At 42.1% G+C, this 278603-nt stretch overlaps 4 protein-coding genes across 18 annotated transcripts; all 4 read left to right on the forward strand.

The window, feature by feature from the left end:
* The first annotated feature begins 779 nt into the window (after positions 1 to 779).
* On the forward strand, positions 780 to 111383 carry DENND5B (DENN domain containing 5B). Of its 5 annotated transcripts, XM_085229441.1 has the most exons (24): positions 780 to 1067; positions 43581 to 43646; positions 49354 to 49463; positions 54440 to 55106; positions 68775 to 68962; positions 72682 to 73218; positions 74579 to 74810; positions 75567 to 75653; positions 76788 to 76938; positions 86049 to 86142; positions 87142 to 87252; positions 89169 to 89300; positions 90172 to 90324; positions 90772 to 90850; positions 92038 to 92119; positions 96456 to 96584; positions 97752 to 97873; positions 98922 to 99067; positions 100782 to 100900; positions 101895 to 102082; positions 105326 to 105408; positions 105566 to 105692; positions 106475 to 106649; positions 107475 to 111383. In XM_085229441.1, the coding sequence occupies exons 1-24, from the start codon at positions 956 to 958 to the stop codon at positions 107656 to 107658; spliced, it is 4074 nt and encodes a 1357-aa protein (XP_085085567.1). In that variant the 5' UTR covers positions 780 to 955; the 3' UTR covers positions 107659 to 111383. The 5 variants fall into 5 exon arrangements, with proteins under 5 accessions (XP_085085567.1, XP_085085579.1, XP_085085569.1 ...); XM_085229453.1 differs by lacking the exon at positions 87142 to 87252 and having other exon boundaries at positions 781 to 1067; XM_085229443.1 differs by lacking the exon at positions 43581 to 43646 and having other exon boundaries at positions 781 to 1067.
* A 14580-nt stretch (positions 111384 to 125963) lies between these two features.
* Positions 125964 to 141214, forward strand: SINHCAF (SIN3-HDAC complex associated factor). Of its 2 annotated transcripts, none has more exons than XM_085229474.1 (6): positions 125964 to 126122; positions 132922 to 133069; positions 134944 to 135043; positions 136290 to 136416; positions 137844 to 137994; positions 138889 to 141214. In XM_085229474.1, the coding sequence occupies exons 2-6, from the start codon at positions 132942 to 132944 to the stop codon at positions 139049 to 139051; spliced, it is 669 nt and encodes a 222-aa protein (XP_085085600.1). In that variant the 5' UTR covers positions 125964 to 126122; positions 132922 to 132941; the 3' UTR covers positions 139052 to 141214. The 2 variants fall into 2 exon arrangements, with proteins under 2 accessions (XP_085085600.1, XP_085085605.1); XM_085229479.1 differs by having other exon boundaries at positions 125967 to 126122; positions 132919 to 133069.
* Positions 141215 to 159948: 18734 nt separating this feature from the next.
* Positions 159949 to 191896, forward strand: CAPRIN2 (caprin family member 2). Of its 10 annotated transcripts, none has more exons than XM_085229482.1 (21): positions 159949 to 160086; positions 160990 to 161252; positions 163027 to 163089; positions 166055 to 166141; positions 168556 to 168794; positions 170074 to 170156; positions 171185 to 171346; positions 171819 to 171862; positions 173208 to 174050; positions 174924 to 174965; positions 178024 to 178155; positions 178360 to 178447; positions 179156 to 179211; positions 179785 to 179895; positions 181479 to 181589; positions 182221 to 182373; positions 184641 to 184824; positions 186170 to 186355; positions 187339 to 187439; positions 189516 to 189582; positions 190970 to 191896. In XM_085229482.1, the coding sequence occupies exons 2-21, from the start codon at positions 161004 to 161006 to the stop codon at positions 191536 to 191538; spliced, it is 3570 nt and encodes a 1189-aa protein (XP_085085608.1). In that variant the 5' UTR covers positions 159949 to 160086; positions 160990 to 161003; the 3' UTR covers positions 191539 to 191896. The 10 variants fall into 10 exon arrangements, with proteins under 10 accessions (XP_085085608.1, XP_085085621.1, XP_085085643.1 ...); XM_085229504.1 differs by having other exon boundaries at positions 159961 to 160086; positions 161053 to 161252; XM_085229492.1 differs by having other exon boundaries at positions 159998 to 160187.
* A 3684-nt stretch (positions 191897 to 195580) lies between these two features.
* IPO8 (importin 8) lies at positions 195581 to 241697 on the forward strand. Its single transcript, XM_085229546.1, has 25 exons — positions 195581 to 195827; positions 201984 to 202065; positions 203936 to 204092; positions 206220 to 206378; positions 207275 to 207431; positions 208391 to 208480; positions 209277 to 209371; positions 209949 to 210033; positions 211815 to 211949; positions 212649 to 212748; positions 214384 to 214460; positions 215713 to 215829; positions 218870 to 218959; positions 219555 to 219720; positions 220331 to 220491; positions 220934 to 221059; positions 222861 to 222927; positions 223442 to 223567; positions 224055 to 224152; positions 225225 to 225320; positions 226215 to 226435; positions 232070 to 232275; positions 233654 to 233878; positions 234526 to 234642; positions 235329 to 241697. The coding sequence occupies exons 1-25, from the start codon at positions 195744 to 195746 to the stop codon at positions 235424 to 235426; spliced, it is 3135 nt and encodes a 1044-aa protein (XP_085085672.1). The 5' UTR covers positions 195581 to 195743; the 3' UTR covers positions 235427 to 241697.
* The last annotated feature ends 36906 nt before the right edge of the window (positions 241698 to 278603 follow it).

Below are 278603 nucleotides of genomic sequence, written 5' to 3' on the forward strand. Positions count from 1 at the left end.
TGCCAAATTCTTTGGAGGCATTTCCTTTTCACAGCGGTCTGTTGTATAAGGACAAATATCAATCATATAAGAATATGATGTAAGAATAAGCATGGCTTGTGGATGGAGAGAGTAACAGATTGTCAAAGAAGGATGAAATAGCACATTGCATTCTGCAAACAACCTGTTTAAAGTGTACAAGTAGTGGAATTACTGAACATGAGCAGGGAGCTCATCAGATTGGGAAAAACAGTCTCAGAACTTCAGAATCATGCAAGTCCTTTTAGAAGGAGATGCTTCCCCCCAAATTTGTCTGCCGGGGTTTTGGCAGCAAGTGACCATAACAGCAGGGCTGTACAAATGCAGATAATGCTGATTTCCTCCTGGACACAGCGCAATGGTTATTAAATCTTAAGCAACCCGAGAATGAAGAAGTGCTTTAGATTTTGCCTTGTGTATGCAACAAGGAGACAGCTGTCTGTATGATAACGGTGATATGATTAAAACCGTTTATAGTACACGAGCGGAGAACTTCTCTGCCCCACGCACATCCATCACCCGCCCTCCACAGCTCACTTCTGTCGTTCGGTCCTTCAGCCTAACAAAAACCCACCGTCCTCAGCGCCATTCCCACAGGAAGACGTTGAGGACAGCCGGAGCGCCGCTTCCCGCCCGCCGCTTTTTGTCTGGAAGCCGCCGCCGCCGCCCCCATAACCCAGCACGGGGTTGGGGGCGCCCAGGCGGGGCGGTGCCGCGACCGCGCAGCGTTTAAAAGCCCCGCGGGGGCGGACCGGCAGCGCAGCACCGCCCGCTGCCCGCCCCTCTCAGCTGACAGCGGGGTCGGAGCCGCCGTTCGGTGCCCGCCGGAGCCGCCCAGCGTCCGTCGCCAGCGCCCGGTGCCCTCCGCCGGGGATGGGGGGCGGCGCGCCGTGAGCCCGCCGCGCTGCCGCAGGGAGCCGGAGCCGCCGCCGCCGGGATGAGCGGGAGCGGCGCCCCCGGGCCCGGCGCGGCCCCGTGCCGCTTCGCCCACTACTTCGTGCTCTGCGGCATCGACGCGGAGAGCGGGCTGGAGCCCGACGAGCTGGCAGGTGAGCGGCCGGGCGCGGCGCGGGGCCGGGGAGCGGCTGCCGCAAAATGTCCGCTCCCCCCCGCGGAGGGGGCGCCGGGCCTCCGGGGAACGCGCGGTGGGGGGGGGGGGCCGGGCTCCGGTCCGGTCCGGCCGAGCGGCGGAGCCGGCACGGGCGGCAGCTCCGGCCCCGCTGCTGGACTGCTGCGGAACCCTGCAGAGCCCCGCGGCCGAGCTCGGTGCCGAGAGAATGCGTGTTCTTCCCTGTTGTGTGCTGCAACCCGGGGGGAGGGATGTGGGAAGAACCGAATAAATTAATGCAATTGCATCGCCGGTTGCCTTTCTTTCACGTCTTCTGTCTGTTCGGAAATAGTCTTCCCGCATCCTTCGCTCTCCACCCCAAAAAAATGTCACAGATCCAAGAATGAGACTATTATTGTGGGATCGTGGAGATGCTCACACGTTTTCTAAAATGTTTATTGTTGGAGAGCTTATGCCTGTCTCTGAGCACATTATGTTGGGGAAGACTGTACTCTTTTCTAAATGTCACTGTGCTCATCTAAAAGGAAACATTTAAGACAGTTTTTAGGTGTAAAGCAGGGCTGACTGTAAGCTTAGTGATGGGGCATAATTGCACAGAAGCAGAATGTTTCTTCTCTGAGTTAGGAGCCTGTAAGCACTGAGGTCCATAGGTCCCACTGTCCAAATGTGCTCCTGCTGTGGGCAAGGGACCTGTATGGGACAGGTGCAGGTGATGACGCCTCCGAGGTCTCTGGTGCTGCAGCAGGAAGGACATGGCCTTGTGTTGTATAAGAGGGAGGCCGTGTGATCTGCATTGCTGACCCATGCACTCTGATTGAAGTTCACGTTTATGCTAGCTGTAGAAGGGTGCTATGATCACCTGAAGTGCCACAGAGCCTTCCCTTAACTTAGGTGCCTGTATCTTTTCCCACTGTCTTTGCATTGAGTGCATGGTCGAGGCAGCCCTGGGGTCTGGGGCCCTGGGACTGCTGAAGCAGTCTGCCAGCTGTTTGTTTTCTAACACGTGTTGGTGACCGCAGTTGCATGTTTTGGTTTTATTGCTTTTAATAGCAATATCCTGGCTTGTGAGCCTTCGCCCAGCTGATGGCACATAGGGTATGATTTGCATAATGTGACCCATTGGGGTGTGGACGACTCAAACTCCAAGTTGCCTTGAATTCTGCTTTCTGAAAAGAGCTCACTTTTAAGGCAGCGTTGGCCAGCAGTGCGTGCCTTCTCCAATGATGACCTGGGCTTCACAACGTGCCTTTTGCTGCTTTCTGCTCAGTTTCTCAGCAAGATGCACAGGTGTGCTCTTGGGGAGCACTGCAGGTTAGCACAGTGCCCTGACTGTGTCTCTTCTGTGGCAACTTAGGAGATTCCAGCAAGACCAATTGGATTTTAAAGCTAATTGGATAATAAAAAGCATTCAGGAATTTTTGGTGATGGCAATGTGAGAGGCATCATCAACGCCTAGGAGGGCTGGGATGTAGCAAAGGAAGAATTGGAGTAACAGAACTATGATGGGACTGCTATTGGCTGTGGTATATTTTTAGGGACTCGTGACGAGAGCTTTCGGCTATCAGCTGGGAGCTGAGCAGTTGGAAGAGCTGGAGAGGAACAGGCAGTGCTGTGAGCCAGCATGTAATGCAGCCGTGCAAAAATTAACTCTGGCTTTAGATGTAGCTGAGAAAATGTTTCTGTTAAAGCTTGGGGAGTGCTAATGCCACCATAGGCAGGCGCCAGGGAGATATCATAAAACACTGTTACAGGTTCCAAAAATGAGGCTACAAGAATTCAGTTCTTAACTGGAATATACAGGCAGAAAGATGCTTAAGGGAGCAGATGGACCATTCTATAAGGGACATCCACAAATGAGGCTATTTCTTTCTACAAATGCTTTTACAGTGTCTTCTGGAATGAAACGATCCTGTTATTTTGGTATTGAATTGTATCTGTGATGGCTTTCCATCCCACCAGCCTTGCGCTTGAAGAAGCTGCTGAGGTAACTCGTGCTTCCCTGAGGAGTGCTGTCATTTAAGCTGCTGCGCAGATCATCTCTAATTTAGCAAAAAAAAAAAAAAAAAAAAAAAAGTAATTAAGAACCTGCTTATCTGCAAACACTGGAATCCCTCAGCAGCTCTAGCATACAAAGCTCAAGCACCTCTCACCAGGCCCAGGTGCTGGGTGGAGGAGTGGGGCAGAAGGTGAGCTGCAGGCCCAGGGCCTCTCCTTGAGCAGGGGAGCAGAATTTACAGATCCTCACAGGGCTTTCGGCTTCCGGAGGGCTGGGCTAGGCTGCTTGGGAAGCTGCTCCACAGCTGACTGCAAGAGAATTCATGTAAGACAGTTCACTTTCATAGAACATAATAGAATCACAGAATCTTTTGAGTTGGAAGGAATCATCTAGTCCAACTCCCCCAAAATTCTGAAAGTTATTGCTAACTTGGTAGTCCTTCCAGGCATGCAACAAAGCAACGTATGGATGATAATGCCATCAAAGCACTTGTGGCACTGTCACAAAGCTCTCTTCCAAGGATGGAAGAAGAATCTGGTGACTTGAGGGAGGAAAGGAAGCTATAAGGATTTCTTGGCATTGAGCAGTTGGAGTGGTCAGAAAAGGAAAGCAGTATATTTGACATGAAATATCTTGAAAAGCATGACATTTTCAATATTGGTTTCTCTGTGCTGCTGAACACTAAAAAGGATGAAGAATGACTTTTCTCTCATGTTCAGGGCTGATAGAAAATGCATTTCAACTTGCTTTCATCTTCATGCCCACTTCTTTCGGGTATACTCATCTCGAGACCAACAGCCTTCAAAATGCACGTGCTCAAATGAACACATTATAGTAAATACTTAACATTGCCTTAAAGAAAAATACCTAACAGTTCATTAAACTGTTTCTATTAATGTGATTTTTTTCATACTTCCAGTGTGTGTGCAAGACACCAGGTTTTTCATGGCTGTAGCTGCCATTACATTTTGCTTTGATAATGTATTAAACTTTGTAGAAGAGTTGTACATAAATACTAAATTCTACAATTTAAAAAAATAAAAATAAAAATCCAGAATACATGAGAGTCAGTCGACGAGAAAGCAATGCCTAGTAGTGAGGGAAAGAACGTGGTGTTCTGGAGGAAACGTGGGGAATTTTGTTCCCAAATGGAAGAGTGGGTCTGAGCTCTCAAGAGGTCACTGTTAGTGGAGGGGTTTGGAGTGTGCAGCGTGGGGAGTGGGGCCTGAATGGCTCTGTGGGATGATGCCCTCTGTGCTGAGGAAGGTGAATATTGCTGGAGTCTTACTATGTAAAATAAAACATTGTAGCTTTTCCTATGCATAAACCTTCCAAATTACCTCAGTGCTATGTTTATAGTTAGGAGAATTTCCAGTTATTGTATCTTGTCCAGCAAAATATTTCGCATTGTCTGGTTTTGACGAGTGTGTGAAGATTCAGTATCTTATTGTTGTGATTCACTTTATACTGTAAAGCTGTAGAGAGCTTCACCACTTCTAAGATCAGCTACTTATTTCCTCGCTGTGCTCAGCCCAGCAGCTGCTGGGAGAACTTATGGTCATGCTAACTGGGCTTGCCGAGTGTCTTGGGGAAACTAATCAGTGCTTCTACCTCTTGCTATAAATAGTTGGACATTGAGAATTAATTTCCTTCAACAGTGAAACGCTATCTGAGTTCATCATGCTGAAAAACAAACAGTGTGTGTGTTGCAGTCTGGCTAACTGTGCTTCTTGTCTACAGGCTTTTATTTTTAGAAAGCCAAAAGCTTTTAGTCTCTTGTGTGTGCTTGGCACCTGCATGCTCTTGCATTGCACAGCCTGGCTGCAGTGAGCCTGGCTCTCCACCTGACTTCCTCTTCAGCAGGTCATGCTGAAGGGCCAGGGTTCAACAAGAAAAATGTGCTGGCATTACTACACTGATGCAACGTCATGTGTACATCACCCTTTTCAAAATAAGGGATTGGGGTTTTTTTTCCTGGGCTACTGGAAATATATTAATGAATTTCCCTTGACCAAGGAATTTCTCAACAGTTGCAGTTCCTGTTCACAACTTACTCAGTTGTGACAAATGAAAAACAAGCTATGGGAGTTTTGCTTTTTGTTTTTAAAATGCAGTCTAGAGCACTGCAAATTATGCATGGGGGGAGTGTCCAGGTTAAGTGACATGCATGTGGGTGAGACTTGTACCAGCAGGGGAGAAGATGGCTCATGTACAATTTAACAGATCTTAATGTGCACCTCAGAAGGATTTGTAGTAGAATAATAGAATTGTTTCAGATGGAAGGGACCCATAAAGGCCATCTGGTCCAACCCCCCTGAAGTGAACAGAGACACCCACAGGTAGATCAGGTGCTCAGAGCTCCATCCAGCCTGACCTTGAGTGTCTCCAGGGGCACTCAAACAAAAAACTAAAGTCTTCCTTATATCCAGTCTAAATATCCTCTCTTTTAGTTTGAAATCATGTCCCCTTGTCCTGTCATACCTGCTGAAGAGACTGTCCCTTTTTGGCATATAGTCCCCCTTTAGATACTGAAAGGCTGTAGACTGCTTAGGATTTCCAATCACTGCAGAAGGATTGGGACTAACATTCCCTACTTTCATTAAGACATGATGCTCAAATACAGCACTAAATCTTCTGGGTTTGCTGCTGGAATAAGCAAGTTTCATGGATGAGGAATAGAATGGAGTGGTTGGCAAATCACTTTTTTTTTTTTTTTTTTTTTTTTTTTCCTTTGGCCAACTTACCAGAATAAGATGGGAACAGGATATATTAATGTAGGAAACCCTTTTGATAGAAATCTAAGTTGGGTTAAGATTTTATATTATAAAGCCAAAGCTTTTGACTTTGCTCTATTTAAGTAAACTGTTATTTATTTATTTAAGTTGAAGAGCATGGAGATAATCCCTGCTGCCATACAGTCTTGGCTCAGTTCTGAAGTGAAAGCAGTGGGTTTGCTCTCTTCTGCTTCTTCAAAGGTGGTGGCATGGACAACTGCCATAATGGCCTATTCTTAAACATGATTTTTTTTGCTAACTGAGGAAAAACAAAATTCCATTGTAAGACAACATGTTGTTTGTTAAGGATTTCTGAACTGTTCACTGAAGACTTAGCTTCTATATGAGAAATTCTGCAGCTGAAGGAAACAGGCTACTTATAAAGGGTTGTCAATATTATTGACAAGCATCATAGCCAGCTTTGGTAACTTTCAACAAGGAGTGATTCTCTTGGATAACAGACCATCTGTGGAATTGGTAACGGCTGTGATGTGTTAATATGCTTTAGTACTATGGGTTTCATTCTCTATCCCTCATACATGCCAGAGAGATTGGAATGCTCCTCTCCCCTGGTGTAATGCTAGCTATAAAAACTCAAAGGAAAGCAAATGCATATTGTATTCCTTTGAAAGTAAGGAACCAACCAATTGATTGGGCTGAAAAACCTGTTCTTGTATTGGTAGCCCTGACTTGCTAATGCTAAACCAAGAATTTTGTGGTGTTTTTTTTTTTCTTGTTCAGTATATTATATATATATATATATATATATATATATATATATATATATACTGAGCAAGGGAATATATATACTACCAAGGGCTGCTGTAATAGCACAGTAGATGGCATCCCACTGTTAGTGGGAATGTTCTTTTGTTTGTTTTTTTTTTTTTCTCCTGTTGTTTTGGCTTTTAGTGAAAATTCTAGTAGCAGACGTGTTTAATATTGTGGTATATAACCTTTTTCCATTCCCACAGTACTAACAGCAGTACAACCCAAGTGTTTCTAGGCATTGCTGATGGCCTGAATCCCAGCCACATTCCTGCTGTGCTGTGCCATGTCATGTCCTGCATAGGATCACCCCAGCTGTGTCCTGGCAGCTCCAAGGGCTGCCTACTTACGCAGAGCCCAGGACACGCCCCAGGAGAAGGTTCGAGTACCTTACTGGGTGTAACAGGGCCCTGTCTAACCTCACTACAGCTGGGTGTTGGTAGAGGTGTGAGGTGAGATGGTGTCTTTGGGGCCTGCTGGAGCAGAGACATGACATACACCGGTACTATTAAGGGCAGCACGAGACTGGCATTGATTTCTGTGCTCAGCTACTTGCCTGAGAAGCCTTTATGTCCTCACCAGTGACATGCCAGTGCTGCAGGAGCTGTGCCAGCACCCTGATGCTGTGCCGGAGGCCTTGGGGCCAGGCATGGAGCTCACCACTGAAATGCCTCCAGAACAAACAGCACGAGGAAACGTGGCAGTGCGAGGCAGTGATGTGAGGATGTTGTGGCTCTCTGGCCTGCTGAGAACTGTAGCAGTCAAAATACATGGAGCTTGTGGGTGTCAGTAAAATTCAGTTTTTATTTTCCTTATCTATCTTGCTACTGGTAGGAAATGTTACACTGAGGAAAAACAAATTGCGTCAGCAAACAGTGGGCCTTCACAGTCACATGAGCTATATAGATAATCTCAGAAATAATTAGGGAAGAAATGGTGATGGGTCATGGCAGTAAGAGATACTTAGGAGATGACTAATATGTATCAGACTGCTGAGGTGTCAGATGTTGGGGTGCCTGAAGAAGCTTCTGTTACATTATCAGTAGGGAAAATGTAAACGACACAATTTGTGCTTCTTGCTTGGAGTCAAACACAGTTTCATTGGGCGGTCTGATCACCGTATCTAAATGGAGAGCTTTCTGATTGGGGTGTGCTAGGCAAAAAGAAAGTGCCTGTCTGGGAATGTGAAGCCATGCTCCTTCAAGGTGTGGGGTCTTGCTTCTTCCTCATTCTTCTGCACATCAACCAAATCCACCAACAATAACATCAAAACAGATACTCAAAAGAGGGAAGTGGAAAGAGTATTCCATTGCTAAAATGTACACTTTGTAGAGTAGGCGGAAGGGCTTTGCTAATCTTAGTGACCTGCTTTGAGTGACAGTGGGGAAAAAAATAACTTTTGGCAGAGTACAGTATTAGGGGGAAGTGGTTTTAGCGAATCTGCATAGAAAACCTCTGACTGGAGAACAAACTTAAATGTTCTGTACAAAAATGCCACCAGTTCTTCTTTTGTGTTCAGGGGTGGTGCCACTCTTGTAAAACCATCTTTTCTCCCCTCTTAGAACATGAACTTAGCTTTGCTTTGCAGCCATATTATTCATCAAATTGCAACAATTCTGGGAGCTTGTATTGATATTGATTTTTGTTGTTGCTGCTGTTTAAACAAACTGTATATCCAATGGAGTCAAACTGGGCTTTGAAACTGTGCGAGTGGTGGGTTGTATAGCACAAAGGGTAGAATCTCCCTCTATCCCCTCTTTGGTGTTCTCTTGTCATGTTAAAGGCTAACATGTGGAAGGGTGGGGGGGGCTTAAGCTGAAATACCATTTTGTGTAAACAATGATAGGATTAAAAAAAAAAAGAGAGAGAGAAATGAAAAAAAACTCAATTGCCGTGGGTGTGTAGTGGCTGCTGCTTTTCATGGATGGCTGAAATTATCTGTATAAATTTGCATTTTTTTCTTTAGCTGCTATATACATAAGCTCATTTCCATGCATAGCTATTTTCATGCATAAAGCGATTGGCATGCAATGGCATGTGATGCAGTGTTGCCAGTGTTAGCAGTAGCTGTAGAAGCAAGGAAAAAGTGAGTGTGACTGAATGCTTTTTACATTGGGCTGCCCAGGTGAAAAATGTGCTTCTGGTGTCTTGTGACTGGAAAAACAAGAGGACACAGCTGTCTGTGATGAAATGGTGAAACCAAGCACGCACCCAACTGCTGATTTCCCAGTGAAACATTGATCCGATGGGCCGAGCAGCCTGCTTTTGACTGATCAGTGTGCTGGTATGACTGGAGCCCTGTGGGACATCATGCTGCCATGATCCACATGTGTATTCCTTATGCTGCTGGGAGATGGCAGACAGGATCCAGAGCCCAGATTCTCACTGCTAGGGAGGCTGCTTGGAAGCTGATAGCCCAGCCCAGGTGAAGGAACCCACCTCCCTGCTGTGTGACCAGCTGAAATGGGTCCAGAGTAATGTGGAAACACCTTCTGCTGCACCCTCTGCATTCCCACTAGATGCTCTGGAAAGAGAAAAGAGAGAGCTTTGTTTATTTATTTTTAAATTCAAACTATGAAGTATTTGAGTGAAGAATGCAATATATAACTGAGTAAATATTTAGCTTTTCATTGAGGGAAGGGAGGATTTGCTGATTAGTTGGTTATTCGTGCAGTACTGTGTGTTGTTCTTCCGTTTTTTCTTTTTTTTTTTTTCCATCAGTATTCCCACTTGGTATTTTTGTTTGCTTTATGCTGAGCAATACTTTGACGTTAATTTAAAATTCAGGGTAGTTTTATGCTGGAAAACAAAACAATAGCTCTGTTAACGCAGACTTTGTCACAGCTGTGATGCTGGCTGGAACAGGAGAGATGAATAGTAGTGCTACATTTTCTAGGATGGAATGTTTTGTTTCATGGATGTTGTGCTTTTTTTACTTATCCAATATTAGAATGTGTAAATACACTGTACCAAGTATTTGGGGGCAGAATCATACTTTTTTTCTTCTTTAAAACAGAAAGAAAGCGACCTTTGTGTAATACATGGAGATGAGATGCCAGGTCATGACTTGCAATGCTTAAAAACTGTCAGGTGTTTTGTAAAAACTGATTGTGGATGTATGCCCTGACACAGAGCTTTGAGTGGTGCGTTCTCCTGTATGTTTTGCCTTGTAAACACTTCAGCAATGTCAAGGTTTGGAAGAATGGTATTAAGGTGTCTTTAATGCACTCCTTTGCAGGTTGTCAGCCTCTGTCTTTAATGACTACCATTATGAATCTACTAAAGGGAGAATATTTATCTCTGGAAATCAGCATAGCAGCTCATCAGCACAGATGGATCACGTGCTTAGCCTTTTCCCAAGATGATGCTACTCGGGATAGGCTTGTCTTACTAGCATTTGCAAATATGTTGGCTCTTTCTGGCTTTAGCAAGTGTGATAACAGATGTTTGACTCTCTTAATTCAAACAGGGATATGTGGTCTAATGTTTCTATCTTAAATTGAGGAATGACTAAGAACTAAAGAATCCCGGTGTAAGGAATGCTATTAAGTAAGCATTTTTTCCTGTATGAATATGAACATCTGCATAGGGTGAGGCAGCTGCAGCTATTGTCTTATGTCATACTTAGAGAAAGGGGAATGGTGCTGGGAGATGTTAACTTTAACGTTAGCTGTTCTAGTTAATAACTTCTGTAGTTTCTATGCCTACGTCTTTGTTCTCTTTCTTCTTGGAGCTGCCCGCAGGGTTGAGTTGGGAGGGGAATGAAAGAGCTCAGTCTAATGCACTGATTTAAATTTAAAAAACAAAACAAAACAAAACAAAAAAAACCTCTAGTGTAATGCAGGCTGAACTTCCCATAAAAGCTGGGCCTTAATGAGCACTGACCCCTCGGCCGTGCTTTGTTCCAGCCAGCAGGTGAGGAAGAGCAGAAGTCCCTGCAGTGCCTGCCCTGGCTCTGACCCGGGGGCTCAGGGCAGCTAGTTCAGCTCTTGGGTTTTCAGCAGGAATGAGAATGAGCAAAGGTGATGTCTTGTGGCTGGGATGCATTTGTGCTCCTCGCCTGCAGATCTGTGCTAGCACTGGGGAGGAAAGGTGCTGATTTGGTCATGCCTAGAGCTGGGAATGAATTGCTCACAGCAAGTACTGCAGTGGAGTGCCCAGCATCTATTGTATTTGATAATTAAGATCTGTTAAGATCTGAAAACTACTTGCAATTCAAAATCTGTCTCCAGTTTCAGTCATCAGCTAATATTTTGTCAGTGCTTCATGTTGATGACTTCTGACTCTGTCCTAGCACTTGCCTGCAGTGTACTGAATAGCTGAAAAGGGAAGCTTACACTAAGCATCAGACCATCTGTGTTGATGATGTTGTAGTATTATCACACCCAAAACTGAGGCTTGTGTGATTGATAATGTGATCACACCAGATTCTTTTTTTTTTTTTTTTTAAAAGGAAAGAAAACCAGTGCTGAAGTAATTGGTATTCTTATCTTCTGAATCCATTGGTCAATTTAAAATCGTAGGATCAATAGGACCATGGAATCACCAAGCTTGGAAAAGACCTCCAAGATCATTCAGTCCAAGTGTTGACCTACCACCAGTATTTCCCCACATAGAGTCACCAAGGTTTAATTTTTTCAGAGGTGAAATAGAAAAGATAGGAGGATTTTGAATTTTCTTGTTAAGTTCTTGCAGCTGGAGCAGAGAACCTAATTAAACTCTCAGTAACACAAAGGCTGCAGAAAAAGGAGCAGCACTTCATCAGGCAGCACAGCTTGTGACTGTGGGCACTCTGGTGGCGACTGGCAGCAGTGTGGCTGGACCTGCATACAGCATGTGCTGTCTCCTGGGCCAGGGGCTGTATGGTGACTCAAGATAGGAAGGGAGAAGCAGGAGAGATTGGACCTAACAGGCTTGTGTGAACAAATGAGCTCATAGCAAGAGGATCTGAATTTCTGTCCCGTTGTATGGCTTCTAGTACTCTTCACCAGGATCTGTGAAACCATTATGCTGTGCTTAATGCTATTTCCTCTGGGTTGCTAATGAAGGGTATTTATTAGGGGAGCAATTCTGCTATGGCATCTACAGTGTGATAATGGGAGGTAGGAGCAAAACTAGGTTTGGCAAAAAAAATAAAAAAATAAAAAAAAAATGGTTGCACAAGAATGGTTGTCCACTGGACTGTGCTTTTTTGGTGTTTTGTTTGTTTGTTTGTTTGTTTGTTTTATTTCCCCTTAAAACTCTGTAAAAGAGAGATATATAGGAGCAGAAAGCACAGGGAAAGGGGGCTCTGCACTTTTTCTTCTGTTGCTAATCTTCCACCTTCCCAGGTTTAAAAACAAACCAGCTCTTCCCTATGTTTTGTTGTGGTTTAAAAAAGCAGTTGTAACCTCTCTGATAATATTGTTAAGAACCAGTATCTGAATTCTGGTGTATTAAAGCACTAACAATGTGTAAAGAGTTATAAAGCTGTGTTAAGTGCATTAAGTTTTGAGTGAGTAACTCCAGCAAAAGGCACTGCAAGATATATGGCTAATCATGCTGTGTTTATGAGCTGTCTTAAGAGTAAATGGTCATATTCAGCTGGATCTGTGCACCGAAGTGGCCTGAAAGGATGCAGTATTGCACTGCAGCAAAGTGACAGGCTGGCAGCCCTTGCTCAGTTCATCTGATCATACTGAAGTGGCACAGCTCTGTTTGCAGCAGGCTTTTAATAGATGAGTGCATTGGTGAGTTCCTGTGCAGTTACGCTGTACTGGAGGGGACAGATTTAAGAAATGTCCTTGTGTGGAAAGAAGCCCAGTGGGCCTGCTGTGACCATTGACGCAGGGATTTGGTTTGCAAAACAGAGCTTGGAACTGCTACTCTTCTGAACATGTCACCAAGAATACCATTAGCGGGCCAGCACATACTTTTGGCGAGGAAAAGCTGTGCGGGCCCTGAGGGAGCAAGCCAAGGTCACAGCCTCCTGCCTTGCCCTCCAGCCCCAAGCTTCTAGCCTCAGTGCAGAGAGGATGAATGTATCTGACTCAGTTTCTTTCTTAAATCTTTCTGTTACTCTCTGCTAGACTTCCCTGAGTCTTCTCTCATTATGGAGATGGTGTGGCCAAGCCTCCCAGCACAGCCAGACAAGAGGTCTGCAGGGCAATGGTTCTTTGGCGGATTCAGCTAAACATGTGGTCAAGTGTGCAGAGGTCCCTGAGGACTGGCAATAATCCGTGGATATCTGACAATAAGCTTAACAATTATCCAGGCCTTCAGAAAAATTGTTATTCTAAGGATGCTTCTTAGCTTTTGCAGGGTTGTTTGTCTTCTATTTTCCTTTTTTGAATGTGTTTAATAAAAATGAGATTCTAGCTGAATTCAAGCAAGCTCCTGCAGTCAAGACTTAAATTTGTTTTCCTTTATTGTCGTGGCTTACTGATGATTGCCTTAGTGATGCGTTTGGATTCTACTCCTTAAAAATGTATTATCTCATTTATTTTGGGTGAGGTCATGGGTTTCACAATATTGTATAAAACCGAAACCAGATCCTCCTGTCTGCAGCTGCAGTGTTAAATAGAGCATCATTGTCATGGGGTGAGCATGGCTGTCAAAACACTTCGGGCAAAGTAGGTAACATGAACAGTTCTTGTATGTTAAATATTTATGGAAGAAAATGCAAACTCAGAACGCTGCCAGCAGACAGACTGCTCAGGCGCATTGTTGTGTCGGTCACGGCACACATCTTCACGCTGTAGCTTTAGGAAGGACTCAGAGTTATTTCTGTTCTGCTGAAGCTCAGTGCTGCACCTTTTCTGTACTTAAACTTTGAAGTTTAAAACCTCAGGAGGAAAACAGGAGCTTTATGTAAATAATCTGGTGTTCTGCTAGGGCAGTCACAGCACAGGCACCTGTGTGTCCAGCCTCCGATCCAGGGCCAGCACATCTTCATTCCAGGTCCTCTGGTGCAAACAGGTGGTAAACCACAAGCAGAAAGACACTGAGGAGAAAGCTGTGTCATTAACTCTGGCACTGCAGGATAATAAATCTCCATGGCATTCCTTGGCTTTCTAGACGTTTTCCAAGCAATATGCAACGGCTGTGATTAAAATGACTGTTGTACTGTCTTTAATACGCTTGAGCCTTCAGATAGGCAATGTAATTGAGCCACAATGAGCACCAGCTTCACGTGTTTGATCTCAGCACTTTGAATTTCAGCGTCATTGTTGCCATGTCCTTGAGAGACTGTTTTATGCCCAGGAAAACTGGTAAAGGGAGATGGGGGAGCAATTCCTACAAATGTGTGAAAAACTTAACCGATGTGTTGATATGTTGCCCTGAGGATGCTGCCTTTTTTTTTTTTTTGTGCATCTCATTTCTAAATATGCAAGATGAAAACAGCTGCATAATTCGTAATCTGCACATTGTTTTGTTTTGTTTTTTTTTTTTTTTCAGAGAAATTTTTCTCTTTGACAAACGCTTTGTTGGGAGGTGTCTGCCTATGTTGCCAGCAGTGGGTATTTCCCTGAGTGCATCAAGCTGTACCAAGTACGCACAACAAGGAAAGGGCTCTTCTCTCCTTTCCCCATCCGTCTACCAGCTCAGCAGGTTCCTGTCCTGTTTCCTTTCCACTGAAGGCAGCAGTTCTTTGATGGAAGTTTCTATTGCTTTCCTATTTTACTTTCCATTGCTTGGGCTCAGCTGACGTGGGAAAAGCAGGACAGCAACCGTTGTATTCTACTGCCTGCAGCTACCTGGCAGCGCAGGAACAGGAGGGCTGAGAAACTACAAAGCACATCAGACCTAATTATTCACCAAATGTAAAGGCCTTTCTAGATCTGGATATCTGCTCTTGACTGCGTGGGTAGTTGGGCTGATGGAGGCTGCTGACTTCAAAGCTATTGGACAAAGCAGCATAAATCTCAAAATCCATCCTCCTCAGCAGGCCTGGCCTGGTGGGCAGCCCTGGCTGCAGGTTGGGGCCCTGCCCCTCTGAGTGGGGTCGGCAGGGGCTGTGCCCCTCAGCATCACTTTTGTAGTGAGGGGGGAAAGGGATTTAAAATCTCTCACCCTTTCCTATTGAGTCTGACTCATTTTTGTCTGGTTTAGCACTACAGTAGAAAGAAACATAATGGATTTGTTAGGGTCAGTGCTTCACAATGTGATGGTTGACTTTGGGCAATAGGGCCTGGTTTGCCACTTCAGACAAAGGATTTGTAGGTCTTGCAGGCTGCCATCTGTTTCTAAAAGCAAGTTTTTGTGGAGAAGTGATGCAGCTTGCATGCTGAAAAAGCGTGGGGCTCTTTTTTTTATCTTTTTTTTGTTTTTTGAGAACCGCTGAGCCTTTGTGTTTCAGCTTTTAATTTCAAAACCAAGCGAAGCTTATTAATAGCAGGACTCCCCCTCCCTTGGGCAAGTGTGACTTCCCAATCTTGTTAGTGATGGATTGATATCTTCTGAAATAATTCTGTTTTTGAATACACACATTCATCCCTGAATTGTTCTCTTCTTCCAGCTGCCCCCCTCCCAAACTATCTAAAATGCCAAGTCTAATTGCATGCAAGTTGCTTGCATTTGTTATAATATGTGATCATATAAGGGACAGATTGGAAAAGTAACACTCAGCAGTCACGTGACTTTTTTCATCTCTGCTGAAGTTTGATCTTGTGCTCTCTTAAAAACAATCCAAATTAAAAAGCCTCACTTTTCTGCAGTGGAGTCACCACAGAGCCTCCCAAATAAAAGGGCCAGCCTACCTGTAGGGCTTAAGCATGCTGATAAGTACAATCTATTTATGGACCATGTGTTGCCCTGGCTGCTAGCTGATTGTTTCTATGTATAGCTAGTGGAGCAGGCACAGAGCTGTGCAATCCAGGTCTGGAGGGCAGGAAAACATTCTGCTGCAGGACTTAGCAAAAATAATGAACAAAGCCTCTGCAGTTTTTCGTCTTCCCAGCTGCACACAAACAAGACTGACAGTGCTGATGAAGAGGTCCTGGCTCACAACCTGCTCAGCTCATTTGTTTAGCTGCTTGCTGTTCTGATGCAACAGCATGGCCAAGGCTGGTTTCTGTGCCAGTTCCTCTGCAGTACTGCCAGGTCACTTTGGGATAGGGAGAAAGCTGCAGCAGCACACAGTATCTGCAGCTTAATCTGAGTCCAACTGTCTTGTAGAAGGAGGGCAGGGTGGCTTTTCCTGCCCCTGGGCTAACAGCTGAAGAAAGGTCTCCTGTTCCTTCCTTTGAATTAGATGAATAGTGATTTCCCTTTCTGTATCTTGGCTGATGCTCAGACATCAGTATGGTTTTTCATCCTGAAGTGCCAGCTCCGCATGCTGCTCCTCTACATAACTTCAAATGCCACTAAGCTGTACAAGACTGTACCCCGTGCAGGAGAAGGCAGCCGCTGGGCTGCAGAGTGCCATTGCTGTGTTGTGCTAGGGGAGCGTTGCCTGGGAAAATGCCACGGGTAAATATGGGGACTAATCTCCAGTGGGCTGACCTGGGTGAGCGAAGTACAGGATTGCTGGCCAGGGGACAGAATTGCTGTCAGCTAGCAAGCAGCACGATGAGCTCTTGATTCCCTGCCCTGGCACTCCTCAGAGCTCTGTATGGAGCCTCCAGTGCTGCTGACGCAAGGAAAGCTTTGCTATTGTGCAGGCTGCTGATGAACAGAAGGAGATTTGTTTGTTTATTTATTTATTTTGAGGGAATTACATGAATAAAATGATTGCCTTTGATCTAGCGGCCTGGTTCTTTCTGCCAGTCTTCCTCCTGATGGCTTCTGCAGGGTGTCCCTGACTGCTCAAGGAAATTGGGCCTATTCTTCTGTCTCTTCCTAGCCCCCATCTAAATTTCCCTCCTCACATCAGTAGTCCTTGGAGTTACTGCCACCCAAAGCATGTGGAAATTTTTTCTGAGGGGTGAGTCTAGAGCCAGCGTGCAGCACCTGTGCTGAGGGAGGGGTGCCTTCAGTAGCAGTCTGCATCTCTCCTCTGAGGATGTGGGCTCTTGAAAAACCCAAAGGGTATGATGAGCCTAAAGCCACACCAGGGAAATTTCCAAGGCCTAGAGAAAACAGCATTCCTGGTCACCGGGGTTAACTGAAATGAGAGAGTACTCAGCTCTTGCATAAAGACCAGAGGTTGTGTGTTGTAAACAGCCTGATCACAGGCTACTCCTACTAGTGTGGGCTCTGATCTGCTTTATGTCAGCAGTTTCTGAAGCTGAATTTTGCCAGGCAAAGGCTTGTGAGGTGCTACTGTGCAATGTGGCCCTCCGAGGATAGATAATACTGGCAATTTGCTTTGCAGACCTGTGTTGGCTGAGCCATCACGTGCATACCTCAGAAATCAGCCTATACCACTCCCCATGACTCCTTTAAAGTAGCTGAAAAATTTCCTGTCTCCTTTCAGGTGCGAGAGTGCCATGGTGTCACATCCTAACACCTACATGGCACCCTTGGAAGTACACTTGAGGATGCCCACTGCTCTCATGCTATTTACTTTGAAGTGCCAAAGCTGAGAATCTCTTTGTTCTCTTCCAGTAAAATGTATGGAGGCACAACAAGCTCCACAGAAATGTTAGCAGAAGAAAATTCAAAGGGCTTCCTTTAAGGCAAAAAAAAAAAAAAAAAAAAAAATCAGAGTGGGATGGAGTAGTCAATAATTCTGCATCAAGTACTTCCTGGTGGTTGTTTTACCACTATTCTTAAAATGAGCATTTAGTTTAAGAAGCCAGCATGCTGCTTATTGTCCATTTGTGGTCTCTGGGCTTTTGGCAAAGTTTGTGTGCTGCTTCTTCAGAGCCATCAAACTTGTTACAGTGGTAGGTCATGCAAATCCTCTGCATGTTTACTTTTTGTTTGGTCTTTTTGCCTTTTACGTTTTATATTTAAAAAAATAATAATCTGTAAGTACCAGAAATGTTATTAGAACATTTGGTTGGTTCAGGCAATAAAGCTTCGCCACTGTCAAAAGACTTTTCTTCTTTACTCAGTTGAATTTGCCAAACTGGAACAAGTCCTGGCGTAGCAGTTTCAACCCCTACCTCTGCTACTCAGCGGAAGTGAAGAGAAATGCTGAGCAAATGCTGTATGAACTGGAGAGTCAGCACTGGAATGCCTCCTTGACCCGGTGGTGACAATAGGTCACTTCCTTCCCCTGAGTCAGTTTGGGACACTTGGGCAGTGTCCAGTGCACGAAGACCAAGCCGTGCAGATAGTAGGAGCTATCGCCCTTGCAGAAGTTGTTGCTTGTGCTCAATGCTACCCAGCCAGGTGCCCATGCCAGCTGCACTCTGACGAGCGTGTCATGTGTGATGCAAGCCTTCATGGAGCAGGAAAACTGAGATTACTCAGGAGCTGCCAGAGGAAACAAGAGTGTTCACAGCCAGTTTCATAGGAGAGTTATTTGTGTCAGGAAGAATAAGCGTATGGTAGGAGAGTCTGAATGCTGAACTTTAATCCTGATGTGCCACTGACTGGGTCTGGAGGAGCTTTATGTTCTGTTTCTCTTGCAGTCTGCTGGAAAAAATGTGTTATTTGTACAGGGCATTGAAGGCGTTCACTGTGAAAGCTGCAGTTATGTGCACACGGCTTCTGAGCTATTTCAGTGCTGAGAGGTTCCAGCTATCCTAGTGGGATGGCAGGGGACTAACATCCTACCCAATTGGTTATTGTTTTAATTGGGAAGGGGAGGAGTGACGTGCAAATGAATGCCTTCCATTTGAGCTCACTTGGAGAAGTGGATGCTGTTTTTGCTTGATAAACTTGATAAACCTAATCTGCTGTAACCGTGATTTCAATTGAAGGAAGATAAATTGAGGTGGAGAAGGAAATGTGAGGGCATAGACTCAAGCCTGAGCAGGAAGGCTGTTTTAATAGCCTTGTAAAATGCACGTTGCTTTTGTTTGGGATTAATGCCAGCTCTTCAAAGTTTCCAAGGTAAAAAGACAGAGATCTCAAGTTATTTAGGTATATTTGAATATGATATTTGAATATTTTTTAGGTGTTTCTGAGAAGTAAGCCAACTTTGAATGGACAGACCAAGACAGAAGGCTCTGTAACTTCCTTGTGGAAACAGGCAAGCTCTCTGCTTAGATTAGCATTTATGTTCTCAGTCCTACAGTTAGAACTTTCTCATTGTGGTATCCAAATTACCAATTAGTCAGATGTGTTGACACAAAAGAGGAATTTAATATAGGAATGGGAAGAGTGATGGCATCTGGCATATCTTTGAGCATAGGTGTGCCAATGTGGGTGTGAGATTCCTGCCATAGATTAAAGGTGGTCGCATGTGCTTCCGTAGGATACAAAGGAAATGACTTTAACTGCATGAAATAGTATTTGGAAGATAAAGAATAAGAGGCGCTGTGCATAGCTCTCCTTTTAAATAAGGTTATCTCTGGGACTTGGCTTTTGTTTGATGCGTTACATTAAAATAGCCAAGATGTATGGCTTGAAGTTAAAAAGCACACTAGAACTGGAGTACAGACTGCTGCATGCAAAAGCAAATTTGCAGAAATGTAGAGTGATTTGGGTTGGAAGGGACCTCAAAGATCACCTGGTTCCAATGACACAGGCAAAGTGAACAAAATAGACTGGATAGTTTTGCCAGGTTATAAGGGAAAAGTTTATGAAAAAGGAGGGATGAAATGTGCTTGGTGGTGCTGAGAGTCAAATAATGTTATAGCACTAATAAAAATCCTTGAGCAAAGATCCCTGACGTCTGTGAGGCTGTCACAGAGGGTGGCAGTAACAGTTTTTTGCTCAAATCAGCAGGGAAAATGGAGGTGTTTGTGCATTTGTGTGCAGGTTGAGTTCCCGTTCCCCCTCATTCATAGCAAATTCAGTGTTTTCTGATCTTCTTAACTTTAAGACAGGTGACCTCAATGGACAACAGGCACAGCTTCAGGAAGAACCATAGAAGCATAATGGCTGATTGCGTGTGGTTTTCCTGCACTGGATCTAGGAATTAAGTAGCTATAATAATCTCTTGCATGGCTGTCCAGTCAATAATTACTGAGAGCAAAGAAGACTCCCATGTTTGCTGCCAGGGCCCTTGTGGATTAAAAACAGCACAGTGACATTTTATGACAGTTGACAACAGATCCTAATGCTCCACTCAGAGCCTCTTGAGCATATAATTCTACCAGAATTGGTACTCTAGGTATCTCCAAACTTTTCACTTATGCTGAAGGTAAAAAAACTTTTGATTAGTTTCCTTGTTCTGTCCTTCAGTTCCCTAAGAAGGAGAACAGAGGTTGTAGAGACAAAATCAAGTGCGTTAGTTTAGTTTGATTTGTGTGTGCATGTGTGTGCACTCATAGTAAGTCAAGATGATGTTATGAGTTTTCTTGAATCTCTGAATGTAAAACCCATATTTTCAAATCTACGAGGTAGATAAGTAAAATGACATACATGCTCCTGATAAAATGTGTGTAAGAGGATTTGTTGAGATAGCTATAGGGATTACTCCATGTATGTGTTCTAAAAGATAAACTAATGTTAAACCTCTGACAGAGCCAATCACAGTATTTCTTAAATAGATACAGCATTCACGTTTTCTTGAGATGTGGCTCTGAAGCAGAGTCATTTGCCATAAACTAATCCAGAAAACTTGTTTTTTTGCTGTAGATGCACAATGTAATGTTACAACCATTCTTGACAAATTTTAGGGAGAATTGTGACTTAACACAGACCAATCCATCCAGTGGTACTTAAATATGCAGAAAGACTGCTGAATAATTAAGACAAATCTTGTTGGTTAAAGTGTAGAATAGATTTCAATAGTTTTCGAAGAATTAAATGCATTATTAGTACCTGAATTTCTTTCCTTCAAAAAAAGAAATGTTGAGAAGTTTTTGTATTCTTTAACTTTTGACAATTGTATTGGAGTATTAACAAAAAGGAGCGGGTTATTTGAGGGCCTGTGTCACTTTAGTTTCTCCTCTCCCCTCAATGGGACTCACAGTGAAAAATTCTCAGAGATCTTGCTCCAATGGCAATAGAAGTCCTTCAGAAGCATCTTTTTTTTTTTTTTTTTTTGCAGCCTCCTTCTCAAGAGTACTTAGCATCCATTTACTAGGCAGAAGCTCTCTGAGGACTCTGCTTTCCATCTTCCCTCACACTACCTGAAAAACAGTTTCCTTTTTGAAACATAGCTATGTTGTCTAAGATGGTCAGTAGTAATTGTTGCCATATGTTGTATGAGTAGGTTAAATTTATTTGGAATTTATTTATTGAAAACTAGGTTGTCTCATTTAAACAATCCCACATGAAGATGCTGTAACATGGTATGCATCATTGTCTGCCTTGATTGCTGAAGAGTCATTCTAAAGCCAGAAGATTCAAAGTCCATCCTATTAACCATCAACGGGGGATGACTCATGACTATTCCTGTTCTGGTCAGATATGCTGTGCATCTTATCTAATAGCTGGTTGTAACACAGTGGGAAGAGGAACAAGATAGCACGCTGCTGCAAGTGAGGATTTACTCAGACACAACAGCAGCAGGTGCAGAAGTAAGGGAAAGAAGCTACTTACTTTTGGAAGGCCTGTAAGATCCTCAGGTATGTAGGGATCTCTAGCAATATACCCTTGACAACTCTGCCAACCCTTATATGAGATCTGGGAAGGGATGCATCCTGGCTCCACTATTCTGGTCACACAGGTGCACTGCATGCACCTGAGCTCCCATTGATTGGCCCTGCCTTCCCACCAGGTGTTCAATCACTGGTTCAGGCCATGGCTTTGCATTTCCACTACACTCGTATTTGTTGTTGCTGTGAAATATGATTCATAGATTGTAACTGTCCTTAAGGGACACATCTTTATGGTTGTCAGTTGGAGAGGTTGATTTACGCACTGAAATACTGGGGAGCTTATGTGTGTGCATGTGTATCTTCCTGCTGAGTTTGGTATGCTAGGATGGGCGACTTGGGTAATGGTCAGTCAGCTTTTAATCCTCTACCAATATCAAAAGGGAATTTCATCTTGCTGTCTCCTACGTAACCAGAATTCTTTTCTCTGTGAGCATTCCAGTCAGTGAAACAAGTCAGGTGAAGCTTGTTTCACTTTGTTCTGTGATGGCTGAATGGAATTTATCCCCATTATTATATTGCATTTCTATTGCAACTTTTAACCTAATTTTGGATGTTTTTTAATTTGAGGGTAAGGACGTGAGGATTTCAAAGCTTCTTGAGACATGATATTTTTGGAAGTTATTGAGAGGTTCATGGAGGCTTTGACTTTTGAAGACTGTGTTAATGAAAGTAGTATTGGCATTTTTGAAGGACATACTCTTTCACAGAATATTAGGAAACTCTTCCAGGTCAGGAGGGTGCTGGGTCCCTCCAGTTGCCTAAGATACTTGAGTAGCAGTGTGTGCATTGTTTCTCAAAGGGAGCCAGTGTGCTCTGTTGTTTTGGAAACTTATTTCAAATGGTGAACTAGCCTGTAAGGGCACAGTTACCCATGCTCAAGAAGGGATAATCCTTCAGAGAGAAAAATAGCAAGAACAAAATATTAAGCAGGTTGAACTGCAGTGTAATCACCATCTGAATCAAAACTGCCGTACTATGTAGCAGAGCTGGTGCAAAGTAACAGATTCAGTGACATGGATTTCCTTCATTTGCAAATGATTCCATTAGTGCTTTGTTCTTTGGGTCTGTTTTATCCAGTTCACCTGCTGTGTAGCTGCTACTTCTTACCAGACAGCCTCAACCTTCCATAGGAGTCAACTCACTAGGGCAATGTTTAGTTTATCAGCATGTTTGTTTGGTACAAATTTTGCAATCAAGTATGTAGACAGTTGTCACTAGGCCTTAAGTTCAAATTAAATTCCTGGGAAAGCTTCAGAAGCCCTCTAGGGGACAGCAAAAGCGAGTTTCTGGGTCCCATTTTAATACGAGTTTTTATGTTCTGGCTGGCTGAGGATTCAGGAGACATGAACCTTTGAGTCACCTGGGTACCAATGCCAGGCTGAAAGAGAAGTGCTCTATTCTGATGGGAATTGGTGCACAGCACCTGTGGTGTTCAGGAAGGAGAAGATTTCCTTCCTAAAACTCTTCTCACAGAGAGGATTAGTACTTCATCTATTCAAAGAAAGCTTTAAAGTCACACTTTTTATCATAGTTCCCTACGTGAATCTGTTCTGTAAGAAAAGTAGGAAAAACCCACGTCAGAAGGTTATGTGAACATGTGATATGGGTAGAACTGGATGCTGAGTGGTTTCCAGACAGCTGCTCCTAGACAAGTCATTGGTGAAAAGATTACATTTCTTTATGGTATAACTCAGTAGATCTTTGCATGTGATCTTGTGGTTTGTATTCCAAGGTCATATCAGAGCTTTGTCTTGCAAGACAAAACCTTCTGGTTGTGTTGTAGCTCTACCAGGCTGTTGGAAGGAGTGCATTTTCCTAGAACAGGCTACAAATCACTGGCTTGTGCTATGAAGAACCTGGCTGAATAAAAAGCTTTTGCAAGTTACATAAACTATTTGGTACACGATGACACTGGTTAATGGAGCGCATTATGAAATATTAATATGGAACTTGAAATCTTGCTGTAAAAATGCTGGTTAAACTTTCATTAAAACAAGCATGGTTTAGGCACCTCATTAAAATATTAGAACTTGATGTGTGAGCTCAAGCAGGAGAAGGTTATTCTGAAATATGCATGCAAACGGGGTTTCCCCTGCCCTTTTCCTCTTTCAGAATAGGAGGGAGAAATCACCAGAAAGTAACATATGACATTAACAGCACCAGTTACAGGAATCTGCCCAGCTTTAAGTCACTAGGTTCATATCCATAAAAAGACTTGTCCCGGGATGTAAAAAGCAATTGTTCATCCACTTCTGCTTAATGGGTCCCATAAACCTCACTGACCCAGTGGAAACTGCAGAGCAGAAAAGAAGTTCCAGTTCTGTAATGCAGTTACATGCTGAGGCTCACTGTGAGAGTGAGGACATTCCTGTCCCTTCCCAAGATTTGTCACTGGACATTATCCTGATGCAGACAGGCCAAGCATCTCATTTTGCAGCTCTGAGCTGCCAGATAGGTGCTCTCACCAGGGAAATATGGAATTTCACTCCTCTTATGAGGCGTGTTGTGGCCTTTTCACATGTCTTGGCTTAGGCAGGCATTATGGTTCTCCTTCACCAAAGTACTCTCAGTGACGTGGAAACACTGAAGTAATTAGTATAGGCTCTGGAGGGTGTGTGAAGTGCCTGACTTCACAGCACTGTGGAGCACCCCGTGTGCAGCCTGGGGGTCTGTGCCTGTGGTATGGGTTTCACTAACATGCTGTTGCAGGCATCTACGAGGATGCTTGGACTTGCTCTTGGTTAGTTGGACTATTTCCTCAACAACACAGGCAGCAGCAGTTGTTGGTGCTGTAGAACTGGTAATCTTCTACACTTGATTCTCCAAGCTAATAATTAAAAATAAACACTGAAAAAAATCACTAGCTTATTGCAGGGATGACTGTTCCAAAGCAATGAAGAGCCTCAGGCTGTTCAGGTGTAGGCTTCTCATTGCAGTATTCGCCTTGGTGTGAATTATTAATGCAGTAATGTCAAATAGCAGTGTATTATTGTGCTGCCTCACAGTAACTTGTGTGTAGAAGAGTGGGAGGCAGGGCAGAAATGAGCTGTATCCTGGGAGGAATTTGCTGGCTAAACATCTGGAAAAACCTGTGATTACCTCTTTATAAGTCATTTTACGATAGGGTAATTATGGGAACCATCTTTCAAAAAGAGGTTACTAAACATTTTTCATAATCCTATGTTTGAGGGTAGTTTTCATATGTTTCAGTCTTCTCTTCCACTCTTCTATGTGCTATCACATTTATTTTGGAAGGCTGGAGTCTCAAATGTTACAGACTGTCCTTTTTCTCTCTTTTTTTGTTCTTCTTTTGAAGCAGTGCACCTTAAAGTTTTTTTGTCCAAGAGGGAACATTATTGTTTAAGAGAAATTTAAAACCTTTTTTGCCTATGAGACCGAAGGCAGTTTCTCTGAACTATTTAAAGCTGGTTGCTTTTTTTTCACCTGTATCATCCCCATCCTCCAGGTGTTATTTTAGCAGAAGAGACCGAAACCACCTCTGCAGCATCACTAGCATAATGTGCAATGCTGTGGTACTTGTTGAGACTTGAACATTGTAATTAGCTTGCAGATGTATAACATGAAAAATTTATATGTGGGTCTGAATGAAGCATCATTTACCATCTGTAGAATAAAATAAGGACAGGGCTTTGCAATGATAATAGGACTCATCAGTCAAAATAAGTGTGAAAATCTCAAGCGGAGAAGTAAGAGGTCTCTTTATGAAGCTATTAGCAAAGTAAATCTGCTCAGATGTGCAGGTGATTAAAACAAGACAGATACAGGAAATATAAATCTGAGGTTTCTCTCTTAAAACAAAGCCGAAACTGCTTCCAAACACGGCTAGAGGCTGCCTATTTCTAGCTGGAATAAACCTTGCTGGCAGACCACCCGTAGGCAGCTGCTGACAACAGCGTCACAGTAAGTGCTGCTGGCTCAGGATGGGATGTGAAGCATCAAAGTGACACAAGCCTAGGTCATCTTAGGTTTTCTCAGTTCCAAAGATTGCAATTCTGAAGCTCTGATGGCAACTCCAGGGCAATTAGGAGAAAGTTTTTCATATGGAGGGTGGTGACACATTGGAACAGGTTGCCCAAGGAGGTTGTGGATGCCCCATCCCTGGAGGCATTCAAGGCCACGCTGGATGTGGCTCTGGGCAGCCTGGTCTGGTGGTTGGCGACCCTGCACATAGCAGGGGGGTTGTAACTAGGTGATCTTTGAGGTCCTTTTCAACCCAGGCCATTTTATGATTCTATGATTCAATTCAAGGTGACGGACATTACCCAAGACAGAAAATAGCTTGGGTTTTTCCATGGTGCTTACCATATCAGCTGTACTTTCAGAGAGAACTTTGGAGTCCTGAGCACCCCTGGAAAGCTGATCACTACAAGTGAGGAAGCTTTAGCTTAAAGTGAATATGAATAACATGGATGGACCAGACAGTGTTTGAGCAGGAGGAACAGACAGAAAATTATACATTGACAAGAGAAATAGTAACATTTACATTTCTAGGAAGAAGACAGTGAATATGTCTGATCCTTGCTGTGTCTGATCCTTGCTGTATACTTGACAAGTGGTCCTAATGCAGCTGGGAAAACAGCATGTTCATCTCCTCCTTCCTGCATCCCAGCTAGAACCCGTGGAGCAGTGGATGGGAAGCTAACAGAGGATTGCAGCCACACTGAGGACAGCAAATCTGATTCCCTAAAACAAACATATTTTGATGGTTTCTGAAGCTTCATTACATATCCTGCTTGATCTCTGACGCCTCACAGAGTTCCTGTAATTTTTTTTTAATGCTTCACGTATTTCAACAGTCCTTCTGATTCATCAGTAAACTGTACAGATAACTGTCAAAAGATCTACTTTTTCTTTAGATTGTGTACATATCAAATCAGAAACATTTGTTTAGAAGTTAGCATGTTTGCTAATTTATTAAAAAATAATAATGATGGGGAGGGCTGAGGTACTATATTTTCCTATTATATACGGGGCTGTTCTTTGTGACTAATGCAACATGGATATGTTGCTATCTTTCGTGCCCACTTGTTTGATGTAAAACAGTGTTTTTAAAAACCGTTACAGAATAATTGAACGTCTCCAAAAAGGGTTGCTGATGAGTCTTGTTGCTGTGTGAAAAGTAACAGATGCTTTAGAGGAGCTGCTATCTTAATGTCATTTAGAAGAAATGTGTAATTCCATCAATACATTGTGCCTAGGTATGCATTTTTCAATCCATAATTTTTCATTTCACTTGCTCTTAAGTGCTGCTTTTAACACTAATAGTGTGCTTGAGCTATGCGTTTGGTTGGTTAACTCTATTCCTGTAACTAGATTTCTTTCAAGATAGATGACTTGGTTTTGTTCCTGTTTCTTTAAGGGAGGATGATGATCTAGAATTGAATAATTTTGTACTTTGACGGATTAAGCAAAAGATGGGTTATTAAATTTACTGCATGGGTGGATGTGGCAGTGAAGTTGTCATATTACTGAGGACCTTCGCTGTTCAGTCTCTCTGCTGTGCTTCGTTAAACAAAACGACAGCTACCAGAAACATATGGTCTCAGTTTTTAGTGGCACGGTATGTTAGGCAATTCATGATTTGTGTTCTTAACCTGTTTATTGAGCCCGGCTTTAGCAGGCTCTGTCAATAGGGCTTGTTTGTTCTTGGGTGCCTCATGCCAGGCTTCCCCTTGCCAATTTACTTGCTGGGCACTGTGTCTGTTTACTCCACAGATGTCTGTCTCCTACAATTCAGATCTGTTCCTATTCAGATTGAGAGGTTTTTTTTAGAGCCATTTGAATGTTTTTAATATTCAAGCCCACTGCATTCTCATAGCTTAACCTACCAGCTGAAGTGAAGGCTTTTATGAGACTCTTCACTGCTGTTTCCATGGTTACACTGGAATAGACACCTGCTCAATACAAGCTAGAAGGGCACAGAAAATCTTCTACTAACAGTGACTGTCATTATTACAACTTTGCAATTTCCAATTTATTCTTTCATTTCCTTTGCAATAGTTTCTCTTTAAGTGGAAGCATGTATTTCTGAGGATTAGTGGCTGCTGTTATTAGAAATCAGTAGTTAGAAAAAGATGAGGGAGACAGACCCCCTGGAAACAAGTTTTTGTTCCGCTTGCAAATGGATTATTTTATTTTATTTTATTTTATTTTATTTCTGAGGGGAGTTCACTTTAACTGCAAAGCACTCTTTATGTGATTCTAAGAGATGGTTCATATTCCTGGGTTGGCCGTAGGTGACTTGCACTCAGACTACAACCTCGCTTCAAAGTACACATTCCTATTCAGATGGTAGGAGTAATGAGTGGGATGTTAACTACTATTGTGGGGAAATAATACATATTTAAAGCAAACAACCAGCAGTTGCTCAAGCACTGGAACTAATGAAGCCTGGGTCTCCTGTGACTTTGCCTTACGCATGATTGATTTTTGCTATTGGACAGAGTACAAGACATTTCTTGCAGCTGGGGCATTTTGTGGTGTTCCCCTCACATCATGCCCCTGGGGCAGGCTCACACGGCAGTGCTGGTGGAAGCAGTGCACTCATTCTCCTGCCCGGGTCCTCACCTCACACCCTCTGGAATGGACAGGGGGGCTTGCCATTTGCCCAGCATGGCTATCTACTTCAGCCAGCACAATCATGCATCAGGTCACCACTACTGCTCGTTCTTCCCACGCACTGGAGAGGTGGATGAGGGGTCAAGACATGGAGTGCCCTTGCTGGAGGTGTTAAGGATATGGCTAGCCCTTGGCAGTGAGCAATGAGGCTGCCTGATGCTCAGGGTAATTAGGCATCTATATGAATAACACTTTAGGACATTAAAACAGAAAAAATATATATATTTCAGCTGCTGTCTGGATATTTGAATTTGCCATGCTTTTTGGGTTATTGTACAGGATAGATAAAAGGATTGTCACCAAAGATGCAAAAGATGAAAATCAGATTATAGTCACATAGTGCAAGTTTTCATAGAATGGTTTGAGTTGGAAGGGACCTTTAAGATCATCCAGTTCCAACCCCCCTGTTATAGGCAGGGACACTTCCCTCTAGACCAGGTTGCTCAAAGCGCCATCCAGCCTGACCTTGAATGTTTCCAGGGAGGAGACATTCATAGCCTCACTGGGCAACTTTTTCCAGTGTCTCATCACCCTCATAGTAAAGAATTTCTTCCTAGTAACTAGTCTAAATTTACCCTATTCCAGTTAAAAGCCATTTCCCCTTGTCCTGTCACAACCTGCCCTTATAAAAATTTCCTGTAGGCCCCTTCACGGACTGGAAGGCCACTATAACGTCCCCCTGGAGCCTTCTCTTCTCCAGGCTGAAGAGCCCAGCTCTCTCAGACTGTCCCCGTAGGGGATGTGCTCCAGCCCTCCGATAGTCTTCATGAACCTCCTCTGGACCTGCTCCAACAGCTCCATGTCCTTCTTGTGTTGGAGACTATAGAACTGGTGCAGTATTCTAGACAGGGTCTCATGAGAGCAGAGTAGAGGGGCAGAATCACCTCCCTCTACCCACTGGCCGCAATTCTCTTGCTACAACCCAGGTTACAATTGGCCTTCTGGGCTGCAAGCGTGCATTGCGGGCTCATTTTGAATCTGTCATCAACCGACACTCCCAAATCCTTTTCCTCAGGACTGCTCTCATGTCATTTTCCACCCAACCTGTATCTGTGTTTGAGATTGTCCTGACCCAGATGCAGGACCATGCACTTGGCCTTGTTGAACTTCAGGAGTTTGGCATGGACCCATCTCTCAAGCCTGTCCAGGTCCCTCTCAATAGCATCCCTTCCCTTTAGCATGTTAGCTGCACTGCTCTGCTTGGTGTTATCTGCGAACTTGTTGAGGGTGCACTCAATCCCACTGTCCATGTTGCCTACAAAGATGCTAAAGAACACCGGACGCAGCACTGATCCCTGAGGAAGGCCATTCATCCCTGGTCTCCATTTGGACATTAAGCTGTTGACTGCAACTCTCTGAGTGTGACCATCCAGCCAGTTCCTTATTCAGTGTGTGGTACATCCATCAAATCTATTTTTCTCCAATTTCACGACCAGGATGTCATGCGGAACAGTGTCAAACTCTTTTGCACAAATCCAGATAGATGACATCAGTTGGTCTTTCTTCATCCGCTGATGCTGTAACTCGATCACAAAAGGCCACCAAGTTTGTCAGGCATGACTTGCCCTTGGAGAAGCTGCATTGGTTACTGCCAATCACCTCCTCTTTATTTTCCATGTACCTTGCTGGGGCCTTCAAGATGATCTTGCCAGGCACAGAAGTGAGATTGACTGGCCTGTAGTTCCCTGGATCTTTGTGTTTCCTCTTTTCAATCAGTGGGAACTTTATCAGACTGCCATAACCTTTCAAATATGATGGATATTGGCTTGGCAACTTCATCCATCAGTTCCCTCAGAACCCTTGGATGGATCTCATCAGGTCCATGGAGTTGTGCACCTTCAGTTTCTTAGGTGGTCTCAAACCTGATCTTCACTTACAGCAGGACAGATCTTCCTTCTCCAAGTTCTTATCATTGCTTTCTGCCACTTTAGCAATAGCTAGAGCCCTTCTGCCAGTGAAGACTAAGGCAAAGTCATTGAGCACCTTAGCTTTCTCCGTATCCCTCATGACCAGGCCTCCAGTTTCCTTCAGAGAGGACCCGCATCTTCCCTGACCTTTCTTTTATCACTGATATACCTGTAGAATTTCTTCTTGTTCCCTTTTATATCCCTGGCTAGGTTTCATTCTGTCTGGGTTTTAGCTTTCTTAACCTGATTCCTGGCTGTTTGAACAACTTTTTCATAGGTAACCTGTTCCAGTTTCCACTTCCTATAGACTTACTTTTTAAGTCTAAGTAAGTCCAGAATCTCCTTGTTGATCCTTGGAGGCCTCCTGGCATTTTTGCCTGCTTTTTTTCATGGAATGCACTGCTTCTGGGCTCAGAGGAGATAGTCCTTGAATACTGACCAGCTTTATTGGGCCACTCTTCTCTGGAGGACTTGTAACCCTGCCAAGCAGTTCCCTGAAGATTTCGAAGCTCTCCTGAAGTCTAGAGTAGCAAGCTTGCTACACCCTCTTTGACACCTTAAGGATTTTGAACTTCACCATTTTGTGGTCACCACAGCCAAGGCTGTCCTTGAGCTTCACGTTACTCATCAGCCCCTCCTCGTTGATGAGGACAAGGTCTAGCATAGCATCTTTTCCTATGGGTTCCTGTACTACATGGAAGAGAAAGTTATCATCAACACATTACAGGATCCTCTTTGATTTCTGGTGCACTGCTGTGTTGTCCCTCCAACAGATATTGTAGTGGTTAAAGTCCCGCATAAGGACTATATTTTGTGAATGTGAAGCTGCTCCTATCTGTTCATAGAGCATCTCATCCTTTTGGTCTTCTTGATCAGGCAGCCTGTAGCAGATCCCCCTACAATCCATCTTTCCCCTGTCTTTCCTTTAACCCTAACTCATAAGCTCTCTGTCAGTTCCTCATCCATCTCTAGGTGGAGCTCCATGGACTCCAGGTGGTCACTGATGTAGAGCGCAACAGCCCCGCCCCTTCTCCTCTGCCTGTCTTTGCCAAAGAGTTTATACCCATCTACTCCTACATTCCAGTCATGAGAGTCATCCCACCGTGTATCAGTGATGCCAATGATGTCACAGCCCTGTATGTGCACACATGCCTGCAACTCCTCCTGCTTTTTCCCCATGCACCACCCATTGGTGTGCAGTCACTTGAGTTGGGCTCTCATTGAGGCTGATTTACCAATTAGAGTTCTCTTTTCCTGTACCTTAGGTGCTGTCTTACTGGCCTGTGATCCTATTCCAGGCCCAGGGAATCCATTACCATTGTCAGCCTCAAATTACAATGACTTGAGGATCCCCATCCCCTGGTAACTCTAGCTTAAAACCCTCCTGATTAAATTGGAAAGCTTGCTGCCAAAGATGTCAGTATTTCTGGGAACCGTGTCATGATGTTGAGAACCCTGCTTTGTCATGTAAGGGTACCTGTATGTACCTACATGAAAGGAAGATGCTTTAAGATAGCTGCCAAAATCCTTCAGACATATGTTATATTTGTTCTTAATAAAATAGAAGAAAGCACTACCTCTTTAGTCAAGGTGTTGCAGTTGTCCTAAAATTCTGGCACTATATCTGTGTGGAATGAAGGGGCATCTTTTTAAAATGAGTAAGAAAATAGATTAAGCTTCATGTTTGATTCATTTATGTTTGGTTAATGTGAAACAAAAGATCCATAACTATCACTAGGAAAGGTTAGTTGAGGCATTTTCTTTTCAGTCTTTTCAGGCATTTTCTTTACAGACACAATTTTATTTCCTCAGCCCTCCTTCCAGTGGTCTTGAGCAAAATGAGCTGAAAAGATGAATCTTTTATTTTTTTACTCTTCCTGCTGTTTAAGAACATATGGGACCTGAATCCTGTTAATAGGGAAAAAATGTATTTTTAAAAGGACATCATAACTACAATAGCAGATTACTTTGTTGGAATATTGCAGGTGACATAAAGTAAGCCTAAATAAGGAATATCCTTCCCTTGTTGCCCTTGGTTACTGGGGTCTCCTTGCTTTATGTTGGCTAGACATATCACTTGGGAGATACCACGCAGAGCATGCTCCACAGCTATCTGTGTGCCAGTCCTTGCTCTCAAGCTGTTATTTAAGCCTGAGGCCAAAGGATGAGTTCCTTAACAAATCCATAAACCCCCAGTCAGTGACCTGCCAATTCTGGAAGTGTTAAAGCCAGGCTTTTCATATACACAGAAGAAAAAATTTATGGTGCTGAATCCACTCTGGGAAATGAATTTGAAGTTTTTCAAGGCCAGAGAGCTCAGCACTCTTACTTTTCCATTAAGTTCATTTTTCTAAAAGCCTGAGAAATACCAACTGTGCTGAAAATAAGGCTGTGAACACAGCTTATATGCAAGTGTTGATTCCGTGCGTGTGCTGCCTCTGGGCAGATGATGTGATTCATGTCAAGAGGTTTGTGCTTCATTCTGCAATCTGAGGCAATGCTTCAGATCAAATCAATAGATTGCTCATGTGCAGTAAATCTTCCAATATCTTCTGCATCTTAAAAGCAAGTGTTATAGCTTGCAGATACTTACTGATAATCTTATTTCAGAAGCTTTGGTAGCTTTGTAAGCTTTCTTTAGAGTGTCTTAGAAATTGGTGAGTATCTTCTGCATGTGAGGAGTAAGGCTGTAGTAGCCCAAGGCTCTCTCCAAGGAGAGGAACAGGTATGTTTCTGCCTAAGTGATGACAGAAACCTCTCTTCAGACTTGTGTTGTACAAACAACAGGCATATGCTTAACCTCTTGCTATCCAGACAAGCATAACACAGTTTTGGCCAAACCTGAAAAGAAATAAGCACCTATAAAAATAAATAAATAAATAAATAAATAAATAAAGACTTGATTTCTTCTCTTCAGAAATCTTTCTCAACTCTTCTTCCTTTTCCTATTTCCAAACCAAGAGTAGCAATCATTTATGTGAGTCTTTACTTGCACTGCTTCTCTCAGTCTTGATGCATCCTAATTTTAGTGATATTTTGTGATCTGAACAGTATATTGCCATTCTGAGTGGTTTTGCATCTCAGAATGATCCATCCTCAAGTATGTACCAGAATGACTTCAGAAAGCGTGTTGAGCTTCATTGGAAACCATCTGGATATATTTATGTACTTCATAAACTGTGTATTGCTGTCCAATATAATATAAGCATCTTAAGTTGTCTGGATAAATACAGATTGATTCCAATCTTTCAGCACAGAATAGGAGGAAGAAGAAGTAATGAGAGCATTGTCTTAAGGAAACTGTGGGACTTGTAGAGGTTGGAGGCTTCTCTCTTTCTAGAGCTGGGACATTTATTAATAATAATAATAATTACTAAATGCTCTGGATAAAGTGTGTGCTCTGTGACTCAGTCTCTGGAAACTGAGGGCATTCTGCTTGTAATTTTTTTCCTCAAGTCATCTTTTTTTAAAATCCCTAACTTTACTCAGGCTGGGGTGGGGTATGCTTTACATGAAGTTTATGCTTCCTTCGTGGCTTGTTTGAGTTTAGGCACTGGGGCCTTACAGTTGCATCTCACACCTTCATAACAGGTTGGCATCGCTGGCTCCTAGGATTTGCTCTGTCCTTCTGTCTCATGCTGGGCTAATTTAGCCTCATCTTGGTAAACAAGAAAACGGTTCTTATTCAACAGATTTGGGCTGGAGTGACTGCAGCTGTCGTCTGGCCTGTGCGCAAACCAATTTTGTTCATTCCCTTGCCTGGCAGGAAGCCTGCACCAGAATTGTGTCAGGACTAATCAGCATTAAACCAATGTCAGGAGGGCTGCCCTGTAGCAAGGCGGGAGCAGCGGGGCTGTTCAGGAAGGATTAGCCTAAGTCCTGCCTGGGATGCAGCTGGGCAAAGAAGGGCACAGAGACTGTATGCAACGTTTGTCCTGGGTCTTGTTATTGTGAGAGTCCTTAGCCAACTGCCACAGCAGCGAGCGTTGCACTGAGGAGTCGGTGTGATTTGCTCCACACAACCACTAATACAAAAGTGAGGGACAGCACAGTGTTTGTGAAATTGCATGCCCAAGAAGTAGTGGTTGTACCTCTGAGCATGCTGGACTTCCTTCCCTTGGAGAGGCAAGGCAGGGAAATGACAAAGCTCACAGTGTGGTCTCCAGCCAAAAAGTGAGGCGGTGATGCTACTGTTTGTCAAACATGTTAGTGCTAAGTAGCATGAGACTGGGAGATGGGAGTATTTCTGATAGAAGACAAGGGGAGATTCATAGCTCTGATTACTCTAAGTCTTTGTTTATCTGCCTGCTATTTACACTGCAAGTTTGTGAGTGCCTCCTGGTTTGTGCTGACAGCATTGTCAGAGAGATCCAAACTTGTGTTTCTTGCTCCAAAGATGCTGAAATGTTGGAGTCTTGCTTTGCTCTTCTCTCTGTACAGCTCTTGAATTGTCTTAGCAGTTTTTCATCTCAGAAATGTTTTCTGTCTGAATCCTGAGTGACAGGATTTAGAAGTCAAGCCTGCTTTGAACAGGAGTTTGGACCAGGGACCTCCAAGGGTGCTTTCCAGACTGGTTCATTTGATACCATCAGTTCTTGTCCCCCGCAATTACATGTCCATGTTTTGTATAAAGCTGTACCTAAAATCCTTCAGCTTTCTCTCAGAGTCTATTAGGGGTCTGTCTATCATCAGTCAGTTCTCCATTTGCCATCCCTTCTCTATTAATTGTTCAACCACATAAAATTGATCTGCTATTGTATTATCCAGAGCAGGCACAGACATGCTGTAAATGCCTTTTAGTCCTCCTAAACTCCTAGGTAAATCTGCATCTGCCTAAATTCGCACATCAGAACTGTTTTCTAGTACAGAGCTAAGCCCAAATGAACTTTTGAACCTTGTCCCTGACACATTTAGTGCGCTGTTGCTATTTAGGAAGCTGACTTAGACAGAGCAGGCAGACCTTCTGGCCTAAGATGCTCCAATTAATTATAAGCTACGCAACATAAGAAATCCTGCTCCTTGAGAAAAATCATTATTGACAAACTCGCCTTGGATGAGCAGAGATAAAGGAAGAGAACAGCTTTCAGAGCACTGTCATTGCTAGAAAAATCCTTCAGGCTATAGTGAAGAAGGGACCGGTGTACCCAGCCTTGTGCTTACATGAGATGGCAGCTTTGTGGTCATAGTGAGAATGTGTTTGTCCTGGGTGTGAGGGTGTATGCGAGATGCAGTGCTTTGTTACCAAAGCTCACGTAGCCTGTCTGCTCTGCTGTGATCTCCTTGGATGTGAGTTATTAGCTGGACAGATGGTGCTCTTGTTGTATTTTGCCAGAGGTGAGCAAGAGAGAACCTGGCGGGTGTGGGAGCTCTGTGGAACTGTGAGGCAGAAGATGGGGCTGGGCTCCTCCTCACTCCTATCTCCCACGCAGCAGAGCAAACCTAACTGTGCTGTGATGATAGAGAACTGCTGTTTAAAAAGAGGGGAGCCAGCAGCAGAAATTCCATTTTTTTTTCTTCTATCCAGTCTCTAGGACTGGTGTTTTTTCTAAACAAATAGCCACTTTTTCACAGTCTCTGTATCAGTCTCTGGACCTTCAGAAATGACTTTCCCAAATGCGATGTTACACATGCATGCTGGGAGCCTGTTTCTCGTGTTTAACCATATGCCATATGCTCTGCTGGCAGCCGGGAACGTCAGGCTGCTGCCCTGAAATCACCACCTCTTGCCATTTCTGATGCAGGCATGCCCCTGCGCTTTTTAATTCAAGCCGTTTGACAAGTCTGAGCCCCCTTCCTGCGGGAGCGCAGATGGCAGCTAAAGGGATGCTGGAACTAACTCTCCCTTACCTTGCTGGTGACAAACTGAGTTGCTGGAGAGAGCAGCAAGGCCCTCTGAGAGCTGTTTGAGCAGATCCCTGTGCTGGTTAGTGCTGGGGTTCTGCCTGCCAACCCAGGCTGTCCTGCTTGAGCATTATATCCATGGCTCCTCTCTTTTCCAGACCTCATTTTTCCAATTACTAACACTCTTATGGAGCTTGCATGTGTACATAAATCCATTTTTGGTTTTGTTGTTTTTTCCCTTGTACATAACTCTAAATGTCATTATTGTTTACTAAAGTGGGATTTTCTACTTGGTTACCTTTTTTTCATTTATTGAGGTTATACATTTTCTGTTGGAATATGTTCCCTTGTTCTGGGTGGTAGTGCAAGTGTGTGTCCCTTCCTCCTGCTGTCCTTCACCACTTACTTCCCACCCTCCTGCTGCTTTTGTCCAGGCGTGATGAAATGGATGAAAAGAACAAATCCAGGTCGAGGTGGGAAGCTTCACTCCATTCTTCATCTCTCTGTTCCTTCCCTGTATCCTGCAGCTGGATCAGCTCACCAGTGCCCTTCTCCATTGGAGATTCTCGAGCTGGTGAAACAAAAGCTTTGCAGGACTGAGAGCATTAGTTAAAGCTGGAGAGGAATTTGGGCAATTTTCTCCCCATTTTTCCGCTAAAAAGATTGTTCTCAGAAGCCTTTGTAGAAATGATTTTTTGGGTGTTTTTGCAGAGCTCTCCTTTCTTTTGTGATTGGTGTACACTTCTGTAAATTGCTTACTTGACCGCACGGGATGCAGTGTTTCTCAAAAGAGCTTGATTTCTGAAATACTGAGTAGAAGAAGGGTATGGGAAAGGGGAAAACTGACCTTCTATCAGGACAGAACATGTCTTAAAATAAATCCCTTTGCTTCTGCAGGTTCACACAAGGTTGTGATTAAATGCATTTTCAAAGCAAAAACTAAAAAGGCTTAGGAAATGTACACTGTTGTCAGTAACAGTGGTGGTGGTGTTGCTCCTTCAGCATGCCCTGATAGATCAGGTAGATGAAGCACTTGTGTTATTTGCCTACATGCCAGCCTTTGTCACGGTGTCAGCTGGGTGACATTGCAGAGCCATGTGAGTCTGGTTTTTATCATCTGGGTAGGGCAACTGCCCTTTGTGCCAGACTGGAGGAGGAGCTGGACTTGTGCAGGGCTCAAGTTTTGCTGCATAAAGTCCACTGCCCTGTGGACTGCATCAGATGCCATTGTCTCTTCAAAGGAAGCGATGGGTGAGCAGATGATGTGGGATGGTGCCATCACACAGTTCTCACAGGTTCATCTTACACCCTTGATGCTCAGGGAATGCATTCCTGCCACTCTGAAAGCTGGGCTGAGTGCTAGCTTGCAGCTGGACCCAGTGTGGTGTGGGAGCTCCACCACGGCCAGGGACCACAGGGCCTGTCACACTGCCTGGGCACACACACCAGAGAGCATAGATTGCTGGGGCAGATGGCCAAATGATGTGTCCTAGCCTTTGGAGAATGGTTAGTTTGGGAAGGGGTTAACCAAAAGCCCCACCAGAACTAATTCTATTGCTGGCTTAAAAATACCTGGCTCCTCAGGCTGTTTATAAATAGATACTGTGATGCCACCCAATACAGATTCAGGTTGAAGCTTCACATTTCTGAATTAAAATGTCATATTCAGGCTGTCATGCCAGCATAATCACAGAATAAACCTTGCTGAATTCAAAGCTCAGGACAGAATCTTACTTTAAGAAGCAGCAAGTGGCTTTTTACATGAAAAAAAAAAAAAAGATGTGTTTTTGAAGCTTTGTTGTTTTCATTTATAAATAAACTTAAATAGAAATCTGGGTATTTTGTAAACCTTTGACCCTTGAGTTATTGGCTGTAAAATGAATGTAAGTGCTCAGATTAATCCAGTGTACCTGCATACTCCTTTTGGTTTCAGAGGGGGGTTCTGTTCCCCACCTGCACTGCCTGTTTTTATGACTACTTGGAGAGCAGCCCCACTGGGCTGACTCTCTGTATACTTGTGAAGCGCTTGAAATATTAATTGCAGCTTGTGGTAACCTAATATTAGTCAGTCATCTTACAGTCCTTTTCAAGAAGGTGTATTTTCAGTCTGATAACAACAGTGCAAGCTCTGTGTAATTACTTTATCCAGTAATACTTGTGCTCAGCTACCCTCACAGCTGCATAATTGCTGTGATCTGCGTCACTTGCTGTCACAAATATTTATAGTTTGGATCTTTTCCCTTGTGTGTGCTTCCTATGTAAGTATCCCCCACAAAAAGGGAATTGTTTCCTTAATGTAAATATTTAATGCGGTGCACACTTGCTTGTTAAGCTTTGCATAGAGGAGGTATCCGTCAGGTATGGTCTTGGTGTATCTGCATCTTAGAGAATTAATCACCAGAAACTTGTCGGACCCTGGAGAGAGATGCAGATGCCTTTGCCTCTTTCAGCTGTCATGTGTGCATCCTGTTTGATTTGAAATGGGAAATCTAGTCCCTTGGGAGCAATGCAGGCACTGATGTGCTACCACAGAGCTGTGAGGAATTAGAGACAGCTGAGTCCAGGTTTTAGGACCACTGTCTCTGTTGTTGTGTAGGCTGTTTAGTGAAGATGAGAAGAGACCCTGGATGCATGCAACAGCATTTGAATGCATAAAAGAGCATTCCTGCCAGCCTCCTCTCAGAGAAAGAGAAAGCGTGCACAAAAATCTGGCTGTGAATACATCACACCTGTGCTCTCTCTTACATAGTGCAATGCTCTTTAGTTGGTAGGCTTATGTAATAAATAGCCATCTTCTGTTTTAATCAAAGGAAAAACAACTTCTCCCACCATGCAAAAGGATGATGCTCCTGTTTTCTGTAACTGGATGCTCTGTTTCAGCTGCCCATGCTGCCCCACCAAGAATTACCACCATTCTTTTCAGTCACATTGCTATCCCCATACATTTTGTTAATTCTCTTGTCTTTTGTTTGCACTTCCCTGCATTTATTGAACGTCTCCAAGATGTCATTATGCTCACAGAGACCGTAAATGTGAAGTGTGTTCAACTCTGATGCAGTCCATGCCTGATCCAGCCTTGATCTGCTTAATATGAATTGTTTTTATATGCTTTTATAATATATATATATATATATACGGAAACTGTTACAGAGCACTCCAAACAGCAGCATGGCACAGCTTGCTCCATTGCACAAAACATTGTTTGATGCCACGAAATTTCCCTTCATGCAAGAAGGAAGTGTAAAACACTATAGCATGACTCCTATCTGTTTTGCATTGAGATCTGTGCAGTGTCTAGGACAGCTCTCACGTCTGCCTACAGTGGCTCTACATGCTTTGTTTCTGAATTAACCTCTCTGTAGCTACTAACAGCTCATGCTTCTTTAAAAACAGGAGCAGCAAATTGCACGCCTTCTATCTGTGTGTTTTTATTATGCCAATCAACCTGAGACCCAGGCACTAAGAGATTATTGGTAAAGAGAAAATATTTGCTAAATGCCGGCTAATTTTAGGGTTATTCAGATCTCTGTTCACTGCTGCTTCTATCTCTACTGGGTGGACAATTAGCAAGCAGGTTTTACACGAGTTGTGCATTTGGACTTCTCTTTCTTACACTCCTTTTTTGTGCATCTATCCAGCTCCTCCTTCAGGGCTCCACTGGCTCTCCTCAACCATTTTTTAGGCCAGGAAACGATCCTTGTTCCCTTTTGCAACCCTGCATGATCTTTTTACATTCAGAAAGATAAAAGATAAAGACTTCCCAGAAACTTGTACTGTTTTTGCATGGGTGTCTGCATTTACTTTGGGGCAGGGAAAATTTGGGAGGAGAGGGAGCAAGACTCTGTTTTACATCATTGGGTTTTGGCAAAAGAGACTCATAAGACGTAGTGCTCTTTTCACAGACTCCTTTGCCCATCTGATTGACTCTACCTTCATTCCTTAAGAGACTTTCCTGATGACAGTGGAAGATTTATCCCAAAGTCTATAGCTGGGTTTTTGGGAAAGCAAACAACCTCAAAAATGTATGGAGCTCTGCTGCATTGCAGGGGTGGAGGAGGAATCTCCATCTAACTAGTCATGGTTTACTTAAGGCATACAGAACATTTTTCATGTGGCTTGTATGCGTGATTGCTGTGCACTGATAACTTTGAACTATCCCTTTTGTGTAAACTCACTGACAGCAGCATGATCTTCAAACAATTTCTAAACACAGGTGGTTTTGACCAAGACCTGTAGGTTCTTGCAAAGATGTTTGTGGCAGAAGAGGCATTTAAACTGAAGACTTACAAGGACTTCTTTCTTTCAGTCTGATGATGATATTTGTTCTTCTTTACAATGTTCCAACATTTTTAGTTGACAAAACTCAACTGTTGGGGTATTTTTTTCAGGAGCCAGTAAGAACTGTGTCACCCAGCTCCCTGTTATAAACATTTTGTTCCTTTCATGTCAGTTTTGCCTTCAGTAGAAGCATTTTCAGCAATACAGTGATCTGCAATTACTGTAATACAGATGAGAGCATTCTCCAAATTTAGTGGTTTCTTGGGCAGCTCTTAAATAGAAGCATCAGCTTCAAAGGAGCCATATGGCTGTTTGGGCAGTGGGTCCTTATCTGCCTATGCCTTCAACCCTGCTTATCGCTCCTCCATCCAGAAGTTCTAATACCTTCACGCCTTGACTGCGAGTACTTGTGATTATTCAGGACGTGGAAAGACTTCTGTCTCCTTCTTAAAAGATTCAGTTGTTGAAAACTGGTGGAAGGCTGGCCCTTGGAGGCTGTTATAAGGACGATTATCTGTTGGTAGCAACTTAAACAGCAGTTTCTCGAACAAGGTCAGTTCGTGCTACACAAAAGAATGTTTCTATTCAGTATCAATGAAAGAGCTTTCCTGATTACAAGAAGCAAAGATATTTCTCTGCTAGAACATCTTCCTATCAATAACACATGTAACAAAATTTTCCTGAGGCTTAGGAGTTGCAGCCCTTCAGAAGCAAGCATTGCCTCCCTGTAAGGCCATGTGAAGGCCAAGGATAAAAGTAACTCAGCACAGTGAGCTTACACTGTGTCCTTTCTGCACCCTCCTCTTGCCCCACCAGTTAAAAGCAGAAATGCCTGTTGCCCAGTGTATCTATCTGCTACATCCTGAAGGCCAAAGCCTCAAGTTTGTGTGAGATGAGTAAGAAGAAAGATGCTATAATGCATAAGCCTAAACAGTGCATAGCTGGATGTCAGAGCTGCTGGACGGGCGTTTTCCTTCTCTGTTTCTGACAGTGTTGATTAGTGCTCAGAATGGTGCAGGACAAATTAAGCTTCTTTCTTTTTTTGTACTGATTTGCAAGCTGAACTTAATTACTCTGACAGAAGGTGTTATTGTGAAGTTATTCACACTCTGGTGCTGGGTAAGTGCAGGTTTGTGAAATTGCTTCTGACTTCAGCTAAGGAAGCACCTGAAATTTGCCACCCTGAAGGGTAAAGGGAGACAAATACTGATATGTGATGCTCTGAAACTAACCAAAACTCCAGCAGAATTTTTGCTGAGGTTGTTTTCTTCATTAATACAGATGCTCACTCACTCCACATCAAATATACAAAATGAACAGGAGATCTGAGTATATAAAAAAGCAATAAAAATAAATGTGGCGCTTGCTGTATATAAGCAGGATAAACCAGACAGGCCTGAAATGTAACTAACTCCCTGTATTTAGAAGTGTAGGTCCAATTTTACACCCCATCCACCGTTTCCTGTTAATCAGCTCCAGCCATTGGGAGCAGATGCCAGGCGTGTAGTGGTGCTGTGCCTCCATGTGCGTTTATTAAATTCCTCTCAACACACTGCAAAAAATTCCCTCCAGATGCCATAATCTAAGCCATGATTCTTTGAATTAGATGGATTACGATGCAATTCTATGCAAACCATAATTCAAGCAGAATGTGTAACTCATACTAGTTTTCTGGTGTAGTGGGATGTCTGGCCTGCTGGCAGCTGGGACTGTGGCTATATTAAGAAGCTGGCAGTGCTGGTGCTGTATAATGTTACTCTGTAGGCAGATAGTTAAGTATCTTAATCAAGGCCAGAAGAGAAGGGGTGGCGGCAAACCAAACTGCTAGAGTTGAGCCTTTGTCTCATTAATTTGAACTTGCACAATAGCTTCATATGAACAAATCTCCATTTTTAAAGGATCAATGACATACTGAGCCTATTCGAGGTGTAATTATTTTATGGCAGTAGCCACACTCCATTTCCCTTGTGTTTGTATAAAGAATGAATTTGCACTGTTGTGTTTGTGGCTGAGTGCTTGCATCACTGTTGTCAATGTTCTTCTGCAGTTCTTGTGCAGGAGCTGGCATACCTGTTATGATGGGTTTCTTGTATGGCCGGAAGGAATGGTCAACAAGGGCAGAAAAAGCAGAACCTGCCCTGCACATCGGGTTGTGCATCCCTTTATGAGTTACATTTTTCCTTTTCGCTCTTCCTATTGCAAAGGTGGTGGTCAAGTCTATGGAAGCTCAGGCCAAATTGGTGAATGACAGTTTCGGAAAAGGCTTTTAGGGAGAGCTGCAAGGGCAGCATGTCAGAACGGCTGTAGAAACATTTTGGGTATGGGGCAGACAGAAATGGAAGCTGCCAGCTTTGCCTTGGAGCTGTTGAACAGGAGAGTTTGGACTGTTGGTCATGGCAGAAACCATTATGCATCCCTGTGTCAAAAATCTGTTGTGCTTTTTGTGCTTTCTGTACCAAGATCCTAAATACATGATCTGACAGTGTGTTTCCAAAAAAGCAATAGGTAATTTCTTGTTTTGTTTCCTTTAATTTAAATATCTGTGCAACTATTCTGGTTCAGAGAGTTAAAAAGTAGAACAGAAAAGTTTAAGGCACCTGGGATGGAAGAAATCATCCTGCAGATGTGAATATGGGTTATCTTTATGTATTTCCTGAAGAAAAAAACAAATGAAGATTCCTAAAACACAAATCCACATCTATTTATTGAAATTATTTCTTGTGCCCTCTATAGAGGCTGCTTTCCAGAAAATTAAGACTTGACAGAAAGATCTGGGTCCTTTGAACTGGTGCCTGGATTAACAGCTCAAGCGGAAAGCAACAGTAGAAATCATTCTGAATTTACACCTAGAAATGGAGCAAACAGAGAGGTCAATGGCATTTGAGCTTAAATTTATTTTTATCTACTAAAGCGTATATTAAACTTGAGGGGGATTACAGATTGCCTTTGAGCAGTTTAAGAATGAGACTTGGCTTGATGAAAGAGCACTACGGTGGCTGTGAAAGCATTCTTGATTTGCTGCAGGAGAGGAGCGAAGCAGTTGGGAGAAACCTCAGTTAGATGTGCTAGGACACCCTTTTTGTTTATCATTACAAGTGCCTGTTGGGGCAAATGTAACTGAAAGAGATTAAAACTGTTCATCCAACTTATATAGAGCTCATTTATTCAAAACTTCACCTAAAAGCACCCTAATAATTCTATTCAAAATTTCCATCTTGCAGTAGATGACTTTTTAAAAGTCCCGAAGATGTCATCCAGTACTATATTGATGATGTAACTACACAGTTAACAGTATTATACTGAAAAAAAACCTCTTGGCTTCGGTTCAACACCAGTTAAAATAACTGTTTTTTTTCTCCCCAGGTTCTGGAATGTCTTAATGTAGGAGCAAAGCAGCTTTTCATAATAGGGAAACTGCATGACAGCATGCTGTTTGAAGTCCTTAGAATTTAATCTTGTTACTAATTTTGACAGGCATTTCTACAATTACTTTCAATGTGTTCAACAGCCTTGTGGTGAAACAATCACTGAGCTTTTGTTTGTCACATGTATTTATCCTTTGTCGGTAGTGGGGGGGAAGAGAGGTTGTGAAGGGGACTGTTTGCCTGTTTTACCTATTTGTATTTACTATTTCCTCCAGTACACTTGTATGTGTTTCATGTTGCTCATACTTGCTTTTTTATCTCTCTTTGTTATGTTGTGTAGTCTTGTACAAATGGCTAGAAGCAGATCTCCATGGCAAGAGCTCAGATACTGCAAACAAAGCCTCAGGTAAACAGGGGTTAAGGACAAAGCAATCAACAGGCCCTCTGTGTCTCTTTACTTTCCGTCCTCCAGCTACCTTTGAATCAAATTAAGGATCAGAGCTTAAAAACAAAAATGCTAGCCTTTTTCACCCTTTTACCTAATTCAAATCGACATCTGGTAAATTTTATTCTTTTCCTTGAAGCTCTCTTGGCAGATGTGCTTCCCCTCTCCCAAGAAATGCCACTAATGGTGTCAGGAACACACACGATACTCAACCCGCTATGTCTTCCTGCTTAAATATGACCCATCATTGAAATATTGAGGTTCAGGACTTTTACTAAGTAGGGCAGACCCTGCTCACACTCTGAATAAACTCAGATTCAAAAATTTTGAAACAAAAACTGTTTAGATTGCCTTGTCCCAGTCCTGTTCATATCATCTCCCTCCTCCACCGCAAGATTAAGAGAATACGTGGTAGGAGTGGTGGGAGACGGTGCCTTTGATTTCATGTCCTTGAGTACTGAGCAGCTAACCACTGCTGCCCCGGTGTAATGGGGGAAGCACAAAAGAAGAGCAGCACAGCACGATTTCTATGCTGCTTGAAATAACTGATTCCTGAACCTGACAATTAGCACCGTTATTCCTGTCCTCACGTTGTCCCCACCTGCACGCTGTATATTGCTTGCTTCTCATGCAGGGTCACACGGTTATCCAATAAGTTCAACCTGCAGGGAAAACATAGCTGGATGCGCTGAACACTTTTAATTAGAAATAACTATCAAAGAGGTTGTCGCCATGACGTACAGAACTGTGCACATTTTGTTTTCCCAGTACATTCCTCTAAAGGAATAAAGATATTTTTATTTCGGTGGTCATAAGCATTCCTGTCCACGTTCCAGAGCCTGTAAGGACCAGCAGATAGTGCACATTCCCTGGACCAGAGGGTGTGGTTGGAGGATGCCTTTGCATTTGTAGTATGTATTTTTGTATGCCTCTGTAGTGGATTTAAAACATCACTGAATTTTTAAATATGATCACTCATGTGAAAGCCATCATGACTGACAACCTCACAACTGTAGCTTAGTTTTCCTAGTCATTTTATTGTTCATCCAAAACATAGAGATGTTTAGTTTTCTACTTTTGAGATTTTATCTCACTTTGAAAGGAAATCAGCTTTGAAAGGAAAAAAAATGTTTTTTTCTTGATCTAGCATCCATCATTTCAGCATTTGCTTTTAATCTGGAACTAAATGCCCTTTAAAAATGATTGCCTTTAAGGGAAGGTGCACGTCCCATTACATAACACACAGCATACAAGAGTCCTGAAGGTGAAAGGATTTTATTCAAAACTGGCTTCTTAACTTTCCACTGGAAGGCAGCTTACCCTACCACGTTGTGCTGCTTGCATGAATGGGTAGCACACATCAAACAGCGTTACTGTCTGTATTCACAGTACTGTTATCTGGCCATTAATATTTTAGAATATGGATTCAATTCGCGTTTGATACTTGCTTCATTCTTAATGTGCCCTGCTAAATCCTCTTTTGGAAGCTAGCAAGCGAGCACTCCAAAAAAACATAGTAGATTTAATGACAATTCACTGTTATCCTTTAGCTTCTCAGAGCTGAAGGAATTTTTCTTGCCATGTGACTCCTCAGCTCAGGCCTGAGGGAGATGAAAGTGCATCACATAACATACCCTTCAGTCCAGGCTCCTTCTGTGTTTGCCAAGAAGGTTTTGCTCTCTGTGGTTCTCCTCTAGCCCCTTCTCAGTGTGTCTGTGCCTCTTGCCTTGTGTCAATGAGAGTGGCTTGGCAAATGAAAACACTTTACCTTAATGTGTGGGCTGCTTTATGTCACACCCATGTGCTGTTTCTGTCCTAAATTATTTTTCTTCTGTGAAAGTTTATCCTGCCTGGCTTTCCACAGGCAGCTTTGTTTGGAGGGTTGCAGTGCTGTGTCTCTTCTAAATAATGACCAATTGATTCCCTCTGGTGTGGCTTCGTGGCTCTTCTCTTGTCGTGATCACTGATAGAGAAAATTGTGATTTGTGTGTGTTTAATCATTAGTTTAATTTAAATATGTATAGATCTATCTGTAGTAGTAAAATGCAAACCCTGCAGAGACCCTACTAAGGTAAGTTATTTGTGTCTTTTAATTTCCTGGATAAAATGAATCCATGTTGTCAGCCTATTAGAAGATTGTCACTGGAGTTTTTGGAAAGCTGGATTCCAGAAAGTAATGCTTGTGCTTCACAAACAGAATGTTTTAGACCCCTCTGACATCTAAAGAACAATGCAAGTATTTGTAGCAGCACACAAATTATTGGCCATCTCCAAAAGCTGATTAAAAAACTCAGGTTTTTCTCAATTACTGTGGCTTACTGGCAAGTATGCCTTGTTCCTGTCCAGATGTTCCACATAGGCAGAGAGGTTTACGGGGAAATTTGGTCTGATTTGGAAATAGGTACAGCTTTATCTGATGCGGTTAGTACTTGAGCCACCAAAACAGGAGAAGAGGGCATTTTTTCTCTGCAGGAGACTTCAGGATTGCTTCCCAAAGCTCTTTGAGCGACCTGTTGTTCTTCAACCAGTGTCCAATTAGCATTGGACAGATTACTTCACTAATAGTTGTTGTAGTCATGAAAAAGGGAACCTTTAAAGAAACCTCCAGCGATCTCCACCAGCAGCAGAAAATTCAATGAAGTCATCCAGATGCTCTTCAAAATTTCAGCAGAAGCAAGCAAGCACATTTAGCATGAGATACCTGCCTTTCTGCCCATTCACAGCTGTAAAGTAAACAATGTCAAGCACATGAGGAAGATTGAGGACCTAATTAGAAAATAACTTAATGTGTATTTATTTAGCATGCGCATTAATTATGGTTTTTTACTAAGAATTAAAAATGTTTCAAAGTATTTTTAAGTGCATAAAACTGGACAAAGAATTTTTACTGGGATTTTATCTGTGAAACCTCAGGAATCAGCAGATAACACTGTGTCTTTTACTCCAGTGCTTCAGCAAAGAACTTCTGGATCAAAATGAGAGGTTGTTCTACTGACATGTTGCCTAATAGAGTGGTAGTCTCTGGTTTTGCATATTTCAGTCATAGTCTTGTAACAGCATGCAGAACATCTTTGCAAGTTTTATGCTTCAAGCTGCTATAGAAGTTTGTCCAACTTGGAAAATGTGGCGAGCTAATCAGCTAAACACTGTCATGTTTTTAATTTGATAGAGGTTAGCTGATACCTCTGGTTTTCTTCGCTTCTCTGATGCATAAATTTTTAGTGGATTTAAGGGTCGCCTTCAGCAATTCGAGAAGCAGACTGGATTCCCATGCCATTTCTCCTCACACCATTTGCAGCTATTCCCGTCCCAGGATACATACAGCACTGACTCATCTTGGAGCATTTCTCCTCTCAGGCACAAAATATTGTTGCTAGAAGCTTATTTTACCTCCTATGTTTATCCACAAAAATAAAGAGAAACTTGCACTGCTAGAAAAAAAATAATTCAGAAACTTGCCTCGGTTGTATTAAAAATGAGCACTGGATGGAGATACCCATATCCTTAAGATCACAGAAACATCTTTGAGAGGAGAAGTTTTTAAACTCATTCCTTGAATGCATTGAAACAGAGCAGTGGGAAGAGCTGGCTGCCTCTGGAGTTTGCCTGGCATGGCAGCTCTTAGTGGGGCACAGCTGGGTCTTGTGTCTCCAGGAATCTGCCCAGAGAGGTGGTGGAAGCCTCCTTCCAGCAGATACCCAAGGTCAGGCTGGACGGGGCTCTGAGCAACCTGCTCTACCTGTGGATGTTCCTGTTCACTTCAGGGCATGGATCTGATGGCCTCTGAGGGTCCCTTCCTTCTCAAAAGATTCTATGATTCTATGAATTTCAGCCTGCCCAAAATTAGTGAGAGAAATGCCTGACCTTTGCCTCCTTTTCCTCTGCCTGTCAGTGTGCAGGTAAAGATGCTACGGTTTGGGTACCATGAGAGGAGCAGCAAGGGGAATTCACCATTGGAGTTGGGCTCTGCCCTCTGCATGCATGGTGTGTTCAGGGTTTCTGTGCATTCATTAATCTCATTAACTGTTTCTATTTCCCACCCTAATCTGGAGAAAAAAATAAATCCATGTTGTGAAGACTTTAAAAGCTCTATTTTATATGACAAATGGCTTACCACTCTCCTAAAATTTTGCAACTTTGCCAGAATAATTATCATCTTTTGAATGATAATGGTGTATTTCTCCATTGTGTGTCCCTCAATTATCAGCAGATCCTAAGCTCTGCAAAAGAAAGATTGAGAAGCTGTTCTTGCAAGTATCTGTTTGAATTAATACTGATTTCATAGCTTTCTTACATTATAATGATAATAAATAATTATTATATAAAGTGGTCCATTGTGAGCCAAATGGTTGTGTAGCCTGTGCTTTGCAAGGCATGTGTCAAATGGCTGAGGCTGAGGCCTCAGTAACTTTAGGCTAATTGCAGAACTATGAATTGTGCAACATGACTTAAAAATTGTTAGCTGTGCAAATGCTGGATTGTCAAATGGAGCTGAACAGGCAAAAATTATACTCCCACAGTTCTTTGCCTTTAGGGAAGGGTTAGTGACTTGTTTCTGCAGTAAATAAGGAGTTGCTTTTAGAAGCTGCCAAGTAATTGAATATTTTTTTCATCCAAAATAACCTCTAATTAAAAGGAAAACAAGCAAGCAAAAAGTCTGTTTTTTAAGTAGAAGGAGAAAATAAAGTATTTCTATTTTTAGGGAAAATAAATTCTATTTCAGTAATAGATTGTATTTTAAAAAGTATCTAGGTAACACTGAGAACTCTTCAAAGGGACCTTTGAGTGTAAAGTCAGCTTTGGGGAAAACATTTAACATTTTGAACTTAAGGTTTTCAGCTCATTCTCCTCTCTGAGGTGAGAAAGGAACAAAAGAGGGGAGACCTACCTACCTAGTCTTTATAGCAAGAAGCCTTAAATTAGTAACCTGCTATCTAAAAAAGTACCATATGTGGTAGTAGAATTCACAGATTATTTCCTATTTTAACTACTGTGTAGCATAGTGTAGACTTTCCAGTGGTGGAAACTCTGCTGGCAATATCACCTTGACAGAAACCCTTTGTATGCTGACAACTGGATGTGTATCTGCTTGAAATTTAATTTCAGTCTTCCTCTTTGCACTTTCTGGAGTCCATCTGTGGAAAAGGTCTGTCCTTGAAACTCGACATAGAAAAAATAAATGTTTAATCTTCACACAGGACTTGTGATCTAAATAATAATCCATATTGATGCCTTAAATAATATGTAATAGATGAAAGATGCTCACGCATTTCATTGATTCTGAGGTGGTTTCTTACAAACTAGAGAGCAAATGCTCTTTCGGCATCTAAGTAAAGCTATCTCTTGCTACTAAATCTGTAGAGAAAGATGGAGATTTGGTCAATGGCAGGGTCTTTTTCCATAAAACTCCAGCAATTATTTTCCTCCTAGCAATACACTGTTATGCAGTAAATACTGAACTGGAAGCTATCTTGAAACTATACTAAGATTTTGTGGGAAAAGAGGGTAAGGTTACACTGAATGTGAATCTTTGTTTCTCCTTCAGAATTGTACATCCGTTGGGAAAAGGCACGTTCACCAAAAAAATGAAGTGAATGAAAGCTATCCGGGCCAGCTCTCTCTGAAGCCTTACTGTTGTCTCAAGTGATTATTTCTTCATTTTTTGTAGGAGAGAATTTCGATCAGAGTCCTTTAAGAAGAACCTTCAAGTCCAAGGTCTTGGCGCATTATCCTCAGAACATTGAGTGGAACCCCTTTGACCAGGATGCTGTCAACATGGTAGGTAAAGAAATTCTCTTCTCAAGCTGTTTCCTGACATCTTCAACTCTAAAATGGTTCCTGGGTTGTTTACAGCAGAGCGTTCGTATTGTGGCCAGTAGGGATCTTCTGCTGGGACTAAGTGCACACAGTAGCCATTCTGCTTTAATTGCTGTAGAGGGAGAGATATTGTGAAAATACATAACGCTTTCAAGCAAAACAAAAGGAAATTTTGTATTTCTCTCATGAGTTCTAAGTAAATCTACAGTGTGATGTAACAGGTCTAACCTCCATCTCAGTGACTGACTGAGACAGGTATAGTCATCCATGACACACATAAAATCAAAGAATCATTAAGATTGGAAAAGACCTCCAAAATCATCCAGTCCATCTACCTACTACCAATATTGCTCACCCAGCCACATCCCTAAGTAGCACATCTCCATGTTTCTTGAACACCTCTGGGGACAGTGAGTCCACCACCTCCCTGGGCAACCTGTGCCAGTGCCTGACTACTCTTTCTGAGAAAAATTTTAGGAATATCCTAATGCCCAACATCAGATGGGGAGGAGACAAACCAAGGAATTCTTAAGATACTCATATTTGTGTGAAATTTTTCAGTACAAAAAAATCTTGTTGCTCTGTACAACAAGGGAGAGAGGAATCTTTTGTTGGGTGATAACTTTTTATGGTACCTCTGCACTAGTGGATCCTCCCTACATCTTTCCTCATAGCTGAATTTGTGAGTTTGTCAGTGTGGCTAAGTCTCAAGACCTGGTGACAGAAGAGAAAAAGGTTTCTGAAGTTTTGTAAAGGGGCAGTGAGAATTAAAAGACCACTGGAAATGTTCTGAAAGAGTTTGTATTCAAAGGATGTTTCCAAAATCATCAAAGCACACATTGACTGTCTCCTGACAAAGGCAACAAATTATTGTTGTTTCACAGAATCATAAAATGTCTGGAGTTGAAAGAGATCTCAGGGATCATCTTGTTCCCTGAGGCAGGGTTGCCAACTGCTAGATCAAGCACTACATCAGATTGCCCAGAGCCCCATCCAGCTTCACCTTGAACATCTCCAGGACGAGGCATCCACAGCCTCTCTGGGCAGCCTTTTCCAGCACCTCACCACTGTCTCAGTAAAAAAAACTTCCTCCTGACATCTAACCTAAATCTCCCTTCCTTTAGTAAGTTAAGCTTCCCAGGACAGAGAATAACTTTTGTTTTATAACTTCAAAGCAAACAGTTGTAATAGTATCATTAAAGCCAAGTCCATCCAAGACCATTTGTTTTAAAAACTGTCTGTTTGGCCCAACTAAAATAGGGAAATTAGGGAGCCCTTTCCCACCCCAGTCAAGTTCAGATGTGCTTCAGAGGAGAGTAGGTCTACATACTGGCTACTTCACATTAGAATCAACTTCAGCTTCTGGTGCAGAGATGAGATCAGGAGCATCTCCTGGCCTAACAGAGACCTGGTGAACACGCACAAACCAAATGGATTTTGGAAATGCAGTCTGAATGGCATTTAGTTCACATTTTGAAACTTCTCTGCATTAATGAAGGTCTGGAAGTCTCCAAAGATCATCTTACTTTCCATGGAATTGATTTTTATTTTTTTTTTAATTGTGCCAAGTATTTCACATAAAAACACGAGAGCAATAGGTAGCAATGACACTGAGAGCTGGCACAATGGCACTGCAGTCATGTGTAGAAAGGCAGAGAAGAGCCTGAGGCCAGTATCAATCACTCTGCCCACTGGCAGCTGGGAATTTCTGTTCTCTGCTTCCGAATGTGCTCTGATGGAGATGGTGTGATATTTGGGTTGGTCTCTGTACTACTTTGCATACACAGAAGGCACAGAGCAATCAGAACGATGTTCGACAGGCGCAGTTAGGATGATAATAACTGCTGAGGCTATTTCTGCCTTTTAGTTCCGCCTCTGAATTAGGGATGATCAGAGGAGAAGTGATGAGGTTGGGCAGCAGGAATATGACAGCAAGAGGCAGTAGCTGGAATTGCTTCATTATTTGTCTCTTGCATTGAAAATGTCTTGTATTCATGAAGTATGATCACATTGTCAGACAAAAATGGAATACCAAAAGCAGCGAGAGAACTATTAAAATAAAAGAATTGAACAAGCTGCATTCAGCTGAAATCAAATAGCTGAAGAACACAGCTTTCATGTGCAGTGTCTTCGGAGGGGAAGAAAAAAGCATTTACTAACAGCAGCAGTATTTAATGGTCTTTTAAATCGTCTTTTGGAAAACTTCTTTATTGTTTTGATCTGAAACATCATTTAAAGTAATATCCACCTCCACAGAATCCCTTGGGGCAATTATTGGCCTTTCTGATCTTGCCTTGCTGTATTAGTTCTGCCTATGTATTTGCTTTATGTGAGTTTCCAGAAGCAATTTTCCTCAGAGAAGAAAATGCATAAATCCTTGAAGGTTAACTTGTGAGAACTCGGCGCTGCTGGATGCCTTGGGAATTTCAATTGCCTTTTGAAACCATCCTGTCACTTTAAAAATAACCCCCTGAAGTCCTGAGAAATCACTCTGCCTGCGAGTCATTTTTTTCTCTCTTTTAAAATATGCAGAGTTCTATTTAATGGGGAAATATTTCTTTCCCCCCACACTGCTTTCAGTGATTATCCCTGCCTACTATCACATGCTATCTTCTGTGACCATTCCGTGAGTTATCTCTCATACCAAACTGAAGGTCTCGGTACAGAGCAACTGTGAAATTGTTAAGAATTAATACTCCTACTTTAGTCCTTTTAGGTATGTAAATAACCACATATATTCCTGGAGTCCAAGGAAGCGTTGTCTATTTAAAATTTCTTCTACTGAAATAAAATAATTACAGGTTACTTTGAAAGAATGAGCCTTAATTCAAAGAAAAGCCTCCCTCCCTCCCTCTCGCCCTTCCTCCCTCTTTCTACTCCCTCACCCACAGCTCAGGTTGGATGTGTGCAGCATGTTGGGAGCATGAAAAATATACAGGGGCTTAAAAAGTGAAATAGAGGATCTAATGGAGAAGAGGTGAATCATGCTGATGGGCAATGGTCCAGGGGGAGCCTTTGGTTCAGAAACATCTGAAGTAGGTGATTGCTGGCAGGAGGCAGAGATTACATCCTACACATCCTGCCTGTGTGCTTGTGTATTTAAGGGAAAAAAAAGCATCTCCTGCTCATCAGTTCTAGAGAGGAGGTATTGATTAATTGATTATCTTTTTGTCCTGCTTTGTTACAGCTCCTTTTGCTTTTTTAGGCAGCGCTGATTATGAGCTTCACGCAAGCATGATTTAATTCCCTATTTTCCCTCTGAGAAATATGTTTAAATATTCTTGTAAATAGTGAAATGCTCTGGAAATGAAAATCCAATCCTTGGATCAGCAATCTTGTGTAGTTTTCTGTGTTGTACACAGCACACATATCCAAAATGCTTTTTGCTATTCTGTGTTGTACACAGAAAACATATCCAAAATGCTTTTTGCCAACTCTTTATTCTGGCATAAATAAAAACACAGCTATGATGGAGTGATTGATGTCCAAGGCACTGAGATGAAAGTTTTCACGCTTTAGCTGCAAAGGTGAAGCACTCTGCATTGCTTGGAAATGAGTGCTGGTCATTCCTTTTGATCTCAGTAGCTTAAGTGGCTCTTGGTCATTCCCTTGCCTCAGTGCTCTCCCGTCTTCTCTTGCTTTCCCCGTGCCTTGTTTGAGGTCAAACCCAGCAGTCTCCTTGTTGGGGTTTGCAGCCAGGGACTTAAAATATTGATATTCTGCACATGCTGAGCTATGGCAGAAACTTAATGGGTGAGAGTTCCTTTGTGTGTGCACAATGAGTATATCAGAGAGGAGGGAATAACATTTAAGACTTGTAGGAAATTTATTTAGCAACTGTTTCAGGTGATCTGAACTTCCCTGGTGTTTATCCTTTCTTGTTTGCACCAGTATATATTATTATTTGCATATCCATGTTTTTTTTTGTTTGTTTTTTGTTTGTTTTTGTTTTTTTTGGGGGGGGAGTAAAGCAAAGAAAATATGATCTGTGACTGATAGTGCAGGGATTATAACCTATGATTTCAGACTGGTCAGATTTGATAAGGCTTTAGCCACCGTTGGACTGGTCAGGATGAGATGTTAGGGGAAGTGCTCAGCTGAATTTTGACAGCTGTCTTCTAGTGTTACCTTTTGGAACAGCAGGAGTGCTTTGAAGGTTCTCCTTCTCATCTCTCCTTTTCTTCAGATAGAAGATATGAAGGAAGCTTTGTTTATAAGCACACTGATTTGTGCAGAACATAAGAAGTTTTGTGTTGATGCACATTCCAACATGTTTTGCTGGATACTTGTTATTGTGTATTAGACAGCTGATAGAATTGCTGAGGAATGCCTGGAAAAATGCCTCAAGTTATCACCAGGGCTATGTCTTGAAGAAACATTCAGCACAGTGTAATCACTGCAATATATTTTGCTGTGTGGTTAATCAAAACAGAGGTTTTCATAGATTACTTTTTTCCCACGTCTTCCTTCTGCCAATCTAAGCTGTTCTGTAGAACTTACAGAGGAAAGTAAATGTGATAGCTGTCCATCAACTGCTTTATTTTCTTTAAGAAAATTAGGGAAGATCAATGAATTACAAGAATTCTGCATAACTCAATTATAAAGTACTGTGAGCACAATGTATGCAAGTGAGAACAAATCTGAATGTCTTCATATGCTGCTTAAACAAAAGAGACAAATGCTACTAAGTAGTAATGAAGATAAGTCATAATTGACTTAATAGATGAGTAATTTTGAGGCTTTCATCAGTCATGACTCTCTCTTCTTTTAAGTATCACCTGTTTTAGGCTGTTTGTTTTTGGGCTACCTTTCAGAAGGACTATGTTTAATAGCAAACAGTTGTTACGATGCAGTGGAAGAAAGAAAAGTGCCCGTAAGGCGAAGGTAGCAAAATAAAATTGTAACTTAAATCACTGTTTCATTTCTCTCTTCTTCAGCTATGTATGCCCAAGGGGCTGTCTTTCAGGACACAGGCTGACAACAGAGATCCACAGCTCCACTCATTCATAATCACCAGAGAAGATGGCTCTCGTACCTACGGGTTTGTGCTCACCTTCTATGAGGAGGTCACGAGCAAGCAGATCTGCACGGCCATGCAGACTCTGTACCAGATGCACAATGCTGAGCAGTACAGCAGCGTCTGCGCCTCGTCCTCATGCAGCATGGACTCCCTGGCCAGCAGCATCGACGAGGGCGATGCCACCTCCCTCGCCAAACTCCAGCGGTACAACTCCTACGACATCAGCAGGGACACGCTGTACGTCTCCAAGTGCATATGTCTCATCACCCCTCTGCCCTTCATGCAAGCCTGCAAGAAGTTCCTGGTCCAGCTCTACAAGGCGGTTACCTCCCAGCAGCCGCCACCGCTGCCCCTGGAGAGCTACATCCACAACATACTCTATGAGGTGCCCTTGCCGCCCCCGGGCCGGTCACTCAAGTTTTATGGGGTTTATGAGCCCATCATCTGCCAGCGACCTGGACCCAATGAGCTGCCACTCTCTGACTACCCGCTGCGGGAAGTCTTCGAGCTGCTGGGGCTGGAGAACCTGGTCCAGGTTTTTACCTGCGTTCTGCTGGAAATGCAGATCCTCCTGTACTCGCAAGGTGAGAACTTCTCCAGTGACACACATGGGTCTGCTCCCACCAGGCAGTTCCTGGGCAGCTGCAGTTGTGGGAGCTGATAATAAGCCGCTGGTTTTCAGCAGATTTGTTAAACACAAGTATGTAATGAAAAAATGCGAGAGAAATGAGGCTGTCCTAATGAAAGCACTAAATAATTGTTTCCTCCAGGCAGTCTAGGTGCCGCTTGTTTAATTATGCATTGTATTTATCATTTGTGACAGCTAGCAATAGAATTCATTTAATTATCATCCTTACACTGCCCTTGATCGTGCTGCAAGACAGCATGAAACTAATCCTATCTTCTGCAAAAATACCAGCAGCAAGAAATATATCTTGCAGAAAACACTTCTGCTGCTTTCATTTTGAACTTTCAGCAGCATATTGAAATTCAGTGAGACTTCTTTTGTCCTGTATGATGGGATACGTTCTAGTTAAAGCATGGATAGCTTTTAGCACTTGGAGGCTGAAGGTTTAATGCTGCGTTGGGTTTGAGTGGAGACACACCTAGTCTTCTCAGGAGATGTGGTTCAAGCAACATCTCAAAAACCAGAGAGCTTGAAATTGGAAACAGTGTATGATAGGTGCTTTGAGGTAATGAATTTCAGGCTCCAAAAGTGAACACTTGGTTTTATCATATAAAAGAAAAGGTCAGTAAGCATGAAAAAGTAATACTAATGAATAAAGGACTCAGAATGGAAAAATGCTGGGGGAAGTGGAAGGAGGATAGTTCTGAAAATGACTGAATTCAAAGGGTTGTCTGTTCTTTGTGTAGCACTTCTCCACACAAACTCAAGGGATTTGCTTTCAAGAACCAGAAATGAAGGGCTTTAGCTGCTCTCAGTTTGAAGTGTGAGCAGAAATCCTGCTGTTAGTTTTGATTAGGCTGCTTCTCTCCTCCCTTCTGCTTCCATGTGTGGATGCTTACCTCTTTCTTCCTCTGTTTGATTTGTGTGGCCTGTGCCACCTGACAATGGAGTTCAGTACTAAGCAGCTAACACTTCTGAAATGCCTCCCCATCCCTGCTCATCATTCTCACCTCGGTCCTTGTGAACTCACAGAAAAGCTGGAAGTTTTTAGTGGAAGCTAGTAGCATTAGCAAAAAAAACCAACCCCACCAAAGAAAAAGCCCTGCTTGTCAGATTGCATTTTAGTAGTGTTCTGTGCAGATGTACAGCACCTGGGTGTTCATTACTTTTGTGAAAGTCCTTGAGATGGATGCAAAATATCCATTAAATATTTTTGACTCAACTTTCAAAGTGCTTCCATCAGAAATTCAGAAATTCAGTAATAAGTGTTGTTGTCTTCCAATTATTGACCATAATGCAAGAGTTTGCTTGTTTCTGTTTTCATTGTGGGTTGTTCTTTGGTCTGGGTTTTTTTGTTTGTTAGATTGTTTGTTTTAAGAGGAAGATAGTGAGAATTAATCATCTCTTCCTTCCAAAATTCAGATTTTTTTCCTTTCCCTCTACTAGCAAGTCTGGAGATATTCTCGAGATGACCTTTATCTCCTTATTCAATATAGAAACATCCTGATGGGGCATAGGGAAAAGCCCTTGGGTAGTTGGGTTAGGGAAGCTGTGGGATTATGTAAATGGCATCGTAATGCTGGTTCCCAAAGGTGAGAAATGCGGAATGAAGTGCAAAGCCACGGTTTTGGCACAGCCTAATAGCTGAGAGCTTGGCTGCTGTGCTGCAACTGTTTCTAAATGTCATTCTTGCCATTCCTGCATGAGAAAACAAAGCAGCCTTCCTCTTTTTGAGATATAACTGGCCTAGGTATTACTGAAATCACTACTCTAAGCTTTGAGATCCATCAGGGAGAAACTTAGCCCCAGGTTTTTTCAAAGGCAGAAGATGAAAGGAAGTAATGATTGAAATAAAATTGCAGATTTACCCTTCCTTCTCTTTCTGCTTTAAAGACAATGGACTCTCTGGACTGTTTCCAGTGGTCTGGGCCTTATTGAAGCCTTCCCAAATTCAACAGAAGATTAGGAGGAGATGGTCTTGTGTCCACAGGGTGTGATTTCAAGCAAGAAAGCATTATTAACCCAAAGTCAGAGTTCACTGTAATGCTGCCGTACAGCACACCAGGCATCAGAGCCCTGAGCCAAAACCTGCTTCAGCTCACCAAGCTGTTTCAGTGAGTGAGCTGCTAACAACACATGTGGAAAAAGTAAGCTGACTTTTTTTATGTTTCCCTTGGCCGTGTTGGAAGGAAACTTTTCATTAAAGCTTGCCAAGAAATGTGTTCATTTTTTAAAGAATAAGGACTATTTTTTGACAGTTAAGTAAAAACATAAATCGTTGTGCAACCCTGACCATAGAATAAGTCTGCTGGCTGTCTGCTGGGAACCTGAAACTTCTCACAAAACATCTGCCTTCTAAAGGCAGATTACATTTTGAGGAGAGAGCTTTGAATACCTCAAATACTGGAAACAACTGGCCAGAGCTCCAAGCTCTACTGGCTTTAAACCTTAGCTTTATAAGCAACCTTGGGTAGTAGGCTGCCAGGACAAAGGATGGTGTTCAGGTGAAGGGGCACTCTATTCACTGACTGAGTTGGGTATTAAGCAGCAAAGGACGGGCAGGAGGGTTACACAAAGATGGTACTAGCTTTTCTGAAGTGTTCTTCTCCCTAGTGAATAAGAAGTTAAGGATGAAAGAGTTCATTTCTAGCCATGTAGCTGAAGAACAGTGTTTCCTGAACAAAGGCATGCAAGAGAGAGGAGGTGAGTGTGTTGGGTGACGTTGTCCAGCTTGCCCTGAAAGTGTTCCCAGCATGATACAAGAGTGTAAGGGCCAACGGGTAGGTATTTGTGCTGTGGCTGCTGCAGTCAACTTGGTATCTAGCTACTCTGTGGTGCTTTATGGATTTTATTTATCCCATTTGTTGTTCAAAAGAAGGGATTGCAGTAGGCTGTAACTTCATTTTGCAGCAATGGCAATTGAACTAAGGGATAAAGAGACTGCTGTAGGAAAATGATGAGCTCATTCTCTTAAGCTCCTTGGTTCCCAAACTTTTTGGGTTGCTGGCAACTACCTTAATCTTCAATTTGCCACTGACTTATAGTTTAAGCTTTAAAGCAGTCTGGTGCTGCAGAACTGTCACTGTGGCTTTATGAACCACAACTTGGTAACTGGTGTGGAGGATTGTGTACTTTCAGAGCAAAAGACACTGTGACTAAAGTATTTCAATCTGAAAACACAAAGCATCTAGTCTGACTGTGCTGTGGTGGTGTTAGGGCAAAACCTGAACAGAGATAAGACAGGTAAGAGCTAGCAGCGACCTGTGCTTGCACTATCAATGGCAGGACAAAAAAAGACAAGTCCTCAACTCTGTTGGAGACAACACAGAGTTCCATGGGCATACTCTAATCGTTTTCAGTAGGTAGATGCAACAGACTGCTGGAAGTGCCAGATTTGGCTTGCAAAGTTGGAAGCTGTACCTGGAGGCTCTGGAAGCAGAACTCCTGTGGCCTCAGGCTACAGCATTCTGGATATGGACAATATTTTAAATAGTGCCAGATTTTAACACTGGACATTTTAAAACCAAAGGGAAGGTTTAGATATTTTTTCTCTGCAAGTCTACAGGGTGACGTTTCAGTACTGCAGCCTTTTAAACTTGATCCTCAAAAAATTGTAGCTTGGATTATGATGTATTCCTATGACTTTCAAGAGACCTCAAGACTCCAAATGAATTCAAAAAAGCTGATACAAATAGTCATGCTTTGCATGGCACACGGTGTAGCACACAGCTAATGCTGTATAAGCTTGGGGCTTACAGACTTTCCTTTAAGAAACAGATTTGCTGTTGTACGTAGTTTTATTCTAGTTTATTCAATCTTAAAAATTAATACTCTTGCAAGTGCCCTTTATTTTATTCAGAGCACAGCTTTCCCATGTGATTCTGGCAATGTAATGGTATTGTGAGTGTCCAGGCTTCCAGCAGTGTCCAAGTTAATAACACTCTGCAATAGCTGCCACAATTTCCCAAGGATCAGTAACAGAATGCACTGAGATGTCTGTTGGAGAGAGATGAATTGAATCACAGGCTCTGCTGAAACCTCAGCAATCCGTCTGTGTGCCTGCCTTTCTAGGGATTTAAACATGAGAGGGAATGTGGATGAGACAAAGATAAACTTCTTACAGCTTAGGCTATTTCTATTCATTATAATTTTAAGCATTTCCCAAGTTGTTTTTCGAAGGGCTTGAGTAATTGCTCCTCAAAGACTGAAGCATTCTTTGCATTATTTTTTTAAAACCACAGGACTTATAGTTGAAATGGCTATGCTTATATATAGGTGTGCCCTAGAAAAAGGATGTCTGGAGGAACTTTCATATGAAGACGTGAGATTGTTTGAACCAAATACATGAATGATGTGTTTGCCTGTTAGAGCATTTTAACACCAAATACTTATGCAGAAAACCTTTGTTCTCCACTATTCCTTATTTAAGTTGTCACACTCCACACTAGTATTCATTAAAATGTATATGAAACAATTGCAGAGCTAGTACTAAACAATTCACATGGGGACAGAACATGTCTACGCTGTGATTGAGATCCACATGTGAGGCTTCAGCAGCACCATGGTCATAGGAGACCACAGTGCTTATTCCCCAGGAAAAGAAATGAGTAATGTGATCCAAAGAATCAATTATCCTCTTGACTTTCACCTTCAGAGAAAAATCAAAACTATTTTTCAACTTCAAGTTACTCGGTTTTGTTGGAGAAGTCATTCAGCCTGAAAAGTCAAAGAATTTTTAAACATCTGCAAACAAGGTGAACAGCTAGTACAGACCTGTTCTACAGCCTCACTTTTGTTAGTAATGAAGTGTAGGGGAAGATTGGCACTGTTGTTGCTGCACACACGCAGTCCATCACTTGTCCACTTTTTAAATTTGATCTTAATATTTCCCATTATAAGACATCTCTACATTTAAGAACAGGAGAAAAAAAAAAAGTTGACTTAGTTTAAATTTCAAATATCTAGAAATCAGAATCACAGAACTGTGGGGTTTGAAAGGGACCTCTGGAGATCACCTAGTCCAACCCGCTACTAAAGCACATTCCCTTGTATAGGTTCCATAGGAAAATGTCCTGGCAGGTTTTGAATATTTTCAAAGAAGGAGACTCCACAACCTCTCTTGCAGTGCTGACACCCTCATCTTCATGTGGGACTTCTTGTTCTAGTTTGTGCCCATTGCTCCTTGTCTTGTTGCTGAGCACCACTAAAAAGAGCCTGGTTCCATCCACTTGATTCCCACTCTTTGGATATATATAAGCATTGGTAAGATCCACTTTCAGCCATCTCTTCTCCAGGCTGAACAGCCCCAGCTCTCTCAGCCTGTCCTCACAGGAGAGATATTCCATCACTGGGATAACTTTTGTGGCCCTTCTCCGGATGTGCTCCACCAGATCCACATCTCTCCTGTGCTGAGGACTCCACATCTGGTCACAGTGCTCCATGTGAGGTCTCACCAACGCAGAGCAGAGGGACAGGATCACCTCCCTCGCCATGCTGGCTGCACTCTTTTCAGTGCACCCCAGGATTCCATTGGCCTTCTGTACCACAAGGGCACACTGCTGCCTCATGGCCAACCTGTTATCCACAAGTGGAAAACGCCAAACAAACAAACAAACAAACAAATAAATAAATAGTGGTCCTGAGCAAAGTCACTTCAGGAAAAATGTCCAGTGATGTACGATTATTATTGTTTCCCCGATGGACCAAAAGCAGGAGCAGTAGCTAATTCAGGATGCCCTTGATATCAAAGGTGGGGTCTGCAGTCTCTGCCCTACTGCTGCCTGAGCATACTTGGCCTAGGGCCACTGTCAGCTGGACCATGCCAAGGGCTTCCCCTGACACTGGGTACGTCATCACACATAGTGCTGCTGTATTCTCACCTTGACACAGGCTTGTGCCACACTTTTGGAGGCTTAACTGTGCTAGTAGCAGAGCTGATTCAAGTTTTCCTTTGAATTAATTCTTAAGGTGCCTCTTAATCATAAACTAATTTATGCTGACCTGCTGTCTGTGACACAGATAAATGGTATAAATGGAAATGTATTGAAGTGGAAGTGATTTTTTCCATTAAGCTCTTGCTAGTGAGGGAAAAACTGGAGAAACTGGCCTCAGTGAATACTGAGCTCAAGTTATTTTCCCTTAAGCAGAGCTGACCCACAGTCTGAGGAGCTAATTCTTAGTTTATGCAATTAGATTGCAGACTTGACTCAGTCATCCTGTTTAAGAAAACGTACTTTCAGATCTGCATAAATTGCTGCTCTGCTTTGATCACATAACTTGTATGCTGTGCCACTCCTCCCTGCCAGAGATGGAAGACAGTGATGCCCTGCAACTCTGCAGGCGAAATGCTTGTGTCTCCAAGCTGCTCATGAGCCCTGAAGGCAGTAAAGAGATTCCTATGGCAAATAAATGTTACCTGAAGTGAACATGCATTTCATGTGAACATCTCCTGAAAGTCACCTGACATTACTTGTCGGCAATCAGTGCTTCAACATACAAGTCAGACACAAGAGCTTATAAACGGGAGTAAGACTGACTAAAAAACATGGGCAAGGACGAGGGAGAATGAGTGATAGTACAAGGGGGAACAATTTTAAACTAAAAGGAGAGATTTAGATTAGATAGGAGAACATTTTTCTCTCAGAATGTAGTGAGGCCCTGGCACAGACTGCCCAGAGAAGCTGTGGTGCCCCATCCCTGGAGTGTTCAGTGCCAGGTTGGATGGGGCCGTAGGCAGCCTGAGCGCCTGGGTGGCAACCCTGACCAGGGAACAGGGTTGTGGCTGGGTGGGCTTTAAGGGCCCTCCCATCCTAAGCCATTCTATGAATCTATGATTCTGTGATTCTGTGATTTATGATATGGAAGCTTTCAGGGCACTTTGAGATCTGAGAGAATTGTATGCATTGCTTCCGAGAATCTTTTGAGCTCTAATTTGAAAACCTTTATTTTCATAAACAATTTTTCTCTCGGATGTGAATTTCAGATTTCCTTTTTCATCTGCAGAGTGCTATGTATAAAACATCACAGATCTGAGGGTAGCAAGTCACCAGACAGGTCTCATGGTTGTTGGTGACTCACACACAGAGCTCAAAGCAAAACAGTAACCTTTATTTTCCAGTTTCTTCAATATACCTCAGCTAATCCATACTTCATTACAAAAGTAGATGTTGAGCAACAATTGCTTGTAATGCTTTGACTGAAAAGGTAGCATGTGAAAAAGCTAGTAGTCACAGAGGTGTTTTAGAGCTGGATCAGGCATTTCCCATTGAAGAATTAGCTCTTATTCAGTAAGGTTCATTGATTTGACACTGTTCTGCATGACATTGTGGTCTGTAAATTGGAGAAAAATAGATTTGATGGATGTACCACTCACTGGATAAGGAATTGGCTGAGTGGTTGCACTCAGAGATTTAGAGTCAATGGCTCTGTGTCCAAGTGGGGATCACTGACAAGAGGCGTTCCTCAGAGATCAGTGCTGCGTCCAGTGTTCTTTAGCATCTTTGTAGGCAACATGGACAGTGGGATCAAGTGCACCCTCAGCAAGTTTGCAGATGACACCACGCTGAGTACTGCAGTTGACACAATAGAGGGAAGGGATGCTATCAAGAGGGACCTGAGGTGTGTCCATGCCAAACTCCTGAAGTTCAACAAGTGCAAGGTCCTGCACCTGGGTCAGGACAATCCCAAACACAGATACAGGTTGGGCGGAAAATGACATGAGAGCAGTCCTGAGGAAAAGGATTTGGGAGGGTCGGTTGATGACAGATTCAAAATGAGCCCGCAATGCACGCTTGCAGCCCAGAAGGCCAATTGTATCCTGGGTTGTAGCAAGAGAATTGTGGCCAGTGGGTAGAGGGAGGTGATTCTGCCCCTCTACTCTGCTCTCATGAGACCCTGTCTAGAATACTGCACCAGTTCTATAGTCTCCAACACAAGAAGGACATGGAGCTGTTGGAGCAGGTCCAGTAGAGGTTCATGAAGACTATCGGAGGGCTAGAGTACATCCCCTACGGGGACAGTCTGAGAGAGCTGGGCTCTTCAGCCTGGAGAAGAGAAGGCTCCAGGGGGACGTTATAGGGCCTTCCAGTCCGTGAAGGGGCCTACAGGAAATTTTTATAAGGGCAGGTTGTGACAGGACAAGGGGAAATGGCTTTTAACTGGAATAGGGTAAATTTAGACTAGTTACTAGGAAGAAATTCTTTACTATGAGGGTGATGAGACACTGGAAGAAGTTGCCCAGTGAGGCTGTGAATGTCTCCTCCCTGGAAACATTCAAGGCCAGGCTGGATGGGGCTTTGAGCAACCTGGTCTAGAGGGAGGTGTCCCTGCCTATAGCAGGGGGTTTGGAACTGGATGATCTTAAAGGTCCCTTCCAACTCAAACCATTCTATGAAAACTTGCACTATGTGACTATAATCTGATTTTCATCTTTTGCATCTTTGTTGACAATCCTTTTATCTATCCTGTACAATAACCCAAAAAGCATGGCAAATTCAAATATCCAGACAGCAGCTGAAATATATATATTTTTTCTGTTTTAATGTCCTAAAGTGTTATTCATATAGATGTCTAATTACCCTGAGCATCAGGCAGCCTCATTGCTCACTGCCAAGGGCTAGCCATATCCTTAACAGCTCCAGCAAGGGCATTCCATGTCTTGACCCCTCATCCACCTCTCCAGTGTGTGGGAAGAACGAGCAGTAGTGGTGACCGAATGCATGATTGTGCTGGCTGAAGTAGATAGCCATGCTGGGCAAATGGCAAGCCCCCCTGTCCATTCCAGAGGGTGTGAGGTGAGGACCCGGGAGGGAGAATGAGTGCACTGCTTCCACCAGCACTGCCGTGTGAGCCTGCCCCAGGGGCATGATGTGAGGGGAACACCACAAAATGCCCCAGCTGCAAGAAATGTCTTGTTCTCTTCAGCCTGGAGAAGAGAAGGCTGCAAGGGAACATTATGGCGGCCTTCCAGTACCTGAAGGGGCCTACAGGAAACCAGGGGAGAGACTTCTTATAAGAGCAGGTAGCAACAGGACAAGGGGAGGTAGTTTTAAGCTGGAAGAGGGTAGATTTAGACTAGATATTAGGAAGAAATTCTTTACTGTGAGAGCGGTGATACACTGGAACAGGTTGCCCAGAGAGGTTGTGGATGCCCTCCACCAGAAGCATTCAAGGCCAAGCTGGATGGGGCTTTGAGCAACCTGGTCTAGAGGGAGATGTCCCTGCCTATAGCAGGAGGGTTGGAACTAGATGATCTTGAAGGTCCCTTCCAACCCAAACCATTCTATGATTCTATTATTTTTCCTTTTCTGCTCTTATTTACTGCTATTTTTTAAAACTCAGTTTTTAACTGTTGCTTCATTTTCGTTTGTTCCTTTCCATAAGGCACTCTATGTGGATGTGTTTAGTCGTCTTCCAGGATACACACAAACACAGGGGTTTGCAAAGTTGCAGTTATACTTGTGTGTTCAAAAAGCTGAAGAGCAAGGGAAGTGGCATCCAGCTAGCCTAGCTTTTCAAATACTTCCAAGTACTTGCAAATTGGATATGAAACAGAATGGTGAAAGGAGAAAAAAAGAGGAGGCATGGCCTATTTTTCAAGCATTGCAGTGGATTTAGAAGATCCAGGCTGAGACTTCAGCTCTGCTGTAGGCTTTGTGCTGTTTCTGGTAGGTTGCTGTAATGTAGTTGGAGGACGGCTGTGTTGTTGTTTTGTCAGGAAGACAGATGTAACAGAGCTAAAATAACACTGTACTGATGACAGCAATAATGCAGTTTCTGATTTGAATGGATGTGTGCATATGCTGTTGCACATGTTTTAGTATCAAAAATTCTATGGTCAGGTGTTAGTTGAGAAAGTCCCAGGTGGAATTCTCTTCTGTTTGATTATGACTTGAGATTTTAACTAGTTTTGAAGGAGTCACCTGAACAAGGGAAGACTCAGCTGTTTTGAGCAGGGTAACGCTGATATCTCTTTCTCTTCTCAAAGGATTTTTTTTTTTGCTTTGCTGCAGCATGGGAAGGATTTTTAGATTTCAGACTTTCTTATGCAGCAGGAGAAGCAATTTTTATGTTGAGCTTTTGAATTGCTGAGCATTGCAGAATTTCCCCAATCTGTAAAATGAAAGGAGTGGAATCTCTTCTGGTTTGTTTTTTCAACCACTGCCCGTGTTTGAACTGTAAGTTCTTTGGGACAGATATTTCTGCATGCACAGTGTCTATTGTAATATCATTCTGCTTGGTTGTTGGCCCTTATTATTATGAAGAATCAGCAAGTCCAAGTATTTGCCTAACCCTAACCCTCTGTCAGAAACAAACATCATAGTGAGTTTATGTTCAAATTCTGAAATCATTTCCAAACAAAACAGTGACCCATAATTACCTAGGAATCTTTCTGGGCTTGCAGTGTAAGCACTACACTGTGACTTGTGATCCCCATGAGTATTTCCACAACTTCACAATGCTGAAATGTGGCACGCATGCAGCAGAGCTGCTGACCCGTGCTGGAGTGTGTCTGCACTGCAGTTTTTTCCCTTCACAGGCAAGTGAGATGCAGAGTTGGCCCCCAGCAGATGCTGCCTGAAGAAGGCATTGAGTCCAGGCTCTTAGAACTCAGCTCCGCTGCCCTCTTCTTCACACAGAAGGAAGGTTAAGTGTGAGAGACAGACCTGTGCCAAATCCTGCTAAGCGGCTGCTGCGAGGCAGTGGTTGCAATAGAACCCACAGGGGCCACTTGCTCTGGAATTATCCTCCTTGAGTAGTTTCTCTTGGAAGATATCCCCTTGTATCAACGAGAGATTTAACTCTGAACATGAAGAATTTGTAAGCATTGCACTCGCCAGTGTTGCGTGTGTTGAATAAAGTGCCCCAGGAGGGCAGAGTGAGGGAAGCAGGTATAATCAGCAAAGGGAGAGAGAAAAACAGCCATGGAAGTAAGAAAAGAAGAAGAAGGAATTGATTTTACACACTTGAGGAAATTGCCTTGATTTGGCCCTTCCTCACCAAGTTTGGGACCTCTTGTGGATACCACCCAGACAGTTTTTCTACTTTTTGTATCTTTTCTGGATGTTTCCTGATGTCAAGTGGGTGGATGGGAAACAGGGCTATTTTGTGTGCTCTGCTCAACAAGCAGTCCTTTCTCCAAACCCCTGTGCTGCTGAGTACTACCTAACCTCCTGTTCTGGCTCAAGACTGGGTTAGGATCAGAGAACTATTTTCCTACCCAGTCTGTCATGCATCCAGCAGAAGGCAAAGCCTGGCTTGCAGTTGGAGATTGCTGTCGACATCTGATAGTGGTGGTGGCATAGGATCAGGAGACCCTCCCACCTTGACACAAATGCACACCATCTGATTTTTTTTCCCACTTTCATTCTTTCCCTCCTTCCTTTTTTCTGTTCTGCTACCCTTTTTCTGTCTTTGGTTTGGGAAAAATGGGTTAATCCCTTTGTTTCCAAGTTGCCTTCAGTACCTACACAAGCTTTCCTCAAATGCCTGTAGGTACAAGAATCTCAGTCAAAAAGGCAGGAAAACTTAAGTGTATCTAATGTTTTCTGACTCAAACTTCTTTCTCTTCAGTAGAAATTGCTGGATACCTAATTGCTTTTAATTGATAAGTTCTGCTAAATGGTAACAATTAGCTTAATAATTTGGTTATCACCCACATTCCTCATAGCAAACTGTTAAAAAAAAAAAACAAAGCTTGTGCTTGTAAACTTATTAAATATTGTTAGTACCATCAAAAAATAAAAATAAAAAAAATCATGAATTTCCAGAGCTGAATGCCCTTATTCAAAAAAATGCTTGTAACCCTGCTGTGAAGGTCTGTCCTTTCTGACCATGTAGGTCTGAGCAGACCTAACAGTCATCTTGTGCCTATTAAGGCATACTATTTTCTGTATTAATTTTGTTTTAACTTTAACAACTTTCAGAGTTATGGAATGTGTACAAAATATCATCATTCCTCAGACATCAGCAGGTGTTGTAAGTTAATTTAATATAAATGCTCCACAACAAGACTGCCAATAGACATATATAATTACATACCATTTCAAAGAGAGAGATTCCTAAACAGCTATTCTGCAGCTGGGAGTGGTTTTGAGGTGCAACCTTGAGACTGACTTGTATGTATGAAAATGGTTTTGAAGGCTGAATGACTGGCTGTTAGCAGGACAAGATGAAAAATGTTTTTGCCCTGCCAGCTGACCTGCAGATAGAGGCTGGTTTTCTGCAGAGAGGTGCTAGCAGGAAGGAGAAAGGATAATGCAATTCGTTGTTTTAATTTACATATTTATTCAAGTGCATCTTCCCAGTGACCTCCTAAAAGCAGAGCAGGGTCAGACAACAGCACTTCGGCTGACACTGATGTCTGCCAGGAAGTCAGGCTGGGTTGTTCAGGAATGGGAAGGCTGGGATCCTAACCACACAACAGAGGCAGTGGGGCTGTAGGAAAATAGGAACAACCATCTTTTTGTGATAGCACTGGGCAGCATTCCTGCCTTTAGCCAGTGGTGATAAATGAGACGTGCTGCTTCTTTGTGATTATTTAATGCTTCTAAGGACCTAGGTGTACTTTTGTACTCTTAAAAATTCAGGGGGAGTTGTTAATGCAGAAGATACTGTAATACAGAGCAGAAGCATTCAGTTGGTTTCACAGTCTTTAACAGCTTACTGGACCCAAGTGTCCTTACCTATTTCTGGATGGCTCATTTGCAGTCTGAGTTTTGCCATAAGGATGGCCATCTCTTTAATACAAACGTGTGATTTATTTATTTATTTGTTTGTTTGTTTATTTAACTCACTATGTTCTCAATTCAGTTCTCTCATTTGTATTAATAAGTAGATAGTGGAATTGCATCTTGCTAGCTGAATATTTGAAAAATAATCTGCTCTTATCCAAAAGCTAAAATATAAAATATTCTTGTGGCTTAGTTGGACCTAATTAAATTTCAATTTGAAAGATAGCACACAGTGGTTTACTTGCCCCATGACACTACAAAGCAATAACTACTAAGTACAAATTTGGGAAAACAATACAATACAAAGTGCTAGCTATATGGAATATGTTAAGAACTGAATTTCCCATCATCTTCTCTTTGGATTTCTTTTTAAAACAGTCCTTTTGTATACTTGGGGACTGTCAGCTTCTGCTGGAATGTAAGCAGGGTGAGCCTCTCAGAAGATGCACTCCACCTTGGAAATAGCAGCAAGTGCAGCGGAAAACAGGCTGGCAAAAGCAAGTGAGAAAACCTCACTGCAGTGTTTCCTTGAAGTTCTCTTCCTTTCTTCTCTTTTTTCCTTGTAAAATGTACTCCTTTTATAGAATCAGAATATTATTAACCTGTGCTTTAGAGAGATTTTCTGGTATCTTTTTAATAAATGAATTTAATGATGGAATAGATCTAGATAAGATATGAATATTTATGTTCAGCAGTTTCTTCCTGCGGGTAATGAGTTTTGATGAATTACTAATGCTTTAGGCTTTTAAATACTTCAGAACTGTCTTATTTTCAAAAGAGCATCTTACCATATAAATACGGTTTCTGTGTCGTCACTGCTGTCCTTGTAAACCACATTCCAGAAGTGGAAGGCAGGAGGATAATCCAGTGTCTCTCTCTTTCCCCCCACCTAGATTACCAGCGCCTGATGACAGTTGCAGAGGGGATCACGACACTGCTGTTCCCATTTCAGTGGCAGCACGTGTATGTTCCCATCCTTCCTGCCTCCCTCCTGCATTTTCTGGACGCTCCGGTTCCCTACCTGATGGGGCTGCAATCCAAGGAGGGAACCGACCGCTCCAAGCTGGAGCTGCCACAGGAGGTAGGTCTTTGCACTTGGGGTGCTGCTCAGAAGCACGTAACTGGTGTTTGTGTGAATCCCTGCTGGAAAATACCAGTCCCTGTGCTAGGAAGTGTCTCTGGTACTGTGAAGACTGTTTCCATAGAAGCTCCATTTTCCAACAGGAGAAAAATGGAGGGGAGAAATTCTCCACAGATCTTCATAGAATCATAGAATTTCCCAAGTTGGAAGGGACCCACAAAGACCACCGTGTCCAGATCCATATGGGACTACCCAAAATCAAGCCCTAAGTCTGACAGCAGCGTCCAAATGTTTCTTGAACTGCAGCAGCTTGAGGCCATGTGCACTGCCCCCACATGCCCACGGGGCAGCCTGTTCCATGCTCACCACCCTCTGGTGCAGAAACTTTTCCTAGTACCCAGCTACACCACTCCTGACACAGCTCCATGCTGTTCCCTTGTGTGCTTCTGAATTTAGCAGGTGCAGCTAATTATGACTTCTAAATTCTTTTATTTCTTTCTGTGACAAGTTTCTCTACTGTCCCTACATCACTCACTTCACCATGTTTTGTTATTCTTTGTTTGTGTCACAGTCCTATTGGCCCAGAGCTAAGGAGTATTTCATTTGGGATGAAAGTGGTTCTCAGGTGCAATAGCTAGAAGCAATGAAGTTTTCCTGTCAGCCTTTCAACAAACATTTCCTGTTTTGTACCCTCCTTGTCCCACCCACATGTGAACCCATGCATTCCAGAGTGGGTCAAGGTCTACTGCCAGACCAGTTTCCTGGCCTCAAGTAAACCAAAGTTGCAATAATGTGCCTGTGACCCACGTAGAAGCTCACTCCAGCAATGTCTTTTTGGAATAATATGTTCTTGTCTACCACTCTTTCCCCAGAGGAAAAAAAAAAAAAAAGAAGAGGTTGTCCTCTGACTGTCTGTGTTGAGGTCACTGGTGGTAGAGTGAAATGGAGATTTTCCTATGTGGAATTTGACCACAGTGTTCAAAACTGCTTCTTGTTTTAACTTGACCACTGATGACTCTCCACACTGCAAAATCTTTGGGATATTGCTAGCCTGCTCCATCTTCCAGATTGTGACTACTTTAGGGCCCATCTCTTGAGCAAGCTGTATCTTTTAACTTGGGTTTCTTCTTAAAATGAGTGAGAACACTAAGAGTAACATTTTGCATGGCTGCAACGTCTCACATCTTCAGCACTGCAGCACCCAACTTTGTGCAGGGACCTCTCCTGGAAGCAGGAACTTGCAGTGGGCACTCCTACTGAGCGGGCAGTGGGAGCATCAGCAAAGGAGTATGTGCAAGAGGGTGAGCTTATGTGCGGAAGTTGATGGATAAACAGAGAGCAAAGGTAATGTGGTTTTTACTTAAGGTTTATTTCAGGTGTTGGGTGGAGGTGACAGATTCTTGGTTTAGGTAGCACGTAACAATACAAATCAGATCTTACCTCTTCTATGCAGTGGCCCAGTTACATGAAATTCATACAACCTTGGAAATAAAGCTGGTATCTAGCTATGCTTTTTAGTAAAACCATGTTAATGTTACATAATTGCTGTATTAAGTTATTATTCATATGCTTTTAGTTAGCAGATTAAGCTGTCATTTTCCTTAAATTAAACTTTTAATGTGATAGGCTCGCAGTATCACCAGAATAACAAATTGAATATTTCCAGTGAGAGAACAGTAAGTGCGGGGCGTGAAGAAGCACCCTGTGACAATATTTAATAACTGAGTAAAAAAGAACAGTCCAGCATTTATGGAAATCATAGGTCCAGTAAATGTAGGAGAAGAATAGGAGATGTATTGATCGGGGAAATCTTGAATCTCAAATTCCTCTAGACAATTAAAAAATAATCCTTCAACATACAAGCCATGATGAAGCACTGTTTGCTTTAGCATTCCTTTATTCTTCAGGCCGGAGGCTGGCTTGTCAAGCTCTTGGTCTAAATATAAAACATTTGTATGTCAGAGATAAAAATTCTAACAACTGGCCATCGTGCTGTCTTAAGGTTACTAATCTCTGTGCATTAACTTTAATCATCAGATGTTTTTGAAGAGAGAAGTGACACCAGTTCCCCAAGGGTTTTCTGAATCAGTGTCTCATTTTTCGAATTTTGTAAATGATATGCAGAGCTGAAATTAAAAAGCCTTTGAAATGGAATATTGATGTAGATAAGAAGGCAGTCCCTGAGCTAAGGAACAGTAGCGACACATCCACAACTCTTTAATGGCTGTGCAGTTAAGTAAAGCAAATTGTTTTGTATGAAGGAATGCTTTTCTTTGTACAGTCCTAATTTTGTATGAAAAACTAAGCTGAGGGGACACTTACGCCAAATGAATCCTAATACCCCTTAAGTATTTATGCAAAGTGCTATGAATGTCAAACACGTCCCTGAAATATGCAAAACATTATAACCGGGTTTGCCGTGGAATATATTGCCCTGTGGAAAATTAACTTTTTCAGAAAAGGAGGAAAACAAATCCTTTCCATTCACAAAATCCGCAGGTTATCCTGCAGGGTTTTGTGGGAAGCCAGAGGAGCCGGGGCAGTGGCTGAGTCAGACTAACACAGACCTGTTCCTGCTGCCCCACCAGTGCCTGCAGCTGGGGTGAAACCCATCAGAGCTCAGTTCCCTGGGAATCTGAGTCGCTTTAACACTTTACTCAGCATGGTGCACTCAGTGAATTTCAGATGTAAGCCACAGTTCAGATCAGTTACAGATTTTCCTCCTGCTATTATTCCTAAGGGTGCACTTGCAATGTAATTAATTTTTATGTAGGGTTCTTCTCTCCCCGCCTGCTTGAATCTGCTCTGCTAAATTCATGTCTCCACTTAGCTTTAATCTTATGGGCTGAGATCCATCTCCATGCACAGAAAAGCTGTCTGAGAGCATTCTGTTTATAACTCAGGCTGAGCAGTTTCCAAGATTAAAAGCTAGAAGCAGAGGGATGGGGGGAGTGGGGAAATAGGGCCTGGTTCCACTTGAACAGGGTGTAGTCAAGCATGATCTTTATCATGATTTTTTCACTCAGAGGGTGGTGACACACTGGAACAGGTTGCCCAGGGAGGTTGTGGATGCCCCATCCCTGGAGGCATTCAAGGCCAGGCTGGATGTGGCTCTGGGCAGCCTGGTCTGGTGGTTGGTGACCCTGCACATAGCAGGGGGTTGAAACTAGGAGATCATTGTGGTCCTTTTCAACGCAGGCCATACTATGATCCTATGATTTTATGATCCCAAAGGATTTAAGGATTTGCATGGGACCCGCTTGTGTATCGTAACTACATCATCTTTCTCGGTTAAATCCTTGTTCTTCAGTAACTACAGAGGTTCCTACAGAGGCTCCTGATAAAAAGAACGCAGCCTCAGGATGTGGTGATTCACACAGCTCGTGGTTGCACAAGCTGAGAAGTGGTGCTGCGCATCCCAACTGCTGCTACACCCCTAGCTGTGCTGGGAAGGGATCTGGAGGCTTTGCAACAGGAAACTTAGGATCTGTGAATCCCAGGAGAATGAACCAAGGAGGCTTTACTCAAATATTAAATCACTGTCATCTACTTGGTCCTCAACTTTACTGAAGTCACTCTTAGTGATTTCAGACACACTATATCTCTCACAAATATGTGCTCTTATCCTTTTGTCCGGACACATTCTGGGGAAACAGGGCTACTTAGAGAAGCAAATTCAGTGCTGAATGTCTATTTTGTAACCCTGCTTCATATTTCAGGCAAACTTGTGCTTCGTGGATATCGATAACCATTTCATCGAGCTGCCAGAGGAATTCCCCCAGTTTCCCAACAAGCTGGAGTTTATCCAGGAAATCTCCGAGGTCCTCCTGCAGTTTGGGATCCCTCCGGAGGGCAACCTGCACTGCAGTGACAGTGCCACCAAACTCAAGAACCTGGTCCTTAGTGACCTGGTGAACGACAAAAAGAATGGGAACATCCCTGGCAATGCCCTCAACATGTATGAGCTGCTGAAAGGCAACGAAACCATCGCCCGCCTGCAAGCTCTCGCCAAGAGGACAGGCGTGACGATGGAGAAGATGACCATCACGGCTCCCCTTGCAGAAAAAGAGAAGGATATAAAGTTGCAATGTGAGGAAGTGGAGCTGAGGGACTACAAACTGAACGTGCAGCTCCGTGAGGTGTTTGCCAACCGCTTCACACAACTATTTGCAGACTATGAGGCATTTGTCATCCAGGCTGCCCCCGATCTGGAGTCATGGCTGACCAACAGGGAACAAATGCAGAACTTCGACAAAGTAAAGATTGCTCTGTCTTTATTTTGACACCTCAAAGTGTTTTTGGGAGGTGTGGGACAATAGCTATATTATGTATATGTAGCCTAGATACTCTTTAATCCTCCCTTCTTTGTCTGCCTCCTCGAGAGATTCATTTGCTTTGATTACCTGGTACCAGGCTGTCTGCCAAAGTAAATTGGTGTGGGTCCACTGAGCCACTCAGAGCTGTCCTGGTGGGTACCAGTGCCCTGCTGCTGCCTGGCTGATGGGGCTGTCCTGTGGGTTTTCTGAACAGCAGCAATGGAAAAGCGACTTTTTTTTTCCTTTTCCTTTGTTGATAGGAGAGGTACACACACAAGACAAATAGAAAATCCACTTTTCTATGTTTCTTGTTTCCTAATCTCACAGTAGGGCTTTTTTTTAACATGTAGTCTAGTTCTGCAGAAGGTTATCAAGTTATTATGTCAGTAGAGTACTGTTATGGCTCCACTATAGTGCATACACAAGAGTGAAAAAACAGGTGAGATCAGAAATGGGGAAATAAGTAGACTGTGGGTTAGCAAGAGGAATGAGAATTTTTTGCGAGCTTGCACAATTATTATTTCTGAATGATTTTTCAAAGTAGATAATGCTTTTAGCTATCAGCTTTTATAGATACAAGTCCTACTCTGAGGGGAATATCAGAGGGATAAATGGTGAGGAATAGACTAAATATTGATTTCAGTCAGCTTTTGACCATTAAAAAAAAAAAAAGAAAGAAAAGCTGCCATATCTTTTCTTGGTGTTGTTTGTTCTTAAGTGTTGAGCAGAGTGGCATTCAGAAGCAGGAGTTTGTTTATGCAGGCTCTATTAGTACTTGTACAATAAAGTGGGCTTTTAAGGTGAGAGCTTTCAAAACTCAGAGATTTAGGCACACGCTCAATTTTAATTGGAATTTCAAGAATAATTCCCCCATTTAATTTCACAAAAGAACATGAGCTAAATTGCATTGAGCACCTCTACATACACATGGCACCTCTGTGAGCAAGCAGGTACGTGCAGACCAGAGGCACACACAGGTTGCGTATGGCTCATACCTGTAGGCAGCAGCCATCAGACTTCTTTGAAAAAGCTGGCAGCACAGGTACTCCTTCAGCAGCTCTGTATTCCAATTACTTGAGCTGTCCCAAAGCTCCTTCTTCCTCACAGTAGTGACCAGAGGGGTGATGCATCAGACAAACACTTGTGTAGCTGGATTCCATCGTCTCTGAGGGGGTGTTTCTGTGGTGGGGAAGCCTTGCTCAAGCCTCCCTGATGGCTGCTGCACCAGTTCACTGTAGGATAGCTCAACATGTCAAGGCATGGCATGAGCGTGGCATTGATGCTCTGCTCTGTATTTCAGGCTTCCTTCCTCTCGGACCAACCTGAGCCTTACCTTCCATTCCTATCGCACTTCATTGAGACACAGATGTTTGCAACCTTCATAGACAACAAGATAATCTCCCAGTGGGAAGAGAAGGACCCTTTTCTGCGAGTTTTTGACTCTCGAATTGAGAAAATAAGGCTATATAATGTAAGGGCACCTGCACTGCGGACATCCAATTATCAGAAATGCAGCACTCTGAAGGAAGCAGGTATGTTCAGATGGCGAATAAAATATTCAAAAGTACAGTGTCAGCCACAAGGAGATACAGGTCCTCAGTCATCTGAGTGCTGAAGCTACCTGAGCAGCACTCCTCAGTGTCATTATTTCCTTAGGGAAAATCTTCTTCAGTGGGCTTTTACACACTAAAGACAGCAGAAGTCCCCATCTTTCCTTCAAGCCCCCTTGTGCATTTAATAATCCCAGCCAAGCCCCAGGAGGAAGCTCACTTCATCTCCTTCCAGGCAGCTTACGTCTGTCCATGGCAGGGCTTCCCTTTACTGCACAAGTGGGACCAGTGCCAGCCGCACCAAGCCTTGGCACTTGAGATGTTCACCTCATCTCCCCCTTTCCATAAAAAGGGCAATTTTTGGCTTAGGCCATTTGACTAGAGCAGCAGGGGGTGTTGGGGACATAATTGTACATGGCACATTTGGTGGCTCCTGCTGTAGATGTTCAGTGTTAACAAACAACATGCTGTGTGCTGCTATATTCGCAGGACACATTTTTCAAATTATACACAAGTTTTTTATTGTGTGAGTCTTTATTTAATTTCCTAGTAATGCAGAAAAATTGTACTCTACAATTCATTGGGACAGACATTAATGAACTGAGGCAAGAGCATTTCTTTTGGGTTTTTTTGTTCATTTTCTGATTTATTGGGAACATCTTGCCTGTTACAAATGTGACAGAAATAAATCCTATCTCTGATTAACCCTTTCTCTTTAAAAACAATTCTAATTTGCAGGTTGCCTGTCTATTCGGCGTCTAGTTTTGGTAGATATTGTGGCACCGGAGCCTCATTTTCTGTCTCTTGAAATGCAGCAAGCTGATAGTAATGCCAGCTTTATTTCATATTTACCACTCAGGCACACACGAGCTCAGCATCAGCACTCGTTTGTTTAACCCACTGTTTTTGAAACCCCCCCAAACCCTCTGTGTCTCACTACCCAGTCCTTATCTCCAAAATAAAACCATGCAGAGAGACTTTTCTTAGGAGGAGAAAAGCTCCTGAGTTTCTGATGATAATGTGTGTAAATCTTATGACAGTTTCTTCTCAGTCACAGTTGTATAAAATAGGAAATGAATTCTTTGTTGTTCTTGACAAATGGAAAATGGATTTAGCTTCCCCATCTTGCATTTATATTCACAGTCATGACATGCTGAAAGAATGGCTCTGCCCATTAATGGATGGGCTGAGAGAGCTGAATACTGAAGTTGTTAATTCACTGCTGATCTCCCCCACTCACCCCCTCTCCCCACTCTCTTAGAAGCTCATCTGACACAAGTGTTGAGAGGCTGATGGGCTCGATTTGCATTCTGCCAGAGAGCTGAGGTGAAACCCTCAGGCCACATCATGACCAAACTGCTGGCCTCAGAGGGGTTTCCATGGAGCCCTCTCTGCCCTTGTCATAGCTTCTGGCCTGTCCAAATGTTTGCTCACCTCCCTTGCCCTGCTCACCCCTCAGGCCTTGCTAACTGACCTGCTTTCTGCAGGGCCTGTCATCAGTGCTGGCACCTCCTCTCTCAGGAGAAGGATAGTTTCAGTGCCAGCCGTTTGTTAAATTCCGGTCTCGCCCCAGCATGTCTGTCTGAGGAAGCGTTCCTCTGGCCAAGTGAGGTGCCCAGCCCTCACAGGGAGCTGCTCTGGTCCCATCGGGCCCCAGCTGTCCACACGAAGAGGCAACGAGGTCAAACACCAAGCTACAGGGAAGCTTGCACTGCCCTTGTCAGCAAATAATACATCCCATTCCCCAGCTCCACCAGCTAATTTGTTTGTCTCAGCACCACTGGTGTGCAGTATGGAAACTAAAACCCAAATAACACAGTAATGCTTTTGTAAGCGACAGATTTCAGGGACTAAAATGAGTGTTTAACTTCTTAGAGACTTACTCGGGATAAGAGCATGACTGCTTCTGTTGTAGTAGCTTGGATAACATGATTGTTGACATATGGGTGTAACTTGCAGCCCAGTCCATTGAGCAGCGGCTGATGAAGATCGATCACACGGCCATCCACCCGCATTTACTTGATATGAAGATTGGCCAAGGGAAATACGAACAAGGATTTTTCCCAAAGTTGCAATCAGATGTCTTAGCAACAGGACCTACCAATAACAAGTAAGCACGCTTCTTATTTTCTGAATTTGAAAGCAGGTTTCTGTTCTGAAAGATACACATCAATTGACAGCAGTCCAAATTTTGGGTGCTTTCTCACTCAGTACTCTTTTCTGTTTTAGTAGTAAAGACCATGTCTTCTCATACATATTCTTAGTTCTATCGTTGTCATAATAAATTTATAATTGGTTTTCTATTTTGCACTGAATAGGATAATTTGGAAACCCAATAAATAATTCAGTTTCTGAAAGAAATTTTGACATGCTGAATGAAAGTAGTGTCCAATCTGTTCCTCTCTTTTCCTTTACCTCTTATTATATGCCCCAAAGATTTTTATAGCTCTTTCAGTTTCCAGACTGAAAAAATAACTCCGTGAGGATGGAGAGTATGAGGTTCTGAATCCAGTGAGGTTCTGTACTGTGCTTTGATCAGAAGGTAGGAGATACCTATAGCTGTAGAATCAATCATATCATTATGTACTTAATTTGACTAATGTAAAGTGAGAACCTGTAGCAACTAATGAACATGACTTTAATATAGATATAATGGAGAGTAAGTGCTTTAAGTTACTTTCTTTTCCTTCCTCCAAAACCCTACTTCAAAACTTGAATATTTGTGCATCAATGATTACTACTTACAAAATGACAAGCTCAGGCCCTCACTTCCAGTTTCGATGATACATCAAGATGGAGTACAGATAAATCTAAGAGCTCCTAAAGTTATGACTATTCAAATTTTGAAAGCTATCTCATTCCAGAAAACAGCATGCACACATGCTGCTCTAAGCTCCTCTGTGAGGTGCCCACTCAGTTCTATTTATGTACCTTTTGTGCCCCCCAGTGCTAGCTAATCCTATTTTAATAGCCTGTTATGCAAAAGACTTGCAAATGATAAATTAAGATATCCATGAGCACCAAATGTTTAAAGAATTGCAATTAGTTTCGAGTTAATACCCACAAAAATTAAAGGATTCTTTGTTTGTAACCTCATTGCAAACCAAGAAAGAAGTTCACAGGTAACCTTCTTTAGAGAACTCAAAGATATCTTCAGCTTCTGGGAAATGCTGTGTTTAGCAGTCTGTCTTTTATCCTTATGCTAAGTTTCAGTTTTAGAGTATCAGCGATAGCATGAGCATTCCCAGCCTCCTCAAAGTCGTTTATATGTTCAGGCTCTGTCACAGTATCTCACTGAATTCTCATTGAATAATCATTAAACTAAAAACAGCTTTCTTGCACTTTCTGAGATGCTTCTGTTAGATCTGTGCCTACTCTAAAATGGGAGTTTAACTCCTTGAGTGGTAATTTTGATGTAGGTAGCAGGTTCTGTTCTTCAAATTACAGCATGTTTCAGAATTTGTAAATACCAAAATCCCATTACTTACTGCAAAGTGATGTCAAAGTGACAAATGCTTGGAGTTCCTCCAGTCATATATTGCCAAAAAGCTTTGTAATTGGAAAATCTCAAGACCATCTGTTTATATCTTTCAGCTTCCTGGCATTTTATGTGAGCAGCTGAGAGGACTCTCTTTCTCTCTCATTTAAGACATGTAATTCTGCTGAATTTACACCCACGGATAAAATAGATAGCCTTTTCCTGCTTTCCGCAAATACAGCATAATTCTTTTGACCACAAAATCAATTGAACTGTAGCCTTCCATTAATTTGAATATCCCAGTGTGTGCTTCTTGGGGATATCTCATATTTGCACAGCACACAGGACTCAGCCTTTGAGTATGGGCCTGGGGGAAGAGAACATTCCAGCGGTATCCCCATGCACTTCAGTTATAGTTAACGTGTGTGCTCATGATGTTTTCTAGCTCTTCCCTTCCTGCATCCAGGCAGGGCGCTGAAGGTACCTCTGTTACTGTGCTGTTATATGTGTAATGTATTATATGTAAGTCAGGAATGTAATGCACAGAACAAACATTTTTAGTGCCTCTAGTTCTAGGCCCTGTACGTGATCCCAGACAACCCGCTGCTCGGACAGGCAGAAACTTTGTTTGGAAGAGGAAGTGTTTGGCTCTCACTTGTAGGCCATGGAAAGCAGGGCTTGGGGACAGAAGGAGGGCTGGCAGTCATGTTGGATCGCTTCCACCTAAATGCAGCTGGGAACAAATGTTGGTCACATTACCATGTAGAAGAGTTAAAATGCTGAGGTCTGTCATAAAATGAAGTCTAATAACGTTTCATCTGTCAGCCTGTGGCCATGCTCAGCAGTGTGATTTGCCCCACTTCTGTCATTGCCTCCTCTTCTGCCACGATGTCCTTTAGAAGATTGGACGGGGGGGTGGACTTGTGCTCCTGTAGCCCTAACCAGCATTACCTGCTTGCTCACTTGCAGGTTGGCAGGGCAGCTCCTGTTGCATGAGCTACCATTCTGGCCAGCTCATTCAGACGGCAGGTGCCTGCTTGGTGTCATTAGGGATGCTGGGTACCTCTTTCCCTGGCTGGTTAGGAAATGTTTTGCTCAGCTGAGTGGAAACCTCACTGACATTAACTCCATGCTCATTCTTACTGAAAAGATATGAAAAATTAGCAAAAAAAGGCCCAGCAACCCTCCGTATAATTGAAGAACAGTCTCCCAGAAATACTGTTTCTAACTATCTTTTTTTTATCAGAACTGATGGAACATGGAAAGACTTCGACTGCAGAACATGTAGATCTTAACTTTCATGAAAGGTGGTAACTATTATATCCAAATATTTGTTTCAATAAATATATTTTTCAAAAAAGAGCAGTTCATCCCAGCCAACAGCAATTAAGGAAACAAACAAACAACGAAAAAAACCCAGAAAACAGAACTCAGTCTGTTTTCACATCAGGTATCAATGTCCTGCTTAGGGGAACTAATTCTGCACCCATTGCCTTTGATACATCCCCCACTTCATGGGAAAACTTTCTAAATCTACTGGCAGCATCTGCAGCTTCCTTTGGGTTCAGCAACATCCTGTCCACGACGCTGTGGCCTCCTAAAGCAGCAACTTTTGCAGAACTCTTCCTAGAAAGCATCCTGGGAGGAAACAGGCTGCAATCATTTGGGGAGTTTGTCTGCTAGCCTAGAAAAGAGCAGCATTTCCAGTGCTATCCTTCCCTTTTTTGAACACCAGCACCACAATATTGCGATTTCTGTTTTCCCCTGTTCCTTCCCTGCATGCGTTTTCTGCCAGGCTTTTAAAATTGGAGCTGGTACTCCACTGGCTGATACATTTGCAACGATTCAGGAAAGGAATCTGAATGACAAAAAGGCAAGCGGAGTAAACACTTCATGGTTTTTGATTAGCTAATTGTTAAATTATGGTGTATATGCTTACAGTGCAGAATTAGAACAATGAAGCAAGCTGTGTTTTCAATCTAATTGATTACATTGTAACTTAATTTGTACTAAGAAGCTTGATAAATGAGATTAAATATTGCAGAGGAAAACACTGATTGCATGTCAAGCATGGGAGTATATTAGCATTCTGGCAATTTGTAGCAAATGCACACAGAGAGCAACTGAAATGATTTTTTCCTGAACTTCTTATTTTTTCTTTCCTTTTTTTTTTTTGCTTCATTACAGTATTACAAAATGTCTTAAATTATCTTTTTTTTTTGGCCTTCCTCTTTATTTTAGCTCATTTTTTCCGACTTCTTTATCTATGCCCTGTGCATTTTGCCTTTCTTGGCCACATCCCTCTTCTGAGTCCTTTCCCTTTGTTCTCTGGCATCCTATGAACTTAGTGCTTTTATCTATCCTCTGTGTCCCTTGTTACCTGCAGCAACCCTCAAAAGATGACGCAACACAAGTCTTTAAGCAGAAATCCCTTTGGAGTTGGCCTCCTAACCTCAGGAGTTACATGTGTGATATGTTATCCATAACGTAGATTTCAGAATATATGATTGCTTTCTCCAAGTTTTTGTCCCTGTGCCGTGTTTTGCTGAACTCCTGGCTGTGTCAGTATTTATCTGTAAAAGCCACGTACCACACAATCACAGAATTGGAAGGTTGGAAGGGACCTCAAGGATCATGAAGTTCCAAACCCCCTACCACAGGCAGAGCCACCAACCTCCCCATTTAATACTAGACCAGGCTGCCCAAGGCCCCATCCAACCTGGCCTTGAACACGTCCAGGGACGGGGCATCCACAACCTCTCTGGGCAGCCTGTTCCAGCACCTCACCACTCTCTTGGTAAAGAACTTCCCCCTGACATCCAACCTAAATCTTCCCTCCCTCAACGTAAAACCATTTCCCCTTGTCCTGCTCTTACCTACCCTTTCAAAGAGTTGACTCCTCTCCTATCTGTAGGCTCCCAATAAGTACTGAAAGGTTGCAATGAGGTCACCCCACAGCCTTCTCTCCTCCTGGCTGAACAAGCCCAGTTTCCTCAGCCTGCCTTTGTAGGGGAGGTGCTCCAGCCCTATGATCATTTTGTGGCTCTCCTCTGGACCCTCTCCAACAGCCCCATGTCTTTCTTTATTGGGGGCCCCAGACCTGAACACAGTACTCCAGATGGGCCTCACAAGGGCAGAGTAGAGAGGGACGATGACCTCCCTGTCCCTGCTGGCCACCTCTCTTCTGATAGGTCCATCACTGAGGTTCAGGCGATAGTGTGACTCATATGGGTGCAGCCCTGTATCTTCCATCACCATTCAACTTTGCTGAATATCTATATGATGGTAGAATTCATTCAGGTTTTAACTAAGTTATTTTTTGTATGACAAATAATCTGTGTGTCTTGCAGTGAGTGTTCTGTATCGTGCATGCTTTTTCTACCTCCCTACATGTTGGCTGTTGTTTTAAGTCTGGGAGTCATTAATGAAGCTTTTATTTTTCTTAAGTCAAGCCAGACAATTGCATTTTCAAATGGCAGAGAGTAGCATCTCTGCAGTGCATCTCAATGAGTAAGACATGAGTCAGCACCGAGCCATCCACACATAACACTGATGTTATTTAAAGCTGGCGAGTAGTAGCTCAACTTTTAAGTTTGAAAATCTGTAACAAGTGGCTACTATACATTAGGTAACCTAATGGAGCAAACCACCAACAGGTGCAATGGAAATGCTAACTGCTTGTGTTGAAATACATTCATTTTTTAGAACAAAATGTGAATGGCTTTGACAATCTGTGCTTAAAAACAGTTTTTGAGATAGGAATTCCGTGCTGTGGGAACTTAGAACTGTATGGGTCCTCTTTCTGCATGCTGATTCTTGGCTCAACCTGCATGAGACAGTAAAAGAACAATTAACTTATTTCAGTTAATGTATCATTTTATGATAACTATGCAGACTTAAAGTTTACAGGGAAATATATGTGCCAAACCCTGTACCTCTCATCTTTTTACTGTGCCTCTTTCTTACTCCCTGCTGGGCAGTGCTGCTGTCTCAAGTTTGCAACCAGCGCCCACTTTGGGCAGTGGCTGATCAGGTCTGTGGGTGACCCTGGCTGATTGTTCCCACTGTTGCTTGCAGAGGATGGTGGTGTGGGTGCCACCCTTCACAATCACTTCTCACACAATGTGCCCAGGCAGCCTTTAGAATGAGGGGGGTAGCAGGAGATGGAGAGATGAACGCATGGTTGCAGCTCAGCACATCCAGGCTGCTGTTTTGCTAGACTGGTTTCTGACAGTTCCACTTTGATGCTGACTGTATTTCCATTTATTACAGAAATCAAGCATCACAGGTTAAGTGGTGTGTTTTACAAGTGCCATCTTTACAGATCCTCCACCCCCTGCAAATCTGCTCCTATGCTTGTTGGGTCTAATTTGGCATCAAACAGTACTGATTTCACTGTTGACCTTACAGCCTTCATATTGAAGACACTTCATGTTGAAGAGCCTTTTGTTTTATTTCTCTGTATTAAACAGCACGCAGTCTTCCCACGTCCCTCTTCTGAAACAGCACTCCTTTTTCACAGTCCCTGAAGGTGAAGCATGTTTATCTTTGGATATGGGCATCAGGAGATAAGGACAGACTGCAGAAAGAGCTTTCTCTCCCTGCTCCATGTAGACAGCATGCACCACAGCACCTGAGCTGGTGCTTGGAGCAACACCTCTGCTGCAGGGAATAACTGAAATACCTCAAATGGGATTTCAGCAGCCCTAGAGGAGATGGTGACGGCTTCCTTTCAGAAATACTTGGAGTGGCTGAAGGGTGAGGAGGAGTAATTTAAAATGTGATCTGTGCTGATGAGGGGCAGAGTGAGTGGTTCTGTTGATATTTAAGCATTATTTCTGGAAAATGCTGTGTGGCCCAGTAAAGAAAAGGCTTTAAAAGATTTAGCTGCTTAATGCTGCTTATCTGCTGTTAGATCTTCGCCAAATCTCCCAGAGAGATTCAGAGCAGCATCCCAGTGCACAGACCTTACTCAGTACCCAGTAGCTTCCCTTCCCTCACCTGGTGCTTGGGGACACGGGGATATGCAGCTCGCCGTACGTGTCATTGCCCCACCTAATGAGTAGCCATCACTTCTTCATAAAGGCCTAATGATCTTTCCACTTGTATGCTGAAAATGTTCAAACAGTTCTGACTAATAATCTGGAGAATGCTCTGTGCGCTCTCCCAGCCAGCAGGAATTAACTGAAAATGCTTTAATGATGGTGTATTACTTGTAATTATTCTGTAGCTTTTATTCTGCCTTCACCTTCAGTGAGACGTGTTCTCTCAAAGGACGCTCACAGCAGTTCTTAAATCTTTCACTAACGGCAGGAAAGCTGTTGGAAAGGGATCAAATCAGAGTGCATAATATGAATCAGAGCAGAAAAATGTGATAATAGATAATATATGATTTATAACATAAATTTCAATTATTGACATTCTATTATCTGAAATGTAAGCATGATATTAATAACATTAAATGGAAGGAGTCTAGAGCCAGGTAAACAAAGTCAATTCTGCATCTGCTATCCTCTGTTTCTAGGTTTAGAGTTTTTGTTATATTTCATCTTACTGAGATGAACAAAAACCAGTTTTCTTCCACTCTCAGTCATCTAATAAGGTGTTGGTTGTTGCTTTTGAAAAAAAAAAAAAGTGATGATTAATTAAAGTTGTAGGCTGCATATTTTTAAGATTTCTGAGGAGGTGAAAAGACACTTATGTCAGTAATGCATTCCTCTGAGAAGGTATAAATGTCTCCTGTTCAGACACCTATTTAGTTACCAGAGACTTGAGGCTACAGGGCTCTAAAAATAAATTCCTTGTCATATGGGTTGGTGAAGTGCTGAACCATAACTACGTGCAGACCCAGATGTTTATTTCTTACTCTGTACTTGTTTCCTTGTTGGTATTTGGAAGGTGGGAAGACACTTTATTTCTGACCATAAAAATGTTAGTTCCTATGTATTTTATTTTTTAAGCTTTTTTGACCCAGTCTGCCAAAATGTGGTCTTCGATTGCCTCACTAGAGCAATTGGTGGGGATAGTTAAGCATATGCCTTGTTGTTTGGAAGCAGCAGGGCTCAGATGACCAGGGGTCAAGCCTGGACTTCCCATGGACCAGGCTGCTCTGCTGTGCCTCCAGGGCCTTGTCAGCCATGTCGCAACTCAAGACCAACTTCAGGCAAGGGCTTCCTCCTCCAGGTTTACACCCACATATCTGTTGCCAGACAGAAGCCTTGCCTGGGTAGCTCAGGTCTCAGATCCTACTTGCATATACTCTTATTTGGGATGCACATGGAAATGAGTGGATTTGGGGTCTAGTGACTCCTTTTCCTACAGATATCCACCTGTGTGGAGAGGCTCCATGGGTACATGCTGTTTTTCTCTCTGGAACTTCTGAGTGCAGGGCAGAGGCAGAGGGTCTTTGTGCGGAGACTGAAGGGCTCAAAGACTGTTATTATTTTCACCATATTTGAAATATATTTTATTTTAATAAGTGCAACTCCAGTCATTATTCTGAAGATGTAGCATTTGTGTGCTTATTTTTAATGCTTGATAGGTTATATCATGTTATTTTGGTTTTCATCTATAAATAATGTATTAACTTATTTATTTTTTGCACTAGTTGAATATTTTTGTTTCAAGGATTTGACAGAATGCTATGATATTTTTAGAAACCCAGCAATCGCTTGAGATTGTAAATTCATTGGCACAGTGTTATCTTGGTTTTTGTTACATTGTCTGGCATAAGGAAGCTTGGACATTTGGGAATTCTAAGGTTGCTCAGTTTATAACCTGGTTACCAAGTACCTGCTTTAAACAACAGCTTAAGATGAGGGAAAAAAAATTGAATTGGACATAAACTAAGACATAGCAAAAATAGAATTTTTGTGCACTATTTAGAAATCTCATGAAAAAAAAAAAAAAACAGGCACGGTGAAGGCAGCAACATGATTAATCCCTGGAATGTCAGTTCTCTTTAAATCCTTTAGACATAGGTGCTCCCAGTATCATAGTGGAGTCACAGAGTCATAGAATCACTAAGGTTGGAAAAGACCTCTAAGCTCATTTAGTCCAACCATCAGCCCATCCCCACCGTGCCCACTGACCACGTCCCTCAGTGCCACAACCACACGGTTACTGAACACCTCTAGGAATGGTGACTTCACCACCTCCATGGGCAGCCTGTGCCACTTCAGCACCACTCTTTCTGACAAGTTTTTCCTAATACTCAACCTGAACCTTCCTTGGTGCAACTTGAGGCTATTCCCTCTCATCTTTACAATTGTGGTGACAAGGTTCTCTGGATTATTTCCTGCTATGGAAGTACCACAGAAACCTCACAAGAGAAGAAACACTTTAGAAGCTGTTACTCAAAACATTGGTATTTTGTTTGTTCATACAGACACAGTTTCTGTCAAATCTTAGCAAATACAACAAAAAAGGGCATTGCAGGGGACTAAACAGCAATTTCCCTAGCGTTGGCACCAGTGCTGCAAGAGGAATCTGTGGTAGGGAATGCTCCACTTGCAGTCAACTATCAGCACACTAGCAGGCAGCAGGCAGGTCTCCAACAGGTCAGTGGGTTGAGTGGTGGCCTGTCATCCACCCTGTGGTTTCCCACATGGACTGGGGACACCAGCTTGCACCAACATCCATTGCAGCATCCAAATTCGCACTGTCTCATCTCCCCCTGTGGGAGAAGTGGCTCTCCCTTCCCACTCATTCCACTCATGTCTTTTCTCTCTCTGCCTTCCCAGTCGCTGGGCCAGTCGCAGTGCCACCACACAGCGGAGAAAAGACCGCCTCCGGCAGCACTCAGAACACATCGGGCTGGACAATGACTTGAGGGAGGTAGGTGGCATCTGTGAGCGGCACGAGATGTTCATCCCCAAGGTAACGTTTGGGCAAAGGGACCCTTGCTGCTTCAGGCAATATTGTTGCTACCTCAAGGTTTGTGTAGGTCTCTTGCCATTTAAGTGCTGCTCGTCACCAATGTTTGTATATGCTGTACAACTTCAAAGCACGTAGCACAGATGATAAGCTTCTGTTCTTTTGGAATAAAACAGTCCCTTTGTCAGCAGGAAAATGGCCTACTTGCTGATATGGACCCCTGTTGTATAACTGCACATGGAGAGCAGAGCTCTGATGCCTGTCTCGGTGCAGCTGTGAGCTCTGCCCAGGGTAAAGGTCTCTGGAAAAGCCAAGTTATTGAATAAATGTCAGTGAGTGAGGCAGGACTCCTTTTCTTTTTTCAAGGATTTTTTTCTGTTTTTTTTTTTTTAGCCTTTACGTAGGTTACTGACAGGAGCAAGTCTATTTGAAAGGTTAAGACTTCAGGGTCCTTTTTGGGCCTGAAGCTTGGGAACTCCCACACATTTTGTAAATGTCAGTTGCATGCATGCATTTCTGTCCCATCTTTTCAGTTTCTTGTCATTCATTAAGTATTTTCTGCCATATTTTTCCACTGATACCCATGTGCTTCTTTCATATATCATTAGCAAAAATACAACATTCGTGCTGTTTTGCAGTAAGGCTTGCTGGATAATGCTGACCAGTGTTGGCATTTGCACTGTAAAACTCAAATAATGACTGACTCCTGAATCACAGCTTCCTCTGGTGTTTCATGGAAACACAGCAAAACAGCATTTGTGGATGTTTGTTGTCGTTTCTGCTAGGATGACTTTGCAAGTATATTTGAAACTTTGCCTTGTGAGCTTATCTCAGCAGAGCCTTTTCAGTACTTTGTCATGTATTTACTTTCTTCTTTTCGGCTGTGGATCATATGCATGCTTCTTTTGCTTTGTTTCTCTTTCTGGCTATTCTGCCATCGGGGCATCTGTCTCCTCTTAGCCCTCGGAGGAGCTTTTGCTTCGCCAGAACTCAATGGCCTTCTGGGAGTGGGACCAGGGGCCGCCCCCTCCTGCACGGCCTCCTAAAAAATCCTTCTCTGAATGCTGTCTGGTACGTTTTAGTTTTTCTTGTTGAAAGCTGCGCTTGAGGTAGTAGCGTAAGGAACCACTGTCTGTGCTGCATCCCAAACCTCTCCCTTTCTCGTAGAGTAGGATCACATCCCTGTAGTGCTTGGAAGTGTGGTTATAATCAGAAAAGTAGCTGGAAAACAGCTCTTGGCTTCCATGTTTGCCAACTCTCTGGCAAACATGACAGTTCTGAGACCGAAAGATGGGGATTTTGCTTTGCTTCCTTTTTTTCCCGTGTTGCTCAGCTGGCAATTCAGCTTAGGATGTCAAATCCAAAACGCATTGTTTTGACTGCTGAGTCTTCACATCCCAACATGGAGGAAGGTGGTGGTGTTGAACAGGCAGAGAGCATTCTGTTGGTCCTCTCATCCCATATTCATTCTTTTGTTGAACTCATGAAAGTTTATTTCTTTCCTTTTTTTGTTTAACAACAAGACATTCTATGAATAAAATGAGGTTATCTTTTTTTTTGTACTCTTCAGACTATAACCGCACTTTGCATTTTATTTATCCCTTTGCTCTTAGAAACACTAGATTTTCTATTTACATATTCCCTGTATTACTTTTTCACTGTTCTCACTGCTATTTTTTGCATTGAATTAGATGGAAGTCACTTGTGAGATTGCTTGCTGAACAACGTGCTTTCCTCAGCTGTGATTTTTATTGCAGTATAGTTTTTCAACTATTTCCAAGTCCTTACAGTATCAGTGGAACTGTAATTACTTAGCTGAGCACTTACTAATTAGTTGATCACAGCTTCTGTGATAGAACCCTACTTTCTTGTTCAACCTGTAAGACTGATGTGAAGTGGTTCTTGTCCTTTTGGGGGCAGAATGAATGGTCGCTGTCACCCACTGTCTCCCCGGAGAGGCAGCTTTAAGGTGATAAAGACATACATTTGGAAATTCACAGGTCTTGCACAAAAATTGAGCATTTCAACATCAGGCTTTGAGCACAATGTTTTAAGACTTTTATTTGACAACATCCTATTATTTTATTAACAGAAACTATTGATAGTGTTCAGATGACCTTTTGATGAACTTCTCACTTGCACACCTAAATGTGGCCAACCTGATAGCATTGCTCAGTGTGTGGTCCTCTCACTGATGGTAGGGGGAGATGACACTTCTTGATGGCTTGGGTTTTTTGTTCAACAAGCAAACAAACGAACCCCAACTCCAGAGCAACAAGGCAGTGGAGCAAAAAGGTTTAAAAGTCTTTAATAGCTTGGATCTTATTTTAAGGAGCATGACATTTTTTGTCCATACTTCTCCATTACAACCCCCACAGTAAAAAGAAGAATGATGCTAAATGTCAGTTTTACTTAAAATGAGCTTCAGTTGTAATTAAGAAGTTAATTGAGAATAAAATCAAGTTTAATTTTTCCCACATGAACTATCCAAATGCAAAGTAATGGGATAAATTTTTCTCCTTGACTAGGTTCACTTCTGCTTCTTGAAATTTCTTTTCAAAGGCTTTCTTCCATTCGTGTACAGTCTAGTCAACAAATTAACCAAATGGCTTTTAATTTATTTATTAGTGAAGATCAAATAATAACAATAGAAAAACATTTTGCTTGGTACTTTGGCTTTGTTGCTGGATGAAGGTATCACGCTTTTATACACTCGGTGTGCCTAACTTTGTGCAAGTGGCTAACAGCACAGTTCACCAGACAACACTGATTGTTTCAGTTCTACACTGGAAAATATCTTGCTTTTCCTGTTGTCATAAAGGAGCATTCCACTTCTCCAGCCCAATACTTAAGCATCAGACAAATCATGTTGTTTTCACTAGATTGACGGTAGCTCATTCCTTTTCACCAGCATCTGCTTGCCTAGGATTAGGATGAGGAGAAACTCTCCGACTTGTAATATCTAAAATTATTCTGTTTATTTTTAGAAATATATGCAGGAGGCGAGGAGTTTAGGAAAAAATTTGAGGCAGCCCAAACTCTCGGACCTCTCTCCGGCTGTGATTGCTCAGACCAATTCGAAATTTGTGGAAGGGTTGCTGAAGGAATGTCGCATGAAGGTACATCCTCCCCTCTCTCTCTCTGCTCTCTCATCCAGTTGCTTATGCTGAATGTAAATAGCATCTGCAGGTTGTATCCTGAAAGCCTTTCACAGCTGGAACAGTGTTGGTCTGTTGGTTTAACGGGCTGTTTACAAAGTGGATATTCCTTTGTGTTATATATTTTTCATCTGCTAAAAAAAAAGAAAAAAAAAATGTGTTATCACTCCTCTGTTTATGCTGTCAGAGTTGATGGGAAGAATAAAAAGGACAGGAAGGAGAATCAGGATGATCAGACATCTTAGGGAGGATTTCCTTTAATTGTTCGTATTTAAAGGTAGCCTAAACATAATGAGGTTGAGACCCTATGTCAAAAGGGATATGTTCAGCATGTGCAAATTGTGCATGTTATTTATGCAGAGCTAACATAGTATACCAGTTTCTAATATTAAAGAAGCTTTCATATCCATTGAAATATAATTTCTTTGTGTCAGTCACAGTTGGTGGTATAATGCATTACCTGAATTTTAAGCTTTGTTTCCCGTGACAAGAACAACAGCAGATATTAAATAAGACTGAAAATATATAGCTCTGTATTCTGTCTGATAGTAGCCAGTAATAAATCAGCAATGTAGGAATAGGACAACAGAAAAGGCGATAGAAACAGGGCAGTATGGATTAATAATGCAGATGTGTTATTTTAATTATTCTTTTTTAATTCGCAGTCTCTGTAAAAGAAATTTGAGGTTTCTCAAGCCAGGCCATTAGCAATGGTCTCTATTGCCTACTGGAAGAATGTTTTAGTAAAGTGATTTGTAAACTCTGTCCCTTGGAAATAACATTTGTATAAGCGTTATAGATTTTTATTATTATTATTTTCTTTATTTCTTAGACTAAACGTATGCTGGTAGAGAAAATGGGCCACGAAGCAGTTGAGCTGGGACATGGAGAAGCCAATATTACAGGACTGGAGGAAAATACATTGATTGCTAGTCTCTGTGATCTGCTAGAAAGAATCTGGAGTCATGGTCTGCAGGTCAAGCAGGTTGGTAATTAGAAACGCAGGACTCTGTTTGTACAAGACTTTAGCAAATACTGAATGCCCCCTGTACCTTCTAAGCTGCTAGACATTTCAGCATAAAGATATCTGTGGGCTCAGTCTCGTTGGTTTATGTTTTCTGAGAGGGTTTATTTTGGCAAAACAGCTCTGGAAATTGCAGTGATATTGTCAAATAGATGTTTGGTTTCTTTTCTTTCGACCTTCAGAAGCTAAAGCCAAGAGAGAACAAACAAACAAGGTAGGTGATACGACTGCCAGCTCAGTGTGACCATCCCATTCTCTTCCTTAGGCCTTATGGGCCCAAAAGAAATGTAACAACTGTCACTGCTGAACTTGAAGCCCACTGAAATGCCATCCCATTATTTTGTTGCATTCATTGGTATCTTTTCTACTGGCCATTTTATTTACAGCCTCTTCATTTTCAATTTTCAGGGGAAATCTGCTTTGTGGTCCCATTTACTTCAGTACCAGGAGAGAGAAGAAAAGCAAGAACATAGTGCAGAGTCCCCAGGTGAGTTCCCAGCAATTCACCCTCTGATGGATCCATCGCAGTGAGTGAACTCGGGCCTGTGAGGAAGAGTGCAACCACATGAAGTTCATATGAGATTTTCAGTGTATTTGCTTGCTAATACCAAATTTACATTTTGAGGCCTTTCATAATCATTATGAAGTTGTCTTGATGTCTGGACAAAATAGATTGATGTTGTTGGAGGGAAATGAGGATACTTAATACCTTCACTACCTCCATTCCCTATTATCCATCATTGAGTAAGATGTGAGAAGCGGTGCTTTTGTAGAAGATTATTACTGAAATAGCTGAAGCCATGGAGATACAGCTCAGACAGCTGACATTTTTCTTTTGCTGAGAATAATCTGTCTCTCAAATCGCAGAGTGAGTAACTCCATGTTCAATATATCTTTGGTGGATGGTACAGTTCAGAAGCTGTGTAATTAATCTCCATCCACTAATCTAGGCACCTGGTTTATGCTTTGGCCTTTTACAATCACCAAATTACTTCAGTGTTGTGAGAGAAGATGGTTTTCTGATGACCTTGAGATCTCCCTGCCCCGTGGTTGCTGCAGCACATTGTAGTAAAGGTCTCTGAACTTCGTGGGTCATTTTCCAAGGACTGAAATCCTTCATGTCCTGCAGAGGGGAACTTCTATGATCAGTCCTTAAAGACACACTGATGGTTAAATTAGTCTCACTCACTAAGAGTTTTTAATAAGCTTCAATGAGTAATGCTCTAAGCAATCTGACTGGCAGGCACAAATTCCTGAGGGCAAAATGTTTCACCACAAAGCGGTTTGATTAGAGGAGCGGAGCACAGAAATGCATGGCATTCTTAACATCTAGTGTGCAACTGTAGCTTAATTTTATCACATCCTTCTCAGTAGAGAGTTTTCCATTAAAACATACTACTAATAAAAGCCATCACTGTATAGATTTCTGTTAATGTATTTCACATACAGTAAAAGGAAGCTTTTTATATCCCCAACTTCAGTGCTGGAGTTAGGAAGGAATAGCTAGTAAGTCTTTTTGCTTCTACATACTTTTCTAGGATAGTGTTAATGATAATGCACAGAGACATTGCAGTTGCCAGCAACTTAGGATTGCTTTCATCTTCATATAAAACAAGCGCATTGCAGGCCGTTCCAATAACTTTGTATTAACTTCACATGTTTTCTCCACTGTAGTTGCTGTTGGAACAGAAAGACGGAAGTCTGATACAGGAATTACTTTGCCTACTTTGAGGGTTTCCCTGATTCAAGATATGAGGTACACAATTTGATTTTTCTAGATCATGATTTTAATTCTGTAGCATAACGTAGAGATCTTCACTAGCTTTGATTTTACAAAGGTTGAGTAGAATTAAACATTCTCTTCAGCCTGCATTCAAATTTAGAGTTACCTTTTTGATTTACAAAACTTTTGTGTGTGTTTTGAGTAAAAGACAATGGAAAATGCACAAGTTCTCCTGGGCTTCTGGTTTTGTCTTCTCCAGGGGAGAAGCAGTAGAGCTAGAGCTAATAACAGATGTGTTAAATTCTTCGGTATTCTATTTCTTTTTGTTTGTTGTAAATTATTGACCAACCAAGTACAGTTGATAGATGATGCAAGGGACAGACAAATTCTCTTGCAGTTGCTGAGCAATGTTCCTTCTTTTCAGTTAGCATTTTATGACAAATAGTAATAAATGCACCAAATTAAGACTGTGCCCAAGCATAGCAGGTGAGCTTGGAATGTGAACTAAGGGCAGTTACTCTATAGGAGACAACAGCCTGGCTATGGAAAGCTTATTGTGAAGCATTGTTTGAGATCCTGAAGGATTACAGAGTAAGAAGGATGGAGGCTGATGTGATAGCACCAGACAGTTGTTCTTGAGGGCATCTGCATGATCGAGCCACTGTTCTGCCACTTCACTTGCCACAACTGAGTGCTTCAGTCAGGTAGAAGTGCCATAGAAAAGAGGCCAGGAGTAGTGCTATAATGCTCATCTGTAAAGAGTTGCTAGCAATTTAAAGCGTGAGGAAACACGAGCATTGTTTCTTGTAATGCCTCATCCTTCTTCCATGTAAAGAGAAGGTACTTCCAGCAGCACTCACTGACGTGTGTGTTTTATCTTCCACGTACTTGCTGAGCTCACTGAAGAAAGTCCAGCACAAACCTGAGCTCTGCTCCTTGAATCCCAGAACTGTTTCCACTGCTTTTCAGAGAATCATAAAATCACAGAATGGCTTAGGTTGGAAGAGACCTTACAGATCATCCAGTTCCAACCCCTTGCCATGAGCAGGGATGCCCGTGTTTTCAGAGAAAATGTACAGAAGCAGAACACTGTGTTTTGAGTATCTTGAGCATTTGAGGTTGTACACAAACATATCTGGTCATACAGAATGCTAGATAGGTGGTGAGTTGAATTTGTAACGCAGAATCTCATGGCATGCTTTCTTCTGCTTGGAAAGAAATTTGTTTGCACACATGGGTTTATGCTGAAGTTAGAAGGATGGGTAATTGTTTCTGGAGCTGCAGTGCTAACTGAACGGATGGCTAGAGGATTTGCGTTGCCTTAAGCACAGCTTGTTTTTGATGGCTCATGCAAGATCATGTAAACAACTTAAACAGCAGGGCTGAATCACAGTCACACTTCTGAATGTGTGATGATGAGCCTATGCTACAGGTAATGCTATGTGTGTCCTCTGCCTCCCTCGCAAAACCATCCATCTCAGATGTGGTGCAGAAAATGCTCAAGGCATTTATTTTGCCTCTTGCTCGACCCCAGACTTTTGGCCCAGCTGGGCTCTGTTTACATCCACCAGGTCGTTCCCTGCGACCAGTGCTGTGGTCATGCCGTGCCTCCCCTCCTTGGGGAGTATCCAGCCAAGGGTGCACTGCACACACAGAGATGCTGTGTGACCTGCTGCAGCCACAACAGCCTGCACTGTCAAAGACCTTTGTGGCACCAGCTAATACAGCTCACTTCTGAACTGCAAGAGGATCGGGTGCATCATGCCATCCTCACTGGCATGGTGATGCTGAGCAGCTGTAAGCTTTTCTGGCAGCACAGCTACTTGCAGAGAGTTTGTCTCACTGTACCCCAGGCTTACATTTGGCAGGGAAAAGAGATTTTTCTTTGTTGCTAATGGGATTAAAAAGCAAGTTTCAACCTGGGGAGTTGCACTGAAATTGCTTTTCACAGAATCACAGAATCACAGAATTGTAGGGGTTGGAAGGGACCTCTAGAAATCATCGAGACCAACCCCCCTGCCAAAGCAGGTTCCCTACACCAGGCTCCCTACACCAGGTAACCAGGTTTTCAGTTGTCTGACAAGAAGAGTTTGTGCAGTGGTGAGCATACAGGGCTTACACTGAGGTCACTGATAAAAATAGAGCTGTTCTGACTCTCACCAGTGAGAATGAAATGAATCTGAGCTCCTGAATGTTCTGTTCTGTTACATTCTGCTTCTGCTGACACCAAGACTGATCACTGAATCTTTTTAATGTTTCTGCCAACCTGCATTTTTTCCCAAATGCACAGTTTATGCCAATCTGGTCACAACCAGAAACAAGTAATGAAGAGGCATAGAGCATGCATGGAATACAGTTGAGTCCATCTGTATTTGAATCTACTCAAAGTAAAATAAATCAGCATTTCATATTAGATGTAATTTAAACCAAGCAAAAGGGGGGAGGGAGATGGTCTGTGCTTTGATCTTCCCATCTCAGAAGACAAGAAATGTCTAAAGAGAGCATCTCAGTGCTGTGTAGCTGAGTGGAGTGCACGTCCTGTCTCTGATGTGCCCAGCTGTCTGGGCTGCCAGCTCTAACACTGGCTGCCGTGCTCTGAGCCAAGAAGAGACTGTGTCACAGAAGGCTTTCCAGAGCCAGGAGCAAGGATCTCTGCGATGATTCAGCTATGAGGCATCACTGCTGAAAGAGAGAGGCTCGTGAGCTTGCTTACAAAGGGCAAGGACTTGTATGTGAGCGTACTGTGCCCTTCTAACTAACCTAGGTTTTACCACTGGCGAGCTCCCATTACTCCTATCAACCACATATTACTGAAGTGCGCATAGAGCACAGAGCAGCATCATGCAGACACCTCCACAGGGATTGCCAGTGCTGATCTGTTTTGAGAATTCAGGTAGGTTAGCCTAGCAGGGAACATCACCAGGTGCTGCTGATCTATGTCTGGTATCCACCTCACTTGTTCAGAGCAAACACGCATTTATGGACAGCACTAAGTTGTATATTGCAGATTTGCTCCCAAAGCTCTTTTCCTGTCACATTAGAAGCTCTATAAACAAGGGAGTGGTTTTCTCCAATAATGCAGGGTCTAAATATAAAGCAGAGATAAAACAGATGGGAAAAAAAACACAAGACAGTGAGACTGGACTAGTCAACACTGAAAGCATCAGTCACATCATGACTTCGTTAGATTTTCTTTGGAGTAAATATTGCCACACTTCCTAACATTCAGCAATGCATGGGAGGCAATAAAGGATGATGGCAACAAAGACTCAGATGATGGTACGTGGAGCGTGGCACAAAGGTTGGGAGGGCTGAATTGCACTTAACATGCAAGCTGCGTGTAAATTAAGAAACTGCAACCCTTTCTTTCCCCTGTTGGGAACTGTTACTCATTTTTCTTGCTATGTATTTAACTAAGCGTGGGGTTTTTGGAAGCAGCTTCAATCTACCATGACAGTTCTCTTCCTCTTCTAAAGCTCCTTGTGTTCTCAAATCGGAGTTTCTGGCATTCTCCAACCTGAAATATGGGAAGTTTAAAAAAAGAAAGGCAAATCCGTAGAAAAAAAGCCCCAGTGGCACAGTTCTGCTTTCCTACAAACTAAGCGTGTGGCATGCAGATTACAACACGAGGGCCTTGTATGTCCCTGAAAAGGTGATTCTGCCTGTTTTTCTCTAATAATCCTCTTTTTCCTTGGATTTCCCATTTGGTTTGTTAGAGCCTTCAGACTAAGCTGTGGTTTGGAAACTCTAAGATATGACTGTCCTCTGCCCTCGCAGACAACATACCCATTTGTGTCAGTACCTACTGTAACATAAGTGGGTCTCAGAGGTGGATGACGGTTGTTTGTGCTGAGTTGGATTTTTCTTTCCTTTTTAAATTGGGAGCAGCGTCTGCAGAGACATTTACCTCAGGCAGTGCAGGGATGTGCAGCTCCACCCCTGCTCATCTTGGCTAAGCAGGTGTTGGGACACAGAGCAGCTGGTGTAGGGCACTAGCAATGAACTTGTTGTGCGCAGGAGGTCCTGCGGTTGTTCCCAGGTCAGCCAGGGTCTGCTGGGTGTCTCAGTGCCATGCTGTGTGGTGCAGGGCTCTGCAGGACCATTCCTCTATAAATGATTTTCATATAGGTTTTTATACCTAGCAGTAACCTCACAATCATCTGTTGTACTTGTCACATGCAGGGATTGGATGGGATTTGGTTCTGTTTGTCTTGCAGCATTTAAATCAAGAAACATTTTCCAGTCCAGCTGCTGCATCACACTGGATGCTACTACTTGAAACATGTAGGGTTTTTATGATTCATCTATTATTGTTGTTATTATTACTATATCATTCATTAGTATTTATTTTCCCACCCATTATTTTCAGACATGTTCAGAACATGAGTGAGATAAAGACTGATGTGGGGCGAGCCCGAGCCTGGATAAGGCTTTCTCTGGAGAAGAAGCTTTTGTCTCAGCACCTGAAGCAGCTGCTTTCCAACCAGCCACTTGCCAAGTAAGTTGGCTTTTATTCTCCCAACTTTCTTGCCATATCTTCCTCACTGGTAAGCTGAGGGACCATGCAGACTCAGTGCACAGCCTGGTGCCTTGTCTGGATTTGCTGGTTTCCAGACAGAAGGGACTGAAGGGCTGTGGAAGAGGTTCTGCCCATCCAGCAGGGCAGGAGTCAGCTTCTCTGCATAGTAAACTAATATTCAGTAAAAGAGGTTTGATTTAGGATTGGTGCATTGAACCAAGCCACTTCACAGCCTTACAGTCCTACAATCTTGTGCAAGTGAAGCTGCAGCCTTTTTTTTACAGCGGTGCTGTGTTATGACTCCAGCAGGCACACATCCCAACTGCAGCAGGACTGGGCTGGAGGCCAGCCCTCCCAGCCACACAGCACTCCCAGCTCTGTCTCCTTTTGCAAGCACAGGCACTGCCTGCTCTCTGACTTTGTTTGCGCTAAGCAATCTATCAAAAAAAAAAAAAATCTTATGTAAGGAAAATGTCCAAACTACTGCATGCAGTTCTTAGCAGAACTGGTGCTGTGATGAGATGCATGCTTGATTATGCTGGGAGCTAACAAATACTGCAATCTTCCAATGAGTGAACAGCTAAAGATGAGCTGCATGCCTCAATTGAGCTGGACCAGGTTAATTACTGGCAGGCTTTTGCACTGCTGTGGGCAACCAGTGTTGTGCGCTGAGTTTGCAGACCTGGAAGGATGGCAGCAAGGTTGCTGCTTGGTTCTAGATGGTCTGGTGCCTTCTGTTTTGGTTTCATCTGTTGGAGTATGAAGCAGAAGGAAGATTAAGTTATTAGTCATGGCTATTCAGTTCTGGGAAGATACATCCCATGGAAGATAACCGTGGGAAAGCTGAAAGAGCCTTAAATGGGGCTGCTGTGTGTAGGCTCAGGTTGTGGGCAGCGCTAGTTTACATCTGCACTTTGCAGCAAAACCAAAACTGACCCTTCAATGAGATGAGCTCTGTAGCCCTGCTACAGCACCATGGGAGCTCAGAGTGGTCTGAAAACACATGTAGCACAGAGGGTAAGTGATCTCTCCGGTTTTCTGGCAACTTGCATGAACTGGGGAATTTCGCTTTTCACACCTGCTGTGTAGATCAACTCTTCTTTTGGTACTTTTTCAACAAGACAGTAATGCAATTTTTTCTACCAGGAAACTTTACAAGCGTTATGCTTTCCTGCGCTGCGAGGAAGAACGGGAGCAGTTTCTGTATCACCTTCTCTCACTCAACGCTGTGGATTACTTTTGCTTCACAAGTGTCTTCACCACAATTGGTGAGTTCGGGAATCAATTATTTTACTCCTGAATAAAAATTTCTCGCTGTTGGGATTTGTGAGAGGAGACCTTACTGCGGTCTACCAATACTTGAAGGGAGTTTGTAAGCAGGAAGGGGCTGACTTGTTACACAGTCTGATAGTGATAGGACAAGGGGGAATGGTTTTTAATTAAGAGGGGAGATTCAGGTTAGATGTCAGGAAGAAATTCTTTACCCAGAGGGCAGTGAGGTGTTGGCACAGCTGCCCAGAGAAGCTGTGGTGCCCCATCTCTGGAAGGACTCAGGGCCAGGCTGGATGGAGCCCTGGGCAGCCTGAGCTGCTGGGTGGCAGCCCTGCCCATGGCAGGGGGTTGGGGCTGGGTGGGCTTTGAGGTGCCTTCCAACCCAAACCGTTCTGTGACTCTGCGTTACTGTTGCCACTGTGTGAGGAATTGAGCTCTTATCTTGAGCCCTTGGCTGTTGCTGCCAGCTCATAGATGCTGGGTGTTGCTGTGGGAAACCAGCTGGAGAGCAAGGCTGTGTGGGAGTGTGCAGGATAAGAGCATCCTCACAAAGGAGGATAATCAGCAAATTGTACTGCAGCACCTGGTTTTCTTCTCTGCATTGTGTAGCCTCTTTAATCTTGCCTCCCCGACAAGCCCTCTACATCCCAATGCTTCTCTCTGCCATTCCCTAAAAGCACACCCAGCACTCTCCGCAGGCTGACAGAGACACAGAGGTCTCGGAGGAGGAGACGCGAGGCGCTCTGTGCTCCGCCGTATGGCATAAATCTCTCCCTCTCTCCTTATACGCCTCGAAGATTCCCCCTCCCTTCCTTTCCTCTAAGAACAAGAGCAGACATTGGATGTGAGTCCTCACACCCGCCTCAGGCTGGCGGCTCAGCGCGGCCCTGCAGCACCCCCGCGCGGCACCAGCCGGCCCCGGCACTGCTGGGACGTGAGGCGGGAGCTGACCTTCAAGGGAAGGGCATGCTTTGCTCCATGGTTCGCATTTACCACAGGGGGAGTAAAAGCCAACGCTGATGTTTCCTTCCTCTCTGTTCGCAGTGATCCCTTACAGGGCAGTGATAATCCCCATCAAAAAACTGAGCAATGCAATAACCACGTCCAACCCGTGGATTTGTGTTTCGGGAGAGCTAGGAGACACGGGCGTCATGCAGATTCCTAAAAACCTCCTAGAAATGACATTTGAGGTGAGCGCACTCTCTTTCCGTTTTGCTTTTCAAACACGCTTCCACACAAACATTAGCTTGCTGAGGATTTATTGTCTTGAGAACAGAACATTTCAGATTCTGTCCAGGTTCTCAAGGTAGCTGGAAACTCAAAACTGGGAGCATAGTGTGCTCCTCACCCACACTGTGCTCAGTGAAAGTTCCCCTCAAGCACATACTACCTTTTAATCACAGGCTGCGCTGCTGCCCCTGTCCCAGCCCAGAGCTCCACTCCTCACCCTGTCACTCTGTTGCCATATCTCATTCCCTTCCAAGTTTTGCCAGGTATCCAAATTTTCTTTTTCCCGGTTCACTTACAACTTTTCATTTCCCTTTTAGTTTCTTTCCCTTCTTTCAGTCTGTCTTCCTACTTAACACCACACTGGTCCCTTCCAGCGTCTGGCTAGTCCCAAATTTCCACTCCTGCTGCAACTCCTTGTCTAATAATACTACATCCCTTCCAACCAGGCAGTCTGGCCACTGTGCTCTTCAATTTCCCAGCTTCAGGTGCTACCACAACCAAACTGTAGAGCTGCCATTCTCCCTGGGCTCTTTTCTCAGTGCTTAATGTATTTACTTCTTTGCATTTGACTTGCTTATGCTTCCCTCTGCCTTCTCACACACCATGTAGCATAGGTTGGCTTGGTGCCACCCCAAAGCAGCTTCTGGCTGCAGGAAAAGCTCAGTCAGGCACCTGTAGCTCCAGGCTGTACCATATCCAGTAAGCAGTGATTAGGTAGGAAAATCTGCTAAAGTTGCATCCTTTGAGCATGTGCAGACTGATCTTAAGCAGCAATGGTAAAAAATCAAAAACATGCAAACCAAAAACTCTTACTCAAATAAAAAGTGAATTTTAACATAATTATTTTCCAGATACAGTGCCTGGCTTATTGAAACACTAATATTTTGTTGTAAAGTTCTCCACATTTCTAACAAGCAGAATGACAGGCTATACTAATACTCTTCCGGAATACTCTTTTGGTTGAAGGTTTTGTAAGAAACAGCAACTTGGGTAGCCATACGCTATGGAAAACATCAGCCCAGTCTGCTTGTTTGGCAGTAACAACAAAAACCAAGGTCTTGTAAGGGAAGTGTTTAGGTAACGTTAATAGACGTTGCAGCCAGCCCCACCTACAATTACATACTGTGCTGGAATTTGCAGTCCTTTTTTCCTCGTTCTGCCTCATGAGGATGATTTTTGTCTTGCTCAGCAATGAGCAAGCTGACTTTTGAAAATAAGGAAGGATTTAGAGACTGTGTCAGAGTGTGGGGTGGTTCCTTTTAAACAAAGATCAGTATGCTCAAAATGCAGCTTTGAGAAGCTGTTTCTTCTGAAGGTCTGTTTCTTCCACAGAAGCACACCTCTGTATCAGTTTAGTTCAGATGTTTGCAATCAACACTTCTCAGAATTACTCCGAGTGAGTTTTCACAACAAAGAATGTAGTGTCTTCATAACTTTTTAACAGTTCTTATTTCACAGTATTTATTTTCTCCTGTTTTACAGTAAAACAGATTATTCTGCTTTTCAAAATGTTCTGCCTGTTTGGTTGAAAATGCTTGCTGTGTAAATCAATGGAAATTGAAGAAAAGCATACATTTGGTACCATATGTGTGCATGTGTGTGGGGGGGGGGAGGGTGTGGTCTGTTTTCTTTTGTTTTTTTTTTTTATTAAGTAAAAACTGTTATTTATTTCAGTGCCAGAATTTAGGAAAGCTGACGACTGTTCAGATTGGTCATGACAACTCAGGGCTGCTGGCCAAGTGGCTGGTTGATTGTGTCATGGTCAGAAATGAAATAACAGGACACACATACAAGTAAGCAACAAGTTCTAATTTTCTTTGTCTGAAATTCCTATTGATCAGTCTAGAAAAAGCAAGAAAGCATTTGTCTTTTCAGTTGGGCAAAACTATGGTGGAGCAGCATGGGCTGATTTAAGTACCTGATAGAGCTGGGTTGGTCTCCCCACCCCCGGCTCTCATTTCAGAAGCTCTAGTTGAAGCCAAATGATCTGATAAATATTAAATGAGGCTTGAGTGCAGGATTTTCCTTACATCTCTCTGAGATAGGAGAGATGGTATGGATGCTTTTGAAGTGATTCATATGTTTACATCTAATAATTAAGTCTCTTGATTTAATGTAGGATGGTAAAATTGTGCACATCTTTACACCCCAAGAGTTAGAATGATAGTTTAGGACAAATCTTTGGGCTTTTGGGGCTGGGTTTTTTTGTTTTGTTTTGTTGTTTTTAAAGCATTCAAATACATTACATTATCTCTCCATTGTTTTTACAAAACGTCTGGATAAACAGACAGTTCTTTTTCTAAATTAAAGAAATTAGACTAAATTGAACTTGGAAAATTATCCCTCAGAAGGGTGAGCTCAAGACCTTAGAGTTGGGGGCAGAGTATGGAGAAAAGAGGGAGGACACAGCTACAAGCAGTGGTAGCATGGATGTGTATGTAGACTTCACTGGGACTGCCGTGTGGCTGCAACTGAAAAATAACCCAGCAGAGAGCTACATGTGTCCCATTAAATAAGTGTATAGCACTTCATGTTTTCCAGCACTTTCATGCTAGCTTTGCGTGTTTCCCCTTCCTTAAGGATGAAGACAAATGTAGTTCTCTGGTTTGGTCTTTTCAGTTGCGGTGCAGTAAAATACTGCCTGCTGAGCTCTGGTTTGTGAAGAGCTTTTGGCTGCAGTGTTTCCTGCCTGCTAGCAGTCTTGATGGGTGCTAGCTGTCCCTCTGGCTTTGAGATAAAGCTGCCTACCCATGTGGCTGACCCGTCTTTCTGCTGGCCACTCGGTAGGTTTCCCTGCGGGCGATGGTTGGGAAAGGGCGTTGACGACGGCAGCTTGGAGCGAATCCTTATTGGAGAGCTGGTGTCCTCCACATCTGATGAAGAGCTGGGAAAGCAGTGCCGTACTCCACCCCAGCAGAAGTCTCCTACCACAGCTCGGCGGCTGAGCATCACTTCTCTCACAGGAAGGAACACCAGTAAGTCCAGTCCTTCCTCCCAGGGCTCAAGAGAAGAGGGCAGTGGCAGGACAGCTATGAGCAGAACAGCTTTTGCTGGGGAGCTTCTGTTTTTCCTATTTCTGTGCCTGCAGCTTGCTTTGTGGAGGTGAACGTTGCTTCTTTCATCCTCCTCTTCTGACAGTTGAGAGACAATGCACCTCTGCCCTTGGAGCATGGAGATATGGGATGAGGGAATAGGAAGCAGCAGAATCTCCAGTAGCTGGTGCTGCTCTTCTTCCTGGCTCTCTCTCTGCAGTCAGCAAGTAGACAGGCACTTCTGGGGTTCAGTTCAGAGTGATGTAGGTGCTGTGAGCTGCCCTCTAGAGGATCCACCTCCAGAGAGAGTTTGGGGACATCAGTTTCATGTTCCTCACATCAGGTTTTGAGAATAGTGGCAGCCGGCTATAACACAGGGTACAGGGCTGCGAGGGCTGTGTGAGGCATTCTTCTCTACAGCGTACAGGTGAGCACAGTACACACTGTGAATCATATACATAAATCTGTTTAGCTCTGGTAAAATTAGATGAAATGATTGCTGAAAGGTCAAGCAAGGAAGCAGCCTCCAAGAGTAAATTAACTAAAAATCATCACTGCAGCTCTTCACATGCATGAAGGAGTGGGCATCAGAGCTCCTTGCAGAGTGTTTACTTAGGTCTGGGAACACTAAGGCCCGATAATTTGTTTTTGTTTTGAGCTATAGGAGATACTTTTTTCAGACCTACCAGAGACTGTAGAGGTCATAGAGGTCATCACATACTAAAGTCATATAATCTTAGAATCCTTAGAGTTGGAAGGGACCTCTGAAGGCCATCTAGTCCAATACCCCTGCAGTGAACAGGAACACCACAGCTAGAGCAGGTAAAATAATACTGAATTATTCCATGCTTCCAGAGTAACAATTGTAGGACATGAAAATCTGGAAAGAAATCACAGAATAATCATTGAAATGATTGAAGTCTGGGACCCCCACTGAGGACACTGGGGAGTTATTCAGCACTGGGGCATGCAGGGCTGGCAGAGCAGCCCAGGAGGCCTCTGATGAGAGGCGATGGGGCTGAAGGTGGCTGTCCTCCTGCAGTATGGGCATCCTGGTGGTCCTGCTGCTGGCAGAGCTCTGAGGCCTTACAGAGCTGTGATGGTAGTGATGAGCCCCCTCACAAAGGGCACTGTCAGCTCTTTGATGAACAGCTGCAGCCCCCACAATAAGGCCGCCTGGTTGAGCCCTAACATACACAGGAAGCCCTCAACAGTGCACTGTTCCCTCAAGCACCTCCCATCACTCATCATCAAGCTCCTTATGATCTTTTCTTGGAGCCACTGGAGCAGAAGGTCAGGGTCTTCTGGGCGTTCTCAGAAAAAGGCACTGCTCCAGAGCACAACTTGCTTGGAGCAGTGAGCACCAGCTCTTCAGGCCCCTGCTCATCCTGCAGGCTGTTATTTGAGTGTTCTGCAGACAAGGTAATTGTCATCTGATCTCACTCATTATTTTAGCCTGCATATGGCACAGCTCAGCTGCTTTTTTACCTATTGGAAGACACAGCCATAAGAAGGCTAGTAGAAACGGGTCACGTAGGTGACATCATCATTGCTGTCCTTAAGGTGGGCAGCAGCAATGCCCAAATCCATCAGCAGCAAATCCTCCCAGCTCTTGCTCCCTACCAGCCACCCTGGGCTGTGTTCCCAACCCACTTACGTCCACTGTTGCAAGCGCACCCTGCATGCCTCAGTTGCCTGTGCCAGGCAGGGCCAGGGAAATGCAGAAGATGCTGTGTGGGAACTGTTGATCACAGTCTGAACCTCTGATTGACCACCTCAGGCAAGCAATGAGTCAGCTGTGGGAGCACAGGTGAAGGCAATTCACCTGTGTTATCAGAAAGGGGTGGAGCCTGGCTGTACCTCTCCTAGCGCCCATTTAAGGGCCGACTGCCACTGAGGGAGGATGTCTTTCTGGAGGTTGCTCCTTGTGGAGTTTATTGCAAGCCTATAACGCTGGTGAGCATTTTCATTTGTTTTATTTATCTTTCCACCGTGATATTCTTACTAAGCCCAACATCTGTATACTTAATGACTGTACAGATAGGCACTAAGATCTACTGTCAGCAGCCCCACAGCATGACCCAATTAAGTCCCCATTCAGTGGTCTGAATCTCATAGATATGCTTGATTAGAATCTAGGCGCAAGTCCACGCTGGTCTCTGCTGGTGCTCAAATGCATGTATTTGGACACCACCTGGGCCTGCATCACCCTTCATCATTCAGTGGCTTTCCTTTGTGATAGTGGTAGATTTGGGAAAATAAAAATTGCATGTTTACTCTCTCCGCAATAATCCATCTTATGTGAACTGTATACGCTTTTTGAAACTTAGAGACACTTTTTGTTTGTTCTAGTTTGGATGCAGCACAAATTGGTGTCAGTCTTGACATCAGGTTTGCTTTTCAAACCAAGTGCTCATATCACAGCAGGTTGTTTGTTTGCACATTCCTGTGCAGCCTACTCTGCAGGACCTGCTTTAGCAGGGAGTTGGACTAAATGAACTTCAAATCCCTTTCAACTTCTATGATTCTGTGTGTGTGAGTGACTAGATAACTTTTTGGAGGTACTTGCAGAAGAAGATGAAATGGTAGCAGGTTAGAAGCATAGAGTCATTCAGTTGCAGAAACACACAGTATAACAATTCAGAGCAGGAATAGGGCATACATTTTAATACTGAAGATTACTTTCTCTTGGAAGTATTGGTAAGGAGTATCCTCTTGTCTCTACTTCCTCACCCTGGTACAGTGACTAGTCACATATCTAAAGCAGTTACTTTTTGTGGCTCATTGTGGATTCAAATCAGGAATTCATAGGTGCAGGGTTTTCTGGCATGAGTTGCATAGAAGCGAGTCAAACGACTTGCCTACAACCTTCCAGCCCATGTCTCTTCATCAGAGGATTGCTGCAGTCTGCGATGAACAAGATGTGATTAGCTCAAATAAAATATTTATCAAGCCAGACCCTCGGGTTGTGCATTTTTAAGTATGGCAATTTATTTTACTATTCCAGGATTGCTCCTTAGTTGCTTATAATTATGACTTGAGTTTACTCAAGATAAATGACTTCCTGAACTCTTTCCTGTTGAAGATACAGAATGATTCCTGCAGTTCAAGCTATGTCATCGTGAGAATTTGATAAATGTTTTAAAGTTGATATCTTCATCTAGTGTCTTTTCCATGGTTTCACAGAGCCAAACGCGGGACAGATCCAAGAGGGAATTGGAGAAGCTGTGAACAATATTGTGAAACATTTTCATAAGCCAGAGAAAGAGGTACTTCTACTTGTCATTACCTGTCTGTTGTCTACAGCAGGTTGTCAATACAGTTATAAACAGAAATTGACTAGCAGAGATTGTTAACCTTTAGATTTTAAGCCTGTTGGCATATGAACAGGACAAGGTGTTCTCACAGACTCTCCCTTTTCCACAGAGAGGGAGCCTTACCATTCTGTTGTGTGGGGAGAATGGCTTGGTTGCAGCACTGGAGCAGGTCTTCCACCACGGATTCAAATCAGCTCGCATTTTTCATAAGAATGTCTTCATCTGGGATTTCATAGGTAAGCTGGTGTGTGATTTGGAGGTAGAAGGAGATGAAAGATTAGGGCAAAATGGCTACTTATGTACAGACTTGGGATTCTGATGCTGTTTATTCCTGCCTAGCAAAATCCAGATTGTTTGAAGGGAATGAGAAATAGAATGGAAGATGAGAAATACAGAACTTACAGAAGAGAAAGTGTGAATCTCTGCAGAAGTTTAAGAGCACTTTAGCTTCTAGTCACATGTTCATGGATGAATGTTCAAACAACTGTTTCCCTGCCCAGAAAAGGAAGCGGACTGGAGTGGTTTGGAGGTTGGAGTAGAACAGCGACTGATATAGGAAGAAGAGTTGGGAAAGCTCAGGGAGTGAAAAACTTAGATTTCTAACTGTTTGAGAGCTAACCGCTGTACTGATCTTCTGGTGATATCTATCTGTAGGCCTGTGTTACAGTAATTTAAGTCATGCTTATTCCCTTAAAATATGCTGACAGGTTGAGATTCTTAGCCTGAGGGTAAGCGCTTACTCAGAGAAAGTGAAAAATCAAAGCTGATGGTATCACAATGAAACCACTGATAGACACTGGTGCGGCTCCTTGATGTTACACGTGTCGTACGTCAGTGAATCTGCTGACCACAGCCGTGTAGCAGAGGTGGAGATCACCACCCACCTCCTGTTTTCAGGGCGAGGAATCTATGCATAAACTGTGCAGTGACTCCCTGGGGTTAGGATAGGGTAAATCTTGATTGTACTGAAGTACTTCAGTACTTCTCACCGAGTTCTGATTTTTTTTTCCTACCACAGAGAAAGCCGTTGCCTATTTTGAAACCAGTGACCAGATTGGTGACAACGAGGAGGCCCTTTTGCTTCAGAGATCATCATGCAAAACCTTCTGCCATTATGTGAATGCCATCAATACAGCTCCAAGGAACATTGGAAAGGATGGCAAATTCCAAATTCTGGTTTGCCTGGGGACAAGGTACCTAACTGCTCTTCGTTATACATGTCCTCTTGAGCTAGACATGTTATTACCACCTCTATTTTTCCATTTTAAGAGATCTTGTACTTTCTATTACCAGCATCTATTTTTAGGCAGCTTTAATAGTAGACTAAAAATCGTGGCAACAAAGCAGTAACAATACACAGCTACTGTCTAAAGCTCTAAGAATGTTTTTAGCTTTTAATATACCTGTTCACTTGACAGTTATATGCATGAAATCTGTCTTGAAACTGTACTTTTGGTGAAGTGCAGATTTTAGGAATGCTGAGTTTCTTTACGAGAATTGGTGCATTTCTAAATCTTCACTGAATCACTGCCTATGAAAATGGGATGTCTGTAATTTTTACAAACTATTGTAGGTTTATCTTTCCTCCCACATAGGATGCTCCTGTTTTGCGCTTGTGGGAAGGGGAGAGACTCACTTGTATGTTACTGGGGAGCTGTATATCTAGAAATAAGTACCCGGATACTCTAAAAAACAGCTGAAAAAGCATCACCAAAAAGTTGGATTTTTTTCCCAAGTTTTGCTTACCCTGCTCCTGATTAGAAAATACGGCTGAATTCTTTCACAGTCAATTGTCCAGTTTTGCTTGTACCTTTCCACTTTCATTCCTACATTACAGGCAATCACTTCTGTTTTATTAACAAAATTGTGGGTTACAATTACGCAGGAAGCTTTTATGTCCAAACTGTGCACTGCTCTCAGACAGAGACTGAGTGCTGTAGGCTCTGTTCCTGGAGAAGCACATCAGTTTGAGATGTGTTGTATATCGTGCTGCAGTCACTCCTTTCCTCCCTTGGCAGGGACCACTTGCTGCCCCAGTGGATCCCCTTACTGGCAGAATGCCCACTCATTACAAGGATGTACGAGGAGAACGCCCTGCTACGGGACCGCATGACTGTCAACTCCCTTATCCGAGTCCTACAGACATTGCAAGACTTCAACATCGTCCTAGAAGGATCGCTCATTAAAGGAGTGGATGTTTAGCATGGCTTTGCTGAGAACTTCATTATTCCTTTCCCAAGCAAGCAAACCACAACTGGGAGACCTGTCGGGACTTGAACGCGACGGCAGCGCATCGCTGCAAGGCACCGCTGCTGGCTCGCATGGGAGCAGGAAGCCCAGTTTGTGCTCCGTCGGGACTGTCCTCTAAGGCTGCAGAAAGCTAAGATGCAGTATTGTAGTTTATTTGAAACAGAAATTTAGTATAAAATAGAGTATTTTCATGTGTTTAGATGTGTGTAAATACGCTATCTTCTTTAAGAAATTATATTACTCTAAGAAAGTTTTCTTAGACTGAATGTTCTTGTTCTGACTGTGAGTAGCTTAAACCCAGGGGAGGGGTTGGGGAGGGAAGGACTGCGGTGGGAAGGGATGCTGCTACTTGCTTGCAAGGAAGAAGCCAATCAACATGTAAATACGGCGCAAACTCAGCAGGGCTTTTTTCAGGTATTGCAAATGAATACAGCAAATATCCTTATGTAGCCATTGTGATTGTCTCACTCTTGGAATTGTTAGTGTATGTTGTTTATCCTGCTGTACATGGTCTCCCTTTATTTTTTGTTTGTTCAGAGACCCAGCACAGAAGTTGTGAATTGTCTTTTTTTTTTTTTTTTTTTTTTTTCTGTAAAGGTCTTTTGTGTCACTTCTGTTGATCTCCAGAAGAGAACACAGGAGCTGAAATGCTTAAACACTGGAGATGTGAGATGCTGAGCCTTGGAGCCTGAGACCTGAGGAAATGGTACTGGAGATGGGAAACAATGGCTTGTTGGCTTGCTTGCTGTGTTCCTCGTCTCTCTAGATGTTCTGGTGGTTCCCCATTACCCCCAGCCAGCTTGTGTTGTGGATGGCTTTTTTTCTTTCCCCCTCTCATCTAGAGGAATTTGGGTCCTACCAAATTCTTGCTGTACTTGAGAGAATCATTGCTGCAGACACCAATGTTGCTGTGATACTGAGCTGGTCTTGAAATGCTGACAGGTTACTAGTCTTCCTTTATCCCACAGGACGAGTGTTCCTAGAAGTACAGGACCTTTGATTATTTTGGTGATTTTGTTTGTTTAATTATCCAGGTACAAAAAAAAAAAAAAAGGGAATGATGTGGAGGAGAAAAAAGCTGGTGTTTTGAGGATCTCCTACATTCTTTCCAGTTAATGTGTTAGTAATACAGTGTGTTTGTATAGTTATGGTCTTGAAGAGAAACGAGGAGCAACTGAAGTCTGCAAAGCTAAAAATTTAGCAACAGATTGCATTTAAAATTATCAGATGCCATGCAGCAAATACAGAGTATATTTTCCTTGTTTGTGGTTTGGGAGTTGTAAGGGTCTGAGGGCACCGTTAACTTCATCCAGTTCCAGTTGTGCAGATTAGTTTAAATACAGTGTCTGCTGTAACTTGTTTATTCCCTTTGATCTTGGCCGTTTTGTCAGAGGATTTCCTGGATGTCTCGCAGCTGGAGCCATAAGCTGTGGCTTGGGGAAGCCCTGAGTGGTACTGTAACTGTCTGGCATTTTGCTTGCCAGCAGCATTAGGAGGAGCTTTGAAATGATGGGCAGCATCACATCTCAGCATGGTGCACACCTGGTGGAGCAAGGGCAGAGAGCTAAGGAAAGGGAAAGAAGATGAAAAGCAGGGTTTGCTCTCTCACCTGCCTCTTGTCAAGTTGCTCTCTTTTCCTGTGGTCCTTCGACTGTCCGGTTCTTAGAGCAGCATGCATTCTTGGTGTTGAAGGTTTGCATTGCATTCCTGGCCAGAAGGAAACTCTTCATGTGACTCCATTTCAGTAGAAGGGAAAGTTTTATGTTATAGAATGGTTTTGATTGGTTTTGGTTTTGGTTTTTAAGAAAGTAAAAAGTCAGGAAGTCATCGACTGTAATGGGAGTTCCAGCTTTTAATTACTGTTCCTTCCTCCTGTGCTTGTGCTTTCTTAAACTGACTGAACTCATCGCAGACGCTGCGGGCAGCACTGCTGTGTCACCACTGTGGGTGGTGAGCAGCTAAAGGTAGGGCTGTGAGTGGGGGTGTGAGTTAGCAGCCAGAGTCAACTTTGTGACATCTCTCTTACGTTTCCAGGAGGGTGAAATTCAGGGTGTGAGGGTTTTCTGAGCGGCCAGACAAGTCTGCTTAAAGTTCACAGAAGATATGTGACAACTCTATAGCAGCAATTGAAAATGTGTTCCTCTACCAGTAAATGATACGTTTAGCACCGGAAGCTGCGTGGCAGAATTATTTGGCAATGATTGCTTAGGCAATGTTTTGATTTCTTATACAACTCAGGCATTTTATGTCTAATGACTGCTATATATGACTTTTTCATGCGCAGCCCAGCCTAAGTGGCTTCCATTTAACTGAAATAACAACTTCTTTAGTCCTTGGATTTCTTTGCAGCAGCATCTGCATTTTCTAGCTGGATACTTCTCAAAAGTATACTGCTGTGTGGCTCTCAGATTAGTATTTATTTATGACTTAAGCAGTCATGACATTCACCCAACATGACGTGGGTTACGTGCGAGCAGGATAAAGTAGAAACACAGGCACCTCTAAAGGTCAGGAATGGGTGAATGTACACTCCAAAAAGGGCAGTAAGATGAAGTATTTCTTAAGTTAAAATGAGTCAAAACCTGAGACATTTGAAAATTCAAAACAGGGACTTTCCCTATTTCAAACTACATTAAGGAACCTTTAGCACTTATCTTGAACACGGTTTCACATCATCTTTTTTAGCGAGCGTTGACTTGTTTTATGTCGAGTTTCACATCAGATTAATAATATGATAAAAATGATGTCTGTCTAATAGTTCTTCGTAGGCAATAAAGCACCCTAAGATCTGCTGAGGGGTGCGGCAGAGTGTCCCTGCTTCTCAGAAGATGGGACATTTGACAACCTTGGGAGTACGGTTCTTTGTAGGGAATCTTTATTCTTTCATGTATTTTATTTTTTTTTTGTAGGCTACCTTTGTTTGTTGGAAACTGTGAGGTTTTCTCTGTACGGTTTACAGAAATCACTCTGCCTGCTAGAGCGAGAAACCTATCAGGATCCTTCTAAGCTAACGCAGTTCTTACTTCAGTGTTAAAGCACCTTCATTGGTTGAGAAAGGGAATCTGGGAAAAGACCAAAGCTCCATGGTATCTGCTTTTAAAAAACAATTTCTACCCAATACCTGTTTGCAGATGTCTGAGTTTGCATAGTCCTGTTATCCTCACATCTGGCTTGGCGACTGGGAAGAGTCAGAGAATCCAATGCCTCACTGTGTACAAAACCTGTATTTATAATTCTCTGAAGCGAATGCGGTTCTACTGTCTAGTGACAAATCTGCTCATGTTTATTCTGAGTTGGCATGTGTAATTAGGAATCATTGTTCAAAGCTGTCTTTTTAGAATAGTTGTGCAAAGGCATATTTGAGAAAATTCCTTCTTTCAATCAAATGAAGGTGCGCATCTTACGGGGAAATATTGTGTGTTACACTTGAAATGTACAGATGTGCCCTGTATGGCTTCAAATGACCCTTCGGTGTCTCCATTAAGTATATTTTGTCCTTACATTATTACTAACTGAATAAGAACTGGATTATTTTCAATAAAACATTAGTAGAAGTATTGTTCTATCAAGCACTTTAACATACATATCACAAACTGACATGGGTTTTTCAGGTTTTGAAGTACATTGAAATACAGCTTTTCATGCTATGTCCTTTACAAATAAAACTGTGAGAATAATGGTTGGTGTCACTTTCTCCTTGCAGAAGAACCTAGAGTTGAGTTGCAAGCCGGAGAGCTGATGTGAGCCTTTCCCCTGCACCTGGGTTGCTCTGATAGTCAAACATGGGATCAGAAAGCTGGAATGCAATTCCTGCCCTCCGTTCTGTCTATTAGCACACACTGTGATGAGAGAGGTTGATAGAGAAGAGACAGATGGGTGCTGGCAACAAGGAAGCTGCAATAGATTGGTAATGAAATGCCCTGCGTAGCAGGTGAAGGCTTTTCTAAGTCGGACTGGATTTTCAGAAATGCCTCTTTCCTGTGCTTCCCAGCTCCTGATCTTCTAAGTGGCAGCCCTGCCCACAGCAGGAGGTAATTGTTAAGGTCCCCTCCAACCTAAGTCATTCTATGATCCTATGATTATGCTTCTATGAGGTTATCTCTTGGTTTATGCAGACAGTCTCAGGAGAGGACTGCAAATCTCACTGCATGTATGTAGACATCCTCAAATACATCATTTGAGGATATCACTGCTTATCAGCAGTGTAGCACCAAAAATATAGGATCCCACATAGGTGAGTAAGATCCATAGATCTGCTTTTTGTCAAATGTCAGTAGGAGTGATCATACTTAACGCACTTCTTTACTGAATGCTTTAGACTGACGTGTGTAAATCTGAGATAGAAAGGTCTGGCTTCCTAAAGACTGTAAATATTTGATGTACAGCAGGAGTGAACTTGTCCTGATGAGGAAATGCAAATAAATTCCAGTGGTACAGTCTGGGAACACTGCAGTGTTTTCTGCAAAGGTAAGTAGAATAAAACTATCTGAGAAAACACAAATGGGTAAGAGTCAGAACAGTTCACTGATCTGTTCCTTTCAGTGTTTCAGGTAGGCTTCTTGGAACAAACTGTGCTCAAGCAAAGAGCAAAGTCACTTCCCTCTCTGTCACCCTATCAACTCGAAGACTGAACTCCTGTCACTGCCATCAAGGAGGACTTCGTTACTGACAGTGTATGTAGGCACTTCACAGTTCTGCAGGAAGGGCTGACAGTGTAATGGGCCCATCTGTATTCTCCACAGACCTTGCAGAGCTCTTCTGAAAGAACTTTGTCAGATGTGACTAAACAAATTATTTACTCATTTGACGAAACTTATCTTTCTCAAAGCAGAATGGGGGGAGCAAACCCACCCTTCAGTGCTTACCCACAACATAGTTTTCAAGAAGCATTGCTGTAAAGGCTCTCTTCTTGCTGTGTAATTGGGTAACAACCTTGTTATCATTCAATAATTGGTTCAGTGGGATCCATAAATCTAAAATTGTGGTTTATGTCCAAGAAGTTCACGTATATTAGAGTAAATGGTGTAAGTAATGAAATAATCCCTAAGATACTGTTTTTCCTGCTTCTGTGGCTATCCAAGTCTTGGGCAAGTCTACTTGACTTGTATGAGGAGCAGAAGTAGCCAAGCCCCACAGTTGGGCTACATGCTGCACAAGCGAATGGGGTGAAGAAGTGAGATCTATTTACTAAGAGCAGTTGGCAGAACTGTGCAGCAGGTTTAGTGCCTGAGGAGCTGTAATGCTTACCATGGGGCTTCTTTTATCCCAGCAAGAGACAGGCATGGAGAATGTAAGGGGCACCCCAAGAATGCTCTGTAATCCTTACATTGTCCTGCTCTCAACAAGAGGTTTCCACAAAGGCTGCTGTTAGCCCACGGAAGACATTTTTCTTGCGCTGCCTTGCAGCCAGAGGGAAGCGATGAGTTCCTCCAGTTGTCCCTGTGAAGGGAAAACCTCACTTGGCTGCTTTTAATTAAGCCTGGAGAAGTCCAGCAGAGGCAGTTTGCAGAGGTTAAGCTAACATTAATCTTTATGAGTATCCCCTCCAGCACTGTCCTCCCATACTGAGTTCATTTCTTCAAAGGGATCCATGTGACATATTAGCATGTTCTTTACACATCAAAAAATAAGAGCTTAAGGACAATGAAATGTCAGGGGGACAAACTGAGGTTTTTGGTCTGATGGTGCTGTTTTGTTTTGCTTTTTTTGTTTGGTTTGGTTTTCTCTATGATATATTAATAACTTAGACATGAAGAAAAATTCCATGTTTGCCTTAGAGAGGCACAGGATAGAGGCCAGAAAAATGAGGGTTTAGTGTCTAGGTCTCTTTGTCTTCTACTGAGACCTTTAATCAAAGTGCTATGGTGCGTCCCATTCCACAGGCAGGGAGCTGCAGTAGAGTGCTGGGTCTTCTCTTTGGCCTGCCTTTGCCTTGCCAAGAGAAGCAGCTGTTCAGCCTTCGGGTTGAACTGGTGTGTGACTGGGAGCAGCTTCTCTGTGCTGTTGTGACAGAAGTACCCTGGGGTTCTCATCTGTGGTTAAATCCGGATTAAAGGCATTTATAAAACCTGTGGATCTTTGGCATGTGGGCATGTGCTTGTCTACCAAAATGGAGGAATGAATAACAGATGGTTGCAAGAGCAAGTCCCTCTGACTTTCCATCCTGAGTCCAAATCTCTCCTAGAACCCCAGGAGCAGGGTCTACAAGACCCTGACAAGCTGTCCGTGCCAAGAAGCAGCAGTTTATTGGGTGAAGGTGATGGGGATGCCTGCAAGCTTAAGCTTCTTGTGCTCTGGCTCAAAGAAGGAATCACCTGAGAATACTATTGGACACCGTGCTCCTGTACTTCAGATAGCTGAGATCTGTTGCATCGACTCCTTAGTCTGTTTCTTCTGATTGATGCTTTCACCTGAACTAAGTTTACCTGTTCACACCCATGCAACTTTTCAGCTGTCATTACCCAATGAGATAAATAGGATGTGCTTAAATCAGACCATGTAGGCTGAACCCACCAGCCTGGAATTGTGTCACTATTGGCTTGTCTGAGATCTGAACCTCTTGCAGATGGTCTGTGGTTCCTGACTGTATAAATAGCAGGAAGCTGGCTGAAAGTGGGTGTGGTGCACAGGACATTTTTCCTCCCCTATGTAAAAATGACTTTTAGCAAAACTGGGAACTGAGGTAAAACACCACCCACAGGCTCTACCAGCTTTCATCTTCTTAAAGCTGTGGAAAAGATTTCCATTTGTGGTAACGGGAACACGGGAGAAGGACTAGGAAAAACCTGCAAACCAGAGAAGCTATTGCATTCATCCTCTGAGCAGACTTTGTTACAAGAGAATTTCAGATGTCAGCATGAATTTGTACTCAGCAGGGGTAGTGTGGGTAGCTGTGATGGGTTCCAGGCTTCATCATTTGTGTCAGCACAATGCTGAGAAATAAGGAATGAGCAGTATGGAGGAGCTGTGAACTCTCCAGTCTTTGATTGAAACGTGTCATAGGAGGTGCACATACAAAAGTGATCCACCGTGGCTGTTGCACGTTGGCCTTGCTGAAGTCAGTGGAAGTTCCTAACAGCAATGAGCTTAGAAAGGCATACCTGAGCACTGCTGTCTGCTGGCCTGTTAGTTTGTGCCCTCGGGAGGAGCACTTCTCTTTGGGGAAAACAGCAAAATGTCTGTTGTTGCTGCTTTCGGTACATGATGTAGTGAGCAGTCCCACACTTATGCATAGAGGTTTGTGTCTAGATGAGCTCAGCATTTTGAGTACAGCGTGCTCATCTCTGTGGAGGGCCAGGCTCACACTAATGAAGGTATTCAAAAGCCTTGTGTTTATCTCTTTGGTAGCCAAAGCCTGTAAGAGCAGTGATAAGATGCCATATCTGACAGGCAAGAGATTGGCAGTAATGAAGACTTCTGCGGTATTAACTCTAGACAGAGTTGTGAACAGTATGTTTGGCCTTAGCACTAACTGAAAGAAACCCTGGGTAGAGCCCATCCAGCTCAGCAGCTCAGAGCATGTTTCTGAGCAAATCTGAGACCCTATTTTCTTTTAGATCAGGAACAAACAGTGCAAAGTAGTGCAAGGAACAATGCCCCTTTTCTTCCCAAGAGCTCGCTCTGGGCCGCAAGTACTAGAAGCACTTCAGCTGGAGCTTGCATGCGTCAATATCTTATCTGTGCTTGGCCTGCAGCTGAAGGAAGCTTTCCTGTGACGTTGTAACAGGATCAGCTCCTGCATGTTTTTTAGACAGTAGGAATGTGTTCATCCAAAACTGATGCAGAGCATCTTGCAAGTTTTCCCAAGCATTGCAAGCCTGATGCCTTGTCCAACTCCACCACCATAGCTGGCTGTGTTCTTGGTGGAGCCCCAGGCTGAGCCACTGCATGAGGCTCCTCCTCAAAGAGCTTCTTGGGATGCTCTCATCCCCTTGGACCTCCCTCCCATCAAGTTTAATAAGCAGGGGCATTCTGAGTGACTCAGTGTTGTGCTGAGCATGAGGGCTGTAAAGAAAAGGAAGCAGGGTTTTACAGCGAGATGGGAAGGAAAGAGCCTGCTGCTCATTGAAACAGTTCTCAGTGTCACCTCACAAGGCCCTCCCCAACTTCCCTTTGTCCCCCAGAGTACTGCCTGGGGCAGGAGGGCACACACTGCCTTCACTCCTACCAGGGCTAAAGGAAACTTTCTGCCTCTGGTTCAGGCAGTGAATCAGGTATGGAAAAACTATTGAGGACTCCAGGCACACACACTGTAACATCTTTATCCATCTCTCCATCCCCTCTTTCACAAAATGATTGCCCCCAAGGGACTGTACTACTTTTCTTGTTTTTAGCTATGTTGACATAGGAGCCAGGGTAAGGAGCTGGGAGATGATGGTAGCAGCTCTGTTTGTGTCTGTGTAATCACTCGTGACTCTCTTATTCAGCTAATTAAAACCAAACCCTGTCTAGCTACCCTGAAAAAATGTAAATAACGTATTCAAATATTGTTCTGTGGTACAACCAGCACCCAACTTACAGAAAGTCTGTTACAAAATGGGGTTTTTCTTGTGAAGAAGTGGATGGCTGCAAATTAAGCAAATGCCATGCTTTCTTCGTGAAAGCACTAAGCTGAGGACAAACAGAAGTGTATACAATTAAAAATGCATGAAATGCACAAAGACAAACAGCTGGCAGGGGCCGGAGCTGTCTGAACATCTTCCTACTGTCCTCTGCCTGGCTCTGGAGCTAGCACCAATGCGTGGCTGTGGTAAGTGCAGTAAGACAAGGGTTTTCCAAGGGCAGTGTGTTCTTAACATGAGTTGTGAAAGGCAAAGCATGTTGAAGCAAGGGAAAAAAAGTTTTGATGAGGATGAAAAGAATTTGTTCTTGCATCCATACCTCCAGCAGTGCTGGCTGATCACAGCAGCTCCCCAGAGAAGGAATCATGGACTCATTTGAGTTGGAAGGGACATTTAGAGATCACCCAGTCCAACTCCCCTGCAGTGAACAGGGACGCCCACAGGTAAGTCAGGTTGTTAGAGCCCCGTTCAGCCTGACCTTGGGCGTCTGCAGGGATGTGGCATCCATCACGTCTCTGGGCAGCCTGCTCCAGTGCCTCACCACCCTTATCCAAAAGGAATCCTAACAGAGACGAGGGGAGGTAGCAAAATAAGTGGGAGGATAAATGGTTATCAAAGATGTAAAATAAATTTAAGGAAATGTTTGACATGTGAGAAGCCAGTGTGGGCTCAAAGATCAAGAAAGAGAAGGAGAGCTGAGGAAGACAGGGCCCACAGGGAAGCAAGCACGCAGGCTCGGCGGGCAGCAGCTGCAGGGCCGTGAACAAAACAGCAACTGGAGCATGAAGAATTCGCCTCCTCTTCCTCGGCTGCCACGCCACAGGCCTGGTGTGCGCAGCGGCCCACCTCGGTGCCCTCAGGCAGCCGGCAGCCGCCTGTGGAGACTTCAGATTGGAACAGAGTGAAGGATGGAGGGAACGCAGAGCCGTAACTCCATCAAGGGGTGACAGCCTCAAGTGAGCTGTGATGGCATCCCTCTGCCCAGTGGAGCTGGAGGTCTTCAGGCCCCGTGCCGACCACATCTGTGTCAATGGAGGTGTTGTGGGGCCAGGTGTCTCTCTGAGGAGAAGAAAACCAAGGTGAGGATATACTTTTACATTTCTATCCTAATAGATGAGCAGCAGTGCAGCATGCACCTTTGAAATGGTAAGACAGCAATGGATCTGAAAGCTTACCCAGATGGCAAGTGACTAAGCAGGGGTCTCGTGTGCTTTGGCTGTTAGGGAGTCTAGGTGTATAACACACTCAGAGACCAGACATGAGCTCAGCCCACAGCAGACAGACGTGCAGGCTTTGCCAGAAAGGTTGTTCTGCCCCGCAAGGCCAGAGCCACATATGCCACTTTACATTTGAAACAGCTTATCCCCCACCAGAGCCAGCATCGCTTCACAGCTGAATTGACCCGAGGGCACAGGAAGAAGAGGAGTTAAAGGTGAAAGCAAGTGTTTTACAACTTGTTTTCTTTGAGTCATCATATCGTGTGATCTCAGTTTCAGTTTCTTATTCTAAAGTATCAGAAACACAGGCACGAATACCACTGCCATTTCACAAGCAGAACAGAACCACAAGTACTCCTCTGTCAAATCAAGAATCACAGCTTCTGTCTTGTTTTAGTGTTGGGAGGTGATTCTACATTTAGTGAAAAATACTGGCCTGAGATGTTGCTTTTTGGTCTCAATCCTGCCCTGTTCAGTGCTCAAAATGTGCACTACAACCAACAAGGGGTCCCACGGAACAAGCTGCTCCCAGGAATGCAAGCTGTGCAAATCAGAAGTAATGCCAGGTAATAGCTGTCAGCTGGTTTTCTCTTTCTCATACCATCTCTTTCCCATACCACTCACTTTCTTCTGCATCCTGGACATCTTCATGAATAATTTGATATGTCAGAGATGGTAAGTTTTGTGCCCTTCTTACTAAGTTACATCTATATGATCTGAACCAAGTATTTTTCAGCAAGTCATAGCATTGCTCCTTAGCAGAGAATACCTGGAGCTTGCTTAGCCTGCTCTCAGCAGAACCCACCTATGCAAGAATGGGTAATGCATTCTTCCTTCTACAAAGGCTAATCCCTACTGGTTTGGGCCATCCTAGGCACGTGGTCATGCTGGTCAGATTCATCGCACAACCCCAGAGCAAGTGGTGTTCTCTGTACCAGCTTTCTGATAAGAGGCCAGGTATTGTTGCTGGACACAACAAGGCAGATCACTTTCCTGGAATGGGAGGTTCTCCATTCTGCTGTGCCACGATCCTACAGTTGTGCATGGTCCTAAAGCTCTTTCAGTCCCCATGTAGATTGGATGTTATAACTCACTTGGATGCTTTGTGTAAGCAAAATTAAGTATTTTATTAACTGTTTTCCATGACTGGTGTTACCACAGGCCGAATGTACCTGTTGGATGTGGGGACTGCGCTTTCTTCAGTGCATTTAAGGTTTTGAAACACATGGAGCTGGAAGCAATGGCAGTGGTGGATTATGTAAGCCTTGCAGGGAGGTATAATGTTGCAGAGTCAAAAGGCTGGGGGACACTGCTGAGCCCTGAGATGGAGTAGGTATAAAACCAGCATAAAATAATCTGAGCTTTAAGACAAAGAGTGGCAAGAGCATGGAGCAAGGGCTTAGGAGGGGACCCTCATGGCACAGGGGTCACAAAGCAGCGCAGTGTTTACCAGAGCTAAATAGGCTGCTGCTCAGGACAGAGAGAGCTACGCAGGAAAATGGACTATGGCACTGAGCTACTCCAGAGTCTGTCCCCAAGACAGAGTCTCTGGCATGCAGTGCTGATACGTCACACCCAACACTCTCATCTGTCTTGGGATAGACAGAGAGGTGACCCTACTTTCAACTGGACTCTGGGATTTAGTGATTGTTATTTGTCCCCCAGCCTCCCAGCACAGCCCGAAATGTTGTTTTCAGAGCCCCAGCTGACATCTACGTGATGACTGACAGTAAGGAGCATGCTGGGAGCCCATTGGCCACAGCTTACAAAAGGAGCTTTAAAGGGCTGCTGCAGTGCTAAAAAATGGCACATACAAACCCCCTTCTGTTTTGTAGACCTCCTATGAACGGATACTTTACAGCAAGATGTGTTTCATAGGAAGTTAGGCTTGGCTCAGCCATTCAGGTAAGAAGAATTTGCACACTCTGCACACACACAGCTGGGAAACACTTGGGCCTTTGCAGCACATGTATCTCTGCATTAGGGGCACCAATGCATCCTCGTACTTGAAGGCTGCCTGGAACCAGGGCAGGTGAAGAGGAAGGTATCTGGAACACTGAGCTGTCTTCCCTCTCGTTCAAGCCATTAGCAAAAGGTCTAAGCAGGAGAGCTTTAACCTTTCCACAGTTTTGGCTTTGATTTCATGGACAGAATTAGGTGATTTCGCAATAGCTGTTCAATTCTGAGTGCAAAGAAGGATCAGTTCAAGAGGTCGCTTTTGTAGTCAGCCAGTTATACTACCTCCATCTTACAGATAAAGAAAAGCAACCAGTAAGTATTGCTTTTGTTTCTGAAGCCTTGTGTTAGGACTAGCTCAGCCACTGCTAAGGGTAGTTGTCTTGACAAGAAGAGTCATTTATCCAGTCAAGGACAGAGATTTATTTTGACAGCACACTGAAAATAACCTCTCACAAACCACGCAGCTAGCTGGTTTTAGAAAGGCCATTTTTGGAGTGTCTCTGACTGACCAGCTCACAATGCTGCAAACAGCAATCACATTGCGTAGCTGTTTTCTGAGAAGTGCCTGTGCCTGAAGGGTAGTGCCAGGGCACCGCCTGCAGATTGCTCTCTGCAGCTTCTCCAGAAGCCCCCAGGGCTCATAAGAGGGGCATGAACTCACTTGGGGTGCCATCACTCAAATAACCTGGTAGGCACTCACACAGATTCCCTGTGGAACAGGGTGCCCCCTATATCCCACAAACTTCAGGGCACTGCTGCTTGGCTGGGACCCCAGATTGGTCTGGGGAGCTCAGTCCTAGAGGGATTATGTCCCTTTCCCATGGCACCTCATCAGCCTTAAACCTTCCCAGGTAAGGCCATCACACCAGTCCAAGAGAGAAAGAGAAAAGCTCAGCTGTACATCTTTGTACATCTTCTGGGGAGAAGTAGACAAGCTGCAAAACACTTCCTTTGACCTTACAGGACCAGTACACTAATATACCCTTCCCCTCATGTGCCTACTTGTGCTGATGCTACCCTACCTTCTTGGTTGTCTCTGCATCAAATGGCCAGTGAAGACAGAGAAATTTTCCCACTGGCCCTAAGATGTCTGTCACATCACCCCCTGCCTATGCAGCACACTACCCATGCTACACACAAGCTCTCATGTGCCCTGGGGGCAACAACTGGGTCCTTGTCTTCTTTGCATGCCATCATTTGCAATATGAATAGGGAGTCAGCCCTGTGGGAAGTCACTAAGGGTATATGTGTGTCCTGGTTTGTTTATTTAAGTCCTTCATCCCTCTGTATGGCTAGTCTCTGAACCATGAACAACCATTTTGACACTCAGCTTGCTTTTGAGCTTTTTTGTGATCGACATCAAATTTGCCTGAAGCTTGCCCATCCTGCTTCTGTCCTCCCCTTATTTACATAGGTTTGTGAGCGAACACTTTCTCTTGGGAAGTCTTTCACCTTTTCTTATCTTCCCATTTTCTGAACAGAATGCATCTATCCTGAGGAACTGAGTGGCTCCTTCCGCCTTCCCACTTTCTCACCTTCAGTGCTGCTTTCCCCCTGTCTACCCTATTCCTCTGTCTGCCCTTGGCGTGGATTTTTGAGTATGTTAAACGTCAAATTTGGTTGATTTGTTGCAGTCCAATTAGCTGATTCAATCCAATTAAGCTATCTGAAGTTATCTGTGTAATGTGGTGGCTTTATTAGCCAACTCCATTCCCTCTCACCCTTGTGAAAACGTTTGCCTCCAGCTCCTTCCTCAAGATCTCAATGGTAGATTTCCTCTTGGTTCTTGGCTGCTTTTTCAAAGCTCATGATCGTGGCTCCAGGTTTTACAGTTTCCTTCAAGGACCTTCTCCTCCTACCCACCTCCTTCCTCTGGTTAGCCCACAGCTGTCCACAGCCTTTCTTCCTCATCAGGTGACTGTAAGTACTCTGCAAGTCTTTGGCTGCTTGGTAATGAAGTCAGTGTGATGCTAGCCCCTCATGAGATGAATCACTTGTACTGAGCTTAGTGAGGTCTGTATAGCTATCCTCTGCCTTGCTTTGGCAAGTGGAAAGCTCTGCCCACAGAGAAGTGTGTTTTCTCTACATTTTCTGTGGCTCCCTACAGATAAACTCCTCCAAGTTTCCTTTCCTAGTGCTAACTGTGTGTTTCCTTGGTTTCATTCTTCAGTTAGCTCCTCTTTGGTCTGGAAACAACTAATTTCTTTTTTTCCTGAAAAATAATCTTGTGGACCTTTGTTCTATCAAAGACAGACCTCTCTTGGGTTTTCAAATATTCAACCTCCAGCTCATCAAGTGCCTGAAACGACGACAGTGTAAGAGGAGATGACTTTTTTTGACAGGAAACAGCCTGGCAGGCGGAGGGCTGATCTTCTTAGTGGTGTCTTCAAATCTCCTTAATATAAATCCTCATAGAATAGTCTTACGGGCTTTAATAGGGATGAGAGCAATAGCACTGCAAAGAGTAGTGTCTTTGAAGCTGCACTAAAGGTTTTTAACAGTAATATAAAATGATTTTTTTTTTGTGGGGGGGAGGTAGGTATTTCAGTAAACCCTGAAGAATTTAAGAGAATTATGTTCCTCTTAAGGAATTTGACACGTCAATTAAAAACTCATCAGAAAGGTTATTATTCTCTGCTGAGCCTCATGACTTTATTACTTAGGCCAAGGTGCAAATGCTCTGCTTAGTTGTTCCTAGGTGAGAGGCAGTTCAGGGGTCTGCTGTCATTGATTCTCACAACTTCAGTGCTGTACTGAGCACTTCACCCTGGCAGCACGAACAGAACCTCATCCCTATCTTCAGTATCACCCAACTTTTCTGTCACTTTATTTGTAGCCACCTGCAGTTTGGCCTAAATCATAATATAAATACTTCTGTTGCTTTATAAATATATCTGCTTCAAACTCCGAGTTCTGTGAGCATTTATGCCTCCCAAAAGTGCATATGCTGTTACTCGTACAGTCAACAGGTGCACATGGTGCTGATCTGTGAGCAATAGCTTCTGCTTAAATGTTACTCCATGGCAAAACCTTACTTAAAATTGTATGTCGATCAATACTTTGATTTTTCTGAAGGATCTCCTGCTAATTTTTCAAAATCCTCTGGCCAGGTGTTTAGCCAATAAAGCAAAATTTCAATTGACTTAAGCTGTAATAAGTGAAATCTGAAAGTGGGAACAGCTGCCCGGGTTTGGTTTTGACAGCTGCTCTTCACCTCACAACAAGAAGCCTATTTGTGTTTGTTTATTCATTAACATTGAAGAACAACACAATAGGATCAGATGACAAATGCCCTACTTTTCCTGTGCTAGTTCTTGTGTCTCAGCATTCATAATATATGTACGCTTTGTGTTTAAAAATCCCTTGTGGTTAGCTTGATGATGACATCATTGACATATTTTAGCTTCCTGGATGAAATAATGAAGATCTCATCAAGGAAAGGTACAAGTTTAACTGGAATACAGCAGCCCCGTTAGTTTTCTAGAGACCACGTGCATTTGTAAAGGTAAATGTTTTGAAGAGCTCTCCTAGATGAGAGCAAATCCTCTGGTCTGAAGCTCATATTCCAGGTCACCTGTGATATCTACCTCCTTTACTGAGGTGCTTAATTTTTCACAAGAGCAGGACAGCCAAGAGCCTTGTCAGATGAGGCTTTACCTGTAGTGCTGGCACACTTTAGGAAAAAGAAAAAGAAACAAACAAAAAAAACAAACAAAAAAACAAAAAAAACAAAAACAAACATGCACTGTTTCAGATGGCTGCACTTTCCAAATTAAACTCTTCTGGCCTACTCTGCGTTCAGGGCTATTTCTGACTCCTCATTTTTCCCACAGTGTGGTCAGGCACAGAGTCCCACTGATGCTGCAGGGTTTGCTGTGGGACAGGGGTACAGAAACCTCCAAGAAAGCCTATCAGCTATCTCAGTACCTGTTGTTTCCTTTCCAAGTTACTATTATTTTCATTCTCAAGTTATAGGGTAGTCCCACAACGTCATCAGTAAATGCTTCAAAGTAAAAGAGAGGAAATTTAGATTGGATGTAAGGGAGAAGTTTTTACGATTAGGGTGATAAGGCACTGCAGCAGGCTGCCCAGAGACGTGGTGGATGCCCCATCCGTAGAGAAAACTCAAGATCAGGCTGGACGGGGCTCTGAGCAACCTGACCTACCAGTGGGTGTTCCTGTTCACTGCAGAGAAGTTGGACCAGATGGCCTTTAAGAGTCCCTTCCAACTCAAATGATTTTATAATTCTATGATCTTCAAGGAAATGAGAGATGTGCCAGAAATGAAAAATTTGGACCGTGCTTTAATATTTTGCTCTTTGGACTTCTGTGCCTTTGGACTTCTGTTTTTCTCTTCAAGGGCAGGGAAGGCCAGCCAGCTTCAGGTGGGAGCAGCAGAGTGCTTGAAAAATCCAATCCTTCCCAGATGACTGTTCTCAGCTGTTTTCACTATTGCAGGTTAGAAGCTTGTGTTTGCCACTGTGCTGAAATTTGAAGCGTAAGCATGCCTGAAGGCTGTACTGCCATTCAGCGAGACCTGCACAGGCTGGAGAGCTAGGCAGTAAGAAACCGGAGGAGGTTCAACAAAAGCAAGTGTAGGGTCTTACACCTAGGGAGGAATAATTGCATGCACCAATACAGGCTGGGGGATGAGCTGCTGGAGAGGAGCTCTGCAGAGAGGGACCTGGGCGTCCTGGTGGACGACAGGTTGGCCATGAGCCAGCAGTGTGCCCTCGTGGCCAAAAAGGCCAATGGCATTCTGGGGTGCATTAAAAAGAGCGTGTCCAGCAGGTCGAGGGAGGTGATCCTCCCCCTCTACTCTGCCCTGGTAAGGCCTCATCTGGAGTACTGTGTCCAGTTCTGGGCTCCCCAGTACAAAACAGACAGGGATATCTTGGAAAGAGTACAGCGGAGGGCCACAAAGATGGTGAAGGGCCTGGAGCATCTCCCCTATGAAGAAAGGCTAAGTGAACTGGGTCTGTTTAGCCTTGAGAAAAGACGACTGAGAGGGGACCTGATCCAGGTTTATAAATATCTGAGGTGTGGCGGCCATAGTGGTGAGGCCAGTCTCTTTTCAGTGGTACGTGGAGACAGGACGAGGGGAAACGGACATCAGCTGCAGCATAGGAAGTTTCGCACGAATGTGCGTAAGAACTTCTTCACGGTGAGGGTGACGGAGCACTGGAACAGGCTGCCCAGGGCGGTTGTGGAGTCTCCTTCTCTGGAGATATTCAAGTCTCGCCTGGACGCCTACCTGTGCGACCTGGTGTAGGGAACCTGCTTTGGCAGGGGGGTTGGTCTCGATGATCTCTAGAGGTCCCTTCCAACCCCTACAATTCTGTGATTCTGTGATTCTGTAAGGACAATGGCCCCGGTGTGCAGGCTATCCAGGCCCACTGGAAGCTGGCCTGTGGCTGTTCGAGTCAAGGAGGGCACCGGGAGCTTGGTGTACTCAGGTGAGCACCAAGAGGCTGTGTGTGTTCCATGACTGGGAGGAATCTCCTTGTATTAGTGAAAAAAGGAAAAATGGTGACAGCGACGGGGCTCGAAGGAACGGCATGGAGCTGTGTCTGGGAAGGACAGCTGGGAGTTAGGGACAGGGTCTGCACCACAGGGCGGTGGGCATGGAACGGGCTGCCCAGGGCAGTGGGCACGGCCCTGAGTGCTGGAGATCAAGAGGCAATGGGATGCTGCTCTCAGACACAGGGTTTGGATTTTGGGTGGTGCTGTGTGGAGCCAGGGCTTGGGCTCGGTGGTCCTTATGGGTCCCTTCCAACTCAGGATATTCTGAGATTCTGATTCTATGAAAATGCTGAGGAAACAAAAAAACAAAAAACAAAAAACAACCCCCAAAAAAAACAGAGAATCATTCACTCGACCGAAAAAGAAAAGAGAATAATAATGGACGTGCAAACAAAAGTTGCTGAGAGCGCCCGTGGGTTTCTCTAGAGTAAAGTTCTGCAACAATTATATATATGTATTGCGGGAGAACAATCGGAATAGATACAGCGTGTCCCACAGGTTGGAAGCGATTGGGATTAATTGTGTCTCCAGAAGGAGGCAAACGGTGGTCATTTAAACAACAAAAACGCAACGATCTCGCAGATAAGCCTGGACGGCGGCGAGGAACGCGCCTCGATGGCCGCGTTTGCATATCACAGAGGGAGGAAACGGCCCGCAATCGCCCGGCATTTGCAAGCAAACGGCGACGGAGGCGGCACCCCACGGCTCCCGCGCCGCACTCCGGGGGCGGGCGGGAAGCGGCGTGGAGGCCCCGCCCCGCCTCGAGGAGGCAGGTATCGGGCCCCGCCCACCGCGGGCCGGGGGCGGGGCCGGAGGAGCGGCCCGCGTGCGTGCGTGCGTGAAGTCACCGCCGCCGTCACGAAGGGCGACTCCTCCCCAGGCTTCCCGCGCGCCTTTCTCCCTTAAAAGGACAATGGGGCGCGCGAACGAGAGGGCTCGATTGTTGAGAATGGAGCCGTGGGAACGGCGCGTGCGCAGAGCGGCGGGCGCTGAGAGGAGGGGCGGAGCCGGAGCGCGGGAGGGGGGGCCGCGAGTGCGCCCGCACGGGCTGGCGGCAGAGCGCGAGGGGAGGGCGCGCGGCGGCGGGAGCGCCGCACGGGGCACGGAGCGGCACAGGGCGCGTAGCGCGGGGCTGGTCTGCACGAGCGGGTGTGCGGTGAGTGAGCTCTTACTGCTTCGGGGCGAGCGGGGAGAAAAGTGCAGCCGAGAGGCGGCGGGAGACTTGATGTTGGGAGTTTCTGTTAGTGTTGTGATGGTTTTGTTTTTTTTTCCTCTCCTCTCCTTTTTTTTTTTTTTTTCCTTTTTAAATCTTTTCGCCCGACAGGCGGTGGCTTGAGCTCAGAGTGCGGAGCCCGCCGCTGCACGTCGGTGCTGGGTGCAGGTGCGGCCGCGCACACCTGTGGCTCGGGGGGCCCTGACAACGCGCTGCCGGGGCGGGGGCGGAATCCCGGCGGCACGCAGCCCGGCCCGGCCGGGAGAAAACAAAGGGCCGCCGTGTGCGACCAGCGCCGGGGCCGCCGTCGGGCCGGGGCTCGGAGCGCGGGGAGCGGCCCGAGGGGGTTCGGGAAGGACTTTTGGGGAGAGGCGGAACTTCGGCCGCTCCGTGCGGTGCGGTCGCTCCCCGCGCGCCGTGCCGGCGGCTCGGGAGCCCCGCGCCGCGTTTGAAGTGCAACTGTTGCCATGTTTGAATTACGTCAGGGCCGAGCCATGAGGAACCCGCGCGCACCGCCCGGGGCTGGGGAGGGGGCGCCGCGAGCGGCCCGGCCGGGGGGCGGCCGCAGCCGGGCGCTCAGCGCCGCGTGCTTCTCGGTCACGGGTCCCGTCGGAGGCCGCGGGTCGGGGGCCGCCCCACCTGGCCCCGGGCGGCGGAAAGTAGGTCGGTCGGCAGCCCGCCCGGGGGGGCCTTTGTTCGCGGCCGGAGCGCGGCGCTGCCCCGCGCGGTGCCACGCGGTGCGGGGCGGAAAGGGGCCCCGAGCCCGCTTTTCGGCGCCGTCGGCTCCTCCATCCTCTCCGTTTTCCGACCCGGCTTCGGTCTTCTTCTCACACGAGCACGAAGTTGCCGTTTCCCTTCGCGCGAGTGCGTGCGGCCGCGGGATTTAAAGGGCTCGCAGCCGTACCCGAGGCCCGCGTTGAGCGCTCGGTTCTGCGATCCCCGAAAAGTCGGGGTGTTACTGCGCCGAGTGTCCGCGGCACGCGTGTGTCGGGCCGGCGGGGCTGCCGCGCACGGCCGCCGCTGCGGCGGAGGCTGAGCCGTGCGCTCGGGCACGGACACCACGTGCTCGCTGCCCGAGGTGGGGCTGTCAGCCCCGCACGGCGCACGTGCTGCGGAAAGCCCCTTTTCCGCGGGGCCGGCTCGCTGTGTGGTCCGCGATTTTCTTAAACTAAAGAGATGACACGAGTCTCGGAGTAGGCGCTGCGCTGGAGGGCTTTGTGTCGGCGAGTCGTTGGAGGCAGCCGAGTGTTCCCGGCTCTGCAGTGAGCTGCAGCCGCGGGGTATTCGGACGCACCTCCGGGCTTGCGGCGTTGTGCTGTTGCAGGAAGCGGGCAGTGAGCTCCTCAGCCGGTGGGAAAAGTTCCTCTTTGCTCCTTTCCCGGCCGGGGGGGATCTCTGGAAGCTCGTGGCTCTGTGCGGCTCCCCCTGTCAGAAGAAAGCAGTGCTTTCTGCTTAAAAAAATGTGAAGACTGCTGGAGTATTCACCCAGATTACAATAAACAGCGTTAGGTTTGCCCTCCTTGTACGGAACAACAGTGTCACTAAAGTGCTTTGCACTGATTCTCAACGCAGGTTTTCTTAAATCTCTGAGGTGAGCGATGCGTGCAGCTCTGCTTCTGAGCCCACTGTGTCCTGAGGCTGTCCAGCAGAAGTAAGGCAGCCCTTCGGCCTAGGCTGGGAGCAGTGGCTCAGCAGAACACAGGGGTGGGGCTCCATTTCATGGGCTTGTGAATTTCTGTAGAATGTGCTCTGTCCAAAGTCTACATGAAATGACTGCTGGTACTGCTTAAAGACATGGAAGTGCCTTAGGTGAAGTGTCTTAGGTGAAGTGACTTCACTATCCTGCTACTACTTCTGTTGCAGTCATCATAAGATATTCTAACCTTCTAATAAAACCTGTTTAGTGTCTTGTGATCCAAGTGTCCATGATTCTTTTCCAGCAGCAGGTGGTTGCTGGCAGCGTCTAACAGCTGCAGTGCACACAGATAAGCATCATGGACAGAACTCATCGAGCAGCTCAGGTTTTCCTTGCGGGGCTCCTGCTTAAGCTGAGCGTGGTTTTAGTTTTGCAATAGGAGTTTCAAGAGGGGGAAGTCGTCTTTGGAAATGGAATGTCTGCAGGTGGGACAGGTTTGGGATTTCTTTTTTCCTTATGCAAATCTTACTGATTATTGTTTTCATGCTTTGGCCTATCCCTTCTGGAGCGGTAGCTGCATAGCAGCGTGCAGGAACGCCCAATACCTCGGCCTTTCACTCTTTTTCTTTGTGTAAATGAATCGCGTTTGCATTTCCCATAGAAGATCAGCAGGTCAGCAGGCTCCTCTGCAGCCTGGCTACTGACAGTTTCACTCAGGATGGCTGTGACCTAGCTTGAGTACTGTGGGAGTCTTAAACAAGGAAAAGCAACGTCTGGTTTAATTTCAGTGCGGTCTGGGAGTCTCTGCCAGTTGCATCTGTTATGCTGAGATCTCACTGCTGTACAACGGTAGCTGCAGACAGGACCGGTGTAAGAATTGCCTCACTGATTTAGCTGAGCTTATCAAGTTAGAAGTCTGCAGGATGCTGCTTCATTCTGGTGTGCCTGGATTGTAGCAGTGGCCAAATATCACTTTCCTTCCAGTAAAGTTTTGGGCAGACAGAGGAAGGGAAGGCACCCTAGGCAGTTCTGGATGTGTTACTTGTTTGTGTACGTGTGCCTGGGTGTATGCGCTTGCTGATGCAGAAGACAGAGTGTGTAGCCTTTCTGTATTTCAAAGTGCTGGGAGCTTTGTGTTGCACAGAGAATGAATGATCCAGGCCAGAGCGAGGAGACAGGAGAAGAGAGGTGTGGAGTAGTCAGACTGGCATCCTTTGGTTCTCCTGTAACATGGGGGAGTGCTTTCTTTCAGCTTCATGAGAAGCAGGTGAGCGCATTCCTTCTGAGTGGCCTGATAATTGTGTTACAAAGGGAGACGTGCCTGCCTTCTAGGAATTCCTTCCTCTCTGTTATTACAGATTTCTCATTCTTCTTGGGTGATCAAGAAGAATGCAGAGGAATCTGGGAAGGCAAATGAAAGCGGCTCAGCTTTTCTTAATCTGAAAAGTTCAGAAGTTCTTCCTTGACTTGAAATCTTAATGAGCATCTGAAGCAATACCTTTTAATTTAGATCATCAAATTAAGTTTTGCAAAGAAAACTGAGTCCCAATTTCTAGTCCTGACAGGCAACAAAAGCATGAAAGAATTCTCACACGCATATGATGCATGCTGCTTTGTACCAACCCTTCACAAACGTAATAAGCAGGGTGTGTTTTTCTTCCCCGCCTACTCTGCTGCTCTCTGCTCGACTCTGACTTTCTGCTATTCCTAAAATGTCAGGGCAGGTGTACGGAGAACTTGTTCCTTCCATTCCAGTTGCTAATGCAGGACTTGGGGGGACAACAGCTTCTCTGTCTGCAGGGGGACCAGGGATGAGGATCGCTTTCTCTCTGACTTGAGGGAGTAGCATTCCCTACATAGTGCAGGTACATCTCCAGTTCAGCGGACTGATAAATGTGCCCCACTGGGTTTTCTTCTTTTTTTTTTTGGGGGGGGGGGGTTGTGTGCATTTGTTTTTTGCTGGTGAGTGGTCCCTTTCATTTCTGCACAGCTGCTAATTTAAAAGACTTCATATATTTAAAATACCTTGTTTAAATTTGGCAAAACTGTCTTGTGTGATGCTTTTAACTTTTATGGAGCTGTAGTCCCACCTGGCTTCTTTTTATCTGTCCCAAATTTCACATGGTTAAGCTTCCACAGCTGAGATTAATGCATTACAGTAGTAGGAAAGCTAGCCTGTGTTACACCAACTGGAAAATCTGACTCCCTGATTCTAATTTGACATCTACATTGCAAAGCTTTCAGTTAAACCTTTTGAATGGCCCAGTCACGTGTCCTAACTACACCTAAGTCTATAGAGAAATAATGCCAACTCCAGCACTAGACAGACAATTACGGTTTAGAATGAAAGTTGAGATGGAGCACTTTAAGTTTAGCAGTGTTGGTAAGTACTTGTGGACTTAAATGCAGTCTGCATTAGCTGTTGAGCTCTGCAGCTGACAGAATATTTAGTGCATAATGGTCAAATGCCACTGGTTAAGATTAAATGTGGAACTGGACTGATGCCTTCCATTTACAACTGTGCTTGTCAGAGAAATGTGTTTTACTTGTGGTTTTGCTACTAGCTTTTCCCCATTCAGGCATGATATATGGTAATACCGTTACTGACCGTTCATCAAGTGGGAAACAGATGGCACTAGTTTCCCTTCTATTGAAAGACTGTATTGAGAGGCTGCTCCTGTGAGAATGGCAGCAATAATGCAAAACAAAATATTTTCCGAATATATGTTTGATGCCAGCCTTTGCCAGAACATTAATTGTAAAACATGCATCTTCTTTCTATTGTGATATAAATACCAGCTGGTGGCAGAGATTGTCTCATCAGTGTCTGGATTTCTGGGAGAAACTGGGTTAGAAAATCAAGTAGCTGAGATCAGTATTGTGTCTTGCCCTTTAACAATCAGAATGCTCTTGCTGCTTAAGTTTTGTAGTTCTCATGAACCTTTTGTCTGCAGTTACCCCTTGTCTTTCTAAGGAAAAGCACCAGATTGCAGGTTAAGGTAGTCACATAATCTGAAGCCACTGTTTGGTAGCTAGAAATTCCCCAGTGAAGGTGCTGTGCTGTTGAGTCCCCAGAGGCTCGTTAAACACGGTATCCCTGAGAGGCATCTGTCTGAAGGGCAATGCTGCATGCTGAGAAACAAAGTACATACTCTTAAGTGTGTACCTGGACACTCCTTTATTTGTCAAGACGGTCCAAGGGTACGAACTGGATCTCCTGGCCAGTACTGTGCTAATAAAGGGAGCAGAGAGTCTCATAGGAAGCATTTGGGGTGATGCTTCTGGCTGTGTGCAGTAGTCATCCTTGGGGGAACCTGGCTTGAGGTGAGCCTGTGCTGCAAACGTGCACGAAGGAGTGCAGTGCTTCAAATGTGTGCCAAACAGCTGTGTTAACCTTGGTTGAAAGGGAGAACATCCATTCTATCTTTCTCTCTCATTCAGTTTGTGCATGTCCCTTACCTTTTCTTTGTGAGTGGTTTGGGCACAATGAGTGTTGTTTTTTTTTTTCTCTTCAAATTTCTACTGTCCTTTGCGCCTGGGACAGCAGAAGTTTGTCTTGCAGTGTCCATATATTCTAATCTTCCCCTGTGGGGTTGGAGGTATAGCTGGAATTAGTCCGCATGGAGGACCATGTTCAGGCCTGGGTGGTTGATTGACTGACTTGCTGTGATCCTGCAAAAACACGCAGGTTATTTATCCCTACGTGTAGCACCTGTCTGTCAGTAAGATAAGTGTGATGCTAGGTCATCATGGTCATTTCATGGAAGCATGCAAGTCTTTCCCCTTGCACTGCTGTGGGTGAAGATTTGGAGATGTGCCGCCTGCATTCCTCAGTGACTAAGCTGGGTTTACTGGGGCATGGCAGTCCCTGGGCTTGCCAGGTGGCTGGGAGTTCCCACTGACCAGATTCTCCCACATGTGATGGAGATGCTCTCCAGAAAGCCCTCCTTCAGCCACCAGACTTCTCAATAGATGTGGTGGAGATAAGTTGTTTTTGTTGTTGTTGTTAGCTTCTATGAGACTTGACGGTTTTGTTAGAGGAAGGGAGAAAACTGTGTTATTTGCATGGCTCTGTCTCCTTTCAGTTCTTAAAAGCAGAAGTTCTCAGCAGTGGAAGCCTGTTCTCGGTGAGCTTCCTGTCAGCAGTGGGCTGTCCCCACTGAGCAGTTTGCATGTGTTGGATGACAAATGTCAGAGGCCTTGCTATGACGTTGGCTGGGCAAACTACAGTCTGTTCAAACAGAGACCTTCTTGGAGCAGTCCCTGTGTGGCCATGACATGGGCTCTGTGCAGCCCATGTGGCTAGCAAAGACCTTATGCACATTCTGGGCCCGCACCAGGAAAGCACCCTCTTCACTTGGTGCTCTGTGGGACCTGTGTGCCCTCTGGCAGCCTCTCAGGCTGGGCCTGAAGGCATGATGCACTGGGGAGCACCGTGGGCTGGGGGTGGGGAGGCCTATCTGAGCGGGGTGCCCTTCATGAAAGCGTGTGTAGGTAAGAGCTCTTGCTGCTGTGGAGGCTGCTTGTCTGGGCCTGGCTGTCAGGAACAGCTCCCCAGTGCTGTGCTCCGTTGAGGGCTGGGGGGGCTCCACCCTGCTGCTCTTAGAGCGGCTTTTCAGGTATGTCTGCCCCACAGCCTGGAGGCATGGCTGCAGTTCGTTTGAAGTGACTCCTACTCACTTTCCTACTCGCTTTCAGCACGGCGGGTTTGCAGTGAGGGTAGGTAATGATGACAGCCTGGTTGCTGTGACCTGGGGCTGGGGCGGGTTGGCACGGCTTGTCCTGCAGCCCGCTTGGCTGCTGGAATGAGTATGGCTTTCCTGCACTGCATCTGCACCTCTGGGTTATGCTGCTGCTGTAGGCGTGCACTTGGAGAACTGTGCAGTCATGATGGATATTGCTTGATATCCCAGCTGTTGTTCACTCTTCTGTAAGATAATAAGGTGTGGATTAGGTGCATCTGCTCTTTGGAAGCAATAGATTAGGCCGGTGCTCTTACCTGTCCTGAATTACAGCCCAGTGTTGGTTTACCCAGTGAATCACACAGGTTTTGCTTTCAGTATCTAAAAAGTGATAAGTAACACCGGTTCCTGTTTGTTTCAGCAGGCTACAGCTGGGAGGAAAAAATGTTTGGCTTTCACAAACCGAAGATGTACCGGAGTATAGAGGGCTGCTGTATTTGCAGAGCTAAGTCTTCCAGCTCTCGTTTCACTGACAGTAAACGCTACGAAAAGGATTTCCAGAACTGTTTTGGGTAAGAATCTTCCTTCAGTCAACTCTGCATTTCTCAGAGTGTTGATCTCCAAGCTGCACACCTGATGCACTGTCAGATGTGGTTGGCTTGGTAGGTGGTGGGGGAAAGCCCCAGCCTCCTTGTGACTGTCCCACTGTAGGGCTGGTTCCTCTGCTGTGTGTGGCATTGCTGGGTTATTAGCCTGCTGTGGCTGATCATGTGAGCTTCAGCAGATGACAGCATTGAAGGCTCTGGCCAATTCCTCTTCGCCCTCACAGCATGTGTGGTGACTTAGTTGTGATCCTTAGAGGTGTAAATCCCTGCACGAGGTGGAGGGAGGTGTGGATCTGTGGAGGCTTTTTGTTATTCTGGAGATTCGAGGACATGAGATAAAGTTTGTACCTTGTTTTAGCTCGTGGTGCTGTTGTTCTGATAAGGCTTATTGATATGTTATTATAACTTCTCATTGGGGACCGATGAAGAGTGAGAATTAATTAATCAACTTTCCAATTAATCAAAGCTATGCCTAATGTTTTTGTTACTGATGCTTCCGAACAACTAAATAGCAGTGATTTCTTGTACCAGCTGCTGTGGCCTTTTAACTTTTTGAAACTTTGCGATTTTGTCTAAATATGTGTCATTGAATTGTCTTCAAGGCAAATTCTTCTGATTACCTCACTAAAATTTCAAAATAAACAGCTGCTGCTGTAGTTTTCCTCAAAATTTTTTTCCCAAGAAAAATATGTTGTTATATTCAGCTTTTTTTCTTTCCAGTCTCACTGGATTGACTCTCATCAAAATCTTAGGCCAAAGTTTAACTCACATGTGCTGTTAAAAACTGTGTTTTATCAGTATTGCTTCTCTTGTCTCAAGCTTTTAACTTCACGTGTGCAAATCTTTGCAGTCTTTGTGAGTCTTTACCTTGTCTCTTTACTTCTTTTCCCCCACCTCCCTTTCTAGAAACACCCCCTTCATGTATGGCTTTACAGTGCTTTGTATTGACCATGGATTTTTGTTCATAAATCTGATGCTGACGTTTTTGCTGTCGTAATTCTTGGCTGCTGCCCTTGGCAGTGGAACGACTGAAGGCCCATTGCTTTTTTTTATACGTATAAACAGAAGTAAAGAAGCTTGCAGAATACTGGGGCTTTTGGTCTTGCACTATCTGAAATATGTTTGCCAAGGTGAAAAATGCAGTCTTAACTCTGAACAAATAAGGGCTTATCTGAGCCTGCCTGCCCCATTCATCTATATATGCTTCAAAGTCCTCTCATTTGAACAGCTGGAAAACCCGACTCTGTCTCCCCTTCAGTGTGGATTCCTCTAGTGTGGATTAGCTGGAGAAATGATTTCTGAAGAAAGCTTGTTAGAAGGAAGCAAGTATTGCTGTCGTTCCAGTGACTACTGTTTCTGAAACCCTATCCTGCATGTATGCAGCAGTGTGTTGGATGGTATTTGTTACTCATCCTTGAAACTCTGTGAGAAAGCTAAGAGCTGAATAAGCTTTTGTCAGATCTCAGAGTTTGTTCCCTGCTTACACTCAAGGAATAGGATTATTCCCTCTCCCTCTCCAATCAAATCAATCCAATCACTGAAGCTGTAGTTTAAAAGAAAACAAGTAAACAAAACAAACAACAGAAGGTAATGGGGCTGGGTTTTCTTAGCCTCCTCCTGGTGGCAAATTACAGTGTCTTTTATTTCTACATGGAATAATATTTTTCTGAAAGTGAGACCTGGTCTTCAAATGGCACTGATGAAGCACCCCAGATTAATTGTCATGCCTGAAAGTCAGAACTTCAGAATGAACCCTTTCCCTTGTGCTTCTGACACTGTTATTGCGTGATTGTTTTTATTAATTGTTATAAAGTGATTTTTTTGCTTTTCATTTTTACCAGGCTCCACGAGGCCCGCTCAGGAGACATTTGCAATGCCTGTGTCCTTTTGGTGAAAAGATGGAAAAAATTGCCAGCAGGATCCAAAAAAAACTGGAATCACGTTAGTTAATTTATCTATTTCTTCCTTGCCCCTAATTAACTTGCCTTTTACTTCAGTCCTTCCTATATCAGAGGGGGAGGCACTGGAAAGAATTCAGGGGTTGCTAATTCCCATATGCCTAACTTCCCTAATCCCAACGTTTCTAAAACTTGCCTGGAATACTTCTTGTCTTTGTTAGACTTAAGTGCAAATTGTGATGTGGTGCAAGCCATGGATGGAGTCACACAGACTACTACCTTGTAATTCCTTGTTTTCACAATCTTATAACTTTATCCAGAAGTCTCTAATGTCACTCAAAATATTATAGATTTGGCCTCTGTCCAAAACTGGTCACTTTTTTTTTAATAGCTTGAACATGCAAGGTGACTTACTCCGAGCAACACACAAATGAATGCGGTTTAATCAGATAATTAAAGACTAATATCTTGCAGCTATTCCTGCTCATATGTTCTGTTTTGATCTATGTAATTCAGTTTGGGCCTAAGGCTGGTAAGATGATCAGGATTCTTTGTGTATGTAACAGTATTTATAAAGGAAGGCTTGGTGAGAACAGGATCCAGAACTATAATTATTACTAGCTCTAGCTTTATTAAATAGTTACATTAATGATTTAAAACAACAAAACCAGTCTCTAGGGTAAATGCTTAGTTGTCATTCTTTTGGTTGAGCCTCTGTAGATGTAAACAACCATTGCCTACTCAACTGAATCTGTCAAAATAGGAAGATGTAAGTTTAGTTGAATGTTCTTTTGAAACTGGTTTGCCGCCTTTTCCTACAAACTCAGCCTCTTATAAACTGGATTTAAGTGAAATATAAGTGTGAGTACGCAGAGCTGTTTTTTAACTAGGCTGTTTTTGAGCGTTTCCACAACACCCTGGAAGGAGGTTGTAGTGAGGTGGGGTTGGTCTTTTCTCCCAGGTAACAGCTCTAGGATAAGAGGAAGTGGCTTTAAGTTGCAACAGGAGAGGTTCAGGTTGGATATTAGGAAACATTTCTTCTCAGAGAGAGTGTAACTGCCCAGGGAGGTGGTGGAGTCACCATCCCTGGAAGTGTTCAGTAACCGTGTGGATGTGGCACTGAGGGATGTGGGCAGGGTGGGGATGGACTGGTATTGGAAAAGACCTCTAAGATCATCCAGTCCAACTTTAATGATTCTGTGAGCATCTTCAGCTAAATCAGTGCAGACATCTTGACAAAGGCAGTATCTGGGCATAATTCAGGATCACTGTGTGCACTTTCTGTGTAGGTGGTAGATGCCAGAGCTGGACCCAGTCTGAAAACAACACTGAAACCAAAGAAAATGAAAACTCTCTCTGGAAGCAGAATAAAGAGCAATCAAATCAGCAAGCTGCAAAAAGAATTCAAGCGGCATAGTAAGTAGATCCAAACAGATTTTGATTATAAACTTTGGCTTCCCCTAAAATAACTTACTGCTAAGTGACCATGTTGAGTCGCCTCCTGGATTCAGTTGTGCTCTCGCACATTTAGGCTTTCTCTGTTCCTGTAACCTCCTCTTGTTCTCAGTGTGCTTGGGGAGGGGGTGGAATGAAAGGGGAGACTGTGTGCAGGATGAGTGTCTGAAGGGGGCTGGTTGTGTCAGGTGGAGAAGTGACAAGGAGAGGATTAGAAGCAGGGCTGGAAGGAGTAGTTTATATCTCAAGCTTAAATGACACAACTCTTGGAAGAACTTCTTGGACAAAGCCCTCACTGAAGTTGAAAGATATTTCCTCCTGTTCTCATTAACTTGCTATGATAGTTTGAAGCTCTCTCCTTCTCAAGAAAGGCTGCTCTGCTGATACCACTATCAATCTTTTTCTTCTATGTATGTTTCCAACCTAGGTTTTCTTTTTAGCCTGTTTGTGTTCTGCCCCCTCCCCCCCAACATACGCACGTACTCCATAAGTTTCTACCAGGTTCCTCTGTACAGTTTCCTTACACCTTCTGTCAGTTGCAGTGATTTCTTTCCACTAGCACTTAGGCTCTCAAATAGCTTTGTGGAAAGATATGAATCCGTATCTATCTGTCAATAACACTCTAAATATGTCAGCAGTTTTTTTCCTCTAAAGCAAACCTTGTAGCTTCTTAACTGTTGCTGTCTTGATCTTCTCTGTTTTCTATCCTTCTACCTGACCTGAAGGAAGTGCTCTCAGAAGAACCAGTGAAGGCCTTGACCCAAGGAGCTTTTATCTACTCAGCCAACATGCAGTAGTCAATTCTTATGAATTGTGTTACTGTAGGTGGTAGAGGCAATTAAAAAAGAAGCTAGCAGTATCTCTATTTAGATATGCATCTGCGTACCTAAGCTTACAGTTTTGTCCCAGCTAGAGCTTTAAACTACCTAATCCATTGCTCTAATCAGAAGAGCTTTGCAGGATTTTAATTTAATGAGTAAGAAAGGAGATTTGCAATGAAGGGCTGTATCTGAAGCAAAGGTCCTGACCAGCTTCAACGGTGTTTCAGTGATTACAGAGAGGAACCAGGATCGTGTCTCAAGTGTAGCGTGCTGCACAGGCTGCATTTGAGAGCTAGGGTCTCTGACCCTGAACCTCTTTGCAGTCCTTCACACACAGGGACCTGCTCCAGTCTCCCAAATGATGACAGATGTTCTTTCAAGGATCTTTTGAAGTAGGCAGGGGCAAGAAAAATGGGTTACTATTAGGCTTTTTTTGTTAATTACGCAAGTCTTTCTCTTTGGTTCCCATCTGCATGTGACCTTTTGAAGTGAGGAAAAGGATGAGTTGCTGCATGTCTTAATTGTTGCATTTATTCTTTCCCTCCCCTCCCCCCCCCCCCCTTGCAGACTCTGATGCCCACAGCACCACTTCAAGTGCCTCCCCAGCTCAGTCCCCCTGCTACAGCAACCAGTCTGATGAGGGCTCTGACACAGAGATGAGTGCTGGGTCCAGCAGAACACCGGTTTTTTCCTTTCTAGATCTCACGTATTGGAAAAGGTAAAATGAAACAGAAGGTGTGCTCTATACAGACAACAGTTTGTTTCATATTCAGTGATCAAGACTGCTTCCTCAGGAGCTTGCAGGGTGCTGCTGCTGCTGAACTTGTGTTAGAGATATCATTTAAGTCACTAAGTATTCTACAGTGTCTGCCTTACTGGAAAGGAACACTATGTATTCAAGACTTTTTCCCATATCTCCCTCCAGTTCTTAAACAATAAGGTGCTATCTAGACAGATGTTCTTACATTTTTGGGAGTAACAAACAATATTCTGAATGTTACTGTCTTGTCTTAAAACTATGCTCTGTAGATGCAACAAGTTACCATGTTGCATATGTTACCATATGTTCTGCTGTCAAGGGAAGAGTAACCTAGCATTAAATTTGATTGACCTGTGATGGTGGTCATTTAAAAAAAAAAAAATTGAGAGGAAAAGCACAAGATTTTCTTAGAGCTGATGGGTTTGTTTTATTACGTGTTGTGACAGACTAATCCCTTGTTTAGCAATTGCTATACTGGAATCTTGGTGACTTTGCTGCCTCCTCAAATAGTGTTTTTAAATGCATTGTTGTCAAGGTTAACTTAGCCTAGATAGCTGCGTAGCTGAAATTTCTCTGGGAAGTAAAATGGGAGGCTTAGTTTTATGTAGGCATGTTTTTTTTTGTGTGGTGTGTGTGTGTGTGTGTATGTGGTTTTATTTGATTGGTTATTGTTGTTAGTGGTGGTCTTTTTGGGTTTGGTTTTGGTTTTCCTTCCCCAAAATTATGATGTGGATTTAGACATTGATTTGCTTTCTCTCTCTGGACAGCCCCTCCTGTCACTGCCAAACAATGTTGAGGCTCAAGGAATCAGTGTCACAACCTGTCTGCATCTCTGCTTGCTATTTCTTTCAGGCAAAAGGTCTGCTGTGGAATTATTTACAAAGGGCGTTTTGGGGAAGTCCTCATAGACACTCATCTCTTCAAGCCTTGCTGTAGCAATAAGAAGTCTGCCACTGAGAAGCCAGAACAAGAAGGACCACAATCTCCAGCAATCTCTACCCAAGAGGAGTGGTGACTTCCTTGGAGAGCTGCAGACAGTTATACAGATCCTCTTATTCTCTGGAAAAATACTAGAAAAGTGACTCTGTTCACATTGGACACCTGCCTGTGCTGCCAAAAGACTATTCCCTAGAATTGTTTTGGGTTTTACTGCTACAATTCCACAAACTCTGAAGCTAGTTTGTATCCTTTCAGAAAGACTGTACATAATATTTAAGATGCTATGGAACACTTAGTGAAGCTGAATGCTGCTGCAAGGTTGTCCCTCTTATCTTTCCCTCCCACTCCCTTCACAAATGAACTTGAGGACGGGGTTTTGTATATTAAAGTGTATGTAGTTCATCTTTCTGTATTGAAAGAAATGGTGGTTGTAAGGGTTTTTATTTTTTAAGTTGGTTGGTAACCTCCCTTAAATCCCCAAGAAAATATTTCATTCTTAGACATGTATGAGATGAACTAATACATATAAATGTTGTCACCTCTCTAGTTGTATAAATATATATATTTTGAAGGTGTGGAGATCTCACCCTATACTACTGACGTTGTAAGAAAGACAGATATATGACAGACTGTTAACTGCAGACATCTCTACTGTAAGTGATAGTTATCTGAAAAAGCCTCCCAACAACAGATGCTCTTAGGGAAGGGGTAGGAGCACTTCCCTTCTTAGCTAGGAAGGGAGGAGGAGGAGGAGTTGCCTGAGAATTGAACACGGTGAAATGGATGGGAGACTTCTTTTTGTTTGTTTTTAACCTAGCAGCAGGCCCTCTGGGCTATGTGTAGTAACTGACTGGCGATTAGAGGAGGACCAAGAAAACAACCCAATGCCCAAGTTAGGTGTAGACGAAGGCCATAACTAGGTAACAGCTATATCTCTCGGCCTAGTGCAGCTAAAATGTGACCACAAAAAAGACTTCTTGCTGGTTTCAGGCTTGACGTAAGACCAAGCCACTTGCTAAGCAAGTTAGGCTCAGGTCTGGGGACACAATCTGATTCCAACCTGTGGTTTGGATTCACAGTGCTTGTTTTGGAGCCCCACAGCTTCTCACCAGCAGATCAAGGCTTTTGTAAATACTGGACTTCTGTTAGGATTGGTGCTGTGCTGAATAGAGGCAGCTCTGTTTGCATACATGATCAAAAGATTCCCAGCTGAACTTGTGTGCAAACCAGTGCGATGTTCCTTCAAACTCCACTTTGCCTTTAGGGTGATAGCAGCTTCCTGGAGGAGTGTGCTGCAGTTTTAGTTCCATATTGATTCATGTTCCTTTATGAAGGTTTAATTTGTGTAACTTGAGAATTATGCTTTGTTTATTTGTTTGCTTCGGGGGGGAGGGAAGGGGTTTTTTTGTGGTGTTTTTTTTTTTTTTTTTTTACTCTTTGGGATGTTCTGCAATGGATGCTACAAGCTTTCCTTGTTGCCATCCATATAAAACTTTGGTGGGTAGGGCTTAGGACTGGATTTCTGTGTAATCTCACTTCCTGAAATGGGAATAGTTAGCAAATTAAAATATAGGTAGGAAAGGATATGCAGGATTTAAGAGGAGCCTCCATCCTCAAAGCTGTTTTTTTTCCTTTCTCCTTCTGTTGAGTAGTCCAGCCTTTGAGGAGAGGACATCAGAAGAAGGCTTTGACTTATCACAGCCTTACATCTTATAGCTTTCATTGCTCTTTTATTGTGTTGGGTTTTTTTTTTTCCAAGCTCCCTGAGATTCTGAAGGGAAGACAAAGATACATGCCTTGCTTTTCATCTGCAACCAAATGAGTGGATACTTGTATAACTGCCTAACTAGGTTGGTCATGTCTGATAAGGACCTCAGCAAGAGTACTGGCTATTTTTGCAGACACCTGCCTTTACTGGAGTTTGTGTTTTCAGCATCAGTAATTCTGTACACCCGAGGCTGCAGTACTGATGGTAGGTAGTGCTCTGATACGGATCATCTCTTCTTCTGTATTTATTTATTTATTGCTAGATTTCAACTGCCAACTGCTTCCCCCACTCCCTCCCACCTGTTCCATTCCTGGTAGTAATGCAGAATGAACTGTATGTAGTCATGCACTTTGTATTAATGTATTAGAAATCTATGGAACCTGTTTTGTACTTTTATACTGTTCAGACACTTGTAATCCAAACTTTTTTTACTAGGGTAATGAATAAATTTAGACTTATTTAGAAAATGAACTCCTGTTTATTTAACTGTCCACTTAATTAAGCTTAGTGTTTGAACCAGCCTATGCATTCATTTGTCTATTTGACCAAGACTTCAAAGCTTGCTTTTTTGGAGGAGGGAAGGGAGACAACTCTCTTTGCAACAAGTCATTTTCTATTTAATTTAGGAAGAGGAGCGGAGCAGGGGAAGGATACAGTGCTTATTGTGGTGGGTAGCTGCCTCGACAGAATTCTCCAGCTGTCCCTGGGCACTGTGCTGTGTAACAGCCATTCCTTTTCTGGAAATGGGTGGTGCTGGCTGGTGTTCTCTAGAGGGTTGCTGTCTGACAGCTCACAGGCATCCACAAAGCTAGTGGAAGCAACAGCATTCAGAGTAAAGTGCTGACAGCGTGTGGGAACGTCCCTCTCCAGATCCAGCTGAGGCACTGGAAGAAACGAGTGCTCCTGTGCTGAAGCTGGAGCCTGTGATCTTTCTTCCCACGACAGGCGGAGTCAGCTGGACGAGCTCCAGCAGTCTGGAGGAAGCATGGTCTAAGGCAGGAGCTGGCAATGAGTAACGGTGCTTAGAAGACGAGTCTATTCCCTGACAATGAAGAAAGCCTTAAGCTTAATGGTGTTCTGCAAGAGATGATTCTGGACTTAAGTGGAGAAACTTTTGATTTATTACTGATGACATGCTGGCTTTTTACTATAAATTAAGCAAAATGATATCCAGAAGTTCGCATAGAAACAAATTGTTCCAGTGGAAGCTCTACACAGACTGCGTGACTCCACCAGCATGTGATTTTTAGTGCAATACCAACTGTTTTGGACGTACATGATCTGCTACAGATGCATGTAAAATAGCATGTATCCCACTCCTTGCCATGCCCACCTTCTTCCAAATAAGGACTTTGTTACCCTGCTGCTGCACTCCTGTGCCTGCTGATGTGTCGGGGTAACCTCAGGGTGTTCAGTAGCAGTTCCTATATAGAGTTCTGTGAAGCAGATAACCTTGATGGAAGACTGCTACTGGAACAATGGGAAGACAGGACTCTGCGGAGAGCAGGGCAGTGACAGTAGGAGGCAGAGTTTTGGCTCAAACCCTTCCATGCTTTGCCTGGATCAGTCCCAATAGGAAGCGTGGCATCTGCTAAAACAAACACCTGCCACTGCGAGCACTCTGAAGGTGCTTCACAGAGGGTTGTGTTATGCCTGCCTGAAAGGTAAGGAGAGCAAGGCATGTGACCTGAAGGCATTTTGCTGGAGGTCACCCATGGACTAGGAGCGGAACACAGACTTTGAAAGCCCAAGTTCAGTGCTGTGTGCTGCTGGATATAGGTTTTGCATGGCACTGCATGGGGACAGATGTCATTCCAATCTGTACCACGTGGAAGTTTCTCTGTGCCGCTGAGTCTGTAACCCCCTTCTGAGTAGATGACGGTCTAACGGTTGTACAAAAGTTCAGTTTTGATATGAAAGAAAAAGGGATGTTCGTGCTAAACGTCACTCCTAGCACCCAACACGCGGGATGTGCAGGTGAAGGCAATGAGCAGCTAACTACGTGAGCACACCGGCACAGAGCCTCTCGCGGCCGGGCGAAGGCGGCGCGCAGATGGAGCCTCCCGCCACCAGGGGGTGCCCTCACCGCCCGCAGGTGCCGCGGGACGCGAAATGGCGCCACCCTCGCCCGCCCGGCTGTGGGGTTGGTGCTTATCCGGCCGCCACGTGGGTCTAGGGGCTGGCATGCTGTGCTGGTCACCTTTGGCCTCTGCGAGTTGTGTTTGAGCCGCAGGTTCAGCCGGGACCATCTTCAGGTTCTTCGTGGTTTTGGTGTTGAAACGTGTAGTAGGGTCTACTTCTTGAATTGTTTTCCATCCCAATGATGCATTGTTGAACAAAAACCTAAGCTACTCTCTTTTTTTTTTTTTTTTTTTTTTTTTTTTTTTACAAGGAATTCCTTATCTCCTAGGTAGGCTTGTTACCAAATAGCTGTCGTGGCCAGCTAGAGAGCTGCCTGATAGAGGCGCTGGGAGTTACAGAAAGCCAGGCTGTGCTGTTGCCACCTCTCCTTCAGACCAGAGTAAGGGAAGTATGCAAGAGCATGACCCACAGATACCATACACCAAACCCTGGAGTGGTAGGGAAACAGGCAGGACACGCGGTAGAGACGAGCAGCTCCTGTTTTGCCCAGGTTACTATGCCCACCAAGGTGTTTCAGCTGTTTCAGTAATCTGTCTTGTAAAGAACAGACACTTGGTGTGCTTGAACCCATGGGACCACTAGACTAAAGACCCATAGAATGTGAGACTGTTTATGAGTCGGGCTCTGGCTTACAAGTTGAATGTAAGCCAGCAGTGTGCCCTAGCTGCCCAAAAGGCCAACTGTGCTCTGGGGTGCACCAGGCCCAGCAACTGCCACCGGCTGAAGGAAGGGGCTCTGCTGCTCTGTGCTGTGCAGCCTTACCTTGATGTGAGAGGAGTGGCTGAGGGCCCTGGATTTGCTCAGCACAGAGCAGAGGAGCTGAGGGAGGCCTGATGGCGGCTGTAGTTCCTGACAGGGAGCAGAGAGCAGCGCTGATCTCTGCTCTGTGTGACAGCAACAGGGCCCGAGGGACCGGCATGGAACTGTGTCAGGGGAGGGCAGCTGGGGGTCAGGGACGGGGTCTGCATCACGTCGCCCTGAGCTGATGGAGTTCAAGCTGCATTTGGGTGCTGCTCACAGGCATAGGGTTTGGATTTTGGGTGGCGTTGTTTGGAGACAGGTGCTGGACACACAAGGGGGATAAGATGCTATCTAGAGACACCTGGCCAGGCTTGAGCAGTGGGCTCGAGTGAACTTTATGAGGTTCAACAAATCCAAATGCACCTGGGTCAAGTCAACATCTACTATCAATACAAGCTGGGGGGTGTAAGGATGGAGCACAGCCCTGCTGAAAAGAACCTGGTGGATGGCAAGCTGGGTGAGTCAGCAATGTGCCCTCACAGCCCAGAAAGCTAACCATATCCTGGGCTGCGTCAAAAGAAGTGTGGCCAGCAGGTGATGAGGGAGGTGATCCTGCCCCTCTGCTCTGCAGTGGTGAGACCTCACCTGGAATACTACATCCAGATGTGGAGTCCTCACTACAGGAGAGATGTGGACCTGTTGGAGTGCATCCAGAGAAGAGCCTCAAAAATGATCCAAAGGATGGAACGCCTCTCCTACGAGGACAGACTGAGAGAGCTGGAGCTGTTCAACCTGGAGAAGGCTGCGAAGTGACCTGATAGCAGCCCTTCAGAAGCTGCTGGAAAGAAGGGGACAGACTCTTTAGCAGGGTCTGTTGTGATAAAATAAGGGGAAATGGCTTCAAGCTTAAAGAGGGGAGATTTAGGTTAGATATAAGAAAAAAAGTATTTTACAGTGACAGTGGTGAGGAACAGGTTGCCCAGAGATGTGGTTGATACCCCATCCCTGGAGACTTTCAAGGTGAGGCTGGATCAGGCCCTGTGCAACCTGATCTAGCTGTGGATGTCCCTGTTCATTGTAGGGGAGTTGATCTAGATGGCTTCTGAAGGTCTCTTGTAACTCTATGGATTCTATGATTCAGTGATCCTTGTGGGTCCCTTCCAGCTCAGGATATTCTATGTTTCTCTGAGTTTTGTTAGCATTCAGCACCATTGAAGGACTGATCCCAGTTGGACAGTGTGAATTGCAGGACCCTGAAGTGCTGGCTGTTCAGCCAGGCTCAGCATCGTATTCTCTGACTACTATATGTACAGGCTTATGGAGTAGCAAGCGAGCCAGATGCTGTGCCTCCTTGAGCGTGCTCCTGCTGGCTCGGAGTTGTGAATGTTCTTCAGCCCTCTCACACGTAATAAAAGCTGGAAAGTAGTAAGGGAACAAGAAAAGGAGCAGTTCTCCTAGGCTGCTAATCAGATGGTGTAAAGCCTGTGTGGCAGGGAAGGATGTGGCCGGATGGAGAATGTTTCCTTTGGGTAAGTTCAGCTGGCTGTGCTGGCCTGTGTGGTGAATGTGGAGCAAGCTCTGCTCACCGCTTCTGCATCTCTTCCTGTCACCTTCCTAGAGCTGCCTTCAACTTCTGGAGGGCAGTTTGAGGCAGAAGGAGACTGGCTTGAAAACACTTGAAGGTGAGGGAGGTACCATTTTATATAGAAATTAAGATGTCTACCGAAGGGAGGCTTGTTCAGTGATGAGTTGTTCCTTGACTGCGAAGAGTAGAATTCCCAGCTTCACACAGTGCCCTCTCACTTACCCATAGGTAAGCTGTCCGGGAGGCTGGTGCCACTACAGCACCTTTTGTCCTTTGGCTACCATCTAGTTTTTAATGTGTATGAGATGATAGACAAAGAGGCAGAAATATCGAGATTTTTATTTTTTCTGAAATTTGAGGAACCAGAGGAACTATTAAAATAATAACGAAACTCATATTTGAGAGTTATCATCTAAAATGCCTGAACTATAGCAAAGCTTCTTCCTTGGTGCCTTTACACATAACTAGAAGGGAAGTAAAATGTAAGAACACAGCATTAGCTTTCATTAAGCTAATATTTTCATTAAGCTAATATTTTCATTAAGGACTTCTCAAATCTTTTCATGTAAACCCTTATTTTCAGATTACAAAACTCAGTCATAAATTCCCCTCTGTGCTGATGCCAGGCACTTAAGGTCTCAGACCATCAGCACTCTAGTCAATCAGCTCTCTGGTTAAAGCAGAGTCCTAAGATCTTCCTACATGTTCTAATTTGAATTTGTTTTGTTTTGTTTTGTTTTTTTCCCTTTAAGTCTCTTTGCTTTAAAATACATAGAGTGATTGAATGAAATTATTTGTGATGTGCACGCTCTGCAGGTTTGCAAATAAAATGCAAATGAACAGTGTATTTGATTTGGTTCTTTTTGCCTTACAGCAGATCTGATCCTGATGGGTGCTGAATACATTCAGCTTCTTGCTTTGAAGATGGTAGGGAAGCCTGTGTAGTAGGGGAAGAGGGTATATATGAGGTGTACGTCAGTACAGGGCTAGCACCAGAAAGCCATTGAGCAGCCACAAAACAAAAATGTCATGAGCAGGAAGAAAAGGATAATGTTTGAAGCCAGGCGAAAATCCATCCCAAGCCAGTGCTCGCATGTGTTCACAGCTAGAGATTAACCTTTACTTGCAGCAAATTCTTCTGTTTGCCTCCCTCAGAAGGTGTCTGAAGTGTCCCAAAAGAACAAGAGTCGTGTTCAAGAAGTTCAGTTGTCTTGCTAAGGAACTAAGAGTAAAATTGGTTTATCTAAAGGCAGAGCTTCACAGCGTTTGTATTTCCTTGTAATGCTTCATTTATGTTCGTCTTACATTGGTTACCGTTATCTCAAGGAGGCAGCTGTAGAGGATTCGCTGCCCTTCTGCCAGGTCTGCTCCCAAACATTTGGAATATGGATCAGCACAGTACCGCAGCAGTCAGCAGTGCTGCAGCTCCTGAGTATTTCACCTTCTGACACCTAGGCTATAATTGCTTTCTGATGACTCTGCAGATCTGACTTGGTTTGGCTCTCTACATTCATGTGCTCCAAAGAGATGATCTCTGGGCTGCCCTTCTGCTTCAAAGGAAGCTGGCAAGGGAGCATGACTTCTTCCCCACCTTTAACCATGAGATAAATTGATCTTACACCCACCTACAGCCTTTTGTCAAGCCTGCTTTAGTGAGAGTGCGCGTTGGGCCATAAATCAGGAGTTAGGCTTTGCTGCTGCACCGAGGGGCTCTGGCATCCTTCATTTCTCCTAAATTGCCAATACTCTTTCTGTGATTTATATCTTCCAGGAGTGAAAGTGTAGCGCATGCAGGAGGCATGCACAACATCTATTGCTTGTGAAGCCCGCTAAGTATCAAGGACCAAATCGTGCTTTAGATGCAGGAGTCAGAAGAGCCTGTTCTTTCCACTGGGAGCAGATACAACTCAAATGGCTTTGTCAAGTTACCCTAGAAAGGAAAACAGTGAGATCTAGTTATGCTGTATCCTAGCTCTTCCTCTCTTTCTCTCTTGTCTTTTCAAATCTTCGGAGCAAATGGAAACTGGGGACAGGACCCAAATGGATTTCAGTACATAAAGACTAAGCATACGTGGCCTTTAAGGAAGAAATGGAAAAGAATAACTTTTGAGTTTTCTAAATGTAAGTTATAACATTGGTAAAATGAATTTCCCATCACAGAGGAAAAATGCACCTTTTAGGAAAGGTCTGACAGAATACGGATGTACGAGGGAGGGAGCACTAAATGGAGAGCTGAGAAATATACAGACTTCAACAGATTTTCAGTGGTGTTAGCATGCAGTAACCATCAGTTATCACTTTTGCTTCTTTGTCAGCAGACGGGAGGCAGTTCTGCACTGTCTGTGTGATGAGCTCTCCATGCAAGACATGTTTGCTGTGCAGGCACTTTCGCCTCTTTGGAAGGCAGCTCTGCATGGCCTCTGTTGGTTTATGCAGGCAAACCTGCAGCTATTGTCAATGCTGTGTGAATGGGTGGCACAGACAGGGCATTCAGCTCTGTCCTGTCCACCTCAGCTCTTCATGGCTTCCTGCATCGCTGGAATTGGGCTAAAAGCAGCAATGTCTGCAAGCTTCAAGCCACGAGGCAGATTTCTCTTAATGTTACATCTTGGGGATTACATACTTTTGAACTGACTAAAATAAAAGGGCAGTGTTTATGTGAGGGATTATCCCTTCTGGTTGCCTGTGGCTACGTTTGACCTGTAAGTCCCCTCCCTGCTCTGTGCTCTGCGATGGGAAAGCATGCGGGACTCCAGGCTGTACACATTGCTGCCTGCCTCCCTGTTTGGTAAGCTGCTGCCACGTTACCACTCACATTAATGAGAAGAGAGCTCAAAACTGATGCTGTCTGAGCTGCTTTTGTTAAACTGGAACAAAGTGCAAATTGCTTCTTCCTGTTTCAAATTTTCTCCTCGTGTTATAGTCTTTGAGGATGAGTAGTTATTTGAAAAGGAAGAACACAAATCTGATTTCTGTTTACGTTCAGCACCCTGTATTAATGGCACAAATGGGCTTTAAAACGGCTATAAATGTCACATTTGCTAAGGGCTATTGGCAGTACTGTGAGATTTAATAGTAAAGGATTGGGAAATCTTCTGGAATCCCTGGAAATTTTGAAATGAAGTATTGTTTCAGTTTTTCTGAAAGTTTGTTTTATTTTTAGTTAAAATACATGTAAATGAAGTGAGGATGTTAGCTGACCATTACCACATGCTTTCCACCATAGCCCTTATAAATGCATTGTTTGTTTGGAGCAGCACACCACAGTGAAAAATTGGATCTCTGTTTTTCAAGACTGTTTTTCTGTCATCTATTACGAGCTGTAAATTCATTTACACTTTCAAATTAATTGAGAGCTCATGCCCAACAGAATAAATAAGATGTTTGACTCTTTAAAAACACACTTATCATCACTTCTACCTGCCTTAGAATCTGGATAGAGGTAAAAAAAAATAATGACTCAGGCTTCAGTACATTCATCTCATAATTATAGTCATTCGCTGGGCTGGAAGTGTTTAAGGAAATTAAATGTGCAAGTAACAGGCCTCATGACTATGCAACACAGTCTGAAATTTTCACATTGCAGTTTTAAAGCACGCGTGTTGGCTCACCATTCTCTGTGATCTACTTAGAAATCACTGTCACAACTTTTATTAACGTGCGTGGTAGAAAATAAAAGTATAATAATTTCAATCAGCTTAATCATTTTTAAGACATTGCTTTTATACTTTCTATTATCGTATGCAAAAGGGCAAAGTCAGTTCCACTTAATTTATTTCATATGTTGTTCCATCAGCATCGCAAATAGTTCATTGCTGCATCTCTCTCCAAATAATGAGTTCAAGGCATCTTTTCTTTTGCAGCACTTCATCTGCATGCTGCACACTTCATCTTGTGTAACTGTCTGATGAAGAAGGGAAGCAGGGAGCCCAGGGCTGCTACAAAGAAGAAGCGCCAATGGAAAAAATGCCTGACACAGGTGTTACAGGACAATGGGATATTTGGGAAGAACAAATAGAAAAGGAAGCAAGATGAATCTAATCAGCTGATGATTAAAGGAAAAACTCATTTAACTTCCTTCCCTTGTCAGAGTGCTGCACATGACCACAAGCATCCTGTCCTGGTGTAGGAAACTTCCTGACAGCCGTGAGATTCCCATAGAAGTGCTGGATGCAGTTCGTGAAGCTGTGTGCAGTTCTGCCCTCACGGGATTTGCTGGAGAAGACGTTAACAGGGTTTCACAAACCACTCATTAGCTAACCAATATACTTTTTAAAAGTCTAAAGAAATCTGAGGATTAACTGGAAGAGTACTAAGTGTGTCTTTAAACTCAATTTGATGTCTTCTGCACTTAAGCATGTGTTTCGCTGGGCTGACAGCACAGTGATCACATAAAATGCACCTACTCAGGAGCACACTCATTTCTTCTTCACCTATCAGTCATCTCCATCTGCAGATCATCTTCTCAACTAACCAAACACGATACCAATTTCCAAAGGAAATTCCCATGTGAAGTTCTGTTCAACTGCCTGTAGGCTTGGATGGTGTTCCTAAATACAGCAGTAACATCAGCTACATACGAAAGAAAGTTAGAAACATTTTGTAGCCCAATAAACTGCTGTAATTTTTCTAAGTGAAAATAAATAGAAGTTCAGAGGAAATAACTGTGTTGTGATTAGTTGTGACAAAGGTCATTTGCTCGTGAGTGGAAATTTCCTAATGTTTTCTTTATGTTAATTGTGAGGGCCACTTGTAATTGTTGGGTTTGGCACGTTGTATTTGCTCTGCTAGATCCCACCGTGTGAAGCAAAGAGCAGAAGAGGAGCTGAGCAGCATCACTTTGTGCTGCGTGGATCCCTTTCATGCTTGGGGATGTGCCAGGTCTGGGGCTCCTCCGTGACACTGAAAAAAACCCACAGTTATCAGGTAAGGGAGATTGAAAGCCTGTGAGCCACTGAAGTAAGGCAAATTAAGAAGTGAGTTATAAATCATACTGGCATTTCATGTAGCCATCATAGCCAAGTATCTTCTTTATGAAATCAAAGTGATGTAGTTTGTAATGGACTTTTTTTAAGATCCACTGAGTTTACTGTATGTTTCCCTATCCTGTTTCTCTGTAGACAGCAGAGATACCTAAATTCAACTGGCCACAGCTTTAGGGAATGTTCTGCAATGGAACAGTGCACTTGAACTATGCAGGAAAGTCAGTCTTTTGACATGAACAAATGAAGGTGTACAGCTGGAACTGGTAAATCTTGGGTGGTGTGAAATTCACAGCAGTGCCATGGGTGGGCATTACAGCGACATAACAGGGAACGTGGATGTTTTCCATCTAAAAGCTTTCCCATAAAATATGTCTAAATATTCACGTGGGAGTAAGGGACAAAATACAGATCCCTGAGAAGCCCATGACAATATGTACAATGATTTCAGTGAAGTTAGGATTCTGCCTTGCAGGATTACTCATGTGCCTAGAGATAAATCCTCACACCAATACTTGCAGACCCAAGGCTTGTGGCTGTGTTTTCCATGCAGCTGGGTGTTTCTGGTTGCCACTGACATCAGAAGCACCTGCATGGGGCTCTGCTGCTGAAAGTGGAGGCTTTTCTCTGCTGAGTTCCCTTGTCAGCCCAGGGCTGAGTAGTCCTGGCTGCCCCATGGATATGGAAGGTAATCATAGAATGGCCTGGGTTGAAAAGGACCACAAGTGATCACCTAGTTTCAACCCCCCTGCTACGTGCAGGGTCGCCAGCCACCAGACCAGGCTGCCCAGAGCCTTGCTTTGAATGCCTCCAGGGATGGGGCATCCACAACCTCCTCGGGCAACCTGTTCCAGTGTGTCACCACCTTCTGTGTGAAAAACTTCCTCCTAATATCTAACCTAAACCTTCCCTGTCTCAGTTTAAAACCACTCCCCGTTGTCCTATCACTGTCCACCCTCATTAACAGCCATTCCCCCTCCTGTTTACACATTTCCTTCAAATACTGGAAGGCCACTATGAGGTCTCCCCAGAGCCTTCTCTTTTCCAAGTTAACCAAGCCCAGTTCTCTCAAGCTTTCCTCATAAGAGAGGTGCTCCAGCCCCCAGTGATTAAACACTACTGCCTTCACTTAACATGGGGGTGGTGATTCTCATGTTCCACAGCTGTTTGCTTTTGATTGTGCTAGTGTACAGCTGGTTAAAAGCCAGGAAAACTGTAAACAATTTAGAGAAACTGTTCTCCTATGTTGTAGTAAGTTTCTGAGGTGGTTTGCTGTTGTTACTGTTTTTAAATATGTAAACTGTTCCTCATATGCCATTGGAGGTACAGCAGTATAAGCTTTTGACAACATTATTCATTGCTTTTTTGGTAACTACATTTCTGCATGTTCAAAGTGCTGCAGGAACACTCATTCTTTTGTTTTCCTTTTTTTAATTATCAGGTTCTCTGGAGCAGTGCTTGTTACATTTTAAAACATAATAATACACATGAATCCGAATTATATGAATAATTCAGAGAGTAAACAATTATGCATAGATGCTTTAAGTAAAGTTCTTTATGCTACTGTCCCATTAGCACACAAATACTATGCTGGAAAGCTGTGAAGATTTTTATCTCAATGAAGTACTCGCTGCACCTTTTTAAGGAGAACAGTCCCATTAGCGTCACAATTCTTGTGAGCAGGAAAAGCAACAAATGCAAAAACAACCCCACGCTTTTCAATACGAACTTGTAATAAAAATGAAATATGCAGAGTACATTGTCTTAACAAAGTCAGTGGTATTACTCAAATGGTTAAAGTTAAGCTTATTCTTATGTGCATGTTTCATTTGCATCCTGAACGAAAAAGAATTTGCAGAGTCAATTGCAACTGATGCTCCCTGGAGCTCCAGACTGCCATGTTCCAGCACTTGTGAAAGTGGCTGCACTCAGGTCAACGCGGTCAACCTGAAAATGCAAAGCACTTCATCAAATTCTTCCAAGTGACAGCATGCTTTTTAAGGCAAAACTTAATGAGATAAGGGAAACAGATTGGTTTCTACACAGGAATTTTAGGAGGAAATGTTTGAATTTCTGTTTGTAACAAATATTAAGAGTAGATGAAAATGGGAGTAAGGTGAGATGGTGAATAAAACAGTTTCCAGTACTGATTTTGATCACATAATAATATTGAGACACAGGTTCTCAGGACCTGCGGGTAACTATCTCCTGCTAAATGTCCAACAGTCTCCTGAAATGGTTGGGTTGTTTTCAGCCCTGTTATAAACTGACAAAAGAACTCCTATTTCTCATAGCACCAATTTCTATATCTGTATGGATACTGATAGATTTGTGAGTAACTTATTTACTAGCTTAAAAAAGTCGTGATTGCGATAGAAATGTAAGATCATTGAATACAAATTAATAATTGCCCTGAATTTTATTATAAGATGGGAAAATTAAGTATTCGGATCAAAATTGTTTTTCATACTTCTAATTCTGCAAGAAGTCATTGGAAGTCAAGAAGCAGACATCCAATAAATATTTATACTTGTCTTTATTTGCATTCATGTGATCTGGGAAAAATAAGCAGCATAAAATTAAGCACATACACGTACATTTTAAGAAATAACTTCTCTGCTTCATTAGAGCTATCAGAGGGCTGCTTTGGGTCTTTGGTTAGGCTTTTCCCCTATCATTTTATACTTATTATGCATAATATTTTGCTTATAAAATTACTCAGAACTTGCAGGTTAAAAACAGTGCTATAGGAATGGAGCCCAGAGTTCAGGTCATAGATTGGCTGTCAAGTTGTCTACCATTCCTCCTTTCTTTCTAATGGGATAAGGTCAGTGAGAAGGGCCAATTTTTTCTTTCCTCACAATATATGGGGTAATGATACAGGGAAATATACTGTATGGTAGAGATGATCCACAGTGGTCTGAAATCAGACTTTGAAATGAACTCTGAGTCTCAGAATGCAGATGTGACATCAGTTAGATTCATAGGGAGACACAAGTGAAGATATTCTCTTCAGGTCCACCTGTAAAGTCTGATATCCAAGGTGTTTAGGTAGTGAAAGAAATAAGTTTATTTCTTAATTATTAATTATTTCTATTCCCTAGAAATAATTAAAATCAGTTAGCTTCTCTCAAAGAGTTACAGTTATTGCTTGTGGGATGCAAGGCACAAAAGCTGCTAAGCTGTCCAAATCATTACAGTCCAATTCATACCTGAGATGACTGATAGGAGAAAGAAACCCATCAAGTCAGGCTGTTATGTTTTAGGACATATTTGGCTTGGAACATTTTTGAGTCACTCATGTACGGTCCCTTGAGTACAGACAGCCAAAGATTTATGCTTCTGTGATGCCATGAGTTCCTCTACAAGGCAGAGACTGGAGCCATTAGTAGGTCAGAGTCCAGAAGCTCAGCTGGCAAACAAACAAGAAAACTAAATTCAGTAAGAAGAAAATATGCTTGAATGAGAACTCAGACACCTGAAGAAGGACTCCAGATGTTTGAAAAAGGTTTAAAAAAAGCAATTGGGGAAGATGCTATGATAGAGGGAAGACCGTAGAAAACAAGTTCTCCCACAGGTAATTATAACACAAAAGACTAATATTTCAATTCGCAAAGAAGAAGAAGAGCAAAGAAGAGCTCTTCATATTTTTGATGGAAGGATAGAAGCCATTTTCATGAAAGACAAACTCTGTGGAATCAAAAAGGAGAAAGTTATACTAAGATAAGGAATTAGCTTACAGGGGAGCTGTACTGCAGAGCTCAAGAAGTGAGAAGTAATGGTAGGAAAACAACAGCAGAGAGAGACCTGTGCAAGGAAGTTGGAGGAAAAAGGAGAACACGGAGACTATGGAGGTTAACAAAATCAAGCAAATCAATGGAAAATTAAGGAAACAATAACTTCAGTGTGACACAATTAAGAACAGAGAAGCATAGGGAAAATTCAGAAGTGTAAAAAAGATTGTGCTGCCTTTTCATCAAGGAGGAGGATGGCAAGGGATACATTCCAGAGGAGAAGGGCTCTGGCACAGGCAGCTATCCATGCTCTGCCAGAGAAATTGGTGAGAAAGTACACCTGGCACATTATGGTGAAGTTAACCTCTATATGGGATGGTGAGCGTGCACAGTTTGAAAGTTCCAATTCATAAGAAAATCTTCCAATCACAGAACTCTCCTATATCAGTTAGTGAAAAATGCTTTTCATACTGACAGTAAATAACAGGGGTCTGCTTTGGAAACAAATTGACTTGGATTTTCTTTTTCATAGAGAAATATGTAGGGCAACCTACCCCTACATGCAGTCTCTGTTTTACTGGACTATGACTACTAAAAGACGCATTCAACAATTAGGCAGTGCCAGAATAAGGCTGATCTCTAAATGTGACTCCTAAATGTGTCAGTATGTAGAAATGGTAAGTCCATGCTGATGTTAATGATGTGCTTCATTTACATAGGACTTGTACAATACATGGGCTGGACAGTGCTCACTGAGGGGCTATTAATTATGTTAATATTAACTGCACACCATAAGACTTTCTTCCTTATTTAGTGCATACAGTTCCATCCCTGCTCTGAATCCAAAACATCGTCATTCCTTCCACATGCTATTTAGAATCATGGAGTCATAGAATATCCCAAGCTGGGAGGGACCTGTAAGGATAGAGTCCAGCTCTTGGCTCCATGGTCTGCCTGTTTTCTTCATACAATCTCTGCAGGGAGTTTAGCTGCTGAAAAACTGAAATACACCATTGTGAGCTGCACCTTGCAAGGCTTTGTGAGTAGGTAGACTTTTTTCGTAAGATCAACGGAAGCAATGCTTCTGACATGAGGAACAAGTTCACTTCCATTTGGCAGTCTCTATTACAAAGCATTTAAGGGTAAATTTTCCCTTTAATCTCAACCTTGGAAATCATGAATTTTCTTTGAGATGTTCACAAACACACACACATAAAGAAATGTAGTATGAATGCTTGCTCTACAGTGTTTCCTCTTTTGCAGCCGATATTTGATAAAATGATGAGTAGGGACAGAGAGACTAACAGGGACATGTGTTGCTGGTTATACTACTTGGACACAACCTCCTCTTCAACTGCCCCTCTTATTACTAAGGTTGCCCAGAACTTCCCAATGTATTTTTTTTAAATTAGGTTTTACTTCAGCAGCTTTTTCAGTTCAAGATGAAATGTTCTATTCCATGGAACAGGCTGCTCAGAGGCTGTGGAGTCACACTGTCCATGGACTTGATCAAGAAGCACATGTATGTGGCACTGAGAGACACATGGTGGGGGTGGCTTGGTGGATAGACTGAATGATCTTAGTGTTTTTTTCCAACCTTCATGATTCTGTGATTCTAGGAGTTTGCCTCAAACTGAGTTGAGTGAGACCTGTGGTGTTTGCCATTCTTGGGAATGTGACTGAAAAAAAAAATATGGAGGTTTGCACTATCACTGAAATTACAGAATCCTACAGCCCAGGAAAGGGAATTTCCACTCTGTTTTCAAAGATTGGCTATTGTGTAATATGCTTATATGCAGGCATGTATTCCCCAGCAAGTTTATTCAGCAGAGCTTGTAAATTCTCCAAAGATGCTTCTGCCAGTGAGCATGCTTCCATTCCCTTACAGATCTTCTACATGTTAACATGGGCTTTAATTAAACACACCATGTTTGGCCTGGAGCAACAGAAGGGGAATTTGACTAAGCTTGTAACTGCTGCTCCCAGACAGTGGAACTATTTCAGCGTAATTTTAGGGCTCCTTTTCCACTTTCCCTTGGGCATCGTGGAGGAGTAAAATCTCTGATGAAAATGCAGAAAGTGGAAGAAAAAAATGAGGGGAATGCAAAGGAGTCAACAAAATCAAGAGTTCTGGCAAGATTAAGACTGAGTGAGGAAATTAAAATGGGTTGGGAATTGGAAAAGGTGCCCTGGCACTGGCTGCACAAGAAGAGCAGGACTGTGAACCAGTTTGCTAGGTGGAATTGAACACAGAGGTAAAGAGGAATGAGAAAAACATTTTGTATGAATGAACTGAAGCTGGGATTCTGCGAGGCTAATGCAGAAGACAAGCTGGAGTACAAAGGGTAAATTGGAACAAGCTGAGAAAAGACTGAGAACAATACCTTTAGCAAGCATATGCAGAAGTAATTCGGAAATCATGTGCAGCAGCTCATGTAACGCAATGCTGGACACCAAGTGAAGTATCCTTTCTGGTTGGCTTCTGAACAGCAGACAGATAGCCACAAAGTGTACACGAAAAACTTCTTGCAGCACAGCATGGACTTGCAGCAACACATTTCCTAATATCCTCCAGGTCCTTCCAATAATTTGAATGTCAATCTAATACTCATCCTTCTGAGATCTTGTTTATCCCTTCTTGGTTCCAAGGTTCTTCAGTCTGCTTTTCTCACAAATATCCCACCACTGAGGCTGGCTTCTCTAGTCATCACCGTGTTAATCTATGCATACATCACACATACTGTTTGTCTTTCCTAACGTTAGCATGCATCTGATCTCATTCTACACATCCACTTACTTGTGGGGGCTTCGTAATACACTAATAACAGGGATGGTAGAGGATGGAAGTAGGAAGCTGGTCTCCTGTTTCCACTGCAGACTGATGGTGTTGACTCCCTGCAACTGTAGGGAAGCAGACGGTGCTGGATGCTATGGATGCTGGGTAAAGAGTCAGGTGTGGAAAACTAGCAGCAGTTGGGCAAACAGCTGGAATCAGCAAAGTACATCCTGCCCTCACCAAAAACTGGGAGGAAAAAAAACCTCCTTCACACCAATGTAACATAAAGAGGCAGGTGTTCTTTATTGCAGTGCTGGATACACAGGGATCGCTCCACATAATGTGCATAGCTTGCTTTCAGGTGGTAGCTATACATATACAATTAAGCTATGCATATGTATTAGATTTCTGAGAACAATCATACATAATTGTATTGTTTCCAAGAAGTTCTTTGCATATTTCTCCGCCCCTCTGTGATGGATTGCTGGTGTCATGAGTCTCTCTTGGTGGTCCTAAGGACCCCTTTCCATATTTTTCCTCAGTTGTCCTTTGGTTACCTGTTCCTTCAAGCATGTGCATGGCCGAGTTGGCAGGGATGACTTGTTTTTTTCTTACTTCTGTCTCACAGCTCTTGACCACATACTTCCTGTGTCTTAATGATAGGTCTGTATTTACATCCAGGATGTCCCACCTGCAGCTGAAGCAGTGCTAGCAAAGGTTGCCTTATAAAGTTTACAGGTTACAAATACTGGCTCTAAGTTTCCTTGGTTGCTCAACGTAACATGCAAAGCTGGGCAGAAGTGCTGAGTCCGGGGTGCAGGAGTGGGAATTGGAAGGCAAGAAATATGACAGTGGGATAAACCAGTGGGACTGGGAAAAATAGGGCAGTCCTGATCGGAGGAGATAAGCAGAATCAGTCGAACATGAATAAATGATCAGAATGTTCTTCTTCAGCCCCTTCAGATGCTGGAGAGAAACACAAATCCCAGAGCTGGGAGTGCTGAGAGCCCAGGACTGCGCGGCTATGATCTGTGTGTGGCCAGACTGTGATTTTCTGTGATCATCTACTTAAATATGGTCTCATAATGGATCTGTAAAATGCAGTTATACTAATTAATGTAAGCTGCTCTTAATCCCAGCATTTCCTAACTTTGATGTGCTTGACCTTAGAACATTAATAATATTCTTTAAAGTACTCTGGAGACTACACACATATACTATACATGTACAAATAGCATCAGTCTGAAGTACTTGTTCTGCATTTGTTTCAAAATGAAGTTAATTTGATTTTAAATACGGATTTGGCTTCTGTGAGTCCTCCTTTCATTTTTTCCTCTTTTACAGAATTCCTTAAAATTGCACTATACAGCAGTTTGCTGGCTGTAACTAGGATTTATAGAATATTCCCAGGTTTCTTCACATTAATTATAACTTATTGTTAATATGTGTTAATTGGTCAGTCATTTTATCATTATTTTGAACGGACCCATCGGTGTTAGCTCTGAACAAACCCACACAAAGAACAGAAATCGATATGAAGGACTTTCAGTGCATGTTGCTGCTCCTAGAAGGACATATGAGCCTTGCTTTGTTAGGTATTGCCATGGGTCCAACTCAAGTCAATGGCAAGCAGTCAAGCAGGGGTGCAAATTTCTGTAAGAACAATATTCTGTGTTGTCTGCTGCTGGCATTGCACCAGAAGAAGGCTGAATTTCAAAATGTTTCAGTGATCTGAACAGTGAACTTATGGATAATTTGAGACAACCTGTGTTTTATTCACTGGCATTTCTTCATAGTCTTCATGCAAACTGGTCTGCTACCATAGCTGACATCATTCTGTGAGTGAAGACTCTTAAGAAAAATGGTTTTTCAGACTTGTGATTAAAGCAGAAATGACAACATGGTGGATGCTACAGCTTGTCTTGGGCTGCCAAATACAATTCTGTGCTATTCTATGAACTCCATCACCTGAACCATTAATCATTTGCCTGTTGTTTTTTTTTTTCTTCTTTGAAAGGTAGTCTTGCTATGATCCTTCTCCTGTGGTTCTCTCATCTATTCTGTGTACCATGTGAGCACCTTTTGTGTCCTGTAAAACCTCTCTTTGCAATCTTTCCTTCCTGATGCATTTTTCTCTTTCAAAATGTCTTTATTTTCCTGGGCTGTCGCAAAAGAGGGGTGGCCAGCAGGATGAGGGAGGGGATTGTCCTCTGCTCTGACTTTTTAAATGGGCTGATAGTGATAGGACAATGAGAGAGATGGCTCTAAACGAAAAGAAGGGGAATTTAGATTAGATGTTAGGCAGAAATTCTTTACTCGGAGGGCGGTGAGGTGCTGGCACAGCTGCCCATAGAATCTGTGGTGCCCCATTCCTGGAGGCACTCAAGGCCAGGCTGGATGGGGCCCTGGGCAGCCGGAGCTGCTGGGTGGCAGCCCTGCCCATGGCAGGGGGTTGGGGCTGGGTGGGCTTTGAGGCCCTTCCAACCTGAACCATTCCATGATTCTGCAATTTTGTGATTCTGTTGTTACCTTTTCCTGTGAGTTCTGTTACTGCTCTTGTGGTAATGGTCACAAAGAGAAAAACAGGAAACGCAATTCCAGCTTAATCCTCTGGTCTTCGGAAGGTGTGTTTTCTCCTTTGATGCCTTGTGCAGCACTGATGACATTGCTAGAGGTTATCAGAAGTTTGCATGTGATTACTTCATTATCTGTATTCATGGGACTTACGTGCATTGCTAGCTATTAAGTGGTTTAGTTTGCATTTGTACAGGGCATACACATCTTTTCATAGAACCATCATAAACTGGAAGGGTTGGAAGAGACCCATAAGGACCATCGAGTCTAACTCCTGGCTCCACACAGCACCACCCAAAATCCAAACCCTACGTCTGAAAGCAATGGCCAAACACTCCCTGAACTCTACCAAGCCTGATGCCACAACCACGTTTTGTTACTTGAAATCAAGCTTGTAAACGGATCTTTATCGGCCTGGGAGACCCCTTTTTGCTTTCACTAGGCATGGGCCAACGCTTTATTGTTTCCCACGGCCACCAGAACGCATCGGTGCAAATGTGTGACCGGACACAGGGCCTGCACCCCGCACCCTGACCTTGACGCGGGGATGCCGCGCCCGCCCCGCCCCTCGCACACCCAGCCCGGCGACCGCCCCCCCCCCCCCCGCCCCGACTAACGGTGGCCACCCTCCCCGCATCACGTGACGCCTGGCGGTGAGGCGCCGCCTCCCATTGGCAGCGGGCGGTGACCTCAGCGACGAGACGCGTCCCGCAGCGCGGCCTCGCCCACCTCCGTGCCCGGCGGCGCACAGCGCTATATAAGGCGGGGGGCGGGCGGCGGGGCGGGCCTGAGCGTGTGCGGGCACCGAGGTGAGCGGGAGGGGGAGCGAGGGGCCGGCCGCGGCACCGGGTGCGGGCGGTGGTGGTCGTCGTGAACTTGCGGTGCTCGGACGGGAAGGACCCCGCCGCCGGTACCCTCCTCATCCTTCTCCCTGTACCCGGGTGGGGGCGAGGGGTGCTGGTCGCCCGCGGGGGCTGGAGCTCCTCGTTCTACCGCCGGTCTGCGGGGCGGGCGCCGCAGGGCGGCGGCGGTGCGGCGTCACGGTCGGGGAGCGGAGCGCGGAGCATCCCCGCAAAGCGGCCGCGCTCAAGGTGAAAGCCGGCCCCTCCCTCTCCGCCTCGCCTCGAGCCGCTGCCGCCACGCGGGTGGCTGCGGGATGCGGGCGGGGCCGCTTCCTCGCGAGGGGCAGCGCCGGTGTAGGTGGGCGTGCGGCTGCACCGCCGTGTTACGCAGCTTTTTGCCTTTTCGCTCTTTTCCGTCGGGAGCTTCTAAGGCTGCGGCGCCGCTTGGATTGCGGCGAAGGTCAGGGAGGGGTAAAAGCGTTTTAATGGGATGGGAGAGCCGGGCACGGCACGCAGGTGCGCGCTTGCCGCTGTTCCCTGCGGGCACTGCGTGCGGCAAGGCAGCCCGGTGTTCATCGGGCATTTGGGCTTCTAGAAGCGTGCCTTCTGCTGCCGGGTCTGTGTGTGTGTGTGTGTGTGTGTGTGTGTGTCTGTGTGTGTGTGAAGCGTTTCTGCTGTCTGGGTGGACCACGCGAAGTTTGCCTCGCTCTGAAATCCCTGATGCAGATATTCGGAGAGGGAGGGAGGAGAGGGCAAGGCAGGGAACGCGTCCTTACCAAGGCTCTGTGCTGCGGCTCCGTGTTTCTCTGTCAAAGCGTGATAAGGTGTAACTTGAGAAAAGAGAGCTAAACAAGCGCAGTTCCCTTGCAGCTCCATCCTTTTCAATGGTGCAGCTTTCCCAAGCCCCTTTCCGTTGCCCATCCTCACCTTCAGGCCGGTCGGAGGAGGGGGAGGAGAAGAGTATGAAGGCAGCCAAGCAGCAGGTGACCCCGGCCGGGGACAACCAGCCCTCTGCCAGCCCGCTGCAGGCCGCGCTGAACTCGGCGGCCTCTCCTTCCCAGGCGTACGAGACCTACATCGACAATGGGCTCATCTGCCTCAAACACAAGATCAGGAATATCGAGAAGAAGAAGGTAACGTGTCTTCCTGCTGGGGTGGCACTCTGCTAAATGGCTGACGGGAGGACTTTTTAGTATAAGGGCGTGTGTGTAATAATCCAGGGCTTCTTAAAACATCAGTGTTCTGCGCCTTTCATGAGTTTTGTTTTGTTACTGCATAGTGGGGGAAAAAAGTGTTCTTTATTCTTGTGATGGGGCTGCTCGCATTTGATGTGATGCGAGCACAGCGCTGTTTCGTAGAAGCAGGGGTGTAGCAACTCAGAAGCTGCTCTGTGGTAATTAATTCAGAGGTAAGTGACTGCTGGTCAGCGTTGGGGTGCTTCTCTGACAGGCTGAGTTCAGAACAGACTTAGAGCTGTTCTGATGTAGTTCAATGCCTTTAAAAAAAAAAAGTCTGTATTTCTATTGATTGTATGCATCTAATACTAGGATGTAGGGATATAAGTAAGAACATGAGCAGTCTTTGCTCTGGCTAAAGCAATGTCAAATCATGTTAACTATGTACTGCCATATACGTGGATCGACTGCTATATTTTATATATAGACAAATGTTGTTCAGCAGGAGGCTCCTATGCTGAGAGATGCCAAAGCCTGCTTTTTTTTGAGTTGGAGCTGTGCCTTTTTTCCAGGGAATACAGTTAATGAGTATTGATGCTATACATCTAAAACATTGCAGCTGTAGCCACTCAAGCTTTTGTGTTCTAGGACTTCTCCACTGATTGCTTGGTAACTGAAAGTTATATCTGTGTGATTATAAATCAAGATAATGTTGTTTTCTACAGAACTAAAGAAACTGCTGCTGTGACTCTATAAATGTGTTCAAAAAAAGAAAAAAGACTATGCATCACCGTTTTAGGGTGAGAAGGGGGTTTAGATAAGGCTATGTGACTATGGAAATTGATTCTCCTGCAGATGTTCAAGTATTACTGCTGTCTCTTATGTCATGCATTATGCTGCATTTCTGAATAATCTCAGATAAGCATGTTGTCTTTGTGATTAAGCAACTGCATTTATTCTATCTTGGCCAAGGAAGTCTATTGTGAGCTTCTCCAGTATTTTTATTTGTTTCAGGTTAGCACGTTACAATATGGCCTCACTAGCAAATGAAAGTGACTTGCTAGAATGAGTAGGAAGTATTCCTGTCCTAGATACTGTGTTAGTAAAACCTATTTGGGCAGATAAATGAAATAATGTTCAATTTCATGGCGGTGTATGTTTCATTTTTCCCGTGGTTAAGGATACTTGCAATACCTAGTAATTTATTTTTACATAGTTCATTTCAGCTGTTAGAAACTATTTACTTAAGTGCATTAGAAAACTTTATTTGAATGTAGTAGTCCATTTTCTTAGGAAATAGTGCAATAAAATCCTGATTGCCTTAGATTCTGATACACATACAGTAGAAAATTAAGTAGGACTATTCCAGGATAGAATAACTAAATGTGACATTGGCTTGGAAAAATGAAAAGACACAATACTTTGAAATGAAGATGGTGAATATGTTTGGAGCCTCTTAAAGATCTAAGGTCAATGTATTATTTCTTAAATGAAACAAAGGCAGTAGGGAAAAAAGATAAAAGGTATGAATGGGGATAAAAGGGAACGAGGCAGCCCTGGAGACTGAGTTTGCAAAATCAAAGGAACAGCTAAATCTGTGTTCTCTACTCCTGAAAGTTAAAGGAGGTAGTAAAATTACTGTTTTGCTGCAGTATGCAGATTTAAAGAGAATACTTCACTCATTCTAAACATTAGAAATAAGTATAAAAACTGACTTTAAATTTTCCTGTAGCTCAAACTAGAAGACTACAAAGATCGACTGAAGAAGGGAGAGGCCCTCAATCAAGACCAGTTGGTAAGCTTGCATTGTGTGGGAGTGGATGGATTTGATTGAAAGATGCAGTGATGTAACTTTGCAGAAGAAATGCTTGTGGACTTTCATTGTTTGTTGTTTGTTGTTTGTTTTTTTTTTTGCCAAACAAAATGGGCAAGTTGGTAATAAAGCTGAATGGGTAAGCTTTAGCCTTCATGTGTACAGAAGGTCTTAAAATTGCTCTGTAGTCTTTCAAATTCAGTGTTCCTCAATATCTCATGATGAAGTATCCACATCTAATATGTTTGTGGTGTTGCCACATTAGAACACAGACCTCAACTCTTCTAGGCTAGCTAATCCTCAGTACTTCATTAGTAGATGTTAGCTGAAATACGTTAGCTCTAAGACCACTAGAGTTTTGAATGCTGGGATGCGAGACTGCTAATCAGCAAGTGTGAAGTTAGCTTCAACTCTCTTGGTGTTAAAACTGGTTCTGGCTTTTTTGTCTTGGACTTCATGTTTTCTGAAATGAAAAACCATTATATACATACATGTAGTTCTCTATAACATGAAAGCTGTTGCTGAGTGGTGAGGTGCCACACAATTGAAGGGGTTTATTGCTCTGATTACTGAGCAGTTGCGTGTTTTAAAGTGTGCTTCAGAGATGTGTTAAGAGCATTTCTGTAACAAAGGGCACTGGCTATTCAGTGTTTGTGCTGACTCTCATAATGGGCTAGCTGGAAAAAGAATCCATTGGCTATTAGCTTCATCACAGTGCAGCAATATGGGAACACAAATGTATCTGTACTTGTAATCCTTTGTAAAGGATGACTAATCATGAAGGAGACGAGAGGAAATAACTGTCTGCTTAAAAGTAGACAAGACCTGTTGGAGCAAACAATCATTTAATACTTTTCTATGGAATCTGATGTCTCTTGCCTTCTTAAGCACAGAAGCAAATTAATTAAATCTCATGTGAAGTGAGATTACCTTTTATTTCAACACTCCACTTGGAAATGGATGGGGAAAGAGCATTCTCTTTTATTAAGATCCCAAGTGTTAAACTATCAGTTGTCTTCTGTTGCTGATAGATTATTGAGCAGTATTTTCCTTTAAGTTGTTAATCTGGAACATGCTGCAGAGCTACTCCTTAATGTGACTGGTTGTTTTTTTTTTTTTTTTTTTTTTTTGCTTGGTCTGTGCTTTGGAATATGAAAAAACAACAGGAGAAAGTGGAAATTACAAAGTATGGTCTAAAGAGATAGGGGATTCTGTAGGTGTTTTGTTTGATGAATGCACCCAGCTGCACTGGCTTTGGAAAACGTGTAGGCGATGAACTTTGTAACTGGCTTTCACTATTCCAGCTGAGCTTAACTTCAGTATTTAGTGACTGTTAGGTGTTCAGTATAGTTAGTATACTTACCAGAGTTTGGAGTGTCTCAGGCTTTTAAAACAGAATAAGATTCCATCTTGATAGTGAACTGACTCGGTAATTAAACTTCAGATGGCTGCTCTAGAAGTGCTCAATATGTAACTGCTCTGATCAAGTCCTTATTTCAGGTACTCCATTAAGGTACAGAAAAACTGCATTTTTACACTTCAATTGTGAATTACTGATGTATATACAACTACCAGGATCTGGTGCTTGAAACTAAAACAGAGGTTAATAAAGTTTCTGAAATAAAGCTTAACTGGACGTAATACAGAAGAGCTCTGAAGCACCTTGCCAACTCTATATTTTTCATTGTTTTTCACACAAATACACGTGTAGTGATGAGCACTTTGAATGAAATTAATTGCTCGTGGTGTGTGAGCAATGATATGAGCAATTAGTGTGCTTACTTTAGGAAAAAAATTTCAAAAATAAGGAGCTCACAGCAAGTTTACTGTCTCCTTTGGCAATACTGTTCTGGCCTGCTGTGGCTCAGCTGATTATTCCTTACTGTCAGACCAGGAGCTAACTCTTACTCAAACATGAATGTTTCTGTTAATGGATGTTAATAACAGCTGTGTGACAAAAGGAAGCTATTGCTTTTTCCTAGGTTGTCAATCAGACAAATGGAATAACATAAACTGTAATTGCTTTTCAGTTTCTTAGGAGCACAGCTAATTTGCAAATTCCAAATGTTATTGGGACAGTAGGTGAAGCTTTACCACTGCAGTGATAAAGCACATGTGTCAACATTACTACATTGGAAGAGCTTTATGTTGTGTTAGAAATGGCCTGTCGGTCTAACTTTGATATCTCACACTCAGCTTGGTTTATATTCATAATAAAGCACATGTGCTGAAGTTAAATTTAACTTCTTACTTCCTGAGTGTTCCTTATGTTAAGTGGGTATGCGCAGCATATCTGAACTACAGCATTTTGCTATCTTCAGACTTCAAGGAGAACTTAAAAATGAATTTACTTCTCAGTGGAAAAGGGAAGGAATTCATAATGTATATAAATAAAAATGTAATTAAGAATTTACATTCTTTTTGAAGTTGATGGAGTAAGATGTGTTAAAGCCATTAATGAAGTCAGAAACACTGCTTTACTTGTAGGAATAAAATTTGCAAGACTTCAGTAAAAAATGGCTTGCCCTCCATACCATTAACTTCTGAAAGCTTTTATGAATTACCTATAAAGGTGTTTCAGCTAAGCATCAGGCTAAAGGCTCAGTACTAAACTTGTCTTCTGTAATTCTTTCAAGCTTTCATGTTAGTATCTGACGATAAATAGCTGTTTTTATCTGATTGTTGAGACTTGCAGAAACAAAAAGGAAAATGGAAAATAAGAGATTTAAGCTTTCCTGTTTCAGCATTAGCATACCAAGCATTGCATAAGGTATTGCATGGAAAATGCATCTCAGGTGGTTATTGATAGACAATGTAAGTTGTTACAAGTTAGTGTCAAAGAAGAACCTACAGATTACTTAGCTCTGCAGTGGGATAAAGTAAAATAGGTTTGAGATGCAACCAGTAGTCTTAAGTATTAAATGTACTTTTATCTATTTCTTTATAGGAGGCAGTAGAGAAATATGATGAAGTAGTACACAATCTAGAATTTGCCAAGGAGCTTCAGAAGACATTTTCAGGTCTTAGCCAAGATGTGAGTATAAAATGTTGTTCATGACATTGTCAGGAGTTGACTGAATTTTGCACTGTTCCTCTAATTGCTATATTTACATGCCACTGTGCAGATTGCTAAGAAGTTTGTCTCAGAACTCGGGTGAACAATCTGTTTATAGTGTCTGGAACGCACAGTAGATCAGAGTAAATACTGACAACTGTGTAATGCTGTCTTCAATGTAGCGTTCTCTGTGTATTGTTGTAAGAACTTGTGCTTAAGCAAACTGAATAATTTGAACTTGTCTGTATTTGAGATGACTCTATTTTACTTAAATTTAAAATGGAACCATCTTGCCTATAGCTTGTGCCTAGAGTAGACTCATTCCCTGTGTAGGTGTGGAATGGTGGATGATCAGCTCAACTGAAAAGTCCACGGAGGTCCTCCTTGTGGGCAGCAGCCAAAGTGAAGTGCATATTCCTGTAGCAGTGAAGACCAGATCCTAGCCAGTATTTAAAGGGAACTGATTATTTTCACTTGGTGTTCATTAAACCAGCTGTGTCTATCCCTGGCTACTCATACACAGATGTTATAGATGATTTGAGTCCACTGATGGGCCCCTCTATGGCTGGGTGCTAGAGGAGGAGATCAGTGAAAGCCTGGAAGAACGGGGCTTACTGAACCCTGAGAAGTGAAGAATTGGCAGGAGATATGTAATATTAGTCCTCAGATACCATAAAAGATAGATCTAGTCTTTGTTGTGAGGTATTTAGAAGAATAAGAAACTGAAATAGCAGATTCCAACTAAATAGGAGGGAAACTGTCACTGACAACTGAGTACTAGAACAGACTGCCTAGAGAAGCTATTGAATCTCTCCTCAAGTATTTGAGACCTGACTACAGTGAAGTAGGCCAAGGCCAGATTGGATGGGGCCCTGGGCAGCCTGGTCCAGCATTAAATAGAGAGGTTGGTGGCCCTGCGTGTGGCGGGGGCTTGGAGTCTCATGATCCTTGAGGTCCTTTCCAACCTGGGACATTCTGTGATTCTGTGAAAACTAAGTGGTTGGTTCTTGATTCAGCATCATTCTTTGTTCTGGAGGCTGGGCTAGATGACCTCTTAAGGTTCCTTCTGAATGAAATACTTTTTTCCAGTTTATTTCCAGTATGGAAAGCACTGGTTTTTAAGTAATTTTGTCTTCAGTTAGTACAGCTCTTGGTAAAATTTTACTGAAGATGAAGGACTTTGCTACTTACTCTGCTGTAGTCTTCTCTAATTATGGCAACTTACAATTCTAGTGTTTTATTTAGGACTTCATTCGGGATTTGATGTGGTGTGTTTTCATGTAAGCAAGTGCTTTCTTTGACTGCTAGAGAAATTAGTTTCTTGGCTCTCAGGAAAATGCAGTTCTTGTGAAAAGATCTGATCTGATGTAGTGCTGGGGATGCAAAACATGATTAGTCACTCCTCTGGCAGAATTTCTTTGCCTCTTGTATAATACTGACAAGCTAGACTAGTAAAATAGCCTGTTTGTGACTGAGACCCAAGCAATTTTGCTTAGACTTCTTTTCTTGTATGTGTAGTGACTGCAGGTAGGGCTTTGAGAGGCTTACTGCATTGTGTGGTTTTAGCCTTTCCAGTGGTATTGCTGCTTTTGGGTTCACTTGATTATCGTGTTGAACACAAACCACTATGCTGAGTATCAAAACATGGCTTATCTCATAGCTTTCCTCTACATAGCTTCCTGTAAAACAGCAGAAATAAAGGTTTGTGAGCCAATGTGCCTTGCTGTAGGTATTTTTAGTAATCAAAATCTTATCATTAGCTTCTGCTAGTTCAGGTTTATTCTTGAGCTTAAGCTATATTTAAAATACAAGCTAACACTTTTTTCTTGACTCTAGTTCTAATAGATATTGAAATGCTGGGGGCATGGAGGTTGTATATATTCTGTGACTTTCTTATTTGAGTGCTTCAGCCTTTTGCTAACAGAATAACTGTAGGACTCTACTATATTATTTGAACTGGAATGTTCAAAGTAGCAGGTAGTTTTCTCCCTAGGAGCAGTTTGAGACAGCTTCTGCATCTGACATCATAAATGTCAGATGGGCTTAAGTTTATGCATTGGTATTAATTCTATCAATTTCCTTTATTCACTCTGGAAAGCAATTAAAGTAATTAGCAGTGATATACTATGCAAATATAGCAGAGGAAAATTAAGAGTGAATCTGCCAGTATCCAGTTTCATTTAAAGCTATAGGTGTAGAGAATGAATGGAGAAATGGGGAAATCTGCCAGAGGAAGAACTCGCAAGGTTTTCTATCTGAAGAAAGAACTAGGTGTTTATCTAACCAAGGTTATAGTTTTTTTTTTTTAGTGTAGGGTGATCAATACTAGAACTGTTCTGTTCTAGAATCTTCTTGTTCATCTGTTTAACTGTTGGTTTAATATATTGAAATAGTTGCTGAAAGCACAGAAGAAGGCCCAGCGAAGAGAGAGTCTATTGAAGCTTGAAGCAGAGAAGAAAAAACTGCGTACAATTCTTCAAGTCCAGTATGTTCTGCAGAACTTTACTCAAGAGCATGTTCAGAAAGATTTCAAAGGTGGTGTGAATGGTGCAATATACTTGCCTTCTAAAGAACTAGACTACCTCATAAGATTTGCAAAACTGACGTGTCCAGAAAGAAATGAGAGCTTGAGGTAAGTTCAGTACTTTTGTGTAATGAGTATACTTTGTTTGCTACAGTAAGTGTCCTGTTTGATACTGCCATGTCTTGAAATGTTATGGTTTGGGGCACTAATTAAGACTCCATACAGTGCACTTTCTCTAGGCTAGATCTTGGAATATGGCAGAACTACTTCACTCTGAGCCTTAAAGGAAAGCTACTGTACCCACTTTTCCAGTTGTTCAGACTACCTATAACATAGGAGGGTTTGTATCTTTTTGTACTTCCCTGGGGAGGCACTGCAATATCACCATAAGTAGGAAGCTTGGTGGCGTGCTGCTTCATTGAGGTCTTGCTGTACCTCTAATAAAAATGCAGTAAAGATGAGATCTGTTCCATTCATGTGATAATCAAGATGAGCTGCTTTAGGGTAAAGGAATTTAACATAGTGGTCCTTTAAGATATGACAAACTTGAGCTCTATCACTCACTGTAAGGTTGTGGTGTATGGTAGTACCTATCGTGGTTGTATTATGACTGCTAGTAATGCTTTCCTTCACTGCCTTAAGACTGCAGTGGACTGTGCATAAACATGGAAAACCTGTTAGATGGTAATCTGAAACACTTTGTGGAAAAGTAGTTATTTTCATTGTGAAAAGTGACTTCCTGAAATTCTTAATCATTTATCACACATGCTAAACTAGGTTAATCTTAGCTCTTAAAAGTTAACTTCTAAAGTTACTTACTAAAAATACAATAGTGTTTCATCTTGGTGGGAAAAAAACAGTTCTATATTAATTCTTGTGGTTATTTATTCCACAAAATCATTACCCTTTCCGTTGACAGTAAGTTTCATGTTGATGCCCTTTAACATCATCTGGGGGCTGGGGAGCAGAGGAGGAGAACTATGGGCCTATGACCAAATGTTCCACCTAGCAGAATGACTGGAACTGGTGATGGCTACCTTTGTGCATGTGTCCAATAAATGAGGCAGGCAGTAGGCTGATTAAGAGATAATGGTTTCCCTGACTGGGATTCCTGGCTCAGGATGAAGTCCAGCCATGTTGCTTTGTGGGATAATGCTAGGCTTTCCAATTTGTCTAAGTTATAAACAAGTTTATTTGCTAGACTGAATCGTCTGCAAATATTAAAATTTATCTTTTCTAGCGCATAGTGGTGTTGAGGATTTACTGTTTTCAGCCTTATTCCAGAAGGCTAAATGTTAGTATTTCCCAATGAAGGATATTGGGGATAGTACAAAACTTGATTTTTAGCTACATTTCTACCTGGTAAAATGATTTTTTTCTTTTCTAGCGTTGAAGATCAAATGGAACAATCTTCTCTTTACTTTTGGGACCTTCTAGAAGGCAGCGAGAAACCTGTGGTTGGAACAACGTGTAAGTGCTTCATCTGGAGGAAATAAATGAGGTCTAAAGCTTGTGTGCTATTAATATCTAAAACAAATGGAAGTTGTTGATTTACATGTCTTCATGTATATTCAAGTGCTGTGTGCAACTCGGTTCTCCGAGGAAGAGCTGTTTAGTTATTAAGTATAGATTAGTAACAATGCAGTAATCTTTCCCTGGATGAAGAAACCATTGTCTTATACTGATGTCCTGTATCTTCAGTGTGAGCCTAGATTGTTCTGAGGAATATTGGTAGCAACTCAATAGTAACTGCATGAATTTACTGAATGGTAGTGGGAGTGTGTTGGATAGCTGTGTAAATGGATTAAGTGTGGAACTCTGTTACTGACCATAATGCTTAGCTGAATATACTGATGTCTTGGCTGTCAAGATACGACACTGAGGAACAACAGTTGTTAATGAAACTGGGTGGGAGCTCTGATCATCTACAGTGCAGTTTCACCTATTGAAAATATACTCACTTTATCATGCACCAGAATCTATGGGACTCTGCGTATTCTTTTGTCCTTTTAATTTCAAAAGCCCTTGAACAATCTTGAACAAGGGCTTTTCTCCTTTTTCTTTTTTTCAGTTCTTTTTTTCCTCTTGCAGGATCTTATTGCTGGGAGGAGGGTCTGTAGGGCAGTTACATAATGACCACGTTATAGCTTTACCTCTGCTACAACCAGCACAACCTGCTGTTAGTATCAACACTGTTTTAGTTCACGGATGTGAAACAAATCGTTTTTTGGCTTGTGGTCTGATGTTGCTAATAATCACCTTATATATGTCTAAACACAAACTACAGTCTTACCTCTAGATTGTAAAGATATTTTCTGCTAAATTAAGTGGTCTGACAGATATATTTCCTTTAAAAATATTTATATAATTTGGCAAGAGGTGTAAGTAGCTGGAGAAGTTGCAATTTATATATGGGAATAGTCTTGGTCTGTAATCTAAATACTCCTTGATTTTGAATTTGCATATTTTAACTTCATAAACTTTTTTTAACTCTTCAGATAAACACATGAAGGACTTGTTATCCAAACTTCTAGACTCTGGTTACTTTGAAAGTATTCCAACTCCTCGCACCACTGTGCCAGTAAAAGAATTGGAAGAAGTACATCGAAAATCTGAGAGGACAAGACAGATGTCAAAAGGAGAACCTATCAAAGAAACAGGTAGATTATTTCAGGGTACGATTTCTGTATTTAAAATATTGGGCTAAGCTTGAACTAAGCATTGATTTATTTATTTTATTTATTTTGCATAGCTTGATGCTAAGTCTAATCCTATAGCTTGCTTTCAATTCAGTAATTAAAACTAAACCTGAAGGGTTTGCTCTGTTTTGGGGGAGGGAAATACTAATTAATAGTAATGGGTTGTTTTTACCTCTTGAGCGTACCTCTGTGTGAGAAACATAATATTCCTTTTACCGAAAACTTAATGGTTTCAGGTAATTTCTGCAAGTGTTAGAATATGATCAGAAAATGGAAAATGGCATTCAACATGAAATATTTAGACTGAGATGAGATTTCATTGCATCAAGTTTAGCCATTGGTATTAGTATTCAAATAGAATTAGAGACTTGCTGTTGTTTAGCTTGCCTCTCTGCATTTGATCAGTTGAAACAAATTAACATCCTTTCTCTAGAATCCCTTGTGGAGCTTATGAAGTCTGAAATACAGCCACAGGAGGTAAGATGCTCCACTGTTAGTTGTTTTTCTTTAGTATTGTGATTTATTAGAAATATTACTGCTTTTCTCAGCCCTTCAAATTTCAAAAAGCCTGAATAACAGCTAAGATGCTTCCTTATGTAGGAATGTTACAGAAGACCTAGTTGCCTTTATTTCTACTCCACATTTGTGGCTCCCGTAAGGCATTTGGGGGTAAATGGGGAAAAATTACATAAAGCAATACAGTACTTCAATGCTCTGTTTCTTTTCTGAACAAACTAAGACATCAATCTTTAGAGTGAAAATGCTGATTTTGTGTGCTACAGTATAGAGAAAAAATAGCATGTAATAAAGGTTTCCCTAAAAGCCAAGCAGAGGACTTAGTATTGATAGCTTTGAGAATGATGCAAATCTTACTGATTTCTCAGAAGACTGAGGATCCCAAGACAACCATGTGTGCATAAAGGTGTAAAGATTTACTTCAATAGCCCTTCTAACTCTTGAGTTTAAGTACTCAAGCTTCAACTGGCAATAGCATGAAAGCTATTAGATTTGGTTCAAAATGAAGGGAAGGAGTGTTTGGTTTTTTGGAAGCACAAATAGTGGTTCTTTAAAATGCTGAATCCCTCTTTTAGAATAGCTCACTAGAGAAATAGTCCAGAACAAAGCTTTGTAATGTCTGGTAACATTCAGATTCTAAACTTTTCCTGGTACCATGTCAGAAAAATCATAGCCAGGATGTCTTCACTTCAGATACTGACTTCCTGTTTATGACAAAGTAGTAACTCAGGACGTCTTTAGGATATCTTAGTTGAAAACTGACAGAATATTGGTAATATTAACAGAATGAAGTCCAACTGCATTAAATCTGAAACTGATGAGTATTTAAACTGTCTATGAATCAGTTATACTTGATTACTGCACACTACTTACGTCAAACATTCTGAGAGGAGATGGTGGTGCTATGCTTACTAAAACGGCTAATAGTTGATACTACAGACTTCTGCATGTTTAGGAGAGCTACCTTTTACAAAAGGCACAACTTGATATTGTTACTGCCTGAGAACTTCAGTTAGCCTTGAGGATAAGGATCATAGATTCACTCAGCTTAACTATGTTTCACTTGTGCTGTTTGGGATTGTTTTCATACTTCTGTGGCACACCAGAAAAAAAAAAAAACCATGCTAATCTGCAGTGTTGTAGAGAAAAGCCATAACTGGCTACGTGGTTTCTATGGCTAGAACTTAAACTGCTTAGATTCTACATTTAGCCGAGCTTTGAGTAGCTGGATGACCTAACTTAACTGACCTGAACTGTAGTAGCAAAATGTTTTCTTGGAGCCATTAAGTTTCTTTGGTCTATATAGTTTCTCAACAGGCGTTATTTGCCTGAAGCAGAATACTCTGTCAAGAAGAAGCCAGAAGAGCCCAAGTCTTGGGAAGCTGAATGTGCTAGAAAGCAAGAACCTCCAAAATCCTGGGAAATGCTTGTTGATATTGAAGAGCAGGAGCAGAAGCAGAAAAAAGAGACATTAAAGCCTTGGGAATCTCGTGTTAGGCAGCAAGAAACAAAAAGGCCAGATTCACCAAAGCATTGGGAAGCTCATGTTAAAGAAGAGGAACAGAAGCGTGAGCCTACAAAGTCTTGGGAGACCCGTGTTGAAGAAGAACAGAAGAAGCAAGAAGCTCCGAAGGCCTGGGTAGCACGCGTTCGAGAGGAACAGGAGTCCTCCAAACCTTGGATAGCAAAGGTTAGGGAAGAGCAGGATCAGAAGAAACAGGAATCTCCTAAGCCATGGGTAGCAAAAATTAGGGAAGATCAGGAACAGAGAAAACAAGAGTCCCCAAAACCTTGGGTAACAAAAGCTAAGGAAGAACCGGAGCAAAAACAGGAATCTCCAAAACCTTGGGTAACCCAAACTAGGGAGGAACCAGAACAAAAGAAGCAAGAGCCTGTGAAATCATGGGAAGTGCATGTTAGGGAAGAGCCAGAGCAGAAGAAGCAGAAGCCTGTGAAGGCTTGGGCTGCACATGTTAGGGAGGAGCCAGAACAAAAGAAGCAGGAAACTCGAGAGGCTTGGGAAACAGCTGAGAGGCAACAGCAAGTGTCATCACAGCAGTTACAGAATCCTCCGAAGTCCTGGGGAGCTGCAAGTGTTGGGCCAAAGGAGCAGATGGGGCCAAAGAAGTTTGATATGGAACCCAAAGAAGTGAGTTGGCATATGTAGTATTACCTGTCATGAACTTTGACGTTAGTGTATTGGACTAAAGCTTCATTATTAGCAGAGGCTTTACAAGGTATAGCTTGTAGACCTGTGTAGATTCCCATTTCATTCTTCCTTAGGTGAAGTAATTCAATTCTGTTAGTTAAGCTTTGTGTTTGAATGGTAAGATGGTGTGCTGCTTGGCTTTTTATGTCAACACAGCATTGCTGTGTTTGAACCTTGATTAACTGCTTTATGTGTAAGACAGAAGAATTAACTTAGCTCATCCCCAGCTATTGGCTCTGTCCACTGTTATCAGTACAAAGCAGGTATGACTCATCTGGGGATCAAATACTTTCTGTGACTGCATACAAATAGCACTTCAGTAATTTTTTAGGCTTTTGATTAAAATAGCTGATTCAAGGGAACTAACATCTAGTTCAAGCAATACCAACTGTACAGAGGCTTAAATATGTATTTCCAGATGAATGCAAAGCTATACTGCTGCCCTGGAGATTCTAACAACGGAATTGTTTTAGAAATGTAAAATGAAACCCACTGTAGTGTTGATGGCTGAGCAGACTGCCAGGCTTATGTTAAATTAGCTTTTCTTACCTGTGCTCAGATAGCAACAATTCTTACTTTAGAGATGGATAAGGTTTGTAGGCAAAGCAGAGTTCAGTTACACCGTTAAGTAAGACTTGAGGAAGAAAATGAGGAATTGCTCAATTCTCTCCTACAAGTTACTATTGTCAGCACTTACCTTCTTTCTGCAAGAAAGCAGAAATCAATTTACTTTATATTGTTCACAGCAAATGGTTAAACTTAGTCTCATCAATAAACCTGGCAAAACTGAAAAATGATTGTTCTTGCTTCTAGAGGCGGGAGCGCAAACAGAAGATTGAACATGAGATTAAAAGAGTAGGTAACATGCAGCACTGGGTAACCAAATGGGTGAGGTGTTTCAGCTTTGTCTTCTACTCTTAAGCTGAGTAGAATCACATCTGGTGGTGGTGTTGTAGGTACAGAACTGTTCTTTCATGCTATAACTGAGCACAAATAGGTGCTGCACACCCAGCTACACACAGTGTTAATATAATGGAGTTCATTTGAACTAGGGAACAGCCTCAAGCATTTTAAGATATTTTGGAATTTCTGGTGTCAGCAAAAAGTAAGATTGTTTCTAATATGATGGGTACCTTATTTTGCATAAGATGGGTGGCTTAAGTGCTAGGCAAAACTTTGTGCTGAGGAAGAGGTCAGCTGGGGAAATTCCAGCTGCTGAGGAGTGCTCATTAGTAATGTGCAGGTGTGCAAGTCCACCAAATTAAATGAGGTGCTGCTTATGTTGGCTTGCTGAATTAGTAAATGAAGCCTGTTTGCTCCTGAACTTTGCTTTATGTAGCAGGCCATGAAGAAACATCAGCTGGCTTTTTGCATAGGTGCTGTTGGCAAATTGTTATATCAAAAGTACACTAAATAATTAAAAAGTGTGCAATCAACCTAGCTAGCTTTTTATAACTCACTTCATCAAAATGAATGCTTAGCTTTGCTTAAGCTGCATATAAAGAACATAATTGAAATATTTTAAACTTTTTAGTTAGTGAAACTTTTAAGAAAAGCAAGGGGAGGCAATGCTATGTGAAATCCACTTGTTTTCCTGGGAGAGCCTATGAAATGACCTTGTGCATGATAGATAAAAGGCTTGTGTAACTTCTGTTCTGACGCTGACTTCTAACCTTTTCTTATTCCATGAAATGCATGTTAGAGCTCTGAAATTTTCTCATAAGCTGCTAGATTTTGAGACTTTGAAGTATGCTTATTAACTTAATGTTCATACTCTTAAAGTGCCATACTTAAGGTGGGCTGAGTGAGCTGATGTGTAGGTCTTTTAACCATTATTCTACATAAATGTGTAACTTAGAACAGCATCTAACTGTTCACTAGAAAACCCTCTCGGCTTAAAACATTAAGTTTTAAGTAGAGTGCTTCCTTTTCAAATAATCTCTGACCAAGATGCAAAGCCTGATGAACTCTGTTGCTTTTTCATACATGCTCTGTGCAGCACTTAACTTTTAAATAATTTTAGTTTTGAACATATAAGCTGAAACACTAATGATAGAACAAAACTATATTGGGGAGCTTCCATATGTCTACTTCTGCTTAGTGGATTTCCTTATTTTCAGGCACTTGAAAATTCTATGGAATGGAGAGCCTCTGCTTCATTTCTAGCTTAGGGCTCTATCAGATAACAACCCCTGAGTGGATGCTCTCCTAGTCAAAACAAACAATGCAGCCAGTATACTATTGAGAAATGTAGTGCCATAATATATTCGTAGTTAGAAAGGATCCACAAGGATCAAGCATGATCTCAAAGTATTGGGCAAAGTAGAAGACTAACAAATTGCAGAAGCATGCAGGAGTTCATAGTCTTTAACAACCATAAGTGAAACAATGCAAACTTTTCGGCTTCCATGTTTTGAGGCAGTTTTTACTTGTTTGATATGCAAGTTGAATTTAAAACTGATCATTACCTACAGAGCTTCAAACACTGCCAGATTTACCTGCTTAGGTGACTTAAAGGCAAATAAACTGTTACCTGTTTGCAAATACATAGCAATATATAGTAGTGTACTTGTCTTAGTGAATTTTAATGAAGAGGAAGAACACATGACAGCAAGTGTTTCAAGATGAAGTATTTGTGAGGGATGGGTAAGAGGGATGGAGGAGGAGGTTGACTCCTACTTAACTGATAAATTGCCTAGATTTAATTTTATTCACCTGTAACTTTTGTATTAGATCCGTAATAGGTTTTTGTTACTGGAAACAAGAACAGTAAAAGCTTGCATGCAGTCAGCAGTAAAAGCTATTGCTTGTGCATCTGAATTTCTAATTAAGATGGATAGTACAAAGGTACCACTCTTACTCTAGAGTAAAATAGAACTTCTCACAGCTCAAGAAGTAGCTATCATGTGGGCCATGTACTAAAATGGACTCATGCAGTGTTAATGCAGTGGTGCATGTACATGGACTGTGCTTTGTGAAGCTGGCCGAATGCTGTAGGCTTCTTTGTGCGTGTTACTGAAACTTCTGCAAATGCATTGATTAGTTTCAAGTAGTTGAAAAGATGTATCTGGACTTATCTTAAAATTAGGTTGATGGCATTTTAATTTCTTTTGAATCTAGTGTGACAATTAAAAATGTCACGTGTACTCTTCTGCCATGTACTTTTCTAATGACTTAATGTAAATACTCAATTATGCCCTTATACAGAGTACTGAAATAGTAATCTGCTGGAAACACAAATGTTGGCACTGTATGAAAGTGTTCTGTGTTTTGATAAAACATTTCTGTTTCTCAAAGCAAAGTGAAAACCAGTACGGAAGAACAACTAGGAGACCATCTGAAACAAGGAGTAATAAGGCTCTGTAGAAGTCATTGTTGAGGTACAAAAAGTTAGGTTAGCAGGTATATGCACACCAATATTTCATGCTGATCTTCAGAGTGTAGTAAAATACTTTCGGACTGCTGGAGCTGTTACATTGAGAGTATATGGCTCTGAAAGCAAAGCAGTCTGATCATAAATAACCTGCTTGCTGCAGTACATCTCTTAGTTTCTTCAGAATGTCTGAAAATGCCACCCCAGTAAAAGATCTGTACTTACTGGCATGTGTTTGGCTGGGAGAAACTATGTTAAATCTTGAGTGGCGCAGTTCTGATATTAAGATTATTCTGGCCTCAACTTGAACGTACGTGGTTGTAAGAAACCAAATCAAGTGAATTCTATGGCTTAACTAGTTATGACAACAGTAAGCTGATTCTTCCTTTTTTCTGAAGTGGGAACTTGAACCAGAAAACATCAAAAACAGAATTTCTTGGCCTGTGGTACCCAGTATTTATAGCTTACACTGGAAGTATATTGGATGAAGCAGTTTGCCTTGTTTTCAGTGTTAAATGTAATCTTTTTTTTCCTTCATAGGTGCCTAAACCTGTACATCAGCCAGCTGCAGAATTTTGCTCTACTTCAACTCTTCCAAAAGATCCAGTACTGAGAAGGGAAAAGCTTCAGGATTTGATGACTCAGATACAAGGGACTTATAACTTCATGCAAGTATGTTTTGGTGTTTTTTTTTTTGCTCTGCTGCTGTAGCAGATCCAATGCATACTAGGTTAGGAAAAACGCAGTGCTGACTGTGCATGTTTGCATTGAATGAATGGATCTAGTTCTACTTAGTTAAAGCAACTTGTCAAATGAATGTTTTGTTTGTATGTGGAATCTAGTTTTCTACCAACTAATGATCTTTTTTTTCAAAAGGAATCCATTCTGGATTTTGATAAAGCTTCACCAAGTGCCATTGGTTCATCTCAACCACCTTCAGTTACTCCAGCAAGTAGCCCTGTAGGTAGGTAATGTTGTAAGCATAACCTGTATAAGCTTTGGTTTAAAAAAAAATAATAATAATAATAAATCAGCAGGGTTTGCTTGGCTATCAAAACACCTAGTTGGGAAGACAGCCTCCTTTAAAAATGAAGGATATTAATATCTGTCAGAGCAGCTCAAACATTTTAACTTTTTAAACCATTGCTGGATGTGGCTTAAACTATTTGCCTAGTAATGGAATGCTTGTATAATCACTAACTTGCATGTTCATCTAAATCCAGCTGCAGAGTGGGCATGTTGTCAATATACCAGATTTTGTCTAGATGTGGTATATAGCTACTAGATGTGGTATGTAGATACAGACTATGAATGAGCTCAGGATCAAGAGCAGTTAACTTGTTATACTTACAAAACAAGCTTAATATAGTTGGCCATGATAAGAAGTCATTTAGGTGGTTTGTAGGCCGTAAAACATTAATTACCCAGTTTGTAAAATACTTAGTTGGTCTTGGTTTTTATTTAGAAAGTGATTGTCTCTACCTTGGTAGAGATATTTTGATCACTGGATACCTGCTTTCTTTAAAAACAAACAAAAAATCAGAACAAAACTGAGGCTTTCAAATGGGTGTAATTTAATGATGCAAGTCTAACATACTCTAAAAATAGTGCGTCTTTGTATACTGAATGTTCTGAATTTAAAAACTGTTGCTTAACTCATGTTCTTTTACAGCTTCAAAAGAACAGAAACTGCCAAGTCAAAGTGATCTTCTTCAACAGCCCCTGCGAGTAAGTTGGCTAACTTGAGGAGGCAAAGCAGTAACCAAGAAATGATATAACACTGGCTTTGTAACCAGTATAATATAAATTCACTTCAGTAGCCTGAAAGAAAAATGTGTCAATGTTGGCTGCTCTTGTGCTTATCATAAAGGAAATGAGAAACAAATTTTATTTTATTGAAGTAAAATATGTTGAAGGTATGCTCAAATAGTTCAATGTTTAACTCCTAGTTTCAAGTCATAGCTAGTGGTGTGCAGGAGAAAATACTGCATTTCTAGATCATGAATGTCTTCATCTTTGAGATTCTTACTTGTGCTGAAGATGCAATTTCTGCCATTGTTAGGTGAATCTTAAGTTCACTTAATGTGCTTGCATATCTAAACTACTTTGGCTTTTAAATAGGCTTACATATCACTAATAAACACTCTTAATTTAAAAAAAAAAAAAAAAAGCTTTGACTTACTGGTCAGAGTACTTCAGGTCCTGCATCATTCTGAGATTTGCTTGTAAATACTCTGAGTTTCAGGGACAGTCAAGTATTCAAGGTAATTCAAAATCTTGCCTGTTTTTTGTTCTTGCAAGGCTACTGAATCATCCGTGACGCTGCATGGTTCTAATACTTCCCTAGCATCTGCTGATCAGACACTTTCTGGCTCTGAAACTGAGGACTTGGTAACACCACAGACAGCACAGGTAATGTTTTCTGGTGTTCACTGACATTTGAGGATCTGTGATAGCCAGCCTTAGCAGAAAGCTGCAGTAGGACCTCTCCTCAGACTGTGTTTAATTGTACAGTGTCAGTGCAGGTGACAGTAGTGTGTATCATGGATAATGTAAAGGTCATTGGAAAAGTCTTCCTAATACCACACAATTGCAAAGTGAACAGTCTGCCCCTTGAAATGGGAAGGGTGATGAAAGAAAAATGCTGGCTAGAAAGTGTAACACGTTTTCTTGTAGAGTTCTATTTTGTTCAATGCAGAACCCTCTCTGACTGGAAGATCCATAAATTAGGGTGGATATTGTCATGCAGTAGCAGGCTGTAAGCTGAAAGCAGGTGTTCTCTTGTGCAGCAATGGAAGAAATGCTTGGCATCTTACTGTCTGGTATTGAGCTAAGACTTCAAAATTTGCTGTCTTATCTGTATTTATATGCAATTAAATCTTGAGCTAGCATTCCTTAAATATTAAAAGCTGAAGAAATAGCTTCAATTTATGCTGATGACTGTCTTAGATCTGTATTTCTGTGACTGGAAATGCAGTTAAGCTTCACACTGGACTCTCTTAATACTATGTATGTAGATTATAATGAAGTGTTTTTCTGCTAATGTATATGCTATCAGTGTACAATGTATGTAGCATTTACTGTGTTCCTCAATATACTGTATAACTATAACATCCCCATCAAGACTGTTATTCTTTGTCTAGAATCAGTGGTTTTAGCCTGGTTCTTGACACTTTTTTTATTATGCAGTAACATTTTCCATATTTGAGTATCTTTGTTTTAATGTGAATCAAGGAAACTTTACTATGCCAAACATCTGATTTTTAGGAGAATGCTCTGTTTTTGCCAATATACTGTTTATGATTAGGGTTTCTTGTGCCTAGCCCATCCCTAATCACTTAACTTTGAAGTGTTACGGCTTGCTTCATCCACAAGATGGTCCATGAGAAGCAAGAAGACTATAAAGCAATAGTAAGGTTCACTTGGTCTCAGCATGACTGGGGAATATACTCCATAGTAAGAGTATACTCTTCTGTTATGGAAATGCAGTTCTGTTTGCAGCTGTAATGATGTGGTAAGAATGAGACTTGGTAGTCTTCATCCTTAGGCTGTGAATCTAAGTTCAAAAATTGCTTAGACTTAGACTTAGTATTGCAGGTGTGAGTTCACAAAATCTATGCATTACCTAGTTAAGGCTATCTGCCAGCCTTGTTTGTTTCTCTGAAGCCTTGTTAGACAAAAATCTACTAGCTGCTTAATACCAGACATATTTCTGTTTGACACTGGTGTCTCTTTAATTGCTCAAAGCAAAGTTTTTTGGAATTACCTGACTTTGCAGGGCTAGTTGTACAGAATACATTGTCTGAGTCCTTAAAGCTAATCACTTACAACTTTTGGTTAAACTAACTATTTAGTGCACTTCAGACTTATTGTTTGTCCTGGTCTTTCAAAGTCCATCTGTTTCAACTTATGCACTGGTATTGCGTGGCTCTAGCAGAACTTCTTGCTTCCTCTGGTACTTGTAATAGCGTGTCAATGCGTATGGCTTCTTCCAGGCATCAGCATCGCTGTCTCAGGAGACTGACAAGTATACTTCCCAGCCATTGTATCAGACAAGTCCTCATATTTCTGAGCCACTGATACCTAAAAAGATTGAAATTGCCCAGGTGAGCTATTGCAGACAGTTGAGAAATGTTATTGAAAAGGGTAGTATGAGTCAAATATGTATAGATTATGATTTATTTCTTTTGATTTCTGATTTGTGGAGTATATTGGTATTTTAAATAAATGCTTCACTGCCACTCTGCACAGATGAGTTTTAATATTGGTTAGTACTTTGGGAAACTCAGCACTCTTTCTAATCTGAATTGTAATTAAGTTGGAGGGAGAAAGACAGAAACCTGAGTTCCTTTGGAAAGGATAAGTTATTTTTAATTCCAACCAGAAAATCATCTTCCAACAAACTGAATGGAGAGCATCCCATGTTTCCTTAGTGGTGGATAAAAGTATCTAAGCCTCTTTATTGTGAAATTCATACAATGAGTGGTATGTATAGTAGCTCATAGGCACATTTCACTTCATCAGCAGAGAGTGCAATAGAAATACTGATTGCTGAGGATGCACAGCAAGATTTGAAATTGTAAGCAAAAGCTATTTTGTAGCTTTACTATGTCCAAATGTCATCCTGTAGAAACTGCTGACTTCTGTCAGTCTAGGCTTTAGAACAATTTAACTGCTTCTGTTACTGCCTGATAACTATCAAGTGACCTCTCGTTACATTTATATTCTTTCCCTCAGGCAACTGTTCCTCTCCCAAGTGAGCCACAGTCACCATTGCCAACTTCAAGCACCTCTGTAACACCAGTACCACAAGGCCAAAGCTTTCAGTCTCCTCCAGCAAGTAGCAGTTCTGTCACAATAACAGCAGCTCCCTTTCAAGCTATGCAGACTGTAAGTATGCGTACTCATGATTGAGAAGCATGCTCAAACTTAATCCTAATACAGGGGAAGCTGGCTTCCCCTTGATGTAATAAGAAACTTGATAGATTATTTTGATGCTTCCTTGTTAAAAATCTAGATTAGAACTGTTTCCTCAATGGCTGGAGTATCTTAGTATCCTTAAGGAACTAAGAGGTCAGATATTAAATTGACCAGCTTCTACCTACTCACCAAGATAGAGTTGACTGTATTTGCACTGTTCTTATGTGTGGATGTCGATGACTGTGGAGGAGAGAGATGGAATCCTTATTGGTACCATGAAGCTTTCTCAAGTTGAAGTCTGCCATGCTGCTTTTTAAACTGTTTGCATTAGCAGGATAAAACTCAGTCCACTGGAATCATGGAGAACATGTCCTTCATAAAGATCAAACTGTCTCCATAACCATCCCTAATGAGATACCTGGAGTAGTCCACAGATTGAGCAGTGCTTGTTGCAAATGTATGACCTGAAAAATAGCATCTCTCATTGTGACTAATGTCACAAACACTGCTAACACTGCTACTGTCCAGCAGTTTGGGATGTAAGTTTTTTGAGGGACATAGAGGAAAGGTCTCTATTTAGGAATTAATGCTTCCTTCTCTGTACTTAGGCTTGTCTATTCCTCTGATCCCTTCTTCAGAAGATGGTAGAAATTTTCAGTTAACATTCTTGCTCAAAAGCAAACTTAGGAAGTGATTACCTGAAACTTTCCAAAGGCATTTTCCATTTCAACAAATGCACCTGTGCACCCGTGCAGTTCTACAACTTTCTGGACAGTTATGGTGGGGGGATAGAAGTAGCTAATAGCTTTTCAAAGCACAAGAACTTTAGGTACAGCTAAAACACCTTACATCTTGGCTTGTTCTTTAGTAAATCACTACCACAATGTTCCTTTCTTGGCTTGCTGTATTAGTAGAAATGATTCCAGTACAACCTTTCCTAGATGTACAGAATATTAATGTAGTTATACCACAAGTAGTGGTGGGAAGGTTGTTCTAAACTCAATCTATTAAAATTAAGCTACTATGTAATTATATTATTTATACAAGTTAAAAAAAAAAAAAAAAAAAAAAAAAAACAAAAAACAAAACCAACAGCATACTATGATTGAAGAACCAAAGTCTTGGGGGACTGGTCCTGTAAGATAAGTGTCTGTTACAAAACAAATGAGTCTTGGTCTTAGCTGTTCTAATTATATCTGAGCCTAAGATCTGTGTTCAGAATGCTTTTTAGTGCAAAACATTACCACTGCATGTTCACCTAAATTAATGCTGTGGTGTCTTGAGATATTAAGTATGCAAGACTTCTTAGTTCTTCTGGTTCACAAAATTGCTGAGAACTCAATTCCTCTTGTAGTGGTGGTACTCTTGAACTTGACAGTGCATTCTTCCTGTAATTGCTTCCATTGTCATTAGCAGGAAAATAGCTATTGGATTTCAGTAGATAGCCAGGATTCAGATACATCCTTACCAAAGTGATGCAGTAATGAGTCAATAAAAAAGCCTCAGTTGATTGCGTACCCTTAAACATCTGAACACCCTGCTGCCATTGGGCTCATGGGGGCTTAAAGGCATATGCTGTCTGTGGTGTAACTCCATTAGAATTCCACTTGAGACCCTCACTGATAAGAGACTGCTTGCTACAAGTGGTCTAGGATGTGGGTGTTGACAGCTTGACTGTATCACATCCTCTATTTTCTTTTAGAAAGAAAATTAATACAGCAGTAGCAGAACCACTTGCAGAACCACTCTAGAAGATATGCTTTAGGGCAACTGGAATTCTTGACTGGATTTGATAGTTTGTTGTTTAACCTTTTAGCATGACTGGAAAGTAGTTTGGAGTTCAACTGGAAAGGAAAACAAATCACTGAAATGGTCTATGCTGCTTTTGTCTTTGTGCTGTCAGTGCCATGAACATCTGAAGATTCCATTATCGTAACATTTCAACTGGAAGCAAACTAGCTTACTCTATGGTAGCTGCTGCTGAAATAAGGTAGATGAGTTCAGTCAAGCTGCTTCTTTTGGCTAATTGCCAAGCATGCAAGGCTGCATTCAGCAAGCTTACTGTGAGTTCAAAGGATGATCACCAACACCGTGATCTCAATTCTTTCTATGAAATGATTGGTGTTCTAGGAACTGATTAAGGCACTGTGACTTAAACTGCAGCTAGTGTAGCAGGATGGTGGCATTAGGCAGACGCTTTAGCTGCTGGTGTTAAGCGTGCACTTGAACTGTTACAGGTATTTAAAGTGAATGCACCTCTGCCTCCACGTAAAGACCAAGAAGTTAAAGAGGATTCTTCATATTCAACGGGATATAACCAGAGTTTCTCTACAGCAAGTACACAGACTCCTCCTCAGAGCCAGTTGCAATCTTCTCATGTTGCAGAACAAACCTCTCTTTCACAAGAATCTCTCTCTTCAGGTGAGAACTGCACTTGTCTGCATTTCAAGCAGTCATTAAAATTCCTTAGATTATAAAAGCTCCTTGGGTAAAACTACTTTAGATATATATTTGTTAACGTACTGTGAGTATAGTCAGTTTAAGTCAATGGAATTCTTAACCATTGAAGTTCTTATGTAGCAACTGCTAACATCAGGGTTATATCAGCTGTAATTTAGTTGATAGTACTTCTGATAAGTAGAGTCCTGAGCTGCCTTTATTGAACAAAACTGATCTGCTCAACATTCAGATGCTGATACCAGATTAATATATGGAGCTGATGCTAAGGATTTGCAATGAATTGAGGCACTAAATTTGCCTGGAACAGTTTCCAGGGTGAGAGATGACAAGTAGGAATCTGGATTTAAAGTTATTTAATCAGTGACTCAAGGCCACTGAGTGTCGTCTGCCAGAGGACTGTTGTAGGAATTGTTTGAGGCTGATAGTGTGTGAAATCAGTGAGACATTCTAAGGTTAAGAACTCCAAAGAACAGTAAGTACAGCAGCTAGGAAAAACTTTATTTAGCTTGAATGCTCCTTGTCATCACAGACTATAGGAGGTGATCTGTAGCCATCTGCACAGCTTTCTGGTGAAACACCATATTTGATCATTTCTGTGCAATGGCTCTGCAGGAGTTTCAGAAAGATTAGACATCCTCTATTTTTGGACCCATTTTAATCTGTTTTTTTGATTGATTTAGAGCATAGAGTTATGGAACCCATTCTTGGTTGCAGGATCTGTATTTAAAGCTAACCACTTAACCATCTTGTGAGCGAAAAGTATTCTTCAATACAATACCTGTTGCTTGATGAAACTGCTTAATACCATGTGTAAGAACATCTGAAGAGACAGAACCAGCATTTGCAGCTCTCTAGTTGTCTTATTGCTATCTAGATGAAATGAATTTGTTTCATCATACTAAAGGATGTCAACACTGAGGTGTGATCCAGTTAATCATAGAACACTGAGGACTTTCTGCCAGTAGAGCAGGATAGACTCTAAATGGAAAATTTTCAATTGAGTGTAGTTTTTATTCTAATGTGGTTATTTTCCTGATGCTGCTAGCAAACTTTAACAGGGCAGAACTGACCTTCTTGAATACTTGAGGCTTACGCTGACAGGCTGGGCTATGTCTACAATATACTTCATAACAAGGATTACACTCTACACAACAAACAGAAGGAAGTTCCTTATTTAGAGTAAGAAAAGGACAAGAGCAGGATACACTGAGCAGCTTAATCTGGTTAACTTTCTAATGCTGTATTTGCTTCTACATGTGTTAAGCTATTGCAGCTAAGTTTTCTCACCCATATATTTTGTTTTAAGGAGTGAATTATCAACCTGATGGAGCTGTTTCTGTTAGCAATGGTAGCCTTGCCTTTTATCCAGCGCAGACAAATGTTATTCCCAGACCCCCTCAGCCTTACCTTAACAGTCGTGGGTCTGTCAGAGGATCTGCTAGAGGTGGAAGGTCTCTGACCAATTCATATCGTTCCCCTGGTGGATACAAAGGTATGTCTTTGTTTACTGCTTCCTTAAAAATCTTCTGTTACATACTAGAACATTGTTTTAATGCATAGCATTTAATTTAGGTTCTATGTGAAACATTGCAGTATTTTAAGAACCATGTGCAGAAATTAGGGTCTTTAGAATGAATTTGCTTAAATTCTGAGGCTTTTTGTAGTCCCAGTACTTTGGCTGTCAGGTGAACTGGCAGAGAGCAGTATCATAGTTGAATTATGGAAGTGTTTAATAATTAGTAAATGACCATCTACTCTTCTAAATTTCTTCCCTCCCTTGCTTTTTTTTCTCCTGGCCTCTGTCACTTGCTAACATTTTGGGCAGGTATTTTCTTTTCAGCACTGCTGGCTTTTTATATTGCAAGCAGAAACTGGGATAAGGGAAGAGGTTCCAGTAATGAAGAACGCTTCTGAATTAATAAGAAGCAGAAGGATTTTAAGAGAAGGATTGTTTGGTCTATACAGTGCTGCCATTAGCTGGAGTGTCACGATTAGTTTCTGCTTACTTATCAAAATTTCTGGTAGCAGCAGCCTCTTAACTTTGAAGTGGAAGTATGCTTAGTCTGAAATACAAGTTGTTGCAGTTAATGGACTGAGACTTCTTCCTAACTTGTAGGAGCACATTTTAAAAAAAACAAAATAGTAGTCTGAACTTGCCAGCAGTAAAGGTTTATTTGGAAGTGCATAGTACTAAATTGCTTGCAGGTCCCCTTATTGTTTAAGGTCCTCTTTGTTGTTTAGTCTAATAGCTAAAGAGGCTAAATATAATTGTAGTATAATGTCATAGCTATGCATTTCTAACAGCAAAATGAGTGTGCTCTTGTTAAGAGTCATGATGCTCTGATTTCTGAAATGAGGAGTGGAGGTGTAACTGCATGACTTGATACACATGCTAATTGCTTAAAGGGAGTTCTAGTTGTTTTCTGGACTTGTAGTGCAAACTAAATGGTTAATGAATAATCACTCTTTGAGCAGGTTTTGATGCTTACAGAGGGTCACCTTCAATAACTAATGGCACCTATGGCCAGCTCCAGTTCCCTGCTAGAGATTATGCTGGAATGCCATATTCTCAGAGAGTAAGTATAGACTTTGTTTTCATTAGCCTTCTTGAGAACTACAAAGTATTGTAGCTTTTCACTGTCCTAACAGGTAAACAATTCCTTACAAGCTAGAAGTTGGTTTTGTTTTCTAGACAAACTCTTTTGGAATAATAGAAAGCAGTTGAAATAGGAAGAAAGCTCATATTTGGGGCTGGTGGATTGTAGTCAGAATTGGGTCTCTGAAATACAATCAGATGATGAGTAAGAAATGTCAGTAAGCCCATCTTGCTATAGTTTTCAAACTAGTACTCAGTACCTCTGTAACGTGTATGTGCTCTTGAATAGCTTGACATAAAATGAGGCTGAGCAAACTTCACATTTGCTTGTGGCTAGAGCAATTCATTAAAAACACATCTGGATTGTGATTAGGGGACAAGATGTCCTCATTCTTGAATGTATTCATGGGGTAGCAGGAAATCCTGGTAGGAGCCAGCCAGTGTGAACTTGACTCTTAGATGCTTTCATTTGAGTGAGGGCAGGTTTCTTAAGGGTTGATGCACTTGAAGGCACGCAGTAAATCATAACCAAGAATGACTGGTTTCGTGTTCTGTAGTGGTGGTAGAGCATAGCTGGATTGGGGGAGATTGGTTAGTTTAAGGATGTTCTGTTGTCAAACTCCAGGTGATGCAGGAAGAAAAAGGAAGCTTCACTATTCAGAAGTGTAAAGGATGAAACTTGTGAAGTTAAACATTTCCAGTAGGTTTAAGTTTATCAGTGTTTTTTGACTTGTTCAAGGTGAGTAGATGGACTTAAGCGGTAAATTTCTGCTCAGGATAGCTCTAGGTCTTGCAACATATCCAATGAAGCGTGTTTCAGATATCAAACTACATACTTTAGAGACGAGTGATCTTTAAGCTTTCTCTGGGGGTGGGAGGCAAGAAGGGATGTTCCCTGATTTGAGGAGGTGTGGTATGTTGTCACTGCTGTGACTTTTGTTTGTAGAGAGTTCTGCAGTTCTCAGTTTCCTGCTGTGCCATGCTTCCTGTTCATTACTTCAGAACTGAAGCTGCCAAACTGTAAAAATAAGGGGGGGGGGGAAAGTAGAAGGATGCAAATCTATCAATATCTAAACTGCTGGCTTGTTCTTCTACTGACTTTCAGAAGTGGGAAGAGGTGCTTAAGGTCTTAATTTGACATGCAGCATCATACTGCAGAAGTCTTTTCTTGATGTTATAAGACACCTAGGTTACTATTCTTGGGGTGGCAAGGAACAACTGCCTTCTAGAAGTCACAAGGCTGTCTTTTCAAGACACTTGATTAGTTTTGAAGGGGAAGTTCATTGAATGTGTCTCTGCATAAGGTCTTCATTATGTCTCAGGTGTCTCATTTTAAACAAGTTTTGCCATGCCTGTTTCTATCAGCCTTTGAGTGCTCTTATCTTTCTGCAGAAGTACTTCAACTTGAAGAGACATCTTCTGCTATATATACCATCTCAGTAAAATTTTAAACATACCTGACGAACCTGTGCTGATCCCTAGGTGGAAATTAATTGTTGCCTGCTGGGAGGGGACTTGAAGTCTAAAGATAATCTTAGGAGGAGTTTTACATCATATACAACATTCACTATCTGCATGAGACTCACTTCTCTAATAAACATGTCCAAGTCTATGCAAGCGTGTGCTCTTACTGAGCCAGTTTCCTGTGGAGTGTTAAAGCAAGCTTAATCCTTTGTGGTTCAAATTATGATGAAGGCAACTGAATTAAACACTTCAGGTTAAGCTGTGAACTTTCAGATCGTGTCTGCAGTGTTTTGTCTTATTAAAAAAAAATCCTGTTAAGAGGTGGGGAAGGGTGTGTATTCAGCTTTGAAATGAAATTTCTTCTATACTGACCTAGAATAGGCTTGAGATCTAAAGTGAAGTACAAAGCTTTTTAACTTCACATAAGTAAATACGTAAGTAAATTTTCTGTAAATAAGGCAGTTAATTGACAGTGATGGACTTCAGAATCAAAATGTATAGTTCAGAGTTTGAATTACTTGTATGTTGCACAGTTATTTCATAGCTTCGCTTGTTTTCAGATTTGCTCATCATTATCTTCTGTTTTCTTTAGGATGTTAATTACCAGCAGTGCTATAAACGAGGTGGAATAACTAGTGGTCCACGAGCAAATTCAAGAGGTAAGGCCAACATCCCATTCCCAGGGATGTATCTGCTTGCTGAAGTGGAATGTTAGAGTAAACAGTGAGTGTACTGTCACTGTTATCAGACATATCAACAGCTTGGTATAAATTAGCCAAGTTAAATGGAAGTGTAAGTGCTACTCTTAAGCAGTCAACAGTGCATAGCAACAGACTTAGGAAAATTGAGAATGGTAAAACTATGTCAGAGTTCTGATACAGTGATACCTTATTGAACTTTATTCATAAAATTGACTAAAATACATGCAGAATGGTACCACTGTTACATTTGGCATCTTCACTTAGTTGTATGGTCTCTCTTCTTTGAGCTGTCAAATCCCAGAAACTTTGTAAGAGTGCTTTTCTACAGAAAATAGTTGTTTTGTAAATACAGCTTTCAACTTTGTACTCCAGCATGTAACTGGTGAAGAAATTCATGCTTGGATATACAAAGCTTGTGTTGTATAGAATGCATTTTGAAAAGCTATGAGATGATTTAATCTTGTATATACAATTTTCCTCCTGGACTTAGTATTATAGGTAAAAAAGTGAGTAGGATCTTCACTGTAAATTTCTACTTAAAAGAAAAAGGGGAAATCTTGCATATAACAGCAGCTGTTTCAGAATAAAGTAGTTTGCCTCAACCTGAGGAGGGACTCAGAATTCTGATTCAGGGAAAAGTCAAAATGTGATAGTGATGAGTGAAGTTGACAGATTTACCTGTTAAAATTGCTGCTGATATCTCAGTTTTATCAGATGTGAAGGTATTCATTTCCTGCAGAAGCAACAATGGCTTAATTTGATGCAGCTGCTTTAAATTTGTTATATTAATGCTTTCATTCTAGACTGAAACTTGGTTCTGTTAACTTGGATATTTGAACAGATAAGCGTTATTTTGGGCAGTAAGATGCAGAAAGCTGAAAAGCAATCCTAGTTTTTCAAACTTGTAATATTTTAACATGACAAGTAGATATGGCTTGACAAGACAAGAATACATCTCCAGAACAACAGTACTGAGGTAACATTAGGTGCAGCTTTCAGTCCTTCAAGGTCTCTAAATAATTACATCTCTTTTAGTGATTCTGCAGAGTTCTTCCAGAGGTACAGTAATTTTTAGCTGTGCAAATGCTACAGCTAAAGCCACTGCCTCTCCTACTTATAAGTGTAAGAAGTCATTGTTCGTAGCTGAATTATGGTCCTTCTTGCTGAATGCAAGTGTAAGGAATGTGAAACAGCTTCAAAGTTCTGTTCTCGCTGGGGTCCTTTGAAATCTTACAGCTGAGACAAATGTGATACAAAACAGATTTTCTGCTTAAGAACATGCTTGCAGGTTTCAGGTACCCTTCTGTTATAGTACTTATTTATCATTGCTAATGATCTTTAACAGCAGGGTGGAGTGATTCTTCTCAGGTGAGCAGTCCAGAACGAGACAATGAAACCTTTAACAGCGGAGACTCTGGGCAGGGAGACTCTCGCAGCATCACACCTGTTGATATGCCAGTGACAAGCCAAGCTGCCACTATACTACCAGTGCACGTCTACCCCCTCCCGCAGCAGATGAGAGTTGCCTTCTCTGCAGCTAGAACATCAAACCTGGCTCCTGGAACTCTAGACCAGCCAATTGTGTTTGATCTATTGCTGAACAACCTTGGAGAAACATTTGACATCCAGCTTGGTAGATTCAATTGTCCAGTGAATGGTACTTATGTCTTTATCTTCCACATGCTGAAGCTGGCTGTAAATGTTCCCCTGTATGTGAACCTCATGAAGAATGAAGAGGTCCTAGTGTCAGCATATGCAAATGATGGGGCTCCTGATCATGAAACAGCCAGTAACCATGCAGTCCTGCAGCTGTTCCAGGGAGATCAGATCTGGTTGCGTCTGCATCGGGGAGCCATTTATGGAAGTAGCTGGAAATACTCTACTTTTTCGGGATACCTCCTTTATCAGGACTAAAATACAGTGCAATGTTTACAAAAAAGCTGCTCCAAACACCTTGGTGGAGGGGGGGGATTGGGACTAGCTTTGCACTTACTACTGACTTTATAGAAGATGTGGTTCCATTATTGGGGGAAATGATGGTCCTGTTGTGCAAGGTGAAATCATGGAGTTGGGGTACTGAATCAGCACTAATTTGGCACTTTATCAGTTGTGATGTAGCCTTGCTAGTAAAGCTGTGAATGTATATTGTTTGCACTTACCCTAAACTGTATTAATGTCCAGCTTACTACACTATTGATTGCCTCAAGTATGGGCTATTCACAATGCCTTGTTGTGCCTCAATAAAACAAGTTAATATGCATTTTAGTATTAATCTTGCTAGTGGTCTTTATTTTTAAAATATCAGGCTAGCTTTTCCTTGTGTGGGCTGTACATGCATGTTCATACTCTGTATAGAACTTGTCTTCAGGTTTCAGTAATTCAGAGGGTAAACTAGTTTAAATGGGATTACTCAGTTATTTGGTTCTTCATTGCTTCCTCAATTGAAGTGAATTTAAGATTTAGTTGCATAGCTACTTCTGATTTCTTGACCTTTCTGTTAAAATTGAAATGAAACTTTACGTGGTTTACTTTGAATACTTCAAATGCATGTTCTATCAGCATGCAGTTTTGTTACACAACTGTTTTGCTACTGAAGTAGCAGCTAGCTGAAATTCTTAAACCTCAAAACAGTCACTGAAGGACTTGCTCACACTTATGCTGCATTCATTCAGATGTAATATATCCTAAGCTGATAAGTGACTCTTATGGAGTCCAAACCTGTACAGCTTCCCTCTCACATGAGTTTAACTTGCATTACAAGCTGCTTTTCTTCCTTTCAGAACACTGCTGAGGATGCTGTTGTTTGCAGTTGAAGCCTGCTCTTTGCATCCTAAATCAAATCTGTATGCAAGTACTAGGAGGTATTTATTAAACATTTCTTACAGCTAAACGAGGTGTATGAATAGTCTTCAGCAATCTTGTGGCCTGGAAACTGGAAAGCAATGGAAGTTCTTATCCAAGCTTCGTGTCAAATACTAGAAAGCATTTTTCATGTTTAAAATGAAAGTCTGAACTTGTAAGAGCTAAAAATCCACAGTTTTCTTTCTACTTTTAGGAGCCTCTGTACTCCCAGCAGTAGGTGTACTTTACTTAAGTATTCCAGTGAGAGTGCTAGTGGAAGATCCTGGTACATCTAAGGATGAACCCAAAGTGCTCTAAAAGCAGTTCAGCTAATCGCTTCATTTACAAGTAAAAACTGATAGTGGAGTACAAGTCAGGCCTGGTATAACACTGCTGTTTCTTAATAACTGGTTCCAAAATACCTTTTCCTTCTGCTGCCCCATGGATTCCAAAACAAGTCATCTGGCACGACTCCACAAAGTTACTGTCATGAAAACCTTGATTTTACTCTAAGTCTAGATTTTTTTTTTTCATACGTTTACTTAGATGGTAATAATAGTCTTGATTTCACTTTTGTGGTAAGTTCTAAGAAGTTTGGGGTAAAGCTTCAGGAACCTGGGTATGACAAATGTCAAGCCATACCTATTGAGTAGTAGATGTATTTTTGTATTTTTAAGTGTACATGCTCTGACTTCATTGAATGTGATCAGTGAAAGATCAGAGGCAGGAGTATATAAGATATATAGTTTCTTTAACACCTGACTTTGTCAATTCTCCTTCCTATAATTATGAGAATTTAGCTGGTAAACTGAAGTACTGAAATTTCTGTTTGCAGTAGTAAGCACCTGCAGCTGGAGTCAGACTTAACTGCTTTTGTAATAAATATTGCAGCTCTGAATTTTTAGACATCTTGAGCACTGTTGAGTCCCTTGTTTTTCAGCTATCTTACTAGGGGACTAGGAAATCAACTCTACTGCACACATAGAAGGGTATCCCTTGCATTGCAGTTCCCTTAGGACCAAGTCTTTACTTGGTGTGTAGCTTGTCATACTTGACTTCACTGTATGTACTTGTTCTATGGGTTTTTCACTTTTTTTTTTTAAACATGATCCTAATGCTTAAAAGCTTTGCCTTTGGCAACCTCAGACATAGTCACTGTGACTATATAAAGTATATGCTGTTTTCTAATACTCCAGTTGAATTTGTTTGGACAACTGGTTGACTAAGGCAATCGCTTGTTTGACTCTAGCATTACTTACCAGCAGACTGAGCAAATCTTTTAACTGTCTCTTGCATATATTTAAAATCTGAAGTAAACATCTCAGCTTCAAAGCTGACTATTTGTATATATAAAAGTTCTAAGTTTGTAACTAAAAGTGTACATAGTCATAGCAAGAAGTGCTAAGATGGGGAAAAAACAATCTATTGATTATACCGTGGCTTGATAGTGAATATGACCATAAGACACAATGAATGGCTACACAACATCTTATAGTTTTGTAAGCTTTATCAGCTTGAACTGCAATAACGTCTACAGTACTAATTGCTTTAAATGTCTATTTCTTCTTCTGTTAAAGGAACTTTGTCCAAGTTCTCTTCCCATATGATAATTTGAAAATAAGGTACATTTTACCTTATAGTTTCTCATAGGAGACTTCTGTCTCTAACTCTGTTTTTCATTGTTCCTGGTTAGAACAGTGAATGCAACTCTACAATTGATTGGTATTGTCATAGAGCTCAGTTTAGACAAGATGTCACTTTCAGGGCTAGTAATGAACTTAAGTGCTAGAAGACTATAGTTAAAAACAACAACAAACCCACACTAAAGCTGCAAAGGACCAAACAAATCAATACTGTTTTTCAGGCCACTGAGAAAAAACTGTTATTCCAGTCTTTGAAGATCTAGTAAGTAACACATCTTCATCTAGTTCCACGTGATACAGCAGCATTAAGAGATGCATACCTCAATCTTCATTTTTCTTTTTCTAGACTGCTTGTTTTGAAAAGTTCTAGTACTTCAGAAGACTTCATTACATTATTTACAAACGGACATGGTTTTATTTTACCTGAGTGTGTCTCTGTTGAAGATATTCACCTTACTCTGAGAAGGCAGAAATGACAACTGATACAAAGAGCATGACAATGCTCATAGATACAGCAAATTCTCAACTGCAAAACAAAGTATTTCAGTGTAATCACCACCATTAGCTGAGCTGCTGCCTAAATCAGCTCTAATTTTGTGGTATGATGCTGTGCATGGCCATTTGGAACATGGTTTGTCTTCCATATTGCTGTTTCCTCTGGTAGAACACACCACTCCCTGTGCTCACATCCACTGCTGGGTCTCCAGAAACATTGAGTGGGTGCTGTTTTTTCTTCCCCATGAAGAAATTCAGTGAACATTCCTTTGCTTCATACGCCCTTCCATGTCGTGCACCATTTTGTCAGTCTGCCATCTGTCACACAGCAACAAAATGTCATGGAACAGTGGTGGGAAGGTTCAGCCTCTGCTGCCATACCACCAATGGCTGGCTCTGAGGCTGCAGGCCAAGAGTAAAATAGGAGGCATAGCTTTCACTGGCTGTGATACGGGCTTTGTGTAAAAGCTGTATAAGCCCAGATTTTCTTTCTCCATAGTCACTCAGAGAGTTGCTTGCGTAACTGCACGAAGTAACACACTTTAAATATGTGAGGATGATGATAAGGTCTCATTAAAGCATACAAATGGAGATGGTGGTTCTGCTAACTTTCTATTCCTGTCTTTCCTACGCAAATCTGATACCACCTAAATTCCACCTGCTTATCTTTTGCAGTTTCCTAAACTATACTATTTGAGACAGATGAGGCATGGACATTAGATTTTAGTCTGGACCAAGTGAATTTCCACGGTTCCTTGTGGTAGCTCAGCAAAATGCTGGAACTGTTAGGTAAAGGAGGGCCACGTGAAGCTCCCCAGGCAGCAGCCCGAGCTGAGGGGACGCGGTGGCGGGCCGGCGCTGCTGACCGTACCGCAACATGGCCGCCTCCACGGCCGGCTGCCGTCCGTACAGCATGGCGGCCTCCGCGCCGAGCCAGAAGGAGGCGCCGCGGCCGTAAAGCGGCGCCCGCTTCCCGATACCCAGCTGTCGCAAACCGGTGAATGGCTCTGGAGAGGGACCGGGGGGTGGGGGACACGAGCTCGCGGTCGCGGCGCGGGGGGGCGGCGGCGGCGGCTCCGCTCGCTCCTCCTGCCCCCGGCGGAGCGCGGCCTGCCGGCCGGGGGGCCGCATCGTGCCGAGATGGACCCCAACAGGATCATCCAGGCGCTGAAGGGCACCATCGACCCCAAGCTGCGCATCGCAGCCGAGAACGAGCTCAATCAGGTGAGGGGGGCGGACGCGGCCGGCGGGCGGCCGGCGGTAGGCCCGCCCCGCCCGGCCGCACCGCACGGGGTCGCCCGGCCCGGCCGGCAGGGGCGGGGGGTCGGGGCGCCCCCTCCTCCGCACTCCGGCCCTCCCCTGCGCCGCGCGGGCGGGGGGCGGCGGGGCGCGGGAGGGGGCGGCGCGGGGCGGCGGTTGGGGCCGCGGCTGCCGGACTGCGAGTGGGGGCCCTGCCGGCGTCCCGCCCGCGTCCCTCGCCCTGACGGACCCACTTAGCCCCGCTCAGCGGCGCTAAATTAAACTTTGGTTAGTTATGGCAACGTCCCGCGTTCGGTGCGACGGCGCCGTGCGTGGCGTTGGAGGGCTGGCCGCGGCTTCGCTCGGGCGTCAACGGTGCTGCGAGCCGAGTGCTGCGGTACAGCGCCCGAGCCGGCCTATTAAAGAGCCCTGGGTCGCGGCCGTGCGGTAGATGCCAGCCGTGAGGGCGGGTTGTCAGGTTGCTGCTGTATCCTCGGGGCTGCCCTTCCGGCTCGGTTCGCTATTTGGGCAGCGGAAAGCTCCTTTCGAGTCGAGTACAGCTAATCTCTGCCGGCGAGGGCTCATAGCAGATGGATGGATTAAGTGCAGGGCACTGAGAACGCTTCAGGAGAGATGGATAACGTGCAAAACTTTTCTCCTGCTCGTTTGGCATGGTTACTTCAACAACACCTGCACTGCCACTGCTGTCACCACCGAGTGCTGCAGAGCTCAGGGAAAGTTAAAATGAGTTCTGAGATTGTGGCCTTTAACTGTTTTCATTTCAAATTCTGACAAAACTCCTAGATTCCAGTTTCAAGATTGTAAGTGCATTTATCAAGAACAGGTTGAAGTACAGAGTTTTATTTGAAACAGAATCACAGAATATTGGAAGGACCCACAAGGACAACTGAGCCCAACCTCTGGTTCCACACAGCACCACTCAAACCCAAACCCTCTGCCTGAGGGTGGTGTCCAAATACCCCTTGACCTCCGGCACTCGGGCCGTGCCCACTGCCCTGTGCAGCCCGTTCCATGCCCACCGCCCTGTGGTGCAGACCCTGTCCCTAACCCCCAGCTGCCCTCCCCTGACACAGCTCCATGCCGTTCCTTCGAGCCCTGTCGCTGTCACACAGAGCAGAGCTCAGCGCTGCCCTCTGCTCCCTGTGAGGAGCTGCAGCCGCCATCCGGCCTCCCTCAGCTCCTCTGCTCTGTGCTGAGCAAACCCAGGGCCCAGAGCCGCTCCTCACACACCTTGCCCTTCAGACTCTTGCCCACCTTCATAGCCTCCCTGTGGACACTCTCTCATAATTTTACATCCTTTCTATGCTGCCGTGCCCCAGATCACACCCAGTGCTCGAGGTAAGGTGCGTAGTGCAGAGCAGAGCAGGATAGTGGCAATGCCGTGCTGACAGATTTCTCTCTTCTGTTGTACAGAAGTAACCTTGAAGTGAAGATGTGCCTATTGCTGTGCAGGCTTCCCATCATTAAACAAAGCATGATGTATGTGAGTGATACAACACACTGATGCAGCACTGGGTCTGTTACAAATCTTTGAAACAAAAGCGTTCTTGAAGAATTCGTTAACACGGGCCTTTGACATCTTGAAGCCTTTCAGTGCTTTTGAAGCAAGACTTCAAAGCTGCATGTCAGACTTTCATGCATGTAATGTCAGCGTTGACATGGTGCTGTGAGCTGCATGAGCTGGCATCCAGATGCTGCTCCAGCTTTTATCTTGTTCTAGCAAAGAAACCAGTCGAGCAGCAGAACCAAAAAATGCTCCATCATGTAACGACTGGAGTAGTAATACAGTGCTTATTCTAAGAGAACGAGGGTCACCTTCACTTCTGTGCAATAGCTGCAGTGCTGCTGTTCCTGATAAGCACTAGAGGATATTGGGGTGACACATCCCCTGTGCTGTCCTGTCTGTAGCATGCAGTGCTTTCAAGCTTGAATCTAGGCAGTGACTGGTGCTTCGTACAGAGCTGGAACCACACCAGCAATATTTTTCCTCTTTGTATGCACTTGGTGCTTGTACAGACACAGAGTCCTTTAGCAACAACCTCACAGTGGCCCTACTCCATCATCTGCTTGCCGTGTACAATATGTGGGATGGAGTTAAAGTTGATGAAAACTTGTGAATCTGTAAGGAGTCTCAAAATGTCTGAAAATGTTTCTTTCTGTTCTTTAAGTTCTTGCATCTGAGTAAAGAAGGAAAAAAATCAGTGCTGTTGCTTTCTGCCTTCTGGATCATCTAATTGCTTTCAGAAATGGAATCAATACTCCATTTAAAGTTACTATCTCTTTTTCTTGCCCTTATTTTCTTTATTGGAAGACTGTTTGTCAACTCTTTTCCTCCAGTAGCTAGAGACAAATGTCAGTTTCCATCCTAAACTAATTTATGGTCCATTTAGATCGATCCATACCAATCTTACTTCTTAACTAGAATAGGCTTCTTCATACCCACTTTGATGTATTGTTAGAGGCTGACCTCCACCAGCTTGTTTTTCTGGCCTCAAGCTGTATTTCCTTTGCATTATCATAAAACTGAATTTTTGAAATTTAATAGCAAGAGAGGATGGCTCTTCTCCACATTTATCTTTGAAGCAATCTTTCTTGCGCAATCTGGTCATCTGTGTTTGCAGCATGTCAGAACATCTCATGTGCAACGCCACTGATACCTTGTTTTATATCTCCTAAAGCTACAATTATCTTCTTCATGTTCAGCACTTACATTATCTCATGGCATGTAATAAAACAGGGTCCTGTTATCCTGTTCCTCACTAATGAGCCACAAGCTTTTAGGAGAAATTCCTGCTTTAATGTACTTCCATGTACTTTGTCCTATTACTCCATTCCATTTTGTTGCAGCAGTTCCAAAGATAATTCAGTTATTTGTAGGCTATTTCTGATCGTTCTCCTCTGCTACCTCTGAGTCATGAACAAACTTCATTTCCCTCAGTGACCTGTACACAAACATAAGTGTGGCAGTTGTCTAAAATGTGGTTCTTGATAAACTGGAGCAGGGATTGCCAGTCAGGTCAGTAATTGTAACTGCTGTCATTTCCCCGTTAGCCTGTTTTTTCTCTTAAGTGTACACATTTCTCCATCTCCTTTTCTTTCATTTTTCCATGTTTTTCTTCAGTTCTGTCACACTGTGATTGGCCTGCGCTTCGGAATCATGTTTGTCAATCATGCTGTTTTCTTAGAACAATTGATTTCCATACCACAGAAAGATGCTCAGTTTCCACACACCCTCTTGTTCATAATGCCCTTCTTTGATATCTGTGGTATTTATTATCCTTTCTGGGTCTGTCTCATGGACCTAAGGGATTTTTGGTGGTTTCTGTTTTTTGATAGTTAAATGCTGCTTTTGTGTACCAGTTCTTGGAATGCTGCGGAATATTATTGTCTGGATATGTGAGCATGCACAGTCACCTCCAACTCACTCCCATTTGGATAGGATTACCAATACAGCTCTTAAACTTTCATCTTCACTGGCTCAACCTGCTGCAATACAATTCTTTGGCCTGTGACAAAGGGACAGCACGAATGACATTGCAGGAATACAAGTGTTTGTTTACATATTGAGAAGTTGCAGAATTTGGCTTTGTCAGGAACTGAGAAGCAATGCTGGGAAAAGAGAAAGAAATGTGAGAATATCAGTTGGCCGCCATAGCATGCGGAGATGAACACAGCATAGAACACAGCATAGAGCACCTCGATCGAGGGAGGAATCTTGGATATTTGTAGTGAAGATTGATTTGATGAGGAAGTTGGCTTGCATGAAGTTCTGGGGGAAGCAGGGTCTGTTTGACACTGGATGAATTTGGTAGCAGAGGAAAGCAGGTGGGGTAGGGGTTCTTATACGTGTGCATTTTTATCTCTCAAAATGATGCCTGTGCTTGTAGTCAAGGAAAGAAGGAAGTATCTTAAGTTCTAGTTTGTTTTAACAACCTGTGCATGACTGCCAGTATAAAAATGAGAGAAAATACTATTAGCAATGGTAAAAGTATGCCCAGTGTGATGAATACTGATGGGGTTTCAAAGTAAGTGCATTTGGAGTGCATCACAAACAAAACTAGAACTTAGTAAACCAGATAGCTGAGCTTTCAAATCAAATGGTGGAAGCCTTTGCAAGCAGTTTATTGCATGGATATTCAAAGATGAACATGTCTTCTACCTGTTCATCTTTGCAAATGAAGATGTAGTAGCTTGATTTTACAGTTGGAAGGACAAAAAGCCTTTTTGAAGTGCCCTACTTGTGTGCAGAGGGCAGAGAAAGGCGTGCTGTTCACCACTGTGCATCTTGCTGTTGTGGCCTACCTGAGGTATTCTGTGCTCACCCAGCAGAAGAGGAAACAGCCTCATCTCTTCCCTGTACTGAGCTCACACCTGACAGCTCTGCCTCTGCTCACAGAACACCTGCCGATTCACCTGCTGTCTTCGTTTGCCTCCTGTATGATTTCTAGTGCCTGGGAGGGAGTGGATCTGTCCCAAGATCTCAGTGAGCACGACAACAAAACAGTGAGAATGTGCTGGTGTAGGAGAAATACTGCTGTGCGCAGCTTTTTGGAAGTCCTCTGTTCCAAATGTTGCAAGCAGCGCGTGGTTTTCCTGACTGAGTTTGCTGCAGCACCAGTGAGCAGTGTTAGAGTTGACAGGTGTAAGAGGAGCTGGGCTATTTTACCTCAGAGAGGGCCAGCTCTGGGCCCCGCTGGGTGGTGGCTGCCAGCCAACACAATGCTGGCCTTGGGGCTCCAGTGCACTTGTTCTGAAAGGTTTGGGAACTTAGGGTGCTTCAGCCAGGTGGCCCTGAAAGGTGGTGTTTCAGTGCCTTCATAGATATGTGGGGCTCCTGGCCTGCGTGGTACTGCTTTTTCTTTACCTCGAGTGTTGCTTATGGATAATTAAAGTGTACAGGGGTGGGAGAGTATGCTTTCGGTTTGCCATTGCTGCTTTTATCTGAGATCTTGGGCTGCTCCACAAACATCAAATGAGTCTCTGAACTCAGAGTGGGTTAGAACTGTGCCGTCATTACCATGAGAGAAATGAGGATGAGAAAGTTAGGAGATGTAGCAAAATTGTTGAAAGACAGAGTTATGCTGCTGCTGTTACTCTTAAGTATCATGAAAGCTATGTAATTTTACCTCATTATGGAAATGTTCGATCAAGGAATCGGGGACATGAACTGCAGAACACATCCCTTTGTGTCACAGCTTTTGAATGAGGCTAAGTCTGTGGGAGGAGGTAGCATACCTGTACTTAAAGCCCAGCTCTGGAAGTAACCACAGGACTGTCAGACATACTCTGGTTGGCAAGAAACGCGATACAAGGTGAAATAAAGAGAGCTTCTGTCATCTAGCCCCCAAGAAGTGTCACTCTGAACATCAAACACATAGATCCAAGTGATGAAAGATCTGACCTACTGCTAACTACTGATGTTTCCAAGGCTTAGCAGTAGCTGCACCATACTGAGTCAACAGTTCTTCACATCGAAGGACCCCTGGTGAATGGCAGCAGTATAATGCTATCAGGTTTTCACATCTTTTAAACCTAGCATGCTTTGCTCAGAAGTTCAGTGAGCATTGTTTTCTCTTTGAAATTCTTCAGCTGCATGGCTGATGTAGCGTTTGCTAAGTTCCCAGGAAAGCTGTGGGGTTTGAAATATTATCTGTCTACACTTGGTTTTAATTAAAAATGATCATTCTTTTTTTTTTTTTTTTTTTAAACCCAATTTTTATTTTTCTCTTATGGTGCACTATACATCTAGTCCATTAAAATATTGCTGAAAAATACGTGGCTTGTTTGACTTATGAGACTAAGTTAAATAATTCAAGGACAGATCTGTGCTGAGTCTCATTATACATTCTCAGAATTATTTAAATATTCATTATCACAAATCTCAGTTAGAGAGCCAAGTCACATTACTTATTCCTCTGCTGTGTTGCTATACGCTCAGCTTTTAGAAGTAATTATTTAGAATGCTGCTGATTTGGGTAAATCCATGTGCTAAAACCTTTCACACTTCATCAGGAAAGTCAAAGAACTCCACAAAATCCCCTGCCTCTATTTCTTATTCAGCTTCTGGTAATAGTCTTCTTTAAATAATGATTTGCTAACTGTGTTTTGTGTATATTACAGTCCTATAAAATCATCAATTTTGCTCCAAGTCTACTGCAAATCATAGTATCAGATCAAGTTGAGTTTCCAGTGCGTCAAGCAGGTAAGATGAAATCCTTGTTTCATTTTCCTTCAGTAAAAATTTGGTCTGTTAGTAATTTCAGCAGAATATTGAGGTGCTGGAATGTAAGCAAGTTCATATTTGCCCTGAACATGGAATTGGAAAAGATAGAAACTTTTCTATCTGTGCTGCTTTTTTTCTTACATCCCTGTGTTTATAGTGATCCTTATTGGATTACTGCAAAAATGATATAAAAACAGAATGATTTTTGCTTCTACTGAAGATATTCAAGCAAAAAAAAAAAAAAAAAAGTGGAACTCATTTGAGTAATTTTCCTCTATTAAAGTCCTTTTTCCTGAAAAAGTGAAGTTTACTGAAAGATGAAAACATAGTTTGTAGATCAAGGGTAGCCTCATAGGCTTATTCAATATCTATGGTGTTTGCTCACAAAAATGAAGGAAGGTCACATTATGGTAAGTTACACGTCTGTAGGCTGAGCACGTCTAGAAAGATTGCCTCAGTGTGTGTGTGTGTTATCATTTACAGCAATGCAGCTGACTGCAGGGTGTACATTTGTGTAAGATCAGATTCTAAATCCTCACAATCTACCTTGACTAGCGTTACACAGTATTTTTTATACATTAACAAAATATTCTTTTTCAAGAAATTGATGAGTCCTGTTTCATTCACAGCTCTCTTTCTATCCTATGGAACAGCATTTCCCATTGAACCACTGTTGGTTGTATTTTTTTTTCCTGTACAGATCCTATTAATCTCCTGAGTGCGTTGAGGCATGCTGACATACGCTGTTTGTCATGCTGGCTTGTATATTTTCAAAGACAATCCAACTTTGAGTGGCATTTTTAAGCCATCCTGTGGTAAAGTTTGTTGGTTAATCTGGACTCCATAAGATCATTTTCATAAATTAATCCTTCATTTGGGAAAAAATACCATTTTTTAAAACTTTGTTGTTTTTTTTTTGTTTGTTTGTTTGTTTGTTATTTAGAGAATGGAGGTATAAAATAGAAAAACACATTTAAATTAAATCTGTATATCACCAGGTTTCTGTAAGTTTTTGTAAACAGCCAAGAATCTGTGTGACATTAAGACCTATGGACAAAGGGAATTAAAGTCTTTGTCTGATCTTTCTGGACCTGTTTTTTTTTTTGTTTTTTTTTTTTGTCTGAATATTCTGGCATTTAATAGTCGACGAACAGTTTGTTCCCTTCTTCCCATGCAATATTTTACAAACTGCGTGTTTTCATACTTGGTAATTTGTCATGACAAAAAAAATTGGGCACAAGAATGTCTTTTTCGTACGTTAAAACCCCAGTCAATAATCAGCCTTAAGTTGTAAAGGGATAAGAGTTTATTAAGAATGTTACTTTAATGTCTTACAGCTTATTTCCTATGTTCTCTAAAGAATGCCTACAGGCATTTCAATACTGAGGCATAAATGCTGCTTATTTTCAATAGAAGATTAACTTTATTTTGCATGGTTTTTCACATGAGACAGGCAGAACAATTCTGAGGGATTATGGGAAATCCTAGCAGTGAGATAAAGCTTAGGGAATTCACAACAAACATTTCTATCTGAATAGAAGGTAGGCCATGTGCCAGTTTCATACTGGGCATTTCCCCAAGCAGAGTGTCCTCTCTGTGTGTACAATGATTTGTTTACATGAGCTTTCCAAAGCTTCACTTACTGAGCTTGATGAGTTATTTTAGATGAGAGTAAAAATGTTCTCAACTGTTCTTAGTTCTTACAATTGTTACAAACCCATGCAGAGGTTTTCAGTTGTCTCTTCTGTTCTTTGTTCTGCTTTTCAACTGTACTACACATTGAGCACAGTAATGTAGAGATGCTTTAGAATTAAATCTAAACTATTATTTCCACATCTCTTATACGTAGCTGCCATCTACCTGAAGAACATGGTGACGCAGTACTGGCCAGATCGTGAACCACCTCCTGGAGAAGCAGTATTTCCTTTCAACATTCATGAAAACGATCGGCAGCAGATTCGTGATAACATTGTAGAAGGAATAATTCGCTCTCCTGACTTAGTGAGGTATTCTTATGTTTTGTAGGGGGTGTTTTTATTGCTCAGGTTTTCAGACCTACCAGTCTAGATGTGAAAATCTCAATCTCTTGGGAAATGAAGTCAGTGCTTCTTTTGAAAATATAGTAATAATAATCAATTTGAGTGTATTCACGTGCATTTGTTTTTTTCAGAAATGTGTTAACTTGGCTAAGTGCACTGTGATTTATTCCCTTATGGTGTAGTTGGAAGTGTCTTGTAATGGCAGCCAGTCTGTACAGCTGATTCCGGGCAGACAATAATACAGAATTACCCATTCAAAAATTACAGCTCAAAATCCATTTGTTTTTCTAGTAGCTCTTACCTCAGTTACTTTCCCATTTTTTTAATGCAATCCTAGCATTTAAATGTATATTGACACTCTTGATTTTAAGATGTTAAAAGAATAAGAAAATGCTGTTCTGTTTTTACTGGAAGAATAGTTAAGATTCACAGATTTGCTGCAATATGTGATTGTTCGTGATGTTAATTAGAGTGAGGCTGATAAGAAGGGGTCAGGCTGTGATGTGCATCTTTGAAAAACAGATAAACATCTTCCTGGCTTTTCCTCTTCCTCTCCACTGACTCCGCTCCCAAAATGTATGCTTTGTCAGTAGTTGTATCAGGAAGAGGAGTGATGGACGATAGATTAAAATTAGGATTAGGGAAAACACTTTGATTAAGAAACATGGTGAAATAGAGGAATACGTTAGGATGCTACAGTATTGCTGTCACTGGAGATCTTTATGAGTACATTAGACAAACATCTGACAGGAATTGTGTAGGGTATAAATGGTCCTGCACTAAGACACTTTGCAGTTCAGCTTTCCGAAGCCTCTGACTTTAATGTTTAGAACCCCCACCAAAGGAACCCCTTGTCAAGGATGTCCTACAGCGTAAGGAAGCTTGTGTTGTTTCTGTAATAGTGTAGTCAGGGCATGTTGCTTACTGTGTCATCTCATCATAATTCTAAAGCTGAGTTTATACTAAAGAACACAAAATAATGGAAGTATGAGAAGTTTTTTGCAAACTAGTTCAGGCATTTTTTCATAATGTGGAATTCCAAATATTCTGACATAACAATGACCATCTATACCTAAAAGTTGAAACCGACCCCTAGAAAATTCATCTGGAATAGGGTGTTTAAATATTAAGAACTTCAGATTTGTCAGAGAATAGAAATGGCAAAGAAACATTATTGGGACTAGTCTGATGCTGTGATATCAGTATTTTTCACTGTTTGCTCGTGGGAGGAGAACAAATCAGATCAACGACAGGGACAAACTCCAAAGGCTTGAGGAGGAAGGCAAGTTTATACAAAGCTCAAAATTTGAGAGGCCTGCGAGCCTCTGATTGAATTACTTGGTGTTTGTGGCTCCGTATCTATTAGACTGCAAGGAAAGATAAATATCAAATAAACTCCTTACTACAGACTTTTATTCCTTAGCAGAGCCAAGAGTATGTACAGCTTCTTATGTAGTGCCTCTAAAACTCTGTAGTCACAGTATCTCACTTCAGGCAGTTAACAGTTCTGTCCTGCCCAGAGTGGCTTCAAAGAGTTTATGGAGGGAGAGGAACAATACAACATTTTACCTCACTCACTCTGCCGTATGCTTCAGAAGTTGTGAAGTGCTGTTCTGGAAGATCCCAGGAAAATCATAATTTGAAGAGGAAACTCTGGCTTGGATTATAACACAAATGAGTTTTGTTTAATTAAAAACATACAAATTTGTGTTCTTGTGGCTGATTTCAACCTTGTAAGTATGTAGAAGTGAAACCATTCATTTTCAAAATACAAGGCTGGCTAGTTTTGTGCAATTAATTGTTTTCAGATATTTCCTGGTGATTGTGGAAAGTGAGGAGGAACAGAAAAAAGTGATTAAACTATTCTAAAATTAGTTCTTCTTTAAAGTTAATCCTCTGGGACTTTTTTTTTTTTTTATTCTGTCACCTCCCCTAACTTTCAGTGTTATCAAAACATGTATAACACTTTGACACTTACGGTGCAATATTTACGTTGTAGCCACTAAGCCAAGATTTGGGATCTGTGCTTTAATATTAAACACTGTGCCTTAATTACTTATCTTCTACTGTGCTTCTCTTTCCCTCCTGCCACAGAGCCCAGCTGACAATGTGCCTGCGTGCTATCATTAAGCATGACTTTCCTGGCCATTGGACAGCGGTCGTTGACAAGATAGGCTACTACTTGCAGTCTCAAAACAGTGGGAGCTGGCTTGGGAGCCTCCTGTGCCTGTATCAGCTGGTGAAGACTTATGAGTAAGTTGATGTCCATCAGTAGACAAGGACACGGTACTTTGGTTTCTCATCTGATTACTGAGACATTCATAAAAGCACTGGCAGCTTTACATGGAATTCTGATAGAGAATGAGATTTAATAATTGACATATGCATTCTTTCCTGCAACTAAATGAAAGCTTCATCATCGTTATATCATCAGTTGTAAGCAGAGATTCCAGCAGTGAATAACCTGTATGACTTTAGTGTTGTTTTTTTTTTTTCTTGAAGCTTTGTCATTTTGATCTGATTTACCCTAGCTTTGAAAATTCCTTAAATACTTATAACTTCTTTTGTTTGAAGATTCCCCAAATGCAGGATATACGAATACAAATAATTTTCTAGTTTTGTGTTATAATACAGTACTGCTGTCACGTAGTCCTATTGCATGTTGTTAACTGTACTATCCTTCTGATAGTCTAAATCTGGAAAGCATAAATTAGCTGCAGTGCAGTGAGCTCTCTCATTTAGGAAAAAAAAAATCTAGTGCTTGGAACATATGTATAAATCACACAGAAGAAATGTAAGTGGAGAATGGCGATTCACTACTATTTGTTCAGCCACCTAGCTTGAGTTTGGCATTGATATGAATGACAGAGAAAGCCAAGTCCCTGTTGCTGTGAGCTTCTAGCTCAGTAGCAAAGAACTTTTGTATAAGATAACATTTGTGTTTTTTTATTTCTCTGTTTAGAGATTTCTCTATGTTAGAGATCTAGCATGATTTGTTTGAATTATTAGATGGGGGTGGAGGAGGGAGAGTCAATCAGTGAATGCTGGATTTTAGTTGTTTTAAGGTACAGTAATTAAATTATTGGTGAATAGAAATATAAGAGTCTCCAGTGTGTAGATCCTTGACCAACATTTTGTTTCCTTTGCAGATACAAGAAAGCAGAGGAGCGAGATCCTCTGATAGCAGCAATGCAGATATTTTTGCCTCGTATTCAGCAGCAAATGATCCAGCTTCTGCCTGATAATTCCCATTACTCTGTGCTTCTTCAGAAACAAATTTTAAAAATCTTCTATGCTCTTGTTCAGGTTGGTGTCTGTGTACAGAAAAAACAGAACTTCTACATTGCTGAGTACAACAATCCCCTTTAGTGCACTCATGGGTGTCTTTGAGTAAAAATACTGATTTGGATGGGAAAAGTAATGTTCAATAAATACCCTTTATAAAGATGTGATTTTTATAGATTTATCCACTTAAAAACTGGTCACATAATCCCCAGTGTTACATTTTTAATGAATCTAAGTATTTCTGCATGTCCTGTCTGTAAGCTTGCTGGAGAACTGTTTCTATATTTATAAAGACAAACATAATCTGATATAAACAATGAGTACCTAGAATCTGCTGCTTAGCCTCTGAAAAATGGCAGTAGTACATACTGTATTATAATTGCCAATCAGTGCACTTCATTAGGTGGCGTTTCTCTCATTATCTTCTAAAGATTTGGGAGAAATTATTTGTTGAGGCGCATGCATTTTCAGAGATTTGTTTGGCTGTTACAAGAGTGAGTTTGGTGAAGAAGTACTTCTAAAGAATGAGAAAGAAAACAAGATTTATTATTAGATGGAAGGGTTTTAAAAAAGTTCCAAAGGTCCTATTTCATTTTGGAAACACTTTCCTGAATATTGTCACTACTTTGGATTTTGTAGAGAAGTAAAATTTATTAGATAGTATCTAGGTAGTAATGAGAAGTATATTTCTTTTAATAAAATGCTTTTGGTTTCCCTAAGAGGAGGAGGCAAAAAGAATTAGCAAGTACTCAACACAAGGAACTTTTTTCAAATACAATCTAATCAGAAGTTACTCTGCAAATTGTACCAGGAATGATAGAGTTGGAGTAGTATTGATATCTAAACTAATTTAAGTTTGCTTAGAACCTCATCCTCCTGGAAATGTAGCTACTGTTGAAATAGCTCCTACTCACTTCAGAGAAAAAAAAAAATCAGTGTTTCATGAAGGTGTTTTTTTATTTTTATATTTTTAATTTCAGTATGCATTGCCACTCCAGTTGGTGAATAACCAAACTATGACTCAGTGGATGGAGATCTTCCGTACCATCATTGACAGGAATGTACCTCCTGTAAGGTTTAGTATTGTCAAAAACACTTGTGTCTTGTCAATTGAGGAACAGTCAGTGTAAAGGTTTTGTAAGTGTGGTCATTTTTTTCTTTGTCAGTTTTTTGTTTTGTTTTTTAAGATGTTATTTGTTTGAGATTCTTATCTTTAGAATGAGTGTTCTTCTGACAAATGCAGGAGAATCGTGTAAGCTGCCAGATTGTCTGAGATAGTGATAATATGAAAACTCCAGTCTATGATATTTTGGAAGCTTTCAATTATTTTAGCCTTTTTTTCTCAAGAAGCAAGAGATCATTGAAAAACCATTGTTTGTCCCTGTTTCACTCTTTATTTCATCCACATCTCTGGAAGAAGAGTGAAGCAAATAATTAAATGTGTGAGCATGCATGTATGTATGTATAGCAATAACTGCCTTTTCTTTGGTTTTGAAAATTTATTTAACATTATTTTTAACAGCTTTTGCATTACTGTATGGTTTGGGTGTATGAATTTGGAGGAGTAGCGTTTTGCTTAATTTTTAAGCAAAAGTGGACACTGCTGTGTGTTATTCAAGTCTATCTGAGAGTTTCAGTTTTTTAAATGTGTCATTTTGGACATTTCAGTATGGGCATTGTACAGGTATTTCACATGCACATTTATATTAGCTAATTAAGATAGTGTAGAGTTCCTGAACTGTTAACATAGCCAAATTTTAGTCAATGCTGTAAATTTGTATTAGTATACTCAATGAGGAGCGTTTAAAAAGTAATTTATCTCAACAATACACAAAATTAATTCAAAATTCTCGTGTTTGTTTATAGGAGACTTTGCAAATCGATGAAGATGATAGACCAGAGCTGGTGTGGTGGAAATGCAAGAAATGGGCATTACATATCGTAGCTCGTCTTTTTGAACGGTAGTGAACTGAGAAGCTGATTGAAAACTAAATTAGGGTTACAAATCTTTGACGTTGAGTTGGTTTAACAGCTCATAGTCACCAAAGAGATAATCCCACAGCTGTCCTCTGCCTTTCACTGGCACAGCCAGTGGCTTGAACTCTTAGTGAGATGATTTGTCTCTCCAACCTGGCAAGAAACTAGCAAGGAAAAGTGTATATATGTATGTGTATGTGTATGTGTATGTATATATATATATATATTTTATTTATTCATCTACAACTGCTTGTATTCTTGAATACAAAGGCAGAGAAAGATTTGAAAAGAAATCCAACAAGGTAGAAATTACAGAGCTTATGACAACAGTGCAGCTGTGTTTACTTGACTATAACATTGCACTGGATGAGGTTCTAAGAAAAGAAAAGGAAAGCGAGGCATTACGTAGGAAATAATGGCTTAGTAGAATATCCGCAGAAAGGATTTGTTGGGGATGGAAGGCTACTGAGGGTCACTTGTGTTATAGAAAACACTGTATTTTCATGACACAGAAGGCTCTTTGCAGTGTAAGTAAATATCTGTCTTCTCTTCATTTTAAAGGTATGGAAGTCCAGGAAATGTAACTAAAGAATACTTTGAATTCTCAGAGTTTTTTCTAAAAACATATGCTGTGGGCATACAACAAGTAAGTACAGTTAATTTGTTTCTAAATTCAGTCATTTTAGCTGAATAAAGATCTTGTTTTCCAAGAGTGCTCAGATCTTGAAGCTCATAAAGCAAAACTGAATGGAATCAGATTCATTTTTCATTATAGTTGTGTAATCAATGAATATACAGATGTTACAATTATGAAATAAACAAGTGAGTTTGGCTAAGTAGGTTGTTATACCAAAAAGAGAATAGAGCACTTACTCTTGTCCTGGGCTCACTGTAAAACTCCTCTCCAGAAAAAGATCCGTCCCTATTGGTGGTCAGCTCTTAAATGGGTCTAGGAGAGGTGGAGCCAAGCTTATTATAGAATGAGATCAAATTATTAAGGCAGGATTCATGAACCCACATTGATCATGCCTAATTATTAAGTCACATTCAGACTATTTCAAAATAACAAGATTGTCTGCAAAAACAATTACTTTTCTCCATCCAGTTTGACAAATCAAAACAGTTTATCCATTGGTGTATCAATTCTGTGTAAATATGTGAATGATAAGAACTGAAGGATGCTTGTGGGGAGACTGCTAAGTATCAAATAAAAAGCAAGGAGAAACAGTCAAATATAAATTCTGATTTCTTTGCAGTAATTTCCCGAGTAGAGAAAGAGGCTTCCATGGGCAGTGGTCATTTACAATACTTAAAGTTTATGTCTTTTAAAAGACCAGGATATGAAGCAGAGGGAGAACAGTTTAACTTGAAAGAGAAATGGTCTTGGATGATCTGCATATTTCTTTCACTTCTCACTCGTAGATGCTGATTTGGCACGTTTCACAGCAGAGTTAGTGAGAATGCTGTTGTGAATATTACATTACTAAGCCTTTGTTACATATTTTTCAGTTAACTGCTGACATTGTGTTAGAGTCTGTGAGATATTGCCAATCTTTGCTCAAGGAGTGTATTGTAAAAAAGAATAAGATCAGATTTAATACCCCTAAGGGAAGGAGTTCTGTTCAAAATAAGATTTACTATAGTGTTGTAAAGAATTATTAAGTAGAGTTTTTCTTCTGAAAACACGATTCAGTACTTTTGTTATGCTTTGTCCTTGATTTTTATTGTTGCTTGTCTGTGTGGCAGTTCTTTATGTTTACTAAAGCTCAGTAGTTCCTTTGCTATTAATGTTGAATAGTGGCTTTGTACTGTACGTTTTTCTTAGAAGAGCAAGCCTTTCTAATAAGCATTGTGTTACAAAGTTTGTGATAGCATGCTATGTGATGCTATCTGATACTTACAACAACCAACTGAAGTTAAGGTTTTTTTCATCTCCTGATTCACAGATTTAGATGTTAACCCAATTTCCTTTTTCAGTTTAGTGTTTCTATTATTATCGCTCTTCTTCCAAAGTCATTTGGCTTCTTTAGGGGATTGTCTGTTCAAAATTAACACGAACTCCATTAACAGATTTAGATGCCAACAGGCTATCACTGTACCTTTTCAGTATCTGTTCCAAATTTGGCTGAGGCCTGTGTAAACTGTGAGTCTATGAATTCTGATGCTTGTTTTTGGTTTACAATTGCAAGTGATCACGTGATGGATCTAATAGTAAAGGTAAATGTACCTAAATGCTTGCAAGTTTAGGTTCTTAATGTTAAAGTGATTTCTAATTTTTGGATCAAAGACACTGCAGTGGTTACTGACACTAGAACTTTTGTAACTAATCAGTCTGTGCTGAAATTCACTGAAAGGTGTCCTGCACATCCGTGTATGAGAGCTAATTTTCCATCTTCATTTAAAAATGCCAATTCTTTATTTCTTTAGGTTCTGTTAAGAATCTTAGACCAATACAGACAAAAGGACTATGTTGCACCACGTGTTCTTCAGCAAACATTAAATTACCTGAACCAAGGGGTCATTCACTCTGTAACGTGGAAGCAAATGAAGCCACACATACAGGTCAGTGGATAAAGCCCAGTCAGAAACAGTGCATGTCATCAGAATGATAAAAGAAATAGTTTTCTGTAGTTTCATGGATCTTTCATGCAGCTTCAACATTGGCAAAAAAAAAAAAAAACATTTCCACACCGCAGTTCTTTTTTACAGTATCATGACTAACTTTTATATTGTCAGCTTGCTTAAGGATTCTGTTCCATTAATTCCTTATTTTGCTAAAGTGACACAAAGTTCTGGCTTTTATTAGTTGCTAGTGAGGAGAAATTACTATAGATTTGGAAATTATAATTGATTGCAGTGCAAAGACAGTCACCAAAGATATCATGAACTATGAGGAACTGAACTGTTTTAGGGATATATTTTATAAGTAGGTGTAAGAACAAGCGAGAAGTGGTTTTCATATCTCTTTTCTCCACATTATAAGCTAGTTAATATAAGTTTGTTAATCCCATGAATGTTATGGAGGAGGATGTTGAAGCCTGTTCTCATGTTAAATGTTGTATCTGTGAGAGCCTTCTGCAGAATGCAATGTTCTGTTGCTTATAGATTAGGTACTGAAGTATATTTTGTGTGTGGTGGTGACTATTATAAAGTTAGATTATATAATTACTGCTGTCTGTATCTGTTGCAAAAAGAAAAGAGAATCTGTACTGGAATTTGGTTTTCTATGTACTTACACACATTTGACTCCTCTCATGTTAGAGTATAACAGAAGAAGTGATATTCTCCCTAATGTGCTACAAAGACGAGGACGAAGAGCTGTGGCAAGAAGATCCGTATGAATACATCCGCATGAAATTTGGTAACAGTGGAGTTAGAAGTTACTTTTGGTTTTCATCACAATTGTATACCGTAGTCCTAAACATAGCGTGGAAACCATAATGTCTTTGTCTTTCTGAGTGTCTTGAAGAATAGGAAGAAGAGAATTTGTTTCCTAAATCTCACCGATCTGTAATTAAAAGGCAGATCGAGTGAGTTTTGGCCATTTGGCTACTGCTCGTAAACTAATTCTCTAAAAACTGTTTTCTACTACAGATGTGCTCAGTGCAGCTAGTAGACTGGCTTGCTTTCCCTATAATGCCAGTTTTAGAATCCTGAATTGGAAACGTGACAGCTGTCTGCAAGCTCTTGCAGCTCACACTTTGACCAGAAGAGGCCTGACTTGCTCTTTCTCTATTGAAAATTGTTCTTATTTTTGGTATCTTTTGCCAACTGTTATTACTAAGTTGTAAAACACATAGATATATGTATTTTTTTCAAAAGTCACACAGAAAAAATCTTGGGTACTACACATTGGACTAATTTATAGTAATTAGTCACATTAAAAGGGTCATATCATTGAAAAAGGGAAGGGTTCTTAAAAAATATAGCAAATTTATCTGGAAGATTCCAGTATGCCAGGCACCACAGAGACATGTAGCATTTGGAAATTGTTAATTAATTGCATTTTGGTTAGCATATGAAACAGTGAGTAAAAAGTCCTAGAATACTTAAAAAACAAACAGACAACCCTCTGATCTTGGAAAGTTATAGAAAACAATTAATCATCATAGTGTTGATGACAGGGATACAAATGTGTAGCTGATTCTTTGGTATCTAAATTCTGTTATTTTTTGTGTAAGCAGTGAGCCCTATTTTTATCTGTAGCTGAGAGTTAAATACAGATTTGAACTGTATTATAGAAGCATAAATGTACACTTACTTGAAATTTAGTGAAAAGTATTTAGATTTGCAACAGGAATGGTAGTATTTCTGAATCTTGATTTATCTTCAAGATCTCAGAAAAAGTTAACGTGTAATTTTAGACACATTTTAAGATTATTTTTCTAGATCCTTTTATTTAATGCAATCTATGTAGGGATGTTTGGATTAGAACACGTTTGGCAGCACAGATTGTTTTTCAATATATAAATTATATTTTTAGTACGATTAAAAGAGGTTTACTTGTAATGAAAGAAGCTGAAAAGCTTCATCTTTCAGCAAATTTAAACGACACCAGATCTGAGGATTTTTTTTATTCAAAGAGTTTCCCATGAGGTTTCAATAAAATCAAGCCAAAATTGTGTACATATGTTATACAGATGCCACTGGAATGCATTGGTGTTCTTATAGTGGTTTTAATTAAAAAAAGAAAGAAAGAAAGAAAGCAACAACCAACAAATATAGAACAATTTTTCATGCATTAAATACATGATCTCAAAAGAACTAATGAGTAAATAATTCAGTCTTGATAAAAGGAGTGATTTCTTGACTTCCTAATCTATTCCAGTAGATTAGGAAGTCAAGAAATAAATGCTTTTGTGGGTGATGTGAGCTTGAGTCTGACTCTTCAAATGTTAATTGAAGACAGTCGTGTCCAACAAACTTAAGTTGGTTTGTCAGCATTCTATGATGTTATAATCAGAAAGTGAGTTTATTAATTTATCTTTAATGTTAGATGTATTTGAGGATTATGCATCCACAACAACAGCAGCACAGAATCTCCTTTATACAGCAGCAAAGAAGAGAAAAGAGGTATGGAACCATTTTTTTTTTGCTTGAACTTTCTTTAAAAAGGTTATTTCCCCTTACATTTGAAGATGTTATAGGAAGCATCTCAAAAAAATTTACTTGCTAATATGTGGCCAAACTCATTCCTGGCTGAATGCCATCAATTTGGGGAGAATTAAAATATGTAAGTATAAATAAATAAGTGGTTTCCTCTTACAGCTCTGAAATTAACATGCCTGATAAAACAAATTGGAATAGATGTAGTAATAGCTTCCCATGTTTATGAACAGGCTCTACCATGGCTCTTCAGAGATTCTCAAAGTGTAGCAGCAGCACAAGTGAATCTAATACTTGTTAATTTTCACTGATGTAATTTAAAGTCCTGTTGACAACAGTGAAATTAGGAAGAATGAAATGAATTTAATGGAGCTAATCTTTAAATGAGAACATAACTTTTCTATAGATCCATTTATATTTACAGTGATATATGCTAAAAAAAATTATTCAGCCTAGCCCTGCAATGCATATTGTTCATACTACTGACTTCTCTGGCAACCATTTTCACATGCCATTAACATGGAGCTCGATTTCTTCATGAATTTTCAGAAAAGACCAGAGTCTTTGTATCAGGTCAAATAGCCTGTGACCTTTCTGTTTCTTTCTTGTTAAATCAATCTGTGTCTGCTGGCCTTCTCAATTTCATAATTTGTACTCAAATTGTCAAAACGTCGTCATTTCTGAAAAGCACATAATGTCGGAGGAAACCATAGTAAGCAATTTGTTTTGCCAAGAAACCTTTCCAAATCTAGCTGACTTTACAAGTTATTGCCAAGATTGACAGATTAAAATAAATCTGAGATTTTAGTCAAAGCTGCTCTTGAATATGTTTGTGTTCATACATACATGTACATGCACGCATGCCTTTATATATGTAGTGGGCTAACCAGATGGGAAGTGAAGGGGGGAAAAAAAAACCTCCTGTCTTTTCCTCACCTTTTCTGGTTTGCCTCAGAACAACAAAAAATACTGTAATCACTGTCACTAATACGAAATTTCAGGGAGATAAATTCAATTTTATGAAGTTTGAATGAAAAGTTGGAAAAGGAATCTCTTAAATCTGGGAAGATGGTACGTATAGTACCTCCCAGTTGCTTTGATTACGATGAGATTTCTACTTACAAAAGTCATATGATTTTTTAAACTTAATGCTATGAAAATAATTTGATTTAGATACCTCACTGACAAAAGGAGATTCTGTGCTTTTTGTCGTATGCAGGTATTGCCAAAAATGATGGCATATTGCTACCAGATTCTGACAGAACCAAACATTGATCCAAGGAAGAAAGATGGAGCTTTGCATGTTATAGGATCCTTAGCAGATATTTTACTGAAAGTAAGTGGGTAAATAAGTAAAATATGTTTATGTTTGTAATTCTTACTATCAATTCCATTTTTCCAGTAAAATATACTAGCTTATTAAAGTCTGGCTAGCCCACAACTGTGTTTTGGAATCAGTAGAAAGACCGCAATGTGCAGTAAGATTCTGAGGGTTTGTTCCTTTAAAAATATTTCTGTTCTTTGCTGGTTTTATGTATTCCCATTTTATATGCTGATTTTTGTTCTCGAGTTTCTCCATAGCTCTCTTTGTTTCCTGCTGAACCATCCCTTGGTCTTCTCATGCTTTACTAGTAAAATGGAAGGGTGTTAAGAAAAACAAACATGCATTCCATCAATAACGTTGCTTATTATTCTTTAGAAACCCCTCCCAACAGCTTGCACTGTTGTGGGCTCCTCCTGGTTCCAGAAAAATGTTTGCTTAGCATGTTGTAGGAATGTTTTGTCTAGCTTTACAGCCTTTGTGCCCTAGGATGCACGACTTTAAGATGTATTTCACCATCTAGCTGGGAGTTTTCCAAATCAGTGGAAAGTGGAAATAAGAATTTCTATCCTTCCTCCATTTTTTATAGACAGTATCTTCACAATTTCAGTTTTTCTTTGACATTTGAATACACATTTGAACTACCCTATTGCTGGCCAGTGTAGTAGTAGTAGTTAGAATTTCTCTTATGTTTCTTTAGGCTGTGGAGTCCAAGTACACCTTCTTTCCACCTCAAAAGTAACTGCCAAAAAGTTATCACTTTTAGAATGAGAATGGAGGCTCGAGGCTTCTTTTTAAATTATGTAAAAATTTATTTTGTGTGAGTTATCTCTTTGTGCAGTAGGTTTCTTCATACAAAACCTTGCAAGGCTAAAAGCTGAGTGCTGCACTTGTGTCATAACAACCCCAACACAGCGGTACAGTGCCAAGGGAGAAGTGGGTGGAAGGGTATCCAGCAGAAAAGAGGGATGTTGGTTGATAACTAGTTGAACGTGAGCTGGCCATGTGCCCATGTGGCCAAGGAGGCCAATGGTATCCTGGTCTGCAGCAGAAATAGTGGAGCCAACAGAGTGAGGAAAGTGATCTTCCCAGAGGAAAGTCCCTCTTTATTTGGTGCTGGTGAGACTATAGCTCGAATACTGAGTTCAGTTTTTTCTCCTTACTATGTGAAAGATACTGAGTTGCTGGAACGTGTTCAGAGAAGAGCAGTGAAGCTGGTGAAGGGACTAGAAAACAAGAGTTGTGAGGGGTGACTGAGAGAACTGGCACCATTTTGAGGAGGCTGAGAAGGGAGACCCATTACTCTCTACAGCCACCTGAAAGGAGATTGTAGCAAGATGAAGATCAGTCTCTTTTCTCAGGTAACTAGCAATAGGACATGGAAATGGCCTCAAGACCACCAGGGGAGGTTTAGGTTGGATACCAGGAAGAATTTCTTCACAGAAAGAATGGTGAGGTATTGGAACAGGCTGCCCAGGGAGGTATTTAAAAGACATGTATGTGACACTTAGAGACATGGTTTAATAGTGGACTTGGTAGCGTTAGGTAGCTGGTAGGCCTTCATCATCCTAGTGGTGTTTTCCAACCTAAATGATTCTCTTATTCATGTTACAAGGAATGGTTCACCAACATACTTTCTCTGTAGATTTTTTAACCAGTGTACCAATACACTGATCTGAAACTGAAATCCTGAAACATCAATAACTTTTGGAAATTTTTTTTAGATATATTGGATTACAAATGCCATGGTTCATGTTGGAGTATAACAAAGAATAGAATATTCTTTATGTTGTGAGGAGCCTTTCATACTGAATGGAGTTTCATTTATCTTTGTCTTGAGAAAAAAGAAATTTATTCCACTATACTGCTACTATTTGAATTTTCTGTCTTGAAACTTAAGGTTATATTTTATAAAAGAGTAGTAATCCCCAAAGTCTTCTCTCCACTCTGAATTTTTTGTTTGGGATTTGGCAGGTGAAAAAATTCCATGAGCTGTTTCTACATAAAATACTTTCTTGTGAGTGTCTTCTGTCTGGAGAGTCAAGTGAGACATTGATCATAAGTTGCTTGAAGACACAAAGACTCTGGCTTATCAACCTAGTTCTGCACATACTCTCCATTTAAGTGCATGCAAACCTCTGATGTGTACAAGAGGAAAAACTCTTTTCCCTTCTTTGTATTTTTTTTTCTTTTTTCCTCTTCCCAGTTCTTCTGCCTCTCTTAAGGTTTGGAAAGGCATGGGGAAAAATTGATGTATGAATTAGTGAAGTATGATCACTTAAGATACATTTAGTATTGCATATTTGTTTTTCACCTCTTCTTAGCCACTTATTTGTTCCTTTACATTGTGACACAGTTCCTGGTATTATTATTATTTTTTTTTCTCGTATATTGGGTCAGTAGGTGCTAGGAAAGTCCCCAGTCTTCATGCTGCTGGTTCTGGCATTCTGTGAATATCTTGGAATTTGCCAAATTTGGAATATTGAAAAATGGTTTCAACTGCTTGGCCATATCCAGACAAAGAAATTTCTATCATAAAGGAATTCTTTTTCCATCAATAACAATATTGAAAGCAATATTTATGAATATATAAAAATATGTGAGCTGTTGTGATGTGGTAAAATAATTAGCTGTAATGCTTATAATAGTGGGAGGTCATTTGAATCTCAGATCTGTTTCATACTAAATTTCGATTTATCATAAGCTATGTATACACTCTGTTCTAGGAATACTCAAAGCACTAGGTTCTTCATCCTAATTAATTTTGAAGAATAAAAATGAGCTGGAAACAGTGCTTTAGAGAAAATGAAAATTCCTGGTATAGTATTATAAAAAGTAATGTAGAGTTGATTATTATATGAACAGATTTTTTACTTACCTGGTTTTGAACTTGAGATTTGCTCAGTTAAAGTTACAAGATTCATACCTCCTCGTATGTATTTCATAGACAAATCATTGTATTTTTCAAGATATCAAGATATTTAAAATGGTTTTGACTTAAGTTGAATGTATGAAATGAGTGGTCTCTAAAATTTATTTTTCTTTTCACCAACAGAAGAGTGTATTCAAGGATCAAATGGAGCTGATGTTACAGAATCATGTATTTCCTTTGTTCATGTCTAACCTGGGGTACCTCAGAGCTAGAGTAAGTTCACGAATTATGTCAACTTTAGTATTTGCTAAATACTTTCTTTCCTTTGAGTTTAACTTCATTCTGAGTGTCAATGAAAGAAGTAAAGCAAATATATTGTAAAAATTCAAATAGTTATCTTGTACGTTAATTTTTCAACATTTTGACTTAGGAATTGAACAGTCAGTTAATTGAATTGTAGGAAGGTCTCTTACATTGTTGTTTACATTCTCAGTCAAACTGAAGAATTTGAGCAGTAATTATGACCGTTTTTTGATTATTTTTCATTAGTATCTCAATAACTACAGCTGTTGGACAGCTGTGAAGAATAGGTAGAATTTTCACAGAGTTTTGGATGTAGCTTGAACAAAATCCACAAGTGCCCGTGAGTCATAAACAAATGGTTAATTTTCTTTTGTTTATTTTCTGATATTTTTCTTCTGAAGGACCAGAACTGTAAATGCTAATTTTGTGCCCATGGATTTATTGGATTTCGGGGAAGGAAAGTAAAGAACTAACTGACTGTAAAAACAGTTATGCGTTACTGTATGAATACATTGCAATCAAAAGAAAAGTAGTCTCTAACTTGCCTTTGCTTTTTTTCATGCAGTCCTGTTGGGTACTTCATTCATTCAGTGCTTTGAATTTTCACAATGAGCTGAACTTGAGGAATGCAGTAGAGCTGGCAAAGAAGAGCCTGATTGATGATAAAGAAATGCCTGTCAAGGTAGAAGCTGCCATAGCTCTTCAGATGTTAATAAGCCACCAGGAGCAAGGTAGGCTGCAGTGATTCATCAATTGTAGTACTGATTTCTTTATCTCTTTATTTTTGTAGACGATGATAAGATTTGTGCAGATTTATCTAAACATTTTTACCATTTAAAGACATAGATTTTGGAACATTTCATCACATTCTGACAGCTTCACTTATTCATTAGCTACTGTATACAGCCCAGAATTCTAATGTCAAGTTTTTATGTTGGGTTTCTGCATCAAAATCGGTATCAGAGTATTTCACTTGATTAAGTAAATAGTATCCATCTTTCATTTCCTTTAATGAGGTGAAATAGCATCTATTTATGTTTTTTATATCATTTTTATGAATGAGTACTTCCTGTGTGTAAGGGCGTGTATTCCTCTGAAACAGTGGTTGTTTTCTGTAGATGGCTGTAGGATGTGCAGTCTATTTACTCCATTAGTCTGCTGGTTATGTGCTGTATCAGTGCTTTGGGTAGGGCTTTTTGTTTTTGTTTGTGTATGTGTGAATTTTAATCTTTTTAAAATTACTTCACTGGAGAGCAGTCAATTACCTAGCAGTTTTGAGTATATTAGTATTTAAGGATAACTGATTTCATTTAGTTTTAACTTCTTTTTTTTTTTTTTAAGCTAAGGAATATGTGAAGCCATATGTAAGACCAGTTATGCAAGAGCTCTTGCACATTGTTAGAGAGACAGAAAATGATGATCTTACAAATGTAATCCAGAAGATGATCTGTGAGTACAGTCAGGAAGTAGCTACCATCGCTGTTGACATGACACAACACCTGGTAAGAGACAATACTAAAGTTACTGTCCAATCACAAGCGTATGCTTGGTTTTGTAAACTTCTTATTAACTCGGTTTGAAGTGCACACTGTTTAAAATAATCCCTGGGAAGGTCCACCTATAGTATTCACCATACTTTGTATTTCAGTCTGAAGCATCTTTAAAACCTTTTCAGAGGCTTTCAGAGATGCTGAATTTTGCCCTTGGTTTTAACGAGTCAAGTTCTGACTATTTAACATTTAAAATGTTATAAAATAACCAGACTTCTCAAAAAAAATTCATTTTCTATACTCATTTTTCAAAACCAAGAAGCGTATTTTTCAATACTGACAGCTCTTACAGACAGGGCACTGCTGGTTTTGCCTTAGCTATCTTGTTTCTACATGAAAAATGAAGAATGTGAGTTGTCTTTTGAATGTCAGATTGGTTGTTTTTCTTTCATAGGCTGAAATATTTGGTAAAGTACTTCAGAGTGAGGAATATGAGGAAGTGGAGGACAAAACAGTTATGGCCATGGGTATCTTGCACACTATTGACACTATCCTAACAGTTGTGGAAGATCACAAGGAGGTGGGATATCCTTTTCTACATCTTTTGTTCCTTCATGCCTTTCATTCATGACAACAAGCACTTTTGTGGATGTGTTGCATCACTTGACTCACATGAATGGAACATTTACTATAGCAGGATGGTGAATTAGTACCAAGTGACCTCTGAGAAATTTGAATTTAAAGCCTAGTTTATTTCTGTTTTCTTAGTTTTTCAGCTTTGCTCTCAGCCTTACAGGGAATTTATATCCTGAGTGTAAAATCTTCAGCCCTTATTCTGGTAAATACTTCATTGGATAGTTATTACAGAGCGTTAAATGGTCATTAGGATGTAATATTTTGCATATGGGTAACTTTTTGCTAATGGTGACTCACTTTGTTATTCACCTAGCAGTTTCTTGGATAGGATTTCTAGGAATTGGTCTTTTTGGTGGTACAAGTCTACATTTCACATATTCAGAGAAAAAAAGAGATTGTTTCTGCTTGTAGCCGGCCGAGGTAGGAAGAACTTCAGTGACTGGCAAGAGAGACAAAGTCTGTCAGTATCAGAGCCCAACTGGCAAAAAGCACAAAAGTGCTTTGTCCTAGTTTGTTCTGCTTCTTTCAGCTTACAATGAGAAAGTTTTATTGCCAATGTGAAATCTGACTATGAAGCTTATAATTTTAAAAATTCATCCGTATTTTTTGTGTGACCATCGTGTTCCTTTGGATTTGAACACGTCTTTCATTCCTTTACAAGAATCCCTTGCACCTTTTGAAAGCTAGAATGAAATCTGGTAGCTAAACTGAACATCAGGAGAGGTAATCTGAAACGGATCTTCAGGTTTTAGCCTAGGAAAACCTTTGGAGCTGGAGTATTTATGGTATCAGCTTAGCAGCTTGTTTTTCTGCTATATGAAGAGCAAACTAAAATACTGTGCAGAGTGCTCTCCTCAGGATCTTAAATCATTTTAGAAGTGATATAAATGATATGCAAACGATAAATGAGGCTGAAAACTCCTTAGAAATCCCTTTCCCTTTTATCATTAACTATGCAGAGAGCTTAGAGGATGATCAGCTCTAAGCCATGCGTCTGAATCAGTCGCCTGAAGGTATGTGGATGAATCTGTGATCACATGCTTAAGCCCTTTGCTGGAAGGAAATGCAGGAAGCCTGACATCTGCAAGGTTTTGCGTTTAATGAATGACTAGTGGCAAAACCACGAGATGCCTATACTGGAGGCTTTACTTAGGCTTTACTTAGACTTAGGTTTTACTATAGCAGTGTGGCTGTATCATTCTCCTAATTTGATTTCATTCATAAAAGTAGTCTCTCTCACCAACACGAGAAGGCTGAATAAGTTATCCTCTCAGTTTAAAACTGCCCACTCCATTGTATTGTACGTAATAGCTTTTGTCTGGCTTCAGTGCAGTTTTTTTCTCCCAAATTCTACATGTTTCCCTTTTGTTGAGCCTGGTCTTCTGGGAAGCTCTCCATAGATCTTAAGCAAAAGCATCACTTCCTTTCTTTTTTTCAATCCATTCTTCAAAGAAAGAATTTGGACTGAGGCCTTATTACCTCAGTCTGAGTACAGTGTTTGCCTCTTTACATTGTATCTGGAAAAGGACAACAGGCACAGTTTTTAACAGGATCTGCAGAATAATTTTTAAGTTAAAATTCTAAAAATAAAGAAAAATGCCGCGACAAGCTTTAAAGTAATACAGCTTATTGAAAAATTGAGTACTCACACCAGTGAGACTTTACTTCACAATCATGTGATTGTTATTAAATTACTGTCTTCCTAGATTTTTAAATAAAATCCTTTTTTTTTTTTATAATTTCAGATAACTCAACAGCTGGAGAGCATTTGTTTGCAGATCATCGGCCTTGTTTTGCAGAAGCATGTTATAGGTATTTTTTGGAGCTAATTTTTAGAAAAAGATTATAGGTTTTTACATGAAAAAAATCTTTAATTATTACAAACAGTACTGTCATCCTGGACAGAACTTCATCTTTGTTTATTTGCTTCTTTAACACACAAAAGCAGAAGATGCAGTTCTCATTATAGTTCCTAGCTAGCTATGTTAAAAGACAAAGTCTACAATTACTATTTTATGAAGGGGAAATTAGTAGATTAAGAAAGTAAAAATATTTTGCAGTAAGTCAAAGCAATGTCTTTGATGTGTTGCTAATACATTTTCCCAGTGTGTATTTATAATGAGAAGCAATGCTTATTGTTGTAGCTACAGCCAACATAATGCTTGTCTAAAAGAGTCTTTTCCAATTTGTATTATTTTTTTTCCATGTTGACATAGTTACTAATTGCTGTCTTCCAATAGTTATGTGACGCTTTGGGTTTTGAGATATTTACAAGAGAGACTCTTTTTTTACAGGTTGTTGTTTACAAAATCTTTCTCCTTTCCAGAGTTTTATGAAGAAATTCTTTCCTTGGCATACAGCTTGACATGCCAGATGATTTCACCTCAAATGTGGCAGCTTTTAGGTGTTCTCTATGAGGTTTTCCAGCAGGATTGCTTTGAATACTTTGCAGGTATTTCCATTTCTGTTCTGTTGATGTTTCAGGTGTTTGGGAATTCATCTCCAGAACCTGCCTTACAAAGGTTGCTCCATGTGATATCTTGGTGTAAAGTGATCAGGTGCTTGAGTTGTGCCCTGACCATCTGTGTAGTGTAGGAGTATAACAGGAGCATATCTAGCTTGAGAAGTGTGTTCAAATCTGTCAGTATGATCGGTTATTGTAGGAGGTCCTGATAAAAGAAAGCTGAAATATAGTTGAAGGGGAACTACAAATTCATAAATTAAAATGTAGTTCCATTCTATTTCTTCTCCTGAGAATGCCTTCTGCATTGTGCTCTTTACAAAGAATTCTGCTAGAGTAGACTTTAGCAATATTTGAATTTCCAACCATGTCCAGGAATCTGTGTTAATGAATCCCATTATAGGATTGCAGCTTCATTGGTTAGCAGTTTTATTGATTAGTCTGTAATTTCTTTTTTTTTGCTCTCCCTCCTCTGCAGATATGATGCCTCTCTTGCATAATTACGTGACCATTGACACTGATACTTTACTGTCTAATCCAAAGCATTTAGAAATCATTTACGCTATGTGTAAAAAGGTAAGGCTTCTGATTCTTACTGTTGTGCTAATCACTGGTACTTAATTATCAGATTAAAAGTGACCTGAACATGCCAGGTAGTGGCCAGTCATTTCAGAGTGAAATGAAGTTTGGTCTCGTCTCAGTTCCGAGTCGCCACAGCAGCTTCAAACTTTTAAGTGAAACACTTAAAAAAAAAAAAAAAAAAACACCAAAAAACAACCAGTGTGCACAAAAATTTGTGGGAGAAAGTTGCTGTGCTGTTGTTTGTGTTGGCACTCTTCTATGAACAGCTCTTTTGGTAAGCAGAGGAATTAATGATGTCTGATTTCCTTTGGTTGTGTATCTTGTGATTGGATTCTTTTGTTGTCAGCTAGGTTATGAACTCATTTGAAGTTCTTTATACATTTTCTTTTTTCCCTTTTATACTCTTTCTGTTCTGCATAGAAAAGTATGAGATTATACTGCAGTTTTTTTTTCTCATTTAGGGCATTATAAAGTCTTAGAAGCACAGATTGGTGCTTATAAGCATCTATCTACTTGCTTATTTTGATGAGATTCATGGGGATTTAATGTGATTGAGAATTCTGCTGCCCTGTCAGGTTTGATTGACACTGTCCATAGGCTTTAAACATACTGGGAAAAAAGTTTCATGCATATGCACGTGTACGGAGAGAGATTATACACATCTTGTTTTTAATCTGAAATTAGCCTAGAGGTAAGTCCTCACTTTGCCAGGCTGTTTATCTGCCACTGCCTATTAGAACTGAAGTCACAAAGAAATAGAGCATGGTGAACATCAATGATTATTTATAAGAATATTTTCTTAGAAAAGGAAAAAATAAAGGACTTATAAATATCACTAACATGAAGAAGAAGCAACAACAATTTCTTCTGAATTTTAGCCATTAGCCACCTATCCTCATTTATATCCTGTAGAGGTGAGATTTGTCATTCTTAATTTGTCATAAAATACAGCATGAATATACATATATGCCATTTGGAGGTTTGATTTCTGCATGTACGAAAGCACTGGCATTCATAGTTGACAGTGATTAATACCAGTAAACTAAATTGCCATTTTCATTGCTAGGTATTGACAGGAGATGCAGGAGAAGATGCAGAGTGCCATGCAGCCAAGCTCCTAGAAGTAATTGTTCTTCAGTGCAAAGGACGGGGTATTGACCAGGTGATGCATGTTTGACAAATTCTCTCTTTTGCAGATTTCCAGTGCTATGTGTATAATTCCTGTGAAAAGCAAGTGGAATCAGAGAATTTTAGGGAGATGTAATAAGTAGGAATGAGGAGAAATACAGAAAAGTGTAAATAAGTGTACATAGTGTTTTTGGTGCTGAAGATAATTAAGCATGTATGTATGTATGATTGTAAACTGAGTGGTAAAGGTATAGTATGATGTGCACAATTGCCTTTTTTTTATTTTTAAGTGGAATCTGAAAGGGATTCAAGTGAATTGTATGCATTTACACTGAAGAAAGAGTGTGGTGGAAGACTGAACTGAGCACCACAACTGAATTAAAACTGATATAATCTGAACTGGAACTCACAAACTGAAACATTCATAATGCTTCTTTAACTAACATACAGCATAAACCTACATATTGAAATATATGTAGATTTTTATTTCATTGTGTAGAGCTATGTGCACACTCACTTTTTCAACCCTCACTCGTTTCAAACTTTTGTAAGAAATCTAACATCACATTGCATTTATTAGGAAACACTTCTTTTTCTTGCAGATTTAGGTCATTTCAGTTTCTAAAGCCTGCTAATTTTTAAATTGTTGGATATCTCTGTCCTCAGTTTCTTTTCGTAACCTTTTATCACACTAAAATTCTGCCAAATGACTCCAAATATTCTCCTCTGTGCCAAAAATAACGTTGGCAATTTTTAACTCATAGAAAGGTTGTTTTTCAGAAGGAAACGAATCTTATGCATTCTTAGGATATACCTGGACTTCAGTTAGCCCTGGAGGTCAATTCAGATAAATGTGTTTAAAACTTTTTTACAATCTGGCAACATGTGTAATACCTGATCTTTTTTCCCTATTTCTTTCTTTTCCCAGTGCATTCCACTCTTTGTGGAGGCCGTTCTGGAACGGTTGACAAGAGGAGTTAAAACAAGCGAGCTTCGTACCATGTGTCTTCAGGTTGCCATAGCTGCACTCTATTACAATCCTGACCTACTTTTGCACACCTTAGAGAACATCAGATTTCCACACAACCCTGAGCCCATCACTGCACAGTTCATAAACCAGTGGATGAATGACACAGACTGTTTTCTTGGGCAAGTATTGTCTGTTTGTATTTTAAAAGTCCTTGATTCTGACTTATTCTCTTCTCGTACTCAGTCATGTAGATGCAACAGATCTCATTCCCTGTCTGTTGTAAATAACATTTATCCACACCAGGTCTAGTTACTATGATACTAATATAAGGGTCCTATGCATATTTATTTTTTCTTGGTCTTTTGAGTTACATGAGTGTATTGAATTTTCTGTATTGAATTGCAACAATACAAGAGTACAATACGAATTCTATTTCAGGATTCTTCAAGTTTCTTGAGTATAAACTATCAGACTTGGTATTAACAAGAATTCAGACTAGAAATTAGGAAAAAAAAATATTTAATGTGAAAGTGAAACACTGGAACAGGCTTCTTAATGAAGTGATTGATGCCTCATGCCTGTCAGTGTTCAAGAAACATTGGACAGTGCCCTCTTTAGTATGCTTTAACAATTGGTTAGCCATGAAGTGGTTGAGCAGTTGGACTGGATGATCTTCGAAGGTCTGTTCCTCTTCCCCTCCATGTTCAAGTGCAAAACAGGTAAATGGGGGGAGAAAAAAAAAAACCTCTTCTTCATTATAACAGAACTAGTGTATATTATTACAAACATTCAGACCTTTTCTGTTGCTATGTATAGGAAGTATCTACAGCACATCCTATATCTTGACATAAATACACACATCGTCGTTTAGACATTTAGAGGGTTACTTGGGTTGATGACAAACTAGGCATAAAGTACCCAGTCCTTCACTTCTTTTGGAGCACCACTGGCTGAAAAATGACATCTTTAAGTCTGTCTCTCCTGCATCTTTTGATAATATTACCATTAATTTTTAAATTACTTTTGAAGCTGCTGACTTTAGAAAAGTACGAGAGTTTTACTATCAGGATTTCCACGTACTCATTTTTTATGGCTGAAGAAAGTTCCTTGATATTCAGCTCCTTATGTTGTCATTTTTTCTTGTTTTGTACCGAATGCTGAAAGCACACAGAGGCAGTATGAAAGCAGATATTCCCTATAGGTGGTAAACTTGTCATTCCTTTTTAAAAGAAATAAAAATGAAAGGAATTTATAGCCTTAAACAGTTCATCCAGTGAGAAGCCAGTGAGATCCAGAGGAGAAAAATACTATTGAGCTGAATACTTTCCAACTTCAACTACTTCTGTATGCTACAGCTTAACTTTCAGTTCTTTTGTGTTGCTTTTCAAAAAGCATTAGCTTCTGCAACTACTGTTCAACCAAATTCTTTTTCAGAGCTGAGACAAAAGTTGACAAAGCCTATAAAATGAAACACAAGAGATTATCATGCTAGATTCTGCTCCGACTATGAACTTGAATGGCAGCTGAAGATCAAAATGTATCTCTTTGATGCATTGCTACCAGCAGTGAAATAAATATCTGTAACGTCGCTTAAATCTAAAAATTGCTTTTCTTTCAGTGCTGCCTCCTCAGTGGGTGGCTTCCAGGCATGGGGCTTTTGCTGTAGTAGTGCTTGTCAAGCACTATGATGTGATACAAGTGACTCCTCCCTTTCTCCCAGAAGAACAGGACTGCTTCCAGAAGACCATTTGATTTTAATAAGGGTTGTAAGGGTCGTCATCTGAAAAGGCTTAACTGAACAGGAATAGTTAGTTGCAAACAAAATCTGGCTTCCTTGCTACCCTTCCTTGGGCCTTATTTTCCTCAGTGAAGATACTAGTGGGCACCCTCTCTTGTACAGTTCTTCCTTCCAGCTGTCATTCAGTGTTGTTTCAGTTTAGAGTTGGGTTGCTTTCCAGTAAGAAGCAGTTTTAGGCTTAAATTCAAGTCAGTTGCTGTGATCACAGATTGTGGAGAAGCAGGAGAAGAACGAAGTAGATCCACCTCCAGGTGTGAACCTCACTGCTATTTCTTCATCAGCCCTGCTGACAGTCTGTGATTTACTGGTTGGTAACAGTGTCATGTGATACTCACACCACATGACTCTCATGTCCCTTTGTCCTTCTCCTCCTGTAAGTTCATAGTGCCATAGATCCTACTCTGCCCAGGGGTCTAAAAGGCAGTGGGGTTGTGTGTGTGTGGATGTTCTGATGCTGGAGCCAGTGGTGTTTGCCAAAGTATGCAGTATTTCTTCAGCAGTACTTGTGAACTCCTGGAATGGAATCCATGGGAATAATACATCTTGCTGTGGGGAAAGGCAGTTAGAGTCTGATAAAGTAACTGCTCTCCCATGTTATTAAAAACATGGAAACTATTTAAAACTGTTTAGAAATTTGAAATGTTAGAAATGATCAAGGCAAGGAGATCTCAAAACTTATTGCAAGTCATTGTGGATATTATACATCTGTGAATGTGTGCCCACATACTCTAGTGTACAGTGTTTATTTGTATCTGAATATGTTTTCTATGAGTACTTCAAATTGATGAAGGGCAAGGGACTGAAAAAACATTTATCAAAATGTGTTCCTTGCTGTTTTACACCTTTTCCTTGACAGCCTGAAATTTGGGTGAGATTTCTGCATTTCTTATGCTTATTCTTACACTAAAAATTCTTCTGTGGCAACTGGAATGAAAGGAAAATGTAACTTGTTTTAAAAAATGAATAGATATTTTTATTTATCTGTCTATCTAGTTAGTTAGTTAGACTAGGAGGATTTATTTGACAGGAGTTAAAACCATTAGAAATCCTAGTGTATAACATCCTAATCTTCTGTAGGTCAAAGAAGGATGGTTCCAGCTTTGCAACTGGCTAATTACTTGCAGTTTGTCCAGGAAACAGATTAATGTAATGGAAAGCAAGTTGATCCTCAAATAAAGGAGCACAACAAACCAGTAAGGGAAAGGTAGGCTTAGTGATTCCCCTCTGAAACACTTTCAATACAGTTTTAAACTACAAAAGATCTTTTTTTTTTAATCTTGTACTGGAGGAAGTGTATTAACTACAAAAGAAAGCCCACAGAGTACGTTAAAACCAGACCTGCTCAGGAGTTGTGCATTGCACTGTCATGTGTGACTCCAAAGACGTATGTTTAGCACTCCAGGCTTGCTATGTCTGTGAGGCAGCAGAGTGCATGATTGCTAGGGAGGACTAGTGAGTCAGTAAGTGTACATCTCCAAGGACAAAGTAAGGAGGAGAATTGTATCCAGACAGCTTTGTGCATACGAATGGATACTGAAACCATTCTTTGCTATTACAAAAATATGTAAACGACATAAAATTCTGCTTCAGTTGTTCAGGTCCTGTTGATGTTTGATACAGTTGTGACATTGGAGTGCTGAACTTCAGAATTGTCCTGCTGTTTCACTGTGCTGACACGTGGATGAAACAAGTCTCCTTCTAGCTTAGGTTCACTAAGGTGGCTCAATGCCTGGATGTCCTGCTGAGTCTTCTAATAACATGCTCATTCTAAAGGCATGTGCTCATTCTTACAACTTCTCTGATTAGATGCTTGAAAATGGAGCATGACAAATATAGTGCACTTTCTGGCTATTTGGGCTACTTCCTAATAATGATTTCCTTTTAAATCACAGTGTGTGAATCTTCCACTTACATTAGCTGTCCAGAAGAGATAATTTAATATGAAGCTAAGCCACAATTTACTATAATTTTAAAATTATTTTTCCTGTTGTGTTTTGCAATTTGCATTATATAACAGCAGTTTTCTCAAATGTATTCTAAAAGGTAATTCCATGTGTCATTATCAACTCTGTTGCACGTACACACAAAAGAAGTCTTATTGCTTCCCCATGTCAAGATGCAGTTTAGAAGTCTTTCATATGCATTACAGAGCTTGGATCAAACTTGCATGAAGGTGCTGGCAGAAAGAGAGTGTAGAGAAAGTTCTTTCCTTTTGTGCTTGCAATAAGAACAGCTCTTGCCCAGAAGGCTGTACCTCATTCATAGGTGGCAACATCTTTAGATAGAATTTTATTCTTCATGACATTGGTATGTGAGCAGGAGGTGAGGAGTTTGTTTTTGAGACAGATAAACTGCAAGGAACTAAGGAGTTTCAGTTTTTTCATGTAACAAAGGTGAAGGCAGACTATTCCCCTGACTCAGTTTCCTTGGTTGTTTTGGATGCCTTCTGTGCTCGGTTCCTTTCGAAAAGGAACTACTGCAGCTTGCAAGTGATGGAGTCTTTGCCCACTTGCATTTTGGTGCATTTTTCAACATGTGTAATGTAGCAGCCAAACCCAACAAGATTTTGTGTCATTTCATATGCTAGGCAGTTTCGTTTTCCTTGGAAAGATCATAATGTTATGCATGGTTGTATATAATTTATCATTATCATCAGCTACTCTAAGAATGGGATGACTTTGTTAAGCCTTACCAGGACTAGCAAAGTAGGAGGTATAATGAAGTCCTTCCAGATCCGCATTCTGATCCAGATCCAATCCTGTTGTTTAAGCACATGTGGAGTTTAGAAAGCTGTTATAGATTATTGTTATAATACAGGATCACTTGTATTACTTGAAGCATATAATGAATTAGTAGCATATTCTATGGGATCTTTGGTAATGGAAGTTGTAGTGATTTTAAAAATTATATTTCTGTATTAATTTTTGAAGTGGTGGATTGAACTGGCTGTTTTCTTGTTGCAGTCTCTGGTGCTCATTCTGTTAGTTTCTTCTGTTGCAACTTGCATCCTCTTCATTCCAAAGTAAAACCAATTCTGTAACAGAAATATCTACTGAGATTCTGAAGGGTGGACGAAAGTATTCAGAAATGCTAAAAGAGAATAGCCTGTTTTTCACCCTGCAGCCCTGTTGCAACTGAGCTGGTAATGCCGTGCTGCTGCACAGATAAAAGACTGCATAGGATTACCTGATGCACAGGTTTAGGGAGAGAAGAACCTACACAGCAGCCAGCTTTGGAGATCTGCTTTGTTTTCTGCAGGTCCAGATGAAACTTCTTGCTGGAGCTGCTTGTCCTGTAGAGAGTTAGGACAGAAGCTGTCAGCATCAAATGGAAGCATTCAAAACTTTCCAGCCCTTAATAGAAAAACACCATAATGTTAGAGAAAAGCTGAGTGCTACTGGTGCTTCCTGCTAAGGAGGGTCAAAGACTATCAGTAGAGGCAGTTTAAGCTCTCTATAGAGTGCTTAAATACAACTAGCCCTGTGGCACTCTATAAAAGCACCCTGCAATTCAGTGTGGTCCTGCTTGTCATTACTCTTCACTAATAGTCTTTTTGCTAATTTCAGTCCCTGCTGCAGAAGTCCTACGAAAGCCAAAGCAAATTAATTTTCCATTATACTTAATATTGATAATCTTTATCAAATGGTTTATTAAAGACCAGACTCTACCTAATTATTAAACTATTTTGTTTAGCATTACAAACTTTGCATTTGATAATCATAGAATCACCGAGGTTGGAAAAGACCTGTAAGATCATCCAATCCAACTGTCCACCTATCACCAGTAAACAGTTCTTCCAGGAATTTGCATATTGCTTGATAGGTATTTAATTGTTACTAGACAAATGCTTTCCAGTGGGAAACTTGCATTCAGAACAAAAGAAATCACGTGTGTAGGAGCTTTGAACATAGACTTTGAAGACTTTCTCTGTCTTCTACCATGCTGAGTGCCAGCACTTTAATACTCCTTGCAGTGAAATTCTGTTTTTATGTTTAATGTTTGTGTGTTGTTTTAGACTCCATGACAGAAAGATGTGTATAATAGGACTGAGCATCCTAATGGAGTTACAGAATCGACCACCTGCAGTGGATGCTGTGGCTGCTCAGATTGTCCCTTCAATCCTCCTCCTCTTCCTGGGCTTGAAACAAGTTTGCGCCTCACGAGAACTCACAGAACACGAGGATCATGCTAAAGATGATAAACACGTTGCAGAAGATAATGGTAAAATCTCCCCTTTTCACATTGTGGATTTTGTCTGGATTTAATTTAAAGGGGGTAAGAAATTGCAGTTCACTTCTAAGGCTCATTAGTCTGCTGAAAGTAAATAGTAAATACAAACACCTATCGGGTGCTTGTAAGATCACCTTAGAAATGGACTTTTCCTCCCAGAATTTAATCAAAATGTTTCAACGTATCATAGGTAATACTTTGTGAGTGGATAGCATTGGTTCAGAAGTAACAACAACACTTGCAAATCCAGTTTTCTGGGTTGTGAATGTACTCCATCTTCTAACATAGGCAGCAGGAAGTTTCCAGGGCTCCAATGGCTTTATTCTTGATTCCTGGAAAGAAGCTGTTCCTAGTACCCAGCTATTTAAAAGAGCTATTCTAGTGAACTTTGAAGAGCATCCTTGCAAGTCTTTGTCCGAATGGAATATGGCACGCAGTGATTTGCAAAGTGGAGGCAACAGACGTTCCTGGAGTAGAAGAGCTTCTCATTGCTTATGGCTGGCAGAAGGGAGAAAACATCCAAAGAGTACACTGCAGTGAGAGTTGGGGGAAGTGAATTTTGTGCAGTGTTGTGGGCTGATAAGTGTGGCTTTATCTGATTTGGAATTGGAGATTGCTTGAGGTCTGAAAATCAGAGTGGGTCTAAGTAGATAATATAATCCTTTAAAATTTCACGATTGTTCTGTACTGGAGCTACAGAATTCCTCGAATTGTGTAGGGGTACATACAGTATAGAAGCAGTACAGAAATTACCAAATCTCCACCCTGCGATTCAGTCATTCTGCTTGTTGCAGATATGGTCATTTTATACTTTATATCCTGTTAACACAGGATAAAAACATAAGAACATGAAGGTTTGGAACTGGGGAGGGATTTTATTTTAACCTCCGTTATAAGTCAAAAATATCTTTCCTTAAATAAGAAATAGCAATGTGTGGAGTTGCATGTTGGAATTGATTATAATTCAGGATACAATAATTATTTCATAAACAGAATGGGAGATAGGGCTAAGCAAAAGATGGAATTTTGGGTAAAGATAGTGATGGGAGATTTTGTCAAAGATAAATTTACACCAATTATTTTGGATTGCACAATAATTGCACAAAAGCAGTGTACACAAAAGAAGGACAAAGATGCCAGTTTCATATTCCCCAGGTGTTTTTAGAAACAAAAGTTTAACTAAAGATCTTGAATGTATAAAACATTTTAATAGCTTATTTTTCCACTTCTGAGATTTTGGAGGAAGGTGTTAATAGAGGATCTTCTTTCCAACCTGAAATGAGATTTATTAATTGTTTTTCTTTTGTAAGTCATTGTTTCCCAGTACTTTTTAAACACTGCTTTATAAAACACACAAATGCTTTTGCAGAAGAGATACCAAGTGATGAGGAGGAGACAAATGAAGTGAGCCAGGCAATGCAAGAGAACCATAGTGGAGGTGGAGACGGAGGTGGAGAAGAAGAGGATGACGACGATGATGATGATGACTGGGATGAAGATGCCTTGGAAGAGACTGCTCTTGAAGGGTTCAGCACACCTCTTGACCTTGAAAATGGTGTTGATGAATACCAGTTTTTCACACAAGCACTTTTAGGTATGTGTGTGCTAGTGGGTAGAATGATATGATATGATGAAACAGCTTGCCTGTCATCATTGGGAAAAGCCCTTCTCTTTGTTTCTAATAGTAATTTAGATTATTGAAACTGGAAATGCTTTTTAATGTTAGTCTTAAGATTTTTTTTCACTTCCAGGTACTGCAAAAAATAGGTGGCAGTAAATACAGTTAGAGATAAATTGTCTTCATGTTGTCTTTAAGAACTTTTCAACCACAGCCTAAATAAGTGAGACTCGGTCACTAGAGGGACTCCAGTATATATAAAAGTTTGTCACTTTCTAGATATTAAAGTGATAATGGAAAACTTGTTTTCTTCCTTTCCTGTTTGTCTAGTCCTGCTGCTTTTAGTTTTGATAAGAAACTTCAGTTAATAGATTTGCTTCATCATTGTCCATGAATAATGGCCTCACTGTTAAATTGCTGTTTCAGAAAGCAGAGAATGTAATGAGGTTCCCCCCAGATGGCTTGTTTACAGTGGGGATGCTGTGCTGAGAAACTGACAGGAATCCTGAATCTATTTTACAGCGCGAGTTCTGCTTGTTTTCCCATGTGTTTCATCTTATTCTTCTGAAATTACCTTGCGGTGTAAGCTGATAATCACTTTCCATCCATTCCTGTTCTGACAGCGGTGCAGAGCCGAGATGCTGCCTGGTACCATTTGCTGACAGCACCGCTGAGCGAGGATCAGAAGAAACAGTTGCAGGAAATTTATACATTAGCAGAGCACCGGCGAAATGCTGCAGGTAAGTCTCTTCTCTGGGGCCATTTCAAGTGTTGCAGGGATGGTGGAACTGCATCTAAGGTACAACAACAGAATAAATCTCCGTGCTCATTACCTTTTGGTAATGTCTTACAGAAGGCTTGAGAAGCATAAATAGGATATTGTGCTTGTATTATCCTTTGAATGGAAGTGTGTGCTATTCCGATTACCACTGCTTGTAATTAATTATCCTCTTATTGACATATGCTACTGTTAGAACAGGCTATCAACTTGTTTTGCACAACCTGACATTTGACATGAAAAGCAATTTAAGGCCATAGCTCGCTGTCTGCCTGTCACTGGATGAAGATTACTGTCGAACATTGTGTTTAACAGCTCTGTTAGTTTTCTGCTGCTACCATTGCCTTCAGAATCAGTGTACTATTCTGGGTGTTTAGAGTACTTGCATCATGAAAAAATAAATTCACATTAAATCAAGACGCATGCAGAATAGCATGAGATACAGTTGTTCTGTAGAGGACGAGTTGAAGAGGTGTGTGTTTATGCATTTATAGAAAAACTAGGTGTGGTGTAATTTATTACTGTCACTGCAGTTAGGAAACAAAAGTTTTTTACACAATTTTGTATTATAAGATGGCTAGTATTATCTCTGGCAAAAGTGTTCTCTACAGGCTATTGCTCATATCCTTTCTCTTCTTTGAATTCTAGAGACTAAGACAATAGAACAGCAAAGTGGCTACACATTTGACAACAAAGGACTGGTCATAGCATTTAACTTTGCTGGAAGTACTCCCGGTGGAAACTGAAGGATCAACTACGAAGGTCAATGAGAAGGCTTTCATCATTACATTTTCTTAAACTCATCATGACTTCTGAGTGATAGGGGAGGGTAATTTAATGCTGCTGAAGGTTTTCTGAAATATAGCAGTGTGCTTCCCCCACCAGAATGCTTTTTCTAACCGGCTACTGTAATTTACAAATTCTTGTGGTGTTTTTATAATTTTATGGACTGAAAAGGAAACATTTGTCCTCAAGGAACCTGAATGACTGGGAGGGGCCAGGCTGCATCTAATTGAGTTGCACTTCTCAGGTTTTTTGCTGTGCAGAATTGATAGATTCATATGGATAACAGTGCCTTCTGTTGTACATGGATTGCCTGAACAAATGGATTTTTGGAGTGCATTATAATTTTTTAAGTGTAAGAACATTTCTCGATAACACTGTAAGCCTTGGTTCCGTGTTTTGCTGTCATCTGCTTTTTACTACACCATTTAACTGTTTGTTGGTTGTATACCTGTTGCTGGATTCAGAATATGATCTCTTCCCAGTTTGGTGCAGGCCAGATGTGAATAGGGAAGTGTCTGCTGGAGTTGCAGAACATACACTGGTTGTATCGGAGTGTCTTAACAAAATTGCAGATTTTCCCTTGATGTAGTAGTCTTAAATTATTTCTCTTAGATATGGAATCAACTCACTTGAGTTATGATGGCACATGTGGCAGTTGGCTATCCTAAATCTACATCGACATTACCTCCTGCCTGCACAAGTGGCATGGCCCTCTCATGTAGATGTGCTACATGACAACTTTTTATTTCCACTCTTTCTGTTGGGATCCTATAACCTGATTTTCTGTTTTTATTCATTCATTACCATTCCAATGGTAGTACTGAATGCATAATGTGGTACAAAATTTTTACAGTATTTTATTTATCTTGATAGGAGAAAAACAGTTGTGGACTTGCTTTTTACTGTTACACTTCGGTGATAAAATTTCTGGTCTGCATTCCATTTGGCTGTTCTTTTTCAATGCTGAAATTTTGTTATCAGCCAGATTTTTTTTTCATGAGTTTCAAAGGCTGGTTTCTCATAAATTGAAACATATATAATAGGGTTTTTTTCTTTTTTGTGAATATGTTCATTTAGTGAGAAACTTAGCATTATGAGAAACCAACAGCAATACTAGGTTGAGTGGGGCCCCTTCTCTAGCTCTGTTGGGGTCTCAGTAATGTAGCCAAAATAAGTTGGGGTGCTTTAGAATGTGCAGTTTGAATTGAAGATAAAATGTTCAGTGCAGATTTTGCCTCTGTGTTAATTTCTATAAGACTGAAAAATATTTACAAAGCAATTTTAAGCACACACTTATGATGCAATTCTTTAGAGCATTGACCCAACCAGAAAGTTGTAGCCCTTTCCCATACACTATCAGATTTTTAAAGATTATAGATAATTACAGATCGCTGGCCCTGCAGTGTGCTGAATCTTTTTTTTTTTCAATGTCAAAGTAATTCTAGTTCAGTCTGATAGATCTGAAGCTCTCTGTGCCTTGGCATCAGGAAAAGGCCATAGTGATGCTGCTTTTTCCTTGCCCCATACTCTGGAATCTTCTCAGTCTTGAATTCATGGCGTAGAAGATTTCACTCTGTTTTCCTTGTTCCTCCACTTTGGTGTGAGACTTAATTCCAGCACTGTTCTCTGATGCTGCCTTTTTTTTCCACAGCGGCTGCAGAGTAAAAGTGTTTCATGTAGGCTTTTCACTGCTATTATTCACTTAATAGCAACAGTGAAAATTTCCCAGTTTTAGGTCTGTTGTACGTATGGAAAACAGTGAGGACTCCAGGGACTGCATTTTCAGAAATGAAAAATACATTGAGCTGCATTGGACAGGCTCTTACAAGTTGAATAGCAGAGGGCAGGAAGGCCAGGAAAATTATAGGTCACTTTTGCTGATTTAGCCTGGAGGTATACTTTCTAAATGATAGGATGGTGTTGCATCCACTTTGTTGGTGAGTTTCTCAGAAACCGTGGAAGTTTTTAAATCTTGACAAATTTAAGAAATGTTTTTTGGAAGTTGGGGGTAAGAACAACGTCTCTCCTATCTGACAACTGAAGTCAAGTATTAGGTAGGTAAACTGTTTGAGACCTTTTATTATTTTATTTAAAAAGAGATTGTTGGACAGAATTTCTTTCAAAACCTGATTTCCTCTTCTACGCTGGCATGCAGAGTAGAAGGGGGATTTATTTTTCTTCTGCTAATAAGGTTGCTTGCACAATCACACGTTAATAGTTAGAAATTAATGTATTCAAGGAAAAATCTGCTTTTGCATAGCATCATCTCTGTGTCACTCAGCTGAACTGTGGCTGCTCCCTGGTTCTGCTTCTTGTATACTTTTCAAGTCAACTGCCAGGAAAATTTCAGCCAGATGTTTCTTATAAGGGGTTTAATCAGCTGCATGGAGTCGGGAATCTTTGTTGTCCATTTCGCAGTGGGGGTCAGAGATATGTGAGGGGACGGCATGTAAAAAGGTTGAATGCCCTTCCCTTCCCAGGAGATTCACGAGCAAATGTTTCTACTGGCAAAAGCAAATGTCAATTGTTTCATTTCTTTTCTTGAAAAAGGATTCCACCCAAAAAGATTTACTGGGCTCTAGCCTCCATTTTAACATATGGTTCTCTTTTAACATGATAAATATCCGTTTATACATGATCATAAATAGGTAGTGGATTTTAGGGATTTCTTTCTGAGTTGTGTCCAGCTTTGTACTACATTAAAAAGAGAGTAACACAAACGTGCGTTACTGTCTGAGTTTCAAGCCAAGACAATAATGGGATATCACATACCAGCGTTGGTCAGCCAAGCATGATGGCCACTGGAAGCATAGAGAATCGTGAACATATTGTAAAATAAATTAAAAAAGAAAAAAAAAAGACTGCTGAGAACTGACCAGTGTTGCTCCATGCCCATGTTCCAAAAGTGCGAAGGTGACTTATGGACATCGTGAGGGCTTTACATATGAAATTAGCATTGTGTTGGTTATAATCACATCAAATATTAATCTAAATAATAACTTTCTTTTCCAGATTAAATTAACCCATCCTGAGTATTGAATTGCTTATGCTGTTTTGTCACTCTTGAGAGGAAAATAAGAATCACCACGTGTTTGGGCTGCCTCTTTTTGCTCTCCTTTCAAAGTCAAAGTATTTGATTTACCTTCATACAGCAGCAAAATCTTTCAACAAAATGGCCAGCTCCAGGTAGAGAGCAGAATATCAAGCTGAAAACAAGTCTTAAAAAACATAAAAACAACCTTCCTTATGCACACAGTCAGATTGAAGTAGAAGTAGATGTGCTTTGGAACACAAGTCAAAATACATAAAGAACGTTACACAAAATGATATTTTGACATTCTTGGTTTTGGAGGGAAAGGATGTCTGCATGAGACATGAAATGAACTACTTTAGGACATGCCATTTGCCTATGAAGTCCAGGCAGTTTGTGGTTCTGGATTCCATCATGCACTGTAGAAGACAGAAGGTAGGACTGTAAAGAATTTTATTGTATTATCTTTTTTTTTGTTCCTTTTACTATAGAGCAAGTGTCTGTATTGAGACCTGTGAGCCAAAGGAATCGTATACAACATGAATGATTAACTATCTTTTGTTTCCAGAATACTTTTCAGCCTTTTTTCTTTCCTCATTTCCTTCCCTTTGCCAACCATTGTTAGCAGATATTTCAGGGGATATACAAAATATTTGAAAAAAATTAAACTTCTGCAAAATGTGTTAAATCCCATTGCTCCTAGAATAATGAAACCTATCTCTATTTCTATCTCTAGAACATTTCTATCTCTTGAACAAAGTCTCTTTTTTAACATATACAGGTGATACAGAACTCCAAAAGCCCTCACTTTTGTCTGCATTTTGAGAGGAGCCTTTCTGTGATTCACTGCTTAAAATGGGCAGATTCCAAAACGGTGTTTTGAAATCCTCACACCTTGCACTTACATTTGCTCAAATGATAGCCAAAAACACACCATGTAATTGGGATACTCAGCCCTAGTTCTGGTTTATGCAATAGTCAATCTTTCAGTAATGTTAGACAGTCTAATGTTGAGTTCCTCAAGGAGCTCTGCCTACAAATGAGAACATAAAACAAGTCCGAGTGCTTCTTTATCTTTGCAGCTGCGTATGGAATCACATTTCCCTCATTGCAGCAAAGCATAGAGCAGGTATTGGTACCAAGGTCTTGGTAGTGTGAATGAAAACAGCACCCTTTTCTCTCATATGCCAAGTCTAAACCCAAACAGATGGGAAACAGTAAAGGTGGATGTTCTGATGTGTTAGAAGAAGCTAAACACTATGCCAGATACCAGAAAGTCTTAGCATAAAATCATATCATAAAAAACGATGTATGAACAGGCCAAGCTGCTTGCTTTTGACATCTCTTCCACTGCTATTACTTATGTGAGACGCAAACCACCTACCCCCTAAACAAACAAAAATCCACTGACAAATAAAATCACAGTGTAAAAATGACAGAGAACTAAAGAAGTGCTTGTGCACTAGGTGGATAGAAACTTCCCTGGCAGATCTAATCACAATGCTCAATTTAAATGCACTGAATTACTTTTAAAATAGAAAATGCAATGTCTGTCCAGATGTCAGCAACATGAATCTGACAGCCATTACTACAGGATAAAGACTTTGTGGGGTTTTCTGCAGCAGAGGACAAATGTATCCCTTTAAAAAGTCTGAGACCCTCTTGCTGTGCTATCACCAGTGGGAGACACTCCCCGTGGGTTTACAGCATTTCTTAGAAAATGTCAGCATACATCCTGTCAAATTGCTACCTGAGGTGCTCTCTGTCAAGGGAGCTAACTGACCGACTACTCCCTGAATACTGAGCTTTGTGGCTTCAGAGAGAATCTGCAGCCATATGCAATTATGATGAATTAGGAATCGGGAAGGCATCCATTTAAAGTAAGACAACATGTTTGATATGATCCTGCACTGTTCCAAATTTCACCTGGATCTTCTAGAGAAGAGTTCAAGAAATGTGTTCCATGCTATTGTTCAGAAAAAGAATGCACTTGACTCCTTGGGCAGCCCCACATAGCTGCAGTGCTCAGGTTTGGAAAGCAGGTTTGATTACAAATTGATAGATGCTCATTAAAGATAAAAATAATGAGCGAGGTGGGTGTTAATGCTGCAGTTCTCTTTGTAAGCTGTAGAGAGGTTCAAAATCTTCAGTGTTTGGCTATTGCATAGTGGAGTGGAACGTGCATGTGCAGATAGATTGAGTTCTCCAGTGTGAATGGAACCATGCTGGTTCTAGTGTTCAACTGAGGTGAAGGGAGAGTTTTGGTCAGATTCTACCTACTGGCCCATCCTGGATTATGTTATAATGAAGTGAAATGCAAAATCTGAAAATTGATTTGCTAATTGAAGCTGCTGAGCAACAAAAACGAGTATTTTCTTGAAACTGGATTTCGATATTTTGTCTGGTTGTTTTAATTTTTAATCTTTTTTGTCCTCGAAATGCAGAATAACTATATGATGGGCAGGCCTATGAATTTTTCAGAAGACTGTTTACCATTGAAGGTGTTTACCCAGGAAAATTGTGCCTCATTTTCAGATGTTTTCAACATGATTGTGTTAGTAAAGTTGCACGTGTCCCTTTTTCACTGCTTTCTACACACAGAGATTGTGGAAATGGACCTAAGAGGAAGATGGATGGTGCTTCAAAAGGAGAAGACCGTGTACAAACAGGTTATTTTTAGAAAACAGAACAATAGTCTCTGAAGAAACAGGAAGCAATAAATATTTACACAAAAGCGTATGAGGTAAATAAATGGATAAAGAGCAGTGTAAGCTAGGTTCTGTTCTTTGATCGTGGCTTTAATTTTTTTATTGTTGACAGACATTGCGTGGAAATCGCTTTGGGTTGTATGTGCTGTTGGTAATGCACTTAGCATAAACCACCTGGGGTATTTTTGATTCAAAAAGAGACCATGCAGATTTCTTTTGATTATTAAAAGCAAAGGTAACAGCCCATGTTTGTAATGACGAGAGGGAGATCATTGTGTTACACTGTCAGGTTGGACTGCAGGATCATTGCCTTTGTAGAAGCCTAAAATAGTGAGCTGTGGGTTGGCTTTGGGGGCAAGAATTGACAAATGCAAAGCATGCATCGATGACAAGAAGAATCTCTTTCTAACTTAAAGAATTGTGTACAGTGTTCTCTTAAGCTGCACTGAATTTGCTTTAAAAATAGTAATAAATCTTACTGTTTAGGTCAAATGTTACATCTGTTGTGCATTTATATGAGAGGAATAATATTTCTTAAAGAAACGTAACATGCCACCTACCAAGGAGCCCTATCTTATTTTATAGCCTCTCTTCATACAGCTATAAAATTTATTTACAAGTAGACCCCAGAATTAATTTTAAACAATAGCATGTGTTACCCAGAGTTATTAAGTAAATTTGTGTAGCAGTGTTTGTTAACCTCATGCTTTCTCAGGCTACTATTCACATGTATGATTTGTCTGTAAAAGAATAGAACTGATGTTTGATGTAGATGAGATCATGACAGATCACCCAAATACAATTCTGAAAATGTCAAATTAGTGAAGGTAGTGATCTTGTATTCCTTTGAGAGGGGATTGCACCAAAGCTTAGACCAGTCTTCTGGCATAGAATTCGTGAAGAGGAGATAGGATCTCCAAGCCTCCATAGAAGAAAAGATCAATCCTGCTGAAGCCCTGAGCCTGGTCTTTTTATCAGTGGAGTATTTCCCTCATAGTGAGTTGCTGAAGGAGCCTATTTGCTAGATTGCTATGTTTGATAATGCCCTTTTCTATACAGGGCACTTTTGAGAATCCTTCACAGTATCTCTAAGAGCAGTGGCAAGTGGTACATATTTATAACCAGGAGGCTGAGATAGTGTCGTTTGCCCAAAGCCATAGCAGTGTGTTGCAGCTGGCATGTGAGATTAAAATCCTGGTTCTATAAAAGTACCTGGGAGCTTTGCCATTGGCTCTCATGGAATCAGGATTTCACCCAAGAAACTCACTAGGTTCTAGTGCTTGGTTCAGTGTTAATTCCTTCCAGAGAAGCTCTGCCAGAACATAGATAATTTATGAAATTGCTTATTAATAGCAAGCTCCTCTACTGAGCTGCAATTTTTATCTATCTAGCAGTGACGTTGTTCAATTGTAGCCTGTGTGTGTTGCTTGATGTGATGAGAAAAATGGTTCTCAGCTGTGGGATGAATGACATGCCAGCTGTCAGCTACTCTTGAGGCCTTGAAGTGAACCTAAACCTAAACGTATGAGAGCAGAACATCTCCACCACGCATCAGGGTGCTGTGAAGCTCATGGCCTCTCTGCAGGTATTAATAAACTGCTGGATCCATTGCGAAGGTGTAAGTTGCTGCCACTTTTAACAGGCTCTGAAGAGTGTATTTTTTACTGAAGTAAAACATTGTTCTCATGCCTCTTTCTGCCCTCTAACAGAGCGTTCATCTTTAGCCAAAGTTGTATTCGTAAGCTGAATTCTTACTCAAAATCCCTTAAAATAGTAATTTCTTTTAGTCAATCCCCAGTAAGGGTGACAGATGATCAGTGTTTGCTTTCTCTTGGTATCAGGTATGTTAAATGCAAAAATGAAATAATTTAATTACCTACTGGATGAAATCACTGGGACTTCAATCGCTCCCATGCAGTTTCCTATGGAATTTGTTTTTCTGGCAGAGTTCAAGATACGTGGATATGTATGTGTGTACGTCTCCGTAGTCATACAAATGAAATTCAGAATTAAAATCTATATACATTGTCTGAAAAGGCCATACCAGAATATGAATGTCTGTTTTCTCTATTATTAAAGCTACTGGCCTTTTAATTCTCAGCACCTTGTAGAACACAGTGTGCAACAGCAACAAATAAGGGTGCCTGCAGCTTCCAAGTCTTGTGGCTCCATTCAGTATAAATAAACCACAGTCATTTCCAGCAGGACATGCCTTGCACCTGACTCTGCTTCAAGAGATTAGGCAAGGTGCAGTAGTGGAGACAAATGGCTGTACTGTTACGTAGGCATTTGACCACAGCTGTAGAGCTGACATCTGCACCTCAGCAGCGGTTGTGGCTGCATTCTGGAAGAGCTCTGTGAGAATCAAGAAGGCAAACCTTGCCTCATGTTTTCCTCCTGCCATGAGTCTTTCTGAGTTAAATAAAACCACACCATAATGTGTCTGAATGTGTGCAGAGCAGAACCAGCTATCATTTCTATGAGTAGACATCTCCAAAATCCATCAACTGGAAGCAAGACTATACAGCCACATTGAATCTGGTTCTTCAGATCACGATTGCTGTTTTGCTAAAGAAAAATCAATTCAATTTGAGCAAATCATAGCTGTTTACCCTATTTTTTTGTTATTTTTTTTAAGAAAGACTGATTGTCTTCATTATGGGGGAAAAAAACAGGCTAGCCTAGATAGAAACCATGCCCAAGAAATCCCCAGGCATGGAAAGGCAAGCATGAAAACTGCCCCAAGGAAGAGTTGCTACTTGTGACATTCAGTTGCAGAATATCCAGCCCACAGAACTGTTGATCAGACAGATCACTGAGTGTCCAGGCAGCCTAAGGTAACGAGGCTGCTAACTTTCTCCCACTGAGCTCTTCCTACCTGCAAGCACAGCTATGTTCAGAACCCCAGCCTTCTGAGCCAGCAGGAACAAAGGCCTCTCCTGATTGCCGAAGGCCATTCTGCTGTCTCAGGCTGTCTCAGAGCTTGTGGTTGTTTCCTCCTCACTGTTACCTGGGCATATTTGATTGATTAATGGGATTTTCTATTACTGACTGATTGCATACTGAACAACCACTGCCACTGCATGACTAAAGTGGCAGCTGTTTGTGGTTGCAAATCTTGTCTTTCTGCCCCTTACAGAGAGGTAGAGGTGACTGCTTCTATTTATCTCCCGTCTACCCTCACTGGATTTTGTTATCATCTCACTTTTCTCTCTGTTGCAGTGATCTTCAGGGGCATGAAAGTCTTGTAGACCTTCAGCTTCTGCTTTCTGTAAGCAGACTCATTTAGCTGTGGCTCTGGTTTCCTCCTCTCACAGGCATTCACGTGCACAACCTCCTCTCACACGCATGTCTTCCCCCTCTCCCATGCGCTGCCCTTGGGGGTGGCTGCTGTTTGCAGCTCTGCTGTACTGAATTAGGAAGGACTGCAGAAGAACAAAGCCAGATTTTTCTGCTGCTAAATACTGCCACAGAGCATAGATTAGTAACCGTGGGATTCTCTTATTCTGTTACTTGCTGTAGATGAACTATTGTGTTAAAACGTCTTAAAGCAGATCTTGAGCAATTTTTTTTTCAGTATTTCAGTGCCTAATTACTGAATAGGGGCCTGACTGAATGAAATTCCGTAACTGTACAGCAGGTTGGGGAAGATACAGGAAACATGAGGCAAACAAATCCTAGCTTAAAGACAACAGGAAAAAGAACTGCTTTATTTATTATCTATAAGTAGCTTATAGCTTGATATTCTTGCTCTGTTTCTGAGGAAGACAGAAAAAAAAGTGTTAAATTTTCTTTCACTTTTCATTGGGAAGGGAGTTGCAGTTGACTTTTAACTCCAGATTTTACTTTCTGCCAGTACTGCTGGAGAAAATAAAAGCTACTTAAACATAATGTCAAAGGACATATGCTAGTTTATTTTGCTGCCATCTCTGTGGCTTTCATCCAAGGTCACTCTTATTATGGGAAGCCTGAGCCCAAGATTTATTCTGCTGCAGGAGATTGCCTAACAGGACGCTAACAGAATTTCCGAAGCTGTATGAAAACACTGGAAAGCATTTTACCTTTTTCTGGATGGTTTCTATTTCACAAAGTAATTTTTTTTATGTTACCATTTTCTTACTGTTTATTATAATATCTTCTTTTTGGTTAAAGACAAATAGGGGAAAAAATAACCAGCTATAGGTATGATCTTTGAAGACACAAATTGGCGACTGCTAGTGTATGTAGCCCAAATGGGGAGATAAAAAGAAAGAAAGGGAAAAATAAAAGAGACACAACACCTGATTTTGGGCACTGAATTTAGGAAGCTTATCTTGTTAGGCTTCTGTAGTAGAGGAGGCAAGAGCCAGAGGTGTGCTTCTAAGCCATCAGCTGCTCTAAATCACTCTATGGGAAAACCTACTTTCTTTTGTTATAAAGAAAGCTCAGGGGAATGAACCATCCAGGTCGGGTGTGTAAGTGTGCTAACATGAATACACCTCAGGTGGTTTTATTTGGAGGAGAAAGAGAAACAGGAGGATTATAACCATCTGATTAGAGAAAAGAAAGCCTCCGCTTTTTGTTTGCTGATTTGCAAGTGTGCAGTCAGTTTTGCTGACGTTTATACATGAGAGATTCTGAAACATGGGAGTAATTTGATGCATATGCTTTGCTTGCTAGAGTAAATTACAGCCTTTCCTTGCCCAGGAGCTGAGCTATAGTTTTTCTTCTGTTTCATAGTGTGATACGTTGCTTTAATTGCACCATCTATTGTGACATTTTTGATGCTTTTCATTTTTGTCTTTCAATGTGGGTGCTCCAACATGAGTGAATGACACTAGAGCGTTCAGAAAGCTTGTCAGGCTGCATTCAGGTCAGCACTTCGTCAGTGACTGCTGTGAAAAATAGTCAATGAACATCAAAGTTGTAAGACCTTGAAAAGGCAGTCAGGAGGAGCAGCCTGGAAGTCTGCAGAACAGAAGCACTTAAAGGAAGGTATGGTTCTGATCAGGGATGACTAAATGTGGCAAGCCTCTCTGCATGTGTTGTCCAGATCCGGACTCTACATTGGCCATTTGCCTATCCTTTAGAATTAGAAGAAAGAAAGAAAATGTAACTCATGGGGCAGAGTATGCTACGCAGTGGGAGTTTCTGTCAATTTATATTACTATCCCTGCGTGAAAACTTAGAACCACAGAACACTTAAAGCTGGGAGGGAGTTTGAGAGGACACTAGTCAACCATCAACAGAGTCACCTCTGAAATCAGATAAGATTGCTCAGGATTTCATCTAGCCAGTCTTGTTGCACTTTCTGTAGGCTGGGCAGTGAGAATTTGGGAATAGCAGAGGCAGAATAGCTTGGGTGGGCTGTGTGTGCAGAGATGATTAAGAGGGCAGGTGTTCTTGTCTTGTTCAAAATGTCATAATGGCAATAATCTTGAATGAAGTGGCCCTGCTTCAGACAGTTAGAGGATAATTAGAATTTGCATTTGAAAGGAAATGAGCAGAAAAAGTACTAGGCATTAGGCATGAGTCCCACTGCCATGCAATTTCTAACCCTGGAAACTACAGCTTGCTTTGAAGTACCGTTAGCTTCAATTGAACAGTCCAAGAGCTCGAGCATGAACTAAAGAGGTCATGTATGGAAGTGCTCTATTAGAAATGCTGGTGTGTGGGAGGTAAGAATCAGACTGTGAATGGAAGAATCAAATAGCATAATGTTGCAGCAGTGATCATTTTTAAGTCTCTCTACTCATGCACTCATCTGAGCAGGCATACACGGCTTCTCTGCAGACAAGTTTGACACTGTTGTATTATATCGACTTCTGACAAGTTACTGATGATGAGGAGGAGGTATAGAAGGAGAAGCTACTTGAGAAATCAGCAGTGGATCTTTGAATTGCAAAGTTTCAGCAGGTGTCTGGTGGACTCTGCTTGCTGAAAGAAGTAGGTTGCTCATTCACAACAGAAGAATGTGAGAAGGAGAAACTGCACACTGATGAAGGGTCTAAGCATGAGGGAATCAGAAGAATGAAGGGATTTCTGAAGTTTTTAGGGAAATGGGTTGTGACCTCTGCCTTAAGCTTTTCCAGGACAGCAGGGCCAATTGGTGAGGGCTACATGGGGAAATACAGGCTTTCAAAGTTTGAGAAATGCACTTGCAATCATTTACTTCGCATTACTGCAGTGAAAAGGAGAGGTGCACTCATGACTGGAATGTCCTAGTGTGGATGATAGATAGCTGCAATAACAGCACCTTCAAGTCTGAAGCTCTGCCATCAAGTTTTTATTTCTTTGCGATGGTGCACCAATTAAAAGGCACAGACACATCGTTTTCTTATGGGTGTAGTGGAAAACCGGGCAGAAGAGAGAAAGCTGCAGGAAGGTCTGAGATCAAAGTGTAGCAGTGAGGCAGAGGAGACACCCAGGTACACACAAGTTTAGGGAGAAAATGCAGAGCTGTTAATACAGGATCCATGTTTTTGCTTCTTGGCAATTTAGACTACTGGAATTCTCTTCCAGATTCCTACTGTTACTTTTGAGAGAGTTACCAAACCCAGGTGACTACCACAGAGCAGAACCTACCAAGCTCTGCCAAAACACACCCAAGCCCAGCGCTTCCCCTATGGCTCCTCTTCACCTGGGAGCGCGGCCGGCGGGGACACGCGTGGGCAAGGCGGGAGCGGGCGGGCGCTGTCCGCGGTGCTGAACGGCGGCAGGCCGCGTCCTTGTGCAAGGCGGGGGCAGCTCAGCAAGTGCTGGTGGAAGCAATGGGGAGACCTGGCCTTCCGTCCTGCTGCTTCTGCTGGGCACTGATCACGGGCTTGCTGTAGGCTTCCTGCTTGGTGTTGAGAGGGTTGGCTTTTCTGTAATTTTTTGCCTACAATCTCTGTCATTTCTCAAATAGCATGTCCTTGTAGCCCACTGCAAACCAGAGATTTTCACAATCACAGGTATCTCTGAACATCTCCAGCCAGGCTCAGGACTACCTTTCCTATTTCCTTGCAGAAAGCTGCTGTTACTGAAATAACTATCCACTCAGCTGAGCACAGTGGGGAGTTCTACAAAAGATCGTGCTTCTGAAAATGACTGTGCTACACCAAAACGGGGAGCAACTACACCTATCCCATCCTAGCACATTAACTAAGAGAGCTGTAAAACCTGAATCTTTAAAATCCTGACTGAACAAATATAACAAATATAACAAATATAGCTGAGCCATGCTCTTGATTACAATACTTGATTGCCTAGAACTGCTTACAGTAGCTAAAAATATCTGACATATTCAAACCACCACCGACACATCCAGAATATAATACTGGATGCCACCCACTGGCTTGAAACATTTTTTCACCATGTGCCTGCTTTGCTACAGGAGCCAGAACACAGGGAGAAAGATGGTGAGTGGTAACACTGAAAAAAAGTCTTCCTTATTACTTATCTGCTTGTTGTATCAGTTAAGTACTACAAAACAGAACCACAAAGTGTGATTATTTCAATTGGTGTGATCTCTCTGATGGTGCTGGATGCTGCTTCAAGTTTGACATTTCCTAGGGAAGCCTGATAGCAAAAGGTAGGTTTTGCTGGTATTTCTGATGCTATAGTTTGGTCTATAGCAACATTTGGGTTCATAAGGTTGTATTGGGCTCAACTGAAAACAACTAACATTTATATACCTAACATTTAATAAATAATAATAGATTTATTTTTCACTTTGTTGAAGTGTTCATGAGTTGCTTCTGGCAGAGTATGTATGCCAGGAAGATTTAAGGAAGAAGAAATCTTAGCATCCAGCGTCAGCTTGATTCTCCAGGCCAATTGAGCATCCAAGGAAGCAGTATCTGAGAGAAGAAAATCCTAAGTCTCAGAACACATTTTTTTTGGTGCTGTAACCTCCATTAAACATCTTTTTCGGCAGTTTTCTGAAAGGCCCTTGTTAGCAATCCAGGTTACTTTTTTTTTCCCCTCCTGCTTCTACCTTTATCCCACATTTGGCCTGATAATTATGTAACTCAGGGAATGATGGAACGCCTTTATTCAATATCTTGATGCTCAAGAGCTTTTCTTCAATATGTGTCATCACCTTCACTTGCAGAATGGGTATTAAGTTTCATTTACAACAAGATTGCTTTTAGCATAAAGGCCTGTCCTCAGGATTATGAGCTTGGGACGTTTTCTCAGTATATATTAGAATTCATATAATTCATACAGTGGCTGTAAAAAGAGACAACCCATCTTGCCTGTGCCAGACAGAACTCATTTCTGCAATTGATGTACCATCATCCAGTCTTTGCCTGCAGGTCTATATTCTGTGCTTGGGAAGTGCCAACCATAGAGAAAAAGCAGCAGAAGCAGAGTACAACCATTTATATCCTTCTGCAGTAAAACACAAGAAGTATTTCCAGTTACATGCCAGAAATCATGCCACAGGATTTTTATCATGTATGATTTCTAATCCCATGATCCTCGGGAATGTTGTAAATTTTTATTTTTATTTTTATTTTTATTTTAAATAATGGGCACTTTTAGGAAGATCAGGTTCAGGTAGAGCTCAGCTAACTATCAAGTCCCCATCCCTGGAGGTACTTTAGTGATGTGTGGATGTGGCACTAAGAGACATGGTTTAGTGATGGGACTCAGGTCAGGTTGATAGTTGAATGTGAAAGCCAAAAAGGGTCTTTTCCAACCTAGACCATTCTATTATTTTAATTTTGTATGTCACCAATTTTTCCATTTGTAATTCCTAAAAGGGCAGATTTTTTGTTATGTTGCATTGTACGAGCCAACGCATACAACAGAGATTTAGGTTTCCTCTCCTTTGCAGTATTTAAAGCTTAATTGATGATGCTTGCAGAGAAGTACCAGATTTAAATCCAGGTGAAAAAATTTGTCATGCCAGCATATTTCTTCCAAGTGGAAGAGATTTTCATTGAAGTAGAGCAATGTATGTTACCTATAATCAGGTCAGAAGACTAATCTTTTGTCTATATAGAGATCTTAGACATGGAGCACACCCAATTGCCCTGCAAACTATCTCAGTGTAACACTTCTTTTCCAGAAACATTCAGCTCCTAGTTCTCCTGGTCTCTACTGCAACTAGACCCCGAGAAACACAAAATGGGCTTTTTTTTTTCTTGTAGAGCAGGAAATTGCTAGATTCTGTATTAGCACAGAAATGACAGATTGATGGAGCCCTCTCTATGCCCCCCTGTGATAAAGAGTTGTAAGGATTACCAGTGAATTTATCAATGGCTTCTTCTGCCCAAGAGAATCCCAGCCTTAACACTAAGCCACAAATATTCTGGTTTTAGAAACACATATGTAGGTAATGTGTCTGTGTTACCAGAGAGGCAGTGGAGCAGCTGCGGCAGCCTGTGTCTCAGCCTGGTGAATGAGGACAAAGCTCTGAGAAGAAAGTTGGATTAGATGACCTGCAGAGATCTCTTTCAGTCTAAATTATTCCATGACTCCAATGCAGCTGCCTGAGCACACAGCTGGACCTAAGGGTTGCTTGTACAGCCAGTGCTGAAGCCAAAGCTGCTGCACCTGCAGTTGGGCAGAGACTCCAAGTAGCGCTTCTATTTCTTCTGATGAGTGTGGAAGCACTCAGAGCTTTTTTGGGGGGGCTGCCTTGTGGTGTGGCAGTCTGAACACTACATTCAGTGCCTGCCGTCCTGACACACCTCTGCTACCTCCTGTCACCATGGATATGGCTGGATTACTGCCTTACAGCAGCACTCGCACCAGAGAAGTCAGACAGATCCCCTTTGGGCAGAGCTGGTGCTTTGAAAAAGGCTCAGGAAGCTCCAGATATGAAAATTGCGGGCCCTCTGCCAGCACACCTGGCAATCCCCGACCCTTCACTGCCAGCGATTTGTTGTGTTTCTGTGGGGTCTCTGGCTGTACAAGCCAGTGCCAATTTATTCTGTGGGCTGTCCTCTTTACTGGAATCCAGATTTCACATGCCCCTTTCTACAGCTTCCAAACAAGATAAATCATGCCAGGCTTTCGCCCTTGTCTTTTATTCCTACAAATTGATTTTTTTCAGCGCTGTGTGCCATGAAACCTCCTTGTAAATAGGCAGTAACTGAAAGAACAGGAGTTCCTCTCAGTTGTACATAAACCAAGTCTGGACCCGACCAGTGACAGTTATAGAGGCAGGTGGCTTGTTGAATAATATGCTCAACTGCAAACTGTGATACTAAATGTCAGTCTAGGAATGCCATAAATCTTATGTAAAAAAGTGCTCAGATTGTTTTGTATTTCAACATGCTAGCCCAAAATTCCACACATAAGAAAAGAATAAACAGCGTGGGTGGCATAATTGTTACATTTTTACATCCCAAACATACGCTCTTAGCAATCAAGACCTCATAAATTTTACGTCTATGCTTGTCAGAGTTGCTTTGGTTCTCAGCAAAGGGCTTTCAACTGTGCTGGCCCTTCTCCAGAGCTGTGATGTTGCCTGCACCGATGTCTGCAGACTGGGGGGCTGGTAAAATGCTCCTTACAAAATGTACAGCTTCTATCAGTGAAAGGCAGAACCTGACAGGTAGGAATTGGTCTTGTTGCCCTTTCAGCTGAGACCTCCTTTGCTAATCACCATCTCTTTGTATTTGATTCTTGCCTCAAGCTGTGGCTGTCCAACAGCTTAGTCCAGCCCATCCAGCCCTTTGCAGTCCATGCTGCTCCCATATTCATTTCATCTATCAGTCCACTGCCTGACTGGCATCTGGAAATCCCACCCTCTATAGGAAGAGCCCTTTTGTAGTAGCACCTGTGTGAACAGTGTCACCAGATTTCTAAACTTTGCTTCAGGTTCCCTTCCTGATGTGCAAATAGGACTCTACAAAGCATCTGAGTGGGAGGGCTTCTTGCAAGGGTTTCAATTTATTTTGGTTTTATACGACTTGCTTGTTTGCTTTGCCACATGTCTTGCTTTGATTTTTTTAGCCTCCCTGGTACTGTCCAGCTGCCAAAGCCAAGATCCAATAGGTCCTCATCACTGCTCAAAAGATAACTCCATCACGGGCTGCACACTCACTGCTGGCTGGCTGCACTCCTTCAGCTTGGCCTGGGGAAGTTCCTGCTTTCTTCACAGCAAGCCACTGCCTTGCCTTGGCCTTTGTGGGAGATGATTTTCCCTTGCTGAAGCTTAACAAATACGGCACTTGTTTGGTGTATCTCTAATGATAGCAAACTATGGGGAAATTGGGAGTTGTTGGGCAACCCTAAATGGACTTGTTCTGAAATCCTATTTTCCTTCTTTTGCAGAAAGCAGATTTCATATCGATAAGTCTCTCCCTTAACTATGGTGGACCCACCACAGGGATGAATGTCATATTTACAGAGAAAGAGAAATAACAGGAAGAATTACGTCGTGTGGCAGTTTTTCATTGCGGTGAATTTAAGATACTCAGTTTACACCATTATAACTCTACAAAAATGACAAAAAAAAAAAAAAAAAAAATCACTTCCAAAGCCCAGACTTTTCTTATCTCTCAAGTACAAAGATCAACCTTTTGTGAAATGTTCATGTTAAACCTTGCCTGCAATTTGGCAGGAGTTTAGGGAGGAGAGAAGGAAATGGTCTGGAAAGACAATCATGATTTAAGAAGCTGTTCTCAAACAAAGCGGCCTCATTCTTTTATTTCTATTTATCTAGCCTGTCTTTCAGAGAGCATTTTTTGGCTATCAAAACATATTTATTTAAATCTTTCTTTTATGTAATTGAAACCTTGTCAGCCAGTTCCTGACTTGTAAGTACTTGATTCTGCAACCATAATATTCTCTTTCCATAGTTTTGTATACAATTTTCTATGCTTGGTCTTAGGAGCAAATTGAAAAAACAGGTTTCCCACCATATGGAGCCATATGTACTCTCACAGGGTCAGCAAAATGGTTGAGCTATTCAGACTGAGATTTAGCAGAGACCTCCACTTGAGCAAAGTGTACAGCAGAAGCAAAGAAGAGCTCTTCACGCTAGCAGGGTGGTCTGCAGCCCACAAATGTCAGTGGTGGGCACCATGCGTGGTCAGCAGTGGGTCTGCAGAGTTGCATTAAACATCAAAATAAATGTAAGTTAAAGGTGGAATGTTCTATAACAAGACCATTCACTGTGCTGTGGGCAAAAAAACAGTGAAGGTTCTGGAGCACAGGTCTTATGAGGAGTGGCTGAGGGAGCTGGGATTATTCAGTCTGGAGAAGAGGAGGCTCAGGGGAGACCTTATCACTCTCTACAGTGACCTGAGAGGAGGTTGTGACAAAGTTGAGATCAACCTCTTCTCCTGCGTAGCTAACAATAGCACTAGAAGGAATGGCTTTAAGCTGTGCCAAGGGAGGTTCAGGTTGGATATGAGAAAAAATTTATTCTCCAAAATAGTGAGGTGTTGGAACAGGCTGCCCAGGGACGTGATGGAGTCACCGTCCCTGCATGTGTTCAAGAAACGTGTGGATATGACACTGTGGTTAGTGGGCATGGTGGGGATGGGTTAGTAGTTGGACTGGATGATCTTACTGGTCTTTCCAAACTTAATGATTCTATGCTTTTATGATTTTACTGTGAACCACTGGAATATGGGGTTTGGGAACCTTTGGCCTGTTAGGCCAACCTCTAGACAAAGGTGGGCCATACTCCCTGCTGGGGAGCTCTTCAGATGGCTGAACAATTTGGGGTCTGCTTTGAGTTACAGTGGAAGAGTGCACACACAGAAAACCCTCCTGTCTCACCTCCTGTCAATCACCTTGTCTCTTGTGAAGGTGGTCTTTTCCTTCTAGTCCACCATCTAGGTGTCATTACTGAGAGTGAGGTGACAGGATAGATACCATCTGCGCATGGTGCTGTTCTGTCTTACACCACAGAGAGACCCTCCTTACCTGAGATAAGCAATTACAGAAAAGCCTTTCTTGGTCCTTGTCTCTCCTTAAAGTAGAAGTGGGGTGATGGCCCTTTTAACTCCAAAGGTCAGGTCCACCCTAAATGATCTACAGACTCTTCACACACTAAGAGACTATCTAGTCCAACTACCACCAATATTTCCCCACTAAACCATAGGACAGCATTTAAATGTTTCTTGAACACCTCCAGTGACAATAACTCCACCACCTCCCTGGGCAGTCCATTTCACTCTTTCAGAGAAAAAAATTTCCTAATATCCAACCTGAATCTCCTACGGAGCAGCTTGAGGCCATTCCCTCTAGTTATCTTAATAGTTGTGCGGGAGAAGAGGTCGACACCCACCTCACCACAACCTCCTTTCAGGCAGTTGTAGAGAATCATAAGGTCTCTCCCGAGTCTCCTCTTCTCCAGACTGAACAATCCCAGTTTCCTTAGCCACTCCCCATAAGACCTGTGCTCCAGTCTCTTCACATCTTTGTTGCCTTTCTCTGGATATGCTCCAGGGCCTCAGTGTCTTTCTTGCAGTGAGGGGCCCAAAACTGAACACAGCACTTGAGGTGCAGCCTCACCAGAACCGAGTACAGAGGAACAATCACCTCCCTGCTCCTGATGGCTGAACTATTTCAGATGTTAGCCAGGATGCTATTGGCCTTCTTGGCAAAATTTGCAAATCATTTTGCAGTATTTTCTGTATTTGAGTAAGCATCTGAAATGAGTGCAGCCCTGCCTAAGCAAAGGAATGAGTGGGGCAGCTTTCTTGTTCCCCCTTTCTGCTCTTTTCTGAAGTTTGCTACTCACCCATATTGCTGCCTCTGTGGGCCTCTGAACCCAGCCTGCCTCAGCAGTTGTTGCAATCACAACATGGTTGTGTGACAGAATGCTTATAGCACCATTAAGCAGTTCCTTACAAATGGATCTGTAAGAATCCCCTGTGGGTTTCCTGCATACCGTGTCAGAGCGCAGAGATCACCCACTGCAGCAGAACATGCCAGTGCTGGCACAGCTGGGTAACTCAGGGCCAGTGCAAAGCCAACAGCTCAGTGTGAGCTGCTGATTTAGGACTGTGGATGGATTTCCAAGGCAGCAGCATATCCATTTCTGGAACACAACATAACACTTCCTTTCAGTGTTCTGAATTCTTGCTTCAAAGCTCTGAATTCTTACTTCAAAGCTTTGAGATACTCTATATAAGGCAGTTGGAGTCTTTGGTTTTAGGGAAACTGGTTTTCCCTAAATTTATCCTAAAAATTCCTGGATTGCTTTTGTGGAAACTGTCTGAAAATACATAGCCTGAGGCAAGCACATTAGAGGGAAAATTTCTGCCTGAACATTGAATGTTTGGCAGTTGTGAACAACTGAAATCATAGTCTTATAAAAGGAAAGATGAGGCAAATTTAACTGTTACCATCTGTGCCAGGTGCGTGCCTACAATAATGTTTCTGGGTAGGTAGACAAGTAGTATGTATAAGTTCATGATACATCCTTTCTCCTCAGGAACCAGCTTTAGTCTGGTAAAAACTCATTGAAGTCCATGGAATTACAAGACCATAAATCTAATTTAACATTGGAAATTGGGCCCTATAGATGTGCTCTGTGTGTGGTATCAATCTATTTGCAGTGTATATATAAATAAGATTTGTGGTGAAATGAGAAAAACAAGCTGCTTGTACATCATCTAGGAATGAGCTCTGTGTTGTGCTTAATATTTTCCAGAGACAAACGCGGTGACAGACTTATCAGAAACACTGGCTGAAATGAAGATGTTGATCCAAACATCCTCATCATACTTTATCTTAAAGCCAAAGCAAAAATGAGATGTCCCAGTGGGTGTAGGCCATAGTAACATTGCTTTTTATCATTATTATTATTATATTCAGATGTTGGTTGTGTTTACAATTACAGTGCTGGCAGACAGACCCTATTAGAACTGCCAAAGCTGATCATCTAGCCCCAGATCTGATCATATTACTGAGAGCACGGTCTGGGATTTTACAGTGGCTTGAGACAATTTGACTCTTTCTTCCTCGACAGCTCATCTAAGAGTGAGGCACAACATGTGTTTTAATGGGCCTCCACCTCTTGCTTGGATCCTTCTAGGTGGCTGTCAGGCAGACACCAAGCAAAGCTGGTGGCTTTTTGCTTGTGGAAGGAACAGCTCACAGGTAGCCTTACAGATTCAGCAGGTAAGTGAGTTCCAACTCAGCATCTGTGAAAGATAAACAAGGGCATTCTTTCCCATTATGGCATCCTTTCTGTAGCAAAAGGAGTTGTGGAGAAGGAGAAATGGCTGATGAGCCAATATATGTCATTTCTCTGTGGTTAGGCTGATTATTTTTCTATCCCATTGTATGGGAACTGCTGAATTATGGCCTGAACCTCTGACTGATCACCTGAGGCGAGCAATGAGTTAGCCATGGGAGCACAGCTGAAGGCAATTCACCTGTGCTGCTGGAAGGGGTGGAGCCTGGCTGCACCTCTCCTAGGCCCCATTTAAGGGCTGACTACCAGTTGGGAAGGATCTCTGGAGATCCACTTCACTGGAGTTTTACAAGTGAGCCCAGGATATGAGTAAGCATCCTGTCTTTTCTGCTTTGGTGTAATAGCTACGTAGCCAAGCTCTCTGGTATACCTCATAACTATAATATCTTGTATGTTCATTGATTGTACACCTATGCCAACAGCGGTTGCATAGTGTGTACTGCATCCAAAGGGCAAAATAGGCCTACTACTGAAACAGGGCAAAAGATATCCTTCAGGCAGATCCAGCAGCCAGTACTTCAGTGAGTTTCTACTATATACTTTGTTCCTTGGAACTCACTGAATGAAAACATAGAAATGAGCAGATTCTCTTCCTCTCTGTAAAGAAAGAGAGGCACTTTAGAAAGCAAGGTTTTCAGATTATTTCAGATTATTTGCAAGCAGAGCCAAGTAATCAGGAATGCTAAGTGAGTGACCATGTGCAAAAGGATTATTCCAGTGCAATGTCCTAGGGTAAAAGCAAAGTGAAGCTACTTGAACTTAGATCTAGGCTCCCACAGAAAGGCTGTTTTCTACTGTAGGAATGAGTCCCAGCAGCTGAACATTAAAGATCATTTAAAAGACAGCCCAAAGCATCAAGCTCCTGCTTATCACATCTCAGAACAGGAGCTCACTGGGCTTTGTAAGTGCATCGTTCTCCATCTCACAAAACAGGGAGATCACAAAAACTCCCCCTTTATCTTACAGGACTTAGTGCTGGAGACTGTGGGTCAGGCTCAGCTCAGGGAAAGATGTTTCCTATATCCCAGCTGATTTTGCCAAGCACTTGGTCACTAAAGTGATCTGTGAGAACATCATCTTTCCTCGTTGCTGGCAAGAGCTATTGCAAATGGAGTTCCTCTAAGGGAGTTTATTTTGATGAAGTTGGAATGTAAGTTTATGCTTTTCTTCTGCAGAAACTACTTGTAGACGCCCTGGGGGTTTCAAGATAACTGAAATTGCCTTTTTAATGGTTAAATTGTTCACTCAACATCTGCATTGTTATTTTGGTTTCATCTGGGATAGAGTTAAATTTCTTCTTAGTAGCTGGTGTGGTGCTGTGTTTTGGATTCAGGATGAGAATAGTGTTGATCACACATTAATATTTCAGTTGTTGCTGAGTAGTGTTTACACTAATTCAAGGACTTTTCTATTTTTTCACACTGCTCTGTCAGCGAGAGGGCTGGGAGTGGGCCCAAGAAGCTGGGAGGGGATAGAACCAGAACAGCCGTTCTAAACTGGCCAAAGGGATATTCCATACCAGATGGTGTCATGCTGAACAACAAAACAGGAAGGAGTTGGCTGGGAGTTGGCCACTGCTCAGAGTTTGGGTTGGGCATCAGGCAGTGGGTGGTGGGCAATTGCGATACATGTCACTTGCTTTGTTTATAGTTTTATTGTCATTATTATTTCCTCTTCTTTTTCTGTCCTATTAAACTGTCTTTGCCTCAGATCATGAGGTATACTGGTCCCCGCCATTTCTGGAAGCAAGGTTACCCAATAGAGCTGATACAGTTCTGCCAGTTCTCTCATACCTGCAAGATCGTCTACCCTGCTTTGAACTCAGAAAATCTTGGTTTTGGGACATGCAACTCAGCACGAGGGAGAGAAAGCTGTGGAAGAGGAATAGAGGAGGGTGAGAAGAAACAGAGATTGTTCTTAGAATTTTCTGAGTGGAAAGGACACTCAGACCATCGAGTCCAACTCCTGTCCCCACACAGGACCATTCAAAATCCAACCCTATGTCTGAGAGCAGTGTTTCATCTCCCAGTGGCCCTTGACCTCCAGCACTTGGGGCCGTGCCCACCACCCTGTGGTGCAGCCCCTGTTCCTGACCCCCAGCTGCCCTCCCCTGACTGCTCCATGCCGTTCCCTCGGGCCCTGTCGCTGTCACACAGAGCGGAGCTCAGCACTGCCCCTCCACTCCCTATGAGGAGCTGCAGCCACCATCAGGCCTCCCTCAGCTCCTCTGCTCTGGGCTGAGCAAATCCAGGGCCCACAGCCACACCTCACACACCTTGTCCCCTCCCATCTTTGTAGCCTTCCTTTGGACGCTCTCTCACAGTTTTATGTCCTGCCTATACTGGGGCACCCAAAATGCACCCAGTGCTCAAGGTGAAGCCACACAGCACAGAGCAGAGTGGGACAAACCTTACCTAGTGGCAGTGCTGGCCCTGATGCACCCCAAGGCTCTGTTGGCCTTTTTGGCTCCAGGGCGCACTGCTGGCTCAGATTCAACTTGCTGACAAACAGAACCCTTAGGTCCCTTTCCTGGGGCTGCTCTCCAGCCTCTCAATCCTCCATCTGTACATTGATCCCGGGTTGTCCCACCCCTGGTGCAGAATCCAGCACTTGCTCTTCTTCATGCAGATGGCAACCAACTTTGAATTTGCCAAGGTTTTGGGGCAACGCCACTCCGCACTCAAGGGAGTCAACACTTCTCCCATTTAGTATCATCCACAAATTTACTGAACATAACTTCCAGATCTTTACTGGAGTAATAGATTGGCCATTATTGTGGCCATCTTCTGGCATAAGAAGAAATTTACATTGATCTCTTTCTGGCCTCTGGAGGAAGGTGGATCCTTCACCAAAGGAGTTCAGTCTTCAGGGGAGCAGCAGTGAACCTGAGTCAGTGGATGTTGATCCTCCTGAACGCGATGTCGAGCCTATGGAGGTGAATCTGCCTCCAGAGGAAGAACCAATGGAGGTGGATCCATCTCCATCCAGGCAAGGCAAGCATTATAACACCATGCTTGCTAAGAGACATTGCCACATCCATTGGCAGACACCAGGGGCTCTCAATTTCCATCTCGGTGTTGAAACGTCATCATCTGCCAGAGTGCCCCAGCGCCAGTTGCTGCTCCTTTGCCTTTTCTTCCCTGTCCCAAATCTTCATCCTCTCTCACTTCTTCTTCTTCTTAGCTCTGAGGAAAAGTGAAGGACTTGAACTGGGACTGGTGTCCTCTAGCTGCTGTGCTGGGGACATCAGGAAGAGTTCAGCAGAGGGCCCTGAGCTCCCTGCAGCCTCCAGACTCTTCTGTGTGAACTGAAAGGGAGATATCTGTGAAGTCCCATTCTCCAAGTTACTAATCCTTGATTATTTATGCTCCCCAGAATCAATTTTTGGCTTCCCTTTGGGGAAGATGAGTGTGAAAGATGTTCATCGTAACTCTGCTGGTGTTGTTCCAACAGTTTTTTGTCATGGGCAGTTCAGGCAAACCTCTATTGGGCCTTAATCCAGAAAATTGCTGAAGTCATGGGAATGGGAGTTGAGGTTGAGTCTCTTTGGCTTACAGAAACTCAAGTCATTCTGAAGGGAGTGCCATTTGTTGACCATACAGTGACAGCAAGTGTCTCCATCCTCTGTCCAGGCTGCCCACCTACTCCTTCAGATCGGAAAGTCCTCACAGTTGCTTTTCCCGCCAACCATGTCTGAACATTGGAATGTGCCCCAAGTTTCTCTGTGAGTTGGTGAGCTCCTCCTAATTTTCTTTAAAAATAGCATACACTTGATTCTTTCTAGCAGATTTAGGAATTGATTTGCATTGATTTACTGCATGGTGTTTCAACATGCTGTGCTAGACGAGCGAAACGAGCCAACTGAAAGTCACTGCTGTGTGGGCAAGAGTGAAAACAGGAAGAGCAAGATATAGATATTGCTGTCAGCACAGTTCATGGAGAGGAACCATTTTCCCCTTCACTCTGAGCAGTAGGCATTTAGGCTTTGCATGACTAAGAGCATGGCATTATCTTTTCTTTAATTCTTGCTTGTTGTTACCTAGCTGTTGTCTCTTTATTTGAATGACTAAGCAGCTCTGATGAGGAAATACAGCTTGCCTTTTTTTTTTTTTTGTCCTGTGGACAAATGCCCATGTAGAGAAGCAGTGAAGCTCAGCTTAGTTGTTATTTTAAGCATCTAATTTTTGCTGCTTGACCTATGTGACTGAGTTAAGGTCACAGGAAAGTTTATCTTTTTTTTTTTTTTTTTTCAGTTGAGAAGATGTGCTTTTGGCTGATGCTAATAATTTTGATTTCTGGGACTGGAAATAAGGATAAAAAGGCACCTTAATTCTATCCACTAAGTCTTCTCAGAGGAATTCTCTTAGCCCCTTTTGTTATAAGCATCATCCTTTGGTTTTCTCTTCAAAAGTAAGGACATCAACTATCTCATGAAGGACAGCAGCACAGAGTGTTTTCTAGTAGAAGGCTGAGTATAGCATAGCTGTCAGTCCTGCTGCATTCTTAGTTTATACAGTGCCATTAGGCTGACTGTCATCTCTTTTGTGTTGTTACCTGCAATTATTTTATATACTGGGAGTAGTTGATATGCTGGAGGGCAAGGCTGCCGTCATCCCGGGAGGCATGAACAAGAATCTGGGTGACAGGAGCATCATGAAGTTCAAGAATTGAAACGTGAAGTCCTGCACCTTGTAAACAGTGACACCATGTAGCAGTACAAACTGGGAACGGTCTGGCTAGAAACTAGCTTTATATAAGAGGACCTAGAGGTCTTGATGTACATCGAGCTGAATGTGAGTCAAGAATGTGCCACTGCATGAGTGAGAGCCAAGCACAAAAGACACCGGGCTGCATTAGTAACAGCAGAGGCAGCAGGTTGAGGTAAGTGATTGTTTTTCTCTATTCTATGCTTGTGAAGCCACATCTGGCATAATGTGACCAGTTTTAGTTCACCAGTAGGAAAAAAAGGTGATAAACAGATAAACAGAGGCAATGTTAGTGGGCCAGGGAGCAGAGGTACAAAATGTACAAGGAAAAGCTGGGGGAACCAGGTATATTCAGCCTTAAGAAGAGAAGGCTGCATAGTAGGGGCTAACAGAGAAAGAGCTTGGAGCCTTAATTGCCACTTGATTCTCAGAACTTCCTCAGTAAGTTCCCTCTTCACATGCCTGGAAAAGTACACATGACTGTGATAGAGCTGAGAGGATCAGAAATAGCAGAAAAGGAATAGGCCTGTAGGATTGCTCTGGACGGTTCCCAGTGAGCCAGTGTACTCCCTCTGCATGCCCCTGAACCCCTGCAAAGTGCTTCCATCTCTTCACCTGTGTGAGTGTGAGATAAACTGCTTGTGTGGCCCTGGTCCAACGGAGGGCCAGCCATAGGTGGCAGGAGGAGAAGTGGGAACACCTCCAAACTATCATAAAAGGGTAAACTGATGACTGCTGTCTGACTCAGGAATCAGTGGGCAGGTTGCTGCTTCACAGCTCTGCCCGTATCAGACAATCTGTCACTTACAGAGACAATTAAAAAGTGCTTTGTGTTGCTGACCGAGGGGAGGAGAGCACGGGCTTTGCAATGAGTGTGATCAGGAGGTGCTGGCATTTGTTCCCCCATCTGCAGCACAGTTGCCTGGAGAATATCAGGCTGCTTATCTCAGCCTCAGCTCATCCTTGCTGTAGTGCAGGAAAGGTCACGCTTGTGGCTACTGCACAAGGCTCCCTCAAAGTCTGCCCAGCAGCTGCACATGAATATGGAAGGAAAAAGAACTGAAACCAGTAATGCAAAGAAAAGCAATGCAGCTGCAACATGTTACTACATTGAGAACATGTACGCTTGCCAAATATGTTCTGCCCCTTTTCCCCGAGCAGATAATCCATGGGGAAACCAAGGTATTGCTGCTGCTGTCAGCTAATAAGGCTGTTCCTTTAGTTCTCACTGGTGAGACTCACAGGTCTGGGGCTGGAGTTCCTGGAGTCTGTTCCTGCCTGTGTTCCCATGCAGGGGGATGCTGCTCTGTCCCTAAGCTTCCCTTGTTCGTATATTTTCCCTTAAAAATAAGAAGACTTGTCACAAGGAGACAAAAGACATTATGGAAAAGATGACAACTTTGTCACTTTTGCTTCCCCCATAATGGTGTGTGAGTTTTCTCAGAGGGAGTCAGGCAGCTCTGGGATCCTGAGGGCAAAGCTTCACAAGGTCCTTCACACTGATGTTGTACTTCTCTGTCACCCTTCTGCAGAGCAAGGACACTGATTTTCAGCTAATGCAGCACTAGAATACTTCGTATTAGCTTACCCAATTGTTTGGTGTATTCATAATATACCTACTCTAATAAACAGATAAAAGGGCTTTTTCTCTGTTCCTAGAATTCAGATACTTTCACCAATGCTCCTTCAACAAAGCAATTTTTACATAACAGAAAATGCCGCTGAGATTTTATTTCTATTTCTTCTGATAGAATACGTTCTGACTTCATAATAGCATGGAATATCAAGTTGCACTTTCAGTACCAGTGTAAGCAGGACCTATATCGCATTACCAATGATCATATGATACCTCTACACGTCTCTGCAAAGCTCATCTGCAATCTCAAGTATTTTCTTGCTCCCTTGTCAGGCCTGAGGAAAAGGTCAGCCTAATGGAAATGTGTTCTAGGGAAAAATTGTTCTGGATGTTTGCAGGATTCTTTGGTCTGCATTAGAGTATCAGCATACAGTTACACTGGCAGAAGGGTAGAGGCAGCCACCACATTCCAATGACTCTGAAATGCTTGCAACCAAATTGCAGCACTGCTCCGTGTGTTTTAAATGGGTCACGGAGTGAAAGCCATTTGAATTCTTCATGCTCTGCATCTTTCAAGTAACTGCATTTTAAAGACTCATTTTCATGTTCATTTTCCCACTTACATGTTTAAAACCTAGTTTGTAGTGATGCAAAAAGAGGCATATCTCAATCTATTCTGAATACGAAACCAAGTGTCAGTATAAAATTGACCCTACGTTACAATTTCAGACATTACACTATTTTGCATTGTGCTTTTAAGGAGGTGAAAAACAAAAGACTCCACCTTCTAAATACATCTCTGCCAAAAATGAAAGTTTTCCGATGAAGGGCTGCTTCTTGCATCCATGTCTTTGAAACACTGTTTTTTAAACCAAGGCGAAGACTCGGTGCTTACACTGCTTTGTCTGACCCAAATCCCATCCAGCTTCCCTGTCATCCAGCTTTTTGCCATTTTGCCAAAGCATGGCTCCTAAGGTCAGTCATGTTCTCTCCAATCACTGGGACTGATGTGACTTTCATTAAAATTAAGTGAGGTTTTGTACTGGAATGAGATTTAAAGCAGAGGGCAGGGGCTACCAAGCTCTTCTCCTGACTGCACCCGCAGCCTTTGCTACAGTCAGTGTTTAACATGTCTGTGCTTCAGTTGGCCTGCATGCTTCAAGGTCCTCTTCCTTAAACCCAGTGGAGTGTGAGCATCCACGTGGGCTGAACTAGATGATTTCCAGAGGTCCCTTCCAACCTCTATCATTCTGTGATTCTGTGATCCAGCTCAGGTCTTCCTCTCCAAGCTTCTGGAAGCACAAAATGGGAATTACAGCTAAGCAGAAATTGGGAAGGGGTTGTGTCAGATTCACTTGTTGGCATGGTGGTAGAAGTGGCTCTTGCAGCAATGGAACAGCCTTGCTATGCTGAACTATTGAGAGTGTTTTAAGGGGCAGGGACAGTGGCTGTAAGAAAAATGGAGCTGTTGGGTTGGACAGAACAGAGGAGAGGGTCTGAAGATGACATCAAGGAGAAAGAAGCTGAGTTAGACCAATGATTCAAAGCAGATGGCACTCTTCAAATGACCAGGCAGGAGAGGCAGCTTCAGAAGTGAGACAGAATGATACCTGGGCAGAAAAAAAAAAAAAAAAAAAAAAAAAAAAGGCTAATAAATGAATGATATAGATTTTATTGCAGAAAAATGCAGCAAAAGAATATAATTACAGTCATGATTTATTAAAATGAGCTGGGAAGCGTCCCAGTTCAGAGAGGCTTTTTATAGAGGAGGCAGCCAACATATTGCCTATCAAATTAGCAAGAGAAATTTGTGGACATAAGATGTGGAAAATGGCAGCCACAGGGTGAATGGAAGCGTGTCTGCAAATCACATTTTGACAAATGGGGTAGAAGACTTCTTGGCTCGTCACAGCCACTCCTCTGTCTGTGTCTGTTTCTTTTTTTCCCAACCCAGAGCAGAAGCATTTGTCCCTTCAAACAGCTGTCTTGCATTTGGTTCTTTCGATGCTGTGAAGTTCATCAATATTCATCAGCACTGGAGAGGCAGGGAGACTAATTTTCAGCTGAGGCAGCTGGGTGACTCACTGTCAGCACTGACACCAGCAACAAGGCCGGATTCTTTGCCTTTCAGCATATCCCACCATCCTACAGTGGGAAATCTGCACAGCCACTGCAGTAATGCTAGCAGAAAGGACCTGCAACAGTGGCTGCTCTTTTGTTAGTATGCTTTATGCTGATGCCTGCAGCAAATCCCTTTGGGTTTGAGGGCTGTGACCCAACATGGACTCCAGTGGTGTCTGTGTGGGTGGTGGCAGGTCCAGGAGGATGTCCACTTAGTCATGTCTGGAGGGTGACAAATGACATCACCTTTGACAGGTTCGGCTGACTCATGCTGGCTCTGATAGATTAGAAATGATTCCAGTCTAACCATGTATTCTTCTTCATCAGATAGCCAGCAGAGGTGAATATTGCACCCCTCTGAGGAGAAGAAAATCCCACAGGCAAGCAGAGAGCAAGATTGACATTTCTCATTATTTCTGTACTCCAGGTAATATATATATATAATTTTTTTTCTTTTCTTTTTTTTTCTTTTTCCTGGGAGCCCTTCAAACCAATCAAATGAAGACATTTCTTCTGTACAGTCAACAACACTCCAAAAGGTCCAATCTGTCCTGCAGAATTTCCACTGATTTTGCTGTAGCTCTCAGGCTGTAACTCAGGTGTGATCTCAGGCACACACTGTGGCTACCCCAAAATCTCAAACTTTGCTTTGACCAAGAATTTACCATACTGAATAGAAACTATTCCTGGAACAACAACATCTTTTACCACTTGCAAATCTCCGTCTAATCTGATTGTCCTTATCCACAAGCAGAGAGAAAGAAAAGCAAAGATGTAAAACCCAAAGGTTAAGTACATATTTTTTGCAACTGTTAATGTTTAGCATTCTCATGTTGTGAAGAACATGCAAACCTTCTGCATTCTTTCTATTGGGTGCATTCGTCACCAAACCAGACTTGCTGTCAGTTTGGGATGTAAGCTGACCTGGTGTCACTGCAATTTGCCTGTTTTCATGTGTGAGTTTGGTTTTCTTTTGGCATACAACCACTTACAGCTGATCCAAAGTCATTCAAAATCTCAGCAAATGCTTCTGTAAATCTCTTCTATGTTTAGAAATGGAAATGAAGCACGAATCCAGGTGCTTTCTGTGCTGTCCCAAATTATGGATTTTATTCTTCATATAACACAGTTTACATGTCTTTTAGTTTATCATTTTTGAAGAAGATAGGAGGTAAAATACCAAGTTCTCCCCAGCAAAGGTTTGTAGGACTCCAGGAACTGCTGTTTTCTATGCAGGTCCTTTCCAATTCAACAGCACCTTTTTAGCTGACATCAGAAGGGGTGAGTGAGGGTTGTGTGAAGTACAAGAACCCAACACTGCTAATAAAACAGAAATTTCACCACAGATTTTGTGAAATTGTCTGTACTGCATTATGTAAGAGATCAGAAAAGATTTTCAGTGTGTCTTCCACTAACTCTTGCAATTTACTCTTGGGAACCAGTATTATCAGGTGAGTATGGACCAGATGATCTCCAGAAGTCTCTTCCAACCCCTACAATTCTGTGATTTTGATTCTAATCTTACAAAGAACATGGGACTAACATTTCTGAATTTAAGAATCAGAGGCTTTTTTTTCAAACCATTTTATGAGGAGGCAAGAAACACTTTGGTTTAGCTTTCTGGTCTGAAAATATCAATAGTTTGTTACATTTTTTTTGCAAAGAGCCACAGGAATCATAGATCAAAGAACCATAGAATGTCTTGGGTTGAAAGGGACCACAAAGTTCCAACCCCCTGCAGTGTGCAGAGCTGCCCCCCACCAGCTCAGGCTGCCCAGGGCACCATCCACCCTGTCCTTGAGAGCCTCCAGGGGTGGGGCACCACAGCTTCTCTGGGTGCCTCACCGCCTGAGTAAAAAATTTTTGCTTAGCATCTAACCCCAATCTCCCCACTTTTAGTTTAAAGCCATTTTCCCTCATCCTATCACTATTAGACTGTGTAAAATGCTGGTTCCCCTCCTGTTTATAAACTCCTCTCAAGTACTGGAAGGCCACAGTGAAGTGTCCCTGGAGCTTCTCTTCTCCAAGCTAAGCAAGCCCAGCTCCCTCAGCGTTTCTTCACAGGAGAGGTACTCCAGCCCTCTGAGCATCTTTGTGGCCTTTATCTGGACACTCTCCAGCAGCTCCACATCTTTCTTGTGCTGGAGACCCCAGGTCTGGATGTAGTACTGGGCCTCACGTGGGCAGAGCAGAGGGGAATAATCACCTCCCTCTCCCTGCTGGCCACCCCTCTGTTGATGTTGCCTAGGATACTGTTGGCCTTCTGGGCTGCAAGTGAACACTGGTGGCTCATGTCAAGCCTTTTATCTACCAGAGACCCTGGGTCCTCCTCCGCAGGGCTGCCCTCAATGAGTTCTTCTCCCAGCCTGTACACGTATCAGGAATTACCCTGACCTGAGTGCAACGCCTTGGTTAAGCCATTGCTCTCATGGCTACAGGTTTGTTGTTTAGACACAATAATGTACAGATGGGCTTTGCATTTATCAACAGTAATTACCAGCTGAGATGCTGAGTGGAGAAAAACTATTATTGTCATGACTGACCAGAGTCTGGCAGCATTCTCTGTTGTTTGTGGCTTATTCTTGAAATTAGTTTTCAGCAATTAAACTGACCTCTTTGTAAGCTGAGCTCAGAAGATGAAGGCCAATAATGGGAGAAGGGACACATCTCAAGGCAAAAGGTTTAACCCTCTGCCTCTTGGTAACCTGCAGGAAATCCACCATCATTTTATTTGCAGCGATTACAGGTGAACAATATAGCTCTGTGTAGGATTTCTTGCCTCTGAGGCACATTTAGTTAACTATTACCTCTTAATTTATTTTCTGCTCTAGAATAGATCTTGCTGTGGGAAGTGGGGTATAGGAAAAATGAGGTGGTGCTTTTCAGTGACAAAGCTTCAACTATGGCATTGTTTTTCATACTTGCAATATTCAGCCACAGTATCCACAAGGGAGCTACCATAATTCCAAAATGCTATTTAAAATAATGGCATGTTTTATAAGAGCTTCCAATGTCTCATAATATTTGCAGATAATCTCAGTTTGTCAATCTGTCAAGTAATTATTCTCCATCTGTGATATCCACTGATAACCAGTTAGACTTTTAAATTCATTTTTACCAACACTGGTGAGCTCATCACTCGCCTGTTGAAAGAACAGAACACAAACATTGAAACAGTGCAAAGGCAATGTATTTATTATTGTAGCATGCAGTCAAACCTGCATAATAATTACTAATTAAAGTGTTAAGGCCTTAATTTTAGAAAGACAGAGAGGCTTTCTGCTTTTGTACAGTACTATACACACATCATTTGTATGTTTTGCTTTCTGTGATTAGTGACCAAGGTCTGGCATGAGACAATTTTACTTAATCAGCTGCATGCATTAAATACCAGCAGCTGCAATTAGACATTCTTTTGTGTCAGTTATTATGCCTCACGCTGCTATTTGCTCCTGACCTCAGATCCCTGAACACCAGGCACTTCTGCTGTCTTTGGAGAGGAGCACAGTGAAATTTAAAATTCTTTTTTTCACAGCCTGGACATTGGCAGATGTGCATTCTCATTTTTGCCCCACAGACCAAACAGAGCAACTTCAAAAGTGCAGCAGAAGTTCCTTTAAAAAACAGACTGGGAAGGAAAGGTGGAAATGAACAAAACCTCTGCTCCGTGCCTTAACACTTTTGAGTACAATGTTGGCTTGCGATGCTTAAGTATCACTTTGCACGTTACACGTTAGCACTGAGTACCTAAAATAAGAGACCTGAGCTTTCCATTTGCTTTGCACGTCTATTTTATCGGGTCCTGTGCTCGTAGCATCATTTTTTCCTCTCTGCAGTATCACAACTGGACACTAGAGAGCTCCTTTTACCAAAGACATCTCTCCAACGTGAGGGCAGAACCCTGTGAGGAGCGTACAGAGCATTCCTCCTTTTTTTATATCACAGTTTTACTCATTTTTCATTTTTATGTTAAAAATTAATATTCTCAAGGGAAAGCTATCTTTGCCAGAAAGAGCAATGGCTGCAGCTGTAGCTCCACATCTCCTACCCCCAACAAGACAGAGATTCCATAGGAGTAGTAACTTGGGAACTAATTATACAATTTCAGAGATAAGAAAAAGTAAATCAAATGCTGCCAGCATGGAAATTATAATTAAGTTTTCCTCTGAATAACAAATACACTCCATATGTAATTTATTATGACTATTACTATATTAATAATAGTAATAGCCTATGCCATGCACCTATGGAGAGTACATGTTTTTGTCTAAATTGCTGGGTTATAGTCGCAGATGCAGTATGAATGCCAAACAGCTCTCTGCAGTCATTCTGCTGATAACCTTAAGCCTTACAACACCCAAGCTATTGCTAAACACTACTCTATTAGCAAGTGATATAACAAGATGATGACTGGATCTACTTTTTTTATTAGCTGTGTTTGACCCGTTCTCCCAGTTGCCTTTACCCTATCAATCATTTATTCAAAACCAAAACAAAATCTCCTATGCTGTCACTGTAAGGGCATATGAATTCCCGCTTCTCTGATTTTGGCATAAGCACAGTCTGCTGCAAGATGCTGTAATGATGTGACATCTTATCATATTGCCCATTAGGGATTTTGCATTAGGGTTGATTTACAGATAGCTGTGTCCTGAGGTCAGCAGTGTGAGGGCACAACATTTTGTCTCCAAAACAAAGCCCTGTCCCTCTCCTGCCTCAGAATCTTGGAGTGCAAAGAGTGAAAAAGCCCATAGGAAAACTTCAGAAAGGCTGAGGAAAGCCTTGCTCCAGCCCTCCCTGTGCTCCATTGTGGTTCTTGGCAAGGGCAGAGAAGTACCTCCCTCTGTGAAGAGCTGTAACAACAGCTTTCACCGTAGTGCTTCCCAGTAGTACCAGCATGCCAACACCTACGTCCTTTGCTCTTGCCTACTCATCCCAGTATGTACTGGGAACACAAGAACCAGCGAAGTCCAGAGTGCAGAGCCAACCCTCCTCAATCAGTTGTGTGCCTCAAAGGGAGGAGTGGGCCTTGCAGGCGTGCTGTCAGCTCCTGCCTGTGTACCCTGCCCAAGATAGCTTTGGGCACACCTCCTAACTTTCCTGCACCTCTGCTGCTTCAGATTTTTTGAATGGTGAAGCTAAAAGTCTTATTTTCTTTCACCATTTCTTTGCCTTGTTCCCCTGCTCAATCTGGGATCTGATTGGTTTTACCTAGGAAGCCAGAGAAACGATGTTCTGAATGTTGAGGGAGCCTTTCTTCCAGGACAGCCCAACTGTATTAATGCCAGTGAGCTGAAATGTTCCATTAACATCTCTTTATTTTCTTTCCAAAACCAGCAAGTGACAATAGTAGCTGAGCCAGACATTAATGGTAGCTTTTCTTTGTTCTTTTCAACCCACAGTCCTTTGAAAATGCGTTGGTAAAAAATAGATGAGATTTTCAGTTTAGAGCAGCTCCAAACAGGCTGGCTAAGGAGGTCAGTGTGGGAGGGGGAGGCTGCCTTTCGATTCATCTGAAAGTCTTTTCTTTTACAAACTGCTCGGTGTGAGCCTTGACCGTGTCATTATGCAACTCATACAGCAACTCCATCCATGCAGAGCAGGGCTCCAGCATGGCACTCATCAGCTCTCTTCCTAAATGACCTTGATGCACCTAGAAAATCCTCTCTACCTTTGAGAACAGAGGGCCTCTAATGATACAAACTGTAACGAAGTCCAACCATAACCTGCTGAACTTCAGCTAACAAAATCAAAGGGCGTGGTGAAGACAGGGCTAGCACATCTCTTACAAAACCCCAATTCTCAGAAAATTGTGTTTTATTGTTTCCAGCCCTGGGAGCTCATGTTACACACTGTACAAACCTAGCACAGCCCTGTCATTCATCAGTCAGTTTTATGGCATGACAGCAGCCTGAAAAGTTAAAAACCAGTTTAACAAATTAAAAAACTTAATGGGATTCCCATTAAGTTCAGCTGGGAAGTTTCATCTGGGACAAGAAAGAAGGAAATACCTTGGGGTTTATTTTCTTCATGGGGAGGATACATGATCCCCACAGGCAAGAACAGCAAGGTGCTCACTGGACAGAGAGAAGCTTGCAATATTTCACAAAGGAAATTAAAATGTAATTCCTGTCAAGTCATCCCTTATGAGTCCTTCTTTTCTCATTAACATTTTGGACAATGGGATATTCAGAAAAACAAAGATGCTAACTGTGGCTGTCAGTTACTTTTCTTCCTTAATTTTATTTTGCTTCAGCTGACCAGAGAGCAAAGTTTTTGTAAGCTATCCAAGATCTCAGCAGTGGAGGAACTCTTCCTAGAAACTGAATTTAACAGCTCTGCCAATTCAGCTGACAGATGTGTTTATTTCAGTGACAAATGCCCTGGGACCTTCTAGTCCCCTTTCTCTAAAAAAAATCCCACTTTCGCCTTCTTCATCTCTCCCCAAAATATTTTGGAAGGTGGACTTAGGAAAAATGACTCACTTAACAGAATTTGTATAAATCATTACTTAATGATCATGATCCATAGGCTATTCTTTTCATCAAGATGTAAGCCACTGTCAAGCCAGACTAATAGAAGTTTATAGACCAGCAGTGAGTGTAAGCGGTCTTGGTGACACGAATACAAACCCAGCAGCTCAGCTTACTGCAGCTTAGAATGGATTAATGTCCCATGTCTGGCATACGCCAGCCTCATGCCAAAAAGACTAACCCAGTCTTTATGAACTTCCTGTTCCTCACAATGGTTGAACTATGTCAATACTGAGATAACTAGAAATAGACTGAAATCACAAGCTGTGGATCTCTGCAGCACTTCTTCAAAATCGGACTAAGCCTGAATTTTCCTTGAGGCTCCTTTATAGCCCTTGCCTATTCAGAGCAAGTTCAGTATGCTCTTTTACTGATTTCATCAACAGATCCATTTAAGCAGTGGTAACCCTCAGGAAGTTAATTTGTCTTCTCTCCATCTTTTCTCAAGGAAGAATTAAGAATGGAGAGGAGTACCGTGGTTTGATAGAGTGGTTTGTTTGTTATTATTTTTGTTTGTACTGGAGAGTGTTGGCCTTTTGCACTGAGATGATGATGGGGATCACGGAAATCCTTTTTTTTTTTTTTTTTTTTTCCCAGATTTTGCAGAGAAACACTCATTATTCTTGAAGCAGAATCTGGGGAAGCTCTGTCTCAGCATACATGACCTCTGTACAAAGAAAAAGGTTGCATTGTGCCTGAGGAACAAAGCTCTGGAGTTAAGTCTATAACAGCTAAGATATGCTGGGCCATGGAGCATCTCTGCAAGCCTCCAAATAGCCCACAGGAAAATCTCAGAAGGACCCTGTGAGTGGCAGTTATGTAAGATGAAACTTAATCCAAGCCATTGAGTGCCATATCCCAGGGATGGGAGAAAATGGCAGGTGTGATGAGCTGGGACTGGTTGTGTACATGGAGTTTCTGTGCTGTCTCGAGTTTCCTCACTTGGAAGGCTTCATATGTTGCTATTTTGCATTGCTCTGGACATGATGAAAAGTAGGAAAGCACAAACAAGTGAACCCAGAGCATCATAAAGCAGCCTAGAATGAAATTTTTGGTCTAGTGGAGGCAACAGAAAACACCACTCAGAGGTACTACTGAGCAGGTTTAGTGACAGTGAGCACACTGGAAATGCTTGCAGACTGGCTGGCTTTGATGCCTGCTTCTTTGAGGCTGCAAAAGCTGTCCAGAAATCATCTACAGTTCCACTGCAGGCACCCTAGGAGTGTTTCAGCTGATTTGCAGATGACTTCTAGCTTTGGCCTGAAGCCATGGGAAATGAGAATTTATGTTATGTTATATGGTCCTACCAGCTGAGAAGAAAGCTAGAGTGGCATCAGGCTGGAAAATGGAATGTAGGTGTGCATAAAGAAACAGGAGGAAGAATTCACCTCCTTGGAGAGATGTGATCCCAGACCCTAAGAGAAAGGAGCCCTGTGGCACCCACTAACAGGAGGAGCTGGAATCCTGAGCTTGTATTTGCCTGGTGAAAACAGGAAAAACACTTGCATGTCTCTGTAGAGCATTTCAGGCAAGCCAGAAGTTTGCACTCAGGTGGATAAGTAGTCAAGTATCATCAATACATGTAGCTCTTATCAATAACCTTGCCAAATTCATTTTGTAACACAGCCGTAACCATGCAACAAAGCACTACATGAGCTAAAATAGGACAGGAGTGATTTTACATGAAACAAAACAGGGTTTACATACCCTCATGCTTTCAAACACCAAAACAAATGGGTCCAGGTGCTCCAGCCCAGGTGACTTGTGGTGGTGAAGATGGAAAGTGACATCTGTAGGCATCTCAACATATCTCCTAGTTCTTCATGGACTGGAAACCAAGTGCTGCTCTCAGATCTCCTAAGAGTTGACAGTGTGATCTTTTTTTTCCTCATCCTGTTGCACTCCTGGCTTAGTATTTGCTTTTCTGTCTTTATCTGGGTGTTTTATGGCTCCAAGCCTGTTCTTTTCTTCCTTTCATTCTTGAGGGCTCTGGTTTATTAGCCTGTCCTTCATTTTGCTCACTGTGTGGACTGTCTTCAGTGTGAGAAGGTTCTGGTAAGCCTCACACAGATCTGTTGGCACCTCGATGACCTGCTGGCTGAGGTGCCATCTGCACCTACCATTCCGCTCTTCTCTCAGGTGTTCCCACACTTAGGTAATCACTTTCATTCAGAAAGTTCTTAATATTTTTTATTAAAAATTCCTCACGTCTTGCAACATATGTTATCCGTCTACAGCAGATTCTCAAGAGTGCAAATGACTACTGAAGTAGCAAGGATCTCTAAGGAGGGTCCACTTTAGCCCACCTCCAGTCTGAGGGTCATTTAGACATATGGAACAACACAGAGACAAAAGGGAGCACTAAAAAGCTGCTCCCAGCTGCCTCTTCCCCGCTCTACTTTCTCCTGATCCTGATCTTGCCCTTTTCAATTGGCCACTGAACTTGGATTTCAAATTATTTCACTTGAGAAGCTGTACAGAGTTTTATTGCTCTGCTTTTAACTGATCTATTGGCTGCCTGCGCATTTCTCAGCCACTTTCTGAAAACAGCAGCTGGTATGGGTGATGTTTGCAGGTGAAAAGTGGAGCTGCCTAATAGCTTTCCAGCTGATATAGCACCAGCATTGCGTTAGGTCACTGTAATGACAGCTGAAAACTTGCTTTAACACAGCTTGAGCAGCTCAGTACACCTTGGTTTAGGGAGAAGAAGCAGTGTCCAGTGTGGCTGGTAGATGTACTGCTGTATCTCAAGTGTTTGTTCAACATGAGCACCAGCAACTTGAGCACAGTGAAATAAAACCAGATCTGCTTGCAAAAACAAAATCGAAAAAAAGTCACCTGAAAGAAAAATCCATGTTCCTTTCTCAGTAGCTTTTATGAAAACTTTTGCCTTTCTCAAATTACAGTGACTCCATGCGGCTTATTCTACAATACAGATTTTAATATTTTTACTAAAATTTATTCCAGCTGTTGCTAATCATAGAGATATGAATAATATTATTATACAGAGAAAAATCTTGACTAGACTTGGTGCAGATTTATTCATTTGTAATTTTTCCATCTTAAATCCAAATATTAAAAGCCAGATGAAAGGAAGGAAAGGTAATTGTAACCACTGGCTTCTACTTCACCATGATGAAATTGAGCTTGCTCAGTAATCAAAGAATAAGTGTAGAGATTTCTATCAGAGTATCTGATTTTATCAGACCATTTTCAGGGACTGCAATTCAATAGAAACCAGGGACACCAGATCTTTCATATAAATCACTTTTGGGAGAGGACTGCTGCTGAGTTCCAGCTCAGACATGCCCAGAAAAAAATCCACCAACTGAAGCTGAATAGGGAACACACTTGGGGTCTTCAAACTCTGCGATTATTGCAGCATGTAAACTTCTAGGAGGCAATTACACTGAGAAATGTGCTGCCAGCTCTGAAGGCTGAATCCAGTCATAGAATCATAGTATGGTTTGGGTTGGAAGGGACCTTAGATCATCTAGTTCCATCCCCCTGCTATAGGCAAGGACACCTCCCTCTAGACCAGGTTGCTCAAAGCCCCATCCAGCCTGGCCTTCAATGCTTCCAGGGTGGGGGCATCCACAACATATCTGGGCAACCTCTGCCAGTGTCTCACCATTACAAGAACTGCTTCCTGATATTTAGTCTAAGTCTACTGATTCAATTCAGTTCGCACCCAAAAGTGCATCTTTTACCTCACCAAAGTCAGATTCTTCTTCACAATCCAGTGTCTCCATGCAGTAGTGTTATGAATTCCAGCCACTAAGTATGGATCTGGGTTCTGTGTCCAAACCTATTTCTTATACTGCATTTATTTTCAGTGCCCAACTGTACAGAAATTTACCCACATCTTTGCACAGCAGGAAGCATATGGTGCCTGAGTTACTAATGTCCATTTCTCAGGAAAGCAGTCCTTTAAAAACTTTTCTCCATCAAGGTCCTCTCTTCAAACAGCCTCACACTCGTGCTGATCTGCTTTTGGTGAGAATCAGTGTTCCAGCTACAGCAAAAATGCAGTTTGCACTGTAAGAGAAGGAAATAACTGTTGGGTCATCTAAGAGTCCTTCATTCATTCAGCCAAAAATGATACTACCCTGAATTTAATTTTTGTGGTTCTGAGTCATTAGTTGATTTCTCTGAAAAAAAAATAAAAATCTAAAACTGTCTTGTTAATCAGTGTTATACAGATGGATAAGTGATAGCTCTTATGACTCAGGCCCTTTAGGCTGCACTCATCCCTTGCTCTTATGCTATAAAACACGCTCTTCCAAACAAAGGCAAGACTGAGAATTCTCTTTAGCTTTGGGAAAGTTCTGCAGTGCTTCTGGAGAAGGAAAACTGCAGATCCACACTGAATCAGAAAAGAAGAATGCTCTTTTCTCCACTCCCCATCCCACCACGTGGCTCCACACCCCAAATCAAGCACACAAGAATGTTGAGAAGTATTACTATCCTTTGTCAACAACAAGCCCCAGTCACTTTGCACACATTGTCCCATGCCTCTCCCCTCTGTCAAACCACGGATACTGCAGCCACCACAGGAGCTTAAAGAACTTCTGTAATCCTGCCATTAGACTAAAGCTTAAACCGGGTCTCTCCAAAGGCAGAAAAGGCATTTGTTGAATGAGCTGAAAAAAAGATTCCCTCTAATCCAGTAACAACTATAGCAAGCTTTTTTTCAGCTTGAAATCTCTGGTTTTACATGAGCATACGAAGCAAGTGTCAAATAGATCTAAAAATGGGTCACGGAGGATTCTGTTGCTCGCCATCTGTGTCAGTGATGGGGAATGCACATCCACAGGGATCCACCGAGTACCGCGCGGTATCTCCTTGCTGATACAGCTTTGTAGAATGAAGGGCTTCGTGTTTTCAGTAGTGATACGTAGTGCGCTCTGTGTCTGCCCAGGAGAGGTGGTTGATCACAGGGCTGTGGGCTGAACCTCAAGCAGCTACAAACCTACCAAAAATGAAAGGTCACCCCTGGGGACATCAGATAGCTTTGTCTCTTGAGGATCGCAGGTCCAGAAAAAAGCTGCAGGGTACTGAGGGCAAGAAGTTTCCTCTCCTGTTTGTGATTCTTGTGGCTCATAGCCACAGTTGAAAGTGAAAGCAAAAACTTGAGAACTTCCACTGAGCTTTAGGAAGACTCTGCCAAAGACAAACGTCCTGTAGCCTATACTGACCTAGAGGCAAGTCAGTATGGTAACGAGCAAAATGGATCATCAACAGGATTGCTCTAGATCAGCCCAGCAAAGCATTCTGTTTTGTGTCTGTTGCAGTGCTCCCGGTAACTCCAAAGCCCCAATCCTATTTGGCTGCACAGAGTGAGGGGCTCTGGGCTGTGCAGATTGCTGCCTCACCACAGCTCCTCCAGCACAGACAGCACAATGCTTTAATGCCAAACTCAGTTCTGGGTTTTGCATCACTCACAGAATCACTGAGGTGAGAAAAGACCTCTAAGATCATTCAGTCCAACCGTCAGCCCACCACCACCATGCCCACTGACCACGTCCCTCAGTGCCACATCCACACAGTTCTTGAACGCAAGATGGCAATTTCCTTTCATAGCTTACATACCACGGTGACTGATTTTTTTTTTTTTTTTGGCTTTAACAGTATGAATGCAATCTGTACCAACCAAACCTTGTATGCATGGCAGATAGAGTTTCATCCTGGGGCTATTGAAATCAATTGCGAAACCGTTCAGTAACTGACTACAAGCAGAAATCAATTGTACCAGTTACCAAATGGCTTAGTTGAAACGTAAAATTATTTGTTCAGAGAGCAAGAAACTATTTATTCGTGCTACTTCTGAAATCTACCTCTAGCTGAGACCAGATGGTAATTTAACTTTTAAATTGTATTTACTGCATTCTTATACTCTAATCAGTCAGTGCAAAGCTGAACTCTTCAGAAGTCCGTGCTTAAGCTTTAAACTTAAAACTTTTGCAGTTTCTCTCTGCCTTTGAGCTGTTGCCATCCTCAGACAGTAACAGATCAATCGGCGCTCGGCCCTTTGATGTGTAACAGTTCAGATGTGACTGCTGCGCGCGTACCCTGCCGTATGTTCTACTGTGAGTGGAGGCTGAGCCTCCCTACTTCACAAGTAATGAGCTCCGCTCAATTAGCAGAGCGAGTTTTTTTGAGCGTTGTGTGTAATTAGTTTCAAGGTCTTCAGTTTTAACGGCCATTTGTTAACAATCTTTTTATACCGCTGGCACGAAACTTGTGATTCAAATACAAGCAAACAGCCAAAAAGCTGGAGTGCTCAACTACACACATGATCCCATAGCTCAGATATTCTCTTCTGAGAAGCAGTTTGGCTTTACATTTCAGAAGTGATGACACAGCTGCGCTAGGTAAAGGCCCAAGGCCCGTGGGAGCAGGAGATCATAGAATCATAGAGCTATAGAACCATAGAATGGTTGGGGTTGGAAGGCACGGGCTGCCCAAAGAAGCTGTGGTGTCCCATCCATGGAGGCACTCAGGGCCAGCTTGGATGGGGCCCTGGGCAGCCTGAGCTGCTGGGTGGCAGCCTTGCCCATGGCAGGGGTTGGGGGCTGGGTGGGCTTTGAGGTCCCTTCCAACACCACCCATTCCATGGTTCTATGATTTCAGCAGACTGTATTCTCTTGGTGAAAGGAGCTCTTCCTTCATGATTGACTTGAGCATTATTTGCCTATCTTACAGATATTTTCTTGAGAGAAGAAAGTGAATATTGGTAGGATCTTTTCATGCAGCATGGAGAAATGGTAGCAGTGTCACCTCCCCACAAAGGAAGCTCAACAAATCCACGTTAACTACACTGTCTGTATGACATTTTGATGAGTGCATAGAACAAGTAAGAAAGTACATACGAGGCTTCCTCCTGTGTAAACTCCAGGTTCCCATATAAACTCAACGTGTTGGAGCCCGGTTTTGTGTGCCCACATTCACAGGAGTGTTGGGAAGTCAACAGCAGAATAGCAGCCCAGTGAGTGATATCCCCACAGGGACAAGCCCTGGGGAGAGCTCCCCTAAGGTCACATCAGCCTCTTGAGGGGAAAGTTTGACTGACAGCCCCAGTCCTGCTGGAGTTTCCTTCTGTCCCGGCTGTACTGGTTGGAGCCAAGTGCTATCTGTAGCTATTACAGAAGCCCAGCTGAAAAACCTGTTTTCTTTTTGTTGCACTTGGAAAACCCCCAAAGTGCTAAAATATTCTGAGGGTAAAAGCATTCGTGGAGATGGCTGGCCGTGGACAGCCTGCAAGAACCCTCCACTACTTCTGCTGCACTCTTTTCCCACGCATACATGAGGCAGTGGCAAACTCTA

The sequence above is a fragment of the Meleagris gallopavo genome, chromosome 1, assembly GCF_905368555.1.
Source record: "Meleagris gallopavo chromosome 1, MGAL_WU_HG_1.1, whole genome shotgun sequence".
NCBI lineage: Eukaryota > Metazoa > Chordata > Aves > Galliformes > Phasianidae > Meleagris > Meleagris gallopavo.

Excerpts from the sequence above, each read along its gene's own strand:
- DENND5B (XM_085229441.1), top strand. The coding sequence starts at position 956 with ATGAGCGGGAGCGGCGCCCCCGGGCCCGGCGCGGCCCCGTGCCGCTTC. Across the intron at positions 73,219-74,578 it reads AAATGCAGAACTTCGACAAA|GCTTCCTTCCTCTCGGACCA; the intron begins GTAAAGATTGCT and ends TCTGTATTTCAG. Across the intron at positions 75,654-76,787 it reads TGAAATGCAGCAAGCTGATA|CCCAGTCCATTGAGCAGCGG; the intron begins GTAATGCCAGCT and ends TGTAACTTGCAG.
- SINHCAF (XM_085229474.1), top strand. The coding sequence starts at position 132,942 with ATGTTTGGCTTTCACAAACCGAAGATGTACCGGAGTATAGAGGGCTGC. Across the intron at positions 133,070-134,943 it reads GATTTCCAGAACTGTTTTGG|GCTCCACGAGGCCCGCTCAG; the intron begins GTAAGAATCTTC and ends CATTTTTACCAG. Across the intron at positions 136,417-137,843 it reads AAAAGAATTCAAGCGGCATA|ACTCTGATGCCCACAGCACC; the intron begins GTAAGTAGATCC and ends CCCCCCTTGCAG.
- CAPRIN2 (XM_085229482.1), top strand. The coding sequence starts at position 161,004 with ATGGTGCAGCTTTCCCAAGCCCCTTTCCGTTGCCCATCCTCACCTTCA. Across the intron at positions 170,157-171,184 it reads ACCTGTGGTTGGAACAACGT|ATAAACACATGAAGGACTTG; the intron begins GTAAGTGCTTCA and ends TTAACTCTTCAG. Across the intron at positions 171,347-171,818 it reads AGAACCTATCAAAGAAACAG|AATCCCTTGTGGAGCTTATG; the intron begins GTAGATTATTTC and ends TCCTTTCTCTAG.
- IPO8 (XM_085229546.1), top strand. The coding sequence starts at position 195,744 with ATGGACCCCAACAGGATCATCCAGGCGCTGAAGGGCACCATCGACCCC. Across the intron at positions 214,461-215,712 it reads CAGCAAAGAAGAGAAAAGAG|GTATTGCCAAAAATGATGGC; the intron begins GTATGGAACCAT and ends TGTCGTATGCAG. Across the intron at positions 226,436-232,069 it reads GACACAGACTGTTTTCTTGG|ACTCCATGACAGAAAGATGT; the intron begins GCAAGTATTGTC and ends GTGTTGTTTTAG.